The sequence below is a fragment of the Oryx dammah genome, unplaced genomic scaffold (assembly GCF_014754425.2).
Source record: "Oryx dammah isolate SB20612 unplaced genomic scaffold, SCBI_Odam_1.1 HiC_scaffold_25, whole genome shotgun sequence".
NCBI lineage: Eukaryota > Metazoa > Chordata > Mammalia > Artiodactyla > Bovidae > Oryx > Oryx dammah.
This window is the reverse complement of record NW_024070209.1, coordinates 29453318-29741675: the sequence shown is the minus strand read 5'-3', so window position 1 is coordinate 29741675 and position 288358 is coordinate 29453318. Positions and strand designations below refer to the sequence as shown.

The 288358-nt window shown below is 39.8% G+C and overlaps 2 protein-coding genes, 1 long non-coding RNA gene and 3 pseudogenes across 4 annotated transcripts; 2 read left to right on the top strand and 4 right to left on the bottom strand.

Moving 5' to 3' along the window:
* Positions 1–1818: 1818 nt before the first annotated feature.
* On the bottom strand, positions 1819–1986 carry LOC120852371 (annotated as a pseudogene).
* Positions 1987–45407: 43421 nt separating this feature from the next.
* Positions 45408–45914, bottom strand: LOC120851752 (annotated as a pseudogene).
* A 1063-nt stretch (positions 45915–46977) lies between these two features.
* Positions 46978–47727, top strand: LOC120852246 (annotated as a pseudogene).
* Positions 47728–106093: 58366 nt separating this feature from the next.
* On the bottom strand, positions 106094–107724 carry LOC120851751. Its single transcript, XR_005718406.1, has 2 exons — positions 107046–107724; positions 106094–106963 (listed from the first exon to the last, which is right to left on the bottom strand). It is a non-coding gene; the product is annotated as an uncharacterized LOC120851751 (long non-coding RNA).
* An 84-nt stretch (positions 107725–107808) lies between these two features.
* Positions 107809–216746, top strand: FBXO11 (F-box protein 11). Of its 2 annotated transcripts, none has more exons than XM_040224762.1 (23): positions 107809–108832; positions 186341–186468; positions 186605–186689; positions 187100–187241; positions 190951–191080; positions 192204–192287; positions 192386–192518; positions 193584–193690; positions 193776–193887; positions 193968–194074; positions 194158–194295; positions 202916–203133; positions 207148–207233; positions 208087–208181; positions 209153–209275; positions 209357–209442; positions 210171–210247; positions 210344–210487; positions 213432–213542; positions 214304–214411; positions 214719–214827; positions 215392–215490; positions 215577–216746. In XM_040224762.1, exons 1-23 carry the CDS (start codon positions 108604–108606, stop codon positions 215704–215706), a joined length of 2781 nt encoding a protein of 926 aa, XP_040080696.1. In that variant the 5' UTR covers positions 107809–108603; the 3' UTR covers positions 215707–216746. The 2 variants fall into 2 exon arrangements, with proteins under 2 accessions (XP_040080696.1, XP_040080694.1); XM_040224760.1 differs by having other exon boundaries at positions 187097–187241.
* Positions 216747–216880: 134 nt separating this feature from the next.
* MSH6 (mutS homolog 6) lies at positions 216881–239236 on the bottom strand. Its single transcript, XM_040224759.1, has 10 exons — positions 238890–239236; positions 227225–227427; positions 224765–224934; positions 220724–223265; positions 219438–219706; positions 218317–218434; positions 218038–218127; positions 217443–217597; positions 217159–217358; positions 216881–217051 (listed from the first exon to the last, which is right to left on the bottom strand). Exons 1-10 carry the CDS (start codon positions 239141–239143, stop codon positions 216970–216972), a joined length of 4083 nt encoding a protein of 1360 aa, XP_040080693.1. The 5' UTR covers positions 239144–239236; the 3' UTR covers positions 216881–216969.
* Positions 239237–288358: the final 49122 nt, after the last annotated feature.

Here is a 288358-nt window from a genome sequence, read left to right as displayed (position 1 = left end):
CAGATCTCACATACAAATGATAACATAGAGTAATTATTTTCCCTGTCTGATTTATTTCACTAAGCATAACACCCTCTAGGTCCATCAGTGTTATTTTAAATGACACTTTTTCATTCTTTTTTGTGGTTGAGTAGTATTCCATTGTATGTACATATATATATATCTCATATCTTCTTTACCCATTCATCTGCTGATGGACACTTAGATTGCTTCCATATTTTTGCCATTGTAAATAATGCTGCTATGAAAGCTGGAGTTTATAAATATTTTCAAATTAAGTGCTTTCATTTTCTTTAAATATATACCCAGGAGTGGATTGATGAATCATATGGTAGTTCTATTTTTACTTTTTTAAGGAACTTCCATGCTGTTTTCCATAATGGCTGCACCAACTTACATTCCCACTAACAATGTAGGATGGTTCCCTTTCCTCTGCATTCTTGACAATATTCATTATTTGTAGACTTCTTGACGAAAGCCATTTCGACAGATGTGAAGTAATACCTCATTGTGGTTTTGATTTGCATTCCTCTGATGATTAGTGATGCTGAGCATTTTTTCATGTTCCTATTAGCATCTGTATATCTTGGGAAAAATCTCTAGGCCTTCTGCCCATTTTTTTAAATCAGTATGTTTGCTTTTTTGATGTTGAGTTGTTGAACTGTTTATGTATTTTAGATATTAACCCATTATTGGTCTTATTATTTGCAGATATTTTCTCCCATTCAGTGGGTATCTTTTCATTTTGTCAATGGTTTCCTTTGCTGTGCAAAAGCTTTTAAGTTCAAATAGGTCTCATTTGTTATTTTTGTTTTTATTTCTTTTGCCTTAGGAAACAGATCCAAAAAAAAAAAAAAATATTGCTACATCAAAAAGTGTTCTGCCTATGTTCCCTTTTAGGAGTTTTATGTTTTCAGGTCTTACATTTTATCTTTTTTCTAAATTCTAAGAGTTTGTATATGGTGTGAAAAAAGTTATTTTCCACGTAGCTATTCAGTTTTCATAGCACTGCTTATTGAAGAAGCTGTCTTTTCTCTACTGTATATTCTTGCTTCCTTTATTGTAGATTAACTGACAAGTGAATGGGTTTGTTTCTGGACTGCAGTCTGTTTCCATCGATCTGTGTATCTGTGTTTGTGCCAATACCTTGCTGTTTTGATTACTGTACCTTTATAGGATAGGCTGAAGTCAGTGTGTTGCCTCCAACTTTGTTCTTTTATCTCAAGATTGCTTTGACATTATTTATTTTTGCATGAATCTTTTACCCATGCATAACTTTGTAACAATATATTGATCATTTGGATACTATCAGTTCACTGAATTATGTGGAGCTTTCAAAGGTTGACACATTACTAAACAATTGCAAAAAGTCACACTGGTAAATCTCACCACAATGTCACCTGAATAGTATTTAAGTATTAGGAAATTGCAACATCAAAGTGAAACTACGTAGTCTCTCAGTCATATCCAACTCTTTGGGATCTCAAGGAATATAACCTGTCAGTCTCCTCTGTCCATGGAATTCTCCAGGCAAGAATACTGGTGTTGGTAGCCACGCCCTTCTCCAAGGGATCTTCCCGACCCAGGGGTCAAACCTGGGTCTCCCACATTGCAGGCAGATTCTTTACCATATGAGCCACAAGGGAAGCCAGTGGCAAATATAAGTTCTCCAAAAATTCAGGTGCTCACTTGAAAACTTAAATTTTATCACTGGCAACAAGTACTGTCAGTTATTTTTCATGATGTTTCAGGCATATTTTAGTTCATATTCAAAATATGTCTATAAAACACTCAATTCTGAATAACCATGGCTTACCTGTTAGTCATTCTTTCAAGTAAAGATGGTATTCTACTTAAAAAATTATTGATTAGTTCAGTTAGCAATTCAAACATTGCAATACTTTTCCTGGAAAGAACCATCACAATTTAGTATGCAGCTAGTGTTTCATACTACACTTGATCTTAGCCAAAAGGCCAAGAAGCAACTTTATTTTGGGGGGCTCCAATATCACTGCAGATGGTGACTGTAGCCATGAAATTAAAAGACACTTGCTCCTTGGAAGAAAAGTTATGACCAACCTAGACAGCATATTAAAAAGCAGAGACATTACTTTGTCAACAAAGGTCTGTCCAGTCAAAGCTTTGGTTGTTCCAGTGGTCATGTATGGATGTGAGAGCTGGACTAAAAGAAAGCTGAGTGCCGAAGAATTGGTGCTTTTGAACTGTGGTGTTGGAGAAGACTCTTGAGAGTCCCTTAGACTGCAAGGAGATCCAACCAGTCCATCCTAAAGGAAATCAATCCTGAATATTCATTTGAAGGACTGATGCTGAAGCTGAAGCTCCAATACTTTGGCCACCTAGGGTGAAGAACTGACTCACTGGAAAAGACCCTGATGCTAGGAATGATTGAAGGCAGGAGGAGAAGGGGATGACAGAGGCTGAGATGGTTGGATAGCATCACTGACTCAATGGACATTAGTTTGAGTAAGCTCCAGGAGTTGTTGATGGACAGGGAAGCCTGGCATAACTGCAGTCCATGGGCTCACAAACAGTTGGACATGACTGAGTGACTGAACTGAACTGAACTGAGTGTTTCATATGTACTTTCCATTTTGTCACTCAGAACATTAAAAACTGTGTACTCAAGGGATGACTTTAATAAAATTAATAATTTTTCCTATTGCATCAAGGACATTCTTAAGTAAAACTGGCTTTTTAAAAATGCATTTAAAATGACTACCTATACCTTTTGGTGCCACTGCCTTAATTCGTGATAAAACTTTTACCTATCCTTGCTTTGAACTATCATTGCAAATGTCAATATAGTGAAAGAGAAAAATAATGTCTTCATAAGAGCATGAAAATAGAAAATAGCTTTTACTTTTCAGTGTGTCTAAAAGGATCTTGAACCATACATTGAAGTCCACTTTATAGATAATGAAAGCACTCAGATATGCTCACAGAATATATAAAAACAGTCCAAAATGCTTGAAAATGAGCTAAAAGACATCAAGAAAATAATAAAATATTTGAAATAATGATATAAATCAAACTTAGAAAAAAATTAGAAATGAGTTGACAGAACTCAGAAAAGAAAGAAAAGGGAATTTCCTGGTGGTCCAGTGGTTAAGACTCCATGCTTCCACTATAGGAGGGACTGGTTTGATCTCTGGTTAGGGTTAGATACCTAAGATACCACATGAACTAAGATACCTCATGCTCTGTGGCATGGCCCAAAAATAAGAAGAGAAAGAAAGGAATAATAATTTCAAAATTGAAGATGAATTTGGAACCAACAAATCAATAAACACAGTAGATTATGCCTTGAGAGGAATAAGTGAAGAAAAGGAATTTTTTAAAGATAAAAAATTATCTTTTTTAAAGATAAAAAATTACCTTTAATAAAGATAAATGGAGAGATAAAAATGATTTAAGAGAATGTGACACATTAAATACAGACAGTTGAGAGCCAACATGTGATCCTAGGAAAGAAAACCATAGCAAGAGAACAGGATAGACGTTTGAAAACTAATTGAAGAAAACTTTCCTGAACCAAAAAAAAAAAAAAGATTTGAAGCTACAGCAAACATCTGTTTCTGAGAATATGAACTCAAAACAAACAAAACAGTCATATTCTAGAATTGTTTTAAAGAAAGGAAGAAAACATGTTTTGGTCTTCTAAGCAAAAATAGTAAGTGATTTGTAATGTTAAGAAAATTGGATTAGCATCAGATTTTTCAACACTATCACCATATAACAGAAGAAGGGAAGTAAGATATTTAAGAAACTCAAAAAGAGAAGATGTAGGCCAAAGATTTTATATTCAGAAAAACTGACTTTCAAGTGCACAGATGTATGATTATCAGTATGCAGTAATTCAAGCAATATTGTACCCATGAGCCCTTCCCCAGGAATCTACTAGAGAATGAACTTCGATCTAAAGGATTAGAGATGCCTTGCTATAAGGACTCCTAGTGAACATTAAGTACAGAATATATAAAGTTAATAGAGCTTATGGTGTTGAAGAAGACTTGAGATTCCTTGAACTGCAAGGAGATCCAACCAGTCCATTCTGAAGGAGATCAGCCCTGGGATTTCTTTGGAAGGAATGATGCTAAAGCTGAAACTCCAGTACTTTGGCCACCTCATGTGAAGAGTTGACTCATTGGAAAAGACTCTGACGCTGGGAGGGATTAGGGGCAGGAGGAGAAGGGGACGACCGAGGATGAGATGGCTGGATGGCATCACTGACTCGATGGATGTGAGTCTGAGTGAACTCCTGGAGTTGGTGATGGACAGGGAGGCCTGGCGTGCTGCAATTCATGGGGTCGCAAAGAGTCGGACACGACTGAGTGACTGAACTGAATTGAACTGAAGAAATGAAGGAATGAAACTCCAATCATGTGAAGAGTTGACTCACTGGAAAAGACTCTGATGCTGGGAGGGATTGGGGGCAGGAGGAGAAGGGGATGACAGAGGATGAGATGGCTGGATGGCATCACCAACTCGATGGACATGGGTTTGAGTGAACTCTGGGAGTTGGTGATGGACAGGGAGGCCTGGCAATTCATGGGGTCGTAAAGTCAGACACGACTGAGCGACTGAACTGAACTGAACTGAACTGAATCTAGTACTCAAAAATATGGTCTTGAAATACTATTTCTCACTAAAAGAAACCTGTGTTTCTTAGAGAAGTGGAAGATTCTCTTTTTGCAACAAGAAATATACAAGAAAATCATAGACCGTCCTGTAATATTAAAGAAGGAATATAATCATCCCTGGGTATCCTCAGCAGATTGGTTCCAGGACCCCCTTCAGAATCAAAAAATCCAAGGATGCTCAAGTCCTTTATATAAGTTAGAGACAGAGAAGTATCATATGATATTACTTATATGTAGAATCTAAAAAAAAAAAAAAACACAATGGTACAAATGAACTTAATTATGAAACAGAAACAAACTCACAGACTTAGAGAACGAACTTACAGTTACCAGAGGAGAAGGCAGGGGGGAGGAATAATTAGGAAGTTTGAGATTGAAATGTACACACTGCTATATTTTAAATGGATAACCAACAAGGACCTACTGTATGGCGCAAAGAACTCTGCTCAACATTATGCAACAACTTAAATGTGAAAAGATTTTGAAAAAGAATAGATATATGTATAAATTCTACATCAGGAATACACCTTCAGACACAGAAGTGCATTCAGAACACCAGGTGAGAGTGGACAGGGGTACTGACCAGTGTAAAAGAATACACAGAACCACACAAAACTCAGTAGGACAAGGAAACTAGGGGGAGAAATGGGAGTGTTAGTAGGACTGGATCTGCCCTCAGCAGGTGGGGGAACTGAAGCAGGGGTCTGATCCCCACATTGGGAGAGTTGTCTGAGTCAGAGGAGAAACATTTAAGGCTGAGAGTGAAACACCTGATCTGTGGCAGCCTAAATGGAATGAGAATCAGATAGTCCTTGCTGCAGCCATACATACTCCAGACAGGGACACACGTCCCCTGGAAGGCTTAGTGGCTGGGAACTGGAGTTTAGGGATTGTGGAGCAATCTCAAGGTGAGGGCTGCTGTTGAATGCAGAGAGATGGATTGAGGGGATGTGAGGGAAGAGACTGTAGTGGAAAAAGCCTGTGGAGGAGAGCCGGGCAGCCATGGAAGCAAGGCGATACTGCAAGTAAGCGGCGGAGCCATCACCATAGCCTCTGTCTCCTTACACACCAGCATCGGCAGCTGAACAATAGAGAGTCTAGCCCATCAGACACCTGACGCACAGAACTACAGAGTAGGACACCCAGGGTGCTCCTTTAAGTGACTGATGTGCCAAACACAGAGTAGGACCCCAGCCAGGGGGCCCCTATATGAGCCTGACACGCGGAACAGAGAAGGACCCCAGGCAACGGAGCCCTCTAAGTGCCTGAACAGGCAGAGCTCCGGGGAAAGACTGGCCAAAGAGGCCTTCTGATCGACAGCTATAAGAGGCTTGAAAAAAGATTCTGATAGGGCCATAACTCCTGGGGCAGAGGCAGTCTGTGTCCCTGCACACTTCGTGCCAGGGTCTCCACGAGCCGAACAGCTTCACCACCTTCACGCTCGACTCTCATTGAAGCCACAGCTGCTGCAGGCAAAAAAAAATCTTGAGTTTATGTGTGCAGGGTTGCTTCAGTCATGTCTAACAGTTTGCGACCCTGTAGACTGTGGGCTGCCAGGCTTCTCTGTCAGAGGGTTTTCCAGGCAAGAATACTGGGGCGTATTGGCCAATACTGGTTGCCCTACCCTTCTAAAATACTGTATTTCCTGCTGCCCTAGCTGCCAACTCCCCTGAGTACCTGGTGCTGCCAGAACCCCTGAGACCCAAGCAGCTGCACCACCTCCACATCTGGCCCTCACAGGGGCAAACCCAAGTCCTCCAGGGCAGCCTCAGGAGCAAACCCCAGTGGACGACCCACATGCAGAGGTGGAAGTAAAACCACAGTTGAAACCCAGGGACAGTGTGGCTAAGGAAGAAGACCCAAAACCTTCCCACCAGCTGTACAAGCCGCAGATTAAATCCACATGAAAAACTAGGCAGACTCTGTGTCTGTGGAATATATAAAAGGACATTGAGAGCTCCCACAAAAGAAAACACACTAGTTCTGATAGCTGTGGACATTGGAGGCAAGAACACACAGGAGTAGGCCCAGGTTAGAATCTGGGCTGCCCCACAGCAGGTCCAGATCAGCACAGTGCTGGAAGGCATCCTAGGGAGGTGAGGTGGACTGTGACTCAAACACAGTAAGTCACAAAAAATAACAAAAAGGCAGAGAAATACTACACAAATGAAGGAACAAATTAGAAACATAGAAGTCCAAATAAATGAAGAGGAAATAGGCGAACTACCTGAAAAAGAATTCAGAATAAAGATGATCAAAAACCTTGAAAACAAAATGGAGAAAATGCAGGAATCAATTAACAAAGACCTACAAGAATTAAAGAATAAACATACAGAGACAAACAATACAATTACTGAAATTAAAAATACTCTGGAAGGAGTAAAGGCAGAATATCTGAAGCAGAAGAACGAATCTCAGTGAGCTGGAAGACAAAATGGTAGAAATAACTTCTGAAGAGCAGAATAAAGTAAAAAGAATGAAAAGAACTGAGGATAGTCTCAGAGACCTCTGGGACAATATCAAATGCACCAACATTCGAATTATAGGAATCCCAAAAGAAGAAGAGAAAAAGAAAGGGTATGAGAAAATTTTAGAAAAGATTATAGTTGAAATTTCCCCAACACAGAAAAAGAAATAGTCAATCAAGTCCAAGAGTTCCAAATAGGATAAACCCAAGGAGAAACACACCAACATACATACGAAGCAAACTAACAAAGATTAAATGCAAAGAAAGAATATTAAAAGCAGCAAGGGAGAAGCAACAAGTAACATACATGGGAAACCCCATATGTTTAACAGCTGATCTTTCAGCAGAAGCTCTGAAGGCCAGAAAGGAATGGCAGGATATATTTAAAGTACTGAAAGGGGAAAATCCACAACCAAGATTACTGTACCCAGCAAGGATCTCATTCAAAATTTGATGGAGAAATAAAAAGCTTTTCAGACAAGCAAAAGTGAAGAGAATTCAGCACCATAAAACCAGCTTTACACCAAATGTTAAATGGACTTAAATAGTCAAGAAATACAAGAGAAGGAAAAAGATCTACAAAATCGACCCCAAACAATTAATAAAATGGCAATAAGAACATACATATCAATAATTACTTAAAATGTAAATGGATTAAATGCTTCAACCAAAAGACACAGACTGGCTGAATGGATACAAAAGTAAGACCCATATATGTGCTGTCTATGAGAAACCCACTTCAGACCTAAAGACGCATATAGACTGAAAGTGAGAGGATGGAAAAGTATATTCCATGCAAATGGGAAGCAAAAAAAAGCTGGAGTAGCAATCCTCATATCAGGCAAGATAGACCTTAAAATAAAGACAATTACAAGAGATAAGGAAGGACACTACATAATGATCAAGGGATCAATCCAAGAGGAAGACATAACAATTGTAAATATCTATGCACCCAACATAGGAGCACCTCAATACATAAGACAAACACTGCTGCTGCTCCTGCTAAGTCGTTTCAGTTGTGTCTGACTCTGTGCGACCCCATAGACGGTAGCCCACCAGGCTCCCCCATCCCTGAGATTCTCCAGGCAAGAACATTGGAGTGGGTTGCCATTTCCTTCTCCAATGCATGATAGTGAGAAGTGAAAGTGAAGTCGCTCAGTTGTGTCCAACTCTTAGCGACCCCATGGACTGCAGCCCACCAGGTTCCTCCATCCATGGGGTTTTCCAGGCAAGAGTACTGGAATGGGGTGCCATTGCCTTCTCCAAAGACAAACACTAACAGACATAAAAGGAGAAATTGACAGTAACACAATAATAGTAGGAGACTTTAACACCCCACTCACACCAATGGACAGATCATCAAAACAGAAAGTTAATAAGGAAACACAAGTCTTAAATAATACATTAGATGAGATCAATCTCATTGATATCATCAGGACATCCCAAATGGGGAATACACCTTCTTCTTAAGGACACATGGAACATTCTCCAGGAGAGACCACATCTTGGGTCACAAATCAAACCTCAGTAAATTTAAGAAAATTGAAATCGTATCAAGCATCTTCTCCAACCACAATGCTATGAGACTTGATATCAATTATAAGAAAAAAAAACTGTAAGAAACATTAACATATGGAGATTAAACAACACATTTCTAAATAACCAATAGGTTACTGAAGAAATCAAAAGGGAAATCAAAAAATTTCTAGAAACAAATGACAATGAAACATGACAACTCAAAACCTATAGGATTCAGCAAAAGCAGTTCTAAGAAGGAAGTTTATAGCAAGATGATCCTACCTTAAGAAACAAGAAAAACATCAAATAAACAACCTAACTGTACACCTAAAACAACTGGAAAAAGAAGAAAATAAAACACCAAAATTAGTAGAAGGAAAGAAATCATAAAGATCTGAGCAGGATAAATGAAAAAGAAATGAAAGAAACAATAGTAAAGGTTAATAAAACTAAAAGCTTGTTCCTTAAGAGGATAAAGAAAATTGACAAACCGTTGGCCAGACTCATCAAGAAAAAAGAGAGAATAATCAACTCAACAAAATTAGAAATGAAACAGGAGCAGTTACAACAGACAATGCAGAAATACAAAGGATTATGAGAAACTATTATGAACAACTACATGGCAATAAAATAGATAACCTGGAAGAAATGAAAAGATCCTTACAAAAGTTTGATCTTGTAAGACTGAACCAGGAAGAAACAGAAATTATGAACAACCCAATTACAAGCCCTGAAATTGAAGCTGTGATCAAAAATCTCCCAAAAAACAAAAGCCCAGGACCAGATGGCTTCACAGAAGGATTCTATCAAACATTTAGAGAAGAGCTAATGCCTATCCTTCTAAGACTCTTTCAAAAAATTGCAGATGAAGGAACACTTCCAAACTCATTCTACGAGGCCACCATCAACCTGATACCAAAACCAGACAAAGACAACACAAAAAAAGAAAACTACAGGCCAATATCACTGATAAACATAGATGCAAAAATCCTCAACAAAATTTAGCAAACAGAATTCAGCAACAGATCAAAAAGCTCATACACCATGATCAAGTTGGGTTTATTCCAGGGATGCAAGGACCCTTCGATATATGCAAATCAATTAAGGTGATATACCATATTAACAAATTGAAAAATAAAAACCATATGATAATCTCAATAGATGCAGAAAAAGCCTTTGACAAAATTCAGCACCCATTTATGATTAAAACTCTTCAAAAAATGGGCATAGAAGGAACCTACCTCAACATGGTAAAGGCCATATATGATAAGCCTACAGCAAACATTATTCTCAATGGTGAAAACTGAAAGCAGTCCCCCTAAGATCAGAAACAAGACTAGGGTGTCCCCTTTTGCCACTATTGTTCAACATAGTTCTGAAAGTCCTAGCTATAGCAATCAGAGAAGGAAAAGAAATAAAAGGAATCCAGATCAGAAAAGAAGTAAAGCTCTCACTGTTTGCAGATGACATGATACTGTACATTGAAAACCCTAAAGATAGTATTAGAAAATTACTAGAGCTAATCAGTGAACTTAGCAAAGTTGCAGGATACAAAATCAATACACAGAAATCATTTGCATTTCTATATACTAACAATGAAAAATCAGAAAGAGAAATTAAGGAATCAATCCCATTAACCATTGCAACAAAAAGATTTAAATATTTAGGAATAAACCTACCTAAGGAGACAAAAGAACTGTACACAGAAAATTATAAGACACTAATGAAAGAAATCAAAGATGACATAAAGATGGAGAGATATTCCATGTTCCTGAGTAGAAAGAATCAATAGTAAAACTGACTATACTACCAAAGGCAATCTACAGATTCAATGTGATCCCTATCAAATTACCAATGACATTTTTCACAGAACTAGAACAAAAAATTTCAGAATTCATATGAAAACACAAAAGACCCCAAATAGCCAAGGCAGTCCAACAAAAGAAGAATGGAGCTGGAGGAATCAACCTTCCTGTCTTCAGATTATACCACAAAGCTACAGTCATCAAGGCAGTATAGTACTGGCACAAAAACAGAAATATAGACCAATGGAACAAGATAGAAAGCCCAGAAATAAACCCATGCACATATGGACACCTTATATTTGACAAAGGAGGCAAGAATATGCTACTGCTGCTGCTAAGTCGCTACAGTCATGTCCGAATCTGTGCGACACCATAGATGGCAGCCCACCAGGCTCCTCTGTCCCTGGGATTCTCCAGGCAAGAACACTGGAGTGTTGCCATTTCCTTCTCCAATGCAGGAAAGTGAAAAGTCAAAGTGAAGTCTCTCAGTCGTGTCTGACTCATAGCGACCCCATGGACTGCAGCCTACCAGGCTCCTCTGTCCATGGGATTTTCCAGGCAAGAGTACTGGAGTGGGTTGCCATTGCCTTCTCCAGGCAACAGTATACAATGGGGCAAAGACAGCCTCTTCAATACATGGTGCTGGGAAAACTGGACAGCTACATGTAAAAGAATGAAATTAGAACACTTCCTAACACCATACACGAAGATAAACTCAAAATGGATTAAAGACCTAAATGTAAGACCAGAAACTATAAAACTATAAAACTCTTAGAGGAAAACATAGGCAGATCACTCGATGACATAAATCAATGACACACCTCCTAGAGTAATGGAAATAAAAACAAAGTAAACAAGTGGGACCTGATTAAACTTAAAAGCTTTTGCACAGCAAAGGAAATTAAGCAAGGTGAGAAGACATTCCCTCAGAGCAGGAGAAAATAATAGCAAATGAAACAACTGACAAAGGATTAATTTCCAAAACATACAAGCAGCTCGTACAACTGAATACCAGAAAAACAAACAACCCAATCAAAAAGTGGAAAAAAGACCTAAACAGACATTTCTCAAAGAAGACATATGATGGCTCACAAACACATAAAAACACATCACTCATTATTAGAGAAATGCAAATCAAAATTACAACGAGATATCACCTCACACTGGTTAGAATGGCCATCATCAAAAAGTCAACAAACAATAAATGCTGGAGAGGGTGTGGAGAAAAAGGGAATGCTCTTGCACTGTTGGTGGCAATGTAAACTGATACAGCCACTGTGGAAGATGTTGTGGCGATTCCTTAAAAACTAGGAATAAAAGCACCATATGACCCAGCAATCCCACTCCTAGGCATATACCCTGAAGAAACCAAAATTGGAAAAGACACATGTATCCAATTGTTCATTGAAGCACTATTTACAACAGCTAGAACATGGAAGCCACCTAAGTGTCCATCAACAGATGAATGGATAATGAAGTTGTGGTACACATATACAATGGAATATTACTCAGCCATAAAAGGGAGTGCCTTTGAGTCAGTTCTAATGACATGGATAAACTTAGAACCTATTATACAGAGTGAAGCAAGTCAGAAAGAAACCTGTATGCAGGTCAGGAAGCAACAGTTAGAACTGGACATGGAACAACAGGCTGGTTCCAAATAGGAAAATGAGTACATCAAGGCTGTATATTGTCACCCTGCTTATTTAACTTATATGCAGAGTACATCATGAGAAATGCTGGGCTCGAGGAAGCACAAGCTGAAATCAAGATTGCTGGAAGAAATATCAATAACCTCAGATATGCAGATAACACCACACTTATGGCATAAAGTGAAGAAGAACTAAAGAGCCTCTTGATGAAAGTGAAAGAAAAGAGTGAAAAAGTTGGCTTAAAGCTCAACATTCAGAAAACTAAGATCATGGCATCCGGCCCCATCACTTTATGGCAAATAGATGGCGAAACAGTGGAAACAGTGGCTGACTTTATTTACTGGGCTCCAAAGTCATGGCAGAAGATGACTGCAGCCATGAAATTAAAAGACGCTTACTCCTTGGAAGGAAAGTTATGACCAACCTAGATGGCATATTAAAAAGCAGAGACATTACTTTGCCAACAAAAGTCCGTCTAGTCAAGGCTATGGTTTTTCCAGTGGTCATGTATGGATCTGAGAGTTGGACTATAAAGAAAGCTGAGCACCAAAGAATTGCTGCTTTTGAACTGTGGTGTTGGAGGAGACTCTTGAGAGTTTCTTGGACATCAAGGAGATCAAACCTGTCCATCCTAAAAGAGATCAGTCCTGGGTGTTCATTGGAAGTACTGATGTTGAAGCTGAAAGTCCGATTCTTTGGCCATCTGATGCGAAAAGCTGACTCACTGGGAAAGACCCTGATGCTGGGAAAGATTGAGGGCAGGAGGAGAAGGGGACGACAGAGGATGAGATGGTTGGATGGCATCACTGACTCAATGACATGGATTTGGGTGGACTCTGGGAGTTGATGATGGACATGGAGGCCTGGTGTGCTGCGGTTCATGGGGTTGGAAAGAGTCAGACACTACTTAGCAACTAAACAATAGAAACAACAATAGTACCGATCTGACAGGAGGTTTGTGAGGGTTAAATCCAAATTGCTTAGGATAGTATATAGTGAATACTACAACTGTACTCTGTTATTATGCTGTAATTACTATAAAGTCAATATATCAAAGGGTATGATAAATTCCAGAAATATTCATAATGAAACAAATTAGAGTACCAAAAATAGAGTCCAGCATACATGGGAACTTAATGTATGACAAAGGTAGAAATTCAGTTTAGTAAAGAAAAATAATTTATTTACAGAAGAAGCACAATAGGCTGGCCATCTGGAAGAAATGCATGTCATATACGAAAATAAATTCCAGATGGATTCCACATTTAAATGTAACCAAAAAAATAAAGCTTTTAGAAAACTTAGGAGAATAACCAACCTTGGGATGAAAGAGGCATACTCAAATAGGACAGAAAGCTCAGACTCAATGAATGAAAAGGTAAAAATAATAAGCATAAATAAAATAAAAATTATAGTCTGCAGAAATATTTGCAACATTTAACAAACATTTGTTTGAACACCTTTTACGCAATAGATGCTACTGGGTACCATGATGAATAAAACATTTAGCAAATACTAGAAGCCAGGGTTTGATTTATTATTTTGTTATTTGTCTATATGATATTCCTACATTCATGGAGCTTATCTTCTAGTAATAGATATAACAGGTAACACACAAAGAGTTATTACATGTAAGAGAGAGGAAAAAACCAATGGTAAAAGTGGTAAGAAAATATAAAGAGACAACTCAAAGAATTCCAAACAGCTATAACATATGAAATCATATTTATCACAACTATATGATGAAAACACTGCATATTTCGTCCCAACTCTGTGGTCAGTGACCTCATGCTGGTAGTTTGAACTCAGTCATGATGAGAATATTTACATCATCAGTTCAGTTCAGTTCAGTTCTGTCGCTCAGTCGTGTCCGACTCTTTATGACCCCATGAACCACAGCACGCCAGGCCTCCCTGTCCATCACCAACTCCCGGAGTTCACTCAGACTCATGTCCATCGAGTCCGTAATGCCATCCAGCCATCTCATCCTCTGTCGTCCCCTTCTCCTCCTGCTTCCAATCCCTCCCAGCATCAGAGTCTTTTCCAATGAGTCAACTCTTCGCATGAGGTGGCCAAAGTACTGGAGTTTCAGCTTTAGCATCATTCCTTCCAAAGAAATCCCAGGGCTGATCTCCTTTACATCATAGAAATCAGCAAATGCGACAAGTCAGAGTTTGATCTATTATTTTGTTACTTGTCTAAAAAAATAATGGAGAAAAATGTAAAAAATGTAGATTAAACTAAAAACGTGGTGTGTCTGTGGCCATCACATTATGAATAGCACAGAACATTAAGGAAATATTCTTCTAGTATTTGAAAACTATTATCTGATTCAGCACAATAGTCACTCACCTCATTGACAGATAATGAGGTTCCGAAATATGTGGTGCTAAAATGGAAAGAAATTTCAATTTAATGAGTACAGTTTATGTGAGGATAAAAATGGTTTAATAGTAGATCACATTTCAGATTTAATGACAAGAAATTTATCAGGAAAAGAGTGAATTGGAATGGAGCTCCATTTGTCAAATCATGGTTGTACTGTAATCACAGGTTGCATGCAGACATGAGAGTTCAGCAACAATCAGCCAAAGCAACCTGTAATATTCAGTTGGGCTGTAAAGAACTTATGATACATCACTGAATACTCTATTATTATTTATAAATTATGTATCATTGAAGTCAGTAAAATCAACAATAAACATATGTGCTTATATGTAGCACTTTGTGAGTGTGTGTGTGTGTGTAGAGTTATTAATAGTTAAACACTTATCAGCACTTGCTTCCACTAACATCCCTCTAACCAGAATTCATTCACATGGCCATGGAAGGCTTGTTCTATCTAAGCAACCTCATGAGCAGCTAAAAACTGTTGTAACACCATGGTGAAGGATAGGCTGGATTTGCAGGGAAAAAAACTATCAATCTCTGACATAGCACTATTATTTTCAGAGGACATTGAGACTCAGCTTAAATTAACTTGCCCAAGAGTCACTCATCTAAAGAGAAGATGAGATGAGATTTGATCTCATGTTTGTCTAGTTTCATTTTTTTTCTCCACACCATTCTCTACCTCTGGAAATATAACACAATGAATTTGAGGTAACGGTGGAGTTTACAAACAAAAGATTTTTCCATCTTTCCTGGAAGTATGTACTTATAAGATGACTAATGTAGTGAAGAGTTTCGATCACAGAAAGAAGTCAATGAATGGTCAGGGTGAGGAAGTCAGTGGGAACAATGTGTTTCTCTGGACAGCTTATTTGCCTTCAGGGAGATTAAATCCATGGGTTTATCCAGACAGTTAGGGAGCTGTGTACCCATCTCCATTTTTCTTTTTCAGACACAATCTGCATGATTTTTTAAATTATTATTGCCTTGGAAATAAACATTGCCAGACACATGAGAAATAGATGGGAACCAGGGAAAGACATGGGAATGAGGCAACTTGAAAATTGCCTTGTCTCAGCTGGTCAGTAATACCCTCACTTTAATGTATTTATCTTATCTAAGGCTTTCCTGGTGACTCAGATGGCAAAGAATCTGCCTGCAATGCAGGAGACCCAGGTTCAATCCCTGGGTTAAGATCCCCTGGAGAAGTATTCTTGCCTGGACAATTCCATGGACAGAGAAACCTGGCGGGCTATAGTCCATGAGGTCGCAGAATCGGACACGACTGACTAACACTTTCAACTCTTTGTCACAAATCTTATCTACTAGGCTTTAAACCCCTTGAAGTCAGGAACTGTGTTTTGTTAAATGTCCTAATATAATTTCTTCATATAGCCAATGAGTAACAAATATTGGTTGAATAAATTATCATATAAGTGGATACTTAGTCCTTGTTTACGTAATATGTATCTTATTTCTCTGAGTATTCCCTGAGGGTAGAAGCCAGGTCTTCCATCAAGACCAAAGGTTATTCAGCTATTTATACAACAGATATCCATTAAACTCATGCTATATGTGAAGCTCCACAGAGTGAAAATATTGGTCGTTGCTCAGACTAGGAACTCCACAAGGGTGAGAACCATATACTTTATTTCCCCTGAGACTTCCCATAAAGGACAGTATATATTCAGAATGCAAGGTTCTTTATAAAAATAGCTAACATTTATTGGCTATTTACTGTGTATTGGCACCAAGTGCTTTATATGTATTATTGCATTTAACCACCATAACAAAACCATGGGCCTTCCCTGGTGGCTCAGACAGTAAAGAATCTGCCTGCAATACAGGAGACACAGGTTTGATCCCTGGGTCGGGAAGATCCCCTGGAAAAGGGACTGGCAACCCACTCTAGTATCCCACAGGGTCACAAAAAGTCAGACATGACTAGGCAACTAACACAACTGCAACAGTCTTTCAAGGGGGGCACTATTATCACCCCTACCTTGTAGAAGAGGAAGTGGAAGCTTAAGAAATGAAGTAGTAAAAGAAATCACATAGCTACAAAGTGTCAGAATCCCAAATCTTTACTGCTGTTGCATCCTGCCTTCCCCTGGGCTCCTGGCAGTGTCAGTTCTCTGGGACAACACTGAAAGCTTGAGCCATGAAAAAGTTTAGCCCTGTAGCTCCGCCAAGGACACTGAGTCTTCCTTCAATCCCTCCTCTTCTTAGCCAGGACTGACAGATATGATGTAGAGGTCATGATTTTAGATGAGGTATCTTATCACAGAGTCAGTGGTGAACACCATTTCTGACAGATTTTAGAGTTTGGTTTTACAATTTGGATAATAGACTACTCTCACCTGTCTCTAGCTCATTAGAAAACTGAGAGTTGCCTAGTTTGCTAAAACTGGAAAATGCTTTCAAAGATACAGTGGAGTTTGAAGGAAGCTTTTTAAAAAGTCCTGCTTTGTTTGGTTCAGAATAGATGTCTGAATCGATATATTTAAATTCCCTTCCTCTACACTAAAACAAAAGCAAAGATCTACAAAAGAGGATAAGAGACAGAACCAAAGAATTTGATGACTTTCTGGAAAATAGAAAGTGGATAAGACCTTATTTACAGGTAAAATTGAGTCCCAAATGCATAGAAAGAAAGAAGGCAGAGTTGGATAAGAAATAATGAGGGAGAAAAAGTAAGGAAGAAAGGAAAATTAGAAATGTCAGAAGTAGAACTTTGTTAGAGAGTTATGCTCCATACACCAAACTAAAATAACATGAATTTTAGCATATGGTAGAGTATAAGAAAATGTAATGAACTTGACCTCGTTGCATGACCAGGTTTCTTTGAACAATTCTACTCTTTCTCCAAGGTTTCAACAACAATATTTGGGTATATCAAGAATATTATTTAAAGAGTCATAATATTAAGACATTGTCCAAAAGTTTTCAATTTTTAGAATCAGTCCACAGAGAAGCCATGGAGGATTGTACAGCTGTAGAATAAAATGTAAAGACAATAAACCTGGACAAGATAAAAGTAATGCTGTAGCTGACAGAAGTTGGGAGGAGAGGAGGATGAAGCAGAGGTGTTAATATATTCACAACAGAGAATCACAAGATATTGTCTAAAGTTGTTTAAAAAAGAATTAGACATTGAAGTGTGTTATGTAAAGTCATAAAAGTAATAGAAGAACCAATGATAAAAATATAACTAAAAAAAGTTGGAAATACAAGGGAGATGAAAAGTCATATAAATGAGCTAAATTCCTCATCCTTCTTTCATAGTAAGCAGTCAGTTGATAAGATCTAAACTTGGTAAATCGGGAAATAAATGATTAGGATGTGATTTTGAACAATCATGGTGAACAACAGAAAAACTCAAAATAGAAAGGGCTAAAAATGGATACTTCCCATCTATTCTAGAAAAACACTTCCACATGTGTACTAGGAACTAGAGACAATGAAACTCATTGCAGTTCTGTGTTGTAATAATGAAAAATTGAAAATATCTAAGTGTTCACTGTATGTAAATAAATAATGGCAGAGTGATATTACACAACAGTTTAAAGAAGTGAAATGGGTATACATGGACTGACATGGAAGGATGTCAAAGTATACCATCCGTGCACAATAAAAATCAAAATAAGCATACATTTAAAGATTATAAAGATCTGAGAGGAAACCCACCACTGTTAACAAAGGTGGTGACTCGAGGAGGGGAGTGTAATTGGGGTGATGGTCAAGGAGGACTCTAACTTTATCTGTGAGGTTTAAAATTTTTACAACAGCATGTTCATGCATGATTTGTGTAGCCTAAAATCAGTCATTTGTAAGTGGTTGCCACTGTGGCAGACATACAGCTTTTTCATTTAACACCTCTCTATAACATATCAGTGTCTTTCTTTTTACTCTTTGTATGTACGTTATTTTAAAATAATAATTTTGAACAATGAAAATAAAAACAATATTTTGGTTCCTTTAGTTACAGAAAACTTCATAGAACAATGTAGCTGCAGGCAGTTCTCTAAGCCAAAAAGTTGCCCTCCCACTAGCCCTATAAATGATTGTTATTTATGCCCACTTCGTGGTATGGATGTGTACAGCTATTTACCATTTCTTCTGGGAGGGTGGATGTTCACATTCATATGAGACAAAACAAATCAAGATTCAACTATACAGGCTTCTGTGGGCTTGGGGATTAGAAGAGCAAAAATAAAAATAAAAAACAAACCCAGCAACACGCAACGTACTCCAGTAAATCACTTCTCCTTTTTGTCTTGTTCTTAAGAAAGAATTTAACAACCTCATCTGTGTTGTGGACATTTTTATATACTTACCACTGAGTTTTAAAAAGCATGAACAAAATATTTGGCTGAACTGGCCTCTAGACTGGAAGGTAGATAGTAATCATGGTAGATCTTGTTCAAGATTCAATAGTGAGTATATATATTAATACATCATTTCATCTGTCCAACAATAGCTGTTCCCTTTTTTCTTGTCTTTTTGAGCAAACTTTCAGAAAATTTCAAAATTTTACCAGATTCTGTAGGTTTCACTACTTAAGGCCAAGTGAGATCATTTAAACACTAGCGGGATGAGAGACTAGTTCTTTCCATTCTTATTCAAATTCTGACCTTCCCTTCAACATCCCACCATTATGTTCTTTCTGAACCTCAAGAGAACGTTGAGTTTACTTTTCTCTTCCATGGCTTGTCTTTTAGGTATGATTCACTTGGGAAGAACCTAGAATCCTTCCACAGCAGATATCGCAGACTTTGATTCAGATGTAAATTCTGAGCATTTTGTTTTACCTGTAAAGGAATTAATATTATTTAATTCCAGTAATATTAGAACAATAATATTGTTCAATAAGAGTGAACAACAATATTGTTCACAAATAATGTTATTTAGTCCTCTCAATGTCCCTGTAATCTTGGGTATTATAAGTACCATTTTAATGAAGAAGAAGCAGATGAAGAGTTAGGAACTTTGCCCCCAAGAGATGAATCACAACAAACTGCTCTCTCCTTTAATACGGTTCTCCTGGTCCAGTTACCTAATAGGAGGTCTTTGTTAAAATTCCTCCTGGTTTTACATTTATAAAAACACCTTTATGGATTGAGCAAACTTCCAGGAACTTTAATGGGAAATCTCCTGATGAATTCCTTTGAAGCTGCCAACACCTTTCAGATATATTTGCAGTAACATCACAAGTTCCTTTTTACCTGTAGAAACAAAGCACCCTATCTTTGATCTTAGTCTCCAAATCTTAACCTGTGTTTCTACCCGGGAGAGTGCATTTAGGGCAGTGAGCTGCCACTTGAAAAGAAGATCCGTATGTTTGGTGTCCCTACTATCACCCTCTCTATATATGAGCCCATTGTTTTTCCATCTGACGGATGCTTACAACTTTACTCCTGGGCTACACACTAGCAAGTCTCCTCAGCCAGAACCAAGCAGGTAAAGAAAGAAGATTAAAAGGTTAAAATAACTACAACAAAACCAGATATATTACAAAATCACTCCTATCCCACCTTAGGTCAGGGCTGGGTCCTGATATTATTCCACTCACTCTCTTGCTGATGGTACTTAAACTGTGAATATCTCAAAGCTTAGAATTTGGTGCATCAAATCAAGCCTTAATTTACTCCGTTCACAGGTCCATCTGTCACCTACCGCACTTTCCCAAGCAGTACTGAGGGTGTTCCAGTGTCATCTAGACTTGTCCTTTCTTTCCTCTTCCCAAGTTGAAACATTTTCACTCTCTGCCTCATTTCCATTGGTCCAAGATGTCTGCGACTTCCACAGAGAGCTAATCCAATAAGCCAATCCATGCAAATGTACAAAAAGGCTTAGAATAGAACCTCCCTGGTCCTCCCAAATAAAGAACACATAGTTCCTTCAAGACTAAAAATATCCAAAACTAAAAAGAAAAATTATAAATATGTAAAATTCCCCCGCCTTATTTTTCAACTGATTTATCATGAACATCTTCCCACATCAATCAATTTTATGCAGCAACTTTTTTAATGTTTCAAAATGCAGTTATACTTCCCTGTCTTCCCACTGTTGAACATTTAGTTTCTCTCCAGTTTTCTTCACCGTAATGAACATTTTATATCTAAACCTATACATACAGAGTATGGTTTCTATACCAAAAGGGATGCAGCCTGGTGAACAGGGAAGAAGCCCTCTAGAAGGCCTTTTATGCAGCTTTATTTTCTGGGTGTGATTGGGTTCAACCTTCCTTCCAACGCTATTTCTGTCCTTGGCTTGCAATAATCACCGTGAAAGCTATTAGTTGGGGACAGACTTGGGGAAAGGGCTTTGTTGTTGCTGCTGTTCTTTGCAGCCCCATGAACTTCAGCACGCTCTTTCCCTGTCCTTCACTATCTCCTGGAGTATGCTAAAACTCATGTCCATTGATTCAGTGACGCCATCCAACCATCTCATCCTGTCGCCCCTTTCTCCACCTCCCCTCAATCTTTCCCAGCATGAGGGTCTTTTCCAATGAGTCAGCTCTTCACATCAGGTGGCCAGAGTAGTGGAACTTCAGCTTCAGCATCAGTCCTTCCAATGAATATTCAGTGTTGATTTACTTTAGGATTGACTGGTTTGATCTCCTTGCCATCCAAAGGACTTCAAGGGTCTTCTCCAATACCACAGTTCAAAAGCATCACTTCTTCAGTGCTCAGCCTTCTTTATGGTCCAACTCTCACATCCGTACATGATTACTGGGAAAACCACAGCTTTGACTCTACAGACCTTTGTCGGCAAAGTGATGTCTCTGCTTTCTAATATACTGTTTAGTTTTGTCATAACTTTTCTTCCAACAAGCAGCATCTTTCAATTTCATGGCTGTAGTCACCACCTGCAGTGATCTTGCAGCCCAAGAAAATAAAATCTGCCACTGTTTCAATTTTTTTCCCCATCAAATTTGCCATGAAGTGATGGGACTAAATGCCATGATCTTCATTTTTTGAATGTTGAGCTTTAAGCCATCTTTTTCACTCTCTTCTTTAACCTTCAGAAAGGGCTTGGGAGCTGATAAACCTTGACATTCGTGTCTAAAAAGTCACTGTTACTGTATATATTTTTATCAGTTTGGATACAAGTTGATGAGTGAGTAAAAGTTGCTTAGTCATGTCTGACTCTTTGCAACCCCATGGACTACACAGTCCATGAAATTCTCCAGGCCAGAATACTGGAGTGGATAGCCTTTCCCTTCTTCAGGGGATCTTCCCAACCCAGGGATCAAACCCAGATCTCCTGCATTGCAGGCAAATTCTTTACCAGCTGAGCCACAAAGGAAGCCCAGAGTTGATGAAATTTAACCGAAATCTTCATGGACAATTCATAAGAATTCTGGGCAACCAGAAAGGCGATTGAGTTTCTATAGTAAATTTGGAATTTGTGGGCCCAGCCGCTGATCTGAGCCTTGGTTTGGCTGCTTCTCTTCCCTTGTTTCTGTGACCCTCTTAAAATCAGCTTCAGGGCTTCCCTGCGGCCTCAGTGGAAAAGAATCCACCTGCCAATGCAGGAGACACGAGTTCAATCCCTGATCCAGGAAGATACCACATGTCAGGGAGCAGCTAAGCCCATGAGCCTCAACTATTGAGCCTGTGTTTTAGAGCCTGGGAGCCACAACTCTTGAGCCCCCATGCTGAAACTACTGAAGCCTGCGCAGGAGAGACATAGAGCCCATGCTCCACCACAAGGGGAGCCACTGCAACCAGAAACCCGTGCACCGCAAGTGAAGAGTAGCCCCTGCTCGCCACAACTAGAGAAAGCCCCCAAGCAACAGCAAAGATTCAGCACAGTCCAAAATAAAATGATTAAAAGAAAGTGAAGGAAAGTCAGCTTCAGAAGGTCATGCAAGGCAGTGATTGTCCCTCTTTTCTAACATCATGTTGGAATATAGGCTTGATGATGACGATAATGATGATAGTAATGGTAACATAAGTAGACTCTGGCTGAAGCATTTGTTCCACTGGCAAGATCTTCCTGAAACAACACTACAGAGTAGAAGAACAGGATAGTCAGAACAGGAGTCTTTTCATCTCACAGGAAATATGGGAGCTTAGTGCTCTGCCCATCTGCCTGCAATGAGACCCAGCTATGTGTTCCTTCTGCTATTCCTAGTTCCATGAAGGGCAGACTTTACAATTCTTTGATGATTAAAAAAGCAAGACACTTGAAGATTAAACTAGAATTGAGGCAAAGGTTCATAAATCTCCTTTTAGCCACAAGAAGACCGAAGACTTTGCCTCCGAAATCCCGGGGATAAGGGACTGATGTGCTATCCATCACCTTGTTGTGCTCAACATTCAGTTATAGAAAGGAGCTCAGTTTTAATGGAATACTAGGGAAAGCATCTGTAGATGATCAGGTACTGCTTTAAGGTATCACAGAGAATGCGTATATTCTGTATCAGAAAGATAGAGGATCTTTTCTTGTGACCAGAATTAGAGATCTTTTCTGCAGAAGTCACCCAAAGGGCATCTATATACCACATCAGAGGCAACTGCAAGATTCTCAGCTTTTCCCACCTCACATATCTTCCATTTTGACCTTGGTCTTCTCATAAAGCAGTAGGCTTGAATAAATGTGAGTTCCTGTTATTCAAACCCACTTTCATTTAAAGAGACAAAGACATTTATGAATGGGAGGCATCTTTAGATTTGGGGATACTACAGCAATCCCTATGATGTATAGTTCAAGGGTCACCAAGAACACTGCTCTGTCTCCCACCAGATACACCCATTGCTTGCATTAAAGAACTTTTTTCCCATTGAGTCTCAAGGCCTTTCTGACTTCCAAAGTCCCTAGTTATGACATAAATAACTCTGGAAAGGGTCACACAATAAGCTAACAGTTTGGAAGGATTCATTTTACTATCATGTTCATTTTATTCCATATCTCTAAAAATTAATGTAATAGTTTTTCTAATTAAATCCTACCTAGAAACTCCAATATATAAAACTACAGTGACTCTGGCTGAAGCTGGATGGAAGCCTGAGGCTTACCTACTTGACTTTCTCTTCAATCTGATGAAATCCAGAAAAACAATAGTCAATTTCATAATTTTAATGAAGTTTAAATTAAACATGTGCAAGTCCCCATAAGTAACAGTGAAGAACCTTAGAGTTCCTCAATATACAGTTTGAATAATTAAATACTGGACAACTAGGTATTATGTGCTCCTCCACCTAATGCTATAGGAAGGATAAAGGACCACTATGAAGTACCTCTAAACGAAGACAACAACAAAAGTGAATTTAATCAAGCCTCTAGTTGTAAAATATCTGTTAGTGGGAAATAAGGAGATAAAGAAACAACTTGAATTCACCATGTGGAAAAAAAGTTAGCCAAATACAGAATGAGGGAAATCCTATAGAATGAATGACCTGATTTGTCCAACAAATAAATAATCTGGGAAGGGAAACTATTATACTAGATCTTTAAAGATTTACAACAATAACTAAAGACAATCCAATTTAAAAATGGACAAAGGGCTTGAAAAGACATTTCTCCAAATAAGATATACAAGTGGCCTAGAAGCACAAGTCATTAGTTACTAGAGAAATGAAAATCAAACCCACGATGAGATACCACTTCATACCCACTCGGAAGGCTACAGTTTTGGTTTTCTTTTAAGGCAGAAAATAGCAAGTGTTGGCAAGATATGGAGAAACTTATACTCTCATACATTGCTGGTGGAAATGTAAAACGGTGCAGTTCCTGTGGAACCAGTTTGGCAGTTCTTCAAAAAGTTAACCATAAATTTGCTATGACCCAGCAATTCTTCCGGGTATATGCTCAAAAGAATTGAAAACTGGTACTCAAACAAATACACACACAAGCATGTTTACAGCAGCATTGTTCAAAATAGCTAAAGATGAAAACATCACAAATGCCCAACAACAAATGAATGGACAAACAAATTGTGGTATATACACACAATGAAATATTATTTGGCCATAAAAAGGAACAGATACACAGCACAACATGGATGAATCTTGAAAACACTATGCTCGGGGAGAATAAGCCACACACAAAAGGTCATATGCTGTATGATTCCATTTTACGGAATATTCAGGACTGGTAGATCCAGTCCTGAAAGCAGATTGGTGGTTGCCACATGCTAGTGGGAGGCAGGAAAGGAGAGCCACTGTTTAAGGGGGTTCTAGGGATAATGACTCTGTTGACTGAAGTGACTTAGCAGCAGCAGCAGCAGAGATAATGAAATGTTTTAGAACTAGATAGATGTGGTGGTTGCACAGGATTGTGACTGCACAGGTTTGTGATTGTGATTTGTTCACTTTAAAATGATTAATCTGCGGCATGTTCCCCATGATCCAGTGGGCTAAGGCTCTGTATTCCCAATACAGGGGGCCTGGGTTTGATCTCTGGTCTGGTAACTAGATCCCATATGCTGCGTCTAAGAGTTTACATGCCGCAATTAAGATCCCACACACTGCAACTAAGACCCAATGCAGCCAAATAAGTAAATAAAAGAATAAATATTAAAAAAAGTAAAATGATTAATTTTATGTTATATTTTACCTTAATAAAGACAGATCATTTTTAAACACTTGGGAAATATATACCAACCAGCTGCAACATATAGACCTTGTTTTGATCCAAAGTCAAACAAATTAATTATAAAAATATATTTTTGAGGAAATTGATGAACCTTAAACATGAATTGAGTGTTAGATAATATTAAGGAATTATTATTAATTTGTTTGTAAATTAACAGTACATCGATTGTGTCTTTAGAAATTCCTTCTTCAGTTCAGTTCAGTTGCTCAGTCGTGTCCGACTGTTTGCAACCCCATGAATCGCAGCACGCCAGGCCTCCCTGTCCATCACCAACTCCTGGAGTTCACTCAGACTCACATCCATCAAGTCGGTGATGCCATCCAGCCGTCTCACCCTCTGTCGTCCCCTTCTCCTCCTGCCCCCAATCCCTCTCACATCAGAGTCTTTTCCAGTGAGTCAACTCTTTGCATGAGGTGGCCAAAGTACTGGAGTTTCAGCTTTAGCATCATTCCTTCCAAAGAAATCCCAGGACTGATCTCCTTCAGAATGGACTGGTTGGATCTCCTTGCAGTCCAAGGGACTCTCAAGAGTCTTCTCCAACACCACAGTTCAAAAGCATCAATTCTTCGGTGCTCAGCTTTCTTCAGAGTCCAACTCTCACATCCATACATGACCACTGGAAAAACCATAGCCTTGACTAGGCGGACCTTAGTTGGCAAAGTAATGTCTCTGCTTTTGAATATGCTATCTAGGTTGGTCATAACTTTTCTTCCAAGGAGTAAGTGTCTTTTAATTTCATGGCTGCAGTCACCATCTGCAGTGATTTTGGAGCCCCCCAAAATAAAGTCTGACACTGTTTCCACTGTTTCCCCATCTATTTCCCATGAAGTGATGGGACCTCCTTGGAAGAAAAGTTATGACCAACCTAGACAGTATATTCAAAAGCAGAGACATTACTTTGCCAACTAAGGTCCGTCTAGTCAAGGCTATGGTTTTTCCAGTGGTCATGTATGGATGTGAGAGTTGGACTGTGAAGAAGGCTGAGCGCCGAAGAATTGATGCTTTTGAACTGTGGTGTTGGAGAAGACTCTTGAGAGTCCCTTGGACTGCAAGGAGATCCAACCAGTCCATTCTGAAGGAGATCAGTCCTGGGATTTCTTTGGAAGGAATGATGCTAAAGCTGAAACTCCAGTACTTTGGCCACTTCATGAGAAGAGTTGACTCATTGGAAAAGACTCTGATGCTGGGAGGGATTGGGAGCAGGAGGAGAAGGGGACGACCGAGGATGAGATGGCTGGATGGCATTAAGGACTCGATGGACGTGAGTCTGAGTGAACTCCGGGAGTTGGTGATGGACAGGGAGGCCTGGTGTGCTGCGATTCATGGGGTTGCAAAGAGTCGGACACGACTGAGCAACTGAACTGAATTGAACTGATGGGACCAGATGCCGTGATCTTCGTTTTCTGAATGTTGAGCTTTAAGCCAACTTTTTCACTCTCCTCTTTCACTTTCATCAAGAGGCTTTTTAGTTCCTTTTCACTTTCTGCCCTAAGGGTGGTGTCATCTGCATATCTGAGGTTATTGATATTTCTCCCGGCAATCTTGATTCCAGTTTGTGTTTCTTCCAGTGCAACGTTTCTCATGATGTACTCTGCATATAAGTTAAATAAGCAGGGTGACAATATACAACCTCGACCCTCACTCCTTTTCCCATTTGGAACCAGTCTGTTGTTCCATGTCCAGTTCAAACTGTTGCTTCCTGACCTGCATACAGAATTCTTTCTTAGGCAGAGATTCATTCTAAAGGTGAAATATGATGTCTGGGATGTGCTTTAAAATACTCCCCCCAAAAAATGTTAAAAAGGGGAATAGTTGAAATAAGACTGGCAAAATTCTGACAACTGATGAGACCAAGTAATGGGGACATAGGCGCTATTGCTATTTTCATGTATATTTGAGATCTTCTATAATGAAACACTTTTTAATTTGGTATAAAAACCATAGATTTATTTAATACCATTTATGCTCTTTCAAAATCGACTTAGGATTGGTGCTTGGAAGGTGTTTGGCAAACATGGGATGTAGTAAAAGCATCAGGTAGAGAAGAGAAAAACTGAAAAAGAATACTAATGGGTGCCATATGTAAAATAGCTAATCAACAGGAATTTGCCATATGGCTAAGGAATCTCAAACAGGGGCTCTGTATCAATCTAGAGGGGTGGGATGGGGAGGGAGATGGGAGGGAAGTTTAAAAGGGAGAGGATATATGTATACCTATGGCTGACTCATGTCAAGGTTTGAGAGAAAACAAAACTCTGTAAAGCAATTATCCTTCAATTAAAAAAATAAATAAATAAAACACATACAATTAAAAAAAAAAGATTACTAATGAAGGTATACTAACCCATATACTAACCTTACAACTTTGCAGGGGCTACGTCCTTTAGGAGGAAAAAGAAAACTGCCTCCTAAGTTGCATACCAGAGCTTCACTCTGGCTGAACTTTCAAGGCCTACAGTCACAGGGGGCCTGGACATGGTGTAAAGGATGCTCAGTGTGTCCCTTCCAAGGGCAGAAGAAGCAGCATCCTCATCCTGATTACCAGTGACCAAAATTTATTGGCATCACCCATGCATAAAGTACTGTGGCTATCAATAGCTCCAAGTTAAATCTCTGCCTTAAACAGCATCTTGCCAATAGTTGTCATCACATCCAAGTAGCCCTTACAGAACTTAGTGACCTGGAGGTGGAGGGGACCTGAGAAATCACAGATCTCTCTTAATCTGGTGAATCACAATGGATCTTGGCAGTATTGAGTGCACTGGTATACTACCAACTGACAGGTATACATCTGTCGCTAGCTATGTTAAGTCTCTAGTTGTTGACTTCAAACACCTTATTTGTAGAATGAGAATTAGAATGGTTTCTCTTGTCCCTTTTATCTCTATAAAGCATTCACTTCATTCATTCAATGAATATCTATTTTATGAATAAACACAGAATCTCTAGAAAATTTTCCCTCATCAAAGCTATTGTCCTCTAAACTTCACGAGTTGAGAATTAATTTGACAAGGCTTCTCCGCTAAACAGGAAAAGTGCAGCAAATATCTTTATCCATAATCATGGGTGCCTCATAGGTAGGTTCTTACTACTAAAGAAGGAAATAGCTGTATTTTGCAGTCACTGAAGGGCAAGAAGTTCTTCCTGAATTTGTTTCCTTTCCATTTTTTTTTTTTTTTTAAATCTTGAAATTTTACCACCCAGAGAAACCTCTTTACATTTTTCTAGCTGTCTTTTCAGGCATCATTTATAGTGGTTACCTAGTATGCTTTTGTATGGATTCATTATAGTTTACATAACAATTCTCTACTTCAGTTCAGTTCAGTCGCTCAGTTGTGTCCGACTCTTTGCGACCCCATGAATTGCAGCACACCAGGCCTCCCTGTCCATCACCAACTCCCGGAGTTCACTCAGACTCACGTCCATCGAGTCAGTGATGCCATCCAGCCATCTCATCCTCTGTCGTCCCCTTCTCCTCCTGCCCCCAATCCCTCTCAGCATCAGAGTCTTTTCCAGTGAGTCAACTCTTTGCATGAGGTGGCCAAAGTACTGGAGTTTCAGCTTTAGCATCATTCCTTCCAAAGAAATCCCAGGGCTGATCTCCTTCAGAATGAACTGGTTGGATCTCCTTGCAGTCCAAGGGACTCCCAAGAGTCTTCTCCAACACCACAGTTCAAAAGCATCAATTCTTCGGTGCTCAGCCTTCTTCACAGTCCAACTCTCACATCCATACATGACCAGTGGAAAAACCATAGCCTTGACTAGACGGACCTTAGTTGGCAAAGTAATGTCTCTGCTTTTGAATATGTATCTAGGTTGGTCATAACTTTTCTTCCAAGGAGTAAGCTTCTTTTAATTTCATGGCTGCAATCACCATCTGCAGTGATTTTGGAGCCCCCCAAAATAAAGTCTGACACTGTTTCCACTGTTTCCCCATCTATTTCCCATGAAGTGATGGGACCAGATGCCATGATCTTCGTTTTCTGAATGTTGAGCTTTAAGCCAACTTTTTCACTGTCCTCTTTCACTTTCATCAAGAGGCTTTTTAGTTCCTCTTCACTTTCTGCCCTAAGGGTGGTGTCATCTGCATATCTGAGGTTATTGATATTTCTCCCAGCAATCTTGATTCCAGCTTGTGTTTCTTACAGTGCAGCGTTTCTCATGATGTACTCTGCATATAAGTTAAATAAGCAGGGTGACAATATACAACCTCGACCCTCACTCCTTTTCCCATTTGGAACCAGTCTGTTGTTCCATGTCCAGTTCTAACTGTTGCTTCCTGACCTGCATACAGATTTCTCAAGAGGCAGGTCAGGTGGTCTGGTATTCCCATCTCTCTTAGGTTGTTCCTATTATAAAAATATTGGGAGGAACATCCTTGTGCTCACATCCTTGTTTCGTTGTTCAAGAAAATCCTGCTGCTGCTGCTACTGCTAAGTCACTTCAATCGTGTCCAACTCTGTGCGATCTCATAGACGGAAGCCCATCAGGCTCCCCCGTCCCTGGGATTCTCTAGGCAAGAACACTGGAGTGGGTTGCCATTTCCTTCTCCAATGCATGAAAGTGAAAAGTGAAAATGAAGTCGCTCCGTCGTGTCCGACTCTTCGCGACCCCATGGACTGCAGCCTACCAGGCTCCTCCGTCCATGGGATTTTCCAGGCAAGAGTACTGGAGTTGGGTGCCATCGCCTAGAATGGAATTTCTGGGTCAAAAGGAAATGCACATTTAAAGTTTTTATAAAAGTGTTTAAATGCCCTCCAGAAAGACTGTAGCAAGATTCCCACTAGCACTATATGAAAATATCTATGTCACTATATCCTTCCCAATGTGAGTGTTAGCATTCACTTTAGTCTTTGCCAATCAATCCTTCCTGACATTTTACAGGGTCTTCTATAGTGCTGTGTTTGCATTTCTATACCTGAGAGGTGCTATAATGCTGTTGTAAGCTTAGCCAGAGGTGACACCTTCTTTCCTCCACTTCCGAAGGAAAAGGAATCTATCCCAAGAATTTGAACCCCCTAGTTCTCGGGGCAACAGAGTCTGCAGGCTGAAACAGCTTCTCCTTTTCTTTGTCCTGCTGGTATAGTGAACTACATCCCAGTCTAACGCCATGCTCCCTGCTCCAGGAATATTCATCCAGATTCCCTATTTAATCACAAGCAACTAAAAGGTAATTCACAGCTCTTGTTTAGACTATATAAAATAAAGCCATCTTGCACCCCCATTCTGCAAACGAACAACTGACTTTTTGGTATAACGTGAGCTTTACTAAAGCAACCATGACTGACAAAGCAGATTCGGTTTGATTTGGATTCCTTTCCATTATGATTTCCTGCTAGCCCCCTGACTTACGTTAGCCAGACACAGAGAAAACACCACACCATAGGCAACTCTGTCCATTTTTCTTTCTTTAAAGTTTAGTTTTTTTTAATTTAAATGTATTTCTTTTAATTGGAGGCTAATTACTTTACAATATTGTATTGGTTTTACCATACATCAACATGAATCCGCCACAGGTATACACGTGTTCCCCATCCTGAACCCCCCTCCCACCTCCCTCCCCATACCATCCCTCTGGGTCATCCCAGTGCACCAGCCCCGAGCATCCTGTATCATGCATCGAACCTGGACTGGCAATTCGTTTCTTATATGATATTATAGATGTTTCAATGCCATTCTCCCAAATCATCCCACCCTCTCCCTCTCCTACAGAGTCCAAAAGACTGTTCTATACATCTGTGTCTCTTTTACTGTCTCATTAAAGGTTAGTTTTAATAGGCATTGGCAAGGGCTTGTCAAATTGCTAGGGATTTTTTTCTAGAAAATTAAATATGTAACTGATTTATTCTTCTGGTCAATCTTTCCTTCCATATCCCCACCTTCATGACATAATTTCAGTCATGAGGTTATGAAAACATGTGGAGAAAGGTTATGAGAATCAGTAAGGTTTAGAGTATGCTGTTTGCCAGCCTAAACTGTCTTTATGAATGCGTACAAATTCCTATTCCAGTTTTCACTGCAGAGAATAGGCTGTTATATATTGGTCTCGGCTGCTTTCTGCAATCAGCTCTCTATCCTCCAGGCCTCTTTCCCTCTGCACAAGCCTCTCTCAAATAAACCACTCGTCCAGGTAGTGTTTCTAGCCAATGCACTGATAGAAGAAATGAGGGCGTTTTATTCCTTCTGAAGAGGATACAGTATGAAAGGCAGTCCTTTTAGAAGGGTCACAGAAGGGCTATGGATTTTTGCTGGTTGTAAATCAAGCTGTTGATAAAAAACAATGTGCTTTCCGGGAAAGAGTGATTTGAAGTGGCCCTGACCCAGGACATGGTGAATATACAGCACATGAAATAAGATGAGATGGTCACCTAGGCTACAGCCGGTGGCTCTAGTCACTTTTAAAGGTTGTACGTTAAAGACACTAGGGAGTACTTAAAATTATAATCTTTTAGAACTACTTTTGCTGGGTGCAAAGGGCAGCTGTTGGAATCCATGGCCGTCAGAGGACTCCCCTCCCACTTCACTTTGAATTCACTCACACCCTCTCTTCCCCAAAAAAGGAAGGACCAGATGGTTTAGGGTAGTGTTACCCAACTTTTTTGAACACATGCCTTATTTAGATAAATATAAAAATCACACACATACTCCCACTTAGAAATCATTATCTTCTACGTACCCCCACAAGCCTGGGAGATTTTACCTAGTTTTACTTGTAGTTGTTTTCATTATGGAAATAATAAGGGAGTGTTCTTATTTGCCTTCAAATATTGAAAATGACTTTTTAAACTATACCATTCTTCCCATGGTCATCCTAGAGAATCAAGAAGTACCATATTCCTAACACTTACCAGACTAGACCTCTTTCCTCGCACCATTCCTGTGATTAAGATCCTAGCCAAAGACACTGTTTAGTCTTTGACACTTTAGTGTGAGTCTACATCACTCTGTTGCTTCTCTGGAGACATGTGCAGATTAAGGCTATCTCTAATGGGATAGAGATAATCCTTAATTAAGGCTTCTGATTGGAGGACAAACATTCAAAGTTGGCTCTCAAAACTCCCAGACCCAGCAGAATCCAGAATTCACACAAACCCACTGAATCAGCTTCTCCAGGGGGGTGGCCTGGGAATCTTTATTATTGGAAAGTTTCTTCAGGAGCCTCTGACTCATGTCCAGATTTATAACTAATCAGTCAACACTGCAGAAGACATTTGTCTTTCTTGGTTACTCCAAAACTTTTCTTTTTTTAACATTCTCATCATATTTGAATAGTTCTATATATTGTGAATTCCATTTTCCCACTAAAAAGTCTAAATAAACCATTTCCCTAGATTCCGTGGTGCTATTTGCGGGCATGTGACAGGTTCTATCTTTCAAATGCACCGGTGTGAGTTTGGTTCAGAAAGAGCTGCCTAAGGCCGGGCACTGGAAGGACATTTTTGCTTCCACAAGTGTCCTTCTGGGGTTGTCAGAGGCGCTGCAGCTTGCGGATTATGGGAGAAGCCATGCCTTTCTAAGGTCTGTGATGGCAGCAGCTCCCTCATCAGGCACATTCAGCAGGGTGGTTCCAAATATTATTTCTAGAAGGTCAGTCTAGGGTACTGATTCTCAGTCTTGATTATGCATTAGAATCACTTGAGGAGATTTTTTTTTTAAATTAACACCTGGATTCTACTCTAGACAGCCTGATATATGGTACAGGGTATAATATGGGCATTAGCTCCCAGGTGATTAAATGTGCAGCCAAGTTTAAGAACCTCTGACCTTAAGCCTCTGCCTCTTTTTTTCCTTCCAACAAAGATTTAATAAATACCTTCTCAATTAAAACAGCTAAAATGCATTCTACAGTCTACAGCTAAGAAGCCTAACCAGTAGAAATTCCTAAGATCCCTTCCAGTTCTGAAACTATCAAATTTTATGGTGTTCTGTCTTTTTAAATTGTTTGGAAGGATACCAGGACAATTCAATGGAGAAAAATAGCCTCTTCAACAAATGGTGCTGAGACAACTAAATAGTCACATTCAAAAGAATGAAGCTGGAACCCTACCTCACATCATATACAAAGACTGACTCAGAGTGAACCAAGGACCTAAACGTGAGAACTAAGAGTATAAAACTCTTAGAAGAAAAAATAGATATAAATCTTTTTTAGTTGAAGTATAGTTTATAATGTTGTGCTAGTTTGAATATACAGCAAGTTGATTCAGTTATATATATATTTTTCAGATTATCATCTATCATAGGTTATATAAGATATTGAATATTTTTCCTTGTATTATACAGTAAAACTTTATTGCTTACTTATTTTATATATAGTAGTGTGCTTCGGTTAATCCCATATTCCTAATTTATCCCTCCCCACCTCCCTTTCCCCTTTGGCAAGTTTGTTTTCTGCCTGCAAGTCTATTTCCGCCTTGTAGATAACTTCATTGGTACCATTTTTTAGATTCCACATATAAGGGATAATATTTGTCTTTTTTTGTTTGACTTACTTCATTTAGTATGATACTCTGTAGGGGTCATCCCTCTTGCTCACAATGGCAATATTTTATTTACTCTTTTTTATGCCTGAGTAACATTATATTGTATGCTTTATATATATATATATATATGCTACATCTTCTTTACCCATTCATCTGTTGATGGACACTTAGGTTGCTTCTGTGTCTTGGCTATTGTAAATAGTGCAGCTATGAATATTGGGGTACATATATCTTTTCAAATTAGAGTTTTTTTCTTTTCTGGCTATATGTCTAGGAGTGACATTGCTGGATTGTGTGGTTCTATTTTTAGTTTTTAAAGGCGCCTCCATAACCTTCCATGTTGGCTGCACCAATTTACATTTCTACTAACAATGTTAAAGGGTTCCTTTTTCTCCACACCCTCTCCAGCATTTATTATTTGTAGACTTTTGATGATAGTGTGAGGTTATACCTCATTGTGGTTTTAATTTGTATTTCTCTAACAGTTAGTGATGTTAGACATCTTTTCATGTGCCTGTTGGCCATCTGTATGTCTTCTTTTGGAGAAATGTCTGTTTAGGTCTTCCACTCATTTTTTGTATTGGGTTGTTTGGTTTTTTGATACTGAGTTGTATGAGCTGTTTGTATATTTTGGAAATTAACCCCTTGTCTTTCCCACTGTTTGCAAATATTTTCTCCCATTCTGTAGGTTGTCTTTTTGTTTGTTGATGACTTCTTTTGCTATGCAAAAACTTTTAAGCTTGATTAGGTCCCATTTCTTTTGCTTTTATTTCTTTGGTTTTAGGAGACTGATTTAACATAATGTTGTTGTGGTTTATGTTAGAGAATGTTTTGCCTATGCTTTCTTCTAGGAATTTTATGACATCATGTTTTATATTTAGGTCATTAAACCATTTTGAGTTTACTTTTGTATATGGTGAGGGGATGTTTTACCTTCATTAATTTACATGAGGCTGTCCAGCTTTCCCAGCACCACTTACTGAGAAAACTGTCTTTCTCCATTGTCTATTCTTGCCTCTTTCATCAAAGATTAACTGACCATAAGTGTATGGGGTTTATTTCTGTGACCCCTAAAGTAGATGGAAATCTTCATTACCTTGGATTTGTGACTGATTTCTTTCATATGACACCAAAAACAAATAAGAGAAAAAACCAGATCGATGGGATATCATCAAAATTTAAAACTTGTGTGTCTTAATAAAGGACATCATCAAGGGAGTAAAGACAACTGACAAAATGGGAAAAATTTTTTGCAAATCAGATATCTGATAAGTAAGTTGTCTCTAGATATATACTCTTACAAAAAAAGCAAACAAAAAGAACTCTTGCAACTCAGTAATAAAAATCAAATAACCTAATTAAAAATGAGTAAAGGATCTTAATAGACATTTTTCCAAAGAATATACAAAAATGGCCAATAGCACATAAGAGAATGTTTAATATCATAAGTCATTCAGTTCAGTTCAGTTCAGTTCACTCAGTCATGTCCGACTCTTTGCGACCCCATGAATCACAGCACGCCAGGCCTCCCTGTTCATCACCAACTCCCGGAGTTCATTCAAACTCAGGTCCATCGACAGTGATGCAATCCAGCCATCTCATCCTCTGTCGTCCCCTTCTCCTCCTGCCCCCAATCTCTCCCAGTCTCAGAGTCTTTTCTAATGAGTCAACTCTTTGCATGAGGTAGCCAAAGTATTGGAGTTTCAGCTTCAATATCAGTCCTTCCAATGAACACCCAGGACTGATCTCCTTTAGAATGGACTGGTTGGATCTCCTTGCAGTCCAAGGGACTCTCAAGAGTCTTCTCCAACACCACAGTTCAAAAGCATCAATTCTTCGGCACTCAGCTTTCTTCACAGAATCATTAGGGAAATGCAAATAAAAATCACAGTGAGATACCACTTTATACCCACTGGGATGAACATTTGAAAAATGGAAAATAACAAGTTTTGGTAAGAATGTGAAGAAATTGAAACCCTCTTACACTACCGGTGGGTCTATGGTGCAGTTCCTCAAAATGTTAAACATACTGCTACCATCTGACCCAAAAATTCCACTCCTAAGTACATACCAAAGAGGAATGAAACATATAGCCATATAAAAACTTGTACATGAATGGTCATAGCAGCATTATTCACAGTAGGCAAAAAGTGAAAACAACGTAAATGTTCATCAGTGAATAAATACAAAGTGATTGCCATACAATAGAATATTATTCAACAACAACAAAGTGAAGTGCTAATACATGCTACAGCATGGGTGAAGCTGGAAAACATGGTAACTAAAAGAAGCCGGTCTCCAAGAAAACCACATATCATATGATTTCACATTTATGTGAAATATCCAGAATAGGCAAATCTATAAAGAGAGAAAGTTGTTTCCGAGGACTGGGAGGGTTGAGAGAAAATGAGATATGGCTGCTAATGGATATGGGGTTTCTTTTTTGGGATAACAAAGGTGTTCTAAAATTTATTGTAGTCATAACTGCACAAGTTTGTAAATATACCAAAAAGCACTGAACTGTACACTTTGAAGATATGCTATGGGAATTGTATCTCAATAAGGCTGTTATATATTTAAAAAAAAAAAAAGCCTTTTATGGAGGGATTTCAAAACCTGGCCTCTGTCAGAGAAAATATTTGAGAAGAAGAGTGATGGAAAATTACTCAGTAGTCATATCCTTCTTTGCCCATTAGTAAAGTGCACTGCAGAAAGGCATGGTCTCCAAAACAATAGGGGACCCCAAAATACATGATAGCAAAAAGAAAACTTTCATTTCTGTTCAAATGAAAATACTTTTTGAGAGGAACTTGGGAAAATAGTTGTATATGATTTATCAACCTCTTTCTTGTAGTGAGAAGGTCAAAGGAGAGAAGCAGCTGTTCTGATGCCCTCAGGTGGGTGGAAAGACGTGAATGGATGTTGAAGCCAGGCAGAAAACCTGATCTGAGCCAACACAGAGACAATGAGGCTGGAAGGGTAGGACCAAAGCAGAAAGCTGGTACAGAATCCCTATAGAGAATGGGAGGCCTTCACTGGTGGTCCAGCGGTTAACTCCTGACAATGCAGGGCTCCCAGGTTGGATCACTGGTCTAGGAGGACCACATGCCACGGGGAAGTTAAGCCCACAGGTCTTAGCAACCACAGCAACTTAGCACGTCCCTAGAGCCCATGTTCCACAAGAGAAACCACTGAAATAAGAAGCCCACGCATGGCAACTACAGAATAGCCCCCACTCCCCACAACTAGAGAAAGTCCACATGCAGCAACAAAGACCCATCACAGTCAAAAAGAAAATAAAAAGAAAGAAAATGGAAAACATAAGAAATGTTTGAGAGCTTTGCATCACTGAACTGTTAATAGAAGTTACCTGTGAGGAGTGGTTCAGAGTAGAAGTTATTGTAGCTTTCTTCCTTGTAATTAAAATTTTTTACAATGAACATGCATTTGTTCATTGTAAATACGTGTAAATACTTTGTGATTAACAACATAAGAAAGAAATGGTTTGCTTTAACAAGTGTGAGCATGACTATTTAAATGAGAAAAAGATCAGGAAGAGAACCACAAGTAAAAGGAAGAGGAAACTGGGGAGAAAAGGAACAAAGGGCAATGGACAAAACTCACCATCAAAATGGCATTGGGAAAGGGAGGCAAATACATTATTAATCCAAGCTTTTGAAAAACTAGTTGCTGAAGTGTTTCTGTAGCACAGGATAACTAATAAAGCCTGCGCCCATGATTTTGTACTTGCCTATTTCAGTGATTTTCTCAAGGTCAAATAATTAAAGGTCATCTAGAATTTTAGGAAAAGAAAGTTGTAATAAATAGGTTGGAATGTTGAAAGCCAGGCTAATATTTTAGTTTCTTCTGTAGACAATGAGGATTTCCTGATGAATTTTGAGCAAGTGAAATTGTATGTGGTGGTGATATATATCGATGGTTCCCAAACCTGGCTATGCATCAAAAATCATAGAGTTAGCTTGAAAAAATATAGAGATCCTTGGGGCCTATCATATTTCTTACTTAATACATTTGGGCTAAGATCCAAGAATCTGTATTTATAAACCTCATGTATTTCTGATGGTCTATCATATTTAAGAGTGGATGGAAATACAGGATAAATTCAGTTCAGTTCAGTCTCTCACTCGTGTCTGACTCTGTGACCCCATGGACTGCAGCACACCAGGCTTCTCTGCCCATCACCAACTCCCGGGGTTTACTCAAACTCATGTCCATTGAGTCAGTGATGCCATCCAGCTATCTCATCCTCTGTTGTCTCCTCCTCCCACCTTCAATCTTTCCCAGCATTAGGATCTTTTCCAATGAGTCAGTTCTTCACATCAGATGGCCAAAGTATTGGAGTTTCAGCCTCAGCATCAATCCTTCCAATGAATATTCAGGACTGATTTCTTTAGAATGGACTGGTTGGATCTCCCTGCATCCAAGGGACCCTCAAGAGTCTTCTCAAACACCACAGTACAAAAGCATCAATTCTTCAGCACTCAACTTTCTTTATAGTCCAACTCTCACATCCATACATGACTACTGGAAAAACTGTAGCTTTGACTAGATGGACCTTTGTTGGTAATGTCTCTGCTTTTTAATATGCTATCTAGGTTGGTCATAACTTTTCTTCCAAGGAGTAAGTGTCTTTTAATTTCATGGCTGCAGTCACCTTCTACAGTGATTTTGGAGCCTCCAAAAACAAAGTCTGTCACTGTTTCCACTGTTTCCCCATCTATTTGCCATGAAGTGATGGGACTGGATACCATGATCTCAGTTTTCTGAATGTTGAGCTTTAAACCAACTTTTTCACTCTCTTCTTTCACTTTCATCAAGAGGCTTTTTAGTTCTTCTTAGCTTTCTGCTGTAAGGGTGGTGTCATCTGCATATCTGAGATTATTGATATTTCTCCCAGCAATCTTGATTCCAGCTTGTGCTTCTTCCAGCCCAGCATTTCTCATGATGTACTCTGCATATAAGTTAAATAAGCAGAGTGACAACATACAGCCTTGACGTACTCCTTTCCCTATTTGGAACTAGTCTGTTGCTCCATGTCCAGTTCTAACTGTTGCTTCCTGATCTGCATACAGATTTCTCAAAAGGCAGGTCAGATGATCTGGTATTCCCATCTCTTCCAGAATTTTCCAGTTTGTGGTGATTCATACAGTCAAAGGCTTTGGCATAGTCAATAAAGCAGAAATAGATTTTTTCTGGAACTCTCTTGCTTTTTTGATGATCCAGTGGTTGTTGGCAATTTGATCTCTGGTTCCTCTGCCTTTTCTAAAACCAGCTTGAACATCAGGGAGTTCACGGTTCACGTATTGCTGAAGCCTGGCTTGGAGAATTTTGAGCATTACTTTACTAGTGTGTGAGATGAGTACAATTGTGTGGTAGTTTGAGCATTCTTTGACATTGCCTTTCTTTGGGATTGGAATGAAAACTGACCTTTTCCAGTCCTGTAGCCACTGCTGAGTTTTCCAAATTTGCTGGCATATTGAGTGTAGCACTTTCACAGGCATCATCTTTTAGGATTTGAAATAACTCAACTGGAATTCCATATCCTCCACTAGCTTTGTTCATAGTGATGCTTCCTAAGACCCACTTGACTTCGCATTCCAGGTGTCTGGCTCTAGGTGAGTGATCGTAGGATAGATTAGGGTGCAGGAAACAATGCAAACAAGGAGACAGATAGGAGGTTTCTGGAAAAGTTCTGATACAGAATACTGGAGCACTGAACTGGAATATTATAGGAAAAAAATCAATATGACCATAATTGGGGTCTTCCCACGTTGCACAGAAGTAAAAACATCCTCCTGCAAATGCAGGAAACAGAAGAGACATGGGTTCAATCTCAAGATAGGGATGATCCTCTGGAGAAGGAAGTGGCAACCCACTCCAGTATTCTTGCCTGGAAAAGTCCACAGACAGAGGAGCCTGGCGGGCTACAGTCCATGGGGTCGCAAAGAATCAGATACAACTGAGCATGCACACACACGAAGGTGGAACCCATATGGTTTAGTGAGTGTGGGACTGTACATCCCATGAGGTAAATATCAGCCTGTTTTACTGACTGCGATGTATTTCAGAACCTTACAGAGTGTACCTGATATAGTAAGGGCTCAATAATATTGATATTAATTGAATGAGTGAATGAAAAAGAGAACATCAAAATGGATCCAAGTAAGGAAATGACAGCCCACTCCAGTGTTCTTGCCTGGAGAATCCCAGGGACGGGGAAGCCTGGTGGGCTGCCGTCTATGGGGTCACACAGAGTCGGACGCGACTGAAGTGACTTAGCAGCAGCAGCAACACTAGTGGTACAGCCATTTAGGAAAGCTGATTTCAGGAAAAATAGTGGGGCAGACTTTCCACAGTTGAGTCAGAACGGTGAGGTATTCAATGCTTTAGAATGATGGGGCCACTTGTGCCTACACCACGCTAGAGCACTGTGGCTAGGACAGTACCAGGAAGAAGAATGCTGAAGAATATTTTCACTGTCCAAAGCCTCTAGATAACTGTCTACAATATTGGGCTCTGTGAGACATTCAACTGTGTCATCAGGTCTTGCTATGTTCTCTGACTGCAAGTGGACCCTGCTGGCTGGATCCTGACCATTGTCTCAGAAATAGTTTTTGTGCTTTCAATATACCTCTCTCTGTTCCTGGCCACCCTGGACATCAGCTTCCAGGCTGGGACCCCACTACACTTTCTTCATTCTCCCCAAAAAGAGAGTTAAAAAAAAAAGCATGTAACTGCTTTGCAAAAGAAATGGGACATTTCCATGCTCCTTATAAGAGGAATAAAGACCTAAACTAGACCTTTGGTCCATTTCCATTTAGGGTGAAGCATACATGGGTATCACTCCAGTGCTCTTGCCTGGAAAATCCCATGGACAGAGGAGCCTGGTAGGCTGCAGTCCATGGGGTCGCTAAGAGTCGGATACGACTGAGCGGCTTCACTTTCATTTTTCACTTTCATGCATTGGAGAGGGAGATGGCAACCCACTCCAGTGTTCTTGCCTGGAGAATCCCAGGGACGGGGGAGCCTGGTGGGCTGCCATCTATGGGGTCGCACAGAGTCGGACACGACTGAAGCGACTTAGCAGCAGCAGCAGCAGCATACGTGGGTATGATTATAAATCAAATAGAATGTCACCTTTCCTATGGAATCTTTTGTTTCTTCAGTCACTCAGTCATGTCCAACTCTTTGTGACCCAATGGACTGCATTACGCTAGGCTTCCCTGTCCAGCACCATCTCCCAGAGCTTGCTCAAACTCATATCCATTGAGTCAGTGATGCCATCCAATCATCTCCTCCTCTGTCATCCCCTTCTCCTCCTGCCTTCAATCTTTCTCAACATCAAGGTCTTTTCTAATGAGTCAACTCTTCACATCAGGTGGTCAAAGTATTGGAGCTTCAACCTCAGCATCAGTCTTTCCAATGCAAATCAAAGGATTGATTTCCTTTAGGATTGACTGGTGTGATCTCCTTGCAGTCCAAGGGACTCTCAAGAGTCTTCTCCAACACCACAGCTCAAAACTATCAATTCTTCAGCATTCAGCCTTCTTCATGGTCCAACTCTCACATCCATGGAACCTTAGGAATTGCTTTAAAAATATTTTAATAAGTTAAAAATAAAAGCACCACCCTGCCACCCAGGTATCATATTACATTGGAATTAGCTGTGAGCAAGTCCTTTCACTTTAAATAAGATTGATTTTGCTAAATGATGAACACCATCCCTTCTAACATTCTTTGATCTAGTAAATGTATCCCTTTGTTTCTGATCCCTCTCTCCTGAAGTGGAAGAGATGTTGAGATGGGGTATATGGACCCACAAACATTGGGGAGAAACACAGGAGTGACACAGGAGGTCAAATAGTCCAGGCAGGCTGGAGTGGCTTACCTGAAAAGAGTCTTCATAGCCATGAACAACTGATGAAGCCAAAGTCTGCAGGAGCCAAAGTCTGCAGATGGATGAAGGTCAGAGGATTTGGGTATGTGATGGCCATGAGTAGTGGAGTCAGTACAAAATGAGAAGTGATATGGGGATATTCCAAGTAGATAGGCTTTGGCCTGAATTTCTGTCCCCTGTTTTTGTAGGTAGTCATTTCCACTAAAGGGGGCCAGGATGGAACAGGGCTTTCTGAGGTCTAAACTTGGCTGCCTTGGCTGCATCCAAGGATTTATTGAGTACCTAGAGGTTGATGAAAAGTAATTGCAGTTTTGGACTGTGAATTTTAAATCATTATATCTAGGCTCAAATACATCTTTATTAATCAAAATAGGAACCATTACAATGAACACATTTTTGCCAATGAGAAATGTTTGTTTATTCTGTAGCATAAAAAAAATCCATGTTTCAGGATTCAGTGAACCCTTAAAAGGTATTTTCTGCCTCCTGATGGTTGTGAAAGCATTTTCCCTGAAAAAAGTTGTAGAGATACTTGAAGAAGTGGTAGTTGGTTGCTGAGAAGTCAGGTGAATATGGCAGATGAGGCAAAACTTCATAGTCCAGTTTGTTCAACTTTGGAAGTGTTGGTTGTTTAATGTGGTCAGACATTGTCGTGGAGAAGAACTGGGCCCATTCTGTTGACCAATGCAGGCTGCAGTCATTGCATTTTTTGGTGCATCTCATCAATTTGCTGAGCATACTTTCTCAGATGTCAAGATTTTGCCAGGATTCAGAAAGCTGTAGTGGAACAGACTGGCAGCAACCCGCCAAACAGGGACCATGACCACTTCTGGGTGCAAGTTTGGCTTTGGGAAGTGCTTTGGAGCTTCTTATCAGTCCAACAACTGAGCTGTCAAATAAAATCCACTTTTCGTCGCATGTCACAATCTGATCAAGAAATGGTTTGTTGTTGTTGCATAGAATAAGAGAAGATGATACTTGAAAATGACAGTTTTAAATTTGCAGTCAGTTCATAAGGCACCCATCTGTTGAGCTTTTTCACCTTTCAAATGCCAAATGACCATAGAATGGTTGACACTGAGTTCTTTAGCAACTTCTCTTGCAGTCAAGAGGATCACTTCAGATGATCCTCTTAACTGGTCGTTGTCAACTTGGATGCCCGGCCACTGTGCTCCTTATCTTCAAGGCTCTCATCTGCTTTGCAGAACTTCTTGAACCACCACTGTACTATATGTTCATTAGAAGTTCCTGGGCCAAGTACATTGCTGATGTTGCAATTTGCCTCCACTGTTTTATGTCCCATTTTGAACTTGAATAAGAAAATCACTCAAATTTGCTTTTTGTCTAACATTATTTCCCTAGTCTAAAATACATATAAAATAAACAGAAAGTAATGTCATTAGCAAGAAACATAAAATGAGAAATGCACATTAAAATGATGTATAACATAGCCACATTTATTTAAGAACATATTCCAATACCAAATAGCAAGGTTCAACAACGTAAAACCACAATTACTTTTGCACCAACCTTATACTCTACTCTCTGAGTTCCCTTCCCCAACTCCCATCCCCAGAGAAGCAACATTCTGCCAGACTGATGGACTTGGAGACATTCTCCCATTGTCTCAACTAGCTGTTTCTGAATAAAGGATCTACATTTCTAGTTATCAAAGGGAACAATAGGTAATGCCATTTAAAGAAAGGGAGAGGGTAATGTGTGTTTGTGAAACCAAGGAGCCAGGCACCATTCTGTCAGGAGTGCAAATCTCTGGGTCTTCACAGAGGTGAGGGTGTCAGGATGTACAGGATGTCACATTGTACTCTGCCCTTTCCATTCTCCAGCTGTAGAGAGCACTGTCACTTAGGAAGATGAGTCTTATGATAAGGATTGTTTGCCTATTTCTTTTTTTTTAATTTTATTTTTTTACTTTACAATACTGTATTGGTTTTGCCATACATTGACATGAATCCACCACAGATGTACATGAGTTCCCAACCCTGAACCCCCCTCTCATCACCCTCCCCATATCATCTCTCTGGGTCATCCCAGTGCACCAGCCCCAAGCATCCTGTATCCTGTATTGAACCTAGACTAGCGATTCGTTTCTTACATGATAGTATACATGTTTCAATGCCATTCTCCCACATCATCCCACCCTCTCCCTCCCCCACAGAGTCCATAAGTCTGTTTTTTACATATGTGTCTCTTTTGCTGTCTTGCATATAGGGTTATCATTACCATCTTTTTAAATTCCATATATATGCGTTAATATACTGTATTGGTGTTTTTCTTTCTGGCTTTCTTCACTCTGTATAATCGGCTCCAGTTTCATCCACCTCATTAGAACTGATTCAAATGTATTCTTTTCAATGGCTGAGTAATACTCCATTGTGTATATGTACCACAGCTTTCTTATCCATTCATCTGCTGATGGACATCTAGGTTGCTTCCATGTCCTGACTATCATAAACAGTGTTGCGATGAACATTGGGGTACACGTGTCTCTTTCAATTCTGGTTTCCTTGGTGTGTATGCCCAGCAGTGGGATTGCTGGGTCATAAGGCAGTTCTATGTAGTTTTTTAAGGAATCTCCACACTGTTCTCCATAGTGGCTGTACTAGTTTGCATTCCCACCAACAGTGTAAGAGGGTTCCCTTTTCTCCACACCCTCTCCAGCATTTATTGCTTGTAGACTTTTGGGTCGCAGCCATTTGTTTGCCTGTTTCAAACTATTTTTTCCCTCTTGGCTCTGATTTCTCATTCTTTGACTTTTAAAATCACCTTTAAAGAACACTTTTTGAAAAGTCAGGCTGTTGTTAACTTTTTACTATTACAAACATGATCATGACAAACAGCTTTATACATTACATCTTTGTATATTTGTTCAATTATTTCCTGAGGATGAATTCCTAGAAGTAAAATTGCTGAATCAAAAGAAGTGGATGCTTGGGAGGAATTCAGTAAAATTTGCTAAATTACCCTTCAGAAATATAACAATGTACATGTCATCAACTGATTATGACAGTGTCCTTTTTCTGTATGCAACAAACATTTTCAAATCTTTGCTAATCTGAAGGTTAAAAATATGTCTCCTTCTTGAATTAATTTCATTTTCAGCTACCAAAGATTTTTTTTGTTACTTATGTTTATTTGCTACTTTAATTTCTTCTTTTTGTGAGTTTCCTTTTTATGTTCTTTGTCTATTTTTCTTTCACAACATTTAGCTTTATCTTATTTATTAAGCTCAGTCATGTCTGACTCTTTATGATCCCTTTGAATATAGCCTGCCAGGCTCCTCTGTCCATGGGATTCTCCAGGAAAGAATACTGGAATGGGTTGCCAATTCCTTCTCCAGGGGATCTTCCTGATCCAGGGATAGAACATGGGTCTTCCACATTGCAAGCAGATTCTTTACCATCTGAGCCACCAGGGAAGCCCTTATTTATTAATAAGAGGTCTTTATCTGTTAAGACTATTAACTGTTTGTACACCATTGCAAGTGTTCCTCCAGTTTGTCCTTTCTCTCTCTCTCTCTTTCTCTTTTGTTTTCTAGTTTTCCCCCTGGTCTCTGATTAACAACATTCTCTCTTGTTCCATCCAGGTTATCAAATATGGCTTGGAAAAAAACAACCCAGAAAATCACAGATCTCATAATGGAGTTTCATTATTTGCTGATTCATTTCCTACTGCCACTTCTCCAGGATCTTCTCTCTCGCTCTGAAAAATAGAAGGTCACACATCATCAAGCGTCATGGTTATCAGAATAGCCCATAGCACTTCACGGTCCCACCAGCCCCAGCCCAGCAGTGCCCAGTGTCCTGGAAGCTCCTTGGACCTTCCTTGCCCCTTGGCCTTCCATTCTGCCAGACCTCTGTCCTCTGCGAGTTTTTTTTTAAACATAGTGAAAACTTTTACATTTAGAATTAGTCAGCTGGACTCAGTTTGGATGATCCCAGTTTTGTTGGCAACATTCAAAGCATCATAGTCAGGAGTCAGTTGAACCTATGTCTTCTCTCCATCAGACCTGATCAGGGTGTTGTCTTTAGCCATGTCAGCGTCACAGAGCTTCTTCACAACCTGTTTAGTTTGGTGCTTGCTGGCCTTGACAGCCACGGTGAACACCAGTATGTTTCTGTCCTCTGTTTTCTTCATGGCTGACTCTGTGGTGAGCAGGAACTTGATGATGGTATAGTGGTCAAACTTCTTTCTCCTAGGGGCATTCTTCAGAGGATGTTTGGCTGCCTCCTGAACCACAGTGTTTTGAGCCATCGGAAGGTGGGTGACGTCTGGATCTTCCTTTTTTGTTTCTGGCTGTCGACACCTTTCAACATTGCTTTCTTGGTCTCAGAGCCTTTGCTTTGGCTCCAGCTTCGGGAGAGTCAGGGGCTTCCTTCTTTATCTTTGGTGCCATCTTTGTGAAAAGGCCTGTCCTTTGTGTTTATCATTGTTTTTGGCCTTCACTTTGCTTTGTCTTTCTTGATCATACAAAATTTTTCTATTATTATTATCATTTGTGGCACTGTTGGGCAGCTTTTGGGATCTTAGTTCCCTGACCAGTGATCAAAACTGCACCCTGGCAGTGAAAGCATCAAGTCCTAACCACTGGAACACCGGGGAATTCCCAAAATTTTATTATTTTTGTTTAGACAAATCTATCTGATACTTGCCTTTAGAAGAAAAATTTCTGAAAGAAGCCAGAGGGGAAAAAACCACCTTAATTACAGGGAACAAAGATATGAATTACATCAGACTTCTCTTTAGAAACCATGCAAGCAAGAAGAGATTAGAGTGAAATATTTAGTGTTGAACAAAAAAAGCTACCAAACTAGATAACTGGATCCAGTTAAATTATCTTTCAAAAGTAAAGGAGAAATAAAGACTTTTTCAAGCAAATAAAAGCAAAGGAACTTGTCACCAGTTATCCTGCCCTCATGAGAAATGGTAAAAGAGACTCTTCCAAGAGAAGAATGTATAGATCATATATCTGCTGCTGCTGCTGCTGCTAAGTCCCTTCAGTCATGTCTGACTCTGTGCGACCCCATAGACGTCTAGCAGCCCACCAGACTCTCCCGTCCCTGGGATTCTCCAGGCAAGAACACTGGAGTGGGTTGCCATTTCCTTCTCCAATGCATGAAAGTGAAAACTGAAAGTGAAGTCACTCAATCATGTCCAACTCTTAGCAACCTCATGGACTACAGCCTACCAGGTTCTTCCATCCATGGGATTTTCCAGGCAAGAGTACTGGAATGGGGTGCCATTGCCTTCTCCAGATCGTATATCTAGACCTGTAGAAAATACATATTAGAAACTCAGTTGACATCTGAAGAAAGAAGAATATTAGAGAGAAGAAACTAATGAAAGTAAAATAAAACTTTGTATTTTTGTTATTCTTAATTGATTTAATAGATAACTGCTTGTCCAAAAATAACAATAGCAATAATGTATTGGTTGATTATAGCTTATGAATAAGTGAAATGAATGACAGCAATGTTATAAGGGACAAGAAGGGAAATTGGGAATCCTCTGTTATAAGGTACATGTGCTACCTATGAAGCAGTATAAACAGACTTACATTAGTTGTAAAGAAGTATAGTCAATGGGCCAAGAGAAAATGGAATAATATAAAACGCTCAATTAAAAACAGAGAAGGCAGGATGGGAGGAAGCAGGGCGATGTGAGGTCACTTCACTTCCTGTGTGCAGGGTGGCTTCCTGCGCTCCCACCCTTTTTCTCTTGTGTGAATAAGAGAAGACTGCCACCCTTGGGTGTCTCACACAGGCCCCTGGAAGGGTCTGTCCCAGTTGGCTCTGCCTTACCACTGCAGTCATTCCACCTGGCTGAAATTGACATCTGATGACATGAAGAAGCAGAGCTACAAACTGGCCAAGAAAAGCCTGCCTCAGAGTGATCCTGAGACGCTCACATGGCATTGTTCTGTGACAGGCAATAAAATCTTGAGAATTCTAGAGTTCAAAGGACTTCCTCCTGATCTTCCTGAGGATCTCTATCATTGAATTAAGAAACTTGTTGCTGTTCGAGAGTATCTTCAGAAGAATAGAAAGGATAAAGATGCTAAATTCCTTTTGATTCTGATTGAGAACTGCATTCACAGGTTTCCGCAATATTGTGAGACCAAAACCGTCCCTCCCTCACCCCACCCCCAACCAATTTGGAAATACTAGTCATCCACAGCCCCTGCTCTGGTTGCACATATTTGTCTATGAACTCAGGCAATAAAATGATTGTTTAATTAGGAAAAAAAAAAACAGACAAGGCAGAAAAAGGGGAAGACAAGAAACAAGGAACAACACAATGACTAGAAAACACTTGCAAATACAATAGATATGAATCAATTATATCAATAATCATTTCAAATGTGAAAGGTCTAAACACACCAATTAAAAGACAGAAATTGAGACAGTGAATAAAAACCATGTTGCTTTTAAGAAGCCTACTTAAAATGTAAAGATACATACAGATTGAAAGTAAAGAGGTAGAGACACACATGGGCTTCCCTTGTGGCTCAACTGGTAAAGAATCCACCTGCAATGGAGGAGACCTGGGTTCAATCCCTGGGTTGGAAGATCCCCTGGAGAAGGGAACAGCTACCCACTCCAGTATTCTGGCCTGGAGAATTCCATGGACTGAATAATCCATGGAGTTGCAAAGAGTTGGACATGACTGATTGACTTACACTTTCACTTTCAGAGACATAAATATCATGGTAACACTAACTTAAAGAATACTGGAGTAGCTGTATTAATTTCAGACAAAGCTGACTTCAGAAAGAGGAAAATTAACATGGTGTTATCACCAATATTAACAATAATATTCTTTTATAAATATCAATAATAGCAAGGAGAATTATTAATGATAAAGGGGTCAAGTCTCCAAGGAAACAACAATCCTGAATGTGTATCTGCTTAACAACAGAGCAACAAGATATATGAAGCAAAAACTGATAGAATGCAAGGAGAAGTAGAGGAGGCCATTATTATAGTTAAAGATATGAACACTCTCTATTAGTAACTGACAAATCCAATAGACAGAAAATCAGTAAGGATATAGTTGAATGAACAGCATTATTAATCAACTGGAATTAACTGACAGTTATAGAATTCTTCATCCAAAAACAGCAGAATACACATTCTTCTCAAGCTTTCATGGGATAGCCCACATTCAGTGCCATAAAACACACATTAACAAATTTAAAAGAATAGAAATCCCACAAAGTATTCTCTCACACCACAATGGAATTAAGCCAAAAATCAATAACAGAAAAATAAATGGAAATCTCAAAATATTTGGAAATTAAACCACATACTTCTAAATAACACATCAAAGAATATCTCTAAAAATCCTTAAATATTTTGAACTAAAGAAAATATAACTTAACAAAATCTGTGGAATGCAGTGAAAGTATTGGTGTGTGTCTGTGTGTTAGTCGCTCAGTGTGTCTGACTCTTTGTGACCCACAAATGGTAACCCACCAGGCTTCTCTGTCCATGGAATTCTCCAGGCAAGAACACTGGAGTGGATTGCCATTCCCTTCTCTGAGAGCAATGGTGAGAGAGAAATTTATAGCATTGAATTCATATTTTAGAAATGGAGAAAGATTTAACGATAATAGACTAAGCCTCCAATTTAGGACAGAGAAAGAAAAATAATATAAACCTAAAGCAAGCAGACTATATTAGGGCAGAAATCAATGAAATTGAAGACAGGAAAATAGTAAACAAAATCAGTGAAACCAAAAGCTGGTTCTTTGAAAAGATCAATATTTTCCATTGGATCTCCAAAGTAGACATACCAATGGCCAGCAGGCACATGAAAAGATACTCAACATATCTAATTATTAGAGAAATGTGAATCAAAACTGCAATGAGACATGACTCACACCAGTCAGAATGGCCATTATTATAAAGTCTATAAATAAATAATGCTGGAGAGGGTGTGGAGAAAAGGAATTCATCTACATAGTTGGTGGGAATTTAAATTGGTGCAGCCACTATGGGGAACGGTATGGAGGTTTCTTAAAAAACTAAAAATAGAGTTATCATATGATCCTACAATCCCCTGGAGGAGGGCTTGGCAATGCACTCCAGTATTCTCGCCTGGAGCAACCCCGCGGACAGAGGAGCCTTGCGGGCTACATTCCATGGGGTCACAAAGAGTCGGACATGATTGAGCGAATAAGCACAGCACCTACAATCTCACTATATCTGGAGGACAGTCTAATTTGAAAAGATATATGCACCCCAACATTCATAGCAGCACTATGTACAATAGCCAAGATATGGAAGCAACCTAAGTATCCATCAACAGATGAATGAAGAAAGATGTCATATGTATATGTATACCGCTGCTGCTGCTTATTTTCTTCAATCGTGTCCGACTCTGTGTGACACTATGGACTGCAGCTTGGCAGGCTCTTCTGTCAATGGGATTCTCTAGGCAAGAGTACTGGAGAGGGTTGCCATGCCTTCCTCAGGGGATCTTCCCGACCCAGGAATCAAACCCATGTCTCCTGCATTGCAGGCAGATTCTTTACCACTGAGCCACTAGGGAAGCCTGTGTATATGCATACATATATATATATGTGTGTATCTATATACTATATTATGTAATATATAAATTAGAACTTTAGGATTAACATAGACACACTAGTATATATAATATAGATAAGCAACAAGGATCTACTCTAGAGCACAGGGAACTACATTCAATTCTTATAATAAGATTTAATGGAAAGGAATCTGAAAAAGAATATATATATATTCAATCACATATATAATTGAATCATTTTGGTGTACATCTGAAACTAATATAACATTGCAAATTAACTATACTTCAAATTTTTTAATGGTTAAAAAATATATTTGCCTTTGAAATATCTTTTTACATATAACAAACTTGCCCATTATAAGTGTACATTTGTATCAGTACTTCCAATAGAATTTGTACATGGTAGAAATACCCTACAATATGCAAAATCCAATCAGTGGCACTAACTACCCCAAATATGGCTAGTGTAATCTAGAAAATTATGTTATGTAAATTTTTCCATTTTGCCATTTTAAAGTGTATAATTCACTGGCATTTATTACCTTTACAGTGTTACACAACCATCTCTATCAAATTTCAAAACATTTCATCACCCAAAAAGGAAACTCCATACCCGTCGAGCAGTAACTTCCCACATCCCCTTCCCCCACCCCTTGGCAATCTGTAATCTGCTTTCTGTTTCTTTGGCTTTGCCTATTCTGGATATCTCATATAAATGGAATGCTGTAATATGTAGATCTTTGTTATCTGATTTCTTTAACTTAGCATAATGTTTTTGCGGTTTATCCATGTAGTAAGTAGCTTGTGCAAGTATGCCATTCTTTTTTGCAACTCCATAGATGGTAGCCCACCAAGATCCTCTGTCCATGGAATTCTCCAGGCAAGAATACTAGAATAGGTTGTCATTCCCTTCTCCAGGGGATCTTCCTGACCCAAGGATCAAACTCAGGTCTCTTGCATTGCAGGCAGATTCTTTATCGTCTGAGCCACCAGGGAAGCTCTTTTATAGATACACCACAGTTTGTTTATCTATTCATCGGTTGATGGACATTTGGGTTGCTCTTCCCTTTTGGTTAAAGGTATTAAAGATAAATAGTGCTGGTGTGAAAACTCATACCAACTTTTGTTTGAAGATCTATCTTCAGTTCTTTGGGGTATACATCTGGAAGTGGAATTGCTCGGACATGGTAATTCTGTTGCTGCTGTTGTTCAGTCCCTAAGTCATGTCTGACTCTTTGTGACCCATGAACTGCAGCATACCAGGCTTCCCTGTCCTTCATTATCTCCCTGAGTTTGCTCAAACTCATGTCCATTGAGTCAGTGATGCCATCCAACCATCTCATTCTCTGTCACCCCCTTCTCCTCTTGCCCTCAATTTTTCCCAGAATCAGGATCTTTTACAGTGAGTTGGCTCTTCACATCAAGTGGCCAAAGTATTGGAGCATCACTCCTTCCAATGAATATTCAGGGTTGACTTATTTTAGGATTGACGACTGGTTTGATCTCCACGCGGTCCAAGGGACTCTCAAGAGTCTTCTACAGCACTGCAAATTTGAAAGCATTGATTCTTCAGCACTGATCCTTCTTGATGGTCCAACTCACATCCGTACGTGACTACTGGAAAACCCATAGCTTTGACTATATGGACCTTTGTTGGCAAAGTGATGTCTCTGCTTTCTAATATGCTGTCTTGGTGCTAATCTTATGTTTAACTTTTTAAGAAACTGCCAACATGTTTTTCACTGCAACTCTACTACTTTACATTCCCATGAGCAATGTATACTGCAAAGTTTCCAGTTTCCCTCCATCCTCATCAACACTTTTCCTTTTCTTTTCTTTAAATTATAGCCATCCTAAGAGTATGAAGTAGCATCTTACTGCAGTCCTCATTTGCATTTCTCTGATGACTAATGATGTTGAGCATCTCTCATGTGCTTATTGGCCATTTGTATGTCATCTTTGAAGAAATATCTATTTGGTTCTTTGCCCATTTTGGAGTTGGGTTGTTTGTCTTCTTGTTATTGAATTGCAAGAATTCTTTACCAGTTCTGGATCAGTTCAGTTCAGTTCAGTTGCTCAGTCATGTCCAATTCTTTGCAACCCCATGAATCACAGCACGCCAGGCCTCCCTGTCCATCACCATCTCCCAGAGTTCACTCAGATTCACGTCCATCGAGTCAGTGATGCCATCCAGCCATCTCATCCTCTATCGTCCCCTTCTCCTCCTGCCCCCAATCCGTACCAGCATCAAAGTCTTTTCCAATGAGTTAACTCTTCGCATGAGGTGGCCAAAGTACTGGAGTTTCAGCTTTAGCATCATTCCTTCCAAAGAAATCCCAGGGCTGATCTCCTTCAAAATGGACTGGTTGGATCTCCTTGCAGTCCAAGGGACTCTCAAGAGTCTTCTCCAACACCACAGTTCAAACGCATCCCTTATCAAATATATGATTGGCAAATTTTTTTTTTTTACTTTTGATGGTGTCCTTTGATTCACAAACACTTTTTATTTTTATGCCAAATTTATCTATTTTTTTGGCTGTGCCATGTGGCTTGTGAGATCTTATTTCCCTAACCAGGGATCCAACCCAGACCCTTGGCAGTGAAAGTCCAGAGTCCTAACCACTGGACTAACAGGAAACTCCCTTGTTACTTGTGCTTTTGATGTCATATCTCAAATTCTATTGCTAAATCAAAGATTATGAAGATTTACTCATAAGGTTTTTTCTAAGTGTTTTATAGTTTTAGCTCTTACACTTAGGTTTTTGGTTTATTTTGAGTTAATATTTGTGTATGATGTAAAGAAGGGAACTAGCTTCACTGTTTTGCATGTGTCCATCCAGTCATCTGAGAACAATTTGTTGACAAAAATCTTTCCCTGTTGAATGGTCTTGGCACCACTTAATTAACTGCAGACTTATAGGTTTATTTCTGACACTCAATTCTATTCCTCTGAATAATACAACTTTAATAAATTTAAATAGCCACATGTGCCTAGTGGCTATCATATTAGAGAACACAAAATTAGATGAGTTTTAGTTAATTGATATAGTTGTGCAACCAACACCACAATCCAGATTTAGAATACTTCCATCATAGGATTTTTTTTTAATTTTATGTTACTTCTTTCCACATGATTTTTAGTTTTGCTCCAATTAAGTTTTGACTAGGATCCAGCTTTCAGGTGTGTGTGTGTGTGTGTGTGTGTGTGTGTGTGTGTGTGTGTGTATTTTGTTAGTAGAATTCATAAAATTTTGGATTAACTTGTTGGCTACTTTTCCTTTTGACTGTTGATTGACATCAGGGCAAAAATAAAATGAGAATTTTGCTTAAGAATGGAGGTCAGATGGAAAAAGGAAATTTGAGAGTAAAGGGCATATCCTGGGAAAGGTGATAGGACATTTGGAGCACAATGGACACAACTAAGGTCACTTTTCCAGGATAAGGTCTAGAAGAGGGAAGTTCCTCGAAGCCAGATCTCTCCTAGCGAGAGTTCTTTTGGCAAATGTTTAGTCTTTAAGGGATAAAATGTCTAATATTTCATATTTTTCCCTCTGTGACTCTGTTCCATTCTGAGATGGTGAACTGGCTTATGGAGGAGGAATATCACTTACATGACCACATGGCAGTGGAGGCATTATTTTGACCCTTATCATGTCCTCTGACTTCTCACTGGCCTTGGTTGTAAAGTGACTGAATCAGATAGTTCCCTTAGCTAGAGACAACGGAGGGAAAGCAAGTCCTGTTTGACTATTGTGGTTGATATGCTGGTGACCGTAACTGGAACTCCATCACCACAACTAGGTGTTCTTGGTCCTAATATTCCCCACCTCTGGATCTCTCTTTATTCTATCCCTCATTCTGTCCTGGTCTGCTGAAGCTCCCAGCTCCTGGCCTTCGTGTCTACCACCCCTCCTCCTTGCCTCCCCACCCCCTCCACATATTGGCACTGATGTATTCTGGCCTTCTTCTCCTAGGGCAGCAACTTTTGGATAGAAGTATACTTTGCACTATGTAAAAAATAGCATGGTCTGAGTTCTTCAGGTTAGCCATTGATGTGTAAAGTAATTTAGAAGGTCTTTTTTCATAACACCAGGCTTTCACCATAATTTTTCTTTTCTTTTCTTTTTTGCTGGAGAAAAAAATAACTGAGCAATGATTTTGTTTAAAGCAGATATCCACCCATCTCCTGAAGTGCTGAAACCTACTGCTACAGTGGATGGTAAGTCCCATGACAGCAAGATTTAGAAAATACAGAAATATGTATGACGATATTGTATACATTCACACCCCGTGTTAGACTCTCTTTTCCCCATACGCTTCATAAAAGAAAGACCTCATGCACCATTTTTATTTCTATATAGCTCCTAGAATAGTACATGGCACAGAAGAAGGATATACAAGTTTCCTGAGTGGATGGATAAATGAATAAGGTACAACTCCATCCTGCTTTAGTTCAGAATGACTAAATTTAGGTAGAAAATTATGCTGCTCATAAAAAACTAAGCACAAATGAGTTTCAAGTCACCTAATTGTTAAGTTTGTTCATGCCACTATTTTCTGAGTCCAGAATTAACTGTTTCATCTAGTTATCAATCAATGTTACATAAAGCTAATGCAAATACAAATAATTCTTCAATCTCTGCCCTCTCCAAGGGGAACTACTACACATATAATTCAAATGATCAAATAAATGTGTGCCTGATGTGTGGATGTTTTTAAGTTGAAGAATTTCTGGACGAAAGGTTAATTTTAACTAACCAGACTTGGTCTTACATATTACATATTTTCATTAACACTGTTGCTGCCCAGAGAAAAATTTCACTCTGTTGAGTTGCTATGAGAATTCAGAATTTTTTTTACTCTGAAAGTAATATGAAAAATTGAAAATTAACAAGAATTTTTATTAGAGGTTTTGGTGAGTGGGTGGTGGATGTATGCATATTTGGAGAAGCATTTTTTCCTACATCAGAAAGGTAGAGAGATTTGGAGGCCTGAGACGGGGAAGACCTGGAATTGAGGAAGCCAGAAACCAACCTGTTTAGATACCAGCTTGTCTAGGTGCTACCCAAGGAAGGACAACCACAAAAAGGAAAACTTATCTGGCTTGAGGGAAGGAAGAGATGAGGTATAAATTAGCCATAGTTCTCTAGAAAATCAGAACCAATAGGAGATATAGAAAGAGACTTAGGAGGAATTGCCTCACACAGTCATGGAGGCTGAGAAGTCCTATTTGCCATCTGTAAGCTTGGAGACCTCAGAAAGCTGGTGACATAGTTCCAATCCAAGTCAAAAGGCCTGAAAACAGGGAGAAGAGATGGTATACCTTTTAGTACAGTTCTAACGGGGCTTCCCTGCTGGCTCAGTTGGTAAAGAATTTGCCTGCAGTGCAAGAGAGCCGGGTTCAATTCCTGGGTCAGGAAGATCCTGGAGAAGGGCATGGCAGCTGACTCCAGTATTATTCTTGCCTGGAGAATCCTGTGGACAGAGGAGCCTGGCGGGCTATGGCCCATAGGGTTGCAAAGAGTCAGACACGACTGAAGCAACTGAACACACACACCCACAATTCCAAGACCTGAACCAGAGAGCCAATGGAGTAAGTTTCAATCCTAGGGCCGGAGACTGCTGCTATCCAACTCAAGTAGTCAAGTAGTCAGGCTACTGCTGCTGCTAAGTCGCTTACGTCTCCTGCACTGACAGCCATGTTCTTTACCACTAGCACCACCTGGAAAGCCCAAGTAGTCAGGCAGAGAGGGCAAAGTCTCACTTCCTTCACCCTTTTTTTGTCCTATTCAGACTCTCAACAGATTGTGTAATTGGGAAACGGAATCTGCTATGGATTCAAATGCTCATTTCTTCCGGAAACTCCCTCACAGACACACCTAGAAATAATGTTAACTGGGTATCTGGACATCCCGTGACCCAGTTAAGTTGACATACAAAATTAGCCATCACAAGGCACACTTAAAGGGAGTATATAAAGGCCTATGAACTGCACAGTGTAAAACTGTCCTCTTTCTTATAAAATCTTGAGTAAAAATCAACACTTGGTCTTAATGGAATGCTAGGGAACAAAAGGGATATCGAGTCCTATTTAGGAGAAGGTTCAAGGCTGTGACAGAACCATAGTCATAAGTACTAACATGGAAAAATTATTTAAAGAAGAAAATATAAATGCCTTGTAATTCCACTTTGTAGGAATGACTTCTATTTACCTTGTGGTATTTTTTCCCCTTCTTTTGCATAAGTATGTATATATATATGTACGTGAGTATACAGGTGGCACTAGGGATCAAGAATTTGCCTGCTAATGCAGGAGACACAGGAGACTTAGATTCAACCCCTGGGTCCGGAAGATCCCCTGAAATAGGAAATGACAACCCACTCCAGTAACCTTACCTGGAAAATGCCATGGAAAGAGGAGCCTGGAGGGCTACAGTTGATGAGGTCACAAAGAGTCAGACACAACTGAGCACGCACATACACATATGCAATAATATTGGGACTGTATTGCATGGTATTTTATCCTACACTTTTTTGCTCATTATCAGTCAGTCATGTCCGATTCTGCAACCCCGCTGACTGCAGCACGCCAGACTTTCCTGTCCGTCACTAACTCCTGGAATATGCTCAAACTCATGTCCATTGAGTTGCCATCCAGCCATCTCATCCTCTGTCATCTTCTTTTCCTCCTGCCCTCAATCTTTCCCAGCATACGGTCTTTTTCAGTGAGTCGACTCTTTGCATCAGGTGGCCAAAGTATTGGAGCTTTTCTTTCAGCATCAGTCCTTCCAATGAATATTCAAGGTTGATTTCTTTTTTAGGATTGACTGGTTTGATCTCCCTGCAGTCCAAGGGACTCTCAAGAGTCTTCTCCAACACCACAGTTCAAAACCATCAATTTTAAGGCATTCAGCCTTCTTAACAGTCCAACTCTCACATCCATACATGACTACTGGAAAAACCATAGCTTTGACCTATACGGACCTTTGTCAGCAAAGTAATGTCTTTGTTTTTTAAAATGCTGTCTACATTTGTCATAGCTTTTCTTTCAAAGAGCAAGTGTCTTTTAATTTTCATGGCTGCAGTCACCATCTGCAGTGATTTTGGAGCCCAAGAAAATAAAATCTGTCACTATTTCCATTTTCCCCCCATCTATTTGCCATGAAGTAATGGGGCCAGACGCCATGATCTTAGTTTTTTGAATGTTGAGTTTTAAGCCAGCTTTTTCACTCCGTCTTTCACCTTCATCAAGAGGCTCTTTAGTTCCTCTCCGGTTCCTGCCATTAGGGTAGTGTCATCTGCATATCTGAGGTTGTTGATATTTCTCTGGGCAATCTTGATTTCAGCTTGTGCTTCATCCAGCCTGGCATTTCGCATGATACACTCTGCTTATAAGTTAAATAAGCAGGGTGACAATATACAGCCTTGACATACTCCTTTCCGCCTTACATTAAATCATGAGTATTGAGTATTATTAAATGTGGTTTAAAAACATGATCTTCAGCGGCTGCATAATAGTTCATCAAAGCATATATACCAAAGTTATTTAATTACTTCTCTATTAGAGATATTTATCAGTTTCCAGCTTTTTATTAGTACAAGAACTCTAACATGAATATCTTTTAATGTAAATTGACATATGTGCTTAATTGCTCAGTTGCGTCCAACTCTTTGTGACCCCATGGACTGTAGCCAGCCAGGCTCCTGTGTCTGTGGGATTCTCCAGGCAAGAATACTGGAGCGGGTTGCCATGCCCTCCTACAGAGGATCTTCCTAACCCAGGGATAAAACCCAGATGTCCCACATTGCAGGCAGATTCTTTACCATCTGAACCACCAGAGAAGCCCCTAAATTGATATGGGCATCTACAATTCTTTCCTTAGGATAGAGTTCAAGAAGTCAAAGTGCATGAAACTTTTTGACTCTTGCTCTATTCTTCTATTTTGCCAAAACATCTTTCAGAGTGGGTGATTTGTACTCTCACTAGCACAACAAAAAATTATTCTAACCTGTTTTTGTACTTTCTATAAATGAATAACAAGGTGTATACTCTTTGTGTCTAGTTTCTTTTCTATAAATACATGTTTATGAGATTCATTCATATTGTTGCGTAAGGTTGCAGATTGTTTTCTTCTTATTGCTGTTAGAATTCCATTGTGTAAATGTACCACAATTTATTTATCCATTGATGAGTATTTGGGCATTTTCCCATTTGGTATTATGAATACTGCTGCTATGTCATGTCTTTTGGAGAAAGAATTTAGTGTAGAATTGCTGAGAACACACATATTTAATAGATAGTGTCAAAATTGCTTTCAAAGTGGTCATAACCATTTTATATCCCATCAGCAAGGTGTGAGAGTGACAGTTTCACATCCTTATCAATATTTAGTATTGTTGGTCTTTTTAACTGTAGCCATTCTGGTAGGGCTTCCCTGATAGCTCAGTTGGTAAAGAATCTGCCTGCAATGCAGGAGACTCTGGTTTGATTCCTCTGTTGGGAAGATCTACTAGAGAAGGGATAGGCTATGTACTCCAGTATTCTTGGGCTTCCCTTGTGCTCAGCTGGTAAAGAATCCACCTGCAATGCAGGAGACCTGGGTTCAATCCCTGAGTTGGGAAGATCGAGAAGGGATAGGCTACCCACTCCAGTATTCTTGGGCTTCCCTTGTGCTCAACTGGTAAAGAATCCACCTCCAGTGCAGGAGACCTGGGTTCGATCCCCTGGAGAAGGGAAAGGCTACCCTCTCCAGTATTCTGGCCTGGAGAATTCTATGGGGTTGCAAAGAGTCGGTTCTGCTTATGTGGTTCTGTTTCTCTCTTCTGTTCCAATGGTTGATTGGTTTGTGTATTCTTGAGCCAATCGAACAGTGTCTTAATTACTAGAGTATGATAGTTTCAGTTTTTCACTTTCATTCTGGTAGGTATGTAACACTATCTCATTGTGGTTTTAATCTGATTTTTCCTGATGACTGATACTGAGTGCCTTTTCATATGTTTCTCAGCCATTTAATATACTCTTTCATGAAGTATCTGTTCAAATTTTTGCTCTTTTTTCCTACCTAGTAAGGTGGATAAATACATGCAAATATCTTTTCCCACTCTTTAGGTTCCCTTTTTTACTCTCAATGGTATCTTTGTGTGAATGGAAGTTTTAATTTTAGTACAGTTTATCAATCATTTTCTTTAATGATTAATACTTTTTGTGACTGTTTAAATAATCTTTATCCATTCCAAGATCATGAAGATGTTCTTCTATGTTTTTCTCTGCATGTTTTTGTTTGTTTGTTTGTTTTTCCCCTTTCACGTTTAGATCTGGAATTCATTTGGAGCTGTTTCATGTGTATCATGTGAGGTAGAGGTTCAGATACATTTTATTCCATGCAAATAGTCAATTCACCCAGCACTATTTAATTGAAAGACCATCTTTTACCCTCTGCCTTACATTATTTGTTGCCTTTGTTGTAAATCAGGTGACCATGCTTATGTGGTTCTGTTTCTCTCTTCTGTTCCAATGGTTGATTGGCTTGTGTATTCTTGAGCCAACAGAACACTGTCTAAATTACTAGAATACCTGATAGTTTCAGTTTTTCAGCTGGTTTGCAAGATTGCTTTGTTTGCCCACTTCTATAATGGGATACTAGGGAATTTTTTCTTATTGCAGTGTAAAAATTCCTTTCTTGTAAAGCATATTAATCCTTGCCTGTTATATGTAATATGAATATCTTCCAATTTGTCATTTGACTTTTGATTTTATTTATAATCTTTTACCATAGAGTAGTATCAAATTCTTACAAGCTGAAGTCTATTGGTATTTTTTATTTTCTCAACACTATTTTTACACTTACAAAGTTTCCCCCCAATCTCCATGAAATTTAAATGTAACATTTTTATTCAAAATATGGAACATGTGTGCCTACATGAAAACAAATGCTTCATTCTATAAAGTAATCAGTTGTCCTCCCTTGTCTAGAGTAGGAAAATGAGGTTCAGGGAGGGCAAGAGGGCAGTCAGTCCTGCTTAAAATTAAAAACTGAGAGTTCTAAGAAAGCACTGGCTTACTGCCCTGAATCCCATCTGCATGGATCAGTTACCCTTGGTAGAAAAAAAATATTGCCCCTATTTCATCTGATTTCTCTGGGAAGGTTATTGGCCCAGTCAGCAGAGTGGATTGCCATGATAGTATAACAAGGAGTTGGTGGGTCTGGGTTCCCAGGGCTGGAGTTGAAGCTGACAGCCAGCCAGGATTACCTTGCTCCAGAAGTGATCAACACTCATAATCAAGAGCCTGCTGGACAGGGCACTGTTCCTGCCTTCAGAAGTACTGTCTCAACCCTATGGCTCACAGGAGGCTACCTGGGAGCCACTAATCACATCAGTGAAATTTGTAAATGTGCCTGACCAAAGCAGCAACAGCAGCTCAGCTCACAGAATTCCACATGTATATTGTCTCTTCTAGAAGCCCAAGGGGAAAGAGTGTTTTTCTTTTTCCTTTTTGATAAAACCAAACCATTGTAGATATTATTAAGAGGCAGAGTAGAAGCCCAACCAATGAGGTAGAAATATGGTTTTCATTCCAACTTTATTTTGATCCTAGGCTCATTTTTTTTCTCTGCACGGGAAATAAGGGGAAGCCATAAAACCCCTTTCGGCTCTACATGTGTTGTGCTTAGTCATGGCCAAAGAGAATTTTATGGGAATGTTTGCTGTGGGCCAGTGAAGCATTTTCTCTTTCATGGTTTTAAAAACAAAAACATTAACTAAAACAAAATCTCTTAGCTCCTCCCACCAAAAGAAAGAAAAAAAAAAAAGAAGAAAAGAAAATGAAAAATCCATAGAGCTGCTTGCCTTACTATGAGAGTTTTTTATAATTTAGTGCTTCCTCAAAATTAATGCATAGGACTGATTGCAGTTATGAAACATTGAAAACTTGGGCTTTTCAGCCACTTAATGTCCTGTTCAGCTATCCTTGGAGGAAAGCCAAAAGGGATTAAAATCTTCTGAAAGACTAAAAGATGATTATCTTCTTTGGCTCTACTGTTTGACTTTAAATCTCTAGCTTTCGAAAAAGCTAGAATAAACCAGTTTCGATGGTGACAGCTATTTTCCTTCTGCTTAAAATGATGTTAAATTATGTTCCTATATACACCTAAAATCTCATATTTTAGATGAACTGCAATAAACTGCAGTTTTTGCAGACTGTTGTTTTAACATTACAGAGGGAGCTCTACTGCCCTTCAGTGAGTTCCCCATCTACAACCTAAAACCTCAAAATTCATACTGGAATTTCACCTTTTAATGAAATTTTCCTGGGATAAAAGGCAATTACTCTTAAAGGTTGATACTAATTATTATCTCAGCACAAATGACTTTACCAAGCCTTCTCTCTAGGGCTAGCTTTGACAGAAAGATGTTACATGCTCTGCTGCGAGCCAGTCTCCACTGAGCAGAGCTGAGGAGGGAGATGGCAGGAGCAGGGAGAAGGTACAGAGCTGGCAAAAGACACACACTCAGGGTCCCTCAAGACTGAGAAGTCATCTTGCTCTAGCTCTGCAGAGGGAGCCAAAGGCTTTTAGAGACTGTATTAAGACCTCACCCTTATCCAGCCACTCAGCCACTGAGCTCTTCAAGTGTTTGGACCCAGTTTGTCTTTGGATCTAGGCAAAGACTGAAGTCATACTATAACAGGAGGGAAAGGGGCAGGGCACAACTTTTGAAAGAATAACATAGCCCAAGGACACAACATAAACCAATTAGAATCAAATGGGACCAAGATGGCAGACAAGATGGAACTTGATTCTCAATCAGTAAGTGAAATGACACACCCAGAGTTGCCATGACAGTTCCAGTCCAGTTCAGTTCAGTTGCTTAGTCATGCCTGACTCTTTGCAACCCCATGGACTACAGCACTCCAGGCTTCCCTGTCCATCACCAGCTCCCAGAGTTTACTCAAACTCATGTCCATTGAGTGGGTGATGCCATCCAACCATCTCATCCTTGGTCATCCCCTTCTCCTCCTACCCTCAATCATTCCCATTATCAGGGTCTTTTCAAATGACTGAGTTCTTCACATCCGGTGGCCAAAGTATTGGAGTTTCAGCTTCAGCATCAGTCCTCCCAATGTATATTCAGAACTGATTTCCTTTAGGGTGGACTGGTTGGATCTCCTTGCAGTCCGAGGGACTCTCAAGAGTCTTCTTCAACACCACAGTTCAAAAGTATCAATTCTTCAGGACTCAGCTTTCTTTAGAGTCCAACTCTCACATCTGTACATGACTAATGACAGTTCCAAGGGACTGTTAAAAGACCAAGGAGTGGGCAGTGGTGCAGATCCAGGATATCTCTGCCCCTTCCCAAAAATAGTTGGAATAATCCTCCCACTCATTAGCATATGAATTTACCCAGCCTATAAAAACTAACCATGCCAAATTTTGGCACAACACTTGCCCTCTGCAATGGCCCACACTCTGTCTGTGGAGTGTGCTTCTCTATGAATCTGAATAAATCAACTTCTTATCTATCACTTTGTTTCTCACTGAATTCTTTCTGGAATGAGACATCAAGAACCTGAGCTTCATTAGATCCTGAAACCAGGTACCGTGGGTTTTGGCTGGGTTTGAACCCCAGCCACATGAGTTTGAGTCCCAAGCAAGGTTTTGGCTAGGTTCGAGTCCCAGTCACATGGATTTGAGTCCCAAACTGGGTTGAGTCCCAGCACACGGGTTCACAATCACATAGGTTCAAACCACAATCACAGAAAACTAACCAATCTAATCACATGGACCACAGTTTCATCTAACTCAATGAAACTATGAGCCATGTCATATAGGACCACCCAAGATGGATGGATCATGGTGGAGAGATCAGACAAAATGTGGTCCACTGGAGAAGAGAATGGCAAACGATTTCAGTATTTTTGCCTTGAGAACCCCATATACAGCATGAAAAAGCAAAAACATAGAACACTGAAAGATGCACTCCCCAGGTCAGTAGGTGCCCAGTATGCTACTGGAGATCAGTAGAGAAATAACTCCAGAAAGAATGAAGGGATGGAGCCAAAGCAAAAACAACACCCAGTTGGGGATGTGACTGGTAATGGAAGCAAGGTCCAATGCTATAAAAAGCAATATTGCATAGGAACCTGGAATGTTAGGTCCATGAATCAAGGCAAATTGGAAGTGGTCATACAGGAGATGGCAAGAATGAACGTCCACATTCTAGGAATCAGCGAACTAAGATGGACCGGAATGGGTGAATTTAACTCAGATGACCATTATATCTACTGCGGGCAGGAATCCCTTAGAAAAAATGCAGTAGCCATCATAGTCAACAAGAGTCCGAAATGCAGTACTTGGATGCAATCTCAAAAACAACAGAATGATCTCTGTTCATTTCCAAGGTAAACCAATTAATATCACAGTAATCCAAGTCTATGCACCAACTAGTAATGCTGAAGAAGCTGAAGTTGTACGGTTCTATGAAGACCTACAGGACCTTCTAGAACTAACACCCCCCAAAAGGTCCTTTTCATTATAGAGGACTGGAATGCAAAAGTAGGAATTCAATAAACACCTGGAGTAACAGGCAAATTTGGCCTTGGAATATGGAATGAAGTAGGGCAAAGGCTAATAGCCAAGAGAACACACTGGTCATAGGAAACACCCTCCTCCAACAACACAAGAGAAGACTCTACACATGGACATCACCAGATGGTCAACACTGAAATCAGATTGATTATATTCTTTGCAGCCAAAGGTAGAGAAGCTCTATACAATCAGCAAAAACAAGACCGGGAGCTGACTGTGGCTCAGATCATGAACTCCTTATTGCCAAATTCAGACTTCAGTTGAAGAAAGTAGGGAAAACCACTAGACCATTCAGGTATGACCTAAATCAAATCCCTTATGATTATACAGTGGAAGTGAGAAATAGATTTTAAGGACTAGATCTGAAAGACAGTGTGCCTGATGAACTATGAATGGAGGTTCGTGACATTGTAAGGAAGCAGGGATCAAGACCATCCCCAAGAAAAAGAAATGCAAAAAAAAAACAAAATGGCTGCCTGAGGAGGCCTTACAAATAGCTGTGAAAAGAAGAGAAGCAAAAAGCAAAGGAGAAAAGGAAAGATATACCTGTTTGAATGCAGAGGTCCAAAGAATAGCAACGAGAGATAAGAAAGCCTTCCTCAGTGATCAGTGCAAAGAAATAGAGAAAAGCAATAGAATGGGAAAGACTAGAGATCTCTTCAAGAAAATTAGTGATACCAAAGGAACATTTCATGCAAAGATGGGCACAAAATGGTATGGACCAAACAGAAGCAGAAGACATTAAGAAGAGGTGGCAAGAATACACAGAACTGTACAAAAAAGAGCTTCACAACCCAGATAATCACCTATCACCCCTATGGTGTGATAACTCACCTAGAGCCAGACATCCTGGAATGTGAAGCCAAGTGGGCCTTAGAAAGCATCACTACGAACAAAGCTAGTGGATGTGAGTTGGAATTCCAGTTGAGCTATTTCAAATCCTGAAAGATGATGCTGTGAAAGTGCTGCACTCAATATGCCAACAAATTTGGAAAACTCAGCAGTGGCCACAGGACTGGAAAAGATCAGTTTTCATTCCAATTCCAAAGAAAGGCAATGTAAAAGAATGTTCAAACTACCACACAATTGCACACATCTCACATGCTAGTAAAGTAATTCTCAAAACTCTCCAAGCCAGGTTTCAACAATACATGAACCATGAATTTCCAGATGTTCAAGCTGGATTTAGAAAAGACAGAGGAACCAAAGATCAAATTGCCAACATCCACTGGATCATTGAAAAAGTAAGAGAGTTCCAGAAAAACATCTATTTCTGCTTTATTGATATGCCAAAGCCTTTGACTGTGTGGATCACCACAAACTGTGGAAAATTCTGAGGAAGTGGGAATACCAGGCCACCTGACCTGCCTCTTGAGAAATCTGTATGCAGGTCAGGAAGCAACAGTTAGAACCGGACATGGAACAACAGACTGGTTCCAAAAAGGAAAAGGAGTACATCAAGGCTGTATATTGTCACCCTGCTTATTTAACATATATGCAGAGAACATCATGAGAAATGCTAGGCTGGATGAAGCACAAGCTGGAATCAAGATTGCTGGGAGAAATACTAAGAACCTCAGATATGTGGTTGACACCACACTTATGGCAGAAAGCTAAAAAGAACTAAAGAGCCTCTTGATGAAAGTGAAAGAAGAGAGTGAAAAAGTTGGTTTAAAGCTCAACATTCAGAAAATGAAGATCATGGCATCTGGCCCCATCATTTCATGGCAAGCAGATGGGGAAACTGTGAAAACAGTGGCAGACTTTATTTTGGGGTGCTCCAAAATCACTGCAGATGGTGACTGCAGCCATGAAATTAAAAGACGCTTGCTCCTTGGAAGAAAAGCTAATATGAACCTAGATAGCATATTAAAAAGCAGAGATATTTCTTTGCCAACAAAAGTCCATCTAGTCAAGGTTTTTCCAGTAGTCATGTATGGATGTGAGAACTGGACTCTAAAGAAAGCTGAGTGCTGAAGAATTGATGCTTTTGAGCTATGGTGTTGGAGAAGGCTCTTGAGAGTCCCTCGGATTGCAAGGAGATCCAACTAGTCTATCCTAAAGGAAATCAGTTCTGAATATTCATTGGAAGGACTGATGCTGAAGCTGAAACTCCTATACTTTGGCCACCTGATGCAAAGACCCTGATGCGGGGAAAGATTGAAGGAGGGAGGAGAAGGGGACGACAGAGGATGAGATGGCTGGATGGCATCACCAGCTCAATGGACATGAGTGTGAGTAAACTCTGGGAGTTGGTGATGGACAGGGAAGCCTGGCATGCTGCAGTCAATGGGGTTGAAAAGATCAGACACAACTGAGCGACTGAACTGAATTCAACGTGGGTTTAAGTCCCAATCTGGTAAATGGTTTTGATACCACTTCTACCCATGTGAGACAAGTGTTCATACATCTGACTCATGCTCAGCTTCTATGAAACAATCTTCTATAAGAAATAACTGATTTTTAGTCCAACCTTTCCTAGAAAATGGAGAAGGGAATGGCAACCAACTCTGCTACTCTTGCCTGGAGAATTCCATGGACAGAGGACCCTGGCAGGCTATAATCTGAGGAGTCACAAAGAGCTGCATACAACTGAGCGACTGACACTTTCACTTTCATTTTTCCAAGATAACCAAGTTTATAAGAATATTATAGAGATGAATAATAGAGATGTTTATTAGTGAATAAACAGAGATGTTTATTAGTGAATTATATACTAATAATAATGATAAATACAATAATAATAAATATAATAAGTGCTTACTTTATTTCCTTATCACAATGACTCCTACGAGGTAAATAATTTTATCTAAGGATGATATTGAAAATAATTAACAAGTGATATGGCCAACCAATCAAAACAGACAGCATATTGGTGTATACTGGCTGAAAACTCACTTACTACAATCACCCTCACATTACAGATTTGGGAACTGGGGCTTAAAATAGGGTAGTAAATTGTCCTAGGTTATACAAACAGGAGACCTGGGTTTGATCCCTGGGTTCAAACGATCCTCTGGAGAAGGGAATGGCCACCCACTTCAGTATTCTTGCCTGGAGATTTCCATAGATAGAGGAACCTGATGGGCTACAGTCAATTGGGTCGCAAAGAGTCAGACACAACTAAGCAAGTAACACTTTTTATATATATATACAAACAGTATGCATAGTAAAGGTAGGATTTTCTTCACATGTGATCTGACTCTAGAATTCACATTTGATGTGTGTTTCTATAGGCCAGAGAGACTTTGTGAAACTGAAAGTTGCAATCTTGTTCCAATTTCTTAATCACAAACATGTCTGGACAAGAGCAATCCACTCATACCAATCCAAAAATACTCAAAACACAGGTGAGCATAGTTCCTCAGAAATATTTTAATATGTTAACAGGAACATTGAAAGTAAATTAAAAGGAAATGTGAATTGCTTTGGCATCTCTCTAACTTGAGTCTCCCTTTTTCTCTCCCCATGGCTTATTCCTACACTTCCTTCTCCACTCAGATCTCTGCTCAAAAGTTGCTTTATTGTGAGGCCTTCCTGACTACCAACAGGTTAATACAAGAGCAACGCTTGCCTGCATTTCCTCTCTCACCTTGCTTTACTTTTCTCCTCAGCATTTAATGTCATTTTACATACTAATGTACCTAATACACTCTTACATAGACAGTGTCTCTGATAGCTCAGTTGGTAAAGAATCCAGCTGCAATGCAGGAGACCCCGGTTCAATTCCTGGGTCAGGAAGATGCGCTGGAGAAGGGATAGGCTACCCAGTCCAGTATTCTTGGGCTTCCCTTGTGGCTCAGATGGTGAAGAATCTGCCTTCAATGTGGGGAAACCTGGGTTTGTCCCTGGGTTGGGAAGATCCCCTAGAGAAGGGAAAGGCTACCCATTCCAGTATTCTGGCCTGGAGAATTCCATGGACTCTATAGTCCATGGGGTCACAGAGAACTAGACACAACTGAGCAAGCTGGTTTTAGAAAAGGCAGAGGAATCAGAGATCAAATTGCCAATATCTGCTGGATCATGGAAAAAGCAAGAGAGCTCCAGAAAAACATCTATTTCTGCTTTATTGACTATGCCAAAGCCTTTGACTGTGTGGATCACAATAAACTGTGGAAAATTCTGAAAGAGATGGGAATACCAGACCACCTGACCTGCCTCTTGAGAAACCTATATGCAGATCAGGAAGCAACAGTTAGAACTGGACATGGAACAACAGACTGAGCAACTGAACTGAGCTGAACTGAACTGAGCACCTTTGACTTTCACTACATACTATCTGTTGAATGTATTTATTTTTTATCTCCCCCAGTTAGAATGTGAGCTCCACAAAGTTAGGCGCTTTGTCTTGTTTGCTAGTCTGTCCTCAGCAACTAGAACAGCGTTTACCGGATGATGGAATGAATACTGTTTGCAAGGCCACATGATACCGTAGTAAAGGCATTGAATTTAAACCAGAGGTGGGTTGGAATCTCAGCTTGGCCATGTACTAGTTGTGTGACCTTGGACAAGCTAACCACTTGAAGCCTCAGAGGCTGCAGGAAGAGCAAAGGCCCTGAGATGGGAGCATGCTGGACAAGACAGAGTGGCCAGGGTGACAGCAGCGTGGAGAGAAGGCAGCACATCGTCAGAGATGAGACAGATAAAAGCTGAGGGCCAGATTGTGTAGGCTTGGTGATATATTTTAAAGACTGTGAGTTTTCTTCTGGATGAGATATGAAGTCAGTCAGAGATATGATACAAAGGAATAACATTGTCCATGTTAAGTTTTACAAAGACTGCTTAAGGACAAGGATAGAGGCAAAGAGACCAATTAGGTGGCTACTGCAATAATCCAGGTGGGAGATGATGGTGATTTGGTCAGATTAGTAGTAGCAAAAGTGGTGGAAGATTGTCAGATTCTGAATATATTTTGAAAACATAGCCAACAAGATTTGCTGACATTTGCGTGGGGAAGGTGAGAAGAGAAGAAGAGTCAATAACGACTCCAGGGATTTGGGGGAGGACCGGGGGATGAGCAGGTATTGGATGGGAAAACCACAAATTTGCTTTCAGTCCAGTCAAGTCTGAAAAACCTATTTGACATCCAAGGAGAGAAGTCAAGCTGTCAGTGGGAAAGACAATTCTAGAATTCATGGAGAGTTACAGGCTAGAGATATAAATTTGAGTACTGTCAATAGATGAATCTGAAGGCTTTGTCCTGACTGCTAGTAAGAATCACCTAAAAAGCTTCTTTTAAAAAAAATTGCTTTAATTGTGGTAAGATGCATGTAATGTAAAATTCATCATCTTAACCATCTTAAAAAAAAAATACCTAGATTCCAACTCAGACCAATGGAAAGAGAATTTCTTGGTGTAGGGACTGGGTACGATATTTTTGACAAGTATACCAAGTATTTTGACCTGAGGAAATAAGGAGAAACCAAAAAGGAAATAAAGAAGGAACAACCTATGAAATAGGAGAAAATGAGACAAGTGAAATGTTCCCAAAGTTGAGTACAAAAAAAATTTCAGGAAAATGGTAATGATAAACAGTGCCAGGCACTACTGATAAGTAATGTGAGGGCTGAATAAAAATCATCAGACTTAGCAAAATGTAGATCACCATTTTCCTTGACAATCCCTCTTGGGATGAATTAAAGAGATATTTTATAATGATAGGCACTATTATATCTTGTTTATTTATATTAAAAATAATACCTGGTAGTTGAAAAAACAGCACCTTTTGACATCAAAGACCATCAGAAGTTTTCAACCCTGATATGTCTTGTTCATGCTTCACCCAAAGTCAGGACAGGGCCAGTTAGTGATTTGGTCCCTGCCTGAGTCTCCTGCAGATGATATGGACCAGCATATTCTTCTCTGGGCTAGAATGAAAAAGGAGTCCTTCAACTTGATTACCGAGGAGATGGGATAATAAACTCACTCAGCTACTCCTAGTAGCTAGCCAAGCCAAAGTAAGGCAAAAGAGGACTATGTATAAATACGACAAACCAAAGCAATCACTAAGAAAACAGAGCACTTCCTCTTTTTTTTTTTAATTTGAGAATGTGCCCTCATCTCTTCCCTCAACACCACCAAACAAATGCTTAACTTACATAATGTCTTAAAGGTTAACCAATTTGAGCTATGCCAGACTCTGAAACAAAAAGAATTCAAAGACTTGAGCTGTCCATTGAGAAAGATCTGCTGCTCAAGTTCAAGTCCATGTCTTCCAGATGTTTCCTCCTGTCCTCCAGGGTCACTTCCTTCTTGTTGACCCTGAACCTGCCCTCAATTTATTAATGAATCTGGTTGGAGGCATCCTCTGCTTACCAAGAGTCTTTCTCCAACCCATGCTAGGGAGCTAATGCTTTTCCCACCTTAACTCCATTATCAAGGGACACAAGCTCTGATGTAGAGCAAGGATGAAATTAAGGACACAATGTAGAACATGATGTGAGGACCATGTAAGGAGGTGATGTCAAAATTCTTATCTTCCATGTTATTCACTCACGTCTTGCTCTTTATCTCATCGGGATGCTGTATCTCATACAGGCACCTAGGGTTGCTTCCTTCTCCCGGAGTAGGATTTTGAAGGATACATATAGACTTCTCTATAGGGCTGAGAAGTCTTCAATAGCTCTTCTCTCCCACCTAGTTCATCAGAACAGGAGATAAGATTGGAACCTGGGGCTCAAACCCTAATGGGTAATAAAAAGGGGAATTTTCCTAGAGCAGATATTCTCAATCTTGGGACTATTTCTGTGGTATGGACTAAACGTTTGTGTCCCTCCAAAATTCATAGGCGTGCATATGTGCGTTCTCAGTCGCTTCAGCCATATCTGACTCTTTGCAATCCCATGGACTGTAGCCCTCCAGGCTCCTCTGTCCATAGGATTTTCCAAGTAAGAATACTGGAGTGTGTTGCCATTTCTTTCTCCAGGGAATCTTCCCAACCCAGGGGTTGAACCCACATCTTTTATGTCTCCTGAATTGGCAGGCAGGTTCTTTACCATTAGTGCCACCTGGGAAGACCAAAGTGAAAGTGAAAGTCGCTCAGTGGTATCAGACTCTTTGCAACCCCATGGACTATAGAATACTGGAGTGTGTAGACTTTCCCTTCTCCAGGGGATCTTCCCAACCCAAGGATCAAAGCCCGGACTCCCCCATTGCAGGTGGATTTTTTACCAGCTGAGCCACCAGGGAAGCCCAAGAATACTGGAGTGGGTAACCTATCCCTTCTCCAGTGGATCTTCCTGACCTAGGAATCAAATCAGGGTCTCCTACATTGCAGGCAGATTCTTTACCAACTGAGCTACCAGGGAAGCCCCCAGATTCATATCAGTCTGTTCAGTAGGTCAGTCGTGTCCAGCTCTTTGAGACCCCATGGACTTCAGCATGTCAGGCTTCCCTGTCCATCACCAACTCCCGGAGCTTACTCAAACTCATGTCCATCTAGTTGGTGATGCCATCTAACCATCTCATCCTCTGGCATCCCCTTCTCCTCCCACCTTCAATCTTTCCCAACATCAGGGTCTTTTCCAATGAGTCAGCTCTTCTCATCAGGTGGCCAAAGTATTGGAGTTTCAGCTTCAAAATCAGTCCTTCCAAAGAGTATTTAGGACTGATTTCCTTTAGGATGGACTGGTTGGATTTCCTTGCAGTTCAAGGGACCCTCAGGAGTCTTCTCCAACACCACAGTTCAAAAGCATCAATTCTTCAGCGCTCAGCTTTCTTTATAGTACAACTCTCACATCCATACATGACTACTGGAAAAAGCAGAGGTTTGACTAGACTGAGTTTTGTTGGCAAAGTAATGTCTGCTTTTTAATATGCTGTCTAGGTTGGTATTAGTTTTTCTTCCAAGGAGCAAGCATCTTTTAATTTCATGGCTGTAGTCACTATCTGCAGTGATTTTGGAGTCCAAGAAAATAAAGTCTTTTACTGTTTCCATTGTTTCCCCATCTGTTTGCCATGAAGTGATGGGATGGGATGGGATGCCATCATCTTAGTTTTCTGAATGTTGAGTTTTAAGCCAACTTTTTCACTCTCCTCTTCACTTTTATCAAGAGGCTCTTTAGTTCTCCACTTTCTGCAAAAATTCATATGTTGCAGCTCTAATCCATAGTGTGATGGTACTTGGAGGTGGAGTCTGTGTGAGATACAGTCATTAGAATTAGATTAGGTCATGAAAGTGGAATCTTCATGATTGGATTAGTGTTCTTCTAAGAAGAGAAAGGAGGAAGGAAATGGCAACCCACTCCAGTATTCTTGCCTGGAGAATCCCATGGATGGAGGAGCTTGGTGGGCTACAGTCCACGGGTCACAAAGAGTCAGACACGACTGAGCGACTTCACTTTCACTTTCAAGAAGAAACACAAGAAAGCTTTCTCCTCCCAGTATGTGAACACAGAAACATGGTGGTCATCTGCAAAACAGGAAGAAGCCCTTTATCAGACACCTAATCTGCTGCACCTTGACCTTGAACTTTCCAGCCTCCAAAACTATGAGAAATAAATGTTTGCTGTTTAAGCCACCCATTCTAACATATTTTATGATAGTAGCCTGAGCTGACCAACACAGTGGATACCTTGGATGGTTCATGGGATTCACATCCTTAGAAATTGTAAGTAACTGTTTTGGGGAAAAGATCTACAACTCTTATCAGAAATTCAAAGGACTAAATATGTGACCACCCCTCAGGCCCCCTGCAAAGTCTACTGGCTTAGACTGTCCCTTGTGTTTCTATCCTGTCAAATTGTAGGAAACTTAAGGATTGGGATCTCAGTCTCAGCCTTCATTCCTACTTGAAGATCTGACCCATACCCAGGAGTACTAAAATATATGATGAAATGAGAAAGTTCAAGGGAATACATACATTTTCTTTATCCAATATTGCTAATGTCCACCTGAGAAAGTTTACTATCCACAATAAATCATAGAGTCCAATCTGCTTACAATCATTAACATATACTTGGGTTAATTTTTCTATAAGCTTTTAATAATAGCAACCTTAGATTCAAAGGAAGACAAGTTGTTCAGCCTAACCCTATCCCTGCTTTCCCCTCTTCACACACCACCCCAATCTCCACTCCCATATTCAAATGTATTCCCACACCTGCAATGCGGGAGAACTGAGTTCAGTCCCTGGGTCAGGAAGATCCCCTAGAGAAGGGAACAGCTACCCGCTTGAGTATTCTGGCCTGGAGAATTCCATGAACAGAGAAGCCACTGTAGACTGTGGTCTATACTCCATGGGGTTGCAAAGAATTGGGCACAGTTGAGCAAAGTTTGACTTTCAGAGTCAAATATAATTTTTTGGTGGTTAACTGTGATTAATTTTCTATTCCACTGAATCTATCCATGGAGCAGCAACTTTGGAACAAAAGGTAGTCTGACTGTCTTGCATTGTATGGACTGTAGGGCAAGAGCTGAGAGACAAGTATCATTGTAGCACTGAGGGAAAAAAATTTCAGAAAAGGAGAACAAGAAAAATATGACTCATCATGGGTGAACCTTGAAAACATGAAAGAAACCAAACACAAAAGGCCACATTTTGTATCATTCTATTTACATGAAATGTTGAGAAAAGGCAAATCCACAGAAACACAAAGTTGATTAGTGGTTGCTAGGAGCTGAGGGAAGGGGAATGGGGAGTGGCCGCTAATGGGTATGGAGGTTCCTTCTGGTGGGGGTTGGGGGGTGGAGGGCGTTGCGGAGCAGGATACAATAAAAATGTTTTTGGAATTAGATAGTGTGACGGTTGTACAACTCTGTGATATACTAAACCATAGAGTTGCATACTTTAAGAGAGTGGATTTTATGGTACATGAATTTTATCTCAATTTTAAAAAGAAGGAAAAAGAAAAAGATGTAAAGATTCATTATAATTATGACTATATCTCTTATTTGACAATGAATGTTGGAGCTTAGTCTTGAGATATTTATTATATGTACAGTTCTATGCTGTTTAACCTCTTCTCCATCCTAATGGAAATCTTTTTTATTGGCTTTTCTGTTTATAAAACAATGTATATGCACTGTTTAAAATTCTGAAAACACAAGAGGTTGCAAAGAATAAGATAACTTGAAAAGCCACCAACCATTTTGGTGTATATTTTTTTGAGATTACTTTTCCATGTATATGTAACAAGAGAAATATTTGAAACGTATACCAATGTGTTTTTCTCTTTTGCACTTCCTTGTATGTCACCACCCTTCATTCTATATGAAGCATCCTTTCCTCTAAATCATAAGGATTCTTACAGCAGGAATGCAAAAATTGGAAAAGAGAGCCAATGTTTACCTTTTTTACTTCTAAAATAAGGTTTTTGGTCAGACATTAAGAGTTTTGAAAACTCAACTTTGAGAACAGAGAAAAACAATTTTTTAATGATTTTATTCCTCATTAACACAAGAGACAGAGCCAATCAACTAAATCGAGAGTTTTACCAAGAGCCAGGACTAGAGAAATCTCAGAATGAGGGAAGTACTCTTATGAGAGTAGGGGAAGGAGGGGAACTTTGGCTCAGAGGATTATGGGAAAAAAGAAGAAACCAGGGGAAGAGGAAGTAGACAGTCAGACAGGTATATTCTGACTGCTCCTTTCTGGACTGAATCCCTGGAGGGGAAATCATCTTGGACAGATTGAGAAGTTAGTGAAAGGCAAAGGAGCCTTTGCCTTCTCTGCTGAAAAACCCAGGAGGAGACCGCATTTCAGGGAGATGGGTTAGGGGGTGAGCAACAGCAGAACAACAGTAACCAGCTAGAAGAGGCCGAACAGCACACTCAAAGTGATCCTGGCTCCACTGTGAGGTAGAAGCAACCTCCCCAAGGGGGAATCCAAAGATTAGCAGAACATTAGTTGAGGAGCAGCTGGTGTGCAACAATCAGACCAGCTACCCCTGCATTGGAAACCAGACCCCACCAAATGCCGTGAGGATGGGTGAGTACCCCATGCATAGATGCTGTTGTTGCCAGGCAGAGGGGAGGCGAGAACCAGCCTTGTTAAGAAATTGAACTTTGAATTAATAAATATTTACCTGATAGAGAACATTTTACATCAAAATAGACTGTTAAGCCACAAGAGACTATTTCATCTGGAGGAGGCTGAGATAACTTTAATTGGACAGGGCCGTGTATGAAATTAGATTTGTTAAGAAACGTAAAGAAGCCACATACCTCTGTGTAGGGCAGTGTTCCCACTCCAGATCTTATAAATAAGTTAGCAAAATGGAATGATTGAAAATGAATAAAGGCCTATGAATATGTTTAGCATACATGCTTTTGTAACCTGATGTTTTTCGCTTTACAATACTAGGGTTTTTGCTGTTTATTACATTTTCTTTCCCCCAGATAGCTATAAATATCTTGAGGACAGAATGTTGTTTTCTATTTCTTTGTAGCTACCTCAGTACCGAGCACAAAGCAAACACTCCATGTCACAGCCACCTAAAACGCTTCTAGTTCTCTCCCTACACACATGAAATTAAAAAAAAAACTAAAAGCTAGCAGATAGTTTAGAAGAAAGGGCCAGTGGGAAGAGCACTGAATGACTATCTGAGTTCCTGTCTGATCAGTCACAGACTTTAAGCAAGTTACTTGACCTCTTGCCCTTGCTTTCTCTGCCTTTAAATCCTAAGAAGAAGAAGTGAAGTCACGCAGTCCTGTCTGATTCTTTGCGACCCCATGGACTATAGCCTACCAGGTTCCTCCGTCCTTGGGGTTTTCCAGGCAAGAGTACTGGAGTGGGTTGCCATTTCCTTCTCCAGGGGATTTTCCCAACTCAGGGATTGAACCCAGGTCTCCTGCTTTGCAGGCAGATGCTTTACCATCTGAGCCATCAGGGAAGCCCCTTAAATCCTAAATGTGAGATAATATGCCCTTACTACCTTACATGCATGTATGAGACTAAAATAAAGAAATGTACACTTAATTGCTAGGAAGAGAATGCAAAATGATCAAATGCAATGTTTAATCCAAATCTGACTTTACTAGTGACCTGGGACTAGAATACCAAAGTGCTTGAGATAAGGGTTTGTTTGCCAGCTTCTCTCCTCCCATAGCCTTCCTCCAAATTCATTGCTATGGTGGCCTTTCCACTCCTCCCCCACCCCCACCTAATCCCCATGGTTGTTCTCTGGCTCCTGCCAGACTAGAGTCAATGATCTCCTGGTAAATACCTATTTTTAAAGAACAACTGAAACATTTTTACTTAGCTGACTTGTGATGCTTTCCTGGACACAGATGGAAAAAGGTTATTTAGAGACAGGAAAACAATAAGGCTGTTTTTTATTCTAACAGTGATTAAAGATCATTAATTCTTTCCACTTCATCAATTCTCGGGTCTTACAGATCTTGACTGAAAACAAGTAAGAGTAAGGATTTTCTCCACACACCAATAGCCTTAACCAATGGCCTAGGTAAGCTGTGTAGCCAGGACCTCACCAAGCAAAGCACTGCAACTTGATTCCTAAGCAGGAGGAATCTGGTGTCATGCTCTTTGGTATGTGGAATATGGTTCTGGATCCGCAATAAAACCCCAGTTTTGCCTCCAGGGGTTTCAAAATCTAAAGTAAGCATGATCCTGAATAATTCTTTGTTGCTTTCTTTCAAAATCCAATTCCAATTTAAGTACCTTTCACTATTGAAACAGATCTCTGGGAAGTATCTTCTTGTAAAGTAAGAAATATTTTAAAATGTTGAACAATTATTCATTCACTTAGGACACATTAAATGAGCTAGGTCCTGGGATAGAAAAAGAATCAAGCTCAGTTTACTAGGGGAAAAATTGTTCTACTGTAGAAAGTAAATCATAAATATTCACTGGCCAAGAGGAAGGAGGACCCAGAGCACACAAGATAGGTGCTTCAGGTAGGATTTCACCAAAGGGACCCCTGAGCTGGTTATTTTCTTTTATGCACTTATACCACAGATACTCACTGCACTCACTGTGTATCAGGCATTGTTCTAGGTACTGGGAATACAGTACTAAACAAAACGGATCACAATCCCCCCCCTCATGAACCTACATTCTTGTCTAGACAATAATGAAGACAAGTAGTAAATACAAGGCTTCTTTATCTAACTAGCAAAAAGTGCTAAGGACGAAAAATTAAACCACAATTGCAAACTTGAAACTGTAGATGAGAATGCTGTGGAAGGTCTCTCTGAGAAGGCAACTCTAAAGAAAGTGTGAGAACAAGCCCTAGGGATACCATGGGATGATAAGGCAGAGGGAACGGGAAGCACAAAGGCCCTGAAGTAGACAAGTCCCTGAAGTAGACAAGTCTATGGATATTTTGAGGAAAAGCAAGGCCAGTGTGTCTAGAGTAGTGTGAGTATGGGAAAGAGTAGTGGGAAATGAGATTTGAGAAACAACTGATGAGAAAGAGGGCTGACTTTGGAAAGGAAGTCATTGAAAGTTCTGAGCAAGGAACTGAGAAAATGGCTGCATGAAAATGATCCCAGGGGCAAGAGCAGACAAGACCAATTGGGGGTCATTGCAATAGTTGAGATAAAAGATGGTAGTTTGGACCAGCATAGTGGCAAGGGAGGAGGTGAGAAATAGTCATTTTCTGAATATATTTTGAACGTAGAGCCAACATGATTTGCTGATAGGTTGGATGTGAAATGTGGGACAAAGAAATCAGAAAAGCACTAAAGTTTTTGGCCTGAACAACTACAAAGATGGAGTTGCCATCAGCTGATATGTAGCATACTAGAAGGACTTGGTTTAGGAGGATAAATCTAAAATTCAACTTTGAACATGTTTTGTTTGAAACATTAATGCTATCTACAGGTATGAAAGAGTTGTATATTTGGGACTAGTGTTCAGAACAGAGTTTGAGTACAGAGGCATAAATTTGGGCACTGTCAGCACATAGATCAAATTTAACACCATGAGTTTGGATAAAATCACCTAGAGAATAAGGATATAAAAGGGAATAAAGAAAGAAAAGAAAAGCATTTCTGACAGAGGGGAAAACATGTGAGGACAAGAAGGTGAGCACAGAAATTAGTTTGGCTAAGTTAGGAATTGACAAACTTTTCTATAAAGAGCCAGTTAAATATTTAGATGTATATTTAGATAAGTATTTTGTGGGTCATACCTATTTTGTGGGTCACAACTAATCAGCTCTGTCATCACAGCACAAAAGCAGTCATAAACACCTAAATGAATGAGTGGTTGGGTTCAACTGAAAATTTATTTATGGATGCTGGAAGTTGAATTTAATGAAGTCACAAAGTATTACTCATCTTTTCATTCTTTTCATCCATTTAAATATGTAAAAATCATTCTTAGCTCATAGGCTGTACAGAAACAGGCAGCAAGCCAGATTTAGTCCTCTGGCTATAGTTTGCCAACTTCTGAGCTACAATATAGGGTGCAATCAGGGAACAGTTGAAAATGAAATTGCAGAAGCAGGCAGAATTTGTGTCATGGATGAGAAATATTAGATATAAAGTGACTGGTACATGGTACGTACTCAATAAATGGTAGATATCATTATTGATCTGATGTGTCGCATAAAAGGAACTAGCAGCCAACTTTAAGGAAGTGAGATTTATAGTAAAAACTAAGACCTACAATTGATCACTGACGAAGGCTTTCTTATCTCTCCTTGCTATTCTTTGGAACTCTGCATTCAAACAGGTATATCTTTCCTTTTCTCCTTTGTTTTTCGCTTCGCTTCTTTTCACAGCTATTTGTAAGGCCTCCTCAGACAGCCATTTTGCTTTTTTGCATTTCTTTTCCATGGGGATGGTCTTGATTCCTGTCTCCTGTACAGTGTCACAAACCTCCATCCATAGTTCATCAGGCATTCTATCAGATCTAGTCCCTTAAATCTATTTCTCACATCCACTGTTTAATCATAAGGGATTTGATTTAGGTCATACCTGAATGGTCTAGTGGTTTTCCCCACTTTCTTCAATTTAAGTCTGAATTTGGCAATAAGGACTTCATGGTCTGAGCCACAGTCAGCTCCCAGTCTGTTTTTGCTGACAGTATAGAGCTTCTCCATCTTTGGCTGCAAAGAATATAATCAATCTGATTTCAGTGTTGACCATCTGGTGATGTCCATGTGTAGAGTCTTCTCGTGTGTTGTTGGAAGAGAGTGTTTGTTATGACCAGTGTGTTCTCTTGGCAAAACTCAATTAGCCTTTGCCCTGCTTCATTCTGTACTCCATGGCCAAATTTGCCTGTTACTCCAGGTGTTTCTTGACTTCCTACTTTTGCCTTCCAGAAGTGGTATGGACCTAACAGAAGCAGAAGATATTAAGAAGAGGTGGCAAGAATACACAGAAGAACTGTACAAAAAAAGAGCTTCATGACCCACATAATCATGATAGTGTGATCACTCACCTAGAGCCAGACATCCTGGAATGTGAAGTCAAGTGGGCCTTAGAAAGCATCACTACGAACAAAGGTGATGGAATTCCAGTTGAGCTATTTCAAATCCTGAAAGATGATGTTGTGAAAGTGCTGCACTCAATATGCCAGCAAATTTGGAAAACTCAGCAGTGGCCACAGGACTGGAAAAGGTCAGTTTTCATTCCAATCCCAAAGACAGGCAATGCCAAAGAATGTTCAAACTACTGCACAGTTGCACTCATCTCACACGCTAGTAAAGTAATGCTCAAAATTCTCCAAGCCAGGCTTCAGCAATACATGAACCGTGAACTCCCTGATGTTCAAGCTAGTTTTAGAAAAGGCTTCTAAACTAGAGATCAAATTGCCAACATCTGTTGGATCATGGAAAAAGCAAGAGAGTTCCAGAAAAACATCTATTTCTGCTTTATTGACTATGTCAAAGCCTTTGACTGTGTGGACCACAATAAACAGTGGAAAATTCTGAAAGAGATGGGAATACCAGACCACCTGACCTGCCTCTTGAGACACCTACACGCAGGTCAGGAGGCAACAGTTAGAACTGGACATGGAACAACAGACTGGTTCCAAATAGGAAAAGGAATACATCAAGGCTGTATATTGTCACCCTGCTTATTTAACTTATATGCAGAGTACATCATGAGAAATGCTGGGCTAGAAGAAGCACAAGCTGGAATCAAGATTTCTGGGAGAAATATCAAGAACCTCAGATATGCAGATGATACCACCCTTATGGCAGAAAGTGAAAAGGAACTAAAAAGCCTCTTGATGAAAGTGAAAGAGGAGAGTGAAAAAGTTGGCTTAAAGTTCAACATTCAGAAAACGAAGATCATGGCATCCGGTCCCATCACTTCATGGGAAATAGATGGGGAAACAGTGGAAACAGTATCAGACTTTATTTTGGGGGGCTCCCAAATCACTGCAGATGGTGACTGCACCATGAAATTAAAAGACGCTTACTCCTTGGTAGGAAAGTTATGACCAACCTAGATAGCATATTGAAAAGCAGAGACATTACTTTGCCAACAAAGGTCCATCTAGTCAAGGCTATGGTTTTTCCAGTGGTCATGTATGGACGTGAGAGTTGGACTGTGAAGAAAACTGAGCACCAAAAAATTGATGCTTTTGAACTGTGGTGTTGGAGAAGACTCTTGGGAGTCCCTTGGACTGCAAGGAGATCCAACCAGTCCATCCTAAAGGAGGTCAGTCCTGGGTGTTCATTGGAAGGACTGATGCTGAAGCTGAAACTCCAGTACTTTGGCCACCTCATGCGAAGAACTGACTTATTGGAAAAGACCCTGATGCTGGGAGGGATTGGGGGCAGGAGGAGAAGGGGACGACAGAAGATGAGATGGCTGGATGGCATCACCGTCAATGGACATGAGTTTGAATGAACTCCAGGAGTTGGTGATGGACAGGGAGGCCTGGCGTGTTGTGATTCATGGGGTTGCAAAGAGTCAGACATGACTGAGCGACTGAACTGAACTGAACTGAAGACCTACAATCCTAGGCTTTAGCAATAACTAAACCAAGAGAAGTAAGAGGCTAAATTAGGCCTTAACTAAAATTAGTTTGGCGATGAACTTGAGGGGTCCCAAAGGTACCAAGCAAGACATCTTTGGTGATAGGTACTGTAAAAATGCACACGTGGATGATAAGATGTAATGGTACTTTAATATTACAAAGTGTGTGTGAAAACTCATTGTGGCTGCAGGCATGACTCATTTGTAGTCCATGAATTGAGATCGTAAATCATTAATGAAAAAGACACTTCAGTGAATGAACCATATTTCTGGGATATAGGAGCTTCTTTAATTATATGCAAGCTTATCAAACCAGAGATAAACATGATGTATCAATATATCTTAGGCTTCCGTTGTGGCTCAGCTGGTAAAGAATCTGCCTGCAGTGAGGGAGACCTGGGTTCGATCTCTGGGTTGGGATGATCTGCTGGAGAAGCGAACAGCTACCTACTCCAGTATTCTGGCCTGAAGAATTCCATAGACTATATGCCTGGAGAATTCCATGGACTGTATACCTGGAGAATTCCACGGACTGCATAGTCCATGGGGGCCCAAAGAGTTGGACATGACTGAGTGACTTTCGCTTTCACTTTATCAATATATCAGAATCACCAAGCAGAATATAGGCTGTGTAGTAAGGTGAACTACTAATACTAGTCTTCTTCCATTGAACCACCTCCCTACTTGCAGGACAGGTTGGGTTTACTTATTCTGCTCCTGGTCAGTTGGGTTAAGAGGCCCTTAGTTCTACTGGGCCTTACTCTTCTCTTCTAATAGTATATTTATCTCTTTGAAAGCTAGGAAACAAATAGCTTACCTTTTGGTTCCTCTCAGTTAATTTTAATCAAAAAGACAATTACCCAATGACCTGGCCTGTAAGAGTGTCTATTTTTCATTATTTTAATTATTTTAAACTTATTGTTTTATTTTATTGTACCATAGATATAAGACATGTTCACGGTAGACAATACAGAAAATACTGAAAAGGAGTGGTATAGTCACATGGTAGTGGAGAATCATTCCTGTATTCCAAGAAAATCACAGAATTTTGAATTTTTTTCTCTATATAATCATTATTATATTTTAAGTTCCCAAACTTTTTTGCCACCACAAAATTTCAGCTCTCAGCCTGCCATAAGAATAACGTGAAAACCCTAGAATATATTAATACAACTATGAGACGTTTTTCTCCTTCAGTACACAAAATAAAACTTGATAGTCCACCAACAATATGTGATTAAGATTTTTGAGGATATGCTTTAGCACTGTTTGTTGAATACTTAAAAATAAAAATCAGCATTCCATTATTAAGAACAGCTGGCTGTGACTCCTCTGCAGTTTTTGCTTTATGGTCCCTTCTGATTCTTAGCTGTAATTAATTTACTGGAAAGATTGAACAGGGCTGAATTAACAATGCAAACACACAGTTGTACGATAAAAGTCTGTTATTCTTCATGTCTATATTTTTAATCAAAACTATTTTTCAAAAAGGCTATCAGATACAGATAAAATTATATTATTATGTGGCAAATATAAACTCCATTTAACCACGATAAAAACACTCTCAAGAATCAACTGACAGTATACACTGCTATATTTAAAGTGGATAACCAACAAGGATCTACTGTATTGTGTAGGGAACTCTGCTCATTATTATATGGCAGCTTGGAGGGGAGGGGAGTTTGGAGGAGAATGGATACATGTATATGTATGGCTGAGTTTCTTTCCACCTGAAATTATCACAACATTGTTAATTGGCTATATGCTGTGCTGTGCTTAGTCGTTCAGTCATGTCTGACTCTTTAAGACCCCATGGACTTTAGCCTACCAGGCTCCTCTGTCCATGGGATTTCCCAAGCAAGAATACTGAAGTGGGTTGTCAAGCCCTCCTCCAGGGGATCTTCTCAACCCTGGTATCAAACCCAGGTCTACCACATTACAGGAGGATTCTTTACCATCTGAGCCACCACTGGCTACACTCCAAACCAAATAAAAACTTAAAAAAAATTTTTTTTAATTAAACTTAAAAAAAATCATCTTACAGTTTACAAATGAACTTTAAGGAGTATTTGACAAATAAAAATCCCAGTCTAACAAGGCATTGCCTTTAAGAATTGTTTAGAAAGGAACGAGAGCTATGATGATAAATTAACACATGGCTATTGAGCATTTCCTGACTCTTGCTTCAGTTCTCATAATTCTGTCTTCCCCTTCACAATATTATTGTTGTGATGGGGAAAAGGTACATGTTGTTAATGATTTCTGCGCCTGTTGTTTTGCCTACATTCTCCAGAAAGCCCTTTCAATACTGTTCTTTGGAATCAGGCTTTACATATTCATTCCAAGTGAAAGTTGGGCCTTTGCCAGTGAATTCAATGTCAGTGTCAATTGTTGGGGTTCAAGAACAGTTCTGTGAGAGGCAGTTTAGTGTAGAAGAAAGAGCAAGGGACTGGAGTTCCAGGTCCTCATTCTGACCCTGATACCTGTTAGTTTTGTGCCCCTTAGCTATTTACTTAAACCAACTAAGGTTTTGTTCCTTACCTGTAAAATGAGAATAATAACTGCCCTGCCTATCTCTCAGGATTGTTGTGAGGAACAAATAAAATACTGCAAGTGAAAGTGCTTTTTCAAAATGCTAAGTAAATGTCAAGCTTTTATGTCTGTGGTTATATATGTAAGTATATAATATATATAAAAGTATTTAATAATTTACTACTTCAACCAGTTTAGGTGTTTGGCATTAAGAACATTCATAGTGTTGTGCAACCATCAGCTTGATCCTTCTCCACATTTTTTTTCATATTCCCCAAATTCGAACTCTGCCCCTTTAAACAATGACTCTCCATTCCTCCCCCTTCTCAGCTTCTGGCAACCACCAGTCTATCTTCTGTTTCTACGGATTTGGCTAGTCTAAACAGTCATACAAGTGAATCACAAAAATTTGTCCTTTTGTGTCTGACTTATTTCACTTAGCATGACATTTTCAAGGTTCATCCATGTTGTAACATGTAACAGAATCTCCTCCCTTTTAAGACTAAATAATATTTCATCGTATATATAAACCGTATTTTTTTTATCCACTCATCTGTTAGTAGACACTTAAGTTTCTCCCCCTTTTGGCTATTGTAAATAATTCTGCTATGAACACTGAAATACAGATATCTGTTCAAATTCCCCTCTTCAATTCTTCTGGATACACACCAAGTAGTAGAATTCTTGGATTATATGGTAATTCCATTCTTAATTTTTTGAGCAATTTCCATACTTTTTTCCATAGAGGCTGCACCATTTTACATTTCTACCAACAGTGCAAAAAAGTTCTAATTTCTCCTACATCTTTACCAACACTTGATAATTTACTTATGTAAGAACCATTCTAATGATTGTGAAGTGGTATCTCATTGTGGTTTTGATTTGTATTTTCCTGTTTAGTGATATTGAGCATCTTTTCATGTGCCTACTGGCCATCTGTATACCCTCTTTGGAAAAATGTCTATTCGAGTCCTTTGCCCATTTTTCAATTGGGTTGTTTGGGGTTTTTATTGATTTTGAGTTGTATGTATTCTTTTGTATTCTGGATATAAATCCCTTGTCAAGGATATGATTTGCACGTGTTTTCTCCCATTCCATGAGTTGCCAAATATTTTTATTTTTATTAATGTACCCAATTTTATTTGTAAAATATGCTCAATCCTTCAGCAATGAGCTTTAGGAACTCATAATATGCTCCCAAATAGAATTCCTCTATATAAACATAATACCATAATTTGGAGACCAGAAGAAAAATTTTGATTGGTAAATTTTTTCTTCTGATTTAAGAAATAAGAAAAATATTTTAAACTTTTCCTACTCACAACCTGTCTCAGGAAGATATTTTTGTAGCAAGTTGAAAAGTAATTTTCTTTACCTGCTTATACAAGAATTAAGTAGATTAACAAATCTGACAACAGAAAGCTAATGCTGTATATACTTGAGAGGAGAATATAGAGACAATTTAAAAAAATAACATTGCTTGTGCCTTGCCATTCACCAGCTACGAAGGAAAAACGAACAAGCCATACCCTAGGAGAGAACAATTATCTTCTCCAGGTTAAACTGTGTAGATGGAAATAACACTCAAAAAATATTGAATACTTACAGATCTTTCATTCAATCATTTATTTCATGAGTTTGTTAGACTTGGCTCTGTTAGGTGCTGGAGACATGAAAATGAAAGGACACAATTCCTGCCCCTACGGACCTCTCATGCAAATGGGAAAAAAGAAAGACCAAGAAACAGACAATTACAGTACAATATGATGAGTACCAGAGTGCTCCAAGGAGTGTTTCCATCATGGATACACTCCTCTACAGTTAGCTGCTGTGAGGAGTATCTCAGACGTATCAAGCCTACTGCTTATATGTAAGGATTTACAAAATCCATTAAGAATATAAAACTTTAGAAATGTTCATTACTGTTATTATATCCTTGGTATTCTTTAAGTAACAGAGATAGGGTGTATAAACCACATAGGATGTGGGGTTTAAATTTTTTAATTTGTTTTCATTATAAAAAAATAATGCATTCTTATTGTAGAGAATGCAAGCAATAAGAACTCACCAGAGGTAACCTTCATGACAGTTTGCCATGTTCTATTTCATCAAAGATATTATTGACTGTAAGATGCATCCTAAATTCAAAAGTGCTAAAAAGTGGAAAGAGAAAAAAAGAATTTCAGTAAGCACTTGAAGCCTTGGGTCTATATGAAGAGAGGGCAGAAGCACCAAGGCAGTCCTGAACAAATTGTACAGGAAAATCAGCAGGAACTCTGGCTTTCATGATTAATAGGTTTACATTCATTTTTATACTAACATGTTGAACTTCTGGGTGCTGTTTATTGCATTAAGAAGTAGGATTCCAGAAATCCCTGACTCTTAGAAAATGTTCCCAAAACTTACATTATCAGAGCTGTCCTTAGTGCCTTAACTGAATAAGTTAAGGAATATGATCCTCACCTTTCCAAAGCCTTAGTCTGTATTACTCAAGTGAACTTTTGCCTGAAAGGAGATAAATCTCTAGTTTTTGAAGCACTGGTCAATAAATATATATTGATCCCACATGGAACTTATCAGACATGAAAGAGCATACAGTTTTTTTTCATTCATCATCCCATATTTGTTTTCTCTTCTAAAATCCAAAGGGTTTTAGGGAGTGAAAAATGTTGTAATGTAACCTAACTGCCAGTTCTCTTTGTTTTAGAAACATTATGGAGGCAGCATGGTAAAACACAGTACGACAGGAAGACCTGTGTAGGGAGACCTAGGTGCGGCTCCTTAGCTCTGCCACTAATTAGATGTGTTGCTGTTGTTTAGTCACTAAGTCGTGTCTGACTCTTTTGTGACTCCATGGACTGTAGCCCTCCAGGATCCTCTGTCCATGAGATTTCCCGGGCAAGAATACTGGAGTGGGTTGCCATTTCCTTCTCCGGGGATCTTCCCAATCCAGGGATCAAACCTGCTTCTCCTGCATTGCAGGTAGATTTTTTTTTCACTGCGGAGCCACCAGGAAAGCCCAATTAGATGTGTAATTTTGGATAAATCACTTAACCTCTCTAGACCTCTGTTTCTCATCGCTAATTGCTCTATCTAGTCCACAGGTTATTGTGCAGATCAAAAGAAATCACAAATGTGAAAGCACTTCAAAAAATGTAACACATGCATATTATAAGGTATTATTAATACATACATTTATTATTAGTCTGCAATGTCAACATTAGACTAAAGCAAGAGGAGCCCTCGCCCTGATCCCTGTACTTCAGAGGGCCCTGCATACAAATTTATTAAATATCCATTAACATGTTCCTAGAAAATATGGCCCCATTTCTGACAACAGCAGCAACATTCCTTGAAGTGATTCAGAGATTATATACAATATTTTCTGGATCTGACCCAAAGTGGATCATCTTGATTAAACACATCGAATCTGACCTCACAGCTGCTCTGGGTTAAAAATGGAGTGCCATTTAAACACTGTCAGAGTAGTTTGAGTTAATTTAGACAGGAGAGGAGTATACTAGGAGAGTTAAGTGAAACAATAGAAGATTCTCAGATAAATAAGGAATTATGGTCTGTGGTGAAAAAATTTATTTATTTTGTGCTAACCACAGTTATTTGGTACGGACTGTTGCTTGCTATTAATGATGTTAGCAAACATTTACAAAAGATACAAACAGATCTAAGTTTGCCTACTTCACTTTCTAAATAATTTAAAATACTTTTAAAATTTTTAGAGAAAATTATTTTGCTACATAGATTCTAAATGTGACACATACAACAAAAGTGACATTCCAATAAGACAAAAGAAAATGGGAAAAAGGAAATAAAACTGTTTACATGATAATGAAGACATTCACATTCAAGTATATATATCTATATAATAATCACACATATTAGTATATATGTTTACATTAATACATGCATATGTATACACATATATACATACATACTACTTTCAAAACATTCTAAATGAAGTATAGTCTCCTATGAAGATAGACATGAACAAACTGAACCACATGTTTTTCTTTTTTTTAATGATATCCCAACATTAAAAAATTTGAAAGAAGAATTTAACACTTTATGGATAAAGATACTGCTTAAAGACTGGTAAAAAAAAAAAATCATGTGATAGAACTTATAGGATGAAATAAAAAATTTCTAGTATCTTCTGTGATAATGATTATCATTGCAACCCCATTAATATGTTTGAACACAATGTGTAAAATTCATGGTTTATTTCCAAATATAGATTTTGATTTAGAAATTTTATTGACAATTTCAGCTGCTATTGCCTCTGCAGAATAAAATTTCTCCAATTCTATTGAGCCAAATTTTAAAAACATCTAATATTAAGTGACTATTCTTCACATGAAAATACTATTAAGGTTAATTTTTAAGATGTCCTCTTTTCTAAGGATTCATATTGATACATTCATGAATAAAATGATATGTCTAGGATTTGCTTCAACATAATTGGATAGAGTTGAGGAGTATAGATAAACAAAGACTGACCAAGAGTTAACATTTGTTGAGGCTGAATGATAGGTACATGGGACTCTTTATATTTACATTTGTAAACATTTGTTTTTTCCCATGGAAAAAAGTTAAACAGAAAAAAACTAAATACACTGATACAAGAAAAATTACCTATTTTGCTGTTAGTGTCAACAGAACACAAATTTCATAAAACATTACAATAAATGACTTTCTTGGAAAAAATAAAATACACAGAATAAGAATATGGTAATTAAAGGAGTACGTCAAGGCTGTATATTGTCACCCTGCTTATTTAACTTATATGCAGAGTATATCATGAGAAATGCTGGGCTGGAAGAATCACAAGCTGGAATCAAGATTGCAGGGAGAAATATCAATAACCTCAGATATGCAGATGACACCACCCTTATGGCAGAAAGTGAAGAGGAACTAAAAAACCTCTTGATGAAAGTGAAAGTGGAGAGTGAAAAAGTTGGCTTAAAACTCAACATTCAGAAAACGAAGATCATGGCATCTGGTCCCATTGCTTCATGAGAAATAGATGGAGACACAGTGGAAACAATGTCAGACTTTATTTTTGGGGGCTCCAAAATCACTGCAGATGGTGACTGCAGCGATGAAATTAAAAGACGCTTACTCCTTGGAAGAAAAGTTATGACCAACCTAGATAGCATATTGAAAAGCAGAGACATTACTTTGCCAACAAAGGTCCATCTAGTCAAGGCTCTGGTTTTTCCAGTAGTCATGTATGGATGTGAGAGTTGGACTATGAAGAAAGCTGAGCACCGAAGAATTGATGCTTTTGAACTGTGGTGTTGGAGAAGACTCTTGAGAGTCCCTTGGACTGCAAGGAGATCCAACCAGTCCATTCTGAAGGAGATCAGCCCTGGGATTTCTTTGGAGGGAATGATGCTGAAGCTGAAACTCCAGTACTTTGGCCACCTCAGGCGAAGAGTTGACTCATTGGAGAAGACTCTGATGCTGGGAGGGATTGGGGGCAGGAGGAGAAGGGGATGACAGAGGATGAGATGGCTAGGCGGCATCACAGACTCAATGGACGTGAGTTTGGATGAACTCTGGGAGTTGGTGATGGACAGGGAGGCCTGGCGTGCTGTGATTCAAGGGGTTGCAAAGAGTCGGACACGACTGAGTGACTGAACTGAGCTGAACTGAACTGAATTTATAATTACATGTTTATCTTATTCCTCATCCAAACATCACCAGTCCATCCATAAAATACAAATATATAATATTAAGTGCAATCATTTTTTAGCTGATAATCATATTTAGCTGACTTTCAGTCATATAAAAAAACATTGCTTTATACATTAAAAATATTTTTTTGTCAAGGAAGGTGGCTAGAACATATGTATTTAATTTATTTATTTTTAGCTTGATTTATAATTTGTAATGATTTAGACCTGTTGTTTGGAGCCCTCTACTTGTACTCTTGTCCTGAGTACTAGAAATGCTAGGGACAAGCATACTGTCAAAGTTTCCCTTTTATTCTTAATTTTGACAACTAAGACTGATATGATGATAACTGGAATACTGCTTCAATTTATAATTGTCTTTCCCTGTTTATTTTAGAAAAACAATTGTGTGATTATGCTAAACATCACAAACAGAACTTGGATACCTCAAAACATTTTACCCAAAGCAGGAACCACGGTGTTCCTAATTATATTGACACTCTGCCCCTCTCCACAGACCAGTGACCAAAGCAGCCATCATCTCTTTAGCAAGAATAAGTAAGATCAAGTTACAGTCTTTTGGGGGAAGACCTTAGGGATGGTTTGAGATAACTGGTCATCCATATCAAAGTTATTCTGTAGAAAGTTCTGCTTATAACCTTAATTTTTTTTGTCTAATACAAATATTAGGCTTTAGGACAACTTGTGTAGAAAGACAGTTTAAGATCCCCTATCTTTTTTCTTAATTTATTTTTTAATTGAAGGAAAATTGCTTTACAGAATTTTGTTGTTTTCTGTCAAACATCAACAAAGTTTCCCTATCTTTTATATCGTGAAGGAATTTAGTTTCATATTTCCTTTACATCCAATCCCCAAACTTTTTTAGGTGAGGGGATAATTATCTGGTCAACACTTATTAGTCCACAAAACCAACTAACAATTCATTTTTGTCTAACCTGTTCATATTTTCCTACCCCAGAGCCCTCTGTTTGAATTAACTGTGCGTGTATTTGTGCTCAGTGATTGAAGCCACGTCTCTTGTGTCTCCTGCACTGGCAGGCGGGTTCTTTACCACTAGCGCCACGTGGGGAGCCCTTCGAATTAACTGTATGATAGTTCAAATATCCACATGGAGCAACATTTTCTGACTCATGAAAGAGCTTCTTTCCAGTAAGGTACATTCATATGACATGTCTGCAGTTCTAAGACATTTTTTGATTTAGGATTGACCAAAGATGTAGTAAGCACTTTTTTAGGAGGAAAAAAAAAAAAGTGAAAGAAAGACTGTAAAATTAACTCAAATTTCAGAAACATTGAAATGGGGCTAGAGGGGCAAGGAGTATGTCTTGGAATTGAGGAAACACTTAACTAGGGTTTTCTTAAAGTGCACTTTAGAATTAAGAAAGTTATTATAATTCTTAGGGGAAGCTGTGAGGAGCGACAGGAGCCAGAGAAAGAAGTACACGTGGGTTATTATGTAGAAGCAGCATGGTGGCCCTCAGCTCTGGTCATAAAGGCATAAGGATGAGGATGAGGACCGAACAGAAAGGGCACCAGAGCAGAGAGAAAGAGGCCTGAGAGACGGCATCGTGGGTCATGCAGGCATTGGCCTTAAAGACACATTATATCAGGAAATTTGCCTGCGGCTGGTTTAGCTTCCAAACAATCCTAAATAACCAAGAAACTACAGAAAGTGATTAAGGTGGCCCTCACTTCTGTACTCCCTTACCTTAGTTTATTATCAAAACCTAAACCAGGCAATGCAGCGCCTTTCAGTTAGCCTTCTCAAGATATGTTCTGAAACATTTAAAATTATATTTAATCTTATGTTTATAAATCTAAATGTATATAGTGGAAGGTTAAAATATTTTTTAATTCTATGTATTAAGAAATACAAAATGTTTTGAGACTAAATACCAGAGGGTATGGTCATTAGGTGTTACTGTGTTTACCCGATAATTGGTTCCTTTCCTATAACAGATGAATCTGTTTCAGAACAGAAAAATAAATTAAACAGAAAACAAATTCCCTACATAAAGGTCATAGGAGCTGTTTGTAACCAGGAATGAAGTATGACAGTACACCTACTGAGCACCTCGTATTTAGTTCAGGTGGCTTGCTTCACTCTGTAAATGTCAATAACTAGCATTTGTAAGTCTGAACTATCATAATGGTCACTTTCATGTACTAATCTCAACCTGATTCTGTAACTGGAAAAAATGACTAAAAATCATGAACGCTATGTGACTAAATAGGAGAAATAAGTATTCTTTAACAGTTTGGGAATAGGACTAGTGTTTGAAGAGGGAGACAGGAAAAGAGGCATTCTGGACCTTCTTGGCAGTTTTGATTCTGTCTTCAGTGGTTCCAAAATCTAAAAGGGACAGCCTGCTTCAAAAATCTTTAACATCTCTATCTTCCTAATCCTAGCTCCTGTCTCAGTAGAGAACATTTTTGGTCTGTATGTATTGTTCTATTTCTTAAGCCCTGGGTAAGAGGATGTCAAATGGTAAACAAAGGAATGGCCTCCTTCATTCACTGAGCTATTATGTGTCAGGCACTGTGCTGGGTGTCTTGGAACCAAAGGTAACTAAGGTAACATTTCTGCTGTTCAGAAGCTTTCACGTGATGAGGGGAAAACAGTCAGGAATTGAGAACAGACAAGGAAACAAATCTTCGGGTTACTGGTATTGATTATAGGTATATACCAAACAAGATTATTTAAGTCAGCCTGCAGTGTGTGTCTTGAGGGTAGGGGATAGAACATCAGTGGTGTACTGGAATTTAAAGTCTCAACCAGGACTCCCCTGATGGTCCAGTGGTTAAGAATCTGCCTGCCAATGCAGGGGACATGAGAGCTTGATCCTTCTTCTGAGAAGATTCCACATGACTGGGAGCAACTAAGGCCAAGCACCACAGCTACAGAGCCTGAGCTCTAGAGCCTGTGATCTGCAACCGGAGAAGTCATAGCAATGAGAAGCCCATGTTCCACAACTAGAGTAGCCCCCACTGGCCACAACTAGAGAAAGCCAGCACACAGCACCAAAGACTCAGCACAGCCAAAAATAAATTAACTAATTAGTTAGAATGAATAAATAAATCTCAACCAAAGAGCAAGAATTAGCCAAATGAAGTACAGCAAAGGAATATGGAAGAACCTTCTGGCAGAAGGTGCAGAAATAAAACTGGCAGAAACTGGTAAGTCATTATTTGGGGGTTGGATCAAAAAGAAAAAGAAGAATCTCATATATCGTCAGGTAGAAGCTGCAAAGGTCTAGGCACAGCAGTCAAAATCAAGTTTCAGTCAGATTTCTTTTCTGCCAACTTTTCTTTGGATAATGCCCCCTCCCCTTGTTAATGGGTCCCTTTGTCCTGACCCAAGTCATGGCTTCTAATCTGGCTCCAATAACTAACCTCACTCTTCTGGGTTTGGTATTTTGGCAGGTAACCACCTTTTTTAGCTTCCTCCTGACTTGCATCCCTGACGTTCATTCCTATTAAACCCTTTCATTCTGTGCATTTTGCTGCTTGTTTGGCAAGTGTTCCAGATTCCTAACACCCAGTTAAATTAAACTTAGTTTTATATATATTGATTTTCCTTTGCTAGAAAGAATACACTTATCCCAAATAAGAGCTCTCTTAGTTTTTGCTTTTTGTAATGATTTTTAAAGAAATGGACAAGCACCAGGGGCTAAGGGCCAAGAAGTCAATAATAATGATAATAGCTACAAGCGTGGACTTTTGTTGGTTGCCTGCTCAGTGTCTCAGCCCTGTCTTTTTTCCTCCACAGTAGTTTGATCTTCATCTGAGAACTCCACCCCTCCCCATGGAGCCCACGATCCTTCAGAGAAGCGGACCCATTCCCTGGTTGGTTCAGGCCAACCATCACATTCCATCATCCCATGCATAGCTTTCAGATTTAAACAAGTGAATATCATGATACTTGCTGGACTGATGGAAATCACTCTGACTAGATGTGGATGAGGGAACATGTGCTTTACAGGACTGTTGGCAGCCATATTGTGATCATGAGAGTTGCTGGCTTTAGGATAAAGCAGTAGTTGCAGAAGGCAGAGAAAGATGGATGGAAAAAATCTGAACCCTTAGGGATATGGCTGAACCTGCAGTGACGGAAGACCTAGAGAAACAGTCCTTAATGACAAACCCCTAAGTCAGCCTTACCTCTCGACTTCCAATTTCATGAATCAGTACATTCCTTTATTGTGTAAGGCAGTTTGAGTTGTGTTTTTTGCTACTTGCAACATACAATATTCTATGCTATACAGCTACTATTTGTTGAAAGTCTACTATGTGCCAGGAATTATAATGAGGGGCTCCATAAAGACTAATTCTCACAACCATATTTTTTTAAATTGTGGTAAAATAAACATAACATAAAATGTTCCACTTTAATAATTGTTAACTGTACAATTCAGTGACACAGTGTTGTGCAACATCTCCACTCTCTACTTCTAATCACAACCATAATTTGAGGCAGGCATTAATATCCTCATTTCACCAAAAAGGAAACTGATCCTTAGAGAGGGGCATCACCCAAAGCAGACCACAAGTCAGTGGCAGAGTCAGGATCTAAGCCCAAGTCTGCCAATTGCAAAGCTCATATTTTTTTTTCTACTTTATTACAGTGCCAAAATAAATAATCAAGCAAAAAAACACAAAACCTTGGTCAAATTACCAGCACAGGGTCCACAATACAGAGAGGAGCAGATCCAGCAAACAAAAAACAAGATAAGGAACAAAATGTGATCAGAATCCAAGTCATCAAAGGTAGGATACTAGAGGCTGGAGTCATGGGGAATAGGGGAAAACATTTAGGTTCAAGAAGTAGGGTTTGAAAGGTGGCTTATCAGACAAAGAATATCTGGTCTATTTGTTTACCAGACCCTCGTTTTTTAGGTACGCAATCCTTGTGTCCTGCCTACTTCCCAAAAGGATTTTGACCTGAAGATGAGTAAGACATGCTCAGTCACTCAGTCATGTCCAACTCTTTGTGACCTTTTGGACTGTAGCCTGCCAGGCTCCTCTGTCTATGGGATTTTTCAGGCAAGAACACTGGCGTGGGTTGCCATTTCCTCCCCCAGGGGATCTTCCTGATCCAGGGATCCAACCCGCATCTCATGTATCTCCTGCATTGCAGGCAGGTTCTGTACCGCTGAGCCATCGAACTATGCTTTAAAACAAAAATACCCCCAATTTTATGTTAAGCATTCATTAAAATAAGTCACAGAATAAAATTGATCTGTATCACAAAGGAGACATATCCTGTGGCGAGGCCTGGCCCTTTAAATGAGGTCTGAAATGACGGAAGAGCTCTATTACCTTCTTGTTAAAACAAGATAGGTTGCAAGTAGTGTTCCCAACCCCCCACCCCAAAATTACAAGCTTCTATGCTGTAAAAACCATCTACCTTTGATGAGTATCTCTTAATTGTTTACTTTTTAACCAAGGGTTTTAAACTAGAACTATTAGAAATCTAGAAGGTGTTTTTATCTGTTGATCTGTTTGTTTTCAAAAGTCTGATTCCTTTCATTTGTGATCCTAGGTAAGTAGTAGCTTGGAGGGTTTTACTTATACCAAAAAATCAGTTCCCTAATTTTGTTTCTGTGTTACTTTCTAGTTCCAAGGCTGTCTTGAAATGGGGGAGAGGAAGTTATGAGAATGGACTGGGTAAGACTCCCTGATGTTTGCATACCCCTAAACTTGACTCATTTGAAAAGACCCTGATGCTGGGAAAGATTGAAGGTGGGAGGAGAAGGGGACAACAGAGGATGAGATGGTTGGATGGCATCACCGACTCAATGGACATGAGTGTGAGTAAACTCCAGGAGTTGGTGATGGACAGGGGGGCCTGGTGTGCTGCAGTCCATGGGCTCGCAAAGAGTCGGACACGACTTAGCGACTGAACTGAACTTGACCTTCACATCAAGGCCCCTTCTCCAGCTGTGAGTAAACAAAAACACTAACATTTTCTCAACAATTGCATTATAAATAAATCTGAATGCTGATCTTAATGATTCACTGCACACTTAATTTGAACCGATAGATGCAGGAAGCCCCAGAGCCGTCACTTGACATAGTCGACATGTGCATGAGGCTTATCGCTCTTCCCCTCTAGAGCAGCATTTCGAGAGTGAATGTCCATCATACGAACGGATAATTTGTTTGGCAATATAGTTTTTTGTAAAATAAAACAGAAAACTGAATTTTTTCTCCTTTCGAAAAACAGTTTGCTTTGTATTTTTTTTCTAGTGGACTTTATTTCTTTAGAGCAAGTTGGATTCATAGTAAAATTGAGCAGGAAGTATAGATATTTCTCATTACCCCTATCTTCACACATGTATCTCTGCCCCCACCCCATCAGAGTGGTACATTTGTTACAAGTGATGAACCTCCATTGACACATCATTATCACCCGAAGTCCATAGTTTACATTAGGGTTCACTCTTGGTGTTGTACATCCTATGTGTTCAGACAAATGTATAATAACATGAATCCATATACATACTGAGTAGTTTCACTGCCCTGAAAATCATCTGTGCTCTGCCAATTCATCCCCTCCTCCTCCCTAACCCCTGGCAACCACTAATCTTCTTACCATCTCCACAGTTGTAACTTTTCCAGAAATGCCATAACGTTGCAATCATACAAGTGTGTAGCCTTTTTATATTGGCTTCTTTCACTTAGTAACGTACATTTAAGGTGCCAACAAAGGTCCTTCTAGTCAAGGCTATGGCTTTTCCAGTAGTCAGGTATGGATGTAAGAGCTGGACCATAAAGAAACCTGAGCACGGAAGAACAGATGCTTTTGAACTGTGGTGTTTGCGAAGATTCTTGAGAGTCCCTTGGGCTGCAAGGAGATCCAACCAGTCCATCCTAAAGGAAATCAGTCCTGAATATTCATTGGAAGGACTGATGCTGAAGCTGAAACTCCAATACTTTGGCCACCTGATGTGAAGAACTGACTCATCTGACAGAAATGCTGGGAAAGATTGAAGGCAGGAGGAGAAAGGGACGACAGAGGATGAGATAGTTGGATGGCATCACCAACTCAATGGCCGTGAGTGTGAGTAAACTCTGGGAGTTGGTAATAGACAGGGAAGCCTGGCGTGCTGCAGTCCATGGGGTCACAAAGAGTCAGACAAAACTGAGCAAGTGGACTGAACTGAACTGAAGGTTCCTCTATGTCTTTTCACAACTTGATAGCTCATTTCTTTTTAGTGCTGACTAATATTCCACTGGGCTTCCCAGGTGGCACAGTGGTAAAGAATTCACCTACCAATGCAGGACACAGGAGATGTGGGTTCAATCCCTGGGCCAGGAAGATCACCTGGAGAAGGAAATGGCAACCCACCCCAGTATTCTTGTCTGAAAAATTCCATGGACAGAAGAGCCTGGTGGGCTACAGTCCATGGGGTCACAAAGAGTCAGGCACAACTGAGAACACACACACACATTACCTGGATATACCACAGTTTATTTATGCACTCATCTACTTAAGGATATCTTGATTGCTTCCAAGTGTTGTCAATTGTGAGTAAAGACGCTATAAACATCTGTGTGCAGGTTTTTGTGTGGAGGTAAGTTTTCAGTTCCCTTGGGTAGATGCCGAAGTGTGTGATTGCTGGATCACACTTTTATATAGTAAAAATATAGTCAGTTTTGTAAGAAATTGCCAAAGTGAAAGTGTTAGTCACTTAGTTGTGTTGACTCTTTTGTGACCCCAAGGACAATAGACCACCAGGCTCCTCTGTCCATTAAATTCTCCAGGCAGGAGTACTGGAGAAGGTTGCCATTCCCTTCTCCAGGGTATCTTCCTGACCCAGGCCTGGGTCCCCTGCATTGCAGGCAGATTCTTTACCGTCTGAGCCACCACGGAAGATCAACTGCCATAGTCTTTCAAGGAAGCTGTACCCATTTGCATTCCCATCAGCAACGAATAAGAGCTCCTGTTGCTCCATATCCTCCCGAGCGTTTGGTGTTGATAGTGTTCTGCATTTTGGTCATTCTCATAGGTGTGTGCTGGGTTTCCTTATCTTTTCAGTTTTTACCCTTGTCCACCTCTCCACCCCCACCATTCCTTACAATTGCTAATCTTTTCAGAAAGAGCCATGGAGTTTTGAGAGTTGAGCAGTAGGTGGCACAAGCTAGGCAACATCAGGCACATGATAGAGGGAAAGACTGAGAAAGGACTGGCTCAAGTCACATGGGAGCCCTGGGAAGAGGAGTCATCTGGCACTCCTTCAAGCCCATATTCTTTAAATAGCTGAGGGCAGAGAAAAATTCATTTTCTATTAATATAAAATGTATAGCTCTTTATGGTTAAAATAAAGAATTTATTACATGCACTGAATATAACAATATTTCCACTTATTTGGAATTATCTTCATTTTACATTTTTTGTACCACTTATAACTTGAACAGCAGCATAAATTACAGCCACAAAAATCTTGCTCAAAATATAGTTACAAGTTTTATATATATATATATATATATATATATATATATATACACATAGTTTGTATGTCACAAAAACAGTTCTAAATTTTCTGAAATTCTTACTCTTTCTTCATTTTTCTTTTGGGAATTTCTGAGCCCGACAACCACAACCTCCTGTAAGACATGTCCATGGCTTTATTTATTTATTTGGCTGCAGCAAGTAAGTTGTAGCATGCAGGATCTTCAGTTGCAGTATGTGAACTAATAGCTGTGGCATTCAGGACCTAGTTCCCTGACCAGGGATTGAACCTGAGCCCTCTGCATTGGAAGTACGGAGTCTTAGCCCCTAGACCAGGAAAGTCCCTCCATGGTTTTAAAATGTAGAAAATAATCATCTGTCCCAAAAAGTTGTATTAGAAATTTGGGGTAGAATTCCAAACTCAAACCCTCCCCCAACTTCTTCTTCTGGCTGGCTTACCTGAGGGAGTATGCATACTTATATTCTGTCCCAATGAGAACCCCAGAATGATTTCATTAGTAAGCACGAAGTGTCCAACTTAAAGCTTGAGTCAAGGTTGGGTGGAGGCCAAGAGATCTAAGTGAGGCCTCTGGCTTTTCCAATCCCAAATCTAAGTTCTGTGACTTCCTCAAGTGTGCCAGAAGAGAGAAGAGTAAGAGTGAGGGTAAGAAAAAGACTCAAGTTCTTAGGTATTCATAGCCGAGCTGCAGGAAGTCCACATATTTGACCAGGTGCCAGGAAGACACTGGACTGTCAGACCCATGAACTCGGGAATCAAGTGGGGAAAGGAGGAGGATCAGGCCTTCTGAGGAGAGAAGTCTACCTTCACTCCTCCACTCCCACCCCACCTCTTGATTTGCTTACTACATGGCTTCCCTGCTGCTGCTGCTGACTCACTTTAGTCGTGTCCAACTCTGTGCGACCCCCAAGAGTGCAGCCCACCAGGTGCGCTGTCCCTGGGATTCTCCAGGCAAGAACACTGGAGTGGGTTGCCATTGCCTTGTGGGTTGCCATTGCCTTCTCCAGTGGCTTCTCTAGGAGCTCAGAATCTGCCTAGGTTCAGAAGTCCTGGGTTTGATCCCTGGGTCATGAAGATCCCCTGGAAAAGGGAATGGCAACCCACTCCAGTATTCTTACCTGGAGAATTCCATGGACAGAAGAGCCTGGCAGGCTACAGTCCATGGGGTCACAAAGAGTCTGACATGACCAAGTGACTAACACACTGGAGAGAATATGTGTACAACAGCCTGCTGCTCCTGTGGTTCAGTTCAGTTCAGTTGCTCAGTCGTGTCCGACTCTTTGCGACCCCATGAATCCCAGCACACCAAGCCTCCCTGTCCATCACCAACTCCCAGAGTTCACTCAGACTCGCATTCATTGAGTCCGTGATGCCATCCAGCCATCTCATCCTCTGTCGTCCCCTTCTTCTCCTGCCCCTAATCCCTCCCAGCATCAGAGTCTTTTCCAATGAGTCAATTCCTCACATGAGGTGGCCAAAGTACTGGAGTTTCAGCTTTAGCATCATTCCTTCCAAAGAACACCCAGGGCTGATCTTCAGAATGGACTGGTTGAATCTCCTTGCAGTCCAAGGGACTCTCAAGAGTCTTCTCCAACACCACAGTTCAAAAGCATCAATTCTTCGGTGCTTAGCCTTCTTCACAGTCCAACTCTCACATCCACACATGACTACTGGAAAAACCATAGCCTTGACTAGATGGACATTTGTTGGCAAAGTAATGTCTCTGCTTTTGAATATGCTATCTAGGTTGGTCATAACTTTTCTTCCAAGGAGTAAGCGGCTTTTAATTTCATGGCTGCAATCACCATCTGCAGTGATTTTGGAGTCCCCCAAAATAAAGTCTGACACTGTTTCCACTGTTTCTCCATCTATTTCCCATGAAGTGATGGGACCAGATGCCATGATCTTCGTTTTCTGAATGTTGAGCTTTAAGCCAACTTTTTCACTCTCCACTTTCACTTTCATCAAGAGGCTTTTTAGTTCCTCTTCACTTTCTGCCATAAGGGTGGTGTCATCTGCATATCTGAGGTTATTGATATTTCTCCCTGCAATCTTGACTCCAGCTTGTGTTTCTTCCAGCCCAGTGTTTCCCATGATGTACTCTTCATAGAAGTTAAATAAGCAAGGTGACAATATACAGCCTTGACATACTCCTTTTCCTATTTGGAACCAGTCTGTTGTTGCATGTCCAGTTCTAACTGTTGCTTCCTGGCCTGCATACAGATTTCTCAAGAGGCAGGTCAGATGGTCTGGTATTCTCATCTCTTTCAGAATTTTCCACAATTTATTGTGATCCACATAGTCAAAGGCTTTGATGTAGTCAATAAAGCAGAAATAGATGTTTTTCTGGAACTCTCTTGCTTTTTCCATGATCCAGCGGATGTTGGCAATTTGATCTCTGGTTCCTCTGCCTTTTCTAAAACCAGCTTGAACATCAGGGAGTTCACGGTTCACGTATTGCTGAAGCCTGGCTTGGAGAATTTTGAGCATTACTTTACTAGCGTGTGAGATGAGTGCAATTGTGCAGTAGTTTGAGCATTCTTTGGCATTGCCTTTCTTTGGGATTGGAATGAAAACTGACCTTTTCCAGTCCTGTGACCACTGCTGAGTTTTCCAAATTTGGTGGCATATTGAGTGCAGCATTTTCACAGCATCATCTTTCAGGATTTGAAATTGCTCTACTGGAATTCCATCACCTCCACTAGCTTTGTTCGTAGTGATGCTTTCTAAGGCCCACTTGACTTCACATTCCAAGATGTCTGGCTCTAGGTGAGTGATTCACACCATCGTGATTATCCAGGTTGTGAAGATCCTTTTTGTACAGTTCTTGTGTGTATTCTTGCCACCTCTTCTTAATATCTTCTGCTTCTGTTAGGTCCATACCATTTCTGTCCTTTATCGAGCCCATCTTTGCATGAAATGTTCCCTTGGTGTCTCTAATTTTCTTGAAGAGATCTCTAGTCTTTCCCATTCTGTTGTTTTCCTCTATTTCTTTGCATTGATCGCTGAAGAAGGCTTTCTTACCTCTTCTTGCTATTCTTTGGAACTCTGCATTCAGATGCTTATATCTTTCCTTTTCTCCTTGGCTTTTTGCTTATGAAAAAGCAGGCATTAGGAGTTATACAGAAGGAAAGCATCTTTCAATGTCACCTTTCTTTCCTCTAGAAAGTGTCCCCAGTCTCTGACCAGACTAGTCACTTCTTCCATATAGAACATCTAATAGGAGGGTAGATTGAGACAGAAGCTTAGATGGACGATTTCTCCTTCATGAGCTCTGGCAGAAATGCAAGGGGAGATACTGACGAACATCCCACATATCCCATTATTCTCTATTTAACAACAGGCCTTAATAATCAAAACTCTGTTTACCAACTAGGACAGACCAGCAGCTCCCTCAGTTATTACCACTTCTCCTCACTGTAACTTCCTGGGGCCAATGAAATGCACAGTTAAATTAGTCCTCCTAAAATGAATTAAAACAGGTCATTAATCAATTTAACTTCAAGACTGTTCTGCACCCTAGACTAAATATTCACTCCCTAGTTTATTTCTCATCTGAAACTATGACTAATAATATTGCCCAAAACTGGTCAACAGAGATTACTCTTACAAGTCCAAATAAAACAACAAAGAATGGTTGAAAATGGAATAATGTGAAGCCTTCCCCATTATTAAATTACTACAGAAATTCAAGTCCAAAACGAACTACTCTTCCTATAGTAAGTTAAATTCAGAAGACCATAAAGTTTGAATACTCTTCTCTCTGGTTTCCAGATCTTTTCAGTCTCTGTCAGAAGATTCTCCCTCAGATGCCTTGGGATTTGGGTTCCTTCAGCAGCCACTGCACCCTGAGCCTCCTTCCATTACATGGGTGTAGCACCTTCAGTAACATCAAAACTGAAGTAATCCACCTGAAACTGTTGTACCCCATAAATGTAAAAGCAAATGTGACTCCGGGAGTAACAATATCTTGCAAACAAAATATTCCTAGAACCCAGTATATAGATCCATGTTGCTGTTGCCTATCAGAGACTGCGGCAGACTAAGTATTATCTGGGAGAAGGGGAATAATGTAAAAGGGAACAACAACAAACGGAGAACATCATTTTGGTTTTTGCCATGCCAAGATGCCTATTAGAACATGTCAGTTTTCCAACTACTATATGTGAATTTAAATTCAGCTGGGATACATTTCCCATCAGGAGGTTAACTGTGACATAGAACCTAATTGCTTTTAATAAGGTCAGAGCTGACTTTCTACATAGTGTCTTTCTCCTGCTTCCAAAAAGGTACCCACATCTCCTCCATCCAGCTGACCACCTCTGAAGGTTCAGGGGAAATTCTGATTGGCCTAAGAGTAATCCTCTCATGCTTGCCAGAGATTAACTCAAGAGTGGGCACAGGGCCCAACTGGGTACAGATCCACGAGGAGGTTTACAGTGGCAGCATCTTCAATGTCTACTAGATCACACCCAAATTTTCCTTATGTCTCTTGAGATCCTTCCCATGTTTTGAACACTTCTATTTCCATTTCCCTTGGAGTCTGGTATTTCTGGCCTGGAAGCCCATGTTAAATTGAGCCTGGTCTCAGTTGAGTGACATAGCTTCCCTTTCCATGGTGAATGCAGCACTACACATTAATAGACAACCCTATAATCCACGCTTATAGCCTTATAGCAGATCTTCTCTGGGTATTTGTCCATCTCCAGTAGGATCTCAAATAATTTTAAACTTTATGATACAGCTGCTACCACTATGCCCTGCTGTAGAACTCCTTAGGTCTATTAACCTTGCTTCCAAGATCTTCTTTCCTGAAATGTGTCTTAGCTGGATCACTCTCAACAAATTCCTGAATCTGAAGCTTCTGTGGATGCTTGTAGAGGCCATAATTTCAGGATCATAGAGGCTCTCATATATCCTCTGGCACATACTCCTCTACAACCCTCTTCCTTTATGTTTCAAATTCTCTAGTCCTTGAGTAACTTGTGCTACATCATGTATTACTTACTGCTATTTCTATTTCCACCTATGTTCCATTTCTTTCCATAATTCCTACTCCTTTCAGGGAGGCCTAAGTGAATTTTTAAATTTTAACATACTAAGTGAAAGTTAAAGTTGCTCATTTGTGTCCGACTCTTTGCGACCCCAAGGACTACAGAGTCTATGGAACTGTCTAGGCCAGAATACTGGAGTGGGTAGCCTTTCCCTTCTCCAGGGGAATCTTCCCAACCCAGGGATCGAACCCAGGTCTCCCACATTGCAGGTGGATTCTTAACCAGCTGGGCCACAAGGGAAGCCCAACATACCACTTAAATGAGTCCAATTTTTCAATAACACAGATAAAACTCCAGCTGCAGTCTTTTTTTCCTTCCCTTCCCACTTCCCTTCCTCCCTCTTTCTAGGTCCATGCATTTGTTTCCTTACATATTCCATAAACTGCCTCTTCAGAGGCTCCCATAGTGAAAGAATATTCTGCATCTGCCACAAGATCCTCAGTCCAAACATTGCTTGAGTGGAAACAGCCTAAATAGGTCTCCTGACGTCAGTTTCAACCCATGCCTGATCTCTACTGATTGTTGCTTTGACTCTTTCCTTTTGGTGTTGTCTTCCTTGTTCTTTTAAAATATTTTCCTAATACCATTTTCTAGTCATATTTCCTTATAACAAGAGCCATACCTGCTGCTGCTGCTGCTGCTAAGTAGCGTCAGTCGTGTCCGACTCTGTGTGACCCCATACATGGAAGCCCACCAGGCTTCCTGGGATTCTCCAGGCAAGAACACTGGAGTGGGTTGCCATTTCCTTCTCCAGTGCATGAAAGTGAAAAGTGAAAGTGAAGTTGCTCAGTCGCATCCAACTCTTAGCGACCCCATGGACTGCAGCCTACCAGGCTCCTCTTTCCATGGGATTTGCCAGGCAAGAGTACTGGAGTGGGGTGCCATTGCCTTCTCCAAGCCATACCTGCTTCCCTACATATAATGTCTGTGTAATCTTGAAACTCATCAAGGAATGCATGAAATAACATCAGTATCAACAGCAGTGACAATAATGGCTAATAGTTTGTTGAGCTCCTACTGCATACGAGCACTCTTCTCAGCATTTTATAATCGTCACAACAATCCCATGAAATGAGGACTATTATCACCCCCATATTACTGACGTAGAAACTGAAGCACAGAGAGGTTAAGTAACTTGGCCAAGGTCAGAGAGCCAGCAGGTAGCAGAGCTCTGTCACCGTCTTTCATTCACATCTGCCCACAGTTCAGTCACCTACCAGTCCTTCCATAACATAACACCCTTTTATTGTTTGGTCTAGTCTTTTCTCAATACTTCAAAATTGGGTTCTCCTTTTAAAAGCAAAAAAATAAAAAGATTTAGTGGTCTATCACAGCCCATCCTAAATCTTGAACATAATTTCTTTTGATAGGGGTATGTCTCTATTATTCCACAGGGAAAGGTATTAAAGTTAGATTCTATAATTTTTTTTTTACAGATAACCTCTGTTATGAGGATCATTTGATTGCATGCTTACCAGGTTTTCCCACATATACACTGAATTTAAATTCTTAGTTCCAAGTTAATTTTCACTTACTAATTGATAAAATATCTGAGCATGTACTAAAGAATGAATTTTTGCAGCTTAGTGAGATAAGTCATTCATACTCTAACAAGAATATTTTAAACAGAGCTGGTTATTCCTTCAGGAAAACCATATTCAGATCAAACTAATTTCCTAAATGACATAAAAGGAATGAGCAGCTTTCAGGTGTCTTATATAACTGACTGGAGTACTGACGGCTTAGGACTAGATGACGGAATGACAGGGAAAGGGGAAGCTGAATCTTTGAAATGGTAAAAATTATCATTTAAAAATCACAGTAAATATCACCTGCCAGGTATTAAAATGATTAAAGGGCTTATTTTTTCCACACTCCTATTGTGATAAGTTTTATAAACAAATAATTTTAAGTACACAAACCTGTTAAGCACCAGTAATTAGTTGAGAAAAACAAACACAAATATTCTTGAAGAGCGAGCAAACCCTGAGGGAACTCAGTCCTCTGAAATTATGGTAAGTGTATATTGAAATCATTTGGAAGACTACTACCCACCCCCCCACCCCCCAAATAAAAATCTCCTTTATGTTTTTCTGCTGTTTTCTCTCACATATACCTCCTATGGCAGCTAACTGACTGGATTATCTGCTAACACAGGTGGACCTGGCGATGGCTAAGACCATTTGGAATATTTTGGGTTTCACTGGAAGAATTAAAAGTCTTTAATATCTGTGAACAGAAAGGGCACTGGACTGTCAGGCATTAACTTTGCTACTAAGTAGTTATGGGATTTGCTTCTGTCACCTCATTTCTTTGAATTTTAGTTTCCTTATATAGCAAATACAAACATGAGAATTAAATGATCTCCAAGGCCTATTCTAACAACTCCCAAGTTTTAACTTAAGATGGCTTTAAACACTTTTTCACAAAGAAGTCTCTAACGTTTAATGCTTTTGTAGGATAAACTAAAAATTTGTAGGAGCCAGTGATATGATAGGATATTTTTTAATATCTCCCAGTAGATACTCCATTATTGTTAATGGAACGCTTTCCTGCATCCCATCCGCCATCATGGCTCCAAAAAAGGGAGCACGGTAGAAGTCATCACAAAAAATGAAGATATGGTACATAACGAAAGCCCTCGTCACAAGAATAAAAATGATCTTTTTAAAAACTTTTTAATTAAAATACGTATTTTACAATGTCGTGTTAGAAAAATCCATCTCTTGTAGCCCTAAGCAATCATGGAAAGAAGAAAGGCGGACAGAAAGAGGTAATCAGACTCAGTGTGCTTACTTCCTGTCCCTTCTCAATGTGGAAACTAGATTTGGAAGTATATAGTTGAAATATTCAGAGATATGGGGAAATCCAAGAAAAATGGGGATAATGGTTTGCTTCTCTGGGCATGCCTGTGAGAGGCTGAGTCTGCTAGGATCTCTGCTTTCAGCTTAATGGCATGTTCCACATGACATAGGGTGAAAAATGCAACATCGGTGAAGGGAGGTGGCTCAGTAGATGAGCTTGAAGCAAAGTTTCTGGCTCATTAAGGCCTAAATGGGATATTCTGGGAAACCAGAAGTTCCCACATGTTTCAGTGAGAAGATGGAATGGCATCATGAGAATCAATGGACCTGCAGAGGCCCGGGGTCAGGACAGAGGTTGCAGTGTATAAGGCAAATGGTTCAGTGTGGAAGCAGCACAACTTCTCGAAAGGACAGAGGGAGCAATTCTATCTCTGAGGCTAGCAGTTCTGCTTTTGGACTATACCAGACGCTCAACAAGTAAAGGACAACACAAGGACTGGCATGCATGGCTCAGGGCTTTTCCTTGATGCCCTGCTGACCTTCCCATCCCACAGGCTTCTACCAGCCCACTAGTTACTGTGTGAATTAGAAAAAGGCACTATCAAGGCATTTTACTTCCACCTATCAGAAAATTATCATAATATACTGGTTTTGTTAAAATAAGGCATCTTACTGCCACATGCCAGAGAACTATCATTCCAAGTTTATTAATTACAACTTGGAAATCTAGGATATTGAAGATGCGACATTCCGTCTATGTACACTTTACACAAAATCCCTCAACTCCCATGTATATCTTGGATGACAGGGAAGTGGGGAAATCTGTAAGATTCAGTATTTACCTATAAAAGAAAAGGGATAACATGGGGACTCAAGAAAGATAAGCTACAGAGAATAAGCTATGTTTTCTCTGTACATCTGAATTAACTAAATCAACTACCATAAAAAAAATACAAACTATGTCCCATATTTTGCAATTTATTTTATTTTTTGCTATCTCCCATAGCACCTTACATAGCAGTACATACACAGAAGGAACCAATAAATGCATGCTGGAAAAAAGTAAAGTTTTAGAAAAAATAAAGAGTTATGGAACCACTTATAATATGTACAATAGCGTGTAGTTTTCCTTTTTTCCTGCTACATTTATTTGAACCAAATCTAAAACTGTACCCATTTGTACCTTGCTAACCACCATAAACATTTGCAGTTCTTCATTGTAAGCCTCCCTCCTCGATATTTTTCTTGAGAAGGAAACTTAGATCTAAGTTTCTCCATTGTCAGGACCAAAGAGAGCTCATCCCAAAATCAGAGAATGTTTTTAAATTAAAAACAGTATTATGTAATTCAAAGTAAATTCTTATTGAAAGGGAGGGAACCCTGAAAGCTAGAATCGTAAAGTATTTTGCCCAGAGGCATACATCAAGTCAGAGATACAAACACCCGACACAACAGTGGTTCTCACTGTTCCTCTCCCCTCCCAAAACACACACTACCCAGCTCTTACCCCTGCTTCTCTTATTGTACTTTGTAACCACTTAGTCATCCATCTCAAACCTAAGACAGAGCACCTGGTCAAACTGAAATGAGAAAGAAATCACCTAAGATTGAAAATCAGAGAATCAGGTAAACTGCCAGTTTTACCATTTCCATAAGGTGATAAACAAAAGAGAGCGAAAGAACCGAGAAAGGATACTTTTTCAGTCATCACAACAGCAGCGAGGGAATTAAAACACGTTTTCCCTGGGGAGAGATTATCTCGAGGGGACCAGATACAGACACAAAAGATAATTCCCCTTGGGGCTTTTCTTTTCCTCTTGAGTTTGTGAGATCTAAAAAATAAAATAAAATTAAAAAATTAAAACGTTTATCACATAAACAATCACCACCTCAACACATTTACTTCTTTCTCACCTATTATTTCCCCAAACGTTATAGAGACCGCGTCTTCAATAAGTAAACTGACCAAAGGTCTATTCCCTATTGATCACAATCTTTTCAAGATTTAGATGACTCCTTTTAGACTACAAGTAGGAACCGACTTCTAACTTCGGTTCCCGAGCTCAAAGCTCGGTAAAGTGGATCTTCAAGGTTTAGCAAATACCCTCAGCTGAACTGAAGGGTACAGAATCTCTAGCGCTCCCTACAGCTCAGAGTTTGAACCTACCTACCACAAAAAACCCCAGTTATCAAAGATTGGCTACCTCGCTCTACTTTTCTTTTCCGCTTAAAAAATCGGATGGGGGCGGGAGCGGGGAGAGGTTGAAACGGCGAACCGAAGGATTAATCACTTCTCCCCATTACATCAGCAGCCCCCGCCCTTTCCTCCGAGCACCTCCTCTCCTAGAATCGTCGCTACGCACTAGCGCTCTCTTCATCCACCCCCCGCTCTATTATATGCCCTGATACCTCCCCATTATCACCCGCCCCACCACACTCCCCCTTCTCCTCCTTCCCCCACCTCCTTAGCGGGGGAGGGAGGAAACCCGAGAGAGGAAACAGGGCGTTGAAGGAAGGGACTTGGCGATAAGAGCAGAGGTCCCATTGGCCCAAAGGTTGTATGAGCGCCTCCCGTTGGCTCCTTGGCCGGAATCCCCGCCCCTCTTCTTCCCCGCCCATTTGCCCCTCCCCCCGCCGCTCCACGGCCCTCCCCCGCGCCCCTGGCCAGCCCCGCGGCGGGGAGGGACCGACTGGGCGAGTGGTGGCTCCGGCGGTGTCAATGGCTCCTCCTGCCACGGAGCAGCAGCAGAAGCAGCGGCGACGGGGCTGAGGAGGAGGAAAGGCTCCTTTAAGGAGGAGGAACGACGACGCCTCTTTTTCCCCCTATCTCCTCCCTTCACACTCATTTCCCCTTCGCCGAGGAGAGAAGGGGGGGAGGAGAGAGAAGAGGCCGAAGAAAGAGAGAAAAAATTCCTCTCAGAAATCTCTTTCAGGGGGTGTGGGGGGGAGGAAGAGAAAAAAAAAAAGAGCCGGGCGCCCCCTGCTCCCTCCCTCCCTTCTCTCCCTCTCTTCTCCTCCTTCTCCCTTCCTCACCCGCCCGCCCACTCCCCCCGCCGCCGGAGACGCCGCTCGGGAGTCGGCGGGACCAGGGTCTGTGTCCTCAGCCGCCGACGCCGCGCTTCGCCTCAGGATCCCCAGGCGGGCGGACGCCCTTTCTTTCTTTCTCTCGCTCTGCCCGTCTTTCTGTCTCCGTCCCTCGCGGCCGCCCCGCCCGGCGGCCTCGGCCTTGCCCGTGCGTCAGGCCCGCCCGCCTGGCCTCGCTCGGTCTCTGTCTGTCTCCGCGGGCCTTTCTCTTGACTCGGGGTCCCGCTCGCCCCTCCGCCCTTAACCATCTCCCCTTCCCCTCGCCCCCTTTCCTTCCTCCCCCCTCTCCCCACCCCCTTCTCCCGCCCCGGAGCTCGCGGTGCGTGTGCGTGTGTGTGTGCGTGTGTGTGTGTGTCCCTCCGCCAACGCCGCCACCTCAGCCCGGCAAATGAACTCCGTCCGAGCCGCCAACCGGAGACCCAGGCGAGTGTCGCGGCCGCGCCCGGTGCAGCAACAGCAGCAGCAGCCCCCGCAGCAGCCGCCGCCGCAGCCGCCCCAGCAGCAGCAGCCGCCGCAGCAGCAGCCTCCGCCGCCGCCGCAGCAGCAGCAACAGCCTCCGCCGCCGCCACCGCCGCCTCCGCCGCTGCCCCAGGAGCGGAACAACGCCGGCGAGCGGGGTAAGGCCGCGCTCCTTCCCCGCCGCCCGCCGGCTCGGGCGCCCGGCCGGCGGGACCCGCGGGGAGGGAGGCCGGGGCGGGCGGGGGCGGCTTGTGCGCCTGGGGGGTGGGAGAAGGGAGTCAGAGCGGAGGCGGGTCCCCCGGTGCCGCAGTGTCAGCTCAGCCCGGGCCCCGGCCGGCAGGAAAAGCCGCGGCTTCCCGACTCGCCTGGGCTCTTAGCTCAGGCCGCGCTTTGTTTGGTTTCGGGGGCTCGACACCCTCTCCCCCCGACCCATCCCTCTGGTTTTCGAGCTCGCTTACGGCCCCCGCAGGAGTATGTTGGTGGGTGGGGGGAAGGCGAAGGGTGGGATCTCTCCTTTTTCGGCTGCCTTCCACGGTTTGGTCTCCTGTTTCTAATGGAAGATGGGGGGGACAACTGGGAGTGATCGGGTGGTTAGGGCTGGCTGGGGAACTTGTTTTTCCCCCTTTTCTCTGTTAGCCTCCCCTTTCCTGTGGAGGAGGGGAGAAGGGGGAGCTGGAGTGGTCGGTGGTGTTGGCCGGGGAACTTGTTTCCCCCGGCCCCCCCCCTCCCCCCAGTCACGGGGCAGGGGGAGCGGCGACTCTTCTCCCAACCTCATAATGTTTGCTGCGCAGTTTGGCTTTAGTTACAGAACCCCTGGGAAGGACTCGTTAAATTAAGACCTTTAAATAAATAAATATAGAATCCATCGGCCATTTCCAGCCCCCTCCCTCGCGTGAGGTGCAGTTACCCTTCCGCTCTATCGACTCCCCTCTCGCTTGTCCTCCCCTAGCATACCCCCACGCCACCATGCTGCCCCTCCGTCTCCCAGTGGGATTTGAACGCCCCTTCCTTAGAACTGGCCCCTTGTGGGAGAGAGTGCGTGTGTTTGTGCCTGTGTGTGTTGTGTCCAGGGCCTAGTGAAATGTGTCATTTGGACCCAACTGTGCAGCTCTGTCTGGTAACCACCATTGTCTAAGGGCTGAGGCTCCCGGGGGTTGGATTCTTGCTTTAGCAAAATTAATGTTCAGTTCTACTTTGATGATGTTATTTGGGGAGGTTTCGGAGATGGGGTGTTGCACCTTGATCTCCAAATTTAACTATTCTGTTTATTAATTAGCTACTCTCAGTGGAGGTGGAGGTCAATACCATATTTATATGTACGGTTGTTGTTTTAAGGAGGAGGGGAATTGTTAGGAGACATTTTGCGTGTTTTCGTTGGCGGATTAAGGTTAATTTTACGTGCGTTGGTTGTCACACCTCCTTTGGCTGAGGGAATTAAGATTAAATGCCTTTTGAAAATTATACATTCTTTCCTTAAAAATTGTTTCTTTGTTGTGCATGATCAAAATACCGAACAAATGAAAGAGGGAGATGATAATTGAAAAATAGTTTAAACGGTTTTCACTGGTTACTGTTACAGAAGTCCTTGTGAAAGCTATACGTTGCTTGAAAGAATGTGATCTTTCAAGCCAGTTAGAGGTCTTGTGCTACATTACTGGTAAATGTGTTTTAATACTTCTTTGATACGTTTACAGGGTTTTTTTGTTAATTAAAAGTACAGTTTCATCATTTCCTTTTGTATTTGCATATCAGGGTTCTCCTGTGTTTCATTCAAATAATAGTCAAGTCTCAGAATTGACACTATATGTAATACAGTTGACTAATTTTTTTTTAAAGCAATGGCATTGGGTTGAAATTCTAGGGTAATAAGGATTCTATTGCTAAAAGTAAGCTTTTTCAAGATGTACTGATTTGTTAATTACATTAACAGTGAATCAGACTCTTTCAGCCAAACTTAGTCTGATTGTGTATTTTTAAATGTTAATTCTGAATCTTTTCATTTGTGTGTATTTTCAACTTAGTTGAGGTACTTATATTTGATCACTTTTCTTAATTTGTTTAAAATTATTAGCTACTGAAGTCTGTTGCCTTTTGAAGTAAGAGTGACTTGGTCACATGCCAGAGTGTCATTTTTCTTTTCATTGATATCCATAAACTAAGATGTTCATGAATCAGAATTTCAGTATGTACCCGACCAAATGGTAAATCAGATTCACTGTAGAATTGTTGTTGCTTTGCTGCTGCTAGTAGAAACTGTTCTGTGTTGGCACAGAGAGGAAAAGAACTGCTGATTAGCCTTCAGGGAAAATGCTATGGGTCTTTTTGGAGGGCAAATAAATGGCCTTAAGATGAATTAAAAGACTAAAATTAGAAAAAGTTTGCTAGTGTTATGTAAAAAATAGTAATTCTTTGAAAATTGGCATTTTTTAAAATTAATTTTAAATGTACAGTTTGCATAATGATCAGAAGCTAGCCAAGAAGAATACTCTTAACAGTTTTACAAAGTATGCAAAGTGTCACTATTTCTGGTTTGGATAGGAAAGGTTTGGTTGTTGTTGGTTTGAAAATATACCAGGTTTCATAATTTTGAACAAGGTAATTAAGGAACTACAGCTAAGCTTATGCATAGGCCCGTTTTAGTTTTTGCTAACTTTTAATGGATATGTAACTCTTGTATTAGAATTTTGGATAGAGTTACATAATAGTGGATCAGAGAGCTTTCAGAGTAGGGAACTGAAGTGAGACTCACTGTTTTAAGACAGGTTAACTCAATCTGTATATAAAATCACTTATTTCATATAAAGGGTGGACTTTAGGCTTCTGAGTGGTAGTAAGTTATAGGAAAGTATTTTTTTTCAAGCAAAAATTCTGTCGGAACTGGTTTTTAGTTGCTTCTTTGCCCACAGGTTAATTAGTCTTAAAATTTTCCTTGATACATCCTTTTAAAATGTATATATGTTTGAGTGTTGTAATGGCCAGTGTTTGAAAAAGAGAGAAACAAACCATATGGAGTGAAATCTTATGAGGACTTTTTAAAGGCAGGAGATTTGCTTACACCCCACATGGGAAATAATCAGTCTGGGTGTTCATTGGAATGCTGTCTTCTCGCATGTTATCTGAAACGGTCTGCTGTCTAAAGATGGAATACAAATCATTAGCATTTTTAGGTTTTTATTTTAAATCTTGGGTTTAGGATTTCACATACCACTTTTAGCTAGTAGAAAATAATTTGTGTTCCACATAGGAACCCTTTGATAATATATTCCAGCTTCAGTGAAACTGAAAGTATGTGGGGTTGGGTTTTATATATTTTCTTTTAAAATCCTGAATGAGTTTTTGCAACTTGTTCTGCTGAATTTATCATGAAATCTATTTGGCAGTCTTGTTTTAGAAATATATCTGAGGAACGCTTACACATCTGCAGACGTGCTATGTATTCTGAGCATTTTTAGGTTTTAGTTGAAATTGATTACTTTGATTAGGTATTAAATGCACATGATTTAAAATTCAAAAGTCTCTTTCCTACAACTGCCTTCAGCTCCCAAAATTTCCTACCTGGAATCAACCTATTGATTACTATGTTACTAGTTTCTCATTTATTATGTTTTAATAAAAGATGAAGTTTGACTGCTGAAAATCTTGATATGAAAGTTTTGAAAAATCAGTGTAATTTCCTAGTTATTGGCAAATTCATAAAGTTGAAATGTTGAAATTTTAACTGGGTTATCATATATAGTTCAAGAATTTAATGAATTATAACAGTATATTAATGGATTTTGCTATTTCTAGTCTGAAATAATCATATAGAGTAAAAATGTAATCAGTCTCTGTAATCTCCTATTTGTGAGATTAAAATCTCACCTATGATCCTGGATTTATAGTTGTTGCCTTTTTTTTCTTTTAAGTGAGCTTTTAAAATAATTCGGTGTATATATAGTATTACATAAAATATTCCCTAGTGGCTGCATATTCTGTGGAGCAGTCAGGAAGCTCTTTAGTGTCCTAGTCATGCGTCCTAGTTATACTTTTCTGTGGAGTTGTCCTAGCCCATTATATTTTACCTGTCGGTTCTCCCTACTACTTACAGAGTAAGGAATTTCTGCAATCTTTCCAGATAGAAGAGTTCTGGACAAGGAATCTGATTTTTCCTCTTTCAGGAATTAAGTACCATGAGTCACTGCTCTTCCATCTTGTGGCTAACCCTTCGAAATATTTACATCCGTAAGAGGAATGCCACTTAACTGACTGTGTGTGTGTGTGTGTGGCGGGTTGAGGGGGGGGTGGCTGTTTTCTCAACACTTAAAAATTATTTGAGGAATAGAAATGCAATAGTGACAATACTGAAGTTAGAGTTCTGCTGGTAAGGCCTAAGGCCTGTCCCTATATTGCTTGCTTTTTTTTTTTTTTTTTTTTAACTGGAAATTCTGGCAAACCCAAGGAAAGGCTAACCAGCTTGAAGACCTATCAGGTAAGGCAAGAATGACCAGTAGATCTGACCTGTTAGTGAGAATCCCTGAACTTAAATTTGGCAGAATTCAAAGCTAGTGAGTATTTTCTGTCTTTTCCTCTGTTTGTTTTAATTTTGGAAGTAATTTATAATAATAAGTTATTTCACCTTGAGGTCTCTTACTGTCTTAACTGTTCTCTTTTTTATTCCTAACAAGTTACTTGTGTTTTGTGTCTTATCTTGTCCCATTGGTCTCTGAAGGGTTATTCTGTTTTAGACCTTCCATTTCTCAAGTTTATCAGTCATTGAAAGTGCATTCTTGTCTTCCAGAAAACTGGTTATGTGAGGTTGTAAGCAGAGTACTCCCAAATTGTAGTTGTATCCTCTGAAAGCAAATTTATAAAGGCGTAAGATATAAGGGATGAGACGATTGGAGATAGTATGTTGGGAAGAGCTCAGAGTTAGAGCTAACTAGAGGTAGGTGCTAAACTTAGCCACACCACTAATGAGCTGTGTGTGTGTGTGACATGGGGCAAGAAGTGTAACCGCTCTGAGCCTTACTCTGTCATCCTTAAAATAGGGATGGTAACACTTGTCTGACGGTAATTTAAAGATACGAGATAGTGAAGTACCTAGTGTATAGGAGATGCTCAATAAATAGCAGCTCTTTTAAATACTAAAAATAATAGTATGGAACAGAAGCAGCCATTTATAAAACTAAACCTAAGAAATAAAGTATGTATGAGTCACCGAAGAGTTTCTGACATATCCCAAAATGCAGTCCAGGTGATGTGGTATAACCTCAGAGAAACTGATTTGCAATTGTAAATCAGTAATCTTATATCTAATGAATTGAAATATTCTTTGAAAAAAGAATAACAGAAGAAATGGGTATTTGGAGTAATAAACATGACTGTTTCTTAAGTACTAGAGTCTGTGCCAGATACTCTTCTTATATACTATCCCTCTTAGCAATTCTGTACGATGACTGTGACACAGCAGTGATCATACTTAGTAAGTAGAGAATTTCAAAAATGATTTATATATCGTAGTCTCTCCATCAAAAGGAGATACTGAAATACATTTGACTGAGTATCTTCATCACCTCCAGAGAAAAGAATCTCCTAACCCTTGCAGCACATCGGTCTCCTGTCTTATCCTACCTATCTGATCGAAGGCTGATACAGTAGTACGATGCCAGTGATAGTTAAATCATTTGGTTTCACATTTCTAAGTAGCTTTCTGATCATAATTTTACCTCATGTTTCCAGATGAGATTGCAGTGATTGGCCCGCATGTTTTTCCAGTTTGTTGATGAGATCACTAAGCAGTCATTGTACAAAGAAGGTTAGATTTCCCTTGAATTACTCATAAGTTATGAATAAAGGGTATTAAGTCATTTTTTAGCTCATAGTTATAGACTGGACTATTTCAGGAAGGAAAAAAATGTGAGTTAAATTAGACTTCAGTAGAAATTTTGACAGATTTGTAGACTAAGTACCCTTTACTCTTTTCTCACCATAATTTGGTGTCCTTACATGCATAACTTGATGTCTTTACATGCATAGCTTGAGGTTTTTTATAAGTTTGGTTAATATATGTGCTTGAACTTAATCCTTAGAAAATAGAGAAATGAAACCAACTAACTTCCTTTATGTAATTTATTTTAATTGAAGGCAAATAATGAAAATATTTACTTTGAAAATGAATATGTTGTGTATTTTTTTATTTTAAAAGATGCGCAAGTAAGATAGTATAGTTAAAAGCAAACTTATATCATATCATGTAAGTTAGTTGCTTATTCTCTCAGGTTCTAAAAATCCAATTATCAAATGTTCTGCTTTTCTAGCAAATGGAAAATGGTATGACCGTGTTCAACAGAGGAGAAAACATTATTAAACACTGTCAACTGGAGGCTAAACGTTAAAACATTAATGGGACTTCCCTGGTTGCCCAATGGTTAAGACTCTGTACTTTCAATGTAGGAGGCATAGGTTCAGTCCCCGATCAGGGAAGTTCTGCATGCTGCATGCACTGTGTGGCCCCCCCAAATTTTTTTTTAATGTATACTTTCACATCTCATTAGAGATGAAGTGCCATTCATCTTTTCTGTGAGGAAAGGCAACTTTTCTCAAAGTTTAGAAATAATTTGAGTGGTAGAAATGGGGTAAGAAACTACTTTAAAATTATTTTTCTGGTAATGGTGGTAATCTAGCTTTCTTGTAGTGTACATTCAATCCTCAGATGGTTGAGTTGCTGCTGCTGCTAAGTCACTTCAGTCGTGTCCGACTCTGTGCAACCCCATAGACGGTAGCCCACCAGGCTCCCCCGTCCCTGGGATTCTCCAGGCAAGAACACTGGAGTGGGTTGCCATTTCCTTCTCCAGTGCATGAAAGTGAAAAGTGAAAGTGAAGTCGCTCAGTCATGTCCAACTCTTCGTGACCCCATGGACTGCAGCCTACCAGGCTCCTCCGCCCATGGGATTTCCCAGGCAGGAGTACTGGAGTTGGGTGCCATTGCCTTCTCCGGATGGTTGAGTTGGGTTGTATCAATCTTTGACTGCTGAAAGTTTGTGAGGAACTATGTGAATTCAGCCTTTGGTGTTGGTTTCTTTAGTACGATGTGTTGCTGGCTGACTTGAATCAGTTTAGCCTTTGCTGACTTTACTTGGGTTTAGATAAGAGAACTCTTTTTGCACTCAAGTATTGATTTTGTATCTTGCATCCATACTATATAATTGTGTGTGTATGTATACATATGTATGTATGTGTAAGAACACATGGCCTTATGAGGCTCTTAACACTTAGGAGTAAGCAAGTGGGGGAAAGGAAAGACATAGTCACCTATTGTAGCTTGAGGATTGGTTGGGGGGGTGTGTGTGTGTGTGTGTATGGGCTTCCCTGGTGGCAGCGTATGTTACTAGTAATTGATCTACATTTTTTAAAAAAGAAAATAAAATAAGGAGTAGAATTTAACAATGGCAAGTGGGAATCATTCAAGTTTATATCGTGGTAGAGAAGATCAAAGAAGACTTGTTTAAATAAATGAGAATAGGTGAAGACAGTATATTTTGGAATTTAGTATTTTTGGCAAACTGTATGATAAAAGAAATTGTGGAATTGCTCATTTTTCTTCTTTATGTAGAAGAACTTTCTTACAGTTATTAGTTAGAAGTGGACACACAACTTTGAATCACTGTGTCATACACTGAAACTTATATAACACACCTGAAACTTACATAATAGTTGTACATCCACTGTGCCTCAGTTTTTAAAAAGTTGTGTGTGTATGTGTCCTTAGGCATGTCTGACTGTTTGTGACTCCATGGACTATAGTCCACCAGGCTCCTCTGTCCATGGAATTTTCCAAGTAGGAACACTGGAGTGGGTTGCCATTTCCTCTTTTAGGGGGTCTCCCAACCCCAGGATCGAACCTGTGTGTCTTGCATTGGCAGGTGGATTCTTTACCACTGTGCCACTTGGGAAGCCCCAAAAAGGTTGTGTGTGAGTGACTGATACCTTATTAATCCTTTGAAATGGATTTGCAATTTGAAGAAACTGATTACTTGGTCAAATTTTGATACTTTAAGCCCAGTAAAATTGATAGGAGAAATAAGCAATTTGGAGAAAGACTTTGTAGGAAGGCGTGCGGCTCTTACAGGCAAAATGAGCACATCAGAGGAGAGGGAGACTGGAAGTTTTTTTTCTCAAGAATCGCTTACCTTACATGTTTATTTTCCCTGATGAAGTACTTCTGAACCTTAGCTTTTTCTGAAGTTTTACTTTTCTCCCCCCAAAAGAATAATTTTGAGTTGGAGAAAAGAGAAAGAATTTGAGCAAGTACAAATGACAATATGTGTAAGTCATTTACATTAGCAGTGGTGATTTGGATTAGAAACTGTCTGTACATGAACAGAGGAGCCTGGTGGGCTACAGTCCATGGGGTCACAAAGAGTCAGACATGACTGAGCAACTGAACTGAGCAACTTGCATATGGATATGAATATATAACTTTATATAATCTGTATGTGTATGTACTATATATAAATATAACTACATTTAAATTGTAGACATACAGTTTAAGTATTACAATTAAGTTGTAGAAATACAATTAGAAATTCTACAATTTAAGTTGTAGAAATATTTTTTATGAACTTTTTTTTAACTTAAAGTTTTGGTGAAAGTATACAAGTACACAGAAATCACTGATACAGCTTGTTGCCTTTTTGCAAAATGAACATGTCTGTGTAATCAGTAATACCTAGATCAAGAAATAAAATATTACCAACATCCTAGATGGGCAAAACTTCTATTTACTTTATAAGAAATGGAAGATAAAACAGCTTTAAGACAAATATGGATATGGCCCCTTATGCTGTTACAACAGTTTATTTCAGATACTAGTGTTTTTCTTAAATCTTTAGATATTTTCACTTGTGTATCCTTTAACATAGAGAAAGCAATGGCAACCCACTCCATTCTTGCCTGGAGAATCCCATGGACAGAGGAGCCTGGTGGGCTACAGTCCATGGAGTCACAAAGAGTTGGACATGACTGAGCAACTAACACACACACTTCCTTTAACAATCCAATGTTAGGAAGCTTACCCATCAACTTAATATGCTGAAGTTTTCCCCAGAGATCGTTGTTGTTCCGTTGCTAAGTCATATCCATCTCTTTGAGACCCCTTTACTATCTCCGGAAGTTTGATCAGATTCATGTCCATTGAGTTGGTAATGCCATCCAACCATCTCATCCTCTGTAGCCCGCTGCTCCTCCGCTCACTCTTTCCCAGCAACAGCAACTCTTTTCCAAAGAGTTGGGTCTTCCATCAGGTGGCCAGAGTGTTGGCGCTTCAGCATCATTCCTTCTAATGAATATTCCTTTAAGATTGACTGGTTTGATCTCCTTGCTATCCAAGGGACTCGCCAGAGTCTTCTCCAGCACCATAGTTCAAAAGCATAAATTTTTCGGCCAAAGATCATAGGTTAGGTTATTTTGAGGAGAGGGGAAATCTTGTTTTTTATATTTAAGAATTTTTAAAACTAATGTGGAGCTTAATATGTAATTCTGAGTCTTCATTCCAAAAACTGTTGTTTCTCTTTACTGCTGCCATAAATATTTTTGATTCTCCATTTCAGTTTGTAACTGTTTCTAACTATTTTTTTAAACTTGTCCTTTTAACTCCTGTGAAAATATTTTGATATTGCTTGGTCAGTTATTTCATTTTATTTCTGTTTCTGCGTATTTTGTCATCCTTTGTTACCTTACATTCAACTTATTTTTAAATTATAAAACTTTCACAGAAAAATTGTGGCACATTTTGCTTTCAGAATTGTATTTTTAGTCCTTGACCAGATCTCTTCATTCCTTTCACATAGGAAGAAGGTGTAAAAGTGCCTCTGCCAGCATCATTGATAAGTTCTTCATCAAGTGAAAGCTTGTGCTGAAGTGCTAGTGATTTATAAGCTTGTACACTTTATGATACAAGTATCCCCTGAGAATGACAGATGGCCTCTGTTCTTAAGGAACTACTTGCTTGAAACTGATGATACAGTAGCCTTAGATACCAGAGGAGTAAGATTTCGTTATTTCATGTCTGCTCTTTCAGCACTTAACCGTCCAGTGTTAGTACTAACAGTTGTTCTTTCTTGTCTGCAACAAGCAGTGTGAAAATTGTCACCTTCCTTTCTGTTTTATCTTATTATTTTAACATATAGCCACATTCAGTAATTGTTGCTTGTTAAATTTGGTAGGGATAGGAGCTTTTCAAAGTGGCTTTCTTATTCTTTTTTCTGCAGTGGTTTCTCATTTTTGCAGTAGTTGTTGTTTTTTTTTTAATTAGGAGATCTTAAATAAGTTGACTTTTGAAATGCTCTGAAACCCTTCCTGTATCATTTGTGTTACCAATATAAATCAGCAAGATCTAAATTTGGGTGATGGTAGTGTTCTAGAGACTGAATATAAATAGCATTTCAGATCAAGATGTCTTGAAAATAAGTGGGTTGATACTGTTTTCATTGTCTTCTGGTATATATTTTTAAAGAATGAGTGTGTGTGTGTATCTGGCATTTCATTTGTAACTTTATCATGACTCCCTACTCTTGACTGTATGTTTTACCCTTTAGTTATTCATTGAATTACCTTTGTGCCACACTTATAAAGTTACTGCAACCTGAATATTAAGCCAAGTTGTGGTGCTTTGATGTAACTGAGAAAGAAGCATGTACCAAGTAAAGGAAACTACTCAGAATTGGAGTCATTCATCTTGTTTTCATGGTATTTGTCGTTCTTCATTACATTCATTGTTTTGCCCTTACATCCAGAAACTGAGAATAGGTTAAAGTTAGATCGTGTTGCTAGAATTTAAGCTCAATTGCAGAAATAAACAACACTTTCAGGTTTTTCATAGCATCTGTAATCTCACATACCTCGTAGTTGTAACTCTCAAGATGCTTTGTTGGATTTTTCTGATTCTGTCTCAGTATCTCTATTGCTGTTTCTCACAGGGAACCTGTTCTCTGTTTCTGAGTTATTTGGTTTGAGAACCTATTAGCTGAAGTCTTTAATGCTGAAAAACTGAGCTGGGAGATCTGGAGGTAGTGAATTTAATCTGAGTCTATAAAGTTGTCTGGTTTTAGAGGGCTAGAAAAATGTCACATACCAATCATAGACATAATTTGATAACATGCATAAACAGCGAAACTGGGAACGTGTACTCTTGATATTGTGAAGTGTCTAAAATTGTTTGGTAAAATGTTAACAATAATGTCTTAGGATGATGGAGGTGAGATGATTTTTTTAATTCTTCATGTAATTTTTTGTTTTTCAAAGACTGTATGGAATCTGGAAGGGGGAGGATTATGTGTGTGTGTTTAAGAATTTAGTAGTTCTAATTGTGATGTGAAGTTCTACTTGGTTTGATGACATAGTCCCCACATGGGTCATTTTAAATGTGAATAAAAGCTTAAAACTCTACATTTTCCAATGCTATAAATGTGTTTTAAATGCTTATTTATGGACATTTTGGGTTTTTATATTCGTTATAACTTTAGGATAGTTATATAACTGTGTCATATATAGGAAATGAGGATAACTGATGATCAGAAAGTCAGAATTCAGAATTTAAAACAAAATTTGATATTTGGAAGTTTGAGCCAATGATTCTGTCTTTCCAGGATGTCTGTAACAGTAGATTGTGGTAGTAAATACATAAAAATAAAATTTCAATTTGCATGCCTGACTGAATGATGAAAGATGGAAATTTAGTGTGCAAACAAACTGAATAATTAGGCGAATAAAAGATTTATTATTGTTCACAACAGATGGATGCTTGTTTTGCACCCTGATGGTAAGAGTTCATGACTATTTGATAATTTTATATGGGAGAATATTTTCTTTTCATAAAACTGGTATTAGTGCTGAAGAAATTAATGGCTATCAGTTAATTAAGTTCAAACAGAAATTGCTAAGGGAAATCGTTTCATCGTTGCCAGTTTTTAAAAAAACCACATCCTTTCCTTTCTAAGATATTATATTCGCAGAAGTTTTAGATTGTGGGATCTAATGAGTTTGGGAATGAATAAAAACCTGGCAATGTCTTTCAAAAAATATTGACCTTTGAAGTTTAAATTTAGTAATTAAATTCGGAATTAACTCATCTCAACGCTCACCTGACTAATCTTCTGATTTCTTATAGAGTCTTTATAAACCTGAACCGGCAGAAAACAAGCATTTTCCTCAAAATACACTAGAACTTTCATTGAATGAGATGAACTGTTTGGCTTTTTTGTTTTGTTTTTTATAGTTCAGTCGCTCAGTCGTGTCCAACTCTTTGCAACCCCATGAACCGCAGCACGCCGGGCCTCCCTGTCCATCACCGACTCCTGGAGTCCACCCAAACCCATGTCCATTGTGTTGGTGATGCCATCCAACCATTTAATCCTCTGTCGTCCCCTTCTCCTCCTGCCCTCAATCTTTCCCAGCATCAGGGTCTTTTCAAATGAGTCAGCTGTCTGCATCAGGTGGCCAAAGTATTAGAATTTCAGCTTCAGCATCAGTCCCTCCAGTGAACACCCAGGACTGATCTCCTTTGAAAGTGAAAGTGAAGTCGCTCAGTCATGTCTGACTCTTTGCGACCCCATAGACTGTAGCCCGCCAGGCTCCTCTGTCCATGGGATTCTCCAGGCAAGAATACTGGAGTGGGTTGCCGTTTCCTTCTCCAGGGGATCTTACCGACCCAGGGATCGAACCCAGGTCTCCTGCATTGCAGGCAGACGCTTTAACCTCTGAGCCGCCAGGGAAGCATATGGTTTATGGCTTCCCAGGTGGCTCAGTGGTAAAGAATCTCATTGCCAATGCAAGGAGACACAGGAAACTTGGGTTCAATCCCTGGATCACGAACATCTCTTGAGGTAGGAAATGGCAACCCACTCCAGTATTCTTGGTGGGAGAATCCCATTGACAGAGAAGCCTGGCCGGCTGCAGCCCATAGGACTGCAAAGAATTGCACACAGCTGAGCATGAACATACGCTAATATGGTTTTAAGGCAAATCAGTCATTAAATGTAGATTCTAGGTAATAATCAGCATGGTTCTATAAAGAACTGATTACAGATAAATGTAAAGTATTTTTCTGTACTAGTGACTTTTGGTAGTTGAAGAGAGAACAAGAACAACAGAGCCAGATTTAAATAAGACATTTTATTCTTTTATGAAGGAGTCATATTGATGTTGTGGCAGTTGGGAGAACTTTTTAAAAGTTGTATTGTCTGGAATCTACAACTTTTAAAAATAGTGCTAGACATTTGGAAATAGATACTTACTAAATGGTTCTTTCTATTTCTTTTCCCTCTCCTGGACTCAAATTTGTTCACAGAATCACTGATTTAAGTGACTGAGCATATTAACTTCATGGATGAGTTCTTAAAAGGTGATAAGGTTGAGTACTTAAAAAACCGAAAATAGAAGTCAAATTATTTTGAGTAGTCTAAGAAAAAAAGAATAAACAAATGGGCTTCAATCTTTGTAGAAATAACCAAAAAATGAGTAGTAACTAAGAGAGGTTGAGCCAGAAGAATTAAGCAGAAAGTGATTTGGTATATAGTTGAATGAATCATCCTAAAGTATGTGTGCACATGTAAACACATGGTATAGTATCATAGTAGTTTTGGAATGGTTGGGAAAAAACATGTATTAGGAAAACATGTTATCTTAAAGAGGAACAAGCTAAGTGGTAAGTTAAGAATTACTTTAAGGGAAAGTAAAAAACTGTCTCTTTTAAAATTGCATTTAAAAAAGTTAAGAATAAACCTGATCAAGAAAAGTGAAAGACTTAGATGCTGTGAACTAGGTAACATTGATAAAGGAAACTGAGGATGATTCAAAGAAATGAAGATATCCCATGCTTCTGGATTGGAAGAATCAATATTGTTAAAATGGCTATGCTACCCAAAGCAATCTGCAGATTTAATGTGATCCCTATCAAATTACCCTTGGCCTTTTTCACATTTCTGGAACAAATAATTCTAAAATTTATATGGAACCGTAAACTGACTCAGAATTACTAAAGCAGTCCTGAAGAAAAAGAACAAAGCTGAAGGTGTAATTCGCCCAGCCATCAGACAATACTGCAAAGCTACAGGAATCCAAACAGCATGGTATTGGCACAAAAACAAATATATGGATAAGTGGAACAAAATTGAGAGTCCAGAAATAAACCCACATACCTACCAATCAGTTAACCTTCAACAAAGGAGGCAAGAATATACAATGGAGAAAAAAGTATCTGTAGTTAGTGTTGTTGGGAAAACTAGACAGCTGCATGAAAATTAGTGAAGTTAAAACACTCTTGCTTCATACACAAAAATAAACTCAAAATGGGTTAAAGACTTTATGAGGCATGACACAGTAAAACAGAGGACATGGGCAAAAAATGTTTTCTGACATAAATTGTACCAGTGTTTTCTTAGGCCAGTCTCCCAAGGCAATAGAAATAAAAGCAAAAGTAAACAAATGGGACCTAATCAAACTGAGAAGCTTTTACACAGTGAAAGAAACCATAAAACTAAAAGGCAGCCTACAGACTGGGAGAAAATGCTTGCAAACAATGCAACCAGCAGTGGCTTAATTTACAAAATATACCAACAGCTCGTACAACTCAATAACAACACTACCACCCCAAATCAAAAAATGAGCAGAAGACCTAAACAGACATTTCTCCAAAGGAGATATAAAGGTGGCCAACAGGCACATGAAATGATGCTCAATATTGCTATTTATTAGAGAAATGCAAATCAAAACAACAATGAAATATCATCTCACACCAGTCAAAATGGTTGTTATTTAAAAAATCTATATGTAACAAAAGCTGGAGAGGGTGTGGAGAAAAGGGAACCCTTCTACACATTTGGAAGAAATGTAAATTGGTACAGCCACTATGGAAAACAGTATGGAGGTTCCTTAAAAAACTAAAAGTAGAGTTGCTATATGATCCACTAATCCCACTTGTGGGCATATATCCAGGGAAAACGAATTTGAAAGACACCTGCACCCTGATGTTCATAGCAGCACTGTTTGCAATAGCCAAGACTCAGAAGCAACCTAAATGACCATTTTCAGATGAATAGGTAAAGAAGATGTGGCATATATACACAATGGAACAGTACTCAGACATTAAAAAAAAAAAAAGAATGAAATAATGTAATTTGCAGCAACATGAATGGACCTGGAGATTATCATACTAGGTGAAGTAAGAGAAAGACAGATACCATATGTTATCACGTATATGTGGAATCTAAAATATGACGCATATGAACTTGCTAACAAAACAGACTCACATATATAGAAAACAAATTTATGGTTACCAAAGGGGAAAGACAGTGGGAAAGATAAATTAGTTTTAGATTAGCATATACAAACTACTGTATATCCATATAAAATAGATAAACCAGGTCCTACTGTATAGTACAGGGAACTATATTCAATATCCTGTAATAGACCATAATGGAAAAGAATATAAAAAAGATCTATGCACACCCACATATATATATAAACTGAATCACTTTGTTGTATATCAGAAACTAACACAACCTTGTAAATCAACTATACTTCAACTTTTTAAAAAAATTACTTTCACGTGACTGAAAGTCTTAAAAATGTTGCTCAGTTATTTTTCTGTGTGCTCAGAAGATAGCTAGAGAAAATGAATTTAAGTTAGATTAATGACCTATACTGGTGTTAAATAACATCTCACTAAAGATTAGGTACTTCTTTGGTGGCAGTTGTTAGTATTAGGTGTTTTAATTAAATCTTAGAGATGGCAAATTAGAAATTATAGAATGTTGGCAATTGAACAATAGAGCCAATTCTTGAGGTTTATTCATTTGTTCAGGTTGGAATTAAAACACAGATTTCCTCACTCCCAATCAGTGATGATGGTGGTATCTGTTCTTGTTCTGGAATTTTATTTTCATTCTGTTCATTTTTCAGTTTAGTGATTTGTTGAGTCTATTGATCTGATAAACTTTTCTGTAATTCCTTAGTTTAAACAAATTAATTTTTTCTTTTTTTTTAGAATACTTAGTTTAAAAGAACATGCAAATAAAATTATGCTTTACTTCTTACTGATTGACTTAATTTTTTTTTTCTCCTGTTTTGGCTGTGACTGGTTGGGGGGGGGAAGCAATTTTACTATGCAGTGTAAGGTAAACCATGTTGATGACAGGTTCATTTGGTGATTCCCAGTGTAATTAATTTCAGATGCATAAAAACTGGTTAATGCTGTTGAAGAGGTAGAGTTTTTCTTCACTGTTAATTCAAGTGTCCGTTTATAATACTGGTGGTATTTCAGATCAATATGGAAGCGATTTACTGTTCACTAAATGATACTGAGACTATTGATTATTCCTTTGGAAAAACATTCAGTTAATTTCCTACTTTGTACAGTAACAAGAAATACATTCCAAATGATTAAAGAGTGCAAATATTTTTTAATTAGGTATAACATGAGATCTACTTTTTAAACAAAATTTTAAGTATATAATACAGTATTGTTAACTATAGGCAAGATATTGTATATCAGGTCATGAGAACTTAATTTATCTTTCATAATTGAAACTTTATACCCACTGAGTAGCAGCTCTCCATTTCCTCTTCCCCCTGGCCCTTCTACTGTCTACTTCTGTGAGTTTGACTATTTTAGATACTTAATAGTATTTGTCCTTTGTAACAAGCTTATTTCACTTAGCATAATGTCCTCCTAGTAAGAGCTCAGTGTTTTTGTTTAACCATAGAAGAATAAGAAGAAAGTACTTTTCGTATAAGCAAGGCCAAAAAAATCCGAAAGTCATTAAAGAAACATCAGGAGGTTGACTATACAAAATAAATTGAAAGTTCTATGCAAGAGAGGCGCTAAAAACAAAGTTAACACAAATGAAAGACTGGAAAAAAAAATTTACACTTATTTACCATACAGTATATGAGTCTTTTGAAAAATTTTATTCATTCTTTTTTTTTTTTTTGGCTGCACTAGGTTTTTCATTGCTGTGCTCGGACTTTCTCTGGTTGCAGTGCCCAAGCTTCTAATTGAGGTGGCTTCTCTTGGCGGAGTACAGGCTCTTGGGCACTTAGGCTTCAGAAGTTGCAGCCCTCCAGCTCTAGAGTGTGGCTCAGTAGTTGTAGTATATGCATCTGGAATCTTCCCAGACCAGGGATAAAATTCGTGGTAGGCGAATACTTATCCACTGGACCACCTAGGATGTCCCTATATGAGTCTTTATTAAAAAAATTTTTTGAGATAAAATATAGCTTATTGAACTGAATCCTCTTTTTAAAAAATACCTTCCATCCCATTCCCCTCCTCATTCTCACCCTTCTCAGAAACAACCACTGTCATGAATTTGATAAGGGCCTGTTCATTCCTTGTAAAAAGTACTTATACGTGTATGTGCATCTGTAAACATGTATGCTTATAGTTGTTGCTATGGGAAAGGAAGCTTGCTTTCAACATGTTTATGGCTCAGTGGGATAAACAAATATGAAATACCTCAAAAGACATTTAATGTGTAAGGGCCACGTGAGTGGTATAAATCATGAGTGTCTGGCACTCTAGAAATTTTCAAATGATTCGTAAATGAATTAATGAATACAGAATTATAGGAAACTTTAAAATTAAGTCAGTTCTTTTCCTTTGTACTTCTGTTCCCCAGAGATAGTATATGTTTGTGTTTACTTTTAAATTTGTTTAACACGTATATATAAATACACATACTTCTTTCATTAAAAAGAAACCACACTATGTAATAATTTATAAATTAAGTTTTTCTTTTTGCTTGAATATATCCTGGGTTTTTTTTTTTTTTAATAACAATATAAAAAGTTGTCTTAGTCTTTTTTAGTTGAACAGTCCATTATGTGAATATACCACAATTTGTATTAAATGTATCTCTGTTGATTAATATTCAGGTACTTTTTTTTGCTGTGATAGAATTGCAGTGAACATCTTTGTACAAATGTCTTTCTTTATATGTTTACATCACAATTTCAGTTCATATAAGTGAGTTATTGAGTCAAAGGGATATTTGCATTTTTTTCTTCCAGTTTTATTGAGATATAGTTGGCATGAAGCACTGTATAAGTTTAATATGTACAGCATAATGATTTGACTTGCATATACCAGAAATGATTATTATAAGTTTCGTGAATATCTATCATCTCATACAGATACAAAATTAAAGATATAGAAAAAGTTTTTTTCCTTGTGATGAGATCTCTTGGGATTTACTGTTAACTTTGATATATAACATAGAGCAGTATTATACTTATTATATTACATCCCTAGTATCTATTTTATAATTGAAAGTTTGTATCTTTTGACCACTTTCATCTAGTTCCTCCTTCCCAGTGCCCCACCTCTGATAACCACAAATCTGATCTTACTCTTTTGCAAGTTTGTTTTTTGAAATACAGTAGATCCACAACACTTTGTTAAGTTCCTATTACCAAATTTGTTTTAAAAAAAAAATCCCACTATTAAGGAAACTAGTTGGAGGGCTAAAATGGTTTGTAGAGATTTCTCAGAGAAAATGGGTACTAGAACAAGATCTTGAGGATTGAGTATGTCACAAAAAAAGGGAAAAAATAACATTCTTAGTAAGAGGAAATGGGCTAGACAAACAGCATAGAAGAGTTACCAGGGCAGAGATTTTTACTCGGTGTGCATACTCTGTTCATCTCTCAGTTTATGTTGGTGTTTCTTTTCCCATAAGGAGGTCAGAGTTAGTCACTCTTTTGTCTCTCTAAGGCTTTCCTCTACCACCTGTGAATTAATCTAAATCCTTTATCCTAGTCTTTCACACTTTGGCTGCCTATTTTTCTTCCATATGATTCGTCTCTTGACAGACTCATATGCATTGCTAAACACACACACACACACACAGCTATAAAATTTTGAACTCAGTTGTTGCTTAAGTATTTGATCACTTCCTTTTTGCCCCCATGCCTTCTTGATAGCTTCTCATATCCCAGAGTCATTTACAATTGTTGGTAGGTCCATTTATGCTTAATGTGTGAAGGAATATGAGTAAAGATGTGATAATATTTTATGTAGTAAGCTTATCTTGTTCTACACTCTGAATGTTTTGCTAATACTGTTTAGCAAAGTTTCTGAAAAATCACCAGGATGTATTTTCCTTACAAATAAATGTCTAATAGTGAACAGATTTGTAATACACAATAGAAACTGTGTATAATTCTCATTATAATAGGGCTTCCCTGGTAGCTCAGACAGTAAAGAATCTATTTACAATGCAGGAAACCTGGGTTTGATTTCCTGGGTCAGGAAGGTTCCTTGAAGGGAATGGCACCTCACTCCAGTTTTGCTGTCTGGAGAATCCCATGGACAGAGAAGTCTGATTGGCTACAGTCCATGGGGTCGCACAAGAGTTGGACACAATATAACATTTTCACACTTTTCACAGTTGTAATGTTAATAGGCATCATTTATTGATGACTTTATTTCAGGTAGACACTAAGTGCTGGTTTTATTCAACAGTTTCCATCATATGGACAATATACCTGTTTTACATTTGAGAAAACAGAAGTTTAACAAATTTAACTCCCAGCACCAAGTAAATGGCAACCATAGGGTTAGAATCCATGTCTTTCTGATTAAACAGCCTGAATAAAGGTTGAATTACTATATTATACTATATCAGTAATCATTATCTCCCATGTATAACTTTTCAAAAACACATTTCTAGGAAATATTTGTTACATAAAAATTATTACTAATTGCATTGCAGTTACCTGCTTTTAGAAAGCAAGAAGTAATGAATAATCTCTTATGCATTTCCCAAGAAAACTTTGAAAATTCAGAAAAGCATAAAGAGAAATTGAAAATTAGCAACAATCACCCTAGAGGAAACTTCCCTGGTGATCCAGTGGCTAAGAATGTTTGCTCCCAATGCAGGGACCCCAGGTTTGATCCCCTGGTCAGGGAACTAGGTCCTACATGCCACAATGAAGAGTTCACATGCCACAACTAAAGATCCCACATGCTGCAACTGAGACCCAGCACAGTCAAGTACATAAGTAAATGTTAAATTTTAAAAAAACCTAGAGAAAACTTACACATTTCTTTTTACTTGCTATAAATATAATAAGACGTAGAAATATATGTAGTATCATGTAATATTTTCATTGGAATCGTATATACAATTTTGTGTTCTTCCTTATTTAACGTTATTTTCCTAATATAAATATATATGCATGTATGTATGTATTCTTTGAAAATGGATATCAGTGGCTGCACTTTTAAAACTTTTTTATTTATATTTGGCCGTACTGGGTCTTCGTTGCTATGCAAGGGCTTTCACTAGTTGCAAAGAGCAGGGTCTGTTCTCTAGTTGCAGTGTGTGGGTGTCTCATTGAGGTTGCTTCTCTTGATTTAGGTCATACCTGAATGGTCTAGTGGTTTTCTCCACTTTCTTCAATTTAAGTCTGAATATGGCAATAAGGACTTCATGATCTGAGCCACAGTCAGCTTCCAGTCTTGATTTTGCTGACTGTATAGAGCTTCTCCCCCTTTGGCTGCAAAGAATATAATCAGTCTGATTTCGTTGTTCACCATCTGATGATGTCCATGTGTAGAGTCTTCTCTGTGTTGTTGGAAGACGGTGTTTGCTATGACCAGTGCATTCTCTTGGCAAAACTCTAGCTTTTGCCCTGCTACATTCTGTACGCCAAGGCCAAATTTGCCTGGTCTTCCAGGTGTTTCTTGACTTCCTACTTTTGCATTCTAGTCCCCTATAATGAAAAGGATATCTTTTTGGGGTGTTGGTTCTTAAAGATCTTGCAGGTCTTCATAGAACCGTTCAACTTCAGCTTGTTAGCATTACTGGTCAGGGCAAAAACTTGGATTACTGTAATATTGAATGGTTTGCCTTGGAAACGAACAGAGATCATTCTGTCGATTTTGAGGTTGCATCCGAGTACTGCATTTCGAACTCTTGTTGACTGTGATGGCTACTGTATTTTTCTAACGGATTCCTGCCCACAGCAGTAGATATAATGGTCATCTGAGTTAAATTCACCCATTCCAGTCTATCTTAGTTCACTGATTCCTAGAATGTGGATGTTCACTCTCTGCCATCTCCTGTTTGACCACTTCCAGTTTGACTTGATCCAATATTCACTGGATCATCGAAAAAGCAAGAGAGTTCCAGAAAAACATCTATTTCTGCTTTGTTGACTATGCCAAAAAGCCTTTGATGGTGTGGATCACAATAAACTGTGAAAATTCTGAAAGAGATGGGAATACCACCAGAACACCTGACCTGCCTCTTGAGAAAGCTGTATGTAGGTCAGGAAGCAACAGTTAGCACTGGACATGGAACAACAGACTGGTTCCAAATAGGAAAAGGAGTACATCAAGGCTGTGTATTGTCACCCTGCTTAATTAACTTCTATGCAGAGTACATCATGAGAAACGCTGGGCTGGATGAAGCACAAGCTGGAATCAAGATTGCTGGGAAAAATATCAATAACCTCAGATATGCAGATGACACCACCCTTATGGCAGAAAGTGAAGAAGAACTAAAGAGCCTCTTGATGAAAGTGAAAGAGGAGAGTGAAAAAGTTGTCTTAAAGCTCAACATTCAGAAAACTAAGATCATGGCATCCGGCCCCTTCATTTCATGGCAGATAGATGGGGAAACAGTGGCTGACTTTCTTTTAGGGGGGCTCCAGAATCACTGGAGATGGTGATTGCAGCCATGAAATTAAAAGATGCTTACTCCTTCGAAGGAAAGTTATGACCAACCTAGACAGCATATTAAAAAGCAGAGACATTAGTTTGCCAACAAAGGTCCATCTAGTCAAGGCTCTGGTTTTTCCAGTAGTCATGTATGGATGTGAGAGTTGGACTATAAAGAAAGCTGAGCATGGAAGAATTGATGGTTTTGAACTGTGGTGTTGGAGAAGACTCTTGAGAGTCCCTTGGACTGCAAGGAGATCCAACCAGTCCATCCTAAAGGAGATCAGTCCTGGGTGTTCATTGGAAGGGATGTTGAAGCTGAAACTCCAGTACTTTGGCCACCTGATACGAAGAGCTGACTCACTTGAAAAGATCCTGATGTTGGGAAAGATTGAAGGCAGGAGGAGAAGGGGACGACAGAGGATGAGATGGTTAGATGGCATCACTGAATCAATGGATATGAGTCTGAGTGAACTCCGGGAGTTGGTGATGGACAGGGAGGCCTGGTGTGCTACGATTCATGGGGTTGCAAAGAGTCGAACACGACTGAGTGACTGAACTGAACTGAACTCTTGTTGCAGAGCATAGGTTCTAATGTACTTGGGCTTCAGATTTTGCGGCTTGTGGTTTCTAGAACACGAGCTCAGTAGTTGTGTTATATGGGCTTAGTTGCCCCACGGCCTGTGGAATCCTCCCGGACCAGGGATCAAACTTGTGTCCCCTGCATTGGAAGGTGGATTCTTAACCACTGGACCAACAAGGAAGTCCTGCATGATACGTTTTATGTATCCTTGAATTTATTTTATCATTGCTTTATTGTTAGGTTACTTCTTTGTTGTTCAATCGCTCAGTAGCATCCAACTCTTTGTGACCCCATGAACTGTAGCACGCCAGGCTCCCCTGTCCTTCACCACCTCCTGGAGTTTGGTCAAACTCCTGTCCATTGAGTTGGTGATGCCATCCAAGTATCTCGTCCTCTTTAGTCCCCGTCTCGTCCTGCCTTCAGTCTTTCCTAGCATCAGGGTCTTTTCTAATGAGTCAGTTCTTCGCATCAGGTGGCCAGAGTATTGCAGCTTCAGCACCAACCTTTCCAGTGAATATTCAGGGTTGATTTCCTTTAAGATTGACTGGTTTGATCTACTTGCTATCCAAGGGACTCTTAAGAGTCTTCTCCAGCACAACAGTTCAAAAGCATCAGTTCTTTGATGCTCAGCCTTCTTTATGGTCCAACTCTTACATCATACATGACCATTGGAAAAACCATAGCTTTGACTAGATGGACCTTTGTCACCAAAATAATGTCTCTGCTTTTAATACGCTGTCTAGGTTTGTCATAGCTTTTCTTCCAAGGAACAAGCATCTTTTAATTTCATGGCTGTAGTCACCATCTGCAGTGATTTTTGGAACCCAAGAAAATAAGTCTGTCACTTTTTCCATTGTTTCCCTATTTGCCATGAAGTGATGGGATCTTAGGTTTTTGAATGTTGAGTTTTAATCCAGCTTTTTCATGCTCATTTTTGCCTTTCATTAAGAGGCTCTTTAGTTCCTCCTCACTTTCTGTCATAAGGATGGTGTCATCTGCATATCTGAGGTTATTGATATTTCTCCCAGTAATCTTGATTCCAGCTTGTGTTTCATCCAGCCTGGCATTTCACATGATGTACTCTACATAGAAGTTAAATATGCAGTGTGGCAGTATACAACCTTCCCCAGTTTGGAACCAGTCTGTTGTTCCATGTCCAGTTCTAACTGTTGCTTCTTGACCTGCACATAGATTTCTCAGGAGGCAGGTCAGGTGGTCTGGTATTCCCATATTTTTAAGAATTTTCTACAGTTTGTTGTGATCCACACACTTCTAGTTTTTCTCTATTGTAAGTTACACTATAAGGAGAAATCTATCAGAATGGGCCCTATGAGTTCCAACATAGAGATTCCCCACCTTTCCAAAGACAGTTGTGAAAGTCGCACTGTTGTGTGCAGCTCTTTGCGATGTCATGGACTGTAGCGTGCCTGGCTCTTCTGTCCGGAATTCTCCAGGCAGGAGTACTGGAGTGGGTTGCCGTTTTCTTCTCCAAGGAAAGAAGATAATAATGATAGATTAAACGTGCACACATAGTTAATAGTCAGACTTTTGACGTGATAATAGCTACATAATTCTATATCTTTCCCCCGTAGAAGTCATAAAATTAAAAATAAGGAAAATACCTGAACAACTGAAAGACACAGCATGTAGACTCCAAATTATATTTAAAGGCTGTCAAAAGCATCTTGAGAGGGAGCAGAAGTTGTGAACTTAAAAATATTTATTGAAGTTTAAGGGTTCACCTTGAAGTTCAAAGACTAAGTCTCTTGTTTGTAGTAACAGGGTTGGTGCCAGAAATACCTAGTTTGATTCACAACAGAAGAAAAGGTAGAGCTACATTTACATGGAGCAATATGCACCCGAATCAGCTTTTCTCTCTAGCATCAAAGAAGGAGTCTTTCAATTCTTACTCTGGTAGGGAAACCAGAACAGTGCATCAGAACAAACTATTTTAAGTACAATTAAAACTTAACTGAAATTTTTCTCTTGAAAGGGTAAACTGACCAGAAGGTCATAAAGATTCCTTTGGGCAGCCAGCCACCCTCATCTTTCTCCCTACAAAGTTCTTTCCAAGGGGTTGATAATTGGGCTGGCCTCAGATTTTTGTATAACATTCAATACCAGAATATGTTAAAGCAGTGTTTACAAAGTAAGGAAGTAAAGCAAGAGCCAAAGATTTCATATCCAGTTATGCTGTTCTTCAAGTATGAAAGGTATAAACAGAACTCAGAGAATGCTGTATATATATATGAGCCCTTCTTGAGGAAACTGTTAAAGAGCTATCAGAGGAAAGAATTTGTTGTAACCATTGAATATATAAATACATATATATAGAGAGAGAGACAGAGAGATTTCATAACCCTAAAGACTAAAACAAATGTAGAGGTTATAATGACAGAACATAATGTTATATACCTTGATGATGTAGAAATGATGAAAACTAATAAAATTTGAGAGAAGAAAGTTTGTAGATTACCTCATTGTAATTACTGGTAGTCAAAAACTGTATTCAAGATCACAAATCAAGTAATGGAAGTATAAACATGTTTAACACTTCAAAGGAAACTGTAAAGGTAATGCTATTGATTGAATTAAGTAAGGAGAAGAAGAGGAAACATGTTCATTTTAACATTGTTCATATTAAGGAATTAACAGTTACCTTAAAAAAATAATCTAGTGGAATTCTAAGTCAGTAATATGAGAGTTAATCACTAGAACAAACAAACAAACAAAAAAAAACCTTACTGAAATTTGAAAGAACTGAAAACCTATCTAAAAGAAAACATCATCTGTTGAAAGAATATTCATATACAGCCACACATGTAACAAAACATAGCAGTACTAAGACCAGACATCTTTTATATAAAAAAATACAAGTAGACTTTATCCCACCTTTGAAGGAAAAAGCTTCCAATTAGATTCAGAGCAAAATGAATTCTGTGGTTTGTCTGCAAGAAAATAATTGTGAAAGCTTAACATTTTAAAAGGCGGCAAAGTGAAAGAAATTTAGGGATGTCATGATCGTAACATACAAGGTGGAGTTCATAGTAAAAAATAGTTAAAGAATACAGTTTCTTAAACAGTGGAGTGAAAGTTTAATAGACATGACTATCTGTATATCAACTAAAATAGCAGCCTAGGTTAAGCCAAAATTATAGAAAATATGAGGAAAAGTGGAAACATGTCAGTAGACGGAAATACGTAATTGAAAGACACAAAACCTTAAATAATAAGACGTATGATCTTTTCTGGATAGAAGATGTTAACGTCGTCACAGTTCCCACTGAGGTAGTTTGTCAACTAGTTTTTAAGACATGGTGATTCCAAAGTTAATAAGGAAAAATATGCAAGAGTAGCCAGGAGAGCTGAAAAACTAAAGAGAACTGAGGGAGAACTTGTCTTTCCAGAAATTAAGATGTAAAGGTAAAATGCACAAAACAGGCATGGTACCAATCAACAAACATACATGGGTCAGTGAAGCAGAATAGTAAGTCCAGAAATACTTTCAAATACATGTGAGAATATAATAAAAGTGACATCTCAAATCTGTGGAAAAAAATAAACAGTTAACTAGGGACAGCTGGTTAGCTGTATGAAAGAATTTCAATCTGTAAATTTCACCCATATACCAAATGGATCAATGAAAAATAAAGCCATGAAAGTAATAGAAGAAAGCATTAAAGAAGTCTTTATGCTTTTGATGTGCGAAAGACCGTTTAAATTAAATCCAGAATTCATAAAATAATGGGTAAAAAAGCAGTCTCTGAATGGATAAAGAAAAACGTGATATGTATATATACAGTGAAATTTTCAGTTCAGTTCAGTCACTCAGTCATGTCCGACTCTTTGTGATCCCATGAATTGCAGCACGCCAGGCCTCCCTGTCCATCACCAACTCCCAGAGTCTACCCAAACCCGTGTCCGAGTTGGTGATGCCATCCAGCCATCTCACCTCTGTCATCCCCTTCTCCTCCTGCCCCCAATACTTCCCAGCACTGAAATTATATTCAGGCTTAAAAAAAAAATCCTATCACATGGTAAGCATGGATAAACCTTGAGGACATTATGCTGGGTGGAGTAAACCAGTCGCAAATACTGCATAATTCTACTTAAATGAGGTGTTTGGTGGTTGCCAGGAACTAAGAGGAAAAAGGGAAGTTGTTTTTCACTAGGTTATCAGTTCAGTTCAGTTGCTCAGTCGTGTCTGACTCTTTGCGACCCCATGGACTGCAGCACTCCAGGCCTCCCTGTCCATCACCAACTCCCAGAGTTTACTTAAACTCATGTCCATTGAGTCGATTTTGCCATCTAACCATGTCATCTTCTGTTGTCCCCTTCTCCTCCCGCCTTCCATCTTTCCCAGCATCAGGGTCTTTTCAGATGAGTCAGTTCTTCGCATCAGGTGGCCAAAGGATTGGAGTTTCGGCCTCAGCATCAGTCCTTCCAATGAATATTCAGGACTGATTTCATTTAGGATGGACTGGTTGGATCTCTTTGCTGTCCGAGGGACTCTCAAGAGTCTTCTCCAACACCGAAATTCAAAAGCATCAGTTCTTTGGCACTCAGCTTTCTTTATAGTCCAACTCTCACATCCATACATGACTACTGGAAAAACCATGGCTTTGACTAGACAGGCTTTTGTTGGCAAAGTAATGTCTCTGCTTTTTAATAGGCTGTCTAGGTTGGTCATAACTTTTCTTCCAAGGAGCAAGCATCTTTTAATTTCATGGCTGCAGTCACCATCTGCAGTGATTTTGGAGCCCCCCAAAATAAAGTCTGACACTCTTTCCACTGTTTCCCCATCTATTTGCCATGAAGTGATGGGACTGGATGCCGTGATCTTAGTTTTCTGAATGTTGAATTTTAAGACAACTTTTTCACTCTCCTCTTTCACTTTCATCAAGGGGCTCTTTAGTTCTTTGCTTTCTGCCATAAGTGTGGTATCATCTGCATATCTGAGGTTATTGATATTTCTCCCAGCAATCTTGATTCCAGCTTGTACTTCATCCAGCCTGGCATTTCACATGATGTACTCTGCTGCTGCTGCTAAGTCGCTTCAGTTGTGTCCAACTCTGTGCGACCCCATAGACGGCAGCCCACTAGGCTCCTCTGTCTCTGGGATTCTCCAGGCAAGAATACTGGAGTGGGTTGCCATTTCCTTCTCCAGTGCATGAAAGTGAAAAGTGAAAGTGAAGTCACTCAGGCATGCCCGACTCTTAGTGACCTCATGGACTGCAGCCTGCCAGGCTCCTCCGTCCACAGGATTTTCCAGGCAAGAGTACTGGAGTGGGGTGCCATTGCCTTCTCTGATGTACTCTGCAAAGAAGTTAAATAAGCAGGGTGACCGTATACAGCCTTTCCTGATTTGGAATCAGTCTATTCCATGTCTGGTTCTAATTGTTGCTTCTTGACCTGCATACAGATTTCTCAGGAGGCAGGTCAGGTTGTCTGGTATTCCCATATCTTTAAGAATTTTCCAGTTTGTTGTGATCCACACAGTCAAAGACTTTGGTGTGGTCATTAAAGCAGAAGTAGATGTTTTTCTGAAACTCTCTTGCTTTTTCCATGATCCAGTGGATGTTGGCAATTTGATCTCTGGTTCCTCTGCTTTTTCTAAAACCAGCTTGAACATCTGGAAGTTCACGGTTCACATATTGCTGAAGTCTGGCTTGGAGAATTTTGAGCATTACTTTACTAGTGTGTCAGATGAGTGCAGTTGTACAGTAGTTTGAGCATTCTTTGACATTGCCTTTCTTTGGGATTGGAATGAAAACTGACCTTTTCCAGTCCTGTGGCCACTGCTGAGTTTTCCAAATTTGCTGGCATATTGAGTACAGCACTTTCACAGCATCATCTTTTACGATTTGAAATAGTTCAACTGGAATTCCATCACCTCCACTAGTTTTGTTCATAGTGATGCTTCCTAAGGCCCAATTGACTTCACATTCCAGGATGTCTGGCTCTAGGTGAGTGACACCATTGTGGGGGTCATCAAGATCTTTTTTGTATAGTTCTTCTGTGTATTCTTGCCACCTCTTCTTAATATCTTCTGCTTCTGTTAGGTCCATACCATTTCTGTCCTTTATTGTGCCCATCTTTGCATGAAAAATTCCCTTGGTTTATCATTGGGTATAGAGTTTCCTTTTTGCATGATGAAAAAGTTCTGGAGATCCATTGCACAACATGTGCATATGGTTAACACTATTACACTATGCAATTAAAAGTGTCTTAGATGTTTTATGTGTTTTGTTTACCACAGTTTTTTAAAACAGCACTCAGAATGCCAAAATCTGTCATAATACAATAGAATACAGATTAATAACTAACAAAACTTATCTGCAGTTCATATCACAAAGGATGTTCTTGTGTATCAGTCCTGCAAACTCAGTTTAAAAAGCCCTGCAATCTAATAAAAAAAAAAATGGGGGCAAAGATGTGAATAGATAATTCACAGAAAATTAAACGAAAATAGCTTGTGAGCATCTGAGAAGCTGCTAATAATAACCTCATTCAAAGTAAGAGAAATTCAAACCAAAACACCTATTAGGCAAAAACCTAACAGTTAGATAACATCCTCATGATGCTTTGTCATGCATGACTATTGAGGATAAAATTGAGATATCCTCTGGAATTCAGCTGGGCACTGTATCTCAGAATAAAAGTACATTTACTTTTGATAAAATAGAAACATCTTTGGACTTAAAAAAATAAAAGACAGTGCGTTAAGTAGGGACTAAATACATGAGTCTACCTAAATCTGTTTAGAAGCAGGCAGATGCTCTGAAGGTTCTTTTTTTTTCAGGATGGAGACCAAAGCTATATTGGTGTGCAGGTTGGATAAAGGAGGTACACTACTTGTTTGTTTACTCTTCAAGAAACTAGGGGGCTGAGTCAAGAAAGAGCTTATAGGCTTATATAAATTATACATCCATAGTAGTGGAAGGAAGCAGTGAAAGCCTCCTAGATAAGATCTGAGCCAACCTGCCCATGATGTAGTGACTGGATCTTCAGGAAGAGCCCATCTGCAGCAATTAACAAACTTCATTGGGGTGGGAGACTTGAGTGAGAGGTGCCAGCAAATCAAAAACTATTAAGGTGAGGCACACACATGTAAACATACCCACCAGCACCCCTGTGTTCCTCTACCATATATACACATGCAACTTTAACTTGTGATGAACCTGTGAACAAGAATTCAAAAACACAGAAGAAAAACTAACCCTAAGAAAAAGACAGGTCAACACCTTTACTGAAAAAAAAAGGGAAAGAAAACACTCTGTGTACTGATAGAGAAATACCTTCAACATTTCTTTGCTTGGTGGGAGAAAAGGAGATCACAGTACAGTGTTTATGGTCTATTTCCTTTTGTCTGGAGTAGGGAAATAGTTTATATTCTCAGTCAAGTAAATTGTTCTTCACAGACTATCTTCAGATAACTAAATATATTTAAGATTCTCAGGGAGATAAAGGAATAAGTAATATCCATAAAAGAAAACCAAAATTAAGTACATGCCAGTTTGGCCTTCCCTGGTGTCTCAGTGGTAAAGAATCCTCCTACCGGTGCAGGAGACACAAGTTCAGTCCCTGGGTTGAGAAGATCCTCTGGAGAAGGAAATGACAACCTACTCCAGTGTTCTTGCCTGGAAAATTCCATGGACAGAGGAGCCTGGCAGGCTACAGGATATAATTTATTCCTTTTATCTCCCTGAGAATCTTAAATATATTCAGTTATCTGAAGATTGTTCTTCACAGACTAAGGATTTACTTGAATGAGCATATCAATTGTTCCTCTACTCCAGCACAAAAGGAAATAGACTATAAACACTGTACTGTGATCTCCTTTTTTCCCACCAAGCAAATGGAGTCGCAAATAGCCAGACATAACAGTAAAAAACGACAACAGATTAACAAATAGATGTAAAAACTGAACACTATAGAAATGATTTAACTTAGTAGATGAGATGTATTATATTGAACACAATGAAAGAATTAGTGATTTTGAAGCATAATATTGAGGAATTCACCCAAAAGTTAGCAATAATGAAGGGAAAAAATTAGAGGATTGGTTAAAAGATTTAAACATCTGTCCAAAAGAAGTTTTCTAAAACTAAGAGATTAGATAAAATAGTAGAGAAAAATAATATTTAATGAAATGATTAGTTACTAGAATTGAAGTAAAATCTGTTTTCACACTGAATTTGTATATTAATTAACAATTACTTAGCAGGAAAATACTCCAAAAAGCCAGCTTCTAACTGCTCAATAGTGAAATTGCAAAACAAAAAAAAATTAGTTTTTAATAAAAAGGATGAAAAAAAAAAGAGCACCTACACCAAAATATCAGTCATATTAATAGTATATTTATCAGAACAGTAATTTCCAGAAGAAAATGGGACACATTTTCCTCAAAATGTACAGGGACTATAACTGTTAAATCTTGACTTCTATACCTATTTAAAATACCATCAATAATGAGACCCAACATGAGGATTTACACAGAAACTGAGTTTATCATTTAAAAAACTTGATGCAGTATCCTTTAACTAAAAAATAAATTAATTAAAAAAAAACCCTTGATGCAAAAATCAAAGTGATGTTCTTGGGCAGAAAGAACAGAAAACTAGAGGGAGGAATTGGATAAAAGAATACATTGTGAGCGAAGAATCTGTGAAGTGTGTTAATCAGGTTGACTATTGATAATTTTTTAATTTTTTTTTAAGGTAAAACCAAAATATCAATACTAGAAAATAGAAAGTTGGAAGAAAGAGGATTGCATTGAGCCTAGAATGCTACTGTACTTAGTCTTATTCACAAGAAGTGAGTACAGAGTTACTGAAAAACTTCAGGGCACCTGAAAAAATTAATAGCTCTTTTTGTGGCTCTGCAGACAACTTGGATGACATTTTAGCTTATCTTTCACTGTGTGTGTGCCTAGTCGCTCAGTCATGTCCAACTCTTTGTGACCCCATGGACTGTAGCACACCAGACTCCTCTGACTATAGGATCTTTGACTGGCTGTGTGATATTAAGGTTACTTCACCTTCCTCTGCCTAAATTTTCTTATCTATAAAGATGACAATAAGTAATATTGGGTTGACCAAAAAGCTTGCTTGGGTTTTTCTGATGTCCAAACAAACTTTTTGGGCAACCCAATATTTCCTCATAATGTTGTGGAGAGAGTTAAGTGAAATATATATAAAACTTTTAGTACACTGGGCTTTCCTTGGTAGCTCAGCTGGTAAAGAATCTGCCTGCAATGCGGGAAACCTGGGTTCAATCCCTGGGTTGGGAAGATCTCCTGGAGAAGGGAATGGCCTACCCACTCCATGGCCTGGAGAATTCCATGGACTGTATAGTCCATGGGTCGCAAAGAGTCGGACACAACTGAGCAACTTTCACTTCACATTAGAATACTACTTAGTACATATAAGCACTCAGTACATTTGCTGTTGCTCCTTTTATTTTTTTTTTAACTTTTAGGAGTACCTGTGAAAAAAAGAAGTAAAACCTATGGCTTCCAGTCTAGCAGAACTAAAAAGTGAAGAAAGCTTAACTTTCAGTATACCATCAGAATTAGGTGGACTAATTTTAGTTTTTTATTTTCGTTTTTTTTTTTGAGAAGTCCTAAAGCTGAATATTCAGAAAACTAAGATCATGGCATCTGGTCCCATCACTTCATGGGAAATAGATGGGGAAACAGTGGAAACACTGGCTGACTTTATTTTGGGGGGCTCCAAAATCACTGTAGGTGGTGATTGCAGCCATGAAATTAAAAGACACTTACTCCTTGGAAGGAAAGTTATGACCAACCTAGATAGCATAGTAAAAAGCAGAGACATTACTTTGCCACCAAAGGTCTGTCTAGTCAAGGCTATGGTTTTTCCTGTGGTCATGTATGGATGTGAGAGTTGGACTGTGAAGAAAGCTGAGCGCTGAAGAAGACTCTTGAGAGTCCCTTGGACTGCAAGGAGATCCAACCAGTCCATCCTAAAGGAGATCAGTCCTGGGTGTTCATTGGAAGGAATGATGCTAAAGCTGAAGCTCCAGTACTTCGGCCACCTCATGCGAAGAGTTGACTCATTGGAAAAGACTCTGATGCTGGGAGGGATTGGGGGCAGGAGGAGAAGGGGACGACCCAGGATGAGATGGCTGGATGGTATCACTGACTCGATGGACATGAGTCTGAGTGAGCTCTGGGAGTTGGTGATGGACAGGGAGGCCTGGAGTGCTGCGATTTCATGGGGTCACAAAGAGTGGGACACAACTGAGCAACTGAACTGAACTAAACTACTTACTAGGGTTGCTACTTTGTGACTTTTATTCTTTATTCAAGATCTTCCGAAAAACAGAGAAATGTTACTTGTGGGTTGCCATTTCCTTCTCCAGGGGATCTTCCTGACCCAGGGATTGAGCCTGGGTCTCCTGCATTGCAGGAGGTTACCATCTGAGCTACCAGGACGCCCTTTACAATAATAAAGCAAGGATGGTGAAGTCTTCTGAACAGAAGATGCAGTAGTGAAATAGTCAGCTGTCAGTTTTTTCTTTATGACACTACTCAAGAATTACATCCTTCTTCAAAAAGGTATAAAGTAGGATGGGAGACATACAGATCAAAAGATAAATGCGCAGAATTCCCTGGTCGTCCAGTGGTTAGGACATCACACTCTCACTGCTGAGGGCCTGGGTTTAATGCCTGGTCAGTGAGCTAAGATCCCACAAGCAGTGAGGCATGGCCTCAACAAGAGCAACAACAACAAAAGATAAATGCAGAGGGAAAAGTAACATTGGAGACTGAGTTGTCTGGTATGGTAGCCACTTGTCCCATGTGACTTATACTAAAATTAATTAATAGAATTGAAAATTGAGTTTCCCCAGTCACTTTAAGCATGAAGTGGTAATGTAGAGAGAATGTAACTGTTAACCTCATGTCCAACATTTTCATCATTGCAGAAAGTTTTACTAGATATCATTCTCAAGACTTTTATTAATATGATAGTGAAATTGATCATATACATGAGCTCAGATTATGAGATTTCAGACAATCATATCCTGTATGAAAATATATTTTAAATTATTTCAAACTCAAGAGTAGATGAACACACAGTATATTTAGTTTTCTTTCTTTCTGTTTTTTGATCATGCCATACAGCTTGTAGGATCTCAGTTCCCTGACCAAGGATTGAACCCAGGCCATGATGGTGAAAGCCTGTAATCCTATCTATAAGCCCACCAGGGAACGCCTGACATGGAGTATTTTTTTGATGAATGCATGGTATATTTCTAAGGACAAATAGAAACAGGGTATTTTATACCAAGTAGTGCAGGAATATTTTGCAACACAAACGTGGACTGTCATCATTTGCTAAAAAACATCCTATGATAGTGTTCTTTCATCTCATATGTTTTCGTGTAAAACAAATTACTTGTGGCGTTGCTTTTTTTTAATGTTTATTTATTTATATATATATTTTTTGGCTCTGCTGGATCTTTGTTGCTGCGTGCAGGCTTTTTCTAATTGCAGAGAGCAGGGACTACTGTCTAGTTGCTGTGCACAGGCTTCTCATTGCAGTGGCTTCTCTTGTTGTGGGGCACAGGCTCTAGGGCGCATGGGCTCAGTAGTTTTGGCTTGTGGGCTCTCGACGCTGGTTCAGTAGTTGCGGTGCATGGGCAAGGGCTCGCAGCATGTGTAGTCTTCCTGGACCAGGGATTGAACCCCTAGTTCAGTAATGGCCCCTGCATTGGCAGGTGGATTCTCAACCACTGAACCACCAGTGGAGTTCCTGAAGTTGCTTTTCATTATCCATTAATTCTTCTATAAATTATGTTTTAGAAACTGGAAAATAAATGAATGGATATGTAACCAATTTAGCATACCACCAGTAGTTGAAAGTAAGTCTGCAGGAATGAAAGCTACAAGGAACAAGCCAAATCAGGCCATTCCATGCCACACACACCCCTCCCTCTCCCACAACTCAGGAATTAGTAGCACAGTACCTGTGAAGGTTGAGTGTAGGACAAGGCTAAATCCCAGAGTACTGGTTTTAAGGCTTTAAAAAGTGCAGTTAGACTCCAGCTCCCTTGCCTCCTGTACAGCTAGATGTTTGCCTCTTTATCGTCAAGGTGAAAAGCTGTTAATGGGAGAACATATACCAGATACAGGTTAGGTTCTAATTGCAGAGAGCAGGGACTGCTGTCTAGTTGCTGTGCACAGGCTTCTCATTGCAATTCAAACCTAAAATGGTGATTAAATGGCAAGTCTGCATTTGAAAGGTTGAAGATCTCATTGCTTAATCACTCTGAGTCCTTGATTTGTAGAGATATGTGCGCTTTAAGGAAGAGGTTAGAAGGGTACTCTTGGAAAACAAACTTGTCTAAAACTCTAGACTTGAACAGCACTGACGCTGAAATGTCTGTTTCTGCTCTGTTACTCTGCAGCAGTGGTTCTCAGATATTTGAGGACTACCTGAGAACTTTTTAGAATGTGAGTTATAGCTATTTACTATAAATTAAAGCAAAGTTTTTGGGTATTCCTTTAAAAATCATAAAGCCATTATATGTTAATGTAATATACTTCCATAAAAAATAAAAACTATTTTCCAAAACAAAAATAATATTGTAACATTTTCACATTTTAAAATCTGACGTCCAAACTTAATAAAAAATTAGCTTCTGCATTTAGTCAGATGTACTATGCCATGTCCTGTACATAGCTTTTGCAGAACACTGTGTACTTGTGAGAAAATGAGAGTGGAAAAGCCATATAATGTCTCAGTATTAATAATGAAGATAGTTTTGACCTTAAGACTCCCTGAAAGTTATTGTTTGATGACTCCCAAGAATTCCTGGACCACACTTTGAGAACAGCTGCTTTACACTAAACTCACCAGTCATGACCCCACGCAAAACTTGTAAACAACATTTAATCCTTATTCTAATATACGTGTGGACAGCTGGAGATTTACAGTTGAGGAAAACTGTAAAGTGAAAGATGAAAGCCAAAGCAGAAAAATGGAAACAAGTTATTTGGAAGAAGCAGCAATGGTATAGGGAGAAAGAAAAGTTGAAAGACAATTATACCTTCAGAAGGCTGAAAGAAGCTATTCTATTTGTGGAACCTGAAATAGAGGTTATATTAATAAATAAGGAGTATCATAGAGCCAAAGTGAGCTCTAAATTTAAAATATGAACAGATATGAAATGTAAAGGATATAACTCTAGTAGAAGGAGATGCTGACAGATTTTGTTTGTAACATAGGAATAGGGAAGGACTTTTGTATACAAAGCTTTAAAAAATTTTGTATTTATTTGGCTACATCAGGTATCTGTTGTGGTGCACAAACTCTAGTTGCGGTGCACAGACTCTCTGATTGCTGCATGCAGGCTTAGTTGCTCCATAGCATGTGGGATCTTAGTTTCCTAACAAGGGATCAACCAACCGTGTGTACCCTGTGAGGCAGGGCGGACTGTTAACCATTGGATCCCAAGGGAAGTCCCTGTGTACAAAACTTTAAAAGCATATTGCATGAGTAAAAAGGAATAAATGTGTTTCCATCAGGATTAAAGAGTTCTGTGTATTCAAAGGACATCATGATAGGATGGGAGATGTTTGTAAAATGTAAAACTAACAAAGGATCTGACATCTAGGAAATGTAAGGAACTCCTGAAAATCAAAAGAAAAAAAACAGCCATCCTAATATAAAAATGCGTAGTTTCTAAAGAGTCAATATTTATAGGAGGAACCCCAAAGCTAATAAGACTAAAAGAGATGCTCAGTCATTGCTTGTCAGAAAGTAAATTAAAACAAATGAGATACCACTTTATATCTATAATTTGGACAAGACTAGAAAACTGAATGCATTTTCCTCGTAACAGGTTATCCCCAAAGTTTATCATCTTCAGACAACAAACATTATCTCACAGATGCTATGGATCAGGAATCCAGTAGCATTGTAGGTTGTAGCTTAGCATCTCTCATGAGGTTGAAGTCGAGCTGTCATTTGAAGGTTTGACTGGGGCTGCCTACTTCCAGGATGGTTGATTCACACAACTGTTGGCAGAAAGACCCAGATTCTTGCTGGCTGTTGGCAGAAGGTCTTCATTTTCCTCTGCATGGGCCTCTTCACAGGGCTGCTTGAGTGGCTCTGTAAGGCTGATTGCTCCTAAGACATGGTTCCAAGGACTAGACGTGTCCCCCCGCCAAAAAAAACTTGATAGGTTGATATCTAATCCTTGGTGTGATGGTACTTAGCAATGGGGCCTTTAGGAAATGATTAGCTCACAAGAGTGAAGCCCTCATTATTGGGATTAGCACCCTTATAAGAAGAGACCAGAGAATTGACTTACTGTTTTCTTCCCCCATATAAAAATACAAAGAAGTCAGCCATCCGCAACCCAGAATGTCCTCACCAGAATGCAGCTATGCTGGCATTATGATCTTGGACTTCCAGCCTGTACGAAATAAAGTTCTTTTGTTGATAAGCCACTCAGTTTATAGTGTTTTGTTAGAGCAGCCTGAGCTGACTAAGATATATGGCATCTGGCTTCCCCCAGAGCAGGTGATCCAAAAGGGAGCAGACGGGAAGCCACTATGCCTTTTATGATCTCTTCTTCCAAATTGCATACCATCACGTTCCTGTTCATTAGAGGCAAGTCGCTAAGTCCAGCCAATACTTAGGGTTAGAGGAAATAAGGCTTTGCCCTTGAAGGGAGAAATTTGTGGACTTTCTACAATTTACACTGGATAATGCCAAGTGTGTTAATAGGAATGTAGACTCTGCAGCCATTCTGGAGCTTAGTCTAGTTGTCTTTAGGTTAGGAATACAGATGCCTTATGATCAGTAATTTCATTTATAAGCATATACCTCAAGGTATTTGTAAAAGTTTCATAAGGGATATGTATTTGAATGTTCATTGCAGTATTATTTGCAGCAGCAGGAAGTTGGAGGCAGTCTATTCTGTATACCATCTGAATGTAGATAGGTGAAGTTTGTGAATGGACATTATTTTAGCTTCCTAGGACTTCTATAACTAAGTACTACAAACTAGGTGACTTAAAACAACAAATTTATTCTCTCACAGTTCTGGAGATTCAGTTCAGTTCAGTCACTCAGTTGTGTCCAACTCTTTGCAACCCCATGAATCACAGCACGCCAGGCCTCCCTGTCCATCACCAACTCCTGGAGTTCACTCAGATTCAAGTCCATCAAGTCAGTGATGCCATCCAGCCATCTCATCCTCTGTCGTCCCCTTCTCCTCCTGCCCCCAATCCCTCCCAGCATCAAAGTCTTCTCCAGTGAGTCAACTCTTCGCATGAGGTGGCCAAAGTACTGGAGTTTCAGCTTTAGCATCGTTCCTTCCAAAGAAATCCCGGGGCTGATCTCCTTCAGAACGGACTGGTTGGATCTCCTTGCAGTCCAAGGGACCCTCAAGAGTCTTCTCCAACACCACAGTTCAAAAGCATCAATTCTTCGGCTCTCAGCCTTCTTCACAGTCCAACTCTCACATCCATACATGACCCTTGGAAAAACCATAGCCTTGACTAGACGGACCTTAGTCAGCAAAGTAATGTCTCTGTTTTTGAATATGCTGTCTAGGTTGGTCATAACTTTTCTTCCAAGGAGTAAGCGTCTTTTAATTTCATGGCTGCAGTCACCATCTGCAGTGATTTTGGGAGATTAGAAGTCCCAAATCAAGGTGTGATCCCTCCGAGACTCTGAGGGTAGAATCTTTCCTTATCCATTACTAAATTATGGTGGTGGCTGTTTATCCATGACACTCCTTGTCTTGCAGCTGTATTGCTCCAACTTTTGCCTCCGTTGTCACATGGCTTTTTCTCTTTTTAAAAAATTTTATGGGAATATAGTTGATCTACAGTATTGTGTTAGTGTCAGGTATACAGCAAAGTACTGGATCATATGGCAGGTCTATTTCCAGTTTTTTAAGGAACCTCCATACTATTCTTCATAGTGGTTGTACCAATTTACATTCCCACCAAAGTGTAGGAGGGTTCACCCCATCCAGCATTGATTACTTGTAGACTTTTTGATGATTGCCATTCTGAGCACTGTGAGGTGATACCTCACTGTAGTTTTGATTTGTATTTCTCTGATAATTTAGTGACAGTGAGCATCTTTTTACATGTTTTTTGGCCGTCTATATGGTCTTCTTTGGAGGAATGTCTGTAGATATTCTTCCCATTTTTTGATTGGGTGGTTTATTCTTTTGGTATAGGGCTGGATGAGCTCTTTGTATAATTCGGAGATTGATCCCTTGTGGGACTTTCGGAAATATTTTCTCCCTTTCTGTGGGTTGTCTTTTAATTTTGTTTATGGTTTCTTTTGCTATGCAAAAATTTTAAGTTTAATTATGTCCCATTTACTTACTTTTGTTTTTATTTTCACTACTCTAGGAGGTGGTGGGTCAAAAAAGATCTTGCTCTGATTTATGTTGGAGTGTTCTGCCACAGTTTTCCTCTAAGGTTTACAGTGTCTGGCCTTACATTTAGGTCTTTGATCCGTTTGAGTTTATTTTTGTGTATCTCGCTGTATGTCTTTACATGGTGTTTTCCTCTTCTTAAACGGACGCTAGTCATATTGGAGTTATATAAGGGGCTTCCCTGGTGGCTCAGAAATATGCCTGTAGTGCAGGAGACCAGGGTTTGATCCCTGAGTTGGGAAGATTCCCTGGAGAAAGGAATGGCTACCCACTCTCCAATATTCTTGCCTGGAGAATTCCATGGACAGAGGAGCCTAGCAGAGTCTCAAAGAGTTGGACATGACTGAGCAACTAAGAATATTGGTGTTGGGCCCACCCTGTTCACCTGTCTTTGACTTTTGACTTAATTACATTTCAAAGATTCTCGTTCCAAATTCTCATTCATAGGTATGGAGGTTTGAACTTCAGCATACCTTAAAGGGACACAATTCAATCCATACATACACAGACTTTTACACAGCAATTGGAAGCAATTGGTTAGGTGTACACATGCACATAATACATAGTGGAAAATGTAAGAAACATAATGAGGAGGTAGTAAAAATAAAGAAAAGAAAGTGAAGTCGCTCAGACATGTCCGACCCTTTGCAACCCCATGGACTGTAGCCTACCGTGCTCCTCTGTCCATGGGATTTTCCAGGCAAGAATCCTGGAGTGGGTTGCTATTGCCTTCTCCAGAGGATATTCCTGACCCAGGGATCAAACCTGGGTCTCCCACATTGTGGACAGATGCTTTACCGTCTTGAGCCACCAAGGACTAGTAACAATAACATTTATATAAATGAAAAACCTGTATTCATCAGGGTTCTGCAGAGAAATAAAACCAATTAGGTGCAGGCATACACACTCGCATATATGGAGAGAGATTCCGAGTTTTTAGGGAATTGGCTTAGATGATTATGGAATCTGGGAAGTCAAAGTCTGCAGTGTCTGGCAGGGTGGAGGTCAAAGAGAGCTGATGGTACAGTTCCAGTCTGAAGACCAGCAGCCAGATTCAGGAGAGCAGATGGTGTAGATGAAGTCTGAAGACAGTATGCTGGAGTATTCTCTTTTGTTTGGTGAGGCTGTTCTTTTTGTTCTGAGCAAATCTTGCAATTGATTGGATGAGTCCCACCAACATTATGGAGGGCAGTCTGCTTAAACAAAGTTAGCTGATTAATATTAATCTTGTCCAAGACGACATTTAGAATTAACCATTACAAGTCCCCCTCTTGTCATACTGACACTTACAGACATCTCCTTAAACCATACTGAGTTTCCAAATAAAGACAATAACAAAGTCATACTACCACATAATATGATACAACTATCCTACGTACAACCAAAAACACACTAATCCATTCCCCAGAAGAGGATGCAAACCCCTGATGCTTACTCTTCTCCTTGATGTTCCATAACTTAAATACTATGATGTTATTTGTATGTATACTTTATATACTGTAACAAAGTCAGTATATTTTCTGTTGAATGATGAAGAGATAAGAGAGGGAAGAAAAACAAAGATGTTTACTTTATACACACACACGCATGTTCATATCAAAATAAATATTCATGGTTATGGTCCTCATTTCTGTAACTGGTCATATGGTCATAGCTGGTATTCTTAACTACTTTTGTGCACTCCCCTTTCAGCTTTATCTTTGCCCTTCAGCAAAACTGGAGCTGGTCATGGTTCTATACCTTGTGTGGTGTGAAGGTTTAGCTTCATTCCTGAAGGGTCTAGGCTGTTTGTAGTCCTGCCTGAATTGTGTTGTAGTAGATTTCTATTGATTTTAATGACAGGGTATAGTAATACTAAGAGATGCCCCCGGGGATCTGTTGTATTTCATATAGACTCTTCTTTACCTCCATCGTGGAGAAGCAGTCCAGTTTTTCCTTGATCCAGTCATCCCAGCAACTCCCTTCTTGGTTTGTTGGTTCAGAAATTGGAAGAGAATGTCCAGAATGTCCAGGTGGCAGTTTTAACTTTCAGTTCAGTGGCTTCCATGGTGGGTCAGAGGGTAAAGCATCTGCCTGCAATGTGGGAGGCCTGAGTTTGATCCACAGGTCAGAAAGATCCCTTAGAGAAGGAAATGGCAACCCACTTGAGTACTCTTGCCTGGAAAATTCCTCGGATGGAGGAGCCTGGTAGGCTGCAAGTCCATGGGATTGCAAAGAGTCGCACACAACTGAGCAAATTCACTTCAGTGGAATCATTGTCATGTCTCCCAATGGAAGCATTCTTTCCTTTGGAACTGAGACCTCTAGGCCAGTAAGAGCATAAGGTCATGGGGACAGGAAGCAAAAATTTTCCCAGTGGGTCACTAGGAGTAATAGTGAGTGATGCTGCTTCCATTTCTACCCCTTGATTGCTGGATCTGTGAGTTCTGGTTATGGGAGAAATTGCACCATATAGTGGATGCTTACTTACTACGCCTTCACAACCTGCTTGGAACTATCTCCTATGTACAACTTCCATTTGATCATGGAGTGCTGCCATGCATGCCCAGCTTTATGGCTTGGTGGGTCAGATAATGCCCAGTTCATGGTGAGCAGTGGCTCAGGTCACATGGTAACCTAATGGCCCATGGTTAAACATTTAACCTCTACTAAGGCCCAGTAGCAGGCCAGCAGCTGTTTCTTCAAGGAGAATGGTTAGGTGCAGGGGATGGCGGGGCTTCACTCCATATGCCTAAGGGCCTCTGCTTCAGTTCTCCCATAGGGGCCAGCCAGAAGTTCCAAACAGCATCCATGTCTGCACTGGCATTTCAAGCACCATTGGATTTGCTGGGTCATATGACTCATGTCACTTCCCTGGTGGCTCAAAGGTTAAAGCGTCTGCTCGCAGTGCGGGAGACCTGGGCTCAATCCCTGGGTCGGGAAGATACCCTGGAGAAGGAAATGGCAACCCACTCCAGTATTCTTGCCTGGAGAATCCCATGGACGGAGGAGCTTGGTGGGCTACAGTCCACCGGGTCGCAAAGAGTCGAACACGACTGAACGACTTCACTTATGACTCATGTCAGAGCAGCTTGGACAGCAGCTTGGTTCTATTGCAGACCCATCTCTTTTCTGGGCACCACACAAAATTAGCAGGTTTGGGGTCACTCAGTAAATGAGCCAGATTAACACCTGAATGAATAATGTATTACCTCCACAATCCAGAGTTTATTGTATCTCTAGGCATTGGGCTCTTTGGGTTTTTGGTTTTTTAAATTGTGAGATGAGCCAGATGCAACAACTTACTTTGACTTCAGACATATCTCAAGATGGCCCACATCACTGAACCTATAGTTAAAATTCCTTGAATTTTTTTTTGAATTAATTTTATCTAGGTTGTGCAGGCTTTTTTCTAATTGCAGCAAGTGGAAGCTATTCTTTGGTTGTGGTACCAGAGCTTTTCATTGCAGTGGCTGCTCTTGTGGAGCACAGACTCTAAGGCATTTGGGCTTAGTAGTTGTGGTTCCCAGGCTCTAGAGCACAGGCTCAATAGTTGTGGCTCATGGGCTTAGTTGTTCCCTGGCATGTGGGATTTTCCTGGACCAGGGATCAAACCTGTGTCTCCTGCATTGGAACGCAGATTCTTTACCATTGAGCCACCAGGAAAGCCCCTTCCCTAAATTTTGGCTGGATTTAGTTCCCACTTCCTGGTACATAAATGTCTTACCAATAAGTCTATAGAGTAGTTGCTACTTCTTATTCACTAGGTGAGTATAATGTCCCCAGTGTGATATCTTGTGAAAGGGAAAGGTGGTCAGTATCCCTCATCACCTTTAGTAAGTGGTGTTGGGAAGGCTGAACAGCTACATATAAATCAGTGGAGTTAAAACACTCTTGCATCATACACAGGAATAAACTCATAATGGAGTAAAGACTTAAATATAAGACATGATGCTATAAAATTCCTAGAAGAGATCATAGGCAAAACATTCTTTGACCTAAGTTGTACCAATATTTTCTTAGGTCAGTCTCATAAGGCAATAGAAATAAAAGCAAAAATAAACAAATGAAAACTAATCAAACTTAGCTTTTGTGCAGCAGAGGAAACCATCAACAAAATGAAAAGAAAACCTACAGATTGAGAAAAAATGTTTTCAAATGATACGACCAGTGAGGGCTTAATTTCCTAAATATACAAATAGTCCACACAACTCAATAACAAAAAAAGAAACCCAATAAAAAAATAGACAGAAGACCTAAACAGGCATTTCTCCAAAGGAGATGTATAGATGCCTGACAGTACATGAAAAGATGCTCAGCATTGCTCTTTATTAGAGCACTGATGCAGATCAAAACATTAATAAGATACTCTTAAACCAGGCAAAATGGCTGTCATTTAAGAAATCTACAAATAGCAAACGCTGGACAGCGTATGGAGAAAAGGGAACCCTCCTACACAGTTGGTGGGAATGTAAATTGGTGCAGCCACTTTGGAAAATATGGAGGTTCCTTAAAAAACTAAAAATAGAGCTGCTATATGATCCTGCAGTCCTACTCTGGGCCTATTTCTAGAGAACACTCTAATTCAAAAAAATACATGTAATACAGTGTTCACAGCAGTACTGTTTACAGTCCGTCACGACTTGGATATAACCTAAACGTTCATCAACAGATGAATGGAGAAAGAAGATAGGGTATGTACATAACGGAACACTACTCAGCCATTAAAAAAAAATGAAATAATTTTGGAGCAACAATGATGGTTCTAGAGATTATACTAAGAGAAAGACAAACTACATGTTATCACTTATATGTGGAATCTGTGACATAAATGAACTTATTTATAAAACCGATTCACAGACATAGAAAACAAATTTATGGTTTCCCAAAGGGGAAGGGAAAAGGGGGAGTAAAAATTAGAAGTTTGAAGTTAGTAGATACAATCTAAAATATATAAAGTAGGTAAAGTCCTACTGTATAACACAGGGAACTATATTCAGTATCTTGTATTTAACCATAATGGAGAAGAGTATAAGCTTCAGCAGTATATGAACCAAAACCTTCCAGGGGTACGGCCTGGATTTAGAAAAGCCAGAGGAACCAGAAATCTTATTGTCAACATTTGTTGGATCCTAGAGAAAACAAGGAAATTCCAGAAAAACATTTACTTCTGCTTCATGACTTTGCTAAAATCTTTGTGTGGATCACAGCAAACTGTGGAACATTCTTAAAGAGATGGAAATACCAGACCACTTTACCTGTCTCGTGAGAAACCTGTATGCAAGTCAAGAAGCAACAGCTAGAACCTTGCACAGAACAACAAACTGGTTCAAAATTGGGAAAGGAGTACAACAAGGCTGTATATTGTCACCCTTTTTGTTTAACTTCTATGCAGAGTACATCATGCAAAATGCCATACTGGATGAACCACAAGCTGGAATCAAGATTGCTGGGAGAAATATCAAGACCCTTGGATATATAGATGATACCACTCTAATGGCAGAAAGCAAAGAGGAACTAAAGAGCCTCTTGATGAAGGGCCAAGAGGAGAGTGAAAAACTGGTTTAAAACTCAGCATTCAAAAAACTAAGATCATGGCATCTGGTCCCATGACTTTGTGGCAAATAGATGGGGAAAGGGTGGAAACAGGGACAGATTTTATTTTCTTGGGTTCCAAAATCACTGCAGATAGTGACTGAGGCCACAAAATTAAAAAACTCTTGCTCCCTGGAAGAAAAGCTATGACAGACCTACACAGTGTGTTAAAAAGTGGAGATAGCACTTCACCAGCAAAGGTCCATATAGTCAAAGCTATGGTTTTTCCAATAGTCAGGTACAGATGTGAGAGTTGAACCACACCAAAGGATTGATGCTTTTAAATTGTGGTGCAAGAGAAGACTCTTAAGTCTTAAGGGTCCATAGAACTGCAGGGAGATCAAATCAGTCAGTCCTAAAGGAAATCAACCCTAAATATTCATTAGAAGGACTGATGCTGAAGTTTGAATACTTTGACCACCTGATGCAGAGAGCCAACTCATTGGAAAAGACCCCGATGCTGGAAAAGATTGAAGGCAAAAGGAGAAGAGGATGAAAAGGTTAGATAGCATCACTGACTCAATGGACATGAATTGGGTCGAATTCCAGGAGATAGTGAAGGACAGGGAAGCCTCGTGTGCTGCAGTCCATGGGGGCACAGAGTTGGACACGACTTATCAACTGAACTACAACAGATACATAACTGAGTAACTGCTGTACCCCAGAAACTAAGTCAGTGCTGCAAATCAGCTGTGCTTCAACTAGGAGAGGTATTTTTGGTGACTGTTGCCATGAAATCAGAAGACGATTGCTTCTTGGCAGGAAAGCTATGACAAACCTAGACAGGGTGTTGAAAAGCAGTGACATTACTCTGCCGACAAAGGTCTATATAGTCAATGCTATGGTCTTCCCAGTGGTCACGTATGGTTGTGAGAGCTGGACCTTAAACAAGGCAGAGCTCCAAAAAACTGATGCCTTCGAACTCTGGTGCTGGAGAAGACTCCTGAGAGTCCCTTGGACAGCAAGAACAAACTAGTCAATCTTCCCTGAATACTCATTGGAAGGACTGATGCTAAAGCTGAAGCTCCAGTATTTTGGTCACCTGATGCAAACAGCCGACTCACTGGAAAAGTCCCTGATGCTGGGAAGGATTGAGGGCGTCAGAGGATGAGATGACTGGATGGCATCACCAGTGCAGTGGCCATGAACTTGAACAAACTTCAGGAGATGGTGAGGGACAAGGAGGCCTGGCATCTTGCAGTCCTTGGGGTTGCAAAGAGTTGGACACAACTGGGCGACTGAACAACAGTCAGTTATAAGGTAATATCTTTGTATGGTGACAGATAGTAACTAGACTTAGCGTCATAATCATTTCATTATGTACCAAAATAGCAAGTCACTATGTTGTGCACCAGAAATGTAGTGTTGTCGGTCAGTTATCCTTAAAACAAGCAAACTAAAAAAAGAGATCAGATTTATGGTTATGAGAGGCAGGGTTTGGAAGAATGGGTAGTTAGATGAAGGTGATCAGAAGATACAAACTTCCAATTATAAGGCAAGTTAAATATTAGGGATGTAATGTACAACATGATTAATTTGATGAACACTGCTATATGTTATATATGAAAATTGTTAAGAGTGTAAATCCTAAGAGTTCTCTACACAAAGAAAAACTATTTTTTTCTTGTATTTTTGTACCTACATGAGGTGATAGATGTTAAGTAAACTTATTAGGATGATCATTTCATGATGTATTGATGTGTAAGTCTTATCATTATACTGTACACCTTAAACCTATATAGTGCTGTATATCAATTATATCTTAGTAACACTGGAAGAAATCGTAATTTCATGAATCTTTTGTCAGTAAATTTGAATCTTAGATGCCTTTTTTTTTTTTTTTAGAAAAATGTAATTTGACAAAATTTCCTTAGAAATAAAGAACACTAATAAATTAATCATCAATAATGCTAAATAGAAAACAGAAACAAATTCCCATGTACCAACTCCCCCACCAAAAAGTACACCAAACTCCCAAATTTTATAGTTATAGAGAAGAGTTGTCCATTTTACAAAAATAATCTTTCAACAAATTTTTAGAACATCTATCTACTATATATATTAATAATACAAAAGTATTTGATACCAAAAGCAACTTATGACAGTATAAGGAAAAATATAACTTAATCTTATTAACAGGGATGCAAAAATCTTAAAACATCAGCAAGTTAAAACTCAATTTACATTAATAAGAATACATCACAGTCAAGTGAGGCTAATCCCAGAAATGCATAGTTGGTTTATTTATAGAAAACCTCTTCATGTAACCTGTCACTTCTAACAAAGTAGAAAAAAAATTTATTCATTGAGCAGATATTGAGCATCTACCCGAAATTAGGCATTATTAATTGTGTAGTAATGTACAAACCAAGTCTTGTTTTTGTGGAACTTACAGTCTAGTGTTAAGACAAATGATGTTAGATATGATAAATGCTATGAAGAAACAAAATGCCAGATAAAGGGGGTAGAAAGTGATAATTTTTGCTAATATTCATTTACACATTAAATACAAGCCCTCAGTCTCTTCATCTCTGTTCTGCTTTAATCTCTTTGGTATTTACATTTTCCTAAGCACAGTTTGAAATTATAAGATGCTTACTCCTTGGACCAACCTAGATAGCATATTGAAAAGCAGAGACAAAGGTCCGTCTAGTCAAGGCTATGGTTTTTCCAGTGGTCATGTGTATGTGAGAGTTGGACTGTGAAGAAAGCTGACCTTCAAAGAATTGATGGTTTTGAACTGTGGTGTTGGAGAAGACTCTTGAGAGTCCCTTGGACTGCAAGGAGATCCAACAAGTCCATCCTGAAGGAGATCAGCCCTGGGATTGCTTTGGAAGGAATGATGCTAAAGCTGAAACTCCAGTATTTTGGCCACCTCATGCGAAGAGTTGACTCATTGGAAAAGACTGTGATGCTGGGAGGGATTGGGGGCAGGAGGAGAAGGGGACGACAGAGGATGAGATGGCTGGATGGCATCACTGACTGGATGGCCATGAGTCTGAGTGAACTCGGGGAGTTGGTGATGGACAGGGAGGCCTGGCGTGCTGTGATTCATGGGGTGGCAAAGAGTCGGACACGACTGAGCAACTGAACTGAACTGAAGCACAGTTTGAAGACTTCTTTGAAGACTTCTACTGTAAAAAATAATCAAAGAATTAAATAAATACTCCTGTACAGAAGATATGGTGATAGCTGCCATGATATTTTGGCCATCAAAGTCTCTTATAATGATTCTATCTTTATCAATTGAAGCTTCAGAGTTTGAAATTACTGTCTAAGAAACGATAATAAATGTATGGAAAACTTGACATTCAAAAAGACTGCCCATATATGTAATTTCTTTTTTACATAGAACAATTTAACTTTTATTTCTCATGGGAAGAATTAAAGGGAAAAAAGATAAGCTGTTTTCCTAACTTATTAATTATTGTAGCATGGTGTATTTTAGCATAGTTTTAAAGTCATGATAGGTATGCATCTGGGATTTAAGTTTAATTTGAACATAGTGATAAATGAAGCAAAAGTTATTTAAATTAATTTCACAGAAAGACCTATTTTAATCCCAGATAAGCAATCTCACACATGCATCCCTGTAAGTCATTAATAGGTGAATAACTGTAACTTTACTAAAATTTTGTATATACTCCCCAAAACAGCCTAAGGCTTATTAGGGTTCCATAGTATAGCACTGTATTTGAAGGATAACAGTTACTTCAGAAAAATCTGACCTATATAGTTGGATTTTGGGAGGTCTTGGATATATCTTTTGGTTCCCTTTGTTTAATCCCTACAAAAGAACTAAACTTCTGCTTTGACTTCATTAAAATACTGCTTAACTAGGAGCTTATGCTGAAAATGCTTCCTAAGGTAATTTTTATCTTTGTATATTCTGAATACCTTAAAAAGCAGACTTCTAGGCATAAGATGATATATATTTTAGGGCTTCCCTGGTGGCTCAGATGGTAAAGAATCCGCCTGCAGTGCAGGAGACGTGGGTTCAATCCCTGGGTTGGGAAGATCCCCTGGAGGAGGGCATAGCAGTCCACTCCAGTATTCTTGCCTGGAGAATTCCATGGACAGAGGAGCCTGGCAGGCTGCAGTCCATGGGGTCACAAAGAGTCGGACATGACTGAGCGACTAAGCACAGAACAGTGTATTTTAGGTCTGTTCTGTCAGCCTGCTAGTTTACCTCAAGATTCCTCACTCCCATAAAATGAGGGGGTTTTGTTTGTTTTTAAGATGCGTAAAACAACTAGGGTCAAGAATTGGACAGCTTCCAAAAAGATGTGTGCACAGAAATCTTTCACTTTCGTCTCACCCAAAGGTTTCAGATTTGCAGCCAGCAAACTGATTCGGTGAATAGAATGCCTTATTCTATACAGTGTTCCTAAAAAATAAATTTAGTTGGTTTCCAACGTTTTAAATGTGAGATTCCACATAAACTTGATTCTCAGGTTCCTTTAACTGTTCAGATCATCTGATATCACTGACTTGAATTCCAGTATGGCAGCCATTGGCCAAGGGTTTACCACTGGGGTAAGAAGTGCATGAGCCATAAACTCTCCAGTCCTCTTTATCGCCCACCATTTCTTAATGTTTCACTTCACTTGCTCCTTTACTTGCAACCTTTATAGGCATTTAAATATAAATGCCTTGGTAAATAACTTACTGACTTATACAAAGAGTCTTTAAAAACTTCTGTTTTTTCTAATTGTGGCATGAGAAACTAATACTAATTGGGATAAATTAAATGGCTTTTCTAAAAGCCTTGAATTTGGGTCAACATTGCCATCTCTCTTTCCCAGAACTGTACCATCTTGAGGAGAATATGCAGGTACAGAGGTATAGATATGTATTAATGTATTCTTCCTTTACTGACCTACTCAAAGCATTTGATATTGATTCCCCTGGAGTCTGGTAGTTTCTACAGGAAGAATGTTGGTGAATTCAGTGATGTTTGATAAGGTCCTAATTTTGTTGAGTTGATTATATGACTATTAAAATTAATAATTTTTCAAGTTTGTATCACTAGAAAGTCTTTAATGTTTTTCTGTGTCATCAGGCGGGTACTTGGGGTAATCATTTATACTGCTTACTAAATATTTTTGGCTCTGCACCATCTGGCACTTTCTGACCCCTCTATCATTGGGCCATGTGAACAGTTCTGGCCAAAGAGTTGTGAATGGAAATGAGCGTGTCACTTAGAAGCCGATCATTTAATTGCCAGTATGAGGACTTCCAGAGCTCTTTTCCTTGTACTGCTGCTTTTAGTATTGTTTCAGGGAATGGCTGTTCCATAAGTCTGTTCCAGAGGAGAACAGTTATATAGAGCAGAGGTCTTCAGCAACCAGATAGACAGGTAAAATGAGTGAGAAATAAATCTTTGTTGTTTTAAGCTAAAGATTTTTTGGACTTCATTACTGCAGCTTTTGAACAAGCCTATCTGACTGATACTACACTGTACCAATAAACTGAACAAAGAATGATGTAATTAACAATCAGAGCAATTAATTAAAGGCAGCTGTGTTAAAATCTGTAAGCTGCAAACTGTTAGAAGATTGTTTTCAGTCTTTTGGGTAATTTTTGTTTGTAAGTTGTGTCATCAGAGGACATAATTCTTAGAAATTGTAGCTCAGAGTGCACATGAAAGATACGTCAGGGAGCATGGAACATTTTTCAGAGTCAGCACAGTTTTAAGTATATAAAAATAATCAGAAGATATAAAAATAATCAGAAGATGATCAAGATTATCATAGAGAATCCTGCGTACCATCAGTATGGTGTGTGTGTGGTGTGTGTGTGTTTTCTCAAGAGTAGGATGGAGCTGAAAGGTTTTAAACAGCCTTGCTAGATAGATTACAGATATTTGTGACATAATGTAATTTTGTGATATGGTTTTAGAGCTAGAAGAACCCTTAAATATCATGTAATACTGCACCCTTATTTTGTAGATGTTGTATGTTATAAAAGATGAAATAAAGAATGTGCTTGATTAACTTTGTACATTATTTTTATGTTTTAAAATACCATTTTGATTTCCTTTTCCCATCTTATATTTTTCTTAGCACTCTTTGCCAACATTTGTTTTCCTCTTGCTTCCTCATTTTCACCTTATTTATTATATTTAATCCTCACAATAATTGTAAGAAGTAGGTATTTTTCTGCCACTTTACAGTTGTGGAGACAGACTTGGTGAGGTGAAGTCATCTGCCCAAAATCATGTTGTTGCACAGCCTGGAATTTGAACGTATGTCTTAAATGTATTTAAGATTCTTGTTCGAATGTATAGAATGTTTCTACTTTGTGTGATTATTAATTAAAATAATTCCTGTCTGAGTGACAGGAAGCCCAAAGTAATAGTTGTTTAAAAAGATAGAAGTTTATTCTTTTCTGATGTGGTGACTGTCTAGAGGTAAGCCTCTAAGGTCGGCGTGAAGGCTCCACCATAACATATTAGGGACCCAGGCTCCTATTTTATTACTCCACTATCCGTAAACATGTGACTTTATGGTTCAAAATATCTGCTCATGTTCCAACATTCTACCTAGTAGGAATCAGAAAAGGTAAAGGACCCTCTTTTCCCAGAAGTCATGCAAGCCACTTCTGTTTATATCTCAACGGCCAAAACTTAGTCAGATGGTCATCTCGACAGTAAGAAATGTGGGCTGTATTCTAGATGGTCATCTGCTCGGCTAAAAATCTAGGGTCTGTCATAGAAGAGGTGAATAGATTTGAAGTGTTGGACATATCTGTCAGTTGTTACCAGTTGTTTCAAATTGTTTATTCATAGGTATTTAACAAATACTTATTATGTACCACACACTGTGGTTTATTATTTTCTACAATGGAAAACTGTATTGATTTTTGTGTCCATTTACAGGTTAGAAAAATATTACTCTAAAGAATATTCAGGTGTTTTGTTGGTACATAGAAAAGTCTGAAAGTGTTAGCTTAATATTTTACTTTAAAATGTTACTGACAAAATAAATGAGAAAAACTCGTTCTTGTCTCATTTGCAAGTAGAATGTGATTAATAATATATGTAGATTCAATTGTGAATCTAAAAAGTAGAATTAAATTTTAAGGCTTTGCTTCTTTTACTTCCACTGCTAGTGAGTCAAAATACTTAATTGATAACGCATGTCATTCCCCTAGTGAAGATAAGTGTTTCACCTAACCTCTTATAAGAACTTTTACTCATCTTGACAGAAGACCCTATCGCTTATATATAACATAAATGATTTATTAATTCTGGGTACTTATTTAAATATTTATGCAGTCACTGTCTTTAATTATGAATTTTTCAAAGGTAGTTTCTCTCTCTCACTGTCTTTATGTTGTTTCTCATGAAGTAGTATCAGTACTTAAGAATTTTTGTTTAAATTTAATGAATAGGAACATTTATTTAAGATGCATTCTGTTTAGCCATCTTAGTTGTGGTAGTGGTCTTATAAACTGAAGATCAGCACAGTCACATGCCTTTGTAAGCATGACCAAATTATCAACTTTTCATTCTTAAATGAAAAATTCCAACAAATATGTTTATGTAAATTGGTTCTAATTTGTTCAGAACACCTAGTAAATTCACAAGTCCAGCTTTAGGCTTATCTCTATGCTCTAGTAGAAGATGCCATATTTCTTCAAAGTCAGCCAGTACCTTCGAGTATTTTTTACCACAACCTCCAAATATAGGTATACAGAAAATTGTGTAAAACTTTTGAAATAAAACTTAGCTTTTACTTAAGTGCTTCATAAATTAGTAGCTGTTTATAGATCCTTAGTTTGAACAGTTTATTAAACGAATGCCCATATGATTTGATTAAGGTTTCACTTAAGTTTTCTGTAGCTGTATTATTTCAGAGCCATGCAAATGAGCTATCTAAGAACATTTGTGGAAATTAGATTTTCATTTAATTCAGTTCTGTATTAGTCTTAACAGCATAACATTGTCTGTAAAATCAGCTATGTAGTGATTAGTTTTGACACAAATGTGTAAATAAAAGTATTTAATAATTAACTCATTGGCTTTCCTATGGTATCAGCAGATTTACAGCATTTTAAAGTTGAGACAGTTTCTTACTGGGCTAATTTAACAACAGTATTTTGATTTTATTTTCTATATTGAAATATGTTTGAAGGCAAAGGGAATAACAAAGCTAATGTAAGTCTCAAACTAATTATTTTATATTTGTTAGAGTTATTAAATAATATCAGTATGCTTGGTGCTATGATAATCACTGTTAAAGGAGGATCCAAAGAAAGAATTATACATATATGCATTTTTTGAAATTTGTACGTACATTTTTATAATGAAGAGATTGTGCCATAGATTGGGTTTTGATTCTCATTTTTCCCTGTTTTTCCCAGTTCTAAAGATCAGTCTGGTTTGTTAAATTCCTTTTGAATTTCAAATTATTACTTTTCAAGTCCAATGGCTTTCACCCCTGGTTGTTTATCATGAACAGTGAATATCTTCAAAGTTCAAGATGCTTTTAAATGTAAAAAACTTAAATCTGACTGAAACTGGCTTAAACAATAAGAAAACTTATATTAAATGACAAGATGTTTTGTCTTGTCATGTCTAGTTCCCCTCAAGGACATAGAATGGCTGCCTATGATAATAGTGTAACATTTATCCTTGTTAGTATCTATTAGGAGAAAAGGGAAATGGACCTCTTTTACCCAGAAGTCAAAAAAGCAAGCTGTTTCTTCTCTCTCATATTAGCTCAGGCCTCCTCACCCTTGATGAGTATGAAATTACTATAAATAACCATATTCATATGTGGTAAAAGGATATTACGAAGTTACTTACAGTGTCCACTTCATAAGAAGTAAAGTGTGGGTATGTTTTTTTACAAGGTCTGCAGATGATTTAGTTCACGACTAAGTCCGAACATTGCTATACTTCCCAGTTCAAAAAATAATAGAGAAGGAAAAAAAGATACTAATTCTTTCTCTCCATTTTCTAGTGGAACAAAGGACAGTTTGATTTAACTTACCTTCTTGATTTCTGCTGAAGAGGCTAATGTTCTGGTTAGTCTTGGTTAAGACTCTAGGGTAAAATAATTGTTAAGGATAAGAATTGAAAACCATATTCATATTTGTCATTTAAATCTATCAATCATGTGAAATAGCCCCAATTTTTAATACAGTGGCGGTTGTCAGAAACATTTTGGTTGTGTGCTATCTGGCAAAGGAGTTAACCATTCAGAACACAGTGATAAAAAGAAGTGTTTTAGCTATTTGGAAAAAAGGTGTCCAGCAATCTCATTTATCTTAAACAGCTCTAAGGAACAGAAGCAATAATGACTTAGGAGCAGCATGACATGGTTATAAAGCCCGTGCACTTTATTCTTGGGAAAGTCTCCTCAGTTCCTGTAATAGTGACTGTTTACCCTCACTTTTGGGGTCACAGTGGCTCAGCAGGTAAAGAATGTGCCTGCAGTGTGGAAGACACAGGAGACACAGGTTCAGTCTCCAGGTTGGGAAGATCCCCTGGAGAAGGAAATGACAACCCACTCCAGTATTCTTGCCTGGAGAATTCCATGGACAGAGGAGCCTGGAGGGCCACAGTCCATGGGGTCACAAAAGAGTCTGACGCGAGCAAACGACTGAGCAGCTAAGCCCACGCCCTTACGTTTAAAACAAATATGTTTAGCAAGCTATTTCTTTATCAGAGAAAAGAGGAATCTGTAGTCTCAGAAACAGCCAAAAGAAATGACATCTAACAACCTTACAGCAAGAAAAGAAAAAAAAAATTTGATAAACTGCAGGAGTAACACAAGAAACCCAGCAGTTTAGGATAATATAAAAATAGGGTTGTGGTAGTCATTTGGTAATACATAGAAATACTGAATCATTAGTTGTACACCAGGAACTAACATACTGTGTGTGTGTGTGTACACATGTACTCAGTAACATAGTTTTATAGGTCAATTATAGGTTAGAAAACACAGAAAAAGATACCAGATTTGTGATTATCAGAAGCAAAGGTTAAGAATAGGGGGATAGGATGAAGGTGGTCAAAAGGTATAAACTTCCACTTTTAGGATAAATAAGTACTAGAGATTTAATGTATAACATGATTTATTTGTTAATACTTATGTACATTATTTATGAAAGTTATTAAGAGTAAATCCTGAGCACTCTGATGACCAGGAAAAAAATTTTTTTTCTTTTATTTTGCATCTGTGAGATGTTGGATGTTTACTAAACTTTACTACGGTAGTCATTTCATGATGTGTATATATAAGTCAAATCATTATGCTCTACACCTTAAATGTATACAGTGCTGTATATTAATTATAACCCAATAAAACTAGAAGAAAAAAATTGCTTTGTACTGATAAGTGAGTGACCAGGGTCTTGTTGTATTACAAATCAGTGGACTGACTTCATGATCCTAATGGTTATCTTATAAAAACCAAGAAAGTGTTACATTAAGATATTCTTTTAAAAGCAAAATAAGGTAATATACTTTAGAAATATTTTCAATCAAAATGATTAATTTTTTTTTTAATTTTGGTGTTTGAAGGATTTGTAAAATCTTCAGATATCCTGAAAAAGTAGCTGCAGATAAGAAAGACGCAGTAAAGCTTTAGCTGTTTGTATGTAAGGGTAAAGTGTCATCCATTTATGAATTTTTTCTCCGTGTAAATCATCCAGCAGATATTAAAGTCAGCCAGTTTTCCTCCCTCTCTCCTCACCCTAATCAGTGCAAACTAGTTTCGTTTAATCTTAAATGTAATTCATGCATCACAAAAGTGAAGCATTGGTATTGACACAGTTGTTTCCCAAATCCTCCTCTTATTTTGTATTTTTACATTTTAATATTTTGAACTCCAGGTAATCTTGAGATCAGTGAGTGTATTTTATTGTGGTAGTGTTCCATCTTAAACATCTTAGAAAAGAGATCCATTTCTGTGAAGGGTAGCTTTAAATTACCCATATTGCTGGTCAGTTGTTACTACAATTAAGAGTTTATTGTGAAAATGTTACTGTGAATCCTTTCAGTTTTGTAGGTATCAGTACTTTTTCTGGACTAGAAACTCATTTGTAAGAAGTATAATTAAATTTTTCATAAAGGTTGAAAGTATTTACAATTGATTGAGGTTTTTATGTTTGATCCAACCTTGTGTTTTTCTCTAGGACATCGTTACTAATAATCAGCATGTGAGTATACCACATGAAAACTTGGATAGTTTGTAAATTTTTTTTAAACTCTTCAGTTCTAGTATGAAGAGTGTTTTATTTCAGTTAATCATTTATGTGACTGAAGGAAGGAAATTGTGGAAAAAATAATATTTTGGCGCCATCTGCTGTTCTTTAGTGTGATATTTCATAAGTATATTTCATCTATTGATACTTCAGTAAAACTTGTAATTTGAATTTGTTTTTTCTTTCATCCAAATACAGCACAAAAATAAAGGAAGGTTTTTGTTTTTTTTTTTAATCTGCTGGAGCTGCCTTACAATTACTGTATTTCCAGCTGCCAAAATTATCTTGTAATTTCGGTTGTAAGAAGTAGACTTGTCTTAAATACATTTCCATACTCTGAACTCTGCCACTTGCATTTTCATTCAATGCCTCTGACTTCCTGAAGATTTCCTTCTCTCAGTTCCGTGTCTTCCCATGAAAGCTCCTGAGTAATACAGTTTCACTAGACTGTTTACTTTAGCTTTGTGTTTTTAGTATCCCTTTTCCTTTCTGAATACCATGTTTTTTGTTTCATTGCTTGCCCCTATCTTATTCTCAAGCCTAACCTCTTTACGCTATTAAATCTTCCCCTGTGATTCTGAACTACATTTATTTCTATTTTTATTGCTTTTCCTTTAGGTAAATTATTTGCCTGCAGAGATAACATCTTATTCTCTCCCCTTCTGCCCCCCCACCCCCCACTTTGCTGTGCTGTGCAGCTTGCAGGATCTTAGTTCCCCAACCAGGGATTAAACCCTGCACCCTGTAGTGGAAGAGCGGAGTCCTAACTACTGGACTACCAGGGAATTCCCCAGAAATAACATCTTATTTTATATTTATGTTCTCTAATTGTCTCATGTGATATGGTGTACTCTGGTACATAGAGATACACACACACTGTTTTGTTCATTAATTGCCACTTTTGTCTTTTCTTTCCAAACAAATGGTATGTTCTTTGTTGACTGGGATGATTTGTATACTAATTTTATAATCTTCAGGTAACAATTCTACCTTTAAATTAGGTATGAAGACTAGGAAATATAATTAAGAGAATTGTGTGCTGAATAAAGATAGATGTATCCTGAGCAGTGAACTTTGAGTCAAGTGGGTAAATTTCTTTGCATAAATAGCATGAGGTTTATTTTGGCTGCCTAAAGCTTATCCTACCTCATCTTTATCAAATTAAACATGGCCTGTTGATTTCTGCTGTGGTAGTTTACTTACAGCATTCCCTCTACCCACCTCATCCCAGTATAACTTTAAACAACATACTTAAAACTTAATTTTGGAGCTTCCCATGTGGCACAGTGGTAGAGACTCTGTGCCTGCCAATTCAGGAGATGCAAGAGATGCCGTTTCCATCTCTGGGTCCAGAAGATCCCTTGGAGAAGGAAATGGCAACCTGCTCTAGTATTCTTGCCTGTAAAATCCCATGGACAGAGGAACCTGGTGGGCTATAGTCCATGGGGTCGCAAAGAGTCAAACATGAGTGAGCACTCATGCCTAAAGCTTAATCTTATTTTCCTCACTATGGAAAATAGAGAGTCCGTAGACTCTCTTGTGAGATGAGAATGTTCATGGCTCTCCATTTTCATTATCAAGGTTGGTAACATTTACCACATTGTTAATAGAGCATTATTGATTTGTATGTAGGTTGATTCTAAAAGTTGAAAAATAACAATAGTCTTGATCTTGTTATATTTATAGGAATATCTTCTCTGTTTAGCCAAGTACATGATAGATTCTGTTTCTTTTTCTACTACCTGATGTATTCTTACTCTGCTCAAAAGAAATCATTCCCTAACTTCTCATGGATTCTTTTTGGTATTTCACCTGTTGGCTTTATCATGTCCTCAAGTTTTTCTAAGCTCCCTACTATCTAACCTATTAATTTCCAGGAAATTTCTTACCTGCAGCTCTTTGGAGCCCTGGTTCAATCTATACCAAGTTTATTTGGGCTTCCTTCACCCCTTTTCCCTTAGAATATCTTCCCGTTGTTGCTTTTCTGTGATGATTTCATTAACTACTGCATCTTAAGTCTTACCCCTTTGGGGTTTACTCACTACTTTTGTTGAAATGTGTTCTCAAGTAATTTTCTATTATAGGAGAAAATTTGTAAGTCTGTGTATATCTGAAAATTTCTTTACTCTGCTTTCACCCTTATTTGGTATTTTGACGAGACTTCCTTTTATTGATCTGCAGTGAATGCCATTGTTTTCAGATCTACATATCACTGTTGTCCTGTTTTGTACTTGAATTTTCAGAATTCAAAACTTCTCTGAGATTTTGAAAGAAGTTGACAGCTCCCTCTTCTGTTGTAGCCTCTAACGTGCTTTACTGGGCAGCATCCTCTACTTTGCTTCACTACTCAATATCCCTTTATATTTTTGTCTTCAAGAAACCCATTGAAATCTTGTGTATTGATAGGTTCATCGATTCTCTTTGTTGTAAGGATTTGTATCTTTTTATTTCCTTAATATTAATACTAAGGAGTTTAGAGATAAAATTAATCAACCTATAATGTCATTTTCCCCTCTGTTTTTGTTAAAGTTTGGACTTGAAATAGTAATATATACTTAGAATATAATGTTATACTGTAACTTGAATTCTTATTATTATAATGTAATGTTAGATTCCTAACATTATATTATAGTTATTTTGCTATATCAGAAAGTGATTCCTGATTTTGTGTTGTGTTTTATAGCTAATAGTAGTATGTATACATGTGATTTTCCAGTGGATAATGGCAAAAACATTAGTAGAGAAGAGTGACTGAGCCATACGTTTTGAGGCTTTTTTGTTCCTTCCTGTTCTAACTACCACAACTCTAATCCAGGGCTTTCTGATTTGTTGGCATTATTGATGGAGCCTTTTTATTGTGCCCTATTGCTGCCTAAACCACCTCTTAACAAAAGGTGTAATAAATGCTACAACACTAATTGAAAACTTTCCGTGATTTCTTAAGAGAAAAAAGACCAAACTCTTTACCTTGGAGTTTTGTTTGGTCCCAGTAATTCTCATGTCATGCCTTGCCCAGCAGCAGCAGCAGCCCTCGGAATTTGTTAGCAATTTAAATTCTCACTCTCTCTCCCCTTTGTCTGGTTCGGAAACACTGGGGGTAGAGCTCAGCAAGGTGCTTTACCACCACCACAAGATTCGGGCTGGTCTAGTCCATCCCTTTCATTTGCAGGCAGAAAAATGAGGCAAAGAGAAAGAGGTAAATTGGCTTGTCCTAACTCAAACAACTAGGTAGGATTTTCTTTCTAGTACTGTATACATGATCTGACTTTTTATGAGTTGCAGTCAGAAAGCAATCCATCCATGATGGGAAAGCTTTATATAGAATGTGAGACTTGACAGAACCTTATACTATAACCTTACGTAAGTAGAAAGAAAAGAGATGATATTATAAGCAAGAAGACCACAGTGAATAAAGGCGTGACGATATAAACATACTTTTGACCCTTAAACAGGTTTGAACTGCATGTGTCCACTTATCCATGGGTTTTTTTGGTGTTTTTTTTTTCGATAATAAATGCTGCAGTTCTACACAATCTGTAGTTGGTTGAATCTATGGATCAGGAACTGCCAATGTGGAGGGCCAACTGTAAGTTATAGGTGGGTTTTCAAATGCAAGGAGGATCAGTGCCCCAATCCCATATGTTCCAGGGTCAACTGGAACATCTCAGGGTCATTCTGAGAACAGTCGGCAAGTTGGACTAATAATTAATAGGCCTCCTTTACATGAATATAGAGAATAATGTATGTAAAATAATGATCACAGTGCCTGGCATATTGATAAAGCATTAGCTGCACCTTCTTGTTCGGCTAATGTTGGTTGTGTTGTTGATTTTGTTTTTGTTAGGAAGGCAGCATGGAACAGAAGATAAAACTGGGTGGCTGAATCAAATCCCAGCCATGCACTTACTGGCTGTTTGACTTCTAAAAAGTTACTCTCTAAAACTCAGTTTCTACATTTCTAAAATGAGAATAATACTATCAGCCTTATAGGGTGGTTATAATGATGCAATGAGATACTGTTTCTTGATTGCAGGCCTGCTTCATAATGAATTCAGTTCAGTCGCTCAGTCGTGTCCAACTCTTTGTGACCCCATGGACTGCAGCACGCCAGGCTTCCCTGTCCATCACCAACTCCTGGAGTTTACTCAAACTCATGTCCATTGAGTCGGTAATGCCATCAACCATCTCATCCTCTGTTGTCCCCTTCTCTTCCTGCCTTCAATCTTTCCCAGCATCAGGGTCTTTTCCAGTGAGTCAGTTCCTCACATCAGGTGGCCAAAGTATTGGAGTTTCAGCTTCAGCATCAGTCCTTCCAGTGAATATTCAGGACTGATTTCATTTAGGATGGACTGTTTTGATCTCCTTGCCATCCAAGGGACTCTAAAGAATCTTCACCAACATCACAGTTCAAAAGCATCAATTCTTCGGTGCTCAGCTTTCTTTATAGTCAACTCTCATCCATACATGACTCCTGGAAAAACCATAGCTTTGACTAGATGGAACTTTGTTGACAAATTAAGGTCTCTGCTTTTTAATATGCTGTCTAGGTTGGTCATAACTTTTCTTCCAAGGAGAAAGCATCTTTTAATTTCATGGCTGAAGTCACCATCTGCAGTAATTATGGAGCCCAAGAAAATAAAGCCTCTCACTATTTCCATTGTTTCCCCATCTATTTCCCATGAAATGAAATGGGCCCAGATGCCATGATCTTCGTTTTCTGAATGTTGAGTTTTAAGCCAGCTTTTTCACTCTCCTCTTTCACTTTGATCAAGAGGCTCTTCAGTTCCTCTTCACTTTCTGCCATAAGGGTGGTGTCATTGGCGTATCTGAGGTTATTGATATTTCTCCCGGCAATCTTGATTCCAGCTTGTGCTTCATCCAGCCTAATTATTTAACCGATACTAACTACTAATAATAACTTACTATTATTACTTACTAGTTTGATAAGTCATCTTATTTGACTCTAAATGACAAAACTATGTCAAAAATATTTTTCATGAAAAGGTAAATTTTTGTCATGACTGAAGCAGTTTACAAATATGGCCAAGAGAAAAAGGAAACTGGTTAAATAAATTTAACAAGGGGCTGATTACATAAATTATGGAACAGTTTTATTCTGCAGGCACTAGAAAGCATGCTTCAGAAAGAAATTTTGTAACTTTTTCTTTTGTGTTTTTCTGTATTCACATTTTCTAAGTGAACTTTTAAAAAATTAAGATATAGTTGATATACAATGTTATATAAGTTTCAGGTATACAATGTAGTGTTGCACAATTTTTAAAGGTTATATTCCATTTATAGTTATTATAAAATATTGGCTATATTCCCTGTGTTGTACTTTGTATTCTTGTAGCTTATTTTGTACGTAGTAATTTGTACCTCTTAAACCCCTAGCCTTACTTGCCTCTCCACTAGCGACTACTAGTTTGTTCTCTATATCCCTGTTTTTCTTTTTATTATATTCAGTAGTTTAATTTTTAGCTTCCACACGTGTGATATCACATAGTATTTTTCTTTCTGACTCATTTCACTTAGCATAATACCCTCCAAGTCCATCCATGTTGTTACAGGGCAAAAGTTCATTCTGTGTGTGTGTGTGTACACCATATATTCTCTTTGCTTTTTAAAGATTGGTTGATTGATGAATGTGCCGTGTTTTTGTTACTATGCGCAGGCTTTCTCTTGATGCAGCAAGTGGGGGCTACTTTTAGCTGTGGTGTGTGACCTTCTCATTGCAGAGCAGGAACACTAGGTTTATGAGGCTCAATAGTTGCGATTTGTAGGCTTAGTTGCTCCATAGCACGTGGGATCTTTCTGGACCAGGGATCAAACCATGTCCACTGCATTGGCAGGTAGATTCTTAACTATCAGACCACCAGAGAAGTCCCTACCATATCTTCTTTTTCCATTTATATGTTGATTGACACTTAAGTTGCTTCCATATCTTGGCAATTGTAAACATTTTTATAATTGGGGAAAAAAATGAATGTTACACATACTTTAAATTTATGACAGGATCATTAGAATAATATACCCTCCTAAAATGAAATGGCGTTATTCATTTTTGTCAGTGGTCAGTCCTTGGTGTTTGTGAATTTCACCTTGTATTTTCTGCTGGTTATAAACTATTCTAAACAGTCATCATGAGAATTATTTTGTGATAAGAATTATTTCTACATTTCAGAGGGTTTTTTGAACACTGAATCAGATAATATAATAAAGGCCTTTAGCTAGAATTTGAAATGCATTTTGAGTACACCTTGCTAGCTTTTAGCATCTCATTTCAATTATGATAATAACTAACATTGAAATGTTATCTTTCCCAAGGACTGTGTTGAGAATTAATCTTCACAAAAATTTTATGAGGTAGTCACCATTATCATCTCTATTTTATGATGCAGTGAAAATCAGGCAGGTTAAGGAACTTGTCCAAGATTGCACAGCTACTAAGCCAGTATTCTAACAAAGAAGCTAGACAGTCTTTCCAGAGCCTGTTCCTTAAATATTATACTATATCATCAAATATGTGAAATATCAAAATGTTATTATTTTTTAATTCTTTATATTTCCAGGAGTATATGTTCCATTTCATGGTACTCTTATATAGTAATCACTCCTAGTGATGAGTATATATTCAGTGGTATTTAGCATAACTAAGTTGTGTGGTTAATAGTATTGGGCTCTGAAGCTAGACTGAATTCACATTCTGCCTCTGCTACTTAATACTTTGTGGCCTTGGTCAAGATGTTTAACCACTGTGTGCCTAGTTTTCTCATTTGTAAAATAGGAATATGTTCTTCATGGAGTTGATAAAGGATTCAGTGAGTTAATTCATATATAAAACACTTGAAATAGTGTCTGCACATGGAAATTTTCAGTGTTAGATACACCAGTTTGTAGTAGTACTATTATTATTCCATTTACTATCATCATTATTATCATTATCATCTATATAGATTATATGATAAACTTTTTTGAGAAATCCACGTTACTTTTTGTGAAAATAAAGAACATTGTACTTGGAGTCCACTAAGCTAAAAATTATTTTGCTACTACTTATTGGCCCTCAAACACTTCTCGGAACCCTTATTGAGCCTCAGATGCCCACTAGTGATACCTTTCCTGTTAGCTGATCTTTGATCTGTAAAACATTTGCTTAAAATCATGCAGTCTCAGGATTGTGGTTTAACTATAGAACTGAAAGAGAACTGATGATACTCAGTCTCATCCATTTTCTTTCTTTCAATTTAAAGTAGTTTGCTGTGTGAATTTATAGCAAAGATTAAGCATTTAGTGCTTATGAGAATATAATCTTCTGGTGTCATATCTTTTTTCCTTTTCATACTGTTCATGGGGTTCTTGCAGCAAGAATACTGGAGTGGTTTTCCATTCTCTCCTCCAGTGGACTGTGTTTTTTCTGAACTCTTTTCTATGACCCGTCCATCTTGGCTGGCCCTGCACATCATGGCTCATAGCTTCATTGAGTTACACAAGCTCCTTCTCCATGACAAGGTTGTGATCCATGAAGGGGATCACTCTAATGGCAGAAAATGAAGAGGAACTAAAGAGCCTCTTGATGAAGGTGAAAGAGGAGAGTGAAAAAGCTGGCTTAAAACTCAACATTCAAAAAACTATAATTATGGCATCTTGATCCCATCACATCATGGCAAGGGGCAGGGGTGGAAACAGTGACAGATTTTATTTTCTTGGGCTCTAAAATCACTGCAGACAGTGACTGCAGCCATGAAATTAAAAAACATTTGCCCCTTGGAAGGAAAGCTGGGACAAACTTAGCATATTATAAAGCAGAGACATCCCTTTGCCAACAAGGTCCATATAGTCAAAGCTATGGTTTTTCCAGTAGTCATGTACAGATGTGAGAATTGGGCCATAAAGAAGCCTGAGTGCCAAAGAATTCATGCGTTCAAATTGTGGTGCTGGAGAAAATACTTGAGAGTCCCTTGGACAGCAAAGAGATCAAACCAGTCAATCCTAAAGGAAATCAACCCTGACTAATCATTAGAAGGACTGATGCTGAAGCTCCAATACTTTGGCCACCTGATGCAAAGAGCCAACTCACTGGAAAAAGGACTTGATGCTGGGAAAGATTGAAGACAAAAGGAGAAGAAGGCAACAGAGGATGAGACGGTTGGGTGGCATCACCGACTCAATGGACATGAATCTGAGCAAATTCTGGGAGATAGTTGAAGGACAGGGGAGCCTGGCATGCTGTAGTCCATGGAGTTGCAAAGAGTTGGACACGACTGAACAACAACAGACAAGAATTTAATAGCCTTATTCTCATTTTGGAACTTCCCTGGTGGCTCAGACAGTAAAGCGTCTGTCTACAATGCGAGAGACCTGGGTTCTATCCCTGGGTTGGGAAGATCCCCTGGAAAAGGAAATGGCAATCCACTCCAGTACTATTGCCTGGAAAATCCTCTTCCTGGTCTTCACGCTAGTCCTTTCCTATAAAACTAAACTAATAAAAGGCATTTCTAAAATTGTCACATTTTCTGTAAAAGTGAAGCTAAGGACAGGATAAATTGTTTCCTTTTAAGCTGGGTGTGTATAGTGTGTCCTATTTATACTTTTCTAATACCTCATGTATACTTTTAGTATGGCTCTTACTGTAGTGCTTCAGTTATTTGTTTACATGTCTAGCCTGCCTACTATATCAGTTCCCTTAATGGCAGATTTTTATATTCATTGTGACTGACAAATAGATGAAAATTAGCAATTTTTAATTAGTGACTTATATGAATCTTAGGTTAGCCTAGAATTAGGTTTGCCTTACTGATTTGGAACCATGATCATTCTGATCTTGAATTAATGGTGCACTTGATACTCTAGTCATATCAGCTCCTACTTTGGATATAATGCTACTTTTGGACCATGTAGTTTTCCTTGAACTTTAAAAACACTTAAAATTCATGAATGTTGAAAATAGTTTTTCTTGTTCGATAAAATAGAAAAGAATGATTGTGTTTTGTGCATTTTGTCACTTTAGGAAATACTGAAAATGCAAAACTGGAGCTAAAATATGAGAATAGAAGAAGGAATTTCAAATGTTCCAATTGTGGATGAGGCTATTCTATACTACTAGTTTCCCTGCAAGCAAAGGGAGAAAATGCCTTAGGAGAACAAAATGTGATTTGTAACAGGAAAGAATGAAAAGAAAGCTGAGCTATTCCCAAAGAACATTAATCATTGAATTAGTTGTCAGTTGACTTTCTTTTATTTTTTTATCAAGCTAGAGTTATGAATTCTTGTCATTTCTGGGACCCACAGATTTTTTTTTTACATACAGTAGTGAAAGAAAAGTTATGACCAACCTAGACAGCATATTAAAAAGCAGAGACATTACTTTGCCAACAAAGGTCTGTCTCAAAGCTTTGGTTTTTCCAGTGGTCATGTATGGATTTGAGGGTTGGATTATAAAGAAAGCTGAGTGCCGAAGAACTGATGCTTTTGAACCGTGGTGTTGTAGAAGACTCTGGAGAGTCCCCTGGACAGCAAGGAGATCCAACCAGTCCATCCTAAAGGAAATCAGTCCTGAGTATTCTTTGGAAGGACTGATGCTGAAGCTGAGAAACTCCAATACTTTGGCCACCTGATGCAAAGAACTGACTCATTTGAAAAGACCCTGATGCTGGGAAAGATTGAAGGTGGGAGGAGAAAGGGACGGCAGAGGATGAGATGGTTGGATGGCATCACCAACTCAATGGACATGAGTTTGAGTGAACTCCAGGAGTTAGTGATGGACAAGGGAAGCCTGGCGTATTGCAGTTCATGGGGTTGTAAAGAGTCTGACACGACTGAGCAACTGAACTGAACTGAACTGAATGATTAGTTTGACGTAGATAACTATCCACCTACATGGCTAATGCTCAAGAGTTGGATGACATATCTGCAATGAAAATTAGTATTGTACCATATATAAATAATGACAGCTAATCTACACTTTTGACTCTGTACTCCTACTGTAGTGTGTGTTCAGAGTGACAGAATTCCCTGATTCTTTATCTCCAACCCAAATCACTCACTGGAGCCTGAAATTAATATATTTAGCTTTGTTGAGAGTCTCCACTTGATTGTCTTACGAGTACTTCAAAACCCAAACCTGAACTCATCGCCCACCTTGATCCCTGTCTCACCTACAAAGGTTTCTTCCTTATTAGTACATAGCACCACCATCCATTGGATTGCCCAAATCAGTATGATTCATGGCACCAACCTCTTCTCCATCCCGCCTATATCCATTCAGTCACCAAATTTTATGAATTTATTTTGTGACTATATCCCAAATGTATTCAGTTCTTTCATATTTGTTACCATAGTTCAAGCTATGTTCATCCCTCCATTGTATTACTCCGTTGTAGCTTCCTAATTCGCCACTTACCACTAGTGCTATCCATTTCTAAGTATCTATACATTCAGGTAATTTCCCTAAAACACAAATCAGAACATCTCAGTGTTCTATTTAAAACCTTTTTAGTAGCTATCCTTGGCCTTCCAGATAAAATCTAAATAAAGTGTTTGTGGCATCCTTCACAATCTGGCACCTGCTATGTGATACTGCAATATGGAGCAACTTGCAGTTCCTTGAGACGGCTGGAGGTGAGCACCCTCAGTCTTCACACACACTTCTTTCTGATTAACTAACTCCCAGTAGTTACCGTCTCACCTTAGACTTTCTTCAAGGAACCTTCAACTAATATCCCAACAACATGCTCTTAACATCATCTAAGATTGAATTAGATGCTCTTGTGTGTTCCCGTAGTATGTCTGTGCTCAGACCCTTTAAGTCTTGTCCAACTCTTTGTGACCCCAGACTGTAGCCCACGAGGGTCAGATTCTGTCCGTGGGATTCTAGGCAAGAATACTGGAGTAGGGTGCCATTTTCTTCTCCATATTCTCATAGTACCTTCTGCTTATTCCTATTACAGCATGTGACATACTGCACTATTATTGCCTGCTTGGTTATTTATGTCTCTTCTAAGCTGTTGGAGGGCAAGTACAAGATTCTGTTTGGTTGCTCTGTTTTACCAGTACCTCACACAGTGCATGGCACATTCATTCATTTATTCTCCAAATACTTGTTGAACACACTTTATGTAAGATGGCATACAATGAAATGGTTTAAATTTCTTCTGATGAAATGAAGAAGTGAAGTGAAGTCGCTCAGTTGTGTCTGACTCTGCGACCCCATGGACTGTAGCCCACCAGGCTCCTCTGTCCATAGAATTCTCCAGGCAAGAGTACTGGAGTGGGCTGCCATTTCTTCCTCCAGGGGATATTCCTGACCCAGGGATTGAACCCGGGTCTCCCGCATTGCAGTCAGACACTTCACCGTCTGAGCCACCAGGGAAGCCCGATGAAATGAAGGCTTTTTCAAATTTTCAGTAGTTCTTTATAGTATCAAAGATATGGTCAAATATATTTTCTTTGACCAGTCTTACATAATCCCTGTAGTTCATATTGTGAAAATTCAGCAGAATTATATGCATGTATGTGCATAAATAATACCTGAATATATTAATGAAAGCATTGAACAGTATTCTTAATACTTAGATTTTTTTTAGAGTTTGTAACTATAAGATACAATTAGAAATATTTGATTATTGCAAGTCACACTTTTAAAAAGCAGTTTTTTGTAACTTTGCTTCTGGACTCTCTCCCTTAAAATAGTTAAGTAAATTTTTCAAGTAAAATATTTAAGTTAAAATGCACTTAAGATAAATTTCTGTCTTGATTTTAGTTTTTTCGTGGATTTTTTTTTTTAGTAGTTGGAAAAAAGCTGTGGTAGCTCCCAACTGTGTTAGAAACAGTTGTCAAGTGTGGTTCTTTATGCTGTGAGACTGGGAGCTGTTTCTAAACACACAGTTACTAGCACAAGTTTCCAATATATGATCTGTGGCTATGGGTAAGTAACATGGAACTTAGATAATATTTGTGGGGAAAAAAAGGGGAAAAGTTTTGGAAATTAAATTCCCACACAAACTACCTTTTAACTTTACATTAGTCTTTAAACCTAAGGTGTATAGACTTTAACCTAGAGCCAGTCAATAGTGTCATTTTCTGTACATCTTTGAGATAGTTAAAAGGTATGTAAAAATTAAGATCTTTTGCTTAAGGTATATAGACTTAAGTCTCCTTCTTTTGTGGAAGTGAATCTTAGTATAAATTTTCAATGCTGTTTTTTTTCAATCCTATTTAATAGCAAAGATTTCAGAAGTTTTTTTTTAAAGAATCATACTTACCCTACAGAAGCCTTTATCCCTATGGATCCTATTAATAGTGAAGACTCTAGTATATTTGTATATAATTTGTAGTAAAAATCTAAAAATTACAATTTTTATATTATGTGTATGTATGTAAGAGGACTGGTAAGAATTTAATAAAAGGGTATATGTATGTGTGAATACTATCCAATTAGGATAACTACTAGCCACGTTGTAGCTATTGAGCACTTAAAGTATGGCTTATCTGAACTTGAGGCATACTGTACTAAAAATATAAACCTTAGTATGAAAAAAGAGCTTGTGTTTCTATTGGGTATCTTCTGGTCAAGAACATTTTTTTCTAACTGAAAATTACATTTTCTGTTAGTTATGGTTGAAATTAAGCATTTTTGGTATTTTTTATTCATCTTAGATTATAATTTGACATCTGAATATGGTATTCCAATATTAGATATAAAAGTGAAAGCTATATAAAGTTAAAAAAATTTTAACAAAATATTATTTTGAGGTCTTGGTTTTGGATTTTGTTGTTAGAACCATATCATAACTAGTCCTTCATGATTTCTTGGTTCTTGAATTGGACTGTTTGGCAGCTACCATGGATCGCTTTAGTCACTGTATAATTTATTGTTTGCTTCATATGTGCCAAATCTATTGTAATTTCAGGAGGGAACAAAAACTAAATGTATATGCTTGTAATTAGTTCACAGAGTTGGAGGTAGGAAGAAGAGAAGCAGTTCTTATCTGGGTTTTTATTTTCTGTCAAGTAGTATGTAAGGTCATCTTAGTACACCACTGGTGGTGGGTTCTTGGAAAAACTCTTGAATAAATTGAATTGAGTTCTCAATGGATGAAAATCAGCATTTCTTGCGTAGTTATTGGGCACTAAGCTGAACGTGGAGGAAAATATAAAAAATATATATATTTATAATATTATAGTACATTTATAATATAATTTATAACAGTATAATTTATTATTGTTAAATGATAATTTAATAATTTATAATACATTTATTATATAAGATTATATATAAAATAGCCATGTCCTCAGAGCTTAAATTTTGTTAGGAAAATAAGTATACCAAGAAAGCAAATAACAAATAAGGCAGCTGTGATACGGTAGAGTAATGGTGTATATACAGTACTATAAGAGTTCAAAAGATGAAGAGAACACTAATCACTAAAGATTATTTCATGTGTGTATGTTTTGCGTTTTGTGTCTTTTTAAGTTTTCTCCTTTTGTTTCTTATTTATGTTAGTAAACAGTGGTAATTTACTTTGAGAGCAGTATAGAAAATAGCACAGATTCTTGATCTCAGCACAAGTAAAAGAGTTTAATGCGATTGTTTTAGAGCTGAGCTTTGAGTGCTTTAGAACAGGATGGTGTTTTGAATAGGAAGCTGAGGTTATTATGGCATTACGTGATTCAAATCATGTAGCTTTATGTGTTTCTTTGGTGTGAACCTCAAATTGTACTGGATTAACCAGCACTGTCTCTTCCCTGTTAATTACCTCTGCATTCCTTACTTCAGTTCAGTCGCTTAGTAGTGTCTGACTCTTTGAGACCCCATGGACTGCAGCACGCCAGGCTTTCCTGTCCATCACCAACTCCTGGAGCTTACTCAAAATCATGTCCATCGAGTCGGTGATGCCGTCCAACCATCTCATCCTCTGTCATCCCCTTCTCCTCCCACCTTCAATCTTTCGCAGCATCAGGGTCTTTTCCAGTGAGTCAGCTCTTCGCATCAGGGTCTTTTCCAGTGAGTCAGCTCTTCACATCAGGTGACCAAAGTATTGGAGTTTCAGCTTCACCATCAGTCCTTCCAGAGGATATTCAGAACTGATTTCCTTTCGGATGGACTAGTTGGATCTCCTTGCTGTCCAGGGGACTCTCAAGAGTCTTCTCCAATAGTTCAAAACCATCAATTCTTCGGCACTCAGGTTTCTTCATAGTCCAACTTTCACATCCATACATGACTCCTGGGAAAACCATAGTTTTGACTAGATGGACCTTTGTTGGCTTTGTCTCTGCTTTTTAATGTGCTGTCTAGGTTGATCATAGCTTTCCTTCCAAGGAGCAAGCGTCTTTTAATTTCATGGCTGCAGTCACCATCTGCAGTGATTTTGGAGCCCCCCCAAAATAAAGTCTGTCATTGTTCCCACTGTTTCCCCATTTATTTGCCATGAAGTGATGGGACTGGATGCTTGGATGCCATGATCTTAGTTTTCTGAATGTTGAGTTTTAAGCCAACTTTTTCACTCTCCTCTTTCACTTTCATCAAGCGGCTCATTAGTTCTTCTTTGCTTTCTGCTATAAGAGTGGTGTCATTAAGTGTCTGTCGTATGTGGTGGTCTGCATATCTGAGGTTATTGATATTTCTCCCGGCAGTCTTACTTCCAGCTTGTGCTTCATCCAGTCCAGCATTTCTCATGATGTACTCTGCACATAAGTTTAAATAAGCAGCTGCTACTGCTACTGCTGCTAAATCACATCAGTTGTGTCCGACTCTGTGCGACCCCATAGACAGCAGCCCACCAGGCTCCACCGTCCCTGGGATTCTCCAGGCAAGAACACTGGAATGGGTTGCCATTTCCTTCTCCAATGCGTGGAAGTGAGAAGGGAAACTGAAGTCGCTCAGTCGTGTCTGACTCTTCGCAACCCCATGGACTGCAGCCCACCAGGCTCCTCCATCCATGGGATTTTCCAGGCAAGAGCACTGGAGTGGGGTGCCATTGCCTAAATAAGCAGGGCAACAATATACAGCCTTGACGTACTCCTTTTCCTGTTTGGAACCAGTCTATTGTTCCATGTCCAGTTCTAACTGATGCTTCTTGACCTGCATACAGATTTCTTAGGAGGCAGGCCAGGTGGTCTGGTATTCCCATCTCTTTAAGAATTTTCCAGCTTGTTGTGATCCACACAGTCAGTGGCTTTGGTTTAGTCACTAAAGCAGAAGTAGGTGTTTTTCTGGAACTCTCTTGCTTTTTCGATGATCCAACAGATGCTGGCAATATGATCTCTGCCTTTGGTCCTCTGCCTTTTCTAAATCCAGCTTGAACATCTGGAAGTTCACAGTTCATGTACTATTGAAGCCTGACTTGGAGAATTTTGAACATTACTTTACTAGCGTGTGAGATGAGTGCAATTGTGTGGTAGTTTGAACATTCTGTGGCATAGCCTTTCTTTGGGATTGGAATGAAAATTGACTTTTCCAGTCCTGTGGCCACTGCTGAGTTTTCCAGATTTGCTGGCATATTGAGTGCAGCACTTTCACAGCATCATCTTTTAGGATTTGAAATAGCTCAACTGGAATTCCATCACCTCCACTAGCTTTGTTCATAGTGATGCTTCCTAAGGCCCACTTGACTTCACATTCCAGAATGTCTGGCTGTAGGTGAGCGATCACACCATCAGGGTTATCTGGGTCATGAAGATCTTTTTTGTATAGTTCTTCTGTGTATTCTTGCCACCTCTTCTTAATAATATCTTCTGCTTCTGTTAGGTCCATACCATTTCTGTCCTTTGTTGTGTCCATCTTTGCATGAAATGTTCCTTTGGTATCCTTAATTTTCTTGAACAGATCTCTAGTCTTTCCCATTCTATTGTTTTCCTGTATTTCTTTGCACTAATCACTGAGGAAGGCTTTCTTATCTCTCCTTGCTTTTTTTTTTTTTTTTGGAAGTCTGCATTCAGAGTTCTCCTTACTTAATCGGTCCTTAATATTTGCTGTGTTAATGGTGAGAAGGAAAGATGATTCCAGGCTGGTGTCTGGGTGGATATCTGTAATAATAAGATCTATAGACTTGATGGACATGAGTTTGAGTAAGCTCTGGGAGTTGGTGATGGACAGGGAAGCCTGGTGTGCTGCAGTCCATGGAGTCTCAAAGAGTTGGACACGACTGAGCGACTGAACTGAACTGAGATTTTAAACAGGAGTGGGATTTAGAGAGATGGTAGTATAGGATGAAAAGTTTGGGCATGTCTTTGTGAGTGTTGTAGAAACTGACTACTAGCTGCATCATAAACCAAGATGATAGAAGTATCCCCTGCACGTGCATGCACACTGCAAAGAAGGGAAGAAGGAAATTCCCAGGTGCCAGGAATGAGAGAAATCAAATCAAAACCTTCAGTGGAAAAACAAACAAAAAAAGCCTTACGTGGGAACTAGTGCTGCTATATAAAAGAGTACAGGGCCCTTTTGGTCCTGGGTATGAGGGGCTTCCCAGGCAGCTCCGTGGCTCCACCTGCCAGTGCAGGAGCTGCAAGAGACGTAGGTTTGGTTCCTGGGGTGGGAGGTTCCCCTGGAGGAGGAAATGACAGCCCACTCCACTGTTCGTGCCATGAACAGAGGGGCCTGGCAGGCTGCAGTCCATGGAGTCGGGCATGACTGAGCAGCTGAACACACACGTAGGTCTGGGGTAAAGTTTTAGTGCACGTATGGAGAATGGAGTTTGGGCCTATTTAAAATAGAACTAGGTCTGATATACAGGCATGCAGCCTTGAACCTGAATTATGTGTATGTGTTCAGTTGTGTCTGACTCCCTACGACCTCATGGAGACATCCAGGCAAGAATACTGAAGTGGGTTGCCGTTTCCTACTCCCAAGGAATCTTCTGACCCACGGATAGAAACCATTGTCTCCTGCATTGGCAGGTGGATTCTTTACCACTGAGCCACCTGGGAAGCCCCTGGAATCGGAAAGGATTTCCCTAACTGCAGTGTTGCTGGGGGTCTTTGTGGGGAGGGCAGCATTTAAGTGCTCAGTGATGGAACAATCTAAACAAGAAATAAATATGTATGAAATAATTAAAAGGATTAAAACAAGGAAGTGAAGTATGAAGTAACAGCCAATATGAAAAAGAAGCAGTAAGTCTTGAAAAAGAAAATTAAAATCAATGTTGAGAAATTAAAAATATAATCTTGGGATTTGGCTTTAGTTGGGTTATATAGAATATTAAACATATTCTAGCTTGGCTGAAAAGGAAAATAAGTATATAGCAATACATGGTTAAGAACTAAATCTAAATGTAATGATGCAAAAGTAAAAAGCTGAAATTCAGGATTGGCAAAATGCTAGACTGATATAGAATAAAACAGAAAGTTCCTAGGAAAGTACTATCAGGCAAGAACAGATTTTAAAGGCAAAGTGCTATTAAGGATAACGAGAGCTGTTGCGTAATGGTGGAAAGGAATAATTCACCAGGAAGAAATAATAATCTTGAAGCTTTATGTCTAAATAATACTATCTCAGAGTGTATAAAGCAAAATTTTACATACTAAAAATGGACTACCTGTAGATAGTGGGGAATTTTAGCACATTTCCTCAGAAGCAGGCGGATAGATCACACCACTGCTACACCACCTCCTCCCCAGAAAAGTGAAGACAGAGAATATATGGCCTCTGCAGTCAACAAGCTTGGTGTTTTAGGTGTGTTTACCCTTTAGGTAGAATGTAGATGTTCCTTTCAACCACACTTGAAACATAGAAATTAACTACATTAACTACAATGGAATGACTTCACAAATACCCAGGCATGTTAACACTGGCTGTATTTTCTGACTACAGTGTAAGTACATGGAAACCTTATTAGGTTTTCCAAATTTTATTTGAAGGTGTTTTTAATAGAATAATATTTAAATAAAATAATAACTAAAACATTTATTGAACACTTAATGTAAACTAGGCATATTAACTGAATGTTTTGCATATGTTATTTAAATACTTTTCCACAGCCCTATGAATTATAAGATACTGTTACCATCCTTAGTAGTGAGAATATTTAGGTTTAAAAATGTTTATAGGTCTTGAGCTTCCCCTGCAGGGGCTGTGGGTTTGATCCCTAGTCAGATCCCACATGCTGTGTGGGTGGAGCCAAGAAATTAATTAAATTAAAAGTTTAATATCTGCCCAAGGTCTGCAGGTGGGAAGAAAAACCTCTCTTTTTAAATACACTGCACAGCCTTCCCACCTTTTAAAAATATCTTTTTGGGTAAAATACAGCCAGATAGAGAAGTTCACATTAAACAACTACATAGTTTATTGAACTATTGTTAAGGTTGGTATTGTAATACTAATAGATCAGGAAGTAGAACTTTACCAGCCACTGCAGAAGCCTTTTATGTGCCCCATTCTGACCATAACCTCTTTCCTTCCCCATAGAAAGCATTTTTGTAATAATCATTTTCTAGCTTCTTTTCTTTATAATTTTAGTACTGGAATATACGTTCTTAAACAGTATGCTTTAGTTTTGCTTATTTTCCCCCATTTTTCCCCCCATGGAGTTTATTTGTTGAAAAAACTGGTATAGTTTGATCTTGTAGAGTTTCTGAGAGGTTTGTTCAAGTTGAGATTTGATGGTTTTGGCAGATTTTGTAGATGGTGGTGTGTTCTTTCATCAGGAGATATATAAATGTCTGGTAATATTTCTTTTTGTGATATTAGAACTATTGATACTCAATGGTTAATTCTATTAACTCTTTAGAGATTCCAGATTTTGTTTTTCTGATTTGATTATTTCTTCATTTATTGCTGGAATGTTTCCTGTAAAAAAGCTTCCCTTCACTTAACAGCTGGTTACCTGGTGGTTCAGTTTATATAAGAGAGAAAGAGCTAGTGTTATTTCCAGTTGTATACCAGTTTTTAAAATGAGCAGTTGCTTCTCACTGGCATCTTTCAAAGCAACCCCACTCCCCCCTTTTTTAAGGTTTTTTTTTTGGAGGCTGATACAAGATGGTGGTTTTGCCCTTTTTTTGTGTCATAAATTCACAAGATTTAAATATATTTCTTTCAGTTCATTTCAGTTATTCTTACTGATGCTCAAATTGTCCCATCTTCGGCCATTGGGAGCATCTTCAAGTTGATTCTCTTCCATCAGGGAGTTTATATTGTAGTAAATATATGTATATAATAAGCATATGTATGTGTGCATGCTCTGTTGCTCAGTCCTGTCCGACTCTTTCTGACCCTATGGACTGTAGCCCATTGGGCTCCTTCATCTGTAGAATTTTCCAGGCAAGAATACTGGAGCGAGTTGCTATTTTCTCCTCCAGGAGATCCTCCCAACCCAGGGATTGAACCATGCCTCCTGCGTTGGCAGGCAGATTCTTGACCACTGCATCACCTGGGAAGCCCCAGTCATATGTGTATGTATTACCTTAAAACACACACATCTACTAAACACATTGTTCTGTATATTTGGGGTTTTACTCTTGATGAACATTTTGATTGTTATCCAGCAGTATTACAAAAAGTACTGCAATGAATATCTTGGTTCCTAACTACTTTGCCCATGTGTGCAGAATCAATTCCCAGAATGGAATTGTTCAGTAATAATAGCTACTGCCAAATTGCTCTCCTCAAATTAAGAATTTTTTTGTCTCATGTTATCCTTTGATATATAGTACTAGTATACAATCAAACTTTCTGATCTTTGATAACCTGCTACATAAAAAAAAAAATCTCATTGTAGTTTCTGTTAGTGTTTCATTTGTATTTCCTAAATTCTGAATTGTCTTTATCCTTGGTCCAAGTTTCTGTTGAATTGTTAGTCTTTCCCATGTTGATTTGTGGTACTCAGATATAATTTAAAAATTACCCTTTTGTGACACATGTTAACAAATGTGTGTGTTAGTGTCTCAGTCATGTCCAACTCTTTGCTATCCGATGAACTATAGCCCATGGCTTCCCTGTCCCTGGAATTCTTCAGGCAAGAATACTGGAGTGGGTTATTTTTCCTAATTGTGTTGTTTCTTTTAACTGTCTCTATGGTTTTCATTTCCTAAGCAGAATTTTTAAATGTAAACATATTACTCAAATGTATTAGTTCATTTTTTAAACAATCTAAACTTAGGAAGGGGTTTAGAACAGTACAAAGAAGTTGCCCTCCCCTGACCCTGAACCCTTCAAGAATAAGTTTCCAGCTTTGTCCTGTCACCTCCTAATACTTTAGTGTTTATTTCCTAACAAGGATATTCACCTAGATAATCATGCTATACCTATTAAAATCAGAAAGTTAGTACTGATGCATTATTGTCTTTAGATCTCCATTCAGGTTTCACTTATTGAATGAAGTATTTCACTCTTGTCCTAAAAACCTTTAAACAAAAGGATCTAATTCAGAACCACAGGTTGCAATGAGTTTACATATCTTTTCAGTGTCCTTCCATCTGGAACAGTTTCTGAGGCTTTTCCTTGACTTTCAACTTTGATAATTTGAAGATTATTCAAAACAAATTAGAACAAATTCGGATTTCTCCCAATGAATCCTCATAATTCTGATACTCCCAATAGATTTAGGTTACGTATCTTTGTCAGGAATATCATAGAAGTGATTCTGTGTTCTTTCATACTCCCAGGTGACACACAGTTTCAGTATGTCTTATGAATGATGTTTACTTTGGTCACTTGATTAAGACAGTGTTTGATTGGCATTTCTACTATAGAGTTATGATTTTTCCCTTTCTACTTAATCAGTATTTGTGTGCGGGGGGAGGGATACTTTAAACATCTCATTCCTATCAAACTCCATTTATTCCTTTATTTATAGTAGAATGAATTTACAGGTTGTCCATTCAGTAGGTTATGATCTCTTTACTATCGTGAGTTTTGATACTTCAGCATAATTTTACTAGCTAGTGGGTGATCATTCGGGCTGATCTCAGTATTCTTTTTTTTTTTATTCCTTTGGCTGTTATGTGGGCTTTTTCTAGTTGCGGCATGCAGGCCTCTCTAGTTTCGGTACATGGGCTTAGTTACCCCCCAAGGCATGTGGGATCTTAGTTCTCTGACCAGGGGAGTCTGTGTCCCTTGCATTGAAAAGTGGATTCGCAACCATTGGACCACCAGGGAAGTCCATGCAGTGTTCTTTTGACATGTCCTCATCATTCAGCAGTTTCTTGTTTCTGCCACAAGATGTTTCAGGCTCACCTTGTATTTCCCTCAACCTAGAATCAGCCATTTCTCCAAGGAGCCCTTATCCCTTTTATAAAGAAGTAAGAAAGTATTCAGAAGCAAATGTCCAAATACTGGTCGTGTTCATTGCTATTGGAGTGGCACTGCTTCCAGGCTTTGTTACACACGTGTATAATCCACACGTTTCCAAACATTTACACATGTGTTTATACGTGCTTACCTATTTCTATATCTATCTTTTAAAAACTATGAATTCACATTGAAAATTCCAGTCCAACAGTGTAAGATGTACTCTTTCTATTTATATTTTAACTCTTCTCACAAGCCTGGCTTCCATTCTACTTAATTATTTGATCAGTCCCTTGATGTTACCAAGCTTCAGTTCCACCTTTCCCTCTCCTGTGCAATAACCTTTCCTGTCACCCTTCCCACACACAGACCTCCTTCTTCTTACCCCTCTTGAGCTCCAACACTATGTGCCAGACCACCCTCTGCATGGATGCCCTTTTTATCCCACTTGGTATCTATATTGAATCTACACTATCCTACTTGGTATTTATAACTTTTACTGAACTGTCTGTCTCCATTGACACACTTCTCACCCTATGTGTACTCTAACCATGCAGTACTCACTTGTACTCACTCAGCAAGTGAACATCCTCTTCACGTTTTTTTAAAATGCCTTCCAACTTCTGTGTCATACCTTTAAAGAACTTTCCCACTTTCACATTATAAAAAATAGTTTTGTTTTCTTTTCATGATTTTATTTATTTATTTTATTGTAGGTAAGCATTGTGAAATTTATTTTGAGGTAAGAAGTGAAATAGAAATCCAACACTTCTCAAATGGTTATCCAGATGACTGGAATTTTGTATAAAAACTTTATCGCCCCCCCCCCCCCAAAAAAAATAGTTATTAGAAGGTTTTTAATAATTTACTGAATCCATAGGGCTTTTTTTTTTTAATGGGTGTCATTTTCATATTATTTTTGTTTATAACAGATGATGATGTACCTGCAGATATGGTTGCAGAAGAATCCGGTCCTGGTGCACAAAATAGTCCATACCAACTTCGTAGGAAAACTCTTTTGCCAAAAAGAACAGCGTGTCCTACAAAGAGCAGTATGGAGGTAGGTTAAATGTCTGTTTTTGTGTGTATAATGAAAGAATTGTTAGGAAACAAATGGGACTGTCATCATTTTTTAGAAGTAATGATTATGGGTAAAAAAAATATATGCTTAACTAGATTTCATTTTGTTTTTGAAGGGTGCTTCAACTTCAACTACAGAAAACTTTTTTGGTCATCGTGCAAAACGTGCAAGAGTTTCTGGAAAATCACAAGATCTATCAGGTATTTCCTTTGAGAAAGTTAAGGAATAGGGTCAAATAGTTCTTTTAAATTTTGTTTGATAACAAAAAGTTAAAATTAAATGTTTATTTACACATTTGAGATTGAGAAAGCAATTATTACAGAATAAACCTGAGAACCGTGACCTTCTCCATCTTTGACTGTAATTGTTGTATAAAAATCTTTTTTGTATATTTATTGTAACCAATTACTGAAACGGTACATACTAGCTAAAAGAAAGAATACTGTTAAAAGAAATATGTGTCATCTCTGAAAGCACATGCTTATAAAATGATAGTCATCAAAAAATAAAAGCTCTTCATTTAACAAAATGAAAATTGTGCTCTTTAAATAATGAGAAAGTCTTTGGTAGCATGATAGATTATGTTCTGTTTGTTAATCTTTTATAGCAGCACCTGCTGAACAGTATCTTCAGGAGAAACTGCCAGATGAAGTGGTTCTAAAAATCTTCTCGTATTTGCTGGAACAGGATCTTTGTAGAGCAGCTTGTGTGTGTAAACGCTTCAGTGAACTTGCTAATGATCCAATTTTATGGTAAGTGAAAATTTATTTCTTAGTATCTTGAGATATATTACTTACTGCCCCAAATGCTAAAGGATGGTAGGAAGGCTGGAGTGTGAGTTGATGGTTACAGTTAAATAGAAGAAAATTAGAATATTTATAAATTCCAGTTCAGTCACTCAGTCGAGTCCAACCCTGTGACCCCATGGACTGCAGCACTTCAGGCTTCCCTGTCCATCACCAACTCCTGGAGCCTACTCAAATTCATGTCCATTGCGTCAGTGATGCCATCCAACCATCTCATCCTCTGTCATCCCCTTCTTCTCTCGCCTTCAGTCTTTCCCAGCATCAGGGTCTTTTCCAGTAAATCTGTTCTTCCCATCAGGTGGCCAAAGTATTGGAGTTTCAACTTCAGCATCAATCCTTGCAATGAATATTCAGGACTGATTTCCTTTAGGATGGACTGGTTGGATCTCCTTGCAGTTCAAGGGACTCCCAAGAGGCTTCTCCAACACCACATTTCAAAAACATCAATTCTTCGGCACTCAGCTTTCTTTATAGCCCAACTCTCATATCCATACATGACTACTGGAAAAACCATAGCTTTGACTAAATGGACCTTTGTTGATAAAGTAATGTCTCTGCTTTTTAATATGCTGTCTAGATTGGTCATAGCTTTTTTCCCAAGAAGCAAGCATCTTTTAATTTCATGGCTGCAGTCTCCCATCGGCACTGGTTTTCAGTTCAGTTTAGTTGCTCAGTCGTGTCCGACTCTTTGCGACTCCATGAATCGCAGCACGCCAGGCCTCCCTGTCCAATACCAACTCCCTGAGCCTACCCAAACTCCTGTCCATTGAGTCAGTGATGCCATCCAACCATCTCATCCTCTGTTGTCCCCTTCTCCTGCCCTCAGTCTTTCCCAGCATCGGGGTCTTTTCAAATGAGTCAGCTCTTCACTTCAGGTGGCCAAAGTATGTTGGTCCTTCCATTGAACAGCCAGGACTGATCTCCTTTAGGATCGTCTGGTTGGATCTCCTTGCAGTCCAAGGGACTCTCAAGAGTCTTCTCCAACACCACAGTTCAAAACCATCAATTCTTCCACACTCAGCTTTCTTTATAGTCCAACTCTCACATCCATACATGACTACTGGAAAAACCAGAGCCTTGACTAGACAGACTTTTGTTGGCAAAGTAATGTCTCTGCTTTTTAATATGCTGTCTAGGTTGGTCATAACTTTACTTCCAAGGAGTAAGCGTCTTTTAATTTCATGGCTGCAGTCTGGAGCCCCCCAAAATAAAGTCACTGTTTCCATTGTTTCCCCATCGATTTGCCATGAGGTGATGGGACTGGGTGCCATGATCTTAACTTTTTCACTGTTGAGTTTTGAGCCAGCTTTTTCACTCTCTTTCACCCTCATCAAGAGTCCTCTTTGCTTTCTGCCATTAAAGTGGTATCAGCTGCATATCTGAGGTTATTGATATTTCTCCCATCAATCTTGATGCCAGCTTGTGCTTTATCCAGCCCAGCATTTTGCATGATGTACTCTGTATATAAGTTAAATAAGCAGGGTGGCAATACACTGCCTTGACGTACTCCTTTCCCGATTTGGAACCAGTCTGTTGTTCCATGTCCGGTTCTAACTGATGCTTCTTGATCTGCATACAGATTTCTCAGGAGGCAGGTCAAGTACTCTAGTATTCCCATCTCTCTCTGCCTTTGTTCCTTTCCCTTTTCTAAATCCAGCTTGAACATCACTGGAAGTTCATGGTTCTTGTACTGTTGAAGCCTGGCTTGGAGAATTTTGAGCATTACTTTGCTAGCATGTGAGATGCGTGCAATTGTGCGGTAGTTTGAACATTCTTTGGCATAGCCTTTCTTTGGGATTGGCATGAAAACTGACCTTTTCCAGTCCTGTGGCCACTGCTGAGTTTTCCAGATGTGCTGGCATATTGAGTGCAGCACTTTCATAGCGTCATCTTTTAGGATTTGAAATAGCTCAACTGGAATTCTATCACCTCCACTAGCTTTGTTCATAGTGATGCTTCCTAAGGCCCACTTGACTTCACATTCCAGGATGTCTGGCTGTAGACGAGCGATCACAGCATCATGGTTATCAGGGTCATGAAGATCTTTTTTGTATAGTTCTTCTGTTAATAATATCTTCTGCTTCTGTTAGGTCCATAGCATTTCTGTCCTTTATTGTGACCATCTTTGCATGAAATGTTCCTTTGGTATCCTTAATTTTCTTGAACAGATCTCTAGTCTTTCCCATTCTGTTGTTTTCCTGTATTTCTTTGCACTGATGACTGAGGAAGGCTTTCTTATCTCTCCTTGCTATTTTTTGGAACTCTGCATTCAAATGGATATATCTTTCCTTTCCCAGTTACCTGTTTATCACAAATGTTGGTTATCAGTCCAGGCAGTGTTTTTAAAACTATAAGAAAGAAAGTGAAGTCACTCAGTCATGTCTGTTTGTGACCCCATGGACTGTAGCCTATCAGGCTCTTCTGTCCATGGGTTTTTCCAGGCAAGAATACTGGAGTGAGTTGCCACTTCGTTCTCCAGGAGATCTTCCTGACCCAGGGATTGAACCTGGGTCTCTGGGTTCCCAGGTTCACATTGTAGGCAGACGCTTTATCATCTGAGCCACCATCTGAGTACTTATTTAAAACAATAAAGGAAGTACTTTTTCTGCTATTTGTCAGTTAAAAGCTACTGAGTGATTTTGGAGAATGCTTTTCATTCCGTTGGTTTTTAGAAACAGAACTAAGTCTAATTTAAAACAGCTAATAGTTCAGTAAGACTGTAGATTTTGTATATCACTTTTAGAAAAGAGTTTGGACAGTTGTAATTTTGAACCATGAAATATGTGTGCCCTTTGACCTGGGAATTCCACTTCTGAAAATTTGTTTACGTTATGTACAAATTTTTCATAATAGCGTAGTTAATAGTGGGAGAAAGCTAGAAATAATCAAAGTCTAGCAATAAGGGATTGGACTAAAAGTAAACAGTGTTATGTCTGCTTAAAGGGTTGTGATATAGTCTTTAACAGTGAACGTTACAGTTTTTAATAACATGGGAATATGCTATGTTATGAAAAATGAAAGCAGAATACAAAAATGTTATGTTATCACAATTGTAATAAATGAAACTCTCTGTAGCTAAAAAGACTGAAAAGAAATACAGTAAATTGTTAATAGTTAACATATTAAAAGTAGGTTATCTCTTTCATACTTTTCTGTATTTTACAGCAGCTATATGTATTACTTCTGTGATGCTAAAAATAAGGTACACTTCAAGTTTAAGAAAGAAAATTATATTTGTATTGGAAAGCAAAAAGGGAATGTTAAAAGAGCAGAAGAAGAAACATTTGTTTTGTACAAGAAATTATATAGTAGTTAACTATCACTCCACTCCTAAGATTTGATGATTTGAGATCAGACATACATGAAACATCATTATTTAAAATAATCCTTTTAAATTATAACTGTATGTGGCTTTTATAGTAAGGGTGGCTTTTATTTTCCTTTAACTAAACAATCAGACTTTAAAGAATTGATGCATTCTTTTAGGTAGACTACTTTACTTTTTATATGCATGTACATTATTTTAGCCAAAAATTTTTTTACATTTACAATGCTGCTCTTTCATATTCTTATAAGTTTTTGAGGCCTCAAATAATTTTTATAGATGTTTAAAGAATATTTTATGAAGAAATCTTAAACCACTTTCCCCCTCCAGGAAACGATTATACATGGAAGTATTCGAGTATACCCGCCCTATGATGCACCCTGAACCTGGCAAATTCTACCAGATTAATCCAGAAGAATATGAACACCCAAATCCATGGAAAGAGAGTTTCCAGCAGTTGGTATGAAGTATAAATGGAAAATACTGATTTTATATTATATATATTTTAAATAAAAGTTTTTAAATATATAATGTTTTATTATATTTATATATTTATAAATATATTTTTATAAAAGTTCCTTTTTCAAAATTTAAATTCAAGTATAGGTTTCACGGGAATTTCCTGGTGGTCCAGCTGTTAGGACTTCACACTTTCACTACTGAGGGCTGGGGTTCAATTCCTGGTCAGGAAACTAAGGTCCCAGAAGCCACGCAGCATGGCCAAAAAAAAAAGAATAGGTTTCTCAAGTCAGTACACATTTATCAGCCAGCAAAGGAGTCAGCAGTTCTTTTCACTACTGGCATATTTATTAATAATTTAAACAGTAGCCATAAGTATCAGTAGCCTGAGAGCAGTTATACTTTCTATGGATCTCTTTCAACTTATATTTAAATTATTACGGTTGAGTAGTTATTTAGAATTTCACAGAATTCCCTTGGTAGTCCAGTGGTCACATTTAGCTTTATTTTCATATGGTCCTTTATAAATAGTTAACTACCCAGCTAGGGGTGATTTTTGTTCCACAGGGGATATTTGGCGGTGTCCGGAGACATTTTTGGTTTTCACAACTGGAGAAGAGACTGCTTCTGATACCTGATGGTTAGAGTCCAGTGAAAAGTGAAAGTGAAAGCCATTCAATCATGTCTGGCTCTTTGCAACCCCATGGACTATGGAGTCCATGGAATTCTCCAGGCCAGAATACTGCAGTGGTTAGCCTTTCCCTTCTCCAGGGGATCTTCCCAACCCAGGGATCGAACCCAGGTCTCCCGCGTTGCAGGCAGATTCTTTACTAGCTGAGCCACAAGGGAAGCAGATGCTACTAAACATCCTATAATGCACAGAATAAGCCCCTACAACAAAGAATGTTACAAACTCTCAGTAGTGCTGAGGATGAAAAACCATGTCCTTACTTGATATTACTGAGTCATAAACTCTTCCAGATTTTACATTGCAATATGCATCAGAAAATTAGTTGGACTAGTAATTATTTTTGAAAATTAATTTTAAAAATTCATGTAGTACTAAACTAATTTAGACTATAGTGTTTATACTAGTAGTCAGTGTTTTGTTTTTGATGTTTTAGTATAAAGGTGCACATGTAAAGCCAGGATTTGCTGAACATTTCTACAGTAACCCTGCAAGATACAAAGGAAGAGAAAACATGTTGGTATGTTTGATTTGTCTTTTTCTAAGATTTAAAATGATGACCTTACAGTTCTATACTGACATGTTTTTCCGGGGGGGGGGGTTGTTTGTTTGTTTTAGTACTACGATACAATTGAAGATGCCCTTGGTGGGGTACAAGAAGCTCATTTTGATGGACTTATCTTTGTTCATTCTGGAATATATACTGATGAATGGATATATATTGAATCTCCAATCACCATGATTGGTGCAGGTATTTTGAAATGTGTTGTCATTAGAATTTTAATACTTTATATATGTGATGGTTTTTTTAAAAATGCTGGTTACTTAAAATCCAGATGAACCTTGATATAGTACCTTTTTGTCATGTATATTTTATATGATGGAAATGAAAACTTTAGAGTTCAGAAATTATAAATGTATCTGTTTCTCTTGGGGGAATGTGTATAATTCTTGATGACAATAGTTTGTCCAACTGCTTCAATTAATAAGGAGAGAAAAATATTTGTTTTATCTTTTACTTGAAAATACAGAGGCTAATGTTTTTATTGCTGTGTTTTTAATGAAACAAATGTGCTTTTAAAATACTTTCCATGCTGTTTCAAAGTTGTTTTTATGGTCACATTTCTAAAAATAAATGTAATGTTTGTTGAGCACTGATCAGTTATTTGAAAATTTATGGGCTCTTTGATTTTTTTTTAAGGGTACAGTAGTATAAGACCATTTTAAAATAGCGAGTAGTTGTTACTACTCGCTTTTCTAATGAGATTTGCGTTTACTGCCCTTTCTTCTTTTCCTCCCCTATTTCCACGTCAAAGAAAAGTGAAAGTATAGAAAAATTTTGCCTACTAATTTTCATTTTCCAAATCAAGACCAGTACTGAAAATAACCTTAAGTAAAGAGGATTCTTTATTTCTCTCCCTGCTCGCCATCCCCTTCTTTCTTCTCTCTGAATGTTGTTTTCTTGGTGCTACTGGTAGTGATTTGGTTTCCACAAGAAACCCACATTTTAATATGCTATTGAATACTATTTGTAGCTGAGTCTATTAAAAGTATTATTATACATGAATATGAGTTGCAGTGATGCTCAAATAATGTCCGTGTTAAGTATGACAAGTTATCTGATAAAATGAGTATTAGTTCTGTCTACTCAATTCTGAGTTCCTTTAAAGTTCCTTCTCCAAAAGAACTACCCAATTTAAAACTGTAGAAAGGGTTCTATTGAATTATTAGTTTTATGGCAGAGTATTTTTACTAAGAAAGTAATTTTTTGATCTGTCTCATGAAAGTAATATGCTTTAAAATATTTTCTTCATAGCACCTGGAAAAGTAGCAGACAAAGTTATAATTGAAAACACTAGAGATTCAACCTTTGTTTTTATGGAAGGTTCTGAAGATGCTTATGTTGGATACATGACAATAAGGGTAAGAAATTATAAATTTTTAAGTACATATGTGGAAATATTTAAGGCTGTGGCTATTTATTTCAAACAAAATTTCTACTTTCCAGTTTAACCCTGATGACAAATCTGCTCAGCACCACAATGCACACCACTGCTTAGAGATCACAGTGAACTGCAGCCCCATTATCGATCACTGCATCATCCGAAGTACGTGCACAGGTTAGTGCTCTCATTATGTTCTATTATAAGTTAGTCATGTGTTGCCCGACAGAATCTTAAATAAATTGTTTTTCTTACAGTTGGCTCTGCAGTATGTGTTAGTGGTCAAGGAGCATGTCCCACTATCAAGCACTGTAACATCAGTGACTGTGAAAATGTTGGACTTTATATAACAGATCATGCACAGGTATTTTTTAATTTTGTGGGGTTTTTCCTTTTCTGTTTTTTTTTTAAACTGTACTGATGTTTATTTCTGGTTAATTGTTGTAGGGAATATATGAGGATAATGAAATTTCCAATAATGCTTTAGCTGGGATTTGGGTTAAAAATCATGGAAACCCAATTATTAGACGGAATCATATTCATCATGGACGTGACGTTGGTGTGTTCACATTTGATCATGGCATGGTAAGAACACTTATTCTTAATTTAAAAAAATACTAATGTATTAGTTAAATTTCAAATAGGTGTCAGCATTTTATCATCACCAAGTTGTTGAATTGAAGAGTATAAGTCTAAAATAAGATTAAAAATTAAAATGAGTGTGCAATATCAATTCTGTAAATTCTTGAATCTAACATTCTATACATGTAGAGAAGATGGAGTCCTTAGAGAATTGATACGATCTTTGAGGAGAGTAAGGTCTAATCCAGTAGTTCTCAAATGAAAGTATGAATAAAAATCAACCAGATACAATAAATCAAAATTCTTCAGGATAGCACCCAGTGTATGCATTTTTAGTAAGCACCATAAGTTAGTTTAACGCAGGTTGCTTTTTGCCTTTTTTTTTTTTTTGCCATGCTGCACAGCTTATAGGATCTTAGTTCTCCAGCCAGGGACTGAACCTAGGCCCTCAGCAGTGAGAGCATGGTGTCCTAACCTGACCACTGGACTGCTAGGGGATTCCTAACACCTAGATTTGTTGAAGTAATTTTTTAAAATCCTAGGACAACATTGGCAACATTTTTTGTTAAGAAGTCCAGGATGGGAGAGGAGATTGTAATGTGGTAACAAACAAGGGTATGAAGAAGTTTTATTGCAGTTATGTGGTATTAATCAGACAACTTTGGAACATTGAATTGGGACATATAAAAATTGTCTATTAACAAAGGAAGTTTATTTTCAACTGTTCGTGCCTGAAACCCTAACACAGAACCCTTTTTTTGCCCACCGCTTGTAGCATGTGACATCTTAGTTCCCCTACCAGGTATTGAACCCGTACTCCCTCAGTGGAAGTATGGAGTCTTAACCACTGGACCTCTAAAAAAGTCTGCTAAACTCTGTTAAAACTGAAGTAGACCAGGAAGGAGTACCCTTTTGTTAAATTCTGGTTAGATGTAAATAGTTTTCTTAATAGACCCCCCAGTTCATTGTATTCCTGGGATAACTATAACCTGAGAAAAACAGTTCACTTAAAACTCATGCTGTATAGTTTGGGCCTATAAATAAGAAAGCACAGTGGAGATGACCACTTGTCCTTCTCCAGCTAGAATTTAAAAATTGACTTTTTTTTTTTTGTAAATTGTAGCTGTTTTTTTCCCAAGGAGTAGGAAAGAGGAGAGTTTGGAAATTGGGGGGTCTCAGCAAAAGTATGGAGGTTGTCAAAACATAAGAGTCTTCAGAGAATTCATCCTCCCTGGGTTCAAAGCATAGCTTTGTGTAACCTTCAGCTCTTAACTTCTCAGAGCCTTGAACATGCACTGGCTCATTTATACAACACACATGGATTGGGTTCTGTGGTTGATGGCAATGATGGTCCTAATTCTTCACTCCTTCCTTTGGGCACACTCTTTGCTACCTAATTTTGCAGCGTCCTCTCACTTTGCCCTTGACCCTGGGCTCAGCCATGCAACTTGCTTTGGTCAGTTGGATATTAACAAACAAGATGCAGTCCAGAGTCTTGAAATGGATATGTACCTCTGTCGTCACCATGAGAACATGCACAGGGGAGTCCGTTTGAAGATGAAAGATGTGTGAAGCAGATTCACATTACGGAAGCCAGCCTAGATCAGCCTTTAGCCGGCTGGTCCCCAGCAAAAATCAGCAAAGCCACCTAGCCAAATCTCTGGTCAACTAATTTACCCCTAGATGTCTGAGAACAAAATCCTTTTTTTGCATAAGCTGAGCTTTGGGGCTTTTGTCGTGCAGAATTATTGAGTCATTGCAGCTACCATAACATGCTGGCCACTTCTACAAGCACTGACTACAAAGTTATATAAGGGGATAATAGTGCCTATCTTGAAAGACCTTTGATGATTAAATAATAGAATACATATAAAGTACTTATCTATTAATAAATGCTTTCTGCTATTTAAAAAAAAAAAAGGGTTTTAAAAATTTACCCCCTTTTGGGGGCCTGGGTTGGTAATAAGTCCTGGGCGCCAATTGTTGCGTTTTTTTTTTTTATTTTTAAATCACACCCTACCTGCGGCCTGCAGAATCTTAGTTCCCCAACCAGAGGTCAGATCCCTGCCCCCTGCATTGGGAAAGTGGAGTCTTAACCACAGATTGTGAGGGAAGCCCTAGCAATAATTCTTAAATGGAATTCTAAATGGAACTCATATTTTTGTAATGAAACTATACTATGCTAGTATTTCTTTGCCTGTGTTGCCTTTAGACTTTGCCCCAGAGTTACATGTACAGTTTCAAGTATCATATTTATGCATGCCTCTGGTCTCTTTCGACTTCCCTGGTGGCTCAGAGGTTAAAGTGTCTGCCTGGAATGCAGGAGACCAGGATTCAATCCCTGGGTCAGGAAGATCCCCTGGAGAAGGAAATGGCAACCCACTCCAGTACTCCTGCCTGGAGAATCCCATGGAGGGAGGAGCCTGGTAAGCTACAGTCCATGGGGTCACAAAGAGTCGGACACGACTGAGCGACTTCACTCACTTCACTGGTCTCTTTCATAGATGATTTGAGGTACCAAAATAACTTTAACCTGAGTAAATTTCCTCATTTTTAAAAGACCTAATGCTGATGGTCACTTACTAAAATTCATCAAATAATATAGTCCCAGTACAGTTCACACAGTCCCAGTACAGTTTACATTTTATAGATTCAAGTTTATAAATTTTAAAAAAACAAATCTTGGGCGATCCTACAGATGAAATCTCATCAATCCTTAATGGAAATATATAAATTATATAGGCTTGTAAGGAAAAAATGGGAATAAAGCATATCTTGGGCCTCTCATCTATTTTAGTATTATGGTACAGTCTTTTAAAATCTTTTGGTAGCATGTTCTTTATTATTAAGGTGTTTGTTGTGTTAGTTTCCATGATTGGTAGAGTATCACTAAGGTTAACCTTTTTAAAATTTGACTTTGTTTTTTAATAGAACTTCAGAGAACATCAGAGTAAATATTTAAATTAGTTTCTGTACTGTTCTCTGAAATTGTCTTTCCTCTTCCTTGTCTGTGACCTGGTTAGAATTTAAACTCCTATATTGGCAAGAATGAATGGTGAAAGAATTTCTGTCGTTTTTTTTAATCTTAATATTTTAAAATATTACATGCCCTGTATAAAAGACATCCCTAGAATTTCAAAGGGTGTGGTTCTAGAGTTTGTCATATTTAACTGCATGTTTAAATTTTGAAAAATTATAAAAAATACTTTATATTTCAAACCTCTGTACTTCATTATTTGTATCTTTATTTTTCTTGAGCACTTTATAACATTTCTATTCCTACAGTTATTGGTCTGTATTTATATTTATTAACCTTCAGTCCTTTTATCACAGTTTTTCCATTCCTGATTTTATTTTGATTCATTCTTGGTGTGGCTATTCTGTCATCTAGCCATTTTGATTTTGTTTATTTTTAAAAGAAAGGCATATGGGTATTGCAGTTTGAATTCTTCCTGCTTGAAAATGTCTACCCATTAACCTTTTAACTTTGCTGAGTATATAGTTTTTTATTTTCTTTCACTCAGAATTGGGTAGTCGTTTTTATATTTCTAGAATTGAGTGTGACTGAGGAGTGTGAGATCATTCTGGGTTTTTGTTTTTGTTTTTTCCTTTCTGATGGAGGTTTGGTTTTCTACTTCAGTTATCCATGTGATGTTGTTGTTGTATGTTAATAGTTGTTTTTTTTTTTTTTACTACTTTTCTGTTTCATATGTTCCTTTCTTTAGAAACTTACTTATCTTCTCTATTACTTATGTTGTTCTATATTGTTTTGTTCTTTTCCTTTGTTCTGTGCTATGCTAAGTTGCTTCAGTCATGTGTGACTCTTGGCAGCCTGTCAGGTTCCTCTGTCCTTGGGATTCTCCAGGCAAGAATACTGGAGTAGGTTGCAGTGCCCTCCTCCAGGGGACCTTCCCAACCCAGGGATCAAACCCACGTCTCTACGTCTTCTGCTTTGGCAGGCGGGTTCTTTACCACCAGCACCACCTGGGATTCTGTGTAATTTCCTCAAATCTGTGTTTTTTACTGGGTCTACATATCTTTGTCTCTTTTTCTGTTTTGTTTCCAATATGGTTTTTATCTCTGATTCTTTTAATCTGTTTTTGTTTTATGGAATCCTTCTTGCATATATAAAACTGGAGACAATATTGTAATGAATTTCCCATGTATCCACCTTCCACGTTCAAACTTTGAATTCATGGTCAGTTTTATTTCATCTGTACTTCCTCATACATTGCTTATTCTCTTCTTTATTCTGAATTATTTTGAAACAAATCTCAGATATCATCATCTCATCTGTAAACATTTCAGCATGTATCTTTCTTTTAAAGGTAGGATTCCTTCTTTTTCTTTTACGTAACTACAGTGCCATTCTCTCTCCTAAAATAATTTTTCTATCAATATCTACAGTTCCCCAATTCTTTGTGGTTTTTTGTTTTAATATTCAGTCTGTTGCAGAGTGTTATTTTCATAAAGTAAAATTAAAATATAGCAGTAGGAAATTGCTATAAAAATTTCAAGATATGTATTCTAAGTTTATGAATTTAACTCATGATAGATTGACAGTAGACAAAAACTATGTTGAAGTATGGTTTTCCTCTACTTTGGATAGTCCTCTTTAGATAAAAAAAAATGCAAGTTTTAGATAGTAGAAGTTGTACATTAGTCTGTGCCTTCAGATTTTCTTCTTGTGCCTAAATTATTTCTATGAAAATATTCCTGTGGGATTATTTCCTTCCTCTCCTGTGTTCTGTTCATGACACTAGATGTCACTACGTAGTAGATCATTGGTTATGCTTGCTTATTAGAACAGTTACTTGGGGAAACATACCTTGCTAAAGGTGTATAGTACATTTGCTAGCTCTCACCTTAGTCTTCCTTATCCACATATCACAGTATTAGGCAAGTGTTTGATAGAGTATAGTTTGGGATTGTAGACATTTATTTCAATGAAGATAACATATTTTTCTCTTTTTATTCATTCCTTTTTTATCTGGGGAGTTTAAGAGAAACTCTTGAATACCTTTCATTCTGTCATCTTTAACAAAGACTATTTCAATTCAAAAAATTTTAATGAAAAAATATTTAATCTCACCTTTTATTTTTATATCAATCTTAATTTTTTTAGCTTGGTAGAATGATCATTTTTAAGGACTTACATATCAGAGATTTAGAAATGCTTGTGCTGAAAAGTTAACAGGCTTTTATTTTAGAATATAAAAGAAGCTGTTAGCAATCTGGTATCTTCTGGTAGGGAAATAAATCATTTTATGATAAGGAGTAATCTGGGAAAATGTCTGTGCCCTTGGAGTTTTGTATATATATTAGAGCTTTCATGGTTTGCATCTTAAAAGGCAAAGTAGAATTATGTTTTCTTACAGTCCATTACACCATTTTGCACTAAAGGCATTTCTTAACAAAATAGATGCATTTCATTAAAAAGTGTTTTAAAGCAAAGTTACACTAACTGAATCCTTTAATTCATAACAATAGATTGGTTTTCTTATAATATTATAAAACTATGTGTCAATCAAGTGTTGCCCTTTCTGACTGTAATGAAATCACAGTTGTAGCAATGTAAGAGATTCTAAGAGCATGAAGGAAAAAAAATTTCTTTTAAAAAACTTTTTGCTACTTTCTTTTCTTGAAAGTTATCTTAAAAGATACAGATTACAACTCCCATCTTTGATAGAACTAGGGGACATTTTTAACCTCTAAATTACAGTATGGTAACATAACCATGTGCCTATGATCATGGTAACCAACTCAGATTAGAGCAGGTTCTAAAATTGCTTATATTCAGGAAGAACCTAATGTGAATACAAATATATTAAGAAGTGATTGAGGGGCCTCCCTGGTGGTCCAGTAGTTAGGAAACCACCTGCCAATGTAGGGGACACCAGTTCCATCCCTAATCCAGGAAGATCCCACATGCCTTGGGGCAACTAAGCCTGCGCCACAGCTACTGAGCCCACACTCCAGAGCCTGCGAGCTGCAACTACAGAAGCCCACACACTCTAGCGCTTGTGCTCTGTAACAGGAAAAGCCACTGCAGTAAGAAAGCCCACATGCTGCAAGCAGAGAGAGTAGCCCCTGCTCACCGCAACTTGGGAAAGCCCACACGCAGCAACAAAGACCCAGCACAGCCAAAAATTCTAAAAAAAGAAGTGATTAGAAATTCCCTGGCAGTCAACTGGTTAGTACTCGGAGCTTTCACTGAGGAGTGCATGGGATTTATCCCTGGTCTCCCGACAGGGAGTCCCTGCAAGCTGTGCCTCGCAGCCACCAAAAAAAAAGTGATTTAAACAACTAGTAGCAAGCTTAGGATAGAATTATCACTGGACATCTAAGCAAAAGAAAACAAGATAATTGTAGGAGAACAAAATCTCATCTTTCGTAATAGGAGATCAACACTTAATACCTAAAACTGCAAACTCAAGATAAGGCAGTACACATTTTCACTTAAAAATATGAAAGTAAGTCAAAAGAATTGAAAATGAGGACCTCTGGACAAGGGAAAATGAAGAAAGGGACTTCTGTTGGCCTTAGTAAACTTGTGGGTCCTAGTTAACTCTCCTGAGTGTGCAAAATCAAAACCTAAAGAAAACAAGTAACTCCCTGGTGGTCTGGTGGATAGAATTCTGCACCTTCACAGCTGAAGGCTTGGGTTCAGTCCTTGTTCAGGGAACTAAGATCCAGCAAGATGTGTGGTGTTGCCAAAAAAGCAACCATGCATTTGAAAATTTTCTAGTAGATACACTGTAGCAAAGTATACTTGCAGTACCATATGTTGCACTAGCACAGCCAGAACATGACAGTGTCCTGTCACTGGAATCTTCATAGAAGCCCAGTAAATAGCATACCTTTCCTGCCGCATTGTGAGCAAATTAAGAAATCAAAGTTATGAAGTAGCATAAGGAGGTTGAAATATCAACTTCATTTCCCTTAAAGGTTAAATTGGATGATACAACTTAGAATGAGAACTAAATGGGTCTGTTTAACTGAACCCTGGAATAAAATGGGCTTATCTACTTAATCACAGGCAATGTTCATGGAATAGTAAAGAAGGTATACTCCCCTAAGGGCAGCTCACTTCTGTGAGAAAAAGAGTGAAGCTGAATTGAGCATACTCAGTTTATTCTTTCCCAGGTTTACCATTCAGGGTATATCATTCAACTCCTGACAGAGAGAGAAACAAGTTGAGCTCCCTTCTCAATGATGAAAACATCAAAATGTTGAATTGTTTCAATCTGACATTAATCTCTTTCAGTTTAATCTCTTTTACAATGTTTGTTTCTTTGATACTCAGTTTTGCCATAATAGTCTGTATACACCTGGTGTTGATACTCTTTTTTTTTTTTTGGTATAAATCAAAGAAGAAAAAATGTTTCATATATCAAGGAGCTATTTTTTATGCAATCCCCCAATTTTTAAAAAAGAGTAAGTTTATAACCTATATGCTAACAGGTAAGTTATAAGTGATTTGTACTTTATTTATGGGAAATGAAACCTGAAAACTACTTCTAAATGTTATTCTCAGAGAGACATTTTCTTAAAGAGTTAAATATGTAGTATATTAGAATACTCAGAATTACCTCCTGTTTTAACCTCTACTAGATTTGGCAAAAAGTTTATCAAGTCATGTTTGAGTGCTTACCATATGTAAAATCTTAAATAGATGTTCCAGAAGTTAGTAAAAGAGGCACCCTTTCTCTTCAGGAGCTTATAATCAGGTAAAAATGGATATAACAAATTAAGCACAAGATAGTACATGGAAGTAGCATAAGAAAATACTTAGTGCTAAAGGGAATTTAATGAGAGGGGAACACATTGAGTTTTTGAAGGGAGGTAGACAAGGAGTATGAAATGGCTTCTAGGAGTGCTGTCATTTAACTCTCATTTTTTCCTCTAACATTCAGTCTGACTGGGTCTTAGAATTTAAGATATCACTATTACAGTAATGTTTATTATCTTTAGAAAATAAGTAAAATATATCCATTGTAGAATGTCCTAAGAAATTTAGAGAAGCATAAAGGATATGCATAAACATGCATAATAGCAATGCTCATTTAATCACACTGTCATATTCTTTTATCCTTCAGGTTTTTTTTTTCCCCCCAAATAAAATTGAGATCATATTGAATGTATATGAATGTCTTCACAACATTTTGAGTCAGTTCTCTATTGTGCCAAAATGAACATTATTATGTCTTTTACTGTAGTCTCTGATTATGTCCTTTGGTCAACTTTTTAATAGTTGATTTTTGGGACATTTTTAAGGTTTTCTTTAATACTTAAATAAACCTTTTGTTGAAGAATATATATTCTTACTTGGTAATGGTATTTATTTGCGTTTATTGAATAAATCTTTCCCTATTTTTCTTTCCTGGCTTTGAATATACACACATTAATTAGAGGATTTAATTAATTCAAATTAATTAAACTGAAATGCTTAAAACATTTAAACGTTTATAATTTGAGATTTAGTATATATCTGTCTCTGTTTCATTCTTAACTCTTGAGTGTTTCTAATACTTAATTTGGAGGTAAACATTTAAAAGGTTTATTAAGTCATTTCTCTTTGGAAAGTAGCCTTACCTTCAGGCTTAATTTCTGTGTTTTCCAGGGTTACTTTGAAAGCTGCAACATACACAGAAACCGGATAGCAGGCTTTGAAGTAAAAGCTTACGCCAACCCCACAGTGGTTCGATGTGAAATTCATCATGGGCAGACTGGGGGAATATATGTTCATGAAAAAGGAAGAGGACAATTCATAGAGAATAAAATCTATGCAAACAACTTTGCAGGTGTATGGATTACCTCAAATAGTGACCCAACAATAAGGTATTTCTATATAATTATGGAAGAGAATTATATTTTCACTTTATGTTTTGTGTTATAAGAAGAGTTAAGATACTTAGCTTTAACTCTGTTTTTCCTAGATACCTGATTACTATAAAATAGATTTACCTAATAAAAGTCTGTTCATCTGAATGAACATAGCTATTGCATTTATTTTGCAGTGTTTTTTATTAGTGATCTCATCAATGTAACCTATTCTTTATGAAAAATTACAAATGCTGTGATTTTCATTTTAAATGCATCAAACTTCATTATAGATGAGTAAATAGGTCTGTGATCTTCTCTTGGAATCGGAATGATCTGTCTTGTCCTTTTTCTTTGTTTCTGAGACCAGATAGTTATTAATTATCTCTTAAGATTTAGACAAAGAGACCAAGAATAACAAAAGAGTCAAAACTTTAAGCTGTCAGTTCCTGACACTCCCTCTGGCCACAGCAAGGAAACAAACAGATCCAGTCTTTTTTATTATCATTTATTTTATTTTTGGCTAAGCTGGGTGTTTGTTGGTGTATGTGGACTGTCTCTAGTGGCAGAGAGTGGAGTCTGCTCTCTAGTTGCAGTGTGTGGGCTTCTTGTTGCAGTGGCTCCTCTTATTTCAGAGCACAAGCTCTAGAGCGTGGGCTCAGTAGTTGTGGCACATGGTATTAGTTGCCCCAGTGCTTATGGAATCTTCCAATGTCCCCTGCATTGGGAGGTGGATTTTTAACCACTGGACCACCAGGGGAATCCACAGATCCAGTCTTATAGGCACTGGCTAAGACTGTAAATTCTTATCACATTCAATATCACAGTAATCCAAGTCTATGCTCCAAACAGTAACGCTAAAGAAGCTGAAGTTGAACAGTTCTATGAAGACCTACAAGACCTTTTAGAACTAACACCCAAAAAAGATGTCCTTTTCATTATAGGCGACTGGAATGCAAAAGTGGGAAGTCAAGAAACACGTGGAGTAACAGGCAAATTTGGCCTTGGAATACGGAATGAAGCAGGGCAAAGGCTAATAGAGTTTTGCCAAGAGAATGCACTGGTCATAGCAAACACCCTCTTCCAACAACACAAGAGAAGACTCTACACATGGACATCACCAGATGGTCAATACCAAAATCAGATTGATTATATTCTTTGCAGCCAAAGATTGAGAAGCTCTATACAGTCAGCAAAAACAAGACCGGGAGCTGACTGTGGCTCAGATCATGAACTCCTTATTACCAAATTCAGACTTAAATTGAAGAAAGTAGGGAAAACCGCTAGACCATTCAGCTATGACCTAAATCAAATCCCTTATGATTATACAGTGGAAGTGAGAAATAGATTTAAGGGCCTAGATCTGATAGATAGAGTGCCCGATGAACTATGGAATGAGGTTCATGACATTGTACAGGAGACAGGGATCAAGACCATCCCCATGGAAAAGAAATGCAAAAAAGCAAAATGGCTGTCTGGGGAGGCCTTACAAATAGCTGTGAAAAGAAGCGAAGCGAAAAGCAAAAAAGAAAAGGAAAGATATAAGCATCTGAATGCAGAGTTCCAAAGAATAGCAAGAAGAGATAAGAAAGACTGCCTCAGCCATCAATGCAAAGAAATAGATGAAAACAACAGAATGGGAAAGACTAGAGATCTCTTCAAGAAAATCAGAGATACCAAGGGAACATTTCATGCAAAGATGGGCTTGATAAAGGACAGAAATGGTATGGACCTAACAGAAGCAGAAGATATTAAGAAGAGGTGGCAAGAGTACACAGAAGAACTGTACAAAAAAGATCTTCACAAGCCAGATAATCATCTATGGTGTGATCACTCACCTAGAGCCAGACATCTTGGAATGTGAAGTCAAGTGGGCCTTAGAAACCATCACTACGAACAAAGCTAGTAGAGGTGATGGAATTCCAGTTGAGCAATTTCAAATCCTGAAAGATGATGCTGTGAAAGTGCTGCACTCAATATGCCAGCAAATTTGGAAAACTCAGCAGTGGCCACAGGACTGGAAAAGGTCAGTTTTCATTCCAATCCCAAAGAAAGGCAATGCCAAAGAATGTTCAAACTACCACACAATTGTACTCATCTCACACGCTAGTAAAGTAATGCTCAAAATTCTCCAGGCCAGGCTTCAACAATATGTAAACCGTGAACTTCCAGATGTTCAAGCTGGTTTTAGAAAAGGCAGAGGAACCAGAGATCAAATTGCCAACATCCGCTGGATCATGGAAAAAGCAAGAGAGTTCCCAGAAAAACATCTATTTCTGCTTTATTGACTATGCCAAAGCCTTTGTGTGGATCACAATAAACTAGAAAATTCTGAAAGAGATGGGAGTACCAGACCACCTGACCTGCCTCTTGAGAAACCTATATGCAGGTCAGGAAGCAACAGTTCGAACTGGACATGAAACGACAGACTGGTTCCAGATAGGAAAAGGAGTACGTTAAGGCTGTATATTGTCATCCTGCTTATTTAACTTTTATGCAGAGTACATCATGAGAAATGCTGGGCTGGAAGAAGCACAAGCTGGAATCAAGATTGCCGGGAGAAATATCAATAACCTCAGATATGCAGGTGACACCACCTTTATGGCAGAAAGTGAAGAGGAACTCAAAAGCCTCTTGATGAAAGTGAAAGAGGAGAGTGAAGGAATTGGCTTAAAGTTCAACATTCAGAAAATGAAGATCATGGCATCTGGTCCCATTACTTCATGGGAACTAGATGGAGAAACAGTGTCAGACTTTGTTTTTTTGGGCTCCAAAATCAGTGCAGATGGTGACTGCAGCCATGAAATTAAAAGTCACTCCTTGGAAGGAAAGTTATGACCAACCTAGATAGCATATTGAAAAGCAGAGACATTACTTTGCCGACTAAGGTCCATTGAGTCAAGGCTCTGGTTTTTCCAGTAGTCATGTATGGATGTGAGAGTTGGACTGTGAAGAAGGCTGAGCGCCAAAGAATTGATGCTTTTGAACTGTGGTGTTGGAGAAGACTCTTGAGAGTCCCTTGGACTGCAAGGAGATCCAACCAGTCCATTCTGAAGGAGATCAGCCCTGGGATTGCTTTGGAAGGAATGATGCTAAAGCTGAAACTACAGTACTTTGGCCACCTCATATGAAGAGCTGACTCATTGGAAAAGACTCTGATGCTGGGAGGGATTGAGGGCAGGAGGGGAAGGGGACGACAGAGGATGAGATGGCTGGATGGCATCACAGACTCGATGGACGTGAGTCTGAGTGAACTCCGGGAGTTGGTGATGGACACGGAGGACTGGCGTGCTGCAGTGGGGTCACAGAGAGTCAGACACGACTGAGCGACTGAACTGAACTGAACTGAAGACTGTAAAACAGAACTATTATAATGAAATCAATGACCATGAATTATTTCTGTAAAACTGTTTTCCACTGGCTTTATGAAAGTTGATTATGTGATTTCCATCTTAATTACTATTCAACAAATGCTTATAGATGAGCTAAGAAAAGTTCTTTTAAATGGATTAGCCCCTTTTTTTGTAAATATTAATAAGTTTTGTTTTTGTTTCCTTTGACCTCGCTTCTTGTGGGATCCTAGTTCTCTGACCAGAGATCAGACCTGGGCCCTCTGAAGTGGAAGTGTAGGGTCTTAACCACTGGACTGTCTGGGAGTTCCCTGAATTAGCACTTTTGAGGGGAATTTTTAAGAGTGCTGCTACTGCTGCTGCTAAGTCACTTCAGTCATGCCCGACTCTGCGACCCCATAGACGGCAGCCCACCAGGCTCCCTCGTCCCTCGGATTCTCCAGGCAAGAGTACTGGAGTGGGGTGCCAGCATCTCCAATACTGGATGGCTTTTCCAAAGCTTTAAGTCTTAGAATTGAAGGGAAATCATCTAGTTCCTCATTTCATAAATTAGGAAGCTGAGGCTCATAGAAGTTAAATAATTTTCTAAGATCACATGAACATGGCTGGGCTTTTAATAAAACAAGCAAGCTTTTCTGAATAGATTCTTTTGTGTGTTTTTTATTTCCCCACATGATTGTAGGGGGAATTCTATATTTAATGGAAATCAAGGTGGAGTTTACATCTTCGGTGATGGACGAGGCCTTATCGAAGGAAATGACATTTATGGTAAATATATTTTGTTCTGTAAAATTTTAGAGCCTGGCCTGTGTTCCTGTCATTAGTAAAGGGACCATTTTGAAACCTTCTGAATAGGAGAACTGATCTAGGTTCTTTAAATTCTCAATAAAGATTATTCTGTGGCATTTATTCACTTAACAAACATTTACTGAGTATCTACTATGTATTAGGCACTGTTCTACATACTAGGGATGAAAATAAAACTAAGACCCTATTCTCACAGAGTGTCTGCAGTTCCCTTAGATTCATTCCATTGTTTAGCAATTTCTGTGGTAGTTTTATACACTTTGGTACTAATTAGAAAGGGAAAATACTTATTCCTCATTAAAACTTTTGAGGTATTAATTCAGCAAACAATTACTAGGTATCTGTGTGCTAGACACTGATATGTTCCTGGGTGTCCTCTCTTGCTAATACTTACTGGATAATACACATAATTTTACTCATTGCTAGGTACTTTTTTGAGTACCCTACTTGAATTAAGTCATATATATTTACATCAACCCTGTGAAGTAGGCAGTATTAAATATTCCCCCACTTCCCGGTCAGGAAACAAAGGTACAAGGAGGTTTAAGCAACTTAAAGTCACACAGGAAATAAGTCAAATTCCCGGGAGTCAAAACTTAACAGCCTGGCTCCAGCATCTCTGGTCTTAACCACTATTCTCAGACTGCCTGCAATTGTTCTGCATCTTCTTACACTCCTAGTTTCCTTAGTTTTGTCCTGAAATCTAAATGGATCATAAATATCTTTCTGAATATGACGTATTTCACAGAATTGTGCTCTTACTATGTTCCATTAGGCTCCATATGTTGATATTGTAACTTTTATTTTTAAATAGGCAATGCATTAGCAGGAATTCAGATTAGGACAAACAGTTGTCCAATTGTTCGACATAACAAAATTCATGATGGCCAGCATGGTGGAATTTATGTGGTAAGTTAATAAATAAATACAGTTAATTAATACAGTTCTAGAACTTCATGAATCAAAGTTGGGGTAGAAAAGAGAATACAAAATTATGTCTACCTTTAAGTAGGCCATATTCAACTTTTTATCTCTCCCAGTGTATGATTGACTTAATATTTTGTGTGTAGTGCTCTGTATAATTTTGTCAACTGACTAAGCATAGGAGATAACACCTTTTTATTGAAATATCTAATTATAATGGCAGTATGGGCTGAACGCATACAACAAATGGTTGGCAGTCTGAGTTATACTTGTTACACTAGAATTTGGCCAGTGTGATTACTGTATGAGTCTCTGAGATTTTCCAAAATTATTAATTAAAATCATAATACCACTGAGTATTAATAATGCTAGACTTGAATATTTTTATCTTCTGAAAAAGCCAGACATTTGAGATGATGTTGAAACATAATTAAGCATCATACAAAATTTAAAAACCTATGTATTAGTGTATTAGTCCTGTGTCTTCTGTCATGATAGTATCTGACACTGTTATTCAAGTAAGAAAATGTAGAGGATTTCAGAAAGGTCCTTGTGTGATGCCAGGTGTGAGTCTAATTTTTATTCCTAGTTCTAGAAATATTCATGTCTTAAATCTTCTACTGAAAATAATGTTAGTAACTTGAACCTTGTTTTGAACCAGTGATAGGTTGAAATAATTATTAACTTCTTAAGTGAGAGAACTTTGGTTTGTTTTGTATCTTAGAATGAAATAAGAAAATCCAGTGCTACTGTTCTTACCATAATAGATTTAAAAATACAAAAATACACAAAGGACAGTATAAAACCTTTGAGCTTAAACTCAGGTAAAGACTAGGTAAGAGAATGTTACCAGTTAGCTCTTTTTTTCTGGTCATAGTTTGTCTCAAAAGGTAGACTGTACTGTAAATTACTTGGCTTATACAAGATCCATATTATAGTCAATAACTTTTATTTAGCATGAGAAAGGACAAGGCGTAATAGAAGAGAATGAAGTCTATAGTAATACTCTGGCCGGAGTCTGGGTGACAACTGGCAGCACTCCAGTACTGAGAAGAAACAGGATACACAGTGGCAAGCAGGTAAGGTTATGTTTGACTTAGTATGGGAAATTATTGTTTTATAAACACATTTTTTTAATTTGAAAAAATTCTTTATTTTAGGTTGGTGTTTATTTTTATGACAATGGACATGGAGTACTAGAGGACAATGATATTTATAATCATATGTATTCAGGGGTTCAGATAAGGTAAATGTTTTCACATTTGGCTTTCTTCGGGGAGGGAATTGTGAGTGTGTAGGGTAAATAGAAAAAATTACCTAGTTACTAAATGCTTATGCTTAATCTTTATTCCTCCTTTTGTATATGTGTTCATATTCTATCAAACTCTTGGCTTAAATTGTGTAAGTTTTGGCTGAATGACACATATGCCGTAAGAGCCCATTTCCACTGTTGTGTCATCCAGTATGACAGTCCTTATCAGCTATCAGTGTACTCTATCATACTTGGAGAGTGGAAAGCTATGTAAAAATACCTGTAAGGTACCTACATGTCATGGGTACTTATTAAATGGGAGCTTCTGTTTTTACGCTCATTCTGCAAAATTAATAGGCTTTAAATCCTTCTTTCTTGTATTTTACCAGTTTTTGGAATTGTAGTAGTCCTGATCATATTTTATTTTACATATGAGGGGAGCATATAATAATAAATGTTGCTTAATCTAACCTCCTCAGTTTAGTTTACATATTAGGAGACTCTATAGTAATAATCTATAGCTAAGTCTGTTCTGTGGGAAGATAGAATTACACAAAATTAAGCCCGTTTCCTCACTGACAGACTTCTCAGAGTATCTTGAAGGTGATGTTTAATTATGTCGTTAATTCTTACAGTGATTGTTGTGGGTTTAAAACCCACTGTTAACATGGGATGTGGGAGCAGAAGCAGTGAGATGGTATTACTTTCTATTCTATCCATAGGACTGGAAGCAACCCCAAAATTAGGCGCAACAAAATCTGGGGAGGACAGAATGGTGGAATTCTAGTTTATAATTCTGGTATGTTTAATCTTTTACCTTTTTTTCTTTTTTCAGTGATATTATCCTTAGAAATACACTTTCTAAATAACATAACCTAAATTTTTCCATTTATAGGTCTAGGCTGTATAGAAGACAATGAAATATTTGACAATGCAATGGCTGGAGTCTGGATTAAGACAGACAGTAATCCTACACTAAGAAGAAATAAAATCCATGATGGAAGAGATGGTGGCATCTGTATATTTAATGGGGGTCGAGGTATTGTTGTTAACTTTGCATTAGTTAAAAACCCAGTTTTCCATTATTCTTCCATATCTTTAATGATCAATGACATTGCCAATTAATGTCATTGTAAGGGAATCATGTTCTTTCCTTATTAAATCTTGAGATGGCTTAGGAGGTTAGTGCCTAGAGTTAAAGGAGACATGTTTGCAGAATTTTTCTTCTCCTGTTACAGCTACTTTGTGCTACTTTTTTAAGGCTTTTTTTAGTAAGGCTTTTTTAAGGTAGCAGAATTTGTTTACACCCCCTCTCTGGACTTTTTATTATCCAGAATAGTGATATGATTATAATAAACTTTAAGGTCAAGTTATAGAACTAGGTGTGAAAAATTAATTGGTCTGTAAATATATAAAAATGTCTGTAGTCAGTATTGCTTATTTGTACCTGTTCACAACCATCTTTCTTAGAGAATTGAATTATTGAAGCCAAGATGTGCTCAGTTTGGTATCCATAAAGGTCAAATCAACTTTGCATTGAGGCAAAAGCTTACAGTCCCTGCCTCTTGCCAGTTTATTTTGTTCATAGAGACTATTGAATGCAAATTATCACCATTCCTGAAGTATCAGTAACCCAACATCATACATACCTTGTATAGAAGATTAGCTAGTAATTACTCTAACATAACAAGACTTAATCAACAAAATTTACTGCTACCACCAAGCAGCATGATTCCATTAATGACATAGACTCTCAAGAAGCTTATAATCTAGTAGTTCAGTAAATGACATAATCCTCTGATAGGATTCTTTATAAGATACAATGAGAAAACACAGTACAGAATTGTTGGTTTTATTTGTAAGGTGTTGGAAAAGGTTCTGGAGTAAAAGCACTCTTGAGCTGTGTCTTGAAAAAATGAGTATTTACTGGTAAGATGAGGGGTTACGGGTTTGAAGGCCATTCTGGTATAGAAAGTAGTTATTTCACTCTTTCATTTGTTCTAGTATATACTTACTAATTTGGAGAAGGCAATGGCACCCCACTCCAGTACTCTTGCCTGGAGAATCCCATGGACGGGGGAGCCTGGAAGGCTACAGTCCATGGGGTCGCGAAGAGTCGGACATGGCTGAGCGACTTCACTTTCACTTTCCACTTTCATGCATTGCAGAAGGAAATGGCAACCCACTCCAGTATTCTTGCCTGGAGAATCCCAGGGACGGGGGAGCCTGGTGGGCTGCCGTCTATGGGGTCGCACAGAGTTGGACACGACTGAAGCGACTTAGCAGTAGCATACTTACTAATTGAACATACCTGTGCCTAACACTGTGATACAGATACTAAAGATAAAATGGTGAATATAAAACAGTACTACATCCAGAGAGTTTATAGTCTAATGGAGTAGCACATTGTAAACAGCAGTCTAAAAGGAAACAGTGGTTTAGTAAGGCAAGAGATTCTGAAAGTGGAGGCTGGAAAGGGGGCAGGGCCCAAATCATTAAAGGCTTTGTTTTTATATATGCAGTATAATGAAAAGGCTTTGTATGTATGCAGTAGTTTGGACTAGACCTTAGCAATAGTACTTGAGCCTATAGTGGACATCTGCAAGATTAGAGGTAGGGTCTTGGAATAGTCAGGCTTCTCCTGTGGCTCGGTGGTATAAAGAATCCACCTGCAGTGCAAGAGTCGAGGAGATACCTGGGTCGAGAAGATCCCCTGGAGGAGGGCATGGCAACCCACTCCAGTATTCTTGCCTGGAGAATCCCATGGACAGAGGAGCCTGGTGGGCTACAGTCCATGGGGTCACAAAGAATCGGACACAACTGAAGTGACAGCACACATGCACTCATGCACTTGGAATAGTCTTTTCTAGGAGAAAAGGAACTTATAGGTTAATACTTAACAATTACAGATAGGTCAGACATGTACATAAATAAAAGCATTTCATGTCTTCAGGGAGCATAGAAACACTAGTACATAACTAAATATGATTCAGTGTACATAAGTAGGTTTATAGGAGCCATGTTAATACTTAGTACTGTGTACTTTTACATGTATTAACTAATCCTCATAATAACCCTATTGTGGTAGGTGCTATTCTGCCTATTTTACTGATAAGGAAATTGAAATAAAGAGAAGTAATTTGCCCAGAGTTTGGAAGTGGTTAAGTCAGTATTTGAAGGCATGAAGTCTGATTCCTCAGTCTACTCTTAATCATCGTTATCATCCCAGAAGAGAGAATAACTAATTTGGTAGAGGAAAACCAAAAACCTCCCAGAAGAAGTGACATTAAGAAGAAAGACTATAGGAAGACACTGCAGAAAGAGGAAATAATATAAATCAAAGGAAATAGAGATAAAAATGTATAGTATATTCAAAGTGTAAGTAATGTAGTGAAACAAGAGGGGTAGGTTGGGGGAATATTTTGAAAGACTGTAAACAGCAAGTTAAATTTTAAACTTGATTCTGTAAGTTTTTTATACTGATAAGTTTTTTATACTGATAAAGGGATATGATAGAGTTGTAGGGAACTTGGGGAAACAATAGCAGAAGAGAGACCGAAGTAAAGAAACTGACCAAGGAATGCTGATAGTGGCCAGAAAGAATTGGGGCTTGAATCTAAAGCATGGAGAATGCAGAGATCTTAAAAATACTTCAGAGGAATTAATTCAGTAGTGTTGAGGAAGAATCAGCTTTATGCCTTGTGCCTGGGCACTGTGGATGCAGTGGTAAGCTATACATGGTCCTTGCAACCATGGCACGTCCAGTTTATTGGTGAGAATGCTTATCTGCTAATTTTAAAATTTTTGCTTAAATTTAAATATTTGTAAATTACTAAACAAACTTTCTTTTCAGTTGAAAAATTAGTCCTATGAATTTTATAGTCCAATTAATAAGAAACTAAAAGAAAACCTAAATACCACCAAAAAGACAGTAAAATTTGCTATGTGGATTAGCCCTAACCTGGGGAAATATTTCATTATAGGTCTCCTTGAAGAAAATGATATTTTCAGGAATGCTCAAGCAGGTGTTCTAATCAGCACTAATAGTCATCCAGTCTTGAGGAAAAACAGAATATTTGATGGATTTGCTGCAGGTTTGTATTTTCTTTTGTGACCTGTAGCTTGTTTGCTGTACATTAAATTGATTCTTGGTGTATCATTTCTTAATAACTAAAGGTGTGCAGTGTGCTGTGGAAGTCGGCCGAGTGCTTGTTTACAATTGCTTTTAAGAGCACCTAATCCAAGTTTTGGATTCAGTCCACGGGGTTGCAGAGTTGGACATGACTTAGGGACTGAGCTCACACAGTCCAAGTTTTGGATTCTTCTACTCTAAGCCAAACTTAGAATAGTTGTTCTTGTAGTTCAGTAGTAATTAAGAATCATTAATTGGATAGAGTAATACTGGCTACCATTAGGAATAAAGATAAAATGCAAGCCCTCTGACCTCACAAATAATGTTCTTTTAAAGATACTGGTAAGTAAAATTCAAGTATTATGCATATATTTCAACTTTTTGCCAGTAAAGACAATTTCTCTTAATTCCAAATAACCATCTAGCTCCTGCCTACACATATTTCTGGGTCCTATCTTCTTAGTTGGAGAGAAATTTTAAAATCATTATCAATAAAGTAGAGTATGAACCATCTGTATTATTCCTTCCTTAGCAGGGATAGAGAACTAAGTGATTCAAATAAGCTTCCATTTTTTCTTTAGATGTTAGGAATTAATATACAGTTTACTACATTTAACATACTTTTTATATAAAAGAACTAGTTTACTACATTTGCTATATTTCAGGTTTCTTTTAAGAAACTATATAAAGTGATGCATCTGCTGTTTGTAAATTTTGCTTCAGGTATTGAAATTACAAATCATGCAACTGCAACACTAGAAGGCAATCAAATTTTTAACAACCGATTTGGAGGCTTATTTTTAGCATCTGGTGTTAATGTGACAATGAAAGGTATGTTGGAATCTTGTGTTCTGCCTATAAGTGCACTAAATATACCATGAGAAGATAATCAGAAGTCATTGCTATCCAGTAATTTAATTCCTGTCACTGTACAGTAGTTAACCAGCAACTCAAGAGATGTATTTTGAAAGTTTTGTTTCAACTTATTCTAAATAAGTTGGGAGTACCTTATACAAGGAAAACTCATTTCTATTCCTAGCCAGTTTTTTTTTTTTTTAGTTCATTGATTAGTCTCTTTTAAAGCTCTTAAACTTTAAGTCTTTATACTATAGAATATTGCTTTTTTCTTTTATTACAGATAACAAAATAATGAACAATCAAGACGCCATAGAAAAGGCTGTTAGTAGAGGCCAGTGTTTATATAAAATATCAAGTTATACCAGCTATCCCATGCATGATTTCTACAGGTATATTTCTGTTATTTGTCTTAAAAAAAGAGATATACTAAGGTTTTCTCTCCTTAACTGACAAGAACTCAACATTTTTAGCTTTCCCTTAAAAGTGTATGAGCTAAAAGAAAGTACACTGGGTATTTGCTAATAGAATTTAACTGAAAATTATTAGCTGTCCACATTAAGTTCTGTGATCAGTCTTCTTGGAGGATCCTGTTTGAGACCATAAAATGTGGGAAAATGTAGTACTGTACAACTGTAGATACCACTGAAAATGCGAAACATTTATACTGTTTTCCTGGACTGTCATTAAGTATTCCTTATACCCTAGCTACCATGAGTGGTTTTAATTCTCCTCTCCCCCATATTGACTCAATAAAGGTAGCTACTTGTTTTCCTTGGGAGACACAAAATAGGAAATTGTTATATTCCATTGAAGTCTCTTTTCAGAACTAGACTAGAACCACAAAAATTTTGGTCCTCTTAAAAGCCAAAGGTTGTAGGGTAATATATAACAGATTGCAGTATTCTGAATAAATAAGATGATTGAGGAAAATAATGTAAGCTTCTGTTTTTTAGATGTCACACTTGTAACACCACAGATCGAAACGCCATATGTGTGAACTGCATTAAGAAGTGCCATCAGGGACATGATGTAGAATTTATTAGACATGATAGGTATGTATGTAGCATACTTGCTGTATTACTCAATTATTTTCCTCTCCTCACTTCCCTAATCTTTGGGTTTTCATATTTTGTTTTAGGTTTTTCTGTGACTGTGGTGCTGGAACACTGTCTAATCCTTGTACATTAGCTGGTGAGCCTACACATGATACAGATACACTATATGACTCTGCTCCACCTATAGAATCTAATACATTGCAGCACAACTGAATACCTTCCCTAAAGAAAAAGTCCTGCCATTCTAACATCATAACTTAAAACGTTTTTGGTTGTTTTTTTTTTTTTTTTTTGGAAGATTTAAAATATTTGCCCATGCTACAGGAAGAGACTGTATTAAAAATGGATACACAAGGTCAGTTGACACTATGAAGCTCAAGCTACCAAAAAGAAAGTGGCAATATATTGACTCAGGATCTCAAAGCTGGGTGTTTTAGCATTACTGTGTAAAGACTTTTGAAGGGACAGAAGTGAAGAAAATAAGCTTCAATTTTGTACAGATACCAACTTCTGAAAAAAAAGCTGGTGTTTTTACAACTAGCATTGAATGCAGTCCAACTTGCAGTAGTACTACTCTTCAACAGACAAGCAGCTTTGTTGCTGCTTTTATGGACGTGGGTACCAATTGCTTTTGTAATATGGTAAAAATGTGAGCTAGCACTTCTGCGTTTCTTTTGATTTTTTTTAACATGTATTCAGATTGAGAAATATGATTTTAATGCTTTAATCTCATGTAGTTTGTTTTTAATTTCAAGCAAAATCTTATTGTACTTGAATGTGCCCTGTTTTGTTAGCACACCTAGACTTGCTGTAACTGTACTCATGTCCCAGTATGTACGTTCTTTCTATGAAAGAGAAAACACTAATCTTAAATTATATCCAGCAATGTTTCTGGTATCCTTTAAGAAAAGTTAAGACTATTATTTCCTTCCCTTCCCTGTGCAGCATTCAAAATCACCCCTAGAAAGAGTGTTTTAATGAGACTTCCTAGGAAGGGATGCACTGTAAAACAAAAGTATTCTTGTAACTCAGTTTTGTGAAAGGTAAAAACTACTATGTTTTAAAAGTACACTTTAGAAAGTCTCTTCAAAACAGTCCTGTATTTGAACTCTGTTCATAGTTTTTTTTTGAACAGTTTAGACAAATTGCTGGAAATTAAAACAATTTCCCGCATTAAGCTGAGACAAGTATATATACAGCCCTATACAGTTTCATAGCCCCCCCCCATTTATGTGTATTGGTGACAGTGGGTATAAACAGCCTGAAAGTGTATGCATGTACCATAACATCTAGACTTAATATATTGTGGAGTATTCAATAACCATTATGTAGAAGGTAGATAAGAATTAAAAGGGTTTAATTTCCTAGAAAGAAAATGGAAAAATGGTCATTTTTAAAAAATAAAGTTTATTAGATCATAATGTTGTCTGAATTTACCACCTTTGTCAAAAGTGAACTCAAAGCTTCCAATGTAGTCTATAATTCCTCAATCAAAGTCAGCAACTTATGGACAGCATCAGCATCCACAGTAGACCTTTCACTAGCCAGACAAACCTCCCTTAAAATTAAAAAAAAAAAAAGTTAGTTTGCATTTTTCACAGTGCACCATCCACCCCTTTACTGTTTTCGAAACCCCATGGTAAAGTTATATCCAATTATAGTTACCGAAATAATCGCAGTGACTGAGTCATCTTCTCAAATTCTCTTGCTTTTCTGTGTCCCTTTTGAATAACCTCCTCTGGAAGATTAGCAAGCCTTGCTGCATTAAAGCCATAGCTTTTAGGACAGGCTCCTTTAATGAATTTGTAGAGGAAGGTAATAGTCTCCTGGCTGGGATCTTCACATTCATTTTCTACCATGCATGCCTAAAAAAGAAAAATTACATGCTGGCAATGGAAGGACCCATTCAAAAACTTGACACAATTTTTGAATAAACAATTTATACATACCATGTGTCCTAGGCGCACTGCAATATTTTGAGAATAATCTTCAACTAATGAATGGTAGTGGGTAGAAAACAACGTACGGCACTTTATATTCTCAGCAAGCTCTTTAACAACTGCGTTTGCTATTGCTGTCCCATCGAATGTTGCAGTGCCTCTTCCTGTGAAAATATACATGAACTGTATATTATACAGTCTGCCATATTACAGTCCAGGACAGGCCTCAGAACTTAAAAATGTACTGAGTATCAGCTTAGTTCATCCAAAAGCACTCTGTAAACAGGCCCTCAAAGAGTTCAGGAATACTATTCAAGTGCCACTATGCTTCAGAAACCTCCTTTTAGTTCACTTTAAATAGCCTTATTATCCAATTATTCCTGTATTATAGTTTAAATTCGAACAGGATTTAGAAATTGCCACTTTAGTGCCAACTGTGGGGTCTATGGACAAAGATGGGTATATTCATATTCTTGAAGAAATGTGTCCCTCAGACCATTTTCCAGAAAAATAATTCATATTCTTGAAGAAATGTGTCCCTCAGACCATTTTCCAGAAAAAAATAATTCTTTGTACTAATGTTTCAGAAATTTTAATGTCTTACCTAATTCATCCACAAGCACCAGAGAATGTGCTGTTGCATGTGTAAGTATACTGGCAGTTTCACTCAACTCAACAAAAAATGTACTTTCACCTTAAAAAAAAAAAAAAGTGATCAAAATGAGAATCCTCTTTCAACAGCAAAAACATCTTTTAGGTGTATCATTTATGAACTACCCAATGGTACTAAAGATTAAATTTTACAAAAAGATTACTTCTAGTATGTTAAAACTTGCATAATGAATTGTCAAATGACAGAGCCTTAGGTAGAAAAATAACTCACCTGACATTATTCTGTCTGAGGCACCAAGTCTAGTAAACACTCTATCAATTGGTGTGAGCCTACACACTTCAGCTGGTACGTAACAGCCCATCTGGGCCATTATAGCTAATAGGCCAGCCTGTGAATGAGGGAAGAAAAAGTATTTTATGACTGATATTAAGAAAAGAGATAGAGATATCTATGTATATCCAGAAGACAGATAATAAGCCAAGCTAATAAACATTAACTAGAAGTCAGGCACTCTTAAAAAAAACTTCACAATCTTATGCAGGAAAAGTAAGGCTACTGGCTTTAAAACCTCAGAACATATACACTAACCCACTACACTAGTGATTCTCAACTCTGGCTGAACAGCAGGATTAAAACTACTGATGCCTAGAACCCCCCCATTGCAAGCCAAACAATTTCAGAGGATGAATACACCCAGCTCCCTGGTACTTTTTTTGTTGTGCTCTCTAGATGATTTTGATTTAAAATGAAAAGGTTAAAAACTATATTACCACACTACTGCTCCTCTCCAGTCAGCAAATTTGTACAAAGTATATAAATAATACAGTACAGTAGAATAAGAGGGTCAGCAAACATTTTTTGTCAAGGGCCCAGTGGGCCCAGTGTCTCTGTTACATTTTTCTGATCCTAAATCTAAATCATGTTTAGTTTAGTGACTAGCCAACCCCTGACAAAAGGTTAGGAAAATATATTTACTGTCTTCCTTAAAAGCAGTTCCCAACAGTTAACTAAAGGTCATGAATTATATTTGCTTTCCTGTATGAACAAGTGCAGTGGTTCTAAGGTTTCCCAGAAATGAACCTAATTTAAGAACAAATGTACATTTGTATAATTTTCATTCATTATGAATACATCTAACCTTCAAAGGAAATGGATGCAAAGTCAGGGCTCATAAAAATCATGGCCTGAACCAACTTCACCTTCTTAAGTGAAGTACTTCCTTTAACATCAGGCAAATATTTGACCGATGAAATGAACATAGTTCATGGCTAAAGGAGTTTTCCTTTGCTTACCAGTAAGTCAGTGACTATTATGAGCTTTTTGGGAAACAACGGCTTAAATGTGTAATAAATTCACTCAAAGTTTTGTAACACCACCATTTGTAACTTTACCTGTCTCATAAGTGTAGACTTGCCTCCCATATTTGGTCCAGTAACAAGCACACAATAAGCTTTGCCATTTTCCTCCTCCTCTTCCTCACAGCCTATTAGAATGTCATTAGGAATAAAGTCATCACCAAAAAAAGTCTTCGTAATGCAGGGATGGCGTGATCCTTTAAGGTCCAGAAAGGGAGGAGTATCTTCTTCTGGCAACAGAATTACTGGACGACACATAGGACCATCACCCCCTCGACTGTAGTTAGTCAGGCACAATAACACATCTGGTTAAAGAGAGGACAAAAGTGAGGCTTCATCATTTTTGAGATAACCAACAAAGGCCCAATTTCTTTCAGAAATGCTTTTTTAGTGGAGGTAGCATATTCCACTTTAGACAAGGCAGATTTCTTTTCTGTAAGTAGGTACTCCAGTGACGTTCTAACTGCACAGTATACAAACTGCTTTGTTAATGGATTCATTAGCTGGAAATGAGTCATCAGCCTAAATGTTTCACATGTCTTTGTTACAGTACTTCATTACTTCATTATTAAAATGAGAAATAACATCTAGTTTCAGCTTAAGAAATCTATCCCCTCAAAGTAGAAACTGTCAAAACACAGAAAAACCCTCAAGGAAAAAAAAAACTTCAAAACTCTAAAATAAGCAAAGGCTTCAAAATAAGTTGGCCATGAAATTTAAAGAAAAAGGAAATTATTTATGAAACTGAAGAGGTTATATAATTACAAATACATAAACCAGGGCTCTTAAGAAATAAACTCAGAAAAGAAAGTGTGATAACGGGCTAAGAGAAAAAATAAAGATTAAAATGTTTTCAAATATGTGTGTAGAGTGTAAAACAGAGTTCAAGGGATAGCTTTAAATCAGCATAACAAAGTAGCTTGGGACTTCCCTGGTGATTCAGTGGTTAAGGCTCCATGCTCCCGACACCCCCAGTGCTGGGGTGGGGTGGGGGGCGGGCACAAGTTTCAATCCTTGGTCAGGGAGCTAGAGCCTGCATGCTGCTGCAACAATCACTAGTACCACAACTAAGCCTGGAGCAGCCAAATGTTTTTAAAGTGCAATGGAAACAATGTTCTATGCACCCTTCAAAAATAGCTGAAAAGCAACATTTATCAAATACTATAAATTCAACTGGAATTTGATCAAAATATATACCAGTTATTTGAGTTTAGGGTTATGAGTCAATAGGGAATTTCCAGTAGACTATAATTTCAATATAAAACTGGCACACAGGGCATCACTAACTAAAGCTTTAGGAACAAACCTGTTGAAAGCCTTACCCAAAACTGCGATGCACTCCACAGCAGCCTGCCAGTCCTTGTAATTTTTATCAAAGTTATAGAATAGTCGCCTCATGCAGTCCTTTAATGATGCGTCTCTCCGTTCTTCGGCTTTTATCAGATCAGCCAACTTCTTCTCAATTGTTTTGGTCCAGTATCGTTTACAACCCTTTTTGGTGGATTTCAACTCATATTCTTCTGGCAAATTACGGGTGATGAAATTCTCTGGAATTTCCAGCTGGTAACGATTCCTACCAATTCCCCAGTAAACTATGGTTCTGCAGCCAATTCGACTGCGCTGTTTCTCCAAGTATTCCAGGAGGCTCTGTTCATTTTCTCTTATGTCAGCAAGAGCTTGGTCATAATCAGAGTCAAATCCTGCTTTGGGAGTAATCAGTCCAGTCTTTCGAGCCTTTTCATGGTCAAAGGCTGTATCCCATCGGTTTAGTTCTGAAGTCAAATCAGGAAAGCGCCCTTCAGGATTTTTTGTCTGCAGAGTAAGGACCTGCTTGAGGATTTTAGACTTAAAGTCATCAATGACCTCTTCCATAACCCCTATAATTTTACATATTACTTTGAATCCTTCCAGAGCAGAAAGAAAATCAATAATCTTTTTTTTGCTGTATGTGGTTTCTTCATACATTATGGCCCTGCTGTCTGGGTGGTTCTGGCTCTTGAGGGGAGACCCAACATTATGAATTTTACTCAGTAGTCTCTCAAGATCTGGAAGCTTCTTAAGAAGGTCTACAACCTCAGAGATTTTGTCAGGCACAACCATTAGGTCTTCTATGGCATCCAAGCGATCATTGATTGCATGAGGGTTACAGAGTGGGGCACAAAGCCACTGCTTTAAGAGCCGTTTACCAAAGGGAGTATGGCAAGTATCAATCTTCTCTAACAAGGTCCCTTCAGTAGAACCATTTGTTCCATTCAGAAAAATCTCCAAGTTGTTTAACGTCACAGCATCTAGCACCATTCGTTGATTGGCTTTAGTAAAGACAGCACCAGGTCTTGTAGCATGGACCATGTCAGAATCCAAGGGAACATATTCTTCAAAATTAGCCATTGATAAAAGCTCCTGATCAATAAGGCATTTTTTGAGGTAGAAGACACAACCACCAAGAGCAGAGAGGGCCAATTCACTCTTCTCTCCTGGTGTCAATCCAACAGAATCTGACTCCGAGGTCATACGTTTAAGCACCTGGGGTAGCATCACCCCACCGCCCTCATTTAACTTGTCCGTAAAATATCCTTCTTCAAGGAGAGTTCTCAAAGTTTTGGCTGCATCCCAAAACTGGGAGCCTGGTATCAGACCTTCCTGAAGAGAAGAGGATAATGAACTCTTGAGAATCATCTTCGTTTCCGTTGAGAGATTTCCCTTCTCAAATAAGACTTGTACTGGAGGATAGTGCGCCACTAAAGTCCTAAACCTGGAACAATGGCGATCATCTGAAAACTGACCTGTGAAGAACCTCCCTAGGGAGGCATCAACAAAGCATACTCCATACACGCGAGTGTGGCCACAAGACTCTTCTTTCTCTTTGAGGCTAAGAAGGTACTTACTGTAGTTCTCCGAGGGGTCACCTTCCAGCACACTGTAGGTCTGTGTGCCCTTGGTAATGACCCTACAGATCTCCCTCATCACCACTCTGTCATACTTAGATGTGTGTGCCATTTTTCGGCATCGTGCCTCCATCATGTCTGGGGTCTCAGTCTGTTCTACTCGTGCTACTTTATAGCCCTTCTGGACCAAGGAATCTGAGTATCGGCCAAATGCAATTTCAGGGAAACCAGAATGGGCCCAGTTTCCTTTCATGAACACCAGCCCTAGTTCACTGACTCCAATAAGAGCATCCATGTGGTACATCTCATAAAACTTCCCCACTTTATAAAATATGACCAGATCAAAGTTTTGAGACTTAATTTGCCACCACTTCCTCATCCCAGGAGTACAGGAATTAAGGAAATCCTCGGGCACATAGAGTGTGGATGCATCAAAATCCGGGTGATCGGGCCGCCTCCTGTGCACATCTCTTCTCTTTTCCTCCTTAAGCCACTCTAAAGTTTCATGATACCAGACAGTGGGGCGATTACTGTCATCACATCCCCCACTAATGTGGGCCTGAGATTCAGGATTTTGAGGGACAGAGAAAGCACTCAAAGTATTCTTGGTTTCTGATGAAATGCCAGTTGCTCGTTTGGTGGCTGAAGGCATTTCCTTCCTTGAACTCTTCCTCTTGAGAGAACCATTCCCAGTTACCATTCTCTTCCGCTTTGGAGCAACTTTGACAGGGGTGTCCAGGCCTTCACTATCACTGTCCCCCATGCCACTGCTTATTTCATCACTGCTTGCTTCCTCCTTAGTGTCTGGCTTGAATTCCACATCAGAGCCACCAATGTCACTCTCAGAGTCTGATATGACCCTTCGTTTTTTTATTTGTCGGCTACTTCGTCTGGATCCTTGCACCTTTGGCCTCACTTCCTCTTCACTCTCAATGTCATTTTCCTCTTCACTCTTATCTGATGTGTAAGTGGCACCTACCTGAGAGGCAAAGAAAGAATATTTTAAAATATAAAAGTAAAATTTGGAAAAATGACAATATTGCTAGGGAATCTCTCAGTATGCTGCAGCTTCATCTATCAAGAGAAAAACCCATCTCCAGAAATAAACTATTTTCTTTCTCAATGGATAGCAATTTCAGTTTCACCTAAAATTAATATAAATATCCCAATACAGGATTAAGTGATTCTGTCATGAGAGTTCTTTCCTACTCAATACTAATTAAGCCCTAAGGATGGCCATACATAACGAAATACCCACAGGTGATGTCCTCGTTAACAGTCACAGCTGTAGAAAAAACTTGCAGTCTTTCTTCCAGGGTCATCTCTCCTCTTACAGTTGAACATATAAAGTTTACATTCTATAAATTCCTTACTATAAAAAAAAACAAATAGTAATCATTCTAGTTCTAGTCCTTTCTCCTCCACAAACCAGCTCTATTTTTTTTTTCAGCAAGCCATGTTCAGTTCTCATAGACCTCCCTCATATGTAAAGTAGATACAAGGTTAAATGATTTGTCATTACCACCCAGATCTAAACATCCGATTAATGTTATGATCCCTGGTCTCAACCTCAAAAATAAGATTAAAAACATTTCTTTCTCTTTTTGTTTTGGCTGCGCTCGTTCTTAGTTGCACTAAGCGGGCTTAGTTGTTGTATGTGGGCTCTTAGTTCCCGATGAGGATCAAACCCCGACCCCCAGCACTGGGAGTGCAGTCTTTTAGCTACTGGGACCACCACAGAAAAGTGCTAGTTTCTCTTAAAATATGTATTTTATATGCCTATCTCATATAGAATAGAATAGAACAAAATCAAGCAGCTTATAGATGACTCTGTTTAAGCACATCTTATTAATTTACTAAATTAGAAAATAATGTTTAAGTATACCAATTATTTGTTCATTTAAGATTTAATTCACTCAAAGTAACCATTAACATTTGAAACCAAGGTTGTCTTTCAACCTTTTCTTACCAATCTAAAGTACAACAAAAAAAGTATTAGAACATAAAACTGGATAATTTCCACAGCCTCATACAGAAGGTTACTATCAGACACCACAATCAATTTTATCACCATGTCCTCACTGTCCCTAGCTCTCTATACTGGTTACCAAAAGGGTATAAGCATGTGCGTTTCCAGCAGACTTGAGAACTTAAGTAAAAAAGGGTGCTAGACTGCTGAGGATTCTAAGTAATTGAATATGACCAGAGGTGTAAGAAAGTATGTGTGTATGAGTACCAAATAAAATATATTTATATATATTTGTGTGTGTGTGTGTGTGTATAAATACACACACAAGCTCCGGGAGTTGGTGATGGACAGGGATGCCTGGTGTGCTGCAGTCCATGGGGCTGCAAAGAGTTGGACATGACTGAGCAACTGAACTGAAATAAATAGGAAATTACCACTCTAATATGTCCCTCCCTACTTTTCAACATTTTCCCAACAACAGTAACAACTGCCTGTTAGCAGAGTCCCACCTCCGTCTCTTCTTCCTCCTCTGGCTCTGAGGGCTCATCACATACTGCCAACTCGAGCCTCTTAATCTTGTCTTTATTCAAGGCTTCATCTGCACGTTGCATTGCTCTGTGTATTTCAGGCTTTGCGCTGTAAAAATGACCTCCCTTCTGGGCTTCCTTTGAATGTGAACCTAAAAAACACACATGTATTTATTTATAAATAAGAACAGTTGGCTGGACATTTGGCTCAACGTATAACACTTGCCCAAAAGAACAAGAATGATAACCATGTTTTGTTTTGCCAAAGGCACATGGGATCTTAGTTCCCCGACCAGGGATGGAACCTGTGCCCCTGCAATGGAAGTGCAGTCTTAATCACTAGGCAGCCAGGGAAGCCCTTCAGGTATAATTTTTAATGTCCCGTTATTTTTGATTGATATAAATAAGATCAATAAAGCCTTCACAGAAAGAATTTTTAGGGTAAAACTATCAGTGAAACTGGAATTACCTATTTTACCTCCTGTAAGTTACCTTAATTGTTGGTTCACCCAGGACCACTCTCTATTCCAGAAAGACGTCAGACTGTGGACCCTAAAATCACACCTCTTCCAGTGAGGTATAAGATGTAAAGGAGATTTGAGACCCTTTTTAAAAAAACATTGCTTAAGGAAGGCAAAAACTACACTTGCACTTAAATAAAGCAATGACATTAACAGTAAGTCTGTTCCCAAGGCAGTTAGATAAGATAGATTTTTTTTAAAATCCTACTCTAAGGAACCCTAAATTTTGGGAGGATAATAACCCAGTACAGACTTTAAAGTTTTTTCAAAACAGTTGCATCAAAAATGTCTTGTTCTGTTTTAAAGTAAAACTTTTCCTTTATTCATTTCATTTCAAAGAGCTATAGTATTAAATGACATGTCTATCCACTGAGCAAAAGGTTAGATACAGACAATTATGATGGTACAGAATTGTTTTAGTTCTTTTCTAAGAGGCCTAACTAGGAATGTTCTCTTCTTCTATCTGAATATAACAGCTGCAAAACAAACCTGAATTTGTCTAACAGATCCAAACATTACATTACTCCCTTCTTTCAGTATACTAAAACTGATGGGACATCCTAAATTTCCATGGAATTAGCAACCGTTATGAGCTGCCTAAAACAAAGCTGCAATTTCTTATTTCTCTAAAGAGCTGCACCAAAACTACAAACTGCAACAGTCAAAATCATTAAGAATGGCTCTGAACTTTCCCAAAGTACCTGTTACAGCTGTGCTCACCCCGCCAACCTAGTGTCACTACCACTCCCCAAAACCTCGAATGCAAACTACAACCCTAAGACCACCGCCCCCCCAAAGGCCTACTGTTTTCACGCACACCTCTTTGCGGATTTATTCACATATACGTTTTGCAACAATTTGGAAATTTAAAGGGCAAAGAACAATATGCACATCGGTGACTTTATAAAATAATTACAACATAAAAGTAAACTTTTTTGATCTCTTTTTAGTCATCTTTTGCCAAGGCTTGGTTTAGCATCTCAAAATTAGTCCTGGAAAAATACCTCATTTATCCTCTGGTCCAACTTGCATATAAGCAAACAGAAGTTACTTTGGCCAAGATTACACAGCAAATTAATGGAGAAGACTGAAGTAAATTCTCTTACTCTGTCCTCACCCTGCACATCAGATTTCTACACAGACCTATCTGCCCTGCAGGATGAGGAGCAAAAGGGCATGATTCCCAGGCTTCTGGGAAACTGACCACTGTTCTGATTCCAAGATACTGAGTTCAGCAATGTCCTAGCCAGGAGTCTGAAGATAATGGAAAAGGCCTGTGCATGCACAGGATGACATGCATCCTGCAGTCACACTGCACATGCTCTGCAGGAGGCTGACAGGGTGCAGCCAGCCTGGGTGAAAGCACACACACAGGACTGCTGATGTCTGTGATAAATAAGGCTGGGCCTGGGAAGAGTGAGTCAAGGTTCCAGAAGTCTAATTTCTGATGTGAAGCTCAACTCAGATGTGCTCATAGGGTGAGCACTTTGAAGCCGAGGTCGCATGCTTCTCCACCTTCCTAGAGTATGTCACTGATCTGGATGTTCTGTGTCTTGGCTACACTGTCTCTCTTGGAACCTTTTAAGATAGGAACACTTAATTTTTTTTTTCATGTCTGAATCTGGCATTGTCATCCATCACAAGATCCAATCATGAAATCATTTTTCCTTTAAAGGTTTGATATTGCTCTAAGTCACTCAGAAGGACAGAAATAAAAATTCAACTCCACACTACAAACTCTCCAAAGATCAGCTACATCTTATCCTTTTCTCATGCTAGAAGCTTTTACCACACCCGCTCCTAAAATTTATTGGAGTAAAATATGCTTAAATCCACTGTGTAGGAGACACCAACATTCAGACTCACATGTGCATGGGCTCTATCTTACAAACATACCCAACCTGCAAAGTAAATCTCTTACCTGTATATGGCTTTAATAGCCTTCTGCTAACCCAGCCCCGTGTTGGGCTGTCATCAAAAAACTGTACATGAACTCGGGCAGACTTTCCTTTCTCACGGATGAATGTTCCATCAAAAGGGTGGTTGTAAACCAGGCAAGGCCACCAAGGGTAACCCTCCATCTTGGCCCAAACCAAATCACCTGGTGAGAAGTCACAAGAACTGCTGCCAAGAAAAAATACATAATTTGGTTAATATTTTGTTGTTACATTAAAGGCAATTACTACAAGCAAGCAGTTCTAAGGAAGGTATCTTAAGACACCTTTTAAATTTTCTGGCATTAATATTCAGGCACAGAAATTCTAAAATTAATGATTTTTTAAATCAGATTTTCAAGTCATTTTTAAAATCATAAGCAAATATCACAAGACAACACAAATGTAATGGTATTAAAGTTAGAAATTATCTCAGAATTATTCAAGGTTTAAAAACTGGCAGAATTCTGATAGACTAGTAATAGCAGGAAAAAGACAAACTTATTGTACATGTGATTCAAATTATAACACCTGTACTACCACATGTATACATTAGGAGCAGGATCTGACCCAAAGTATTAATAAAATACCAAGCATAATGCCTAGGCAAATTTGCTATACTTACATTAAAAATTATTTCATTAAAACTTTGCTCCAATGTATTCCAAATACCCCAAAAGCTAGCAGACTAATACCCCTAGCCCATCCCTAAAAATCTAGTTTTGTGGGAAAACTTAAGAGGTAAGTATGTAATGTGCCCAAAATAGTTGTGTACATAAACAGTTGTATAAATAAACCTACAGAATCAACAAGAGATCAAATCTTCACAAAAACTAACTTAGCCCTCCCTGAAGATTTCCTGAGAAAGGGAGAGGAGAATTATACAAGAGTCCCTCAGTGATACAGAGGCCACAACAATTGATAAACCCTGCTCCAGTACTATATACCATGATTTTCTAAGCCTGCTTAAAGGTTTTCACTGAATAAATGACAAATGTAAAATAAGTACATTACAAAAGAGAATATTTCAGCCATTTTAGAATAATCAATTGAGGCCACCTTAATCAGGCTCAATCATAAAACTGAAGTTATTTCTTTCTTCAAAAAATGTGGATGTGGAAATGCCTATGCTAGACAGAAACCAGAAGATGGCTTCAGCTGGTGCTTACATCCAGGGCCTTTAAAGTACATTTTCTTTCAACTTAGAAAACTGTAGTGACCAGCATGAGTTTATAATTATTGCTGTCAAACACCACAGGGGTCATCTTCAAACAGGGAGCTGTGTCTGCACAATTCAGGTATCTTAAGTGTTTCCTCGTTATTAACATAACCATTTGTTAAGAGGAGACAAAGATCCTTACTTCTGTGTGGAACTGTCAAGCAGGCTTTCCCTTAACTTAGCCGGGCAACCACTTAACCGCAAAGTCTATCACACTGGGATCAGGAAACCACAAGCTTTCCTTGTATGTTAGGTCCTGAGAGTACCCTAAATCTGTACCCTTTTCTGTTGCTAAAAGAGGGAAATAACCTTTGTCCATACATAAATACACTATCAGAACCGAGTCTGAACTCTATGACAGTAACTTCTAGAAGACTGACCAGAGAGCAAATACATGTTATGCCAATGAACATGTCTCCTCACAGGAAGCATATTTCTGGCTGTAAAGCCTTCAGACATCAGACTACAAACTGTTGGCCAAAGTCAACTTTTCTACAGGGGAACCAGTAGGGATACTCATCAGTCCAGCCTGGCTGCCCTTCATCCCTTAAGAGATGAAATTTCATGTGTACATCAAGAAGCATTAACTCATCACTGGCTAGTTTGAAGCAGTTTCTCCCCTAGGGGAGCTCAGGCTGGCCAAAATGGAGTCAGGTTGCCAGAATGGAGTCAAGATTACAAAGTGTTCAGTTGCTCAGTCATGCCCAATTCTTTGCAACCCCATGGACTGCAGCACTGCAGGCCTCCCTGTCCATCACCAACTCCCTGAGCTTGCTCAAACTCATATCCATCGAGTTGGTGATGCCATCCAGCCATCTCATCCTCTGTTGTCACCTTCTCCTCCTGCCTTCAATCCTTCCAGCATCAGGGTCTTTTCAAATGAGTCAGTTCTTCACATCAGGTGCCCAAAGTACTGGAGTTTCAGCTCCAGCATCAGTCCTTCCAATGAATATTCAGAACTGATTTCCTTTAGGATGGACTGGTTGGATCTCCTAGCTGTCCAAGGGACTCTCAAGAATCTTCTCCAACACCACAGTTCAAAAGCACCAATTCTTTGGCACTCAGCTTTCTTTATAGTCCAACTCTCACATCCATACATGACTACTGGAAAAACCATGGCTTTGACTAGATGGACATTTGTTGGCAAAGTAATATCTCTCCTTTTTAATATGCTGTCTAGCTTGGTCATAGCTTTTCTTCCAAGGAACAAGCATCTTTTAATTTCATGGTTGCAGTCACCATCTGCAGAGCCCCCAAAAATAAAGTCTGTCACCGTTGCCATTGTTTCCCCATCTATTTGCCATGAAGTGATGGGACCGGATGCCATGATCTTAGTTTTCTGAATGTTGAGTTTTAAGCCAACTTTTTCACTCTCCTCTTTCACCTTCATACAAAGTGTTAGTGCTTTGTAAAAGTGAAGACTGTTTTCCTTGCCCAGGTGAGGGTAAGGACTAAGGTACGGCTAATTCAACAGTAGCTATTTTCATTACGTACATGTCTATAAAAGTTACACTTTAGAAAAGAGTTAGCACATCAGAGACTGACAAGAATGCACATCTTGGTGGTACATTTGCAGTTCAAGGGATCAGGATGCCCCAAAACTAACAATTCTGTTTTATCTCGAGTGAAGCAACAAAGCACTTGCAAGCATCTCAGGTGTCTTAGAAACTATAATATGTAGATCAAAATTCTTAAGCAAAAAATATGAGATGGCCACACTTGCCTCCTGAAAGTTCCTGTCTATCCTCAATGAAGAGTAACTCAAGTTTCCAGCTCAGGCCCAAGCCATGGGAGAAAAAACTGAGTTCTATACCTTTAACAGTACTAAGTTAATATAGTTTTTATCCCAAAGGAAATTTGACCTTTTTCTCTAAGACTGTTACCTTAAAACTGTCATTTGTATAAAAGTGAACAAACTGTACAACAAATTGTAAAATGGTGTTCAAAGGTTTCAGATCGACACAGCTTCCTTTCCAGGCAACCAACTTGAAAATGTAACGTCTTTAGGGCTTCTCTGGTGGTGCAGTGGTAAAGAATCCGCCTACCGATGCAGCGGACACGGGTTCGAGCCCTGATCTGGGAAGATCCCACATGGGGTGGAGCCACTACACCCGTGCCCAGCTGCTGAGCCTGTGCACTAGAAGCTGCCTGGGAGCTGCCGCTGCTGAAGCCCAAGGGCCCGGAGCCCGTGCTCTGCAGCCGGAGAAGCCGCAGCAATGAGAAGCCAGCACACCGAGCACCGAGAGGGGCCCTGCTTGCCGCAACTAAAGACAAGCCTTCACAGCAATGACAGCACAGCCCTAAGGAAATGAATAAAGAACTTTTAAAGTTTAATGTCTTTAAATTTATTTGAAAGGCAAATAAATGTGCAGCCTCACTAGAGGAAGAAACACATAAAAAGCTAATTACAATCATCAGATCTGTAAAGCTAAAATGCCATCATAAACTGAATTGTTTAAAAACAAAATTGTTTTGCAACATCACCTCACCCTAAACATAAACTTATACTTACAGAATCTTATGTATAACTTAACTCTGCTGTTAAGAACTGGGCTGGGTGGGGGTAGGCGTGGGCAGAACGGATTCCCTGGTAGTCCAGTGAGGACACAAAGCCTTCACTACCTGGAGCAGCCAAAAAAAAAGGAAGTGGAAGTACACTCTAAATGCTAAGACTAAAAATGTAGTTAAAAAAAAAATGGATAGTTTCCCCAATGTTAAAAGGCTTTTCAGAAAAAAATTCTTTTTAATCTACTTTCTATGTGCAAACAAAGTCTTTAAAGGTAATTTAAAATTTTTATCTCTAGTAGTTGTGCAGTCTCCACAGAATATCAAAATAAAAGGAACATAAATTTTAATCCATGCAAATATTCAGATTTTTATCAATACTAATACCATATTTTAAAATATGTAACTATAACTTAAGCATGGGATCACAGTGGAATGAACTACAATGTGATTATCTGCTATTTTTCATACATTGATCCTTAAAGAGCCAGAGGACCTTATAAAATCAGAGATGGATACAAATGGCTCTACCTGAAACTTTATTTAACAGTCGGATTCAGACTTTACTGTATTTTAACATTTGGCTCCATTTCCTGACAATCTTAATACCTTTCTCTTTTCAAATAACTAGGACTGTGTTAAATATTAACAAGGATCATCAAACGCTATGCAATGCAAATCCAATCTGAAAATATCTAGGCTAAAAAGTCACTTTACAATGTAGAATGGGTTCTTCTTGGAGTCCAGTGTGAAATCCCAAAATAAATACAGGAATTAGCCTATAAATTAGCCTATCAGGAGCCGAGTTAGGCATTACTGACAAAATGGAGGCACGACCCCAATTCCCTCTCCTTGTCCCGCAGGCACGGACCCAGGATGAAGGAGTTAGACCTTGTGATTCTGACTTGTTTTTTCCTCTCCTCAGCTGAGTTGACTGAAAAGAATATTAAGGTGCTTATTGTTCTTGAGAGGAGCATAAGAAGGCACAAAGCCTTCGGCAGCTGTGCTCAGAGAATAATTCATAAAGCTAATCATTGACATTCCTTCAAGGACCTTTACAAAAGAGTGTTCCAGGATGAGCACAGCTTGAGGCCATGGGAGGGACTGCTATCTAAAACCTATTTGTGAGGGAAATGTTTATGGCAAAGGAGTTTGCTGAATTTAGAGCTTAGGAATAATTAAAATAGTTAGAAGCTAAAGATTTAAGGAATGTTGTAATGTTAGCATATTTTACTATAGCTTATAGAGATTAGGAATTTTGGAGATATTAGTGGTTAGAAGCCTTTTTAGAGAAAGTGAGCTCAGGATACTAGGGGTGAACAGGATTTATAAAGATAAGAAATAAACTGAGGAATGTGGTATGCAGCCCAGACATTAGCATGAGTTACAGTGTATTCACAAGGACACATGAGAAGAAGTAGATAAGAGAATTGCTGAGGCAGGAACTCCTGTTGAGGGGCAACAATGATTTATGGAGACAACAAATCTGGGTCAGTGGGAACTGAAAATGTCAAACCTCTGACCTAATGCTTTTATAAAAGTATAAAAGAGAACCTTAAGCTTGAAATAAATATGCATTCCAAGAAATACGAATGAGAGGCTGCATGGATACTCGCTGACCCTGCTCATCCCTTCAGGCTGATTCCCTGGCTGCTGGAGCCGGACTCCAGCAGCCTACTTTATAAATATGATTCAACTATGATTTTACAAGTGGTTTTTGTCTTCTGGCTGTGCCACACACCTCTGTGGGATTTTAGTTACCTGAGAAAGGACCACACTGGGCCCTTGGCAGTGAGAGTATGGAGTCCTGACCACTGGACCACCTGGGAATTCCCTTGTTTTTAAAATGATAATATATCTCAAATGTTTGATATCCTTGGGATTTTTAAAGACAGCTTTAAAAAGGTAAGTAGAAAGCTGACAGCTCAGAAAAACAAGTGTAAAACATACAACTAAAACACAACTTCATACAACTAAAAATAAGAAATGACTTAATAAAGCTAAATATATATGAACAAATCTTTACACTTTTGCTTTAAAAAATGCCATTATTTTTGCTCCCTCTTTAGCCCATTAGCTTGGTGTCGATTATTAGTTGTGCCCCAAATTTATAAGCAACATTTCTGTCTACTTTTTAAAACAGAATCAGTAGATACAAAAGCAATGCTGGAATTTGTTCCTATAAACAATAAAAGTTAGACTGGCTATGTGTAAAAAGAATTTGTGTATATAAATACAAGTTTCACAAAGGTGAACATACTCTCAAGCCAACTATCAGTGTTTGTATCTACTTCTCAACGTAGACCGTTAGAGTAGAATTCCCCTACCCTCAAATAGCTAATGAGAAAACAGAAGTAACCAGAGAAATTATTACCAAGGGCTCCCATCACACCTCCCCATCGACCTGCGCCTCTGCCCTTCGCCTGGCTTTCCTTCCTTCGACTTGGATAACTATGGCATCTAACACTTATGCATGAGGTCTAGGACAACCATATAAATTATCATCCAAACTGGCCTCTAAAACAATTTCCTAAATATTATTAGAAAAGAATCCTATAAAAAAACTAACACTAGGGCTCTTCAGAAAGCAGCTCAAGGAGCAGGGACAACTAATAATCGTCATCAGAATGAAAAGTTCTGAGATAATGTTAAGAAGTTATAAACGCCAGCTTAAAAGAGGCTCCTGCTGGCCAAATTATTATGACAAGTTCAGCACCTTTTTAGTTATATAGATTAAATCAAATTAAGTCTGTGAAACCAAGTCCACCATGATACTTTTTTTAAAAGCCTGAATTCTTTTCTTACAAAAACTAATATTATATTAAGTGTGATATTATTCACAATATATTACTATAAATAGATTTAATTGTATGAAAAGTAAAAGGAAAGGCACCTACAACTAGGGCAGATTGTTACCTTTAACTAAAAGTTCTTGGAGGGAAAAAAAAAACACCTTGTCACGGTCTGACACACCACTCCTATAAATGAATACAAGGCACACACTTAAAATTTTTTACTGTCCTCATTTCTCATAATCAACAGATAATTATTGAAATGAGATTGCAAAAAAAAAAACGATTTGCTTTAAAAAGCCAGATTTACAGTCAGAAGCCTTGCTCACAACTCTTTCAATTGTCTAAATAAGCTAGAGGGGACTTCCCTAGTGGTCCAGTGGTTGAAATTTCACCTTCTGATGCAGGGGGTGTGGTTTCCATCCCTGGTGTGGGAGCTAACCATAGGCCTCCTGGCCAAAATACCAAAACATAAAACTGTCGGGGTCCAGCCCCTGCAGGATCCAGGGGAACCCGAAGGAGAAACGATGTTGGCGAATGAATGAATGAGAAAGGAACAGAGGAGAGAAAGAGGCTGATATTCCTTGGTTTACACAGGAAGCCAATAAAGCCCCGAGACAAGGAGCTTGCCCTGTTCACGGAGGCCACAGGTGCCCTCTCGGTCTCCCGAGGGAGTGAAGACGCAGAACGTCTTCCCGTTCAGGTCTTAGAAACCCGGGCAGATCAGTGAATGCAGGGAGCCTCTATGCTCCAAGGCATCAGCCTGAAAAAGAGAGTAAGAGAGAGAAAGTTAAAAAAAAAAGAGAGAGAGAGACATGGGGTGACCAAGCTTCTTCGAGCGAGGCCCATCACTTTATTTTCAAAAGAGACTTTTATACCTCAACTTGTACATAGAGGGAAATGAAAGATGCAAGGTCATACAGAGTCAGCCCAAACATTCCAGCATTCCATTCTGCCCTTATCAAAACCAGGATTTTTTCTGCAAACCTTTCCCACAAATGATGTTGTGTACATTATCTTCTGGCCTTGGAGGCCTGTGAACATTTTATGACCCTCTTTTGATAAAGGCCACTCAACCAGAAACCTTATTTTCCCTCAAAGTGTTTTTTTTCTTTATATTTCTAATCTATGTCAGCCTCAGAAAATGCTAAACAGAGTTATATTTCTCACAGAGCAAAGGTGCAGTGAGTTACAAGAAAGAACCAATTAGCTCAAAGGTCTGATGTGGTTAAATTCAAGGCTGCATTTGTTTTTCTTACATTCCAACTATGTTAACTAATGCACTCCCAGGTGCACAGTGGATAAGAGATATGGGAACTTAGCAACAAGCATTGGCCCAATAATGAAATCCTACACCAGCACTACTCTAGCAACTTTTAACTCTTTGAAAGGCTCTATGTTATAGGCTTCCCGTGCCTATCACAGTTGGGAGGCTGTGAACAATCATATGCGTAGCTGCAAGAGTCTGGATAAACCTGCCAAGCAAGCTAGAATGCCAACAGAGGGGGTTTGAATTGAAATATTCCTCTCATGTCCAGGAGACTTATTAGCTAGAGCCCTACGTTGATTTTCTCCAGAAAAAGGTGGTTGGGGATAGCCCCCTGTATGTCAGAAGAGTTTGTGAAAGGCACAAAATAGTAAGACAGATTCTGGTTTTGGGGTAGATGCTCGAGCTGGTCTAGGGAGCCCCTCGAGTCCTGAAGCCTTGCTTAACAGTTCTCTTCCACATGACCTTGTCATGGGTGGGATGGCCTATGCTGGCTCCCAGCATAAAACAGAAGCAATATAGCAACAAATTCAATAAAGACTTAAAATTTTTTAAAAAAAGGCTATAGAAGAAATGAAATACTGAGAAGCAGGCCCAGAGTGCATAGACATACATCCTGCAGCCATTTACTCAAACTGATGTCACCTCAACTGCTTCCTCTTTCTCAACCCAGGTGAAAAAAAGACTTTTGCATCACACCTGACAAAGATACTAGCGGAAGGAAAGAAAAAAAGACAAAACACTTTTAACAGTGGTGCACAAGAGTAAAACTAAATGACAAATGACCACTGAAAGATGTTCAACTTCTTTCAACTGACCCCTAGGAAAAGTCCAAATGTTTTTGTAGTCCATCAGCAGAGACTGGATCTTCTCATACCTAAGGCTCTGGCCTCCTGTCTTCATCCTCCATTTGCAGGACCTTCCTTTTCCTGCACCAGCTTCCTAAAACCACCCCACCTCTACAGCAGCTGAGCTAACTTCTACTTATCTACCCTCTGGTCTCAGCCTTAGAGCTGAAAGCCTACCCAGACCCATACATACCCTATCCTCCCCCCAAAGTGAACAGAGCTCACCGGCTCTGCTCCTGCTCTAAAACTGCCTTTTCTCTTGTCCTGTTCACTCTTGTATCCAGGTTCCACAACACCTCTGTGCCTGCCAGAGGAGGTACGTCAACATTTGTTAAGTGAAGGTCAAATCTATCTAATGAATGGAGAGTTCTTTAGAAACCTAGAATCAAATGCCCATTTTTTCTTGAATACCCTGAAAGCAGTCCTATAGAGCAGGTGCTCAAATGTAAACAATATTATTCTTTTATAAGTCTTTCATGGGTTTCCAAAATTCAGACCTCAAAAGAAAAAAAAACCTGCATATGCTATTCAAAATATAAAGCACACCATACAACAAATAATTCCATTCATTTAGAACGGATGCAGGAAGAATCAAATTCAAGTTTAGGTGAACGTTAACGCTTTGTACATCTCTTACCATGCATCCATTACAGAGGATGCCCACGTAGGGAAGGAAAAAAATTATTTTGGAAAAATATGTAATTTTCACTGGAGTATAATTGATTTACAATGTTGTGTTAGTTTGTGCTGTACAGCTAAGTGAATTAGCTATACGTACACATATAACCCTTTTTTAGATTTCCTTCCCATTTAGGTCACCACAGAGCACTGAGTAGAGTTCCCTGAGTTACACAGTAGGTTCTCATTAGTTATCTGTTTTACGCATAGTATCAATAGTGTACATACACATCAATCCCAATCTCGCAATTCATCCCACCTCCCAGGGAAAGTATTTTTCTGTCTACCGATCTGAGTTATTGGCTGAAATACAAAGGGAAACTGAGTAACACTCCTAGAGATGGCCCAGGTTACCACCTTAAACCACTGTCTTCAGCTATAGACAAAGGAAAGATAGGGGGCCAGGGAGGGAGACCAGGGAGGTTACCAAGAAAAGAACAAAAAGCAAGGATATGTTTGTTATTAAGATTTCAGTTCAGGGCCTATAGAATCTCCCTTCCCTTCTTAGTACAGAGAGGCAGGCATCCTTACAAATGGAGATTTCCCTTTTAAATGTAAATTTCCCTTACAGAAGAATAACTTCTACTGTTCTCAGAGCTTCTCCCCTATCTTGCCCTTCTCAAAAAATACTCAGCTCAAAATAACCTCTGTGCCAGAGGCACATTCTGGGGTGGCAAATCCTGCCACTTTTCGGGCAACTACATAAACTTCCTGAGAGGGTCGCTTGGAGGAAGGTAACACTGTAATTACAGCTGCACTTTGAAAAATCTGTGGGACGCCTAAAACGCAAGGCATTCTAAATCAACTACTCTGCTCTCTGATCTTGAATGTGGTTTTTTTTTTTGTACCACTATTTCACCCTTTCAGACGGCTGCCATTACACTTTATGCCTAATACAATACATAGGACACAGTAAGTGCGAGCTTTTCAAAATGTCGCCCGCTACTTCAACAAAGACCAGCCAAACCCTGAAACATCACCAAACTGCCTAGGAGAGGAAGGCACCGCCGGGCAGGCTTCCCCTTTATCACGTTCGTATCTCTCTCCCAGAGCCCTGTCAAGGCCTTTGGGGGCTCTCAATTGAGGAAAAAATTAACAGTCCCCCATCCTCCCCTGAAATCCCCAACAAAAGATGCACTATTTCGGGGATGGTTTCGGTCTAGTGGTTAGGATTCCGCGCTGTCACTGCCATGGCCCAAGTTCAATCCCTGGTCCCTGAACTTAATCCTGAGAGCTTCCCTGGTGAGGCCAAAAAAAAAAAAAAAAAGCACTATTTCTTAATAGTGCATATTATTTTCAATTCGCAGAATACTTCCAGGTGTCAAAATTAACATTAAGCTTTCCATCTGTTTTTGATGCATATGCAATCTATCTACACGTTGACCCAGCTTGGTCCTCGCACTTTCTGCTCCCCGCCCCTGCAATCCTAACTCGGACCAATCAGGCCCCTTGGATTACCAGCTGACACACCCCCGCGCTCTAAACTTGCTGTCCACCCCCACCCCCAGTGTTACTTGCTCAGTAGAGTCTTGACTTTTTGCAACTCCAATGACTGTAGCCCACCAGGCTCCTCTGTCCATGGAATTCTCCAGGCTAGAATAATGGAGCGGGTATCCATTCGCTTCTCTAGGGGATCTTCCCGATTCAAGGATAAACCCGGGGTCTCCCCCGTTGCCGGCAGATTCTTCACCATCTGAGCCGCCAGGGAGGCCCCAAGATTACCGCAGAAGGTAACACTCACCCACCCCAAGAGCCTACACACCCACCCGGCCAGAGGCTTCGCATCCGAGGTTCTAATCCAAACATCGAGGGTGTTCCTCGAGCAACTAGCGGGTTCGAAATGGACCATCCCGGCTCTGATGGGGGAACATCCTCCGGATATCCCACTCGAAGCACGCCGCGCCCCCACAACCTGCTAGTTCCCGGCGTCCATCCCTGCCTCGGGCATTCCTCCTTCCTGCCACCCCTCCCCCGCCCGGGGCAGGCGCCACCCCTCCCTCGCCCAGAGGGCGCACCGCGCGCCGCGCAGGCCAGCTCTTTTCTCTTCCAGCCCCACCCCCCAGTACTCCCTTCTCCCCTTTCTCCTCCCTACTCCAAGCACCTTCCACTCCTCCTCCCGCACCTGGCGGACTTCTCCTCCTCCACCTCCGAACTAAGTGCGTCCTCCCCTCCCCGCCAACCCCCTCTCCTTGCACGGCTGATTTCCTCGCACCCTCTTTACAAGCTACACCCACAATGTTCCCTGCACTCTTTCAAGCAGCCCCACCTCCTCTGAACCCAGGGCTTGGACGCGCAACCCTAACCCCGCGAGGCCACCTCCCTGCACCCCCCCTACGCCGCTACCTGGCGGGGATCGCAGGGGATGCCGACTTCCGCAGCCCTCCGTTGAGGTTCCTGGCCTCGGCCCGCGACGTGGTACCCGCTAGGGGCTCAGGCCCGGCCTCGTTCCAGGCCGCATCCCCGCCTGGGGAAGGGGAGGCCCCGGTGGCAGCGGCGGCGGCGTTGCTTCCACTTGAGGCTCTGACGGAGGCTTTGTTGGCATTATTCACGGCTGGAGATTTCGGGAAGAAGCTATACAGCGTGCTCTGTCGCGACATAGCCACAGAGGCCGAGGCTCAACCGCTCTGTCGGACCGAGCCACTAGAGGCAAGGCATCTACCGCGCGGGGCCTGCTGGCGGGAAATCTGGGGGGAGGTGCGCTCCGCGGGAGGAACTCTGGCCCCAGCGGCCAATCGGCAGGCGCCTGGGCGTGCGCGGGCGGCGTCACTGGCGGCGCGCGTCCGGCCCCGCCCCCTCGGGCGCCCAGAGACGTGGGGAGGGCGGGGTCGGCCCGCCGCTGCGCGGGGCAGTAGCCCGTGGTGCTGCTGGCCGGTCGCGGCTAGGCGGGTACGGCTTGGGGCTGGATAGGACTGGAAACCTCGACCCACATAAAACCTGGCGCGGCTGCTGGGCTCCTCACCTCGGAAAGGAGTTCGTCTTTGAAAGGGAATCTAGAGTCACCGGAGCTGCGATCACGTAGGGGCCGGTGTGTGCCGAGTGCATGCACTGCCTAGACTGTGCAAGGCGGGTAAGCCCAACGGTCACGGAAAAAGACCCCTGCGGAGAAACGCCTGCCAGCACCTGTGTGAAAATCCTGCGGTTAGATTCTATACCGAAGGAACCGGGGGAAAAAATAAAAAAGATCAGACTTCCAGACTTAAATCGGCAAATCAAGTCGCCTGTTCACTTTCCATTCGCAAAGCATTGCATATAGTAGGTACTTGATATTTTACAGTTGAATGCTAAGTGGCAGGCCCTGTAAGAGTTTATGGTGTATTACTGCCTACGCAGTTTTCCTCTGCTGGGCAGCAATCAAATCCAATCATTTTATATAGATTAACTAATTAAATCCTCTCTGTAACCTGTGAGTTAAGTACTTCTGGTCCACTGTTCCTTATCTGAACTCTTGGCCAGGTGTGTCTCAAAATGCAGGATTTTTACTATTTTAAAAAAGTCACAAGGTGTGAGTAAATTCCTGTTCTCCAAATTAAAGAAAGAAATTAGAAGACTGACAAGTCTTTGGCCCTAATCCCAGGCCCTGAATAAGTAACTATGGAATCCAGAATCCCAGAAACCAACCCCATCCAGCAACAGCTGTGCTTTGGTACAAACACATGAAGATCAGCTGGTTGCTTTGTTCAGGAATCTGTTCTGCCACGCAGTTCTCCTTTCTAGGCATGTAATAAAGTCAGCTTTGTTTCAGAAGTAGTATTTGGAATAATATTAATCCCTCCATGAGGATAATACAGGACACCCTCAGAGAATCTCGAGGCAATACCCTGAAGTCAAATACAATATTCCTTCAGCAGAAGGACTTCCCTGGTGGTCCAGGGGCCAAGACTGAGCTTGTAAGGCAGGAGAATGGGTTCAATCCCCGTTTAGGGAACTAGATCCCACCTGCTGCACCTAAAAGATCCCACATGTCACAACTAAGACCTGGTGCAGCCAAAATAAATAAATATTAATATATACATATTCCTTCAGGAGAACATATGTATATTCACACTAAGTGGGATAAATACAGACTAAAAATAGCCTCAGTTTAGCTCAGGTCAAAATCTGCTACCAAATGAGTTTGCCAGAAAACATTTTTCAGAACTTTTTGGATTTTAGAATTGCAAGGTTGGGAATTGTTCACTCCCTAAGTCATGTGTGACATTCCAACCCCATGAACTGCTACATGCCACACTTTACTATCTCCAGGAGTTTGCTTAAACTCATGTCCATTGAGGTGGTGACACGGCACCACCTCATCCTCATCCCCTCTCTTCCTCCCTTCAATCTTTCCCAGCATCAGTCTTTTCCAATGAGTCCGCTCTTCACATCAGGTGGCCAAACTATTGGAGCTTCAGGATCCATCCTTCCAGTGAATATTCAAGCTTAATTTCCTTCAGGATTGACTGGTTTGATCTCCTTGCTGTCCAAGGGACTCTCAATCGTCTTCTCCAGAACCACAGTTCAAAAGCATCAATTCTTCAGTGCTCAGCCTTCTTTATGGTCCAACTCTCATCTATGTATGACTACTGTAGAAAAACATAGTTTTTCACTATACGGACCTTTGTCAGCAAAGGGATGTCTCTGCTTTTTAATATGCTAAGTTGGTCATAGCTTTTCTTCCAAGGAGAAAGCATCTTTTAATTTCATGGCTTCAGTCATGATCTGCAGTGATTTTGGAGCCCAAGAAAATAAAGTCTCTACTGTTTCCATTGTTTCCCCATCTATTTGCCATGAAGTGATGGGACTGGGTGCCCTGATCTTAGTTTTTTCAGTGTTGAGTTTTAAGCCAGCTTTTTCGCTCTCTTTCACTCTCATCAAGAGTCTTCTTTGCTTTCTGCCATCAAAGTGGTGTCATCTGCATATCTGAGGTCATTTATATTTCTCCTGTCAATCTTGATGCCAGCTTGTGAGTCATCCAGCCCAACATTTTGCATGATATACTCTCCATATAAGTTAAATAAGCAGATTGACAGTATACAGCCTTGACATATACTCCTTTCCCAATTTTGAACCAATCAGTTGTTCAATGTTAAGTTTCGAACTGTTGCTTCTTGTCCTACATACAGTTTTCTCAGGAGACAGGAAAGGTGGTCTTGTATTCCTATCTCTCTAAGAATTTTCCACAGTTTGACATGACCTCCCCAGTCAAAGGCTTTAGCGTAGCAGAGATTGTGAACTTGTATTATGTCTCCATTTTATGGCTGAAGAAACTTAGGGACAGATGGATTAGATGGCCCAAGACCAAATAGCCAGAAAAGGATAGAGTAGGAGTTTAAATTCTAGGAAGAGTTTCTGGAGTCCTGTTTTATTAATAGGGGCTTCCCCAATGACTCAGTGGGTAAAGAATCTTCCTGCAGTGCAGAAGATACAGGAGACACAGGTTCGATCCTTAAGTCAGGAAGTTCCCCTGGAGGAGGAAATGGCAATCCACTCCAGTATTCTTGCCTGAAAAATCTCATAGAGGAGTCTGACAGGTTACAGTCCAAAGTGTTGCAAAGGGTCAGACACAACTGCTCAAAATTGGCTTGGTTATTAACAGAAATGTTGTATTGCCTTCAGTTTAACATCATTTTCTATTTTATTTCATCCTCACAACAATCTTATATTAGATTGAACTATATAAAATTGTTAATATTCAACCTGTTTTTTCTTTTTTGGCTGCATCATGCCCTGTTTGTGGGATCTTAGTTACCCACCAAGGATTGAACCCCAGGCCCTCATCAGTGAGATCATGAAATCCTAACTACTGGACCATCAGGGGATTCCATATTCAACCTTTTTCAAAGTATAAAAATTCTATTTCATTCGGTTCAAATGAATATTATTCTTGTTTTATAAAAAGGAAATGTAGACTCAGAGGAATGAGCCAGTTAGTTATAGGACAGAAGTTAAGAGCCAGTGCTTGGGTTAAATGAAGATCTGGCCTCTCACCCACCAGCCAGGTAACAGTGATTTTACTTCTCTGAACTTGTTTCCTCATCACTAATAAGAACAATAATAACTGTGGGTCAAAATTTGGAGGCAGTTAGATACCTCCCACAAGAGGTAAACAAGAAGTCACACACCACCAAACACACAGTCCCTTGGTAGGTGAAGTCACTCAGCCTTCTTCACACAGAAAATGCACACTTTTTGTAGAAATAAATGAAGAACGCCCAAATAAGGACAAACAGAACAAGCTACTTACTCAGAATTTGCTACCACCACTTGCATCTGGACCAGACTCACAGGCAGGCAGAGTAGGCAAGCTTCATAGTGGAAAAGAGAAGGTGTCAGCTGTGCTGTGATAGGGGGGAGCTGGCGTGGGATAGCTGGAGGTAGGCTAACCAGAAGGAAAGCATCCTCTTCGACCGGCTTGGGGAGCATGTTTAACTTTCTTTGATTGGAGAGTGAAAAAGTTGGCTTAAAACTCAACATTCAGAAAACTAAGATCATGGCATCTGGTCTCATCACTTCATGGCAAATAGATGGGGAAACAATGGAAACAGTGACAGACTTTATTTTGGAGGGCTCCAAAATCACTGCAGATGGTGACTGCATGAAATTGAAAGATGCTTGCTCCTTGGAAGAAAAGCTATGACCAACCTACACAGCATATGAGAAAGCAGAGACATTACTTTGCCAACAAAGGTCTGTCTAGTCAAAGCTATGGTTTTTCCAGTAGTCATGTATGGATTGTGAGAGTTGGACTATAAAGAAAGCTAAACGCTGAAGAATTGATAGTTTTAAACTGTGTGTTGGAGAAGATTCTTGAGAGTCCCTTGGACAGCTAGGAGATCAAACCAGTCAATCCTAAAGGAGATCAGTCCTGAATATTCATTGGAAGGACTGATGCTGAAGCTGAAACTCCAGTACTTTGGCCACCTGACTCAAAGAACTGACTCATTTAAAGAGACCCTGATGCTGGGAATGATTGAAGGTGGGAGAAGGGGATGACAGAGGATGAAATGGTTGGATGGCATCACCGACTCAATGGACTTGAGTTTGAGTAAACTCTGGGAGTTGGTGATGGACAGGGAGGTCTGGCGTGCTTCAGTTCATGGGATCACAAAGAGTTGGACACGACTGAACAACTGAACTGAACTGATTGATCCTGAGTTGGAAGTGGGGATAAAAAATATACAGCAGCTGACCAGGTCCTCAGAATTCTGGGGCAGTTACTGCAGAGTTCTTTCTTTTCTGGACTGGGTGCTGCAAAGATTGGGGTTTGGCTTCCATCTGCAGCAAGCAACTCAGGAAGTCAAGCGTAGCTGCAATGTGGAGCTAAACAACAACCCCTGTAGCAATGCCTTTGAGTTGCTGCCAAATGCAAATAATGGTGGCTGACTCCTTGCAAGCTCTGAGTAAATAGCTTTTGCTTGTTCTCATTTCAGTGGTCTTAACTATTTCCACATGTCTGACAGCACAGCCTTCCAGGCAGAAGTCAGCAGCCTCTAAGTGAAAAGCAAACAGTTAGTTTGGGAATAGCAAGGTGGCCCAAGTGATTGGAGGAGGATAAACTGGGAGGAGCAGTAGGACATGAGGTCAGAGAAGAAAGACAAGGGCAGATTATCCCTGCCCTTATAAGACTTGTGGCTTCGACTCTGAGTGAGCTGGGAAGCCATTGTGGGTTTTGAGTAGAAGAATGACCTGATCTGACATGAACTGCTAGATTCAGAAAAGACTGTATTTAATAAACAGTAATCTAATTGAGCTATATTGTTCTCTACAGAAGAAAGACTGTGGAAATAGGAAACATAAAGTCTAGTGGAAGAAAGAGCCAGAAGAGCAGGAATCAGGGGTGTTTATATCCAAAATTCTGGACATATTTCCTCTAAGATGACTCATGAATAGGGGAGGGTGAAATAGCCCTTAAGAGTTATTCATGTGTGCTCTGCACCTGTTCTCCCCACTCATATGCCACCTCCTTCATCTAAGTTCTTCCTTTGTACTGGGCACTGATGATGGCACAGCAGATACAGCCATGAACCAGACAGACACATCCAGAGGGAGATGAGATTGCTCTGCTGCTGCTGCTGCTAAGTCACTTCAGTCGTGTCTGACTCTGTGTGACCCCATAGACGGCAGCCCACCAGGCTCCCCCATCCCTGGGATTTTCCAGGCAAGAACACTGGAGGGGGTTGCCATTTCCTTCTCCAATGCATGAAAGTGAAAAGTGAAAGGGAAGTTGCTCAGTCATGTCCGACTCAGCGACCCCATGGACTGCAGCCTACCAGGCTCCTCCATCCATGGGATTTCCCAGGCAAGAGTACTGGAGTGGGGTGCCATCGCCTTCTCCGGAGATTGCTCCAGGGGGGCAAAATTTTTTACCCCAAAATGTACCTCTTTCACATGAGGATTAATTTAGGCTGATTATTTTTAAACAGAAGATCAGAAGTTCTTCTTGTTGCCTCCACCTTAACTGCCTAAAAGAATTTAGATAAAAGGCCTATTCCTGGAATAGGGCTATTATGAGAAATGTCAGCAAAGAATATAGGCTAGGTGTAAAACAGGAGGGAAGGGGGCAGGACACAATTTTGTAAGTGACATAGCCCGAAGACACAACACAGACCAATTAAAATCAAATGGGTCCAAGATGGCAGACAAGACAGTTCTAAGGCACCATCAAAGACCAAAAAGTGGGTGGGGGGCCCAATTCCAGGAAATCTCCACCCCTCCCCCAAAACAGTTGGAATAATCCTCCCACTCATTAGCCTATGAAGTTACCCAGCCTATAAAAACTAACCACGACACATTTGGAGGCCACTGCACTCACCCTCTGTGTTGGCCCACACTCTGTGGAGTGTGTTTCTCTCTGAATAAATCCACTTATTAACCTAACACTTTATGTCTCACTGAATTCTTTCTACAATGAGACATCAAGAACCTGAGCTTCATTACTGTAGGTTTGCGCTGGGTTCGAGTCCTAGCCATGTAGGTTCAAGTCCTCAGTTCAGTTCAGTCACTCAGTCATGTCTGACTCCTTGTGACCCCATGGGCTGCAGGACGCCAGGCTTCCCTGTCCATCAACAATTCCCTGAGCTTGCTCAAACTCATGTCCATTGAGTTGATGATGCCATTCAACCATCTCATCCTCTGGCATCCCCTTTTCCTGCTGTCTTCTGCTGGGAGCCAGCATGGGAGGTCCCACCCATGACAAGGTCGTGTGGAGGAGACCTGACAGGAAAGGTGGATCAGGACTCGAGGGACTCCCTGGACCTCCTCGAGCATCTACCCCAAACCAAAATCTGTCTGTCTACTGTTTACTATATTATGCCTTTCACCAACTCTTCTGACATTAACAGGGGGCTATGCCCAATCACCTTTCTCTGGAGAAAATCAACTTAGGGCTCTAGCTGATAAGTCTCCTGGGCATGAAAGGAGCCTTTCAATTCAAACCCCCCTGTTAGCATTCTGGCTTGCTTGGCAGGTTTATCCAGACTCTTGCAACTACGCATATGATTGTTCACAACATCCCAACCATGACTCGGGAAGCCTAAGCATTCTAAAAATATACAGCCCTTCAAGCGGTGAAAAGTTTTATTAAAATAATACTGGTGAAGGGTTTCATTGTTGAGCCAATGCTTGCTGCCAAGTTCCCATATCCCTTATCCATTGTGTGCCTGGGAGTGCATTAGTTAATATAGTTGGAATGTAAGAAAAACAAGTAGTAGCCTTGGTATTAACCACATCAGACATTTGAGCTAAAAAGTTCCTTTTTTGTTGTAACCCACTGCACCTTTGCTCCATGAGAATGTAACTCTGTTTAGTACTTTCTGAGGCTGACACAGATTAGAGGTATAAAGAAAAAACACTTCAAGGGAAAACAAGTTTTCTGGTTGATCAACCTTTATCAAAAAAGGGTCATAAAATGTCAACAGGCCTCCAAGGCCAAAAGATAATGTACACAACATAAGACCCTTGTTTATGGAAAGGTATGCAGAAAAAAAAATCCTGGTTCCGATAAGGGCAAAACTGCTGGAATGTTTGAGCTGACTCTGCATGACTTTGCATCTTTCATTTTCCTCTATGTACAAGTCAGGGTATAAAAGCTCCTTTTAAAAATAAAGTTACAGGCCTTACTTCACCTAAGCTTGGTCTCCCCGTGTCATTCTTTCGCCAACACTGTTCATCCTGAGGGTATCCCTGGACTCTGCTGAGGCTGGACCCCGGCAGTCTTCAATCTTTCCCAGCATCAGGGTTTTTTCAGTGAGTCAGTTCTTTGCATCAGGTGGCCAAAATACTGAAGTTTCAGCTTCAGCATCAGTCCTTCCAATGAATATTCAGGACTGATTTCTGTTAGGATGGACTGGTTGGATCTCCTTGCAGTCCAAGGGACTCTCAAGAGTCTTCTCCAACACCACAGTTCAAAACCATCAATTCTTCGATGCTCAGCTTTCTTTATAGTCCAACTCTCACATCCATACATGACTACTGGAAAAACCATAGCTTTGACCAGACAGACCTTTGTTGGCAAAGTAATGTCTCTGCTTTCTAACATGCTGTGTAGGTTGGTCATAGCTTTTCTTCCAAGGAGCAAGCATCTTTTAATTTCATGCATTCACCATCTGCAGTGATTTGGGAGCCCCAAAAATAAAGTCTGTCACTATTTCTGTTGTTTCCCCATCTATTTGCCATGAAGTGATGAGACCAGATGCCATGATCTTAGTTTTCTGAAAGTTAAAAGTTTTAAGCCAGCTTTTTCACTCTCCTCTTTCACTTTCAACAAAAGGCTCTTTAGTTCTTCACTTTCTGCCATAAGGGTGGTGTCATCTGTGTATCTGAGGTTATTTATATTTCTCCCGGCAACCTTGATTCCAGCTTGTGCTTCATCCAGCCTGGCATTTCCCATGATGTACTCTTGCATATAAGTTAAATAAGCAGAGTGACAATATACAGCCTTGACATACTTCTTTCCCAATTTGGAACCAGTCCATTGTTCCATATCTGGTTCTGTTGCTTATTGACCAGCATACAGAATTCTCAGGAGACAGGTAAGGTGGTCTGGTATTACCATCTCTTTAGGAATTTTCCACAGTTTGTTGTGATCCACACAGTCAAAAGCTTTGGCATAATCAATAAAGCAGAAGTAGATGTTTTTCCTGAAACTCTCTTGCTTTTTTGATGATCCAGTGGATGTTGACAATTTGATCTCTGGGTCCTCTACCTTTTCTAAATCCAATTTGAACATCTGGGAGTTCACAGTTCATGTACTGTTGAAGCCTGGCTTGGAGAATTTTGAGCATTGCTTTGCTAGTGTGTAAGATGAGTGCACTTGTGTGGTAGTTTGAGCATTCTTTGGTATTGCCCTTCTTTGGGATTAGAATGAAAACTGACCTTTTCCAGTCCTGTGACCACTGCTGAGTTTTCCAGATTTGCTGGCATATTGAGTGCAGCACTTTCACAGCAACATCTTTTAGGATTTGAAATAGCTCAACTGGAATTCCATCACCTCTACTAGCTTTGTTCTTAGTGATACTTTCTACGGCCCACTTGACTTCACATTCCAGGATGCCTGACTCTAGGTAAGCGATCACACTGTTGTGGTTATCTGGGTTATCAAACAAAAGGATCCTTTTTGGTTTTGTTTGTTTGTTTTTTTATGAAGATCTTTTTTGTATTTTTTCTGTGTATTCTTGCCACCACTTCTTAATATCTTCTGCTTCTGTTAGGATGATACCATTTCTATAGTCCTTTGAAGAAAGTAGGGAAAACCACTAGACCATTCATGTATGAGCTAAATCAAATCCCTTATGATTATACAGTGGAAATGACAAATAGATTCATGGGATTAGATCTGATAGAGTGCCTGAAGAACTATGGATGGAGGTTTGTGACAATGTATAGGAGGCGGTGATCAAGACCATCCCCAAGAAAAAGAAATGCAAAAAGGCAAAATGGTTGTCTGAGGAGACCTTAGCTGAGAAAAGAAGAGAAGTGAAAGACAAAGGAGAAAAGGAAAGATATAAGCATCTGAATGCAGAGTTCCAAAGAACAGCAAGGAGAGATAAGAAAGCCTTCCTCAGTGGTCAATGCAAAGAAATAGAGGAAAACAATAGAATGGGAAAGACTAGAGATCTCTTCAAGAAAATTAGAGATACCAAGGGAACATTTCATGTAAAGATGGGCTTGATAAAGGACAGAAATGGTTCAAGTCCTTGTTTGAGGTAAATGGTTTTAGGTGTAGTGGGGGGAAACTCAGCAGAGCCTAGAAATTAGAGTCCACTCTGAGTCCCACTCTCTGCAAGCCCCAGTCAATATTTACCAAATATTTGCTTTTCCATCTCCACTTACATTGCCCTCTTCCCATTTGAAGTCCCCAAACATTACCCCTAACAACCTCCTTTGTTTTTAACTGAACATGGTATTTAAGGTGAAAATTTCTGCCATTTTGGTGAGTTACTCAGTTTTCTGCCTCTCTCCATGTGTACATGTTATCAAACTTTTGATTATCTCTTGTTAATCTTAGTCACATCAATTTAATTCTTTGACCAGTGAGCACTTAGAAAGGTAGAGGAAAATATATTCGTGACACTGCTGGGAACAACAAGCAGTTATAACATGCCATTCCCAGTGGGCTGTCCACTAAAAGATGCACAGCATGAGAGTTGTGAAGTGGGTTTTATTTCCGCAAAATGAGGACTGCAGCCAGGGAGATGGCACCTCAGGTAGCGCTGAGAAACCCCTGCAAAGAAGTAGTGGAGGAAGTCCAGTATATGTGATTTTGGTAAAAGGGGAGTCCAATGCAATCAAGCAGTTATTTTACAAAAGGTTTTCTGCTTCACTAGAAGCTGAAGTCAGCACCAAACGAGGGATTTGGTGCTTTTCTGAAACTCCAGTACTTTGGCCACCTCATGCGAAGAGCTGACTCATTGGAAAAAACTCTGACGCTGGGAGGGACTGGGGGCAAGGAGAAGGGGACGACCCAGGATGAGATGGCTGGATGGCATCACGGATTCGATGGACGTGAGTCTGAGTGAACTCCGGGAGATAGTGATGGACAGGGAGGCCTGGCGTGCTGCCATTCATGGGGTCGCAAAGAGTCGGACACGACTGAGCAACTGAACTGAACTGAATTGAAGGATGGCACCATGAAATCAGTTCCTAATGCTCAAAATTCTCCAAGCCAGGCTTCATCAGTACATAAACCAGGAACATCCACATGTTCAAACTGGATTTAGAAAAGGTAGAGAAACTAGAGATCAAACTGCCAACATCTGTTGGATCATCAATAAAGCAAGAGAGTTCCAGAAAAACATCTCCTTCTGCTTTATTGACTACGCCAAAGCCTTTGACTGTGTGGATCACAACAAACTGTGGAAAATTCCTAAAGAGATGGTAATACCAGACCACCTTACCTGCCTCCTGAGAAATCTGTATGCTGGTCAAGAAGCAACAGTTAGAACCAGACATGAAACAACGGACTGGTTCCAAATTGAGAAAGAAGTGCAACAAGGATTTATATCGTCACCTTGCTTATTTAACTTATATGCAAGAGTACATCATGGGAAATGCCAGGCTGGATGAAGCACAAGCTGGAATCAAGGTTGCCGGGAGAAATATAAATAACCTCAGATACACAGAAGACACCACCCTTATGGCAGAAAGTGAAGAAGAACTAAAGAGTCTCTTGATGAAGGGCAAAGAGGAGAGTAAAAAAGCTGGCTTAAAACTCAACATTTAGAAAACTACAATCATGGTATCTGGTCCCATCAGTTCATGGCAAATAGATGGGGAAACAATAGAAACAGTGACAGACTTTATTTTTGGGGCTCCAAAATCACTGCAGATGGTGACTGCAGCCATGAAATTAAAAGATGCTTGCTCCTTGGAAGAAAAGCTATGACCAACCTACACAGCATATTAGAAAGCAGAGACATTACTTTGCCAACAAAGGTCTATCTGGTCAAGCTATGGTTTTTCCAGTAGTCATGTATGGATGTGAGAGTTGGACTGTAAAGAAAGCTGAGCACCGAAGAACTGATGGTTTTGAACTGTGGTGTTGGAGAAGACTCTTGAGAGTCTTTTGGACTGCAAGAGGATCGAACCAATCAATCCTAAAGAATATCAGTCCTGAATATTCATTGGAAGGACTGATGCTAAAGCTGAAACTCCAATGCTTTGGCCACCTGATGCAAAGAACTGACTTATTTGAGAAGACCCTGATGCTGGGAAATATTGAAGGTGAGAGGAAAAAGGGACAACAGAGGATGAGATGGTTGGATGGCATCCCCAACTCAATGGACCTGAGTCTGAGTAAGCCCCAGGACTTGGTGATGGACAGGGAAGCCTGGCCTGCCAGTCCATGGGGTCTCAAAGAATCCGACATGACTGAGCAACTGAATTGAACTGAAAGACCTGTTCCACTAGTTTCCCTGGAGCACAAAGTGTCCCATTCTCCACCCTGAGCTCCCTTCAGGGTGAGTCGAAGGGCAACAGCTACAGCAGAACAGGATTCAGTCCCCACAGCAGCAGATGGCAAATGGCCTTGGCAAGCACAAATTTGTAGTTGACAAGCCTCATAGATTACGTTAGATCATTTTGATATGGATTTAGTCTGGTACCATGGTTCCCAAACTGGGAAACAAAGCATCCAAAGGAACAAGAGCAAATCCACCATGGGTATTTTTAAATTTCAAGGGAAATTCAGCAGCACCTGTCAAACACTGTACAAGACTACTAACTTTAGGTAGTTCACAGTTTCAACATGAAATCATGCTACATTGCTTTTAATGATATCGTTGGGGAATAAAAATAACATTTCCTCTACCATCTTAGGTTCAGTTTGGGTTATCTGCAAATTAAACTGACAAAAGAGATTAGCAAAAGGAAAAGTTTACCTTTGGAAACAATGTGAATACATGCAGAAGTGCCTAGTGGGGAAAGAAAAGACTTCTACAGTGAGGACAAATAGGTTTCTTTGGAAAGACAAATGGATTTTTAGGAGGGCAAATAGGAGACAAAAAAGGTAGCGACTTAGCACATGCACACAAGCATGGTATTCTGAGTAGGTCTCCTGACTCATATCTCTGTGAAACTGTTTTTGGTGTTTTCTATGATAAAAAGCAAGTACTATGTAGAATGAGTGTTTGTGCTCCGTGCTCAGTTGTGCCTGACATTTTGCAACCCCATGGAGTGTAGCCTGCCAGGTTCCTCTGTCCATGGGATTTTCCAGGCAAGAGTACTGGAATGGGATAGCATTTCCTCCTCCAGGGGGTCTTCTGTATTGCCATCAGATTCATTACGGCTGAGCCATCGGGGATGCCCCTAGGATGCGTGTGATGGTGTTCAAATCTAATTTTAAAGTTTGAGAAGTTGTGCAGTGCTCAGCCAGCACACACATCTCAATACTATGTATAGGTTATTTAAGAATGAAATTAAAATATTATTTTTCCTTTTAATTTATGTGTATTTCCCCTCCCCCAACAACTCCTAAATTGTTAGAACATAAATCCTTTTTTCTTTTTTTTTAAATAATTATAAAAAATTTTTTGTTGGCTATGCTGGGTCTTCATTGGTTTGCAGGCTTTCTCCAATTGCAACAAGTGGGGGCTACTCTCTGGTTGTGGTACTCAGGCACTGTGGTTGCTTCTGTTATTGAAGAGCACAGGCTCTGGAACATCAGGGCTTCAGGAGCTTCAGCTCCCAGGCTCTAAAGCACAGGCTTAATGGTTATGGTGCACCACCTTAGCTCTTCCGCAGCATGTGGGATCTTCCTGGATCAGGGATAGAACCTGTGTCTCCTGCACTGGAAGGCAGATTCTTTACCACTGAGCCACCAGGGAAGCCCCATAAATGCTTAGTAAGTGTTATGAACATAAAAATATATGGGACTGTTGAGTATGTCTTTTGGCCTAGGAGGCTTGGTGCAAAAAGTAAAAGCACCAGGGTTTAGTTTTGATGAACCCCTGTTTAGTGGTTGAAAGTTCTGTTTGCAAACTTCATGTGTTCAAATCCCAGCTGAGTTGGTTGCTGACTATGTGCTTTTCTTGGACAAGTTATAATATTTATCATCTCTGTGCCTCAGTTTCTTCATCTGTAAATTGGGAATGATGATAACAGGACCTAACAGGGCCAAAAGACGCTTACTCCTTGGAAGAAAAGTTATGACCAACCTACATAGCATATTCAAAAGCAGAGACATTACTTTGCCAACTAAGGTCCATCTAGTCAAGGCTATGGTTTTTCCTGTGGTCATGTATGGATGTGAGAGTTGGACTGTGAAGAAGGCTGAGCGCCGAAGAATTGATGCTTTTGAACTGTGGTGTTGGAGAAGACTCTTGAGAGTCCCTTGGACTGCAAGGAGATCCAACCAGTCCATTCTGAAGGAGATCAGCCCTGGGATTTCTTTGGAAGGAATGATGCTAAAGCTGAAACTCCAGTACTTTGGCCACCTCATGCGAAGAGTTGACTCATTGGAAAAGACCCTGATGTTGGGAGGGATTGGGGGCAGGAGGAGAAGGGGACGACCCAGGATGAGATGGCTGGATGGCATCACGGACTCGATGGATGTGAGTCTGAGTGAACTCCGGGAGATGGTGATGAACAGGGAGGCCTGGCGTGCTGCAATTCATGGGGTCACAGAGCCGGACACGACTGAGCGACTGAACTGAACTGAACAGGGCTGTGGTAAGGATTGAGTGGGATGGCACTGTGAAGCCCTCAGTCCAGTGCCTGCCCCCCGCCCCACCTGGCACACCAATTAATGGGGCAGAGGTACATAGAGAAGGCTCTGAAAGTTTCCCGAAGAATGCAGTGTTCTGTGTTCCTGCTCCACCCATCCCAGGATCAGGCTGACTGAATAATCCTTCCCTTTGTCTTAGACCTTGGGAGATAAAGTCAAGTCTGGAAAAAGAAGGGAGGGTTTTATGAGGTCCTCATCCTAGCCCAATCAGTGTGACAGTACCAGGTTTTCTTGGCCAGTTGCGCAGAAGGAGACTCTAAGGTATGGAGGAACCAGGGACCAAACAAAGGAAACCAAAGAAAACCTACAGTCCTGTGCTTGGTGGGAGGGTGGAGTTTAGAAAAAATTTACCTGAAGCCATGTTTGGGTGGCTCAGTGGGTAAAGAATCCATCCGCCTTCAAAGCATTAGACGCAGGAGACAGTTGGTTCCATTGCTTGGTCAGGAAAATCCCCCTGGAGAAGGAAATGGCAACCCACTCCAGTATTTTTGCCTGGAAATCCTGTGGACAGAGGATCCTGGCGGGCCACAGTCCATGGGGTCACAAAAGAGTCGGACATGACTAAGCAACTGAACATACAAAGCAAAGCAAAGCAAACTACAAAGGTTCCACCTTTTATTACACACATAAAGATGTGATGTGGTGTGTCAAAAAACCCCTTATGTAATGTAGTGCACCTGGGTTGTTAACTGAAGCTGCTTCTGTGTATCAAAGTGAATTAGCAGGTCCAGGTAAGGGGGTGAGGAGCAGTGTTTCATTCCTGATATTGTTCAGTCACTAAGTCATGTCCGACTCTTTGACACCCCATGGGCTGCAGCAAGGTTCCCTGTCCTCCACTATCTCCCAGAGCTTACTCAAACTCATGTCCATTGAGCCAGTGATGCCATCCAACCATCTCATCCTCTGTCGCCCCTTCTCCTCCTGCCCTCAGTCTTTCCCAACATCAGGGTCTTTTCTAATGAGTCAGTTCTTTGCATCAGGTGGCCAAAGTATTGGAACTTCAGCTGCAGCATCAATCCTTCCAATGAATATTCAGGGTTGATTTCCTTTAGGATTGACTGGTTTGATCTCCTTGAAGTCCAAGGGGCTCTCAAGAGTCTTCTCCAACACCACAGTTTCAAAGCATCCATTCTTCATTCATTACTGATGACACAACTTCATAAAGCAAAGTTTCTGTTGGTGTCTGATTTTAGAGGCCAAGACTACTCTCAGTGAGTAAGAAAGCAGGAGTCCTCATGACAATCTGCTGCTGTAACTTATCCTTGGGAGAAATAAGTCTTTCCTGTTCAACTCTGTAACTGGCTTTATCTTTGTTATCCCAACCAAAAGAATGGCAGGGCACATTTTTAACTTCTCATGCTTTCTCACTGCTAATTTTTGCTTTGTCAATCTTGAGAATGAGGAGGAGTGGAACTTCATGGCGGCCAGGTAGGAGACAACAACAGCAGCATCTTTCTTTCCGGCAGCAAGGGGACAAAAACCAAAGGTGCCTGTGTATTCCCACCAACACCCTGACAGGTGGCAGAGGCTGAATGACTGGCTGGGGGAGGTGGGGGCCCTTGACCAACTGCAGAGAGGGGAGGCCTTGCACAGCCTGGGGCACTCCCCTGCCCCACCCCAGCATTCCTCTCTTGGAAAATCTTCTCTGTTATCTCAAGAATCAAGGGACACTGGGGGGAGGGAGGGCTAACACAGTCATTTCTCTGGTTCCCAGAGCCATCCTGGGTAGAATTGCCAGCTGTTTTTCTAATTACTAGTGCAACCCTTTTAGGTTGAATGTGGTCTCAGCTTTGGGTCTCCACAATCTGGCCCCAGTCTCCCTTCCCAGCTGACTGCCATTCCCACCCTCTGCCTTCACTGTCCTGGTGTCATCCTCTCCCCTGAAGCCACACAGACCTGGTTTCAATCCCAGTGAAGAGAAAGATAGTGAAGTCACTCAGTCGTGTCCGACTCTTGGCTACCCCATGAACTGTAGCCCACCAGGCTCCTCCATCCATTGAATTTTCTAGGCAAGAGTAATGGAGTGGGTTGCCATTTCCTTCTCCAGGGGATCTTCCCGGCCCAGGGAGCAAACCCAGGTCTCCCACATTTCGGGCAGAAGCTTTACCATCTGAGGCACCAGGGAATCCCATGTAATCTCATATACAAATGGTGGAGGCCTGTATAAATTATTTTCCCTGGAGCCCTGATCTCCCAATCTGATAAATGGGGCCAATAATACCTACCTCATAGGGTTATTGGGAGAATGGAATGAGATGAAAACAGTTACCAAATACATAATTTGTGCCCTATAAATATAAGTCACTTCACTTTCATGTGCTGTTTCTGCCCTCTGCAACACTCTTGCTCACTTTTCCTTCACCGTTCCCAATCCAAATGGAACCAAGCAGAGCCCTGCCCCCTCGCCCAGGTGCAAAGGCCCCTCCATGCTGCCTGCCTCTTATTTGTAGAGAAGCTGAAGTCTCCCAGTCCCCCTTCCACCCCACCCCAACCCCCCGACCCCATCACAAAAAGAGCAGGCTCAAGCAGCTAATGATTAGACAGTAGAGTCACAGAAGCCTTCCGTGTCTGATGCATGTTCCTGAGTCATTTTACAGCTACGGTAACTGCCCACCAGAGGGGAAAGTTACCTGCATGATGACAGCCATGGCAGTAGCTGCTCCGTCTTGAGCAGCACTGAGCCTATGGCTACTACTGAACCTATGAACCAATGCCAAGAACCCTTAAGAGAATGGAATTAACACTATTGCTCACAGTACTCTATATCTTGTGGGCATCAAAGTAATCATAGCTTGCTCTGTCTGTGTATGTAAGCAGGCAACTAAAATTGTCAGCAAAGAGACACTACTGTCGCATGTTGACATATTTCGCTCTGTATCAGCATGAAGAACTTAAAGAAGATAGATCTTTACCCCTAGTCCCATAGAAATGGAATAATGCCCTGACAAGTGGGGATTTGTAAGCAGCTTTTGGCAGCAGAGCTCTTTGCCTAAAGAGTTCTCTGCAGGGGGCCTCTTTTGTCTTGTCGCTTTAGCAAAACTGTGTTGTAAGGAAGCTTCAGCCAGGCACTCCCACCCTGTACTCATCTCTGGCCCAAGCAAACATTGCAAATCTTTGATCACACAATTCCTTGCCTAAATACACTGGTTCTTTCCATAGATCAAAGAAACAGAAATGAAGAATAAGTAATTAACCAATGACCTGATTTCTTAAATTCCCCTTCAGTAATCTCACAAACAAACTGTATAAACAAGATAACATCTAAAGTAAGATCTCTGAGGAGTCAACAAGCCTGCATCAGTGGAAGATGGCAATGAGTCTGATCCTGTATTTCCATAATTAACTGAAATTGCTTCCCCCTTTCCCTTTAAAAACTTTCAGGGCTGAGCAGAATCTTGGGTTTGGGATGCAAAATCTTTGAATTTTAGGATCCATCTTCCCCCGCTAGAATGTCAGCTGATTAAAAGCAGTGCTTTCCATTTCTACCAACATTTGCCTCCTGAGCATTGATTTTCAGGTGGCAAGCAGCTGGACCTGAGTTTGGTCATACAAAAAGCATTCACCAGCTCAGTAGAAGTCCCTGCCTGGCCAAGTCCCTCCTCTGAACACATCATCCCCCAATCAAGTAGCTTCAGTTTCAAAGAATGGCCTCCTGGGTCCCCAGATACGGAGCTGTGATTTGAAAGCTGTGGCATGTATCCTGTGACACATCTCAGGTTATGATTTGCCATCTCATGGTGAGTGGGAGAATAATTGAACTGGATAAGACCCAGCAATACCTTCTGGGGCCTTTCCTGGCCAGTCCTTCCCACATCCTCTGCTTTAACTCCTCCCTTAAGTTAAGTCACTCGCTCAGTCGTGTCCGACTCTTTTGATACCCCATCGACTGTAGCCCACCAGGCTCCTCCATCCATGGGATTCTCCAGGCAAAAATACTGGAGTGGGTTGCCATTTCCTTCTCCAGGGGATCTTCCCGACCCAGGGATCGAACCCAGGTCTCCCACATTGCAGGCAGATGCTTTGACCTCTGAGCCTCCCTTAAAACTACCTAGATAAAAGTATTTGATGCAAATTTCCTGAGTTGTTTTGCAGAAGTGAAAATTCCCCCACCAAAAAGAAGATCTATTTGAAGACCCAGAGCACATAGCCTCAGGCCTTCCGGAACCTAAGGACTGATAAGGTTAACCCCTGTGACACCACCCTGCCTCACTATTAGCCAATCAGAGAATTGTGTATGCACTGATTGCACACCTCTCAACACCTCTCCCCCACCAGCTGCCCTTTAAAAATGCTTTGCTGAAACCCCATGGTGGCTCAGCTGGTAAAGAATCGGCCACAATGTGGAAGACCTGGGTTCGATCCCTGGATTGGGAAGATCTCCTGGAGAAGGGAAAGGCAACCCACTTCAGTATTCAGGCCTGGAGAATTCCGTGGGCTATGGTCCATGGGGTCCATAGCGTCACTAAGAGTCAGACATGGCTAGCAACTTTCATTTCACTTCACTGCTGGGGAGCGTGAGGCCTTTCACGCACGAGTCACCTCATCTCCTGCAATAAGTCTTTCTCTGATCCGAATTCTGACATTTGTTTGTTTGGCTTCACTGTAAGTTGAGCACACAAACTTGTGTTAACATTGGGACCCACCCAGAACCTGAAAATTGGTATGAAGATGATTTTAAACGGAAGATATTTGAAATTCAATAGCTGCAGACAAAAGCCATCTCACAGCATCTTTCATCTACTAAAAGCAGAAAGTTCTGAGAAATGAGAACTACCATAAATTCCCTCGTTGGGGCGAGTCTGCTCCCAGGAGAAAGACCAAGAAAAATTGTATCATAAATCCCCTCTCCTGGGAAGTTTTATGGCTCTGAAGACAGAAAGACCAGTGGCACCTACATAAACAAACACTGTCACAGACTTTCTTGTTGGCCTTTTGCTCTCCTAAAAACTCATTTGTCTTTCCAAAGGAAATCTGTCCATTCTTCTCATAGGAAACTTTCCTAGCCCTCCCTTTTCCCTATGTGGGGGTGGGGAAAGTTTCCCTTCCCTTCTAAGTTTCTTTGGCTGGTCTAGTAATTAAAATTGACATAAGATAGATTAACAGGAGAAAAACAAAAGTTTAATAATGTGTATACACCCTTTGGTTGCAAAGAGTCAGAAATGATGACTGAAGCGACTTAGCACACACTCACGCACACACACACCCTTTACACATAGGCTGCTGCTGCTAAGTCACTTCAGTCGTGTCCGACTCTGTGTGACCCCATAGACGGCAGCCCAGCAGGCTCCCCCGTCCCTGGGATTCTCCAGGCAGGAACACTGGAGTGGGTTGCCAATAGGAGAACCCAGGAAAACTGAGTAAGTTTCTGAAATGGCCAAAGCCATCGTCTTAAATACATCTTCAGCTAAAGACAAAAGAAGATAGACGATGGTGGCAGGCAGGGAGATCATGCAAAGCACAGTGAACAAGGGTAAGGTTGTTATGAAGAATTAAGTATATACCTTCTTTATTGTTAACAGTTTCTAGAGATTTGGTCGTCATCCTCTTCCTGGTAGAAAGAGGGAGATACCCTTATGAAAGGAGGGAGATTTCTCTCTTAAATGTAAATATTTCTTGCAAAAGGATAACTTCTACTTAGTTTTTAGAGATTTTCCTCTGTCTGCTGTTTCCTAAAAGTATAAAAAAATTTAAAAGTCTAAAATAATTTACCGAAGAGGCATATCTTGGGGTGGTATATTTTGTGTCCCCTCTAAGTTAGATATTGTTTGAAAAAACAAAAAAACAACAACAACTGGCTCCAGATAGAGTCATGGAATTCTCCAGGCAAGAATACTGGAATGGGTTGCCATTTCCTCCTCCAGGGGATCCTCTTGACCCAGGGATCAACCTGCGTCTCCTGCATTGCAGGCTGATTCTTTTCCACTGAGGCATCATGGAAGCCTCGGTATGATAGTTGATAGAATTGAGGTAAACGTTTATTTTTTAAAATTAGTATATTTGTTGGAGAAGGAAATGGCAACCCACTCCAGTACTCTTGCCTGGAGAATCCCATGGACAGAGGAGCGTGGTAGGCTACAGTCCGCATGGCCACAAGAGTCGGACACGACTTAGCAACTAAACCACCACATGTTATATATAAGAACATGTCAAAATCTTAAGTCTACCATTGCAAAAGTTTGTGTATCTATTTCACAATTGTAAAAAATCAAAGATAATGTGTCGTTTCTTATGTTAAAGTTTATGTGTCAAAAATGGAACATACAGTAAATATTTCACATAAAATCTAATAGTATACATTAAAAAAGAAAAACAATTAGTACACTTGAATGGACTTTATGTAAGATAGTTACATCTCTTTTGCCTGGTTATATTGTAGAATAGACATTATGTCTTATTGGGGAATGGTTCCCCTGCCTGGTGTTATAAATCTGCCCCTAGGGCAATATTAATTAACCATATTAAAGGAAACCAACAAGGTTACCTGAGCCCACACAATATGAAATAAAAACTGGGGGCTAATATTCAGGGGCTAATAAAAGCAATAATGGAGGGTTTTCTCTGCCCTGAGGGTGGATTGGTCTAGGTTTGACTTGTACACTCAGAAGGAAGATCTTTGTTGAATGCCTTGTGTAAATTTCGAAGGCATGATAAATTGAACTCCAAAGTTCTAGAACACAGAACTCTGTTTTAAGGTCATGCTATGAGGCAAGTGGGATCTTAGTTCCTTGACAAAGAATCAAACCCGTGTGGCCTGTAGTGGAAGAGCAGTCCAGTCTTAACAACTGGACCACCAGGAAGTCCCAGGAATATAGAACTCTTGATTTTCAGTTTATTTGGAAACATTCTCAGTGATATAAAAAAGCAAATTAAAGAAAATGTAGTTGGGCAAATCAAAATTTGTTGTCTTTTAGGTGGCAAACCAGTTTTGGGGGATTAAGAGTTTGGATTCTGGGACCCAGATTTATCACTTATCAGCCATGTGACCTTAGGTGTTTGAAAGAGCCACATCTGTAACATGAGACAAATAAGTACTGTAACATCTGTAACATGAGGCATGAGTACTCTTACTGGGTTGTTGTGAGACTTAAACAAGTTAGTACCCATGAAGTGGGGCTTCCCTGGTGGCCCAGTGGCTAAGATGTCAGGCTCCCAATGCAGGGGGCCTGGTTGGATCCCTGGTCAAGGGGACTAGATACACATGCCGCACCTAAGGGTTCAACTGCTGCACCTAAAGATCCCACATGTGCAACAAAGATCAAAGATCCTGCATGCTGGAACTAAGACCTGGTGCAAACACGTAAATTTAAAAAAAATCATCCATAAAGGGCTCAGCACTGTCCAGCAGCATAATTACTATATGGTAGTAGTTGTTGTTGCTCTTACTCTTATTACTATTTTTAAGGCACTTGCCTGAGGACCTTCTGATTAGAACTGAAATGAACATACTTTCCTGTCCCTGTTGAACAATACTAGGACCAAGCAAAAATAATCTAGCTGCTTGCTCCAGGAAATATCTGCTCCTGAAAGATAAGATTACAAACTAACCAAGCAGACAATTTATCAAGACTAACAGCTGGCTCATCAAGACTCTTTCAAGACCCCTGCCTCCAGGACCCACCCATCTATTAAGTCATAAATTGCACCCACCCAACCAGTTTCTTCCTTTGCAAGACCCAATCTCAAAAGACCTTTTTCTGGAGTTCTAGCCCCATATATCCAATTACCTGGTTGTCTCACGGGCAGATCAGAATTAACATATTGAAAGCTGATCTCTTTTTTAATTTTTTTTGGTTGCACGAAGTGGCTCAGGATCTTGCTTCTCCAACTGAGGCAGGAGATAGATGGGCTCCTGGTTATACACTTACAACTGGCCTCCTGTTTACATTTCATGGGGCAGGAAATAGTGGGCTTCAGGCAGGATGCTTACAACTCATCTCTTATTTGCATTTCCTGAGACATGAGATAGGTAGGTTTCCAGGTTAGACTTTTAAAATTAACCTCTTGTTTACTCTCCCGAATAAAATTAACAATAGAGACAGGGTAAATAGCCAAATTTGTCTCTTGTGGATGCCTTAGAATAATAGTCATGACAAGGACAAAGAGGGGCAAAACCTTGTTTGAGTAAATGATCCAGAGATCACTGTTTACCACACTTTCTTGGGACAAGGGAGACATTACACATGTGCAGAAAGGTTCCTTGAGGGTCAAGTGACAGGACAACGCCAGGCCATAATGAGTCTTGCTTCTCCCAGATGCCTTTGTATCGAGACCCATCTTGACTGAGAGATGCAAGCACACCGAGAGTGATGGTGCTGAGACAAATTAGCCAGGAGGAGAGAAACAAGATGATTGCCCAGAAGGAAGACAAAGACTCAGAAAATCGCCCCCTTATAAAGTATTTAAAGTTCCCAAAGGCACGGACTCCCTCTCTGAGTCCCCTTGAGCATCTTTCCACGTGTACTTTGCTTTTCCTTTTTACTTTTCTCTTTACTTCCTTGGCTGAATTCTTTCCTGACAAGGCAGGCAAGAACTGAAGATTTAGGCCCTAAACACTTGCCTCTGTAGTCTAGTAGTTAGGGTTCCCAGTAAGGGAACTAACCGCTTCCAGCTACTTCTTGCTGCTGCTCACTGCTCTGTGCATCAAAATGACAAGCAGGGACCGAACCTGGGCCCTTCGCAGGGAAAGTGCACGGTCCCAACAACAGGCCCACCAGGAAATTCCCAAAAGCTGAACTCTAGATCCCTCCTTCCATCCTGTTCTCTGCCTCTTCTCCATCTAAGTGACAGCTCTCTGCTCACCCAGTTGCTTAAGCTAGACACCCTGGTATCTCCCCCTGTCCACATCCAAAACCTCACATAACACAAACTGTCCCCTCCCATCTCTCTACCACTCTTAGTATCCTCTGTCGAGAAGAAAACTTTCCTCTACCCTTCTAGGTTCTTCTGGTTGGTCTAAGAATTAAATTGACATGAGACTGATTAACAGGAGAAAACCAAACTTAACTTTGTATGTATGGCAACCCCACATACATGAAAGGTTCAGAGACAGAAAGGTAAAAAGAGGTCTGTATTCCATCCTGAGCTAAGGAATGTTATAGGGGCATGGGGCTTCCAAGGACAGGATGGTCATGGATGATAAGAACAATAAGGGTTTGGTAATTAGATGTTTGTCTTACCATATAGATGGAGCCATTTAGATAAAATTTATCTCTGAGAATAACTGATTTTTTTTTTTCTGGAAAAAATTCCAAATTTAAATGCTTCTAGGTAGTTAAGGGAGGGGTTATCATTTCTCTTGAACCTCAGTTGCCTTTAGTTCAAAATAATCCTCATGCAAAAGTGATACATGTTGGGGGAGGCTTGCTCTAACCCCTACACCTCCTTCTAACTTGACTCCCTGCTTTTGCTCTTATCTCCCTAACATTCATTCTCCATGTAATAGCCAGAGTGACCTTTTAAAAGCACAAATCATATCATGTCACCTCCTCTCAGTAGAACTTGGCAGTGAATTCCCATCACCTTTGGATTACAATCCGAAATCATATCACTGGTCCTGCCGTTTCCCCAATCTTATTTTATGCCAACGCATTCCTATACTTCACCCATTTGGAGCCTCTGCCTTGGCTGGCCTTTCTACCACTGGCTCCTTCTCATCCTCCAGGTCTTTGGTAACTTAAAACATGTCCTACTGACTATTCTAATCCAAAGCACCAATCATACTTTCTAGATCTATTTATTTGTTTATATATTGCTTTTCTTCCCCACGTACTCCCAGCTCTAAAAGCTTATTCACCACTGTGCAGCAAACGCCCAGAACAATGCCTGTGTATCTTTGACCTTTGTGGCAAGTTGATTGCATTAATGCCCCGTTTCTTCCTGCAGTTTCGTAGGCTCCTCCCACTTTGGCTCTGGGCTCACTGTGTGGCTTTGGCCAATGAGATGTTAACAAACATGACTGTAAGTAGAGGCTTAAAAAGCATATGCACAGCTCCCCTTGCCTTTCTGCACAATTGGTCTGGTAGTTTTTTAGTTGATAAGTCATGTCCGACTGTTATGACCCCAGGCTCCTGTGTCCATAGGATTACACAGGAAAGAATACTGGAGTCAGCTGCCATTTTATTCAAGTGAAAGTGTTAGTCATTCTGTCGTGTCTGACTCTTTGCAACCCCAGGGACTGTAACCCACCAGTCTCCTCTGTCCATGGACTTCTCCAGGCAAGAATACTGGAGTGGGTAGCCATTCCCTTCTCTAGGGGATCTTCCCAACCCAGGGATAAAACCCAGGTCTCTTGCATTGCAGGTAGATTCTTTGGGTCCTGCCATGCCATGAGAATATTCCTTGATATACTGCTGAAGAGATGTGAGAAGTAGAAGAGAAGATCTGAGTCCAGCCTAGCTGAGGCCATTCATAGCCAGCTGAGCCTCAGATGTGCCATGGAGCCAGTCAAGATCAGCAGAGCTACCTGACCCACAGCTGATTGCAGACTCTTAAGCCACCTGAGGCCAAAAAACCAACCTATAGACTCATGAGCAACAATAATTACTTTGTTTTTGAATAATTACTATGTTTTTGAATAATACAGCATCATTGTGACAACATAACTGATCTAGCATTCAAATATTTGTTAACTAGGTGAGTATTAGTGAATTTTAGGCACTAGAGCAGGGCAGGAAATATGGCAGGTTTCTTTGGGCTTAAAATGATAGGGATAGACAGAAGGGACAAAGTAGATGATTAAGTGGTTTATCCCATTACGGGATCATAAGTAGAAAAAAGGGTATGGGTGATACCTGCAAGCTAATGATGACTCAAGAAAGCAGGCTTGTTTTCCAACAAAACCATGCAGCAGAAGCATGAGACCTGCCCCCAAACAATAAACTAACGGTGGAATGAGACCTATATCCTGCCCAGTGAGGCCAAAATCGTTCCTAGAACATGCTGTTCTGTGCACACGAAAAACAAAAATAGAGGAAAATGTGACATCATGCTGACATCTGAGATGATTTACCATATTTCAGTGTATGAAACTGGACTATGAAAGTCCAATCTGACCATACAGGGACAAGGAAACTCTCCTGCTCAATGTGGAGGAGGAACTGATGATGGAAGTTTGATAGCTATTCAAGAATGAGGAAGAAGGTGGTCTTCTTCCCCTTCCCACTTTTCCTTTATTATAAAAATAAGGCCCACCCAGCTTTGGGGGCTGCACTTCCTTGCCTGCCTCTTTGTGTCTCCCACAAATGACCTATACAAATAAATCTCTTCTTGCCGGTCACTTTGCCTTTCACTGTCATTGAATTATTTCTGCACTGAGACAAAGAACCTGAACATCATTAAGTCCTGAGATGAGTTCTATCATTTCAGAGCTCAGGTGCATGCTTGCTAAGTCACTCCAGTGGTGTCTGACTCTTTGTGACCCCATGGACTGTGGCTGCCAGGCTCCTCTGTCCATGGGATTCTCTAGGCAAGAATACTGGAGTGGGTTGCCATGCCCTCCTCCAGGGGATTTTCCCCACTCAGGGATCAAACCCACGTCCCTTAAGTCTCCTCCATTGGCAGGTGGGTTCTTTACCACTAACACCACCTAATTAGACAATGGGCTTGAATCCTGTCCCATGGGTTCAAGTCCCATCCAAGGAGAAGTACAGTTTCAAAGGGACCTCCCTACAGCACATCCCCTATAGGGAGATTTCTGTGGGTTCAGTTAGCTCTACTGCTCTTTCTGGTTATGTAGGAAGCCAGGGTTTGGTGGGAATGTTCCAGAATGGAGGTACCCAGGGCTAGAGTGAGGCTTATATTAGTTTTCTGTTGCTGCATAAGAAATTACCATACACTGAGCAGTTTAAAACAATACTGGTGTATTGTCTCAATACCAATGTATTGAGAGGAGTCTGGGCACAGAGTACCTGTGTCCTTTGGGTAGGATCTCACCATCTGCAATCATGGTGTCTGCTAGGGCCGTGACCTCACCTGGGTCCTTGAGTCCTCTTCAAGGCTCAGTGAGGCCTCAGGGTAAGCAACTCTTTACAAGAAACTGAAAACAGGGCCTCAGCAAGAAGCCCCTTTTCCTCCTGTCAGTTTAGCAAAGCTAATAATACATTGTAACTAACTTTTAAACCAGGTGTCCCCAGCTCTACTCATCCTGACCCAAGCACATCTTTCAAATCTCTTAATCACACAACTCCTCGCCTAACTTGTCGATTCTTTCTGTAAATCACAGAAGTAGCAATGAAGGGTAATGGACAGATGACCAGATCTCTTCCCTAGCTTCTGCTTTAGTGATCTCCCCAACAAACTCTGTGAACCAAATAACATTGAGAGGGGTCAACAAGCCACAGTGGGGGATGGCAATGCCTCTGACCCCCATCTCAGTGATTAAATGTGATAGCTTCTCTGTTTCCCTTTAGAATTTACATGGCCGAGCAGAATATTTAGAGATGGTTTTTTGGGGATGCCGAGTTCACTGTCTTCCCAGATTGCCAGCATCTGATTAAAGGAACTTTTTTCTTTTGCCTTTTAGAAACTGTCTACTTCAGATTGGGACTTGAACCCAGCCAAAACCCTGCTTGGGCCTCTAACCTATGTGGCTAGGACTTGAACCCAGCTAAAACCCACAGTCTTTCAGCTGAGCTCACTGACCTGGTTGCAGGACCTAATGAAGCTCAGGTTCTTGATGCCTCATCACAGAAGGAATTCAGTGAGAGACAAAGTGATAGGTAAGAAGTGGATTTATTCAGAGAGGAGCATACTCCACAGATAGAGTGTGGGCCATCACAGAGGGCAAGTGCAGCAGCCTTGAAATGTGGTGTAGTTAGCTTTGGGGGCTGGGTAATGTCCTAGGCTAATGAGTGGGAGGATTATTCCAACTGTTTTGGGAAAGGGGTGGGGATTTCCAGGGGATGGGCCATTGCCCAGTGTTTGGTCTTTGATGGTTGATCTTGAAACAGTCATGGCACCTCTGGGTGTGTCATTTAGCTTGCTGATGTGTTACAATAGCTTATACTGAGGATAGAAGTCCAGTTAAGTTGACTTGTCTGCCATCTTGGACCCATTTGGTTCTAATCAATTTATGTTGTGCCCTCGGGCTACGTCATTCTTTCAAAGTTGTGCCCTGCCCCCTTCCCTCCTGTTTCAGTTTGTGAATATGTAATTGATTTTGTTAGTGGTGAGCAGTGGGACGTGAATCATCAGATTCATCCCACGTATTAGGAGTCAAATACACAGTGAAAGGTCATCTGGGTCCAGATGGAGGAGGGGCCCTGGAGAGACACCCCCAACACTTCCTCAAGGATTTTCAGAGGAAACGGCCACAGAGGTTTTCCTTATGGGCTGGGGTGGGGGGCACTCTCTGAGCTGTGTGGCTGCGTTCAGGCCTGTTGCCTCAATGGCCTGAGAAAGCAGGGCCCACATGGATCATGTTTTTGACCTTCAGCACTTGATATATCATGGTACAAGTTAGGGCATAGTGAATCTCTGGGTAAGAAATGAGTCCCCAGGGGGCCATGTGGAGCCTGCAAAGCACCAAGTTCAAGGTCAGCTGCTCAGTCGTGTCTGACTCTTTGTGACCCCATGGACTGCAGCACGCCAGGATTCCCTGTCCATCACCAACTCCCAGAGTTTACTCAAACTCATGTCCATTGAGTCGGTGATGCCATCTAACCATCTCATCCTCTATTCACCCCCTTCTCCTCCTGCTCTCAACCTTTCCCAGCCTCAGGGTCTTTTCCAACAAGTCAGTTCTTCACATCAGGTGGCCAAAGTATTGGAGTTTTAGCTTCAGCATCAGTCCTTTCAATGAATATTCAGGACTGACTCCCTTTAGGATTGACTGGTTGGATCTCCTTGCAGTCCAAGGGACTCTCAAGAGTCTTCTCCAACACCACAGTTCAAAACCATCAATTCTTTGGCGCTTAGCTTTCTTCGTAGCCCTACTCACATCCATACATGACTATTAGACAAAACATAGCTTTGACTAGATGGACCTTTGTTGGCAAAGTAATGTCTCTGCATTTTAATATGCTGTCTTGGTTGGCCATAACTTTTCTTCCAAGAAGCAAGCATCTTTTAATTTCATGGCTGTAGTCACCATCTGCAGTGATTTTGGAGGCCCCCCCCCCAAAATAAAGTCTGTCACTGTTTCCATTGTTTCCCCGTCTATTTCTCATGAAGTGATGGGACTGGATGCCATGATCTTAGTTTTCTGAATGTTGAGTTTTAAGCCAGCTTTTTCACTTTCCTCTTTCACCTTCATGAAAAGATTCTTTAGTTTTTCTTCACTTTCTGCTATAAGGGTGGTGTCATCTGCATATCTGAGGTTATTGATATTTCTCCCGGCAATCTTGATTCCAGCTTGTGCTTCATTTAGTCCATCATTTCTCATGATGTACTCTGCATATAAGTTAAATAAGCAGGGTGACAATATACAGCCTTGACGTACTCCTTTCCTGATTTGGAACCAGTTTGTTGTTCCATGTCCAGTTCTAACTGTTGCTTCTTGACCTGCATACAGGTTTCTCAGGAGGCAGGTCAAGTGGTCTGGTATTCCCATCTCTTTCAGAATTTTCCACAGTTTGTTGTGATCCACATAGTCAAAGGCTTTGACATACTCAATAGAGCAGAAGTAGAGGTTTTTCTGGAACTCTTTTGCTTTTTTGATGATCCAACAGATGTTGGCAATATGATCTATGGTTCCTCTGCCTTTTCTAAAACCAGCTTGAACATCTGGAAGTTCATGGTTCATGAACTGTTGAAGCCTGACTTGGAGAATTTTGAGCATTACTTTACTAGCATGTGAGATGAGTGCAATTGTGCGGTAGTTTGAACATTCTGTGGCATAGCCTTTCTTTGGGATTAGAATGAAAAGTGACCTTTTCCAGTCATGTGGCCACTGCTGAGTTTTCCAGATTTGCTAGCATACTGAGTGCAGCACTTTCACAGCATCATCTTTTAGGATTCGAAATAGCTCAACTGGAATTCCATCACCTCCACTAGCTTTGTTTGTAGTGACGCTTTCTAAGGCCCACTTGACTTCACATTCCAGGATGTCTGGCTCTAGGTGAGTGATCACACCATCATGATTATCTGGGTCATGAAGATCTTTTTTGTATAGTTCTTCTGTGTATTCTTGCCACCTCTTCTTAATATCTTCTGCTTCTGTTAGGTCCATACCATTTCTGTCCTTTATTGTGCCCATCTTTACATGATATGCTCCCTTGGTATTTGTAATTTTCTTGAGGAGATCTCTAGTCTTTCCCATTCTATTGTTTTCCTCTATTTCTTTGCATTGATCACTGAGGAAGGCTTTCTCATCTCTTCTTGCTGTTCTTTGGACCTCTGCATTCAAATGGGTATATTTTTCCTTTTCTCCTTTGCCTGTAGCTTCTCTTCTTTTCACAGCTATTTGTAAGGCCTCCTCAGACAGCCATTTTGCCTTTTTGAATTTCTTTTTCTTGGGCATGGTCTTGATCCTTGTCTCATGTACAGTGTCCTGAACAGGATTATGAACCTCCGTTCATAATTCTTCAGGCACTCTATCTAACAGATCGAATCCCTTGAATCTATTTGTCACTTCCACTGTATAATCATAAGGGATTTGATTAAGGTCTTACCTGAATGACCAGTCCATCCTAAAGGAAATCAGTCCTGAATATTCATTGGAAGGACTGATGTTGAAGCTGAAACTCCAATACTTTGGCCATCTGATGTGAAGAACTGACTCACTGGAAAAGACCCTGATGCTGGGAATGATTGAAGACAGGAGGAGAAGGGGACAACAGAGGATGAGATATTTGGATGGCATCACCGACTCGATGGACATGAGTTTGAGTAATCTCCGGGAGTTGGTGATGAACAGGAAGGCCTAGCGTGCTGCGTTCCATGAGGTCGCAGAGTCGGGCACGACTGAGCGACTGAACTGGATTGAACTTTTACCTGAATGGTCTAGTGGTTTTCCCTACTTTCTTCAATTTAAGTCCAACTTCAAAAAGCACTAAAGGCTTCCACTAAAGAGCGGATTTACACAAAGGTGACTCATGGGACCCCAGGCTAGACATGGACCCCAGGCTAGACGTGGCTCCAGGGTAGACATGGACTCAGATAGGTGTGACTTTTCACACGCTGGAGTGGCACGGGGGCCAGGGGACCTAGGGCGCGGCGGGGGGTAGGAAGGCCCGGGTTTCAGCAGTCCTCCCTGGTGGCTCACACAGAAAAGAATCTACCTGCAATGCAGGAAATGGTAACCCACTCCAATATTCTTGTCTGGAAAATTCCATGGACAGAGGAGCCTGGAGGGCTATAGTCCCTGGGGTCGCAGAGTCAGATGTGTCTGAGTGACTAACACTTTTACTTTCACTTGTAACAGAGCAGGACCCTAGGTGCCTTCCTGGGACACATCCCACCTCCTCCCCACCCTTCCGCCCCCGCCTCCGCCTCCGCCTCCGCCCTCGCCTCCGCCTCCGCCCTCGCCCCCACCATACCCTCTTCTGTAGCTCCTCTCAGAATCCCTAGTTAATTGTATCTGATCCACATTGTTTTATAATGTGAAAACCCTCATCAAATGGAAGAAGGTAACTATTTGGTGATCTTGAGCACATAGCCTCCAGGCCTACTGGAGCCTAAGGATTACTAATGTTCACCCTGCAATACCACCCAGTCACCTCATCATCAACCAATCAGAGAATTGTGCCAGAGCTGATCACATGCCTTGCAAGCCCCCCTCCCTCACCTGGCCCTTTGAAAATGCTTTCCTGAAACCCTTCAGAGAGTTCAGGATTTCTTTTTTAGATTAAAAAGAATTAATTAATTATTGAACCCATGTCCTCTGCATTGGCAGACAGATTCTTAACCACTGGCCCGCCAGGGAGGTCCTGGAGTTCAGGCTTTTCTGAGTGCTAGCTGTCCTGGACTAGTTGTACAGCTTTGCAGTAAGCACTGCACTTTCCTTCACCACAACCCTGCACAGTAGCACAGTAGATTGACTTTATTGCGCAAGGGGTCCTTGAAGTTTTAGAGACTTAAGGATCTGCCGTTTCATACTATAGATTCTTTGCCATTACTTTGCCGACAAAGGTCCATCTAGTCAAAGCTATGGTTTTTCCAGTAGTCATGTATGGATGTGACAGCTGGACTATAAAGAAAGCTGAGCACCAAAGAACTAACACTTCTGAACTGTGGTGTTGGGGAAGACACCTGAGAGTCCCTCGGATTGCAAGGAGATCCAACCAGTCAATCCTAGAGGAAATCAGTCCTGAATATTCATTGGAAGGACTGATGTTGAAGCTGAAACTCCAATACTTTGGCCACCTGATGCGAAGAAATGACTCACTGGAAAAGACTCTGATGCTGGGAAAGATTGAAGGCAGGAGGAGAAGGGGACGACAGAAGATGAGATGGTTAGATGACATCACCGACTCAATGGACGTGAGTTTGAGCCAGCTCTGGGAGTTGGTGATGGACAGGGAAGAGCAGTCCATGGGGTTGCAAAGAGTCGGACTGAACGATTGAACTAAACTGACCTGAAGGATCTGCTTTTTCCAGATCAGCCACCTGGGGGCAACAGAGTAGCTGACCCAGCGTGGGAATAAACCTCCGGTCCTGCTGAATGGCTTGAAAAACTCCTGGGTGGCTCTGGTCCGGGCTTCCTTCCCCATAGTCCCTGGGAGGATGTCAGCTCTCCAGGGAGGTCAGAACAAAGAACAGATGTCCTCCCTCGAAGCCCTGTGCTCAGTGCAGGGGCTGGACTGCCTGCAGCTGCAGGATGCTGCATGGCCACCAGGGGTCACTCCTCACCAGGCTCTCAAAGCAGAGACGGCTGGCCAGGCTTTACACCCCCACCCCCTCTCTCCTCAAAGATCCTAGGGCTCCCAGGTCTGTCCCTCATCCTCAGTTCATCAGCCAGCACCGCACACCCATTGCAATGGTCTTGTGGGGTCAGAGAAGGCATATTGAAGTAAAGTATTCAGATAAAATATAGGATGTGTAATTGAATTTGAATTTCAAACAACGAATAATTTTTGAATATAAATATGTTCTATATGATAGCATTGCTAAATCTGGTAACTTAGCATGGAGTCAGACCCTTGCATTCAGATTCCAACCTCACTGTTCACTGAGTGATAGAAGCAATTCTCTTCATTTTTCTGAGCCTCGATTTCCTTATCTATAAAATGGCTAATGACACTTCATGGGGTTATATGAAGACTATCGTGTTCAGGTTAAGAACACAATAAACCTTAGCCTGCTTTCTTTTCATTCCTTAGAAGCTATTGATCCTTGACTTCAGATATATTGTATCTTCAAGCTAAAAACTGACCATAAACAGGAGACTGCAAGAGGCAGGAGAGGCAAGGCTGTAGGTTGAGGGAGAGAATGGAAACCATCTACTACCACCTTGTCCCCAACCCACCACTCAGAGTCTACAGTACGTGGTGTTGCTTTTCCAGTCTTTTTTTGGCCACACCCCACGGCAAGCAGGATCTTAGTTCCCCTTAAGTGGGAACTCAGTCACTGGCTCTTCCACTGTCTTTATCAACCAGAACTCAGCACCACAGGAAACTTGCCAAAGAGATACAAATTACAAATAACTTCATTGTTCAATCTAGGAACTTCCTGAAAGACTTGTTTACATTTAAATGCCCCAGCGAGGCCTTCGGTTATGCAGAGAGTTTTGGTTTTCATGATGGTGTAGGGAAGGCTACCAGCGTCTAGTTAGTGGGTAGAGGCGGTAATTCTACAATGAACTGGGCAACCACAAAGAATTATTCAGCCCCAAATGTCAGAAGTGTCAACGTTGAGAATCTTTGACTTAAATGAACATCAAACTGTTCAGCTCTTCAATAGTGGTAAATGAATTAGACCAGGCTCAGAGCCACCCAGAATTTTTTCAAGCCATTCATCTGGACTAGAGGTTCATTCCAGAGAAGGCACTGGCGACCCACTCCAGTACTCTTGCCTGGAAAATCCCATGGGCAGAGGAGCCTGGAAGGCTGCAGTCCATGGGGTCGCACAGAGTCGGACACGACTGAGCGAATTCACTTTCACTTTTCACTTTTATGCATTGGAGAAGGCAATGGCAACCCACTCCAGTGTTCTTGCCTGGAGAATCCCAGGGACGGGGGAGCCTGGTGGGCTGCTGTCGATGGGGTCGCACAGAGTCGGACACGACTGAAACCACTCAGCAGCAGCAGCAGCAGCAGAGGTTCTTTCCTATGCTGGGTCAGCCACTCTGTTGCCCCCAGGTGGCAGATCTACAAAAAGCAGATCCTTAAGTTCCTAAAACACCTGGAGTTCTCACTATGGTGAGAAGAGCAAACAGTCTTAAAGATCGTTTTGGTGACTATTCCAAGGTCCCACAGGTGCCTTTCCCGCCCCACTTGGCTGTAGGATCTGCTGTCCACAGGTCTCTTCATTCCTGGGTGGGAGGGTGATTCCTGGATGGGGAGCTAGCCCCAGGTCTCTGGGAACGGGCCGGCCCCTCAGAACGGGCACATCCTTTATAATGGCCTCTTTCCTATCCCTTAGGCCTGCCCACATGTTCAGACTGCAGCCCCATCAAGATTCAGACTACAAAACAGGAGACTTGGGGTGTATCTCTGACTTTCCAGCTAGCCTGTCAGGAGATCCCTGGTAGATCTCTCTGAGCCCATGCCCCCAGAGGAGGACCCCTGCACGGACGAGGAGATAGAAACTGCAGGGCATTCTGAAGATTACAGAGGCAAGAAGTATCCCCCACCATTTGAAGAGGAAAAGTTAAAATTTTACATAACCTCCTGCTCCTTCTGCCTCTGTAACTCAGCTTGCTCCTTGCAAAATCTGGATCACATTGGTCACATAGTCTCAGGAAGTGGGGACTTAAATACTAGGAACTGGAGCTTATCTCACTCACCCTTGTCCTGCTCTCTGCAATTGCCCAGTCCCTGCAAACCTGCTTAATCATGCCTGTCCATGTAAATATCAGGCATCCTCCTCCCCATCTTGACTGCTGATACCATGAGTGCAAAACCCCTTAATTTAAACCAGCCTATTAGCAGCTAGTGTTGCTCACTATAGTCGGTCTATAAAAACTCTGAAACCCCTTTGTTGGGGCTCAGAGCTTGAAGTGTTAACTCCTCTGGGCCCGCCAGCTAAATAAACACAAGTTCCCCAACTCTCTGAGTCTGGTGCTTGGTTTCTTGATTACTGGTTTCTGCAACACATTCACCCAGTGAGTTCCAACTCTCTGGCCCAGCTCATTTAAAAATAATTGAAAAACAGAGAAAATAAAGGAAGCTGTAAAAAAGAGGAAGCGCCCTGTTCTCAGCACCTGTTAACTTCTGGTGTATTTCACTTATGCATATAACCTATGATCATATATGCATAGCCCATGTATGAAGTTAAGATATAAGGTTATTTTTTCCACTTATAATGAGGACACTTCCTTGTGATATTAAAATCTCCTTGGAAAATGGAGCTTAAAGGCATCAAACTATTGCTCCAGGTAGATATAACCTAGTGTTTATTTAACTTAGTGACTGACTGGCTGATAATGACTAGGCTCTCCTGTAATTCTCCATTCTCCTTGTCCTTGCGTGACCTTTGCCTCCATTTAGCACCTACAAGTCATATGATGCCATCCCCGTGAGACTTTGGTTTGACTCACATCACCTCCTCTCATTGTCTTTTCCTTGTGCAGAGACTGTTGGACCAAATAACTGATGCTCAATTCTGGCTGGATGCTGAGGTTACCTGGGAAGCTTTAAGAAAAGAAGACTTGCCCTGCCTTCAGAGATTTGATGTAATTGGTCTGAGGGTGGGGCCCAGGCTCAGTACTTTTTAAAAAGTTCAGTGATATATAAGTTGCTGCTGCTGCTGCTAAGTTGCTTCAGTCGTGTCCAACTCTGTGTGACCCCATATATAAGTTGAGAACCCCTGAATTAAAGAGTCTTTTGGGTCCCTTTCAATTCTGATGATCTGTGAGCTTTGACTGGGTCAAGTAAATGAAGTAGAGATGTTATTATATTGCTCTGGGAAAACAGAGTATATAATAATTATTTCCAGGAGTATTCAGTTAAACTCTTGGGTCTCAAAGGAAAAAATATTCAGTTCAGTTCAGTCGCTCAGTCGTGTCCAACTCTTTGCGACCCCATGAATCTCAACACGCCAGGCCTCCCTGTCCATCACCATCTCCCAGAGTTCACTCAGACTCATGTCCATCGAGTCCGTGATGCCATCCAGCCATCTCATCCTGGGTCGTCCCCTTCTCCTCCTGCCCCCAATCTCTCCCAGCGTCACAGTCTTTTCCAATGAGTCAACTCTTCGCATGAGGTGGCCAAAGTACTGGAGTTTCAGCTTTAGCAGCATTCCTTCCAAAGAAATCCCAGGGTTGATATCTTTCAGAATGGACTGGTTGGATCTCCTTGCAGTCCAAGGGACCCTCAAGAGTCTTCTCCAACACCACAGTTCAAACACATCAATTCTTCAGTGCTCAGCCTTCTTCACAGTCCAACTCTCACATCCATACATGACCACAGGAAAAACCATAGCCTTGACTAGACAGAACTTTGTCGGCAAAGTAATGTCTCTGCTTTTGAATATACTATCTAGGTTGGTCGTAACTTTTCCAAGGAGTAAGCGTCTCTTAATTTCATGGCTGCAGTCACCATTTTCAGTGATTTTGACAGAATGTGGTCCACTGGAGAAGGGAATGGCAAGCCACTTCAGTATTCTTGCCTTGAGAACCCCGTGAACAGTAGGAAAAGGCAAAATGATAGGATACCAAAAGAGGAACTCCCCAGGTCATTAGGTGCCCAATATGCTACTGGAGATCAGTGGAGAAATAACTCCAGAAAGAATGAAGGGATGGAGCCAAAGCAAAAAAAATACCCAGTTGTGGGTGTGACTGGTGATAGAAGCAAGGATCCGATGCTGTAAAGAGTAATATTGCATAGGAACCTGGAATGTCAGGTCCATGAATCAAGGCAAATTGGAAGTGGTCAAACAAGAGGTGGCAAGGGTGAACGTCGACATTCTAGGAATCAGCGAACTAAAATGGACTGGAATGGGTGAATTTAACTCAGATGACCATTATATCTACTACTGCGGGCAGGAATCCCTCAGAAGAAATGGAGTAGCCATCATGGTCAACAAAAGAGTCCGAAATGCAGTACTTGGATGCAATCTCAAAAACGACAGAATGATCTCTGTGCATCTCCAAGGCAAACCATTTAATATCACAGTTATCCAAGTCTATGCCCCAACCATTAATGCTGAAGAAACTGAAGTTGAACGGTTTTATGAAGACCTTCAAGATCTTTTAGAGCTAACACCCAAAAAAGATGTCCTTTTCATTATAGGGGAATGGAATGCAAAAGTAGGAAGTCAAGAAACACCTGGAGTAACAGGCAAATTTGGCCTCGGAATGTGGAATGAAGCAGGGCAAAGACTAATAGAGTTTTGCCAAGAAAATGCACTGGTCATAGCAAACACCCTCTTCCAACAACACAAGAGAAGACTCTATACATGGACATCACCAGATGGTCAACACCGAAATCAGATTGATTATATTCTTTGCAGCCAAAGATCGAGAAGCTCTATACAGTCAGCAAAAACAAGACCGGGAGCTGACTGTGGCTCAGATCATGAACTCCTTATTACCAAATTCAGACTTAAAATGAAGAAAGTAGGGAAAACCACTAGACCATTCAGCTATGACCCAAATCAAATCCCTTATGATTATACAGTGGAAGTGAGAAATAGATTTAAGGGCCTAGATCTGATAGATAGAGTGCCTGATGAACTATGGACTGAGGTTCATGACATTGTACAGGAGACAGGGATCAAGACCATCCCTGTGGAAAAGAAATGCAAAAAAGCAAAATGGCTGTTTGGGGAGGCCTTACAAATAGCTGTGAAAAGAAGAGAGGCGAAAAGCAAAGGAGAAAAGGAAAGATATAAGCATCTGAATGCAGAGTTCCAAAGAATAGCAAGAAGAGATAAGAAAGCATTCTTCAGCGATCAATGCAAAGAAATAGAGAAAAAGAACAGAATGGGAAAGACTAGAGATCTCTTCAAGAAAATTAGAGATACCAAGGGAACATTTCATGCAAAGATGGGCTCGATAAAGGACAGAAATGGTCTGGACCTAACAGAAGCAGAAGATATTAAGAAGAGATGGCAAGAATACACGGAAGAACTGTACAAAAAAGATCTTCACGACCCAGATAATCATGATGATGTGATCACTAATCTAGAGCCAGACATCCTGGAATGTGAAGTCAAGTGGGCCTTAGAAAGCATCACTACGAACAAAGCTAGTGGAGGTGATGGGATTCCAGTTGAGCTGTTTCAAATCCTGAAAGATGATACTGTGAAAGTGCTGCACTCAATATGCCAGCAAATTTGGAAAACTCAGCAGTGGCCACAGGACTGGAAAAGGTCAGTTTTCATTCCAATTCCAAAGAAAGGAAATGCCAAAGAATGTTCAAACTACCGCACAATTGCACTCATCTCACATGCTAGTAAAGTAATGCTCAAAATTCTCCAAGCCAGACTTCAGCAATAAGTGAACCGTGAACTCCTTGATGTTCAAGCTGGTTTTAGAAAAGGCAGAGGAACCAGAGATCAAATTGCCAACATCCGCTGGATCATGGAAAAGGCAAGAGAGTTCCAGAAAAACATCTATTTCTGCTTTATTGACTATGTCAAAGCCTTTGACTGTGTGAATCACAATAAACTGTGGAAAATTCTGAAAGAGATGGGAATACCAGACCACATGACCTGCCTCTTGAGAAATCTGTATGCAGGTCAGGAAGCAACAGTTAGAACTGGACATGGAACAACAGACTGGTTCCAAATAGGAAAAGGAGTACGTCAAGGCTGTATATTGTCACCCTGTTTATTTAACTTTATGCAGAGTACATCATGAGAAACACTGGACTGGAAGAAACACAAGCTGGAATCAAGATTGCCCGGAGAAATATCAATAACCTCAGATATGCAGATGACACCACCCTATGGCAGAAAGTGAAGAGGAACTAAAAAGCCTCTTGATGGAAGTGAAAGAGGAGAGTGAAAAAGTTGGCTTAAAGCTCAACATTCAGAAAACGAAGATCATGGCATCTGGTCCCATCACTCCATGGGAAATAGATATGGAAACAGTGTCAGACTTTGTTTTTGGGGGCTCCAAAATCACTCACTGCAGATGGTGACTGCAGCCATGAAATTAAAAGACGCTTACTCCTTGGAAGGAAAGTTATGACCAACTTAGATAGCATATTGAAAAGCAGAGATATTACTTTGCCATCAAAGGTCCGTCTAGTCAAGGCTATGGTTTTTCCAGTGGTCTTGTATGGATGTGAGAGTTGGACTGTGAAGAAAGCTGAGTGCCAAAGAATTGATGCCTTTGAACTGTGGTGTTGGAGAACACTCTTGAGAGTCCCTTGGGATGCAAGGAGATCCAACCAGGCCACCCTAAAGGAGATCAGTCCTGGGTGTTCATTGGAAAGACTGATGCTGAAGCTGAAGCTCTAGTATTTTGGCCATCTCATGTGAAGAGTTGACTCATTGGAAAAGACCCTGATGCTGGGAGGGATTGGGGGCAGGATGAGAAGGGGCCAACAGAGGATGAGATGGCTGGATGGCATCACCGATTCGATGGACATGAGTTTGAGTGAATTCCGAGAGTTGGTGATGGACAGGGAGGCCTGGCGTTCATGGGGTTGCAAAGAGTCAGACACGACTGAGCAACTGAACTGAAGTGAAAAGGACTATGGACTAATCCATGCTTTATTTCCATTTCACAGATGAGAGTAGTTAAAGTCCTGAAGACAGTTAAGCATCTGACTATTGGCAGAATCTGTAGTAGACAGGCTAGTGTCTTAACAATTCTGTTCAGTAAATGTCTTCTGTGTAGAAGAGATTTCTGGAAGACGGGGATGGGTGGGAAATATGCAAGTTTAAAAGGAGTATTTGGCAGCTTGTTTATCGAGAAAGTTAATGCTGAGCTCATCGGGATTGGAAGCAGACAAAGGAAAGCAGAGGGAGAAACCGAGAGAGAGGGAAGGCAGAGACAGAGATGGAGGGAGTGTGACTGAGCCTGCCCCGATGCCTGGAGTCGTGTTCCCTGCTGCAGAGCATCAGGCCCACTGCCGGTAACCCTGATAGGGTTGAGGACAAACTACTGTAAAAGACAGCACTTTAGCATATTAAATTGAAGGAATCTGAGAAACAGCAATTGTGGGAAGGATTCTTTGACCTTCCCCTGATGTATGTGTGCTCAATTGTGTCTAACTCTTTGCGGCTCCACGGATTGTAGCCTGCCAGGCTCCTCTGTCCGTGGAATTTTCCAGGCAAGAATCCTGGAGTGGATTGCCATTCCTTACTCAGGGGACTTTCCTGACCTAGGGACTGAACCCATGTCTCTTGCGTCTCCTGCATTACCAGGCGGATTCTTTACCACTAGTGCTCCCTGCAAACCTTTTGTCCCTGAAGCAGGTCACAAAACCCTCACGTGAAGAGGTGCCCTCCATATACTGGGAGGAAAGGAGCAACCGTATTGCCAAAGATGGGGGTGGGAGTGGGGAATGACTGAGAGGAATCTGAACACTTCGCTAAGTTCCCCCCAGCTTAATACATTAGCTCATATCCTATCACAGATTTCCACGACCTCCCATGCCTCATGAAGCTTAGCATCAAGGTGCTTTGGTTTGACTGCTTCTTTGGATCATTCATTCCCTTATGAGGACTTCAGGGCCCCTGTATCAAGCAAAACTTACATTAAATAAATGTGTATATCTTTCTCGTGCTTTCTGTCTCTTATAACAGAGCTCCAGAAGAGAACCTGGAAAGGCAGAAGGAAAAAGGCATTTTTCCTCCCCTATGATCCCACCACAGTAACTTTGATTCTTGAAGGTTCTTCTTGTGTCTTTAACTGCGGAACCTCCTGAAAGGGGTCTCATGCTCCCACTGGGGTCTTTCGGGGCCTTAGGCAGTCAGCTGAGACAGTAGCCAGGGCTAGGAGTCAGCGAGTAGAGAGCAAATGTAGGGGACGCAGCTGCTGAGAAGGCAGCCAGAGGGGAGCAGGCAGTGGCAGGGTGCCGTGGGTGGGGGGAGGGCCACCTCTGGAGAGAAACAATCCAGTGAAATAATAGCAAATGAGTTTTTCTAACTGCTCGTTCTCTGATTCAGTCGTGATATATTGCCTGGATGTACTTGAATCACCTTCAGGGGCTTGTAAGCCACCCCCAAAGAGATTAAAGTGATTTCCCCAGAGAATCCCATGACTTAATGACAGCTCAATAAGGAATGAAAGAGAAAACACTGCAATGTTGGGGAAAATAATTATTTCCTCCTGCTTGTAGGCAGATACAGGGCACTGTAGAGGCAGAGCAGCTAGTAATAGAGTCTCAGGAGAATGGAAAATTACCCTGGACTTCAAGGCTGGGGCTTCTTCCTGATCCACTGAGTTTCTGAGAACGTAAGAGAAGGACTCGTTCCAAATCAGGAAAGGAGTCAAGACTGTACATTGTCACCCTGCTTATTTAACTGATATGCACACTGCAGCTCGCCAGGCCTCCCTGTCCATCACCAGCTCCCGAGCTTATGCAAACTCATGTCCATTGGGTCGGTGATGCCATCCAGCCATCTCATCCTCTGTGGGCCCCTTCTCATCCTGCCCCCAATCCCTCCCAGCATCAGGGTCTTTTCCAATGAGTCAGTTCTTTGCATCAGGTGGCCACAGTATTGGAGTTTCACCTTCAACATCTGTCTTTCCAATGAATATTCAGGACTGATTTCTGTTAGGATGGACTTGGATCTCCTTGCAGTCCAAGTAGTCCAAGGTGGAGTCTTCTCCAACACCACAGTTCAAAACCATCAATTCGTTGGCGCTCAGCTTTCTTTATAGTCCAACTCTCACATCCATACATGACCACAGGAAAAAACCACAGCTTTGACTAGACAGACCTTTGTTGGCAAAGTAGTGTCTCTGCTTTTTAATATGCTGTCTAGGTTGGTCATAACTTTCCTTCCAAGGAGCAAGTGTCTTTTAATTTCATGGCTGCAGTCACCATCTGCAGTGATTTTGGAGCCCCCCCAAAATAGTCTGTCACCATTTCCACTGTTTCCCCATCTATTTGCTATGAAGTGATAGGCCCAGATGCCATGGTCTTAGTTTTCTGAATGTTGAGTTTTAAGCCAGCTTTTTCACTCTCCCCTTTCACTTTATAAGAGGCTCTTTAGTTCTTCTTAGCTTTCTGCCATAAGGGTGATGTCATCTGCATATCTGAGGTTATTGATATTTCTCCTGGCAATCTAGAAATGCTGATTTGGATGAAGCACAAGCTGGAATCAAGATTGCCGGGAGAAATATCAATAACCTCAGATATACAGATGATACCATCCTTATGCCAGAAAGCTAAGAAGAACTAAAGAGCCTCTTGGTGAAAGTGAAAGGAGGGTAAAAAAGTTGGTTTAAAGCTCAACATTCAGAAAATTGAGATCATGGCATCCAGTTCCATCACTTCATGGCAAATAGATGGGGAAACAGTGGAAACAGTGACAGACTTTGTTTTTGGGGACTCCAAAATCACTGCAGAAGGTGATTGCAGCCATTAAATTAAGACGCTTACTCCTTGGAAGGAAAGTTATGACCAACCTAGACAGCATATTAAAAAGCAGAGACATTACTTTGCCAACAAAGGTCCATCTAGTCAAGGCTACTGTTTTTCCAGTAGTCATGTATGGATGTGAGAGTTGGACTATAAAGAAAGCTGAGCACCAAAGAATTGATACTTTTGAACTGTGGTGTTGAAGAAGACTCTTCAGAATCCCTTGGACTGCAAGGAGATCAAACCAGTTCATCCTAAATAAATCAGTCCTGAATATTCATTGGAAGGACTGATGCTGAAGCGGAAACTCCAATACTGTGGCCACCTGATGCAAAGAACTGACTCACTAGAAAAGACCCTGATGCTGGGAATGATTGAAGGTAGGAGGAGAAGGGGACGACAGAGGATGAGATGGTTGGATGGCATCACGGACTCAATGGACATGAGTTTGAGTAAACTCCAGGAGTTGGTGATGGACAGGGAAGCCTGGTGTACTGCAGTCCATGGGGTCACAAAGAGTCAGACACAACTAAGTGGCTGAGCTGAACTAAAGTGAAGAAGGAGGGGGCAGCGCCCCCTGCTGTGAGGTCCTCACTTGCTCCAGTTTCCAGCTGGAGATGAAACACCAACTTCCCTTCTGCTTAAATTTTTGTTATGGTTCAGTAGCATGGGACGAATGGACTGCAGCATATCAGGCTTCCCTGTCCTTCACTATCTCCCAGAGTTTGCTCAGACTAATGTGCATTGAGCCAATGATGCCATGTAACCATCTTTCTCTGTCACCCCCTTTTCCTCCTGCCCTCAATCTTTGACAGCATCAGGGTCTTTTCCAAAAGGGCCCTAAAATCTTTCTTGAACAACCCTGGGAAGAGAAGACTAAAATGAAATACATCCTCTGGACCACGCGTTCTCTTTTCTCACATTTAAAACTTTAGTCTGGATTTCAAACTTTTAACTGTGTTGGACTTAATAGTCTCACATTAATACTCAGATGCATTTTTAACACGCTACCACCTTCCAAAAAGAGTGAGAGGTATGCTTCCTGTTTCATAAAGGAAATGAAATGAGTTAAATGAGAAATTCTTCCCCTATGGAAATAAAATGCTACTTGCTCATGGCAAAGATCATTTTTATGTCTTCTGAATAGTGGGGGATGCTCACCAACACTAAACCCACAGACGTCTCGACAGCTTTATTTGTTCTCTCTATTTTGGGCTCCATTATTGAAGCAATCTCTGTTGGCAGACATTGTTCTACCAATAATTTTTTGAGCAGTTAAATTTTTCTTCTCTTTAATGCAATACAACTGAGCACATCCCTCTCAGGATAGTCAGGAGTGGGGTGGAGGTGGATGGGCCAGAGGCAGGTATCACATTCCTAATTGGATTTTGTGCTGATCCGAAATGTATAACAGATATACAAATTACTCTTCACTCACATTTTAAGCATAGTAGGTAGGTTTCTACAAAGGTTTGGGATCTGAAGGACACAGAAAACTTCTCAACAGCCCTACTATCCTTGCTTAATTCCACTGAGAACCTCTTCTTTGATTTAAGGACTTATTAAGTACTGGGGCTCATGGCAGATGATTTTTTTTTTTTTTTTTTGCTGCACCATGCAGCATGTGGGATCTTAAGTTCCCTGACCAGGGACTGATTCCACTTCCCTTGTAGTGGAAACCCAGAGTCTTAACCACTGGACACCAGGGAAGTCCCTCGGCAGGTGATTCTGGGGAGTATTCAAAGAAGCAGGATGTTGTTCTGAACTGAACAGTATCAGAAAGTGGAGGTAATTCTATCCCCAGGAATCTTAATATTTCTTATCTAGAAGACATGGGAATGAAACAAGGCGAAAGCTATAACCGGTTAAAAAAAAAAAGTAGCCATCATTCATATTAGACAAATAGGAGAGATGTTTGGTCATTTTTGTGGCTTGGACAATGTTCCTGTTTAGCCTATGTTCAGGCACGATGATGAGGGGGTAGTCCATGATGTTGTCAGGGAAGGAAAGTTTTCCCCCTTCTCCCCATCTTGAGTTCTTGTGGCTGGACAAATAATAAAACTGACACAAGACAGATTAACAGGTGAAAAAGAAACACATTTAGATTCATGGACTGGAAGTTTCATAGAAATGGGACCTAAGAAGTGATCAAAGCAGGCAATTTTTATACTTTTTAGACAAAATAGTGGGGAATTGACAGGACAAAGAAAGTTGGGCTTTGGGTGCTTAATTAGTGAAAAATCTAAGCAGAGTTTGGACTGGGGATAATGAGTTAAAGAAGCAATAAGTTTTATTTATGTAAAACGCTTTTCATCTCAAAATCTCTATCTCTGGTGATAAGTGTGTTATCACTCCAGACATTCCACCTCCAGACATTGGGAGGGCACCTGTCACAGGAGAGGCTTATTTCCTGCTTTCAGGGAGATGGAGAGGAGGGTCAGGGTGTCCCTCTTGCTTTGGCTTTTTTTGGCTCAGCAGTAAAGAATCTGCCTGCAATGCAGGAGACCTGGGTTCTGTCCCTGCGTTGGGAAGATCTCCTGCACAAGGGAATGGCTACCCACTCCAGTATCCTGGCCTGGAGAATCCCATGGACAGAAGAGCCCTGGTACAGTCCATGGGATCTCAAAGTGGTGGACACAACAGAATGACTAATACTTTCTCTTTTTTCTTTAGGTAACACAATCACTATGCCATTGAGGCGCATGCTGGGGTGGCCTGCTCTGGGCCCCAACACTGCCGTCCTCTGGCTTGGCCCCAGTGGTGGTCTTGTTGGAGGCTGATGCTCAGTGGGCGCGGCCACATCCAACAGCAGGACACTGCAGCCCAGGCCCAGGTGTCCCGCCAACTTCTGGCTCCCAGGAGCTGCTGTTCTCTTGCTCACTGCTTTTGCTGTGAGTAACGGAACGTTGCTAGTGTTCAGGTCCATGTCTCAGTTTAGACACCAAAGGGAAGGGCCCTGAAATAGGTAAGTGCTGACAGAGGAGGAAGCCCACGCACTTAACCCACAGGAAGTTCTGAGGAAGTAGGGCAGGATGGAAATAGCCTGTGTGCCTCAAAAGGCCCCAGTCATGACATCCTGAAACCATGCAGGACCTCGTGGGGCCCCTGGACACAAAAGCCTTCGTGTGTCCCCGCTTTCTCATTTGTAGGAAATAGCTTTCTTTCAGCCTCCATGATCTCCCTGAGTTCCAAAGGGCAGGTTCACACAGTTGCTAATGGGGAAGGGAGGGGATGCAGAGACAGCGGGGAGGAGCAGCCTAGAAACAATAGTACAGCCTTAGGGCAGGGTCCTGCCTCTCCCATCAAAGGATATACATGGCAGGGTCTTCCCTGGTAGTCCAGTGGCCAAGACTCCACACTCCCAATGCCAGGGGGCCCAGGTTCATCCAGGAGCCAGGGTTCGATCCCCAACTTGCGTGTTGCAACGAAAATATCCGCATGCCCAACTAAGACCTGGTGCAGCCAAATATATACTAATAAAAATTACCCCCCCACCAAAGGATATACACAATATTTTTGAGCTGCCTTGCACATACTGATGGAGAAGGAAATGGCAACCCACTCGAGTACTCTTGCCTGGAGAATCCCAGGGACAGAGGAGCCTGGTGGGCTGCCGTCTTTGGGGATGCACAGAGTCGGATACAACTGAAATGACTTAGCGGCAGCAGCAGCTGCAGCAGATACTGAAAGCACCACCAGGTGGAAGAAGTTAATAAGGATGTAGACTCCAGACCAGTCAGAACCAGTTAGAAGCTTGATGGTACTGACACTCAATTACCTCACCACCAACCCATCAGAAGAATGTCCATGAACTGATCATGCCCTCCTCTTTGAACCATTACCAGAAAACTCTTTAGCCCCTTCACGTCAGGACACACACCTTTGAGGGCATTAACCTGCTGTGGCCCTCTTTGTCTGGCAAAACAGTAAAGTTATTCTTCTATGAAAGTGAAAGTGTTAGTCACTCAGTCATGTCCAACTCTTTGGGACCCCATGGACTGTAGCCCACCAGGCTCCACTGTCCATGGGATTCTCCAGGCAAGAATATTGGAGTGGGTAGCCATTCCCTTCTCCAGGGCACTTCCCCAGCCCAGGGCCTGCATTGCAAGCAGATTCTTTACTGTCTGAGCCACTAGGGAAGCCTACTTCACCCAAAACTCTGTCTCTGAGATTCAATGGTACCAGTGTTCAGGGGCTGAATTTCAGCTACAATCCTAGTGTAACCATTGATGTACATGATTATGGCTTTGAATTATCAAGGAAATATTAAATGATACTCAGTGACTTCCTTTAAAGAAGGCAGAGAAAAAGCAATCCATTTTCAAACTATGACTATGAAAATTATTAAACAATTTAGAAAAAAGTATTCAGCATCAGAGTAGATACAGCCCCCAACCTTTCCACTGAGAAAGGTAAGAATACCTCTGAGATCGCTGATAAATCAGAGACCCTGAGACTTCACTCTCCCACAACTCCTGACCCTGTGGGGGAAGTAGATTCCCCTGTTGAGGAGAATCTGCTGGACCCAGACAGATCAAGTCCTTGCCCCCGGCATATGCCAGGCTGATGGAGGAAGAATGGCCCCAGTCTGAGAGGAGAGGCACAGCCCTTGCTTGCCGGCAGGTGTGTGGCCATCACTGTGCTTGGCCTGCAGTCTCGGGACACAGTAGGCAACCCTCAGCCTGGCCTTTCACTACCAGCCAAATTGTACTGCTCACAGAACAGATTTTCCATAAATGTCAAAATGTGAAGAACTAGATAAGGCGAAATAGCAAATATCTGTATATTGAACTTCCAGGAGGGCCATGGCAATGTCATAAGCTGACTATTAAGTGACTTAAAAGCCTAAGAAATGTCCTTGAGAGGAAAAATCAGTAGTTCAGCAGTTGTGGAATGTTAGTGGGAGTGCAGAGAGAAGGGGAAAGACTGAGATCAGTAAAGATAATACAAATAATAGCCAACACTTATCAGGGGTTTGGGCTTCCCTCATAGCTCAGTCTGTAAAGAATCTGCCTGCAATGCAAGAGACCCGGGTTTGATTCCTGGGTCGGGAAGATCCCCTGGAGGAGGAAATGGCAATCCACTCCAGTATTCTTGCCTGGAAAATCCCATAGACAGAGGAGCCTGGTGGGCTACAGTCCATGGGGTCGCAAGAGTCAGACACGACTTAGTGACTAAACCAACCAATTGGGGTTTACCGAGTTCGAGGTACTGTTCTCTTTTCCACGTGTTATTGCCATCCTACAAAAATCCCACAAAACAAGTGTGGCCATTTCCTTCATTTTACAGGAGAGGAAATGGAGTACTGGGGTGTCAAGTATCTTTCCCAAGTTGTGGGATGAACTGGAGCTAGGATTTGAGTCCGAGCAGTCCAGTCTCAGAGTCTTGTACTAGTCATCATTCTGTCCTAGAACCACCTCATAATAAATCACCAACAGAGGTGTGGATCCTGACCAGGCAGCCCCTGTCCCCCTATGGATTCCCCAGAGAAATGCAGAGTCTGCAAGTTGATTCCAAAATTTATATAAACAGGCAAAAGAACTAGAATAACCAAAAAAATTTTAAAGAAGAGAAGAACACTGTTGGAGAACTCACATTAACTGATTTTCATATTTACCATAAGCTACAGTAGTCAAGACAGCATGGTAAGGGAGGAAGGTGAATCAGTGGAAAAGAAGAGTCCAGAAATAGATCCAAGTATATTTGGTCAGTCGATCTTTGGTAAAGATAAAGAGATAATTCAACGGAGTAAGGTTTTTCAAGAAGTGATGTTAGCATAATTAAATATCCATATGCAAAAAAAGAACTTCAATCCATACTTCACACCTTAAAAAAATGAACTCTAAAAGGACTTAGACATAAATGTAAAACTTAAAACTGCAAAACTTTTAGGAGAAAGCATTATGGCTTTGGGCTTCCCTGGTGGCTCAAAGGGTAAAGCAGCTGCCTGCAATGTGGGAGACCTGGGTTCGATCCCTGGGTTGGGAAGATCCTCTGGAGAAGGAAATGGCAACCCACTCTGGTACTCTTGCCTGGAAAATCCCATGGCTGGAGAAGCCTGATAGGCTACAGTCCATGAGGTCACAAAGAGTCGGACACGACTGAGCGACTTCACTTCACTTCACTTCATTATGGCTTTGGGTTAGGCTGAGATTTCTTAGATATGACACTAAAAGCATAACCTATAAAATAAAAAATAATAATGAGTTTCTTCAAATTTAAAAACTTCTGCTATTCAAAAGACACATTAAAAAGTGAAAAGACAAGCCACAGACTGGGAGAGAATATTTACAAAATGTATGTCTGATAAAGGCTCTGAATCCAGAATGTATAAAGAACTCATAAAACTCAATAAAAAATGAGTCAAATAAATGGGTAAACTATTTGAACAGATACTTCCCCCAAGATGATATATAGACTGCAAAAAAAAAGCACATAGAAAAATGTTCAAATGAATTAGTCATTGAGGAAATGCAAACTTAAACCACAGTGAGATCCACTACACATCTATTAGAACGGTTAAAATAAAAAACCCAGCAAACTCAAGTTCTGGTGAGGATGCAAAGCAACTGCAGAGCTCATACCCTGCCTGCAGGGATGCAAAAAATAGTCTGTCTGAAAACAGTTTGGCAGTTTTGTACAAAGCTATACACTTACCATTCAACCCAGAAAGTCCACTTGTGGGTATTTACCCAAGACAATTGAAAATCTGTTTATAGCAGCTTTATTCATAATTCCCCCAAACTAGAAACAACCCAAAAGGCCCTCAAGTAGAGAGTAGGTAAATAAAATATGGTGCATTCATACAACAAAATTTAGCAATAAAAAAGAATGAACTATTGGTATGCAGAATGGCACTTATGAATATCAATTGCTTTACGTTAAGTGGAAGAAGCCAGACTCAAGACTACATACTATATGCTTTCATTTATATGACATTTGAGAAAAGGCAAAAAGCTATGGTTATTCCAGTAGTCATGTATGAATGTGAGAGTTGGACTATAAAGAAGGCTGAGCGTCAAAGAATTGATGCTTTTGAACTGTGGTGTTGGAGAAGACTCTTGAGAATCCCTTGAACTGAAAGGAGATCCAACCAGTCCATCCAAAAGGAGATCAGTCCTGGGTGTTCACTGGAAGAACTGATGCTGAAGCTCCAGTACTTTGGCCACCTGATGCAAAGAGCTGACTCATTAGAAAAGATCCTGATGCTGGGAAAGACTGAAGGCAGGAGGAGAAGGGGACGACAGAGGATGAGATGGTTGGATGGTATCACCGACTCAATGGACATGAGTTTGAGCAAGTGCTGGGAGATGGTTAAGGATAGGGAGGCCTGGCGTGCTGCAGTCCATGGGGTTGCAAAGAGTCAGACACGACTGAGCAGCTGAACAACAACAACAAAAGGGACAGGAAACAGAGCAATAGTTGTAGGGACTGGGCTGGGGGAAAGGTTGACTACAAAGTGGACCCAGGGAATTTTTCGTGGCTGATAGAACTCTTCCATATCTTGATTGTGGTAGAAGACTGTAGTTAAA

Excerpts from the sequence above, each read along its gene's own strand:
- FBXO11 (XM_040224760.1), top strand. The coding sequence starts at position 108,604 with ATGAACTCCGTCCGAGCCGCCAACCGGAGACCCAGGCGAGTGTCGCGG. Across the intron at positions 194,075-194,157 it reads ATATAACAGATCATGCACAG|GGAATATATGAGGATAATGA; the intron begins GTATTTTTTAAT and ends TAATTGTTGTAG. Across the intron at positions 207,234-208,086 it reads CGAAGGAAATGACATTTATG|GCAATGCATTAGCAGGAATT; the intron begins GTAAATATATTT and ends ATTTTTAAATAG.
- MSH6 (XM_040224759.1), bottom strand. The coding sequence starts at position 239,143 with ATGTCGCGACAGAGCACGCTGTATAGCTTCTTCCCGAAATCTCCAGCC. Across the intron at positions 224,935-227,224 it reads GCTATTAAAGCCATATACAG|GTTCACATTCAAAGGAAGCC; the intron begins GTAAGAGATTTA and ends TGTGTTTTTTAG. Across the intron at positions 219,707-220,723 it reads GGAGTGCATCGCAGTTTTGG|ATGTGTTATTGTGCCTGACT; the intron begins GTAAGGCTTTCA and ends CTCTTTAACCAG.